This window comes from Prionailurus viverrinus, chromosome A1, assembly GCF_022837055.1.
Source record: "Prionailurus viverrinus isolate Anna chromosome A1, UM_Priviv_1.0, whole genome shotgun sequence".
Classification (NCBI taxonomy): Eukaryota; Metazoa; Chordata; class Mammalia; order Carnivora; family Felidae; genus Prionailurus; species Prionailurus viverrinus.
Window position 1 is genome coordinate 94,177,110 of NC_062561.1, and position 288,358 is coordinate 94,465,467.

Consider the following 288,358-nt stretch of genomic DNA (forward strand, 5'->3'; position numbering starts at 1 on the left):
TAAATATTTATATTTATTTATTTTATTTAATTCTCAATAATTAAAAAATTTTTTAAAAATAAATAAAAATAATAAAAATAAAAATAAAAATAAAAATAAAATAAAATGGTTAGGGGCACCTGGCTGGCTCAGCCAGTAGAGCATGCAACTCTTGATCTTGGGGTCATGAGTTCAAGCCCCATGCTGGGGGTAGAGTTTACTTAAAAAAATAAAAATAAAAATAAAAAAGCATAGTGTAAAAGAAAAGAAAAAGTGGTTAAATTACTAGGAAAAAAATTTTCCTTTTTTTCTTCTAACATATTCTGTGTTAACAGCACACTTACCACCAGAGAACAGACAAAACAGAAGGAAGACAAAATATCTTATTTCCCCAATTGAACAAGATCTAAGGAATGCTCATGTTATCAAGTACAACCAAGATGTAAATTCTGCTGGGTAACAGAACTATAAAGAAACTGCTAGAGAACCTGCGACTTTGTAAAAGGTGAGAAGGAATTACTAACGCTCATTGAGTATTTACACACTAGGCATACATTACTTCAAAACCCTACAAGGCCGGTGTGTTTCCATTTTGAGATGAGGAAAGTGGCTCTGAGGGTTTGGAAACATAGCCAAGGTCACCCCCTAGGAGGTAGCAGGTCTGCCGTTTGAACTCCAGCCTCCCTCACTCTAGACCAAGCTCTTTACATTGCCCTGGGATCCCTGGGCAGTGGCTCCAAAAAGCATGCCAAACAAAAATGCTGTTGGCAAACCTCCAGACAGCAACTGAGCCAGAATTTAAGTGGCACTGATCCGAGCTAGGGAGAGTTTACCAGAAAAGCTGTCGGCCTTCATCTATGACTTAGTAGGCTTTCAGAAGGGGCACAGTGATTTGCCGACATTTTCTGGTGCACTTTGGTGAGTGAGTGAAGACACCCGAAGGACCTTCTATGTGGGCTCTCTGATGCACTGTTCTACCTTTTTAAAGATTTTTAATAGCTCAACTTTTAGTAAGAACTATCTAGGTGGGAGGGCAAGGGGTCAGGAGCCCTGGGAAATGGCACTTTATTTTCGAGGTACCATGGAGCCATCCAAATGTCCACATAAGGGTCTACACCCAATTCCAAGGGTCAGGGGGAGGGGTTCCTCATACATCCAGCTGGGTGTACCACAATTCAACTCCATTCTGGCACTACCTACCCAGAGATAGCATCTTCAGTTGAAGAAATTAAAACAAAATGAAACAAATGCCCACAGGCCCAAATGGTGTCACTTAGACCCCAGTTCCCAAACCAGTGCTTCATACATCATCGAATTGCAGGGAGCCTGGGTGGCTCAATCGGTTAAGCATCCGACTCTTGGTATCAGCTCAGGTCACGGTTCATGAGATCGAGCCCCATGTTGGGCTCCAGGCTGATAGTGCAGAGTCTGCTTGGGATTCCCTCTCTTCTCTCTCTGCCTCTCTCCTTCTCTCTCTAAAATAGAGATGAACTTTAAAAAAGAAAAAGGAAACACATAATTTAATTGCACTCTTGACCTCCCCAGGAGAGGGGGCGAGGGGGAAGTCAGGAAACTTTTCAGTCAGCGCCAATGAGTCTGCCAGTTGGGCCCCCTGCATCCCCCAAAGAAACAGGAGGTCATCTGGAGGCTAAGAGCCCCTGCTATTCCCCCTAGAAAGCAGCCTTGCCTAGAATAATCCTTTCATTTCGCTGATTTCCTTGCCCCACCCTCCTTCCATAAAAATCTTCCATTTTGTACAACTCCTCAGATCTGCCCTCTACTTCTGGATGTGGCACTGCCTGATTCATGAATAATTTAGTAAAGTTGATTAGACCTTCAAAGTTACTTGGATGAATTTTGCTACTTAACAAAAGACCTCGGTCCTACAGGACTGCCTCCTCCCCGTGTCAGATGCCAATAGCAAGTCCAGATCGTTTCCTGTGCTTCTGACCAACTGGCCATGAATCAGAGATTCCCACAACCCCCCCTTCCTTGGGTTAGAGGAGTCTGCTCCAGTGGCTCCCAGAACTCAGAAACATTGTATTTACTGGACCGCCAGTTCATTATGAAAAGATGCAACTGAGGAACAGCCCGATGGACGAGATGCATAAAACAAGGGGCGAAGAGGTTCCATGCTCTCTGAGCATGCCACTCTCCCCAAAATTCCAAGTGGGGACCAACACAAGGTCTCCAGACCCCCTCCTTTTGGGTTTTTATAAAATCTTCATTACATAGGCATGTTTGATTAAACCACTGGCCACTGGTGATTTAACTCAATTTCCAGCTCCTCCTCTCCCTAGAGGTGGAATGGGGAGGAGCTAAAAGTTCCAACCCTTGCCGACTCCACCAGCAACCACCCCCTATCCTTAGGTGCTATTCCAAAATCATCTCATTAACCAAACACAGGACATCTTTGTTGGGCTCTTCACTTAAGAAGATCCAAGAGTTTTAGGAGCTCTGTGTCAAGAGGGACGAAGAACAAATACGTACCTATTATAAACCAGTGTCACACCATGGCACGTTGGCAGTTGTATAAATGGAGTTGGGTCTCAGGGGCCCAGGGTGGAGATAAAGTGTGGAACCATTGGCAAAGAGGCAGTTGCTGAAATCATGGGCAAAGATGAGAACATCTGACTGAGAGGATCATGTGAGTTAGATCTCCATTATGTCGGAAATGTCAATTAACAGACTGGAATTGCAAAATCCTGAAACCCCAAAGGCAAATACAGATGGTCTAAAATTACTCAAACTTCTCTCCCAGAATGTCAGTATGAGAAAAAAAAAAAAAAAAAAAAAAAGCAATGATCTAGATTCTCTAACCTTTCTCTACAGACTTAGCTAATCTGTGTAGAAGAGATCAGATCTGTGGGATGCCTGGGTGGCTCTGACGGTTAAGCATCCGACTTCTGATTTTGGCTCAGGTCATGATCTCACGGTTGGTCTTCATGCTGGGCATGGAGCCTGCTTGGGATTCTCTCTCTCCCTCTGCCCTTCCCCCACTCATGTGTGCATGCTGTCTCAAAAAAAAAAGAGAGAGAGAGAGATCCCATCTGTAACACATTTCCTTACATTGGCAATCCAATCCTGGATAGCCAGCCTAATTTCAGTTATGATTTTTATAGCACATGTAAGGACCTAATGCTTCTGAGTTTGTCATTCTGGACCCACCTCTTCTATTAATAAGGACAGATGCCCCAGAGGTCTAGGTCCAAATCAATAGTCACTTGAGGGGTGTCTGGGTGGCTCGGTCAGTTAAACCTTCAACTCGTGGTTTCAGCTCAGGTCATAATCTCACTGTTTTTGAGTTCGAGCCCCGAGTGGGGCTCTGCACTGATGGCATGGAGCCTGCTTGGGATACATTCTCACTCTCTCTCTTTCTGCCCCCCGCCCCCCGCCTCAAAATAAACAAACAAAAAAATAATAGCCACCTGAATACCAAAGGTATCCTAACATCATTTTATCACGGGGAACCTATAGAGGAAAGACTTGTAAATATCCTTAGAAAAATGGCCAGTTGAGGAAAAAAAGGGTCAGCCTCCTGGATCATCAAAATCTAAGTATATTACAGCCCATAAATTAAGTCTACATCAGTCAGTTACATTCCTACATTAAATGGGAACTGACATAATTGACTCAAATAATTGGACTTTATTTATCTCCATCATCAAGATATTTTGGACTGGGGTGCCTGACTGGCTCAGTCGGGAGAGCGTGCAACTCAATCTCAGGGTTGTGAGTTCAAGCCCCATGTGGGATGTAGAGGTCAGGTTAAAATAAAATCTTAAAAAAAAAAAAAAATTTGGAGGATCGGAGTACCTGGGTGGCTCAGATCATGATCTCATGGTTCGTGCCATCAAGCCCTGCCTTGGACTCTGTGCTGACAGCATAGAGCCTGCTTCAGATTCTCTGTCTCCCTCTCTCTCTGCCTGCCCCATCCTCTCAAAAATAAACAGTAAAATGAGGCGCCTGGGTGGCTCAGCCAGTTGAGCATCCATCCGACTTCGGCTCAGGTCATGATCTCATAGCTTGCGAGCCCCGCGTTAGGCTCTGTGCCAACAGCTCAGAGCCTGGAGCCTGCTTCGGGTCTCCCTCTCTCTCTACCCCTCCTCCACTCATGCTCTGTCTCTGTCTCAAAAATAAACATTTATTTTTTTAAATGGGAGGACCATGTTCAATGTGATTGTTTTTTCTACTGGCCCTGAATCAGATATGGAGAGGAGGTTAATATAGACACTAAACCTTTCTAGTTTCCACAAATAACCTTTTCAAGTATCAAGTAACCTTAGTTGTCAAACTACATGCATGTGGACTGTGGATAGATTAAAACGTGGAGAGAGGTTATTGTGTCTCTTGGCTAAATTAAAGTGAACGAAGCAAAAAAAACTTTGGAGGGCAGGAGGAGTTCTCTGAAACAGAGCTCAAATGAGACTATTTGGGGTAGGCAAGCTGAAGGGACTCCATTTTAAGATGGTTCCATCTCCACTGTTTTCTGCTAGGCCCATTTACTCATGATCCCTATTTTGCCTCTAAGTAAGCCAAAGAAGCTATGTGCCCAGTTCAAGGGGGAAGCGAGGAGGTTAATCATTTTGAGTTTTGTCCTAGGCCCTAAACACCTGATAACACCTCAGAGTAACCAGATCTCAAACATGTTCCAGGACATAAGCTTCAAACACACCTTGGCTGACAATGGCATCAAGACCCCTGAAGGCTCAGTTGGTTGAGCCTCTGCCTCTCGATTTCAGCTCAGGTCATGATCCAGAAGTTTGTGAGTTCGAGACCCACATCAGGCTCTGCACTGATGGTGCAGAGCCTGCTTGGGATTCTGTCTCTCCCTCTCTCTCTGCCCCTCCTGTGCTCATGCTCTCTCTCTCTCAAAATTAATAAATTAAAAAAAAATAATAAGATCCTACCTTTGGTAATTTATGGAATAATACCTATTGTTCACCTGACAGTCGCCTCTGATCAGACCTTCCCCTGGATTCCTGAAGGAACATGTACCCTTGACCCTTCTCTATCATAAACCCCTAACCCCAAGCAATGATGAGACCTTTATCTCGTTTTCCGAGTCTCCCAGACACTACATCTATTCTCTGTCACTCGCGCTATTCAATAAACTGTCTTCACTTTCTCTGGCTCATGTTTGATGTCTATCCTGCCTGATGCCAAGGACCCTCGTGTTTGGTCCAATGGGACCCTCCCCTGGGCTCACAGACCTGGTCTGCCTGCATCATATTCACACAGTGACATCTTTTTGAAAGGGGACTTGGACAACCTCCATTGTGACCTCAAAGTCAAAGTTGACCTCAAGTTCTTCTTCCCAGCTCATCTCTTAACTCAGACAGAAGAACCTAAGTGCAAAGCATCCCCTGATGGGAAGGAATCCACCTGCACAAGCAATGAGGGCTACCCTGAGCCACCAACTCCCCCTCGGGACTGACCCCAAGACAATCATCGGGGTGACCTTCACTGCCCACCTGCATGTACTTGACCTTTGTCCCACATTTTCCTTATATAAACCTGGAAGTATTTTCAGTGCTATGGGGACAGTCTTTGAGATGCCAGTCCACTATCTTCCTGGTGTTGGTATCACTGAAATAAATTCTTTTCCTGTTTCACATCACTTCATCCCTCTGCCTTTAGGTTTTGTCAGCAGCAAGTGACTGAACTTAGTCTGTTTGGGACCCTGGAGCCAGGTGCCCTTGCACCCCTGTGCTCTGGCTACATTTTCTTTTCTTTTTAGGGTAAGCTCTACACCCAACGTTGGGCCTCGAACTCACAACCCTGAGATCAAGAGTCACACACGCTATCCACTGAGCCAGCCAGGCACCCCCGGCTCTAGTTTCTGAAGCAAGTTATATTTTAGGGTAAAGGAAAAACATGAAGGGTACTAGAGAGTATGGGCCAAGACAGATCTGGGGGCACAGTCACCAAAGTACACACGTCTCTGCTAATGACTGGACAAGACAGGAATGTAGATTATGGAATTTCCCCTAGGTAAAATCAAATACCCCATCCATTTTAGAAGCAATCATCTCTATCGGAAAATGGCCTATGAATATTTCTTACTGTTGCAGGATTTTACCTCAGTACCCAGGATTCGTTGTCTCGCTGCTTCGAAGAATGAAGATGTGGACACAGAATGAGCAGTGGGCAAAAGTTTATTAGAATATAAGATCAGGAAGGAAGAGTAGTAGGAAAGCGCTCTTTACAGAGAGAGGACATTCCAAGGTGAATGCCCGAGGACTATAGGCAAGGGTCCTTGTTTTATAAGGTTCTGATCAGCCCCCCTTCTTCCCTTCCCCCTCATTCCTTCTCAGGTTCTACCGTTAATGGCTTAATAGTTCTAGGTGCTGGGTTGTCCATTCCTGATTGGCTCATTTCCATTGTATGGGGAGTGGTCTGTGGCCATATCCTTTCTGGTGGGTCATACGCTTTATGGTCTACTACTTTGACTGAACACCTAATTCCTGAGGGGACCCTCGGGGAAAGTAGGTGGGGTCTGTTACATTCTTAAGAGGAACCTTAAGCCTGAGGGGGTTTGCCATGGTCAGATGCTCCCAGCACTGTTCCAAAATAGGTGTTTTTCCCCACCCAGGGACCTCAGGTCCTAACCTTTCCCCTCTCTGCCTAGTGAATCCTATCTTTTCCTATCATATTACCACCAAAATCCTTGACACATCATAGGCATTACCAACTTCACCAAGTTTCCTTGGAAGATACTTAGAGTGGAGTCAACTAAAGATAATGAAAAGATTGACAATTTCACGTCTTTCCAATTCATGATACATCCCTTTCAAAACCACGAGCCTGGGTGGCTCAGTGGGTCGTGCTTGTGCAACCAACTTCGGCTCAGGTCATCATCTCACAGTCCATGAGTTCGAGCCCCACTCGCCGCTGTCAGCACAGAGCCTACTTCAGATCCTCTGTCCCCCTCTCTCTGCCCCTCCCCCACTTGTGTTCTCCCAAAAATAAATATTAAAAACAAACAAACGACGAGCCTTGGGGTGCCTGGCTAGCTCTGTTGGTAGAATATGTGACTCTTGACCTCAGGGTTGTGAGTTCAAACCCAATGTTAGGTATAGAGATTAAACAACAACAAAAAACAAAAAACAGAAAAACAAAAAAACCCACACTCGTGAGCCTTGAAAACCTCAAAGGCTTTCAGAGGGGGTGCAAGTCACAATGGTGTGCAGTGACCCTGAAACGGAAGCCCACATGCCCTGCCCACCAGCAGGAAAGCATTCAAGCTTTTGGTTTTTTTTACAAGATTTATATGTTTCCCACCTACAGACAAGGACACAAAACATATAGACACATTCCTCCAAGAGTGGTCACTTTGAAACCACTGTACCAAGGACACTCTTTGAAACATTTCTTCTAAGAGCCAAGACTAAAAAATCCAACAAACACAAAAAACACAAAAATTTTTAAGACTTTATGAAAAAACAGTATTTTCAATTATTGTCATTCTCCGTGGCATACATGGCACGATAGTTAAATAGGTTTAAAACAAAGGGTGGATAATTGTTCGGCAGTTAGCCCTCGGAATCAGTTTGGAGTTTAAATCCCAACTCTGCCCCGAGCAGGTTATTTCATTTTTTTTTTCCTAACGTTTATTTTTGAGAGACAGAGCATGAGTGGGGGAGGAGCAGAGAGAGAGAGGGAGACACAGAATCCGAGGCAGGCTCCAGGCTCTGAGTTGTCAGCACAGAGCCCGATGTAGGACCCAACCCACAAACCATGAGATCATGACCTGAGCCGAAGTCAGACGCTTAATCGACTAAGCTACCCAGGTGCCCCTTAACGTTTGATTCTATTTCCTCGCCTGTAAAATGGGTGAAATGTGCTTTAAAAAAAAAAAAAAAAAAAGTCACAGGTCCAAAACGGTATCACTTAGACCTAGTTCTCAAGGGGCTTAATACCTAGTATAACTACGGTATCAGCCTCCCCTAGAAAGGTCTTACACCATCAGTCAGGAATCTTTCTTTTTTCTTTTTAAAAGAATTTTTTTAAAAAATTTCTTTTAATGTTTATTTATTTTGAGAGAGAAAGACACAGAGTTCAAGCAGGGGAGGGGAAGAAAGAGAGGGAGACACAGAATCAGAAGCAGTCTCCAGGCCCTGAGCTGTCAGCACAGAACCCGACATGGGGCTCGAAATCAGGGACCGCGAGATCATAACCTAAGCCAGGGTCAGACGCTTAACCGACTGAGCCACCCAAGCCCCCCAGGAATTTTTCAATCAGTGCCTGTGAGTCTGACATTCAGGGGCCTCTCCATCTCCCCCCAAAAAGAAAGATGGTCATCTGCATGAGAAGACCCCTTGTTTTTCTTGATGGGAAAGCAGTCTTGCAGGGAAGAATCCTTTTCTTCTGCTAAAAACTTTCTTGTCCCACCCCCCTCCTATAAAAGCCTTCTATTTTGTGTCTCTCCCTCTTCTTAATCCAAGAATTGTTTGATAAAGCCAATGATTCCCAAACGTCCTCGGCTGGATTTTGTTATTTTAACAAATGATGCACTCTCCTTAGCAATATTCTGAGAATTTAACATAAGGTCTACACTAAGCAATTAGCATAGTTTCTGGAACACAGCAGTCAACGCATGGCCAACTTTTGAAATAATAAATCCTTATCTAGGCAACTCTTGTGCAGGCAAACCGCCTGTGGGTATCTTGCGCAACTCACACATTCTAGTATCACCAAGGACCAAGGGTCAGGATCAGGCAAATTTTACTCACGTTCTGAAAGATAACAGCTGAGGTCGGTTGGTTTGCTTTAAACGACCGAAAACCCCCGCATTGTTTTGGAAGCCTCAACTCCTATACCATATGACACAGTAGCTGGGGAGTTTCAATTAAATGACTGCCCACATGGCCAAGCTGATTCAAAACTGTACTGAAACAAAATTTGAGCCTTACCTGTAAATCTCAGGAGGTCTACCTCTCAGTCCAGTTGAGCCTGCTTCGTTTTCCAGGCAGACGAGTTCTGCTCTCATGCCTCCTCCCCCACACCCCTTCGGGTTTTCTAAAGCCCAGCTAACGCCTACTGTGAGCCTACTGTGAGCCTACTGTGAGCCTACTGTGAGCCAGGGTCAGCAGCGTGGGCTTTTCCGGGAGCTGGTTAGAAACACAGACTCGTCAGTCCCCACTCAGACCTACTCAATTAAAATCACTTTAACAAGATCCCCAGGTGAACCACATGCATTTAACACCTGCTGCGGCTTGTTAATTAACAAGTCCATCCACAGACTCCTGGAGCAGGGAGAAATCTACCCCAAAGAACTAAGTCTCCCGGCGAAGCTGGTAACTTGACACAAAGTCCTTTTCCTCTGCGTCTTCCGAGCGAGCGCTTGCTCACTGCTATATAATAGCAAAGAAACACACCTGGACCATATTGTCTTGGTCTTTCAAAAGCTAGATTTAATTCTTGTCTGTCTGAACCTCAAGTTATTCATGTTCACTTTTCTGTTTGGCTCTGGGTATTATAAGCAAATAACAGCACTTGAATATACTAGTACAATTTTGTACTCAAAAGACATTCTCATCATTCGTAAAAGAGATCTATGGAGTTACATACTATGTTCAGAAATGCTATCGAAGGGGCGCCTGGGTGGCTCAGTCAGTTAGGCGTCTGACTCTTGACCTCAGGTCATGATTTTACAGTTCGTGAGCTTGAGCCCCGCTTGGAGCCCTGCGCTGACAGGGTAGAGCCTGCTTGGGATTCTGTCTCTCCTTCTGTCTGCCCCTCCCCTGCTTGTGCTTGCTCTTTCTTTCTCTCAAACTAAATAAACTTAAAAAACAAAACAAAAACGCTATCGAAAAGCAGAATGTGTCTGTGAAGCCCCCATATAGTGGGTATTTGGTATACACCAGATGCTGTGTCAAACATTTTGTATACATGATCTGAATTACCTGGAGTATGTAGCCATAGAGATATTTTACAGATGAGGCTCACCGTTAATCACTTGTCACAAATCCCACAGCTATAAATGACAAACCTCAGGAATCCTAAGCAAAAAACCCACACCAACCACTACTACTCCGTCCACATGTTCCAGAGAATCAAACAGGCAGTAAAAACTGAGAATCCCTGCAAATATAAGACAAGTATCTTTGCCCAACAGGGAAACACCCCAATTTAATATGCTCTCCTTTCCCCCAAACCTATAAACGACTACTAGATCACTGTTCAGACATGTACTACAACGTACAACATTTTTAAAATGTTTTGGGGGGCGCCTGGGTGACTCAGTCGATAAAGCATCTCATGATCTCATGGTTTATGAGTTCCAGCCCCACATGGGCTCTGTGCTGACAGCTCGGAGCCTGGAGCCTGCTTCGGATCCTGTGTCTCCCTTTCTCTCTCTGCCCTTCCCCTGCTCACGCTCTGTCTCTCTCAAAAATAAATAAACGTTAAAAAAAATTTTTTTTAATGTTTTGACATTTCCCTATCAACAATTTTAGGGCATGTCAGGTACACTGAAGAAATCTAATGTCACATGTTAGGGGTGCCTTGCTGGCTCAGTAGGAACAGAGTCTTGATCTCAGGGTTGTGAGTTTGAACCCCACGTTGGGTACAGGGATTACTAAAAAAATAAAAACTTTAAAAAAATAAGTCACATGTTAAAGTTATGAGCAGAACCGGCAACCCAAGAAGTTTTACCAGGAAAACCATTTCTGGGTTTTGCCCAGAATATTGCCATATAGTCAGATGAGCTTTGCTTAAAAATGGAGGGGCAAAAGAATCAAAAGGGGAGGGACCAGATTAAGGTATTACAAAGCCCCTTAAAACACTCATATTTTACCAAATATTGAATCCACTCACCATATACAATAAAAGTTCAATTCATAAGCGATTTTGCAAGAAAGTATCTTCTGCAAAGAATAAGGTACATCTACACCTTGTAACTCCATCATTAAAAAAAACAAAACCTTGCTTTGCTTAAGAATCAAGGTGTTATAAAATGAACATCTGGAAAAGATACTAATTTTTATGGACATATCATTCCAAAAATAATACTTTTTCTAGTTTCAAGTTGGCAAAGTCCTATCTGCCTCTTTCTCTTGAAAAATCATCTCCCCCCACCAAAGAAAACACCCCAAAACAAAAATACATGGGAAGTGAGAAGCCAACTCCAATTTCAGTGCAACCAGGACACGTGTTAACTATTGTGGCGTATGAGCAAATAAAGAAATGGCAAGTAAATGACCCCATGGAGGAAGCTCAAATCTGAAAGCTTGCACAGGGAGAAGCCCGTGACCTGCAAGCCAATTTGTCCACACAGATCCCCAGACAGGTTCTAGAACTGCAGAGACCGTGTGCATCAAGATGTAAGAGAATCACCAGGCTGGAAACCAGATTTTCAAGGTGCTGGGATCCAGCAGTGATAAAAACTGGATAGTTTCATGAGCTCGATCCAGGTTCGTGAGTTCAACCCCCGCATAGGGCTCTGTGCTGACAGCTCAGAGCCTGGAGCCTGCTTTGGATTCTGTGTCTCCCTCTCTCTTTGCCCCTCCCCGGCTCACACTGTCTCTCTCCCCCTCAAAATAAATATGAAAAAAAATTTAAAAAAAAAAATTTTTTTTCAACGTTTTTAATTTATTTTTGGGACAGAGAGAGAAAGAGCATGAACGGGGGAGGGGCAGAGAGAGAGGGAGACACAGAATCGGAAACAGGCTCCAGGCTCCGAGCCATCAGCCCAGAGCCTGATGCGGGGCTCGAACTCCCCGACCTCGAGATCGTGACCTGGCTGAAGTCGGACACTTAACTGACTGCGCCACCCAGGTGCCCCGAAAAAAATTTTTTTTAATTAAAAAAAAAAGCAACTGGATACAGGGGCACCTGTGTAGCTCAGTTGGTTAAACTTGTGACTACAGCTCAGGTCATGATATCAAGGTTCCTGAGTTGGAGCCCTGCCATCGGGCTCTGTGCTGACAGCTTGGAGCCTGGAGCCTGCTTCTGATTCTGTATCTCCCTCTCTCTCTGCCTCTCTCCTGCTCAAGCCCAGTCTTTCTCAAAATAAAATAAACATTAAAAGAATTAAAATTAAATAGCAGTTAGGGTGACATCTGAAGAAAAGACAAAGGTGAAGAACTGTGTGGATATCTGGAACAGTAGGAATTAGCAAAAAGCTCACACTTATTTTGCAACTGAGAAAAAGTCAGCGGAAAGGTTTGAGATGGACATTATCAGTGCTTGCCCACATCCGCTGGTCTCCCCACCTGGGCACTTGGAAAAAACAATTTTCTCACCCCCATGACTGCCAGCACCACGCGATCCATTCTATCTAATGAAACATGAATGCAGCAAACGACGTGCTGGGGACATTAATGGCTTTAAGCTCTTTTTCTAGAAACTATGTAAACTAGCAATGTTAGAAATGATGTGCTAACAAGGTGGCATCATAAAGCATAGGGAGCCTGATCCCTGTATCGCTGGTGGACGGAAGCCATTGGTGACCTAGAAGAGATTTGGGGAGAGCAAAAAATGAATTTTGGTTAGCTCAGGGTTTATTAGAACTTAGCTATTCAACTCCTACGCGCCTGAAAGGGAGGTCTGACAGGCAGTTATTATAGTGATCAGGTGAGGTTGTGGGTGGTGGGGGAAGGTGGGAGAAAGTGGACTTTGGGTAAATTCTCAAAGTTGAGCCAAAGGGACTGCTTAAAGGTTAGTGTAGGGAATAGTTCACGACCACCCCCACCCACTTCCAGACATAGGAGGTGGAGCTTCTAAAGAAAACTGGAGATTTAACTCAGGGACAGGAAGTACGTGCAGGAGACCTCCCAGGTACATGGCTTTCTAAGCCTTCGTTTTTGTGTGTTGTATTATTTCAGAACATTATAAACACCCTTATTTAAGCACTCAGCACAACAGCCAATAGCCTTTTTCCCCTCAAATACATGCAGCTTCTTCTCATTTGTGCCAGCTGTTCTCCATTTAAGCCACCCCCAGAAATACCACCAGATGCCTGCTTTCCCTTCTCTGCCCCAGGAAGGTGATCCCCACTGCCTGCATCCCTAGAGAGCCCTTGCTGGGTGGCTTCCAGTAGGCTAGTCCAGTGGTCAATAGGCAGTACCAACAGATCCAGTGAAGGAGATTTCTGACTCCCTCCCCGTCCTGGCGCCACGTCTCAGGGACCTGCTGCCTCCCATGGCGAGCCCAACTCCCACCAAGCAACCCTTCCTTAATGTCTCACTCTCCCTGACATCTAGGAACACGCTTTCACCTTGCCCTCCTTGCTCTGGAAGCACTAATGGCTTCTGGCTGTTGCTCATCTTTCCAGGGTCTCACCATTGCTTGTTTCTTCAAGGTCACTCACATCTCAAAGTACCCCTTTCATTCACTTTCCAGCTGAACCATCCAGGGTGAATGCTGTTTCCTGCCAAAACTCTGAGCAGGTCACGATCTCAAAGCCTTCTTGTGCTCCTTGTCCTCTCTACCCAGCATGCACCTCACTCGGCTCTTTGTACGGCCAGCTCCTTAGCAGTCAGGGGTCCATCTTGTGCTGCCTCCTCAGAGGGGCCTCCCTCAGCACCGGGTCTAGCAGAGCCTCCTCCTCAAACACTCTGTAGCACCTTTCATTTCTATCACCTCCCCCCTTGTGCAAACAGAGCTCCTAAGAGGAGGAACCTGGCTGGGTGGTCTGGTTCACCTGAAACCCAGTAAGCACACAGCACGATGTCTCAGAAAGCACAACTTAAAAACTTGTCCATCAGTGAAGTGGGTTCCAAATCGAACTTAACTAACTTCCATCGGGTTTGTTAAAGCAGAAGAGTCCCAAGGAGAACTTCAATTCTCAGCGTGTTAATCCCCATAAACAAGCAGGTGAAAATCCTCTAAAACGAATGCACATCTGTGGCACCTGGGTGGCTCGGTGGGTCAAACGTCTGACTCTTGATTTCGGCTCAGGTCATGATCTCACGGTTCGGGAGTTCAAGCCCTGCGTCGGGCTGTGCGCTGGCAGCAGGGAGCCTGCTTGGGTTGCTCTCTCTCCCTCCCTCTCTCTGCCCCTATCCTGCCTGCTCTCTCACAAAATAAACAAAAACATTGAAAAAAAAATAAAACGGATGCACATCTGATAGAAAATAATTTCTTACGAGTATTCTTGGCTAGAACACTTCTCCATTTTGTGTAGCAATAGCACGATTGATCATATTCCCACATGGGACATGCTCCCGGGATCTAATCAGATGATGGACCATGGCAAAAATTTCACAGACCCAGACTGTGTTCAGTGCCCAGGAGATCGCTCCGACTCCTACTCCTTTCCCCAGAATGCAACTGCGAATATGAGGCTAAGTTATTATACACTATCACGGGACAACACGGAATTGACTTTTTTTAAAAATTAAAACCCATGAAGCATAAATAACAATTCATTGTGATGCACGACTATCAGAGCCCCAAGGGCTGAGAGTATGAATGTGAACTGAAAGAACACACATATAATCAATATCTGATCTATTATGGACCAGAAAAGCAACATCAGAGAATCTGATCAGTTAGCCGAAGAAAACCAGCTTCACGTCAAACTTTTCTAATGATCCCTTCGGCAAGAATCAGGCTAGTAAGGACATGCCCAGAATAACTTTATGTAAAACCTTTGCTCTTAAGCTAATATACTCGGCAAAACATCTCTTCGTGAAAGATTTGTTTCCATTTTCCACAGAAACATAATTCATGAGAATTCCCAGAATGCAATTCAATAATTACACTTATTTTAATTTTTATTCAAAATGAAAGAAAACACGGAGAACAATTTCTATACAACTATACAACGTTTTAAGTGGCTTCCCTATCCTATTAAAGCTTTATATTTAAAATGCTTACATTACATGATATGTGCTTACACAAGCTTGAGGCTCAAACTTGACCACACACGTGACTCTAGCAGTCTTACTGCACAATGATCCACATAATACTGCATATTTGTTTAGTTCAGCCTATGTCGTAAAGTGCTTATTCATCGGTAGGAAGGTACAAACCTACTAAACACTCAACTTCTCCATGATATTTCCTACTCCGGGTAGGGGGGGAAAGGCCAATTGATGCTACCAGCCTGAATAACAGATTTCCACTTAAAAATATATATTAAAAACAAGCAAACAACAAGGAAACCAAATCAGGCCTAAGATTTTGGTGGGTCTATTAAGAGAGATCAAAAGCATTTCAAAATCATTAGCGCTACACTGTGTAACAGCTTAGTTTCTGAACACTTTGACTTCTAAAAAATAAGCAGTTTAAGTAAAAACCCTTTAAAGGACATCTCTCAAAAATGAATGTAAAATGTCAAAGTATTAATTCTTCAAATTAGAAGAACTTTTAAAAGGGTACAAAGTCAATATGATTTTCATTATTCCTAATCTAGACTTGTAGTTTTACTGACTTTTACAGATGCTTATTGCCAAACAACAGGCCATAGAAAATATCATCCAACTGACCAGTAAGTTACTCTACATTTTAGAACATATTTAATGACATTAAAAATATTTCATGAACTTTCCAAACATGTAAACATAAACCAGGGCAATGTGATATGTAATATTGGTGCCAAAAAATGAAAATCACAGGACACAATAAGAGGGCAAAGAACAAATATGTTAAATATCAGTGCAGCTTCTCTAATATTTGTGAAAAATAAATTATTTGATACCGACGCAGGTATTTTCAGAGTAAGAAAAACTGAAGACAAATTTTCTAAAAAAAAAAAAAAAAAAAAAAAAAATTACACCAAGTGAAAAGCTGCTTGTGCTAGCCAAGAACTTAGTGTTTCCTGCAAAAACAAGAAACAAAAAACAAAAATGTTTACACACGATCAGGTATGGGCATTACAGGTAAGCGAACTCTTAAAAATATCCTTAAAAATACAATTTGCCGTCTCAAAAGAAAAAAAAGCAGTATTCATTTTCTGGGGAATATACTCTGAATATTAGTTATGCACTTCAAAATACATAATTTACCATTTAAATATACTACCATTTCTCTGGCCCTTATACTAACTATACCTTTGTTTTCTTGTGAAAAACATACACAAGACACAATGCTAAGTACTAATTTCTATCCATAAGGCATCTAAAAAATAGCTTCTCTTAAGACATAAACATGATACCAAATGAAAAACCAAACACAAAAGAAACATAATAATAAATAGTTTTGTATCCCTTCCCCCTCAAAAAAGAAACATCAGTATCAGCAACACTGACTGACATAAATACATTAGATTTCCTGTTCATAAGAAAAGAAAGACAATCCAGTTACAGTGTTTAACCATTTCAGGGTCAACCAGGAGAGAGCGTCTTTACTCCCGCAGTTTGTGAAAGGCAGGATGAAGACAGGAAAGAGGCAAGACTGTTTAGGTTTTTCCGATTTAAGAAGAAACACACACAAAATACAAGTGTGGCCACAGACTACTTAGATGATGTGTAATTAGTTACGAAGGTTAACACAGAGCCGTCGTTTTGCTCCCCTTTTTCACCCTAAGTCACATCACGTGCTTCAACTACATGTCCTCTTGGTATTCTAGATATTTTGCTGTGATGGGTTCCTCAAGCTGAATTCCTCCACTGCCCATTAATGCAAATGCTGGGTACATCGTGTGGGAACAGTCCACCTGGCGCTCGTAAAGGCATTTCATGTGATCCATGTCATAGAAAGCCACTCTGCCTTTGTCATAGTCAAGGAAAATCCCTATACTTGTTGGCATCGGAAGAACTCTATTCTCAGGTTCATTGGAGGAAGTGGCTGACTTGGGTATGAAAAACTTCTTCATGCCTATGGTGACTAACGTGAAGGGCTGTGAATCAAAGCAGGCATCTTCACTTCCGCTGTCATGGCCACTGTCTTGCTCGTATCTAGAACACAATACATGAACAAAGCAGTCTTAGCTGTGGCGCCATCCACAGGCCGTCAACTATCCTCAAAACATTTTCACAAGATAATATATGTTGCTTTATTTATTTTTTTAAGCTTACATATTTTAAGAGAGAGAGAAAGCACAAGCAGCAGAGGGGCAGAGAGAGAGGGAGAGAGAGAATCCCAAGCAGGCTCTGTGCTCAGCATAGCATGGAGCCTGACACAGGGCTCGAACTCATGAACCAAGAGATCATGACCTGAGCCGAAACCAAGTGTCGGACGCTTAACCAACTGAGCCACCCAAATGCCCCGACATATGTTGCTTTAAAATGAAGTTGTGGCTCAGTGGGTTAAGCCTCTGACTCTTGATTTCAGCTCAGGTCATGATGTCATGGTTCATGGGACTGAGCCCCGTGTCAGGCTCTGTGCTGACAGTGAGGAGCTAGCATAAAACAGCAGCTTATAGAGATTTTTGATACAAACGTCCTTCCTTCATTTTCCGATGCATACTTCACTTTTTATGTATTTGTGATCATACTATATTGACGCTTTTAATCAGGTCTCACTGATATTTCTGATGTCACAAGCCTTTTAAACATTATTAATATCAATATTCTATCGAGTGGTCATGGTACCATGTTTAATTAACCATTTCCCGATTACCACAGTCACTGTTTTGTTAATTTCTCACCCTTGTGCAAAAAACTTTTCCTGTCACTCAGATTACCAATTTGGGGTTCTGTTCACACAAGAGGTCATAAATTATTTGTGTGGGCTAGTATACATAATACCACGTAAAACGACAAAACCACACAATCCCCATTAAATAATCTCTTTACAAACTGGAATTCTTTGATGTGGAAACCTGTTTACCGTGACCCAATTTTGTAAAGTACCTCCAGGGGAGTTTAAAGAAATTATGTCCCATTACAAAAGAACAGTTTCATACCAATTATGAGGTATGGCAGTTGGAAGCATTTCACTATACGTGTGAGTAATTTTTATCACAGAATTAAGGAAATGGATATGAAAGATGTTCAAAATTTAAAACTGTGGGGAGCTTGGGTGGCTCAGTCAGTTGAACTTTCGACTCTTGATTTCGGATCGGTCATGATCTCACAGTCATGAGACTGAGCCCCACATCAGGCTCTGTGCTGACACTGTGCAGCCTGCTTGGGATTCTCTCTCTTTCTCTCTCTCTCTGTGCTTCATCTCCCCTCTCCCTCCCCCCACCCCCGCACTGCTCTCTCTCTAGGAGAAAAAAGGTTTAAGAAATTTTTAAATTAAAAAAAACTTTTTCATGTTTATTTTTGAGAGAGAAACAGAGTGTGAGCAGGGGAGGGGCAGAGAGAGAGGGAATCACAGAATCTGAAGCAGGCTCCAGGCTGAGCTGTCAGCACAGAGCCTGAGTTGGGGCTCGAACCCATAAGCCATGAGATTATAACCTGAGCCAAAGTTGGATGCTTAACCAACTGAGCCACCCAGGTGCCCCTAAAAATTTTTTTTACTTGCAAAGCTACAGGATAGTCGAGAAGTACCCAAAACAGGCTTAGATACTTGAGATTTGTATCCCAAGACCTCCTGACTCCTTTCTGGAGCCAGCCACATCTGCACGGCCAGAACACCTGAATCTAAGGAATGTATTCCAGATGTAATAAGCAAACCCACATCAACTTCCAGTCTTACCTGGCCAAACAACGATGTGTACCTTTAACAGAATCACCAAGTTCTAGATCAATAAAAAGAGCCTACCTTGGACTAACTGCATCCCGGGGAGAACGGAGCCATTCTTGTAGTTTATCACTGGAAGCGACTCCCACTTTTACCAGGTATGAATACGGTTCCACGCGGAAGGCCCAGAAGTGCTTCCCCTTGGTAATTCCAACGTCTCCAATGATGTAGTCTAAACTGGTGTAATAACCCACTTGGATACGCTCCGCAGCAAGCAGAAGATTAAACCCAGCTCTACTCTCAACACGGTCTCTCTTCAAGTTCAGCAAGAGGCGTTCATTGTTATAGCCACATTTTTCATCAAAGAGGAAACTAAAAACTGTAAAGAGAGCTTAAGATTAGTCTCATCATTATCGGTGAGCACTTCTATAACTGATGGTTAACTAGGATCTGTTTTTGAACTAGAAATTAGTGAAAACAGACATGAAGAAGAATGTGTCACATGACCCTAGACAAAGTATTACAAACCGAATCCCCAATTGGGAAATCAGTTCCAGTAGAGTCTCTATGCCTGAAAATCTCTAGGAATGTCAAACGGCAGAAAAATTATTTCAAGCGTACGAGAAAACTTAACAAACGTGGTTCCTGGGAAGAGACACAACAGATCTCTTCTATTTTATACTACTGGATCTGTCCCTTTTCCCTTTAATATAAGGAGATGTACTTTTTTATAATTACCTGTACAGTTTTCTAAATATTTATTCTAAATATTAGCAATTTCAGTAGGGGCTTTTCCTTATCAATCCACAGGGCAGACATGAAAAACTGTACAGTAGTTTAAAAAAAAAAAAAAAGGCACATGTTTTGGGTTTAGAGAGACCAGAGTTTTAATCCCTGGTGAGGCATTTTTGTTTGGTTTTGAGTGGGGTGGAGGGGCAGAGAGAGAGGAGGACAGAGGATCTGAAGCGGACTCTGTGTTGACAGTAGAGAGCCCAATGTGGGGTTTGGCTTGACTCCCAAACTCACAAACTCAGGAACCAAACCATGAGATCATGACCCGACCCTTAACCAACTAAGCCACCCAGGCACCCTCCAGCTGAGGCATTTAAATGGAGTTTAACTTAACCTTTGATTTCCTGACTACAGAATGGACAGAATACCACTCTCTTAAGTCTCTATCAACTCAGATCCGTTAAGCAGAACATTGGCTCAAAAGTGGAAATGACCCAAATGATCATCAACAGATGTACAGATAAAGAAAATGTGGTCTATCCATACAGTGGCATATTATTCACCCTAAATAAGCAAGGAGATTCTGGTACATGCTACATCGAGGATGAAACCCCAAATAAGCCAGGCACAGGATTATATCCATCCACTTATATGAGGTACAGGCAATTCATAGAGGCAGAACATAGAATCAAGGCTCCCAGGCTCTGTGGGGAGGGGGGATTTGTGTTTAATGGGCACAGAGTTTCAGTCTGGAAAAAATGAAAATGTTGTAGAAATATGAGTGGTAGTGGTGGCACAAAAATAGGAACGTACTTAATGCCACTGTCCACTGATGTGCACACTTAAACGTGGTTAAGACAGTAATTTTTGACTATACTATATACCATGATAAAGAAGAAAATTGTGTACTAGTAAGCTAAAGCCACTCTCCATATGTAGGCGGACCATCCTCTCTCGGAATGCCTATCGTCCTGGCCTGGTATCTTCCCGTCAATCTCAAAAGTCTCCCCGTTTGCAAAATAAAAATTGTAACGGTCACCCTGGTCACCTTATTCCCAGAGAGAAGCCAACTCTGGGGATGCGTGGCTGACTCAGTTGGTGGAGCACACAACTCTTTATCTCGAGGTTGTGAGTTCGAGCCCCCACTGGGTATAGAGATTACTTAAAAATAAAATCTTAAAAAAAAAAAAGAAAAGAAAGTAAGAACTTTGAATGTGTCCTTTCTTCCTTCCCCCTCCACCAAGTCACTGAAAACCCAGCAGCTACTTCCAGGTTTCTTTTTAATTCCACTTTCAGTCAGACAAGAAAAGAAAGGGGAAACTGCCTAAAATGTACAAATATTTATTTCATACTTGCAAATCCACCCTAAAACTATCAGATTTTATTCAAATTCAAGATAACCAATTTTTGCCAACCCTACTTTATTTGTATTCTACTTTTTTTTTTTTAATTAGCCACAATGTGCATGAAAAACAAGTAGTGGCTAGTACACTTTGGACAAAAAGGGAAGGAAGGACAGACTGTACAAAATATGGGCACACAAGCCATTAAAAACAGGCAGGGGCTGTGGGGTCTAAAAACCAACTGCAGGAACCTCAAAGGCAGTGAGCAACAGGACACAATGTGTGCCCGCTATAACCAGAATGAACCCAGCACTGGTTCTCAGCGTCCCTGGTCTGTGGAGACACTGCAGGGAAACCGCTCACCTGCAGATTATTCTTTCTACAAAAATCTATGGGCACTCTGTAGGTAGCACCAGTGGTTTCAGACTTGGGAGGTGGGGGGTGGCTGGGCAAGATGAGCTTTTAATATTGAGGGGGGCAGGAATCACCAAGTTCGAGAGAATATCCAGACACGTCAGAATGAGGTTAATCAAAATATTTCATATTATGCCAATAATTTTTTTTAATCTCCCAAGATCTATGTTATAGAGATTTCTATAAACCTATCAAAAATACAGAATTATACCATGTAAAAATTGTACGGTAGCATATTTATGCTATTTTTCGTTTCAAATTAATAGCCCTCACTCAAATGTCTTCATGTTTTTCTCCATCTGATGTCAGTCCACATTCTAATCCTGTTCCCAGCCTACATGGTGAAATTCAAGTATTCGTCTACTTCCAAGACCTAGCTGGGGATGGAATGGGTTTTCTAGAAAACTTTTTTTTAAACCAATGAAAACTGGTTTCAATGTAGAGCTATATAAAAACAGTGCCTAATTTATTTATTATTTTTTAAAGTCTATTTTGAGAGAGAGAGTATGTAAAAGAGCAGAGGAGGGGCAGAGAGAGAGGGAGAGAGGGCGAGAGAGAATCCCAAGCAGGCTCCGCATGGTCAGCACAGAGCCCGACTTGGGGCTCGAACTCCTGAACCGTGAGGTTATGACCTGAGCCGAAATCAAGAGCTGGATGCTTAACCGACTGAGCCACCCAGGCGCCCCTAGTTTATTTTTTATCAAGGTCTCTTCCAACTCTGTGGTTTTTTTATTCCCTGTCTTCCCAATACCTGGAGCTGGAGGGGTGTGAAGAATCAGCTCCCTGCTGCAAGGACTACAGATCGAGCCCTTGTAGGCTCTTACTCTGAAAGCATAGTTACAATTGCTTTCCAGATCGGAAACGACTTTACTCGTGCCACACACTTCTATCTCGTTCCAAGACAGCATCTCTTCATCTCTGTTAACCTTCCGATATTCAAGGACATAGCTGTCAGCTTTGTCCTTTTCTGGATGGTGCCAGTTGATCAGAGCATTGTTATACACCTTGCTCTGCTCCTCATTGATTTCTGGCACATCTACACCTGTAAGAAAGAAGAAACCAAACAGAGTTAAAATACTGTTATTTCAGAACCTGTATGTTCCTCGATAAAAATCACGTATTGAAAATACTTACATCATTTTTTTTTTAATGTTTATTCAGTTTTGAGAAAGAGACAGAGCATGTGTGGGGGAGGAGCAGAGAGAGAGACACACACCCACAGAATCTGAAGCAGGCTCCAAGCTCTGAGCCATCAGCACAGAGCCCGACATGGGGCCCGAACCCAAGAACCATGAGATCATGACCTGAGCCGAAGTCAGAAGCTTAACCAAATGAGCCACCCAGGTGCCCCTTAAATCATTTCTGTACTAAGAGTTTTCTAAATTTGTAACACTACGTATAAGAGAAAGAATAACTCCTGTAATGTACAACAACATGGGTGGACCCTGTGGACATGCAAACTGAAATAAACCAGACACAGAAAGGCAAATACTGACGCATGATTCCACTTATGTGAGGAATCTAGAAGAGCTGAATTCATAAAATCAAAGACTGAGATTCTGGCTCCAGGGGCGGGGAAGGGACAAATGGGCAGTTATTAATCAAGAGGCAGAAAGTATCAGTTACCTCAAGTTATCAGTTAAGCAAGACGTATAAGCTCTAAAGATCTCAGTACAACACTGTACCAAGTCAACAACACTGTATTTCCACACTTACAATTTGTTAGAACAGATCTCAAGGTAAGTGCTCTCACCACAAAATTTAAAATGAGAAAGAGGGGCGCCTAGGTGGCTCAGTCAGTTGAGCGTCCGACTTTGGCTCAGGTCATGATCTCACGGTTCATGAGTTCGAGCCCTGCGTCTGGCTCTGTGCTGACAGCTCAGAGCCTGGAGCCTGCTTCTGTGTCTCCCTCTCTCTCTGCCCCTAACCCACTCACATTCTGTCTCTGTCTCTCTCAAAAATAAATAAACATTAAAAAAAAATTTTTTAATGAGAAAGAGTAAGCAATGAAGACTTTCAAAGGTATATTTAGGTGTGTAACTAAAAGGGAGAAGAACAAAAAAATAAGACAGACCAAAAAAAGACTTCAGCTTTAAGCATTATATTAATTCTGAAACACCATAAAGTTTTTTAACAATATGCCTTTCAATTTCCACCTACTAAATAGTAATGCTGGGGCTCAAAATATTTAATGTGCCCTCCTGTAATTATATTTTAAAATCAGGGGTGCCTGGGTAGCTCAGTTGGTTGAATGTCCAACTCTTGATTTTGGCTCAGGTCATGATCCCAGGGCCGTGGGATCAAGCCCCACGATCTTAAGCATGCAGCCTGATTAAGAGTGTGTGTGTGTGTGTGTGTGTGTGTGTGTGTGTGTGTGTGTGTGTCTCTCTCTCCCTCCCTCCACCCCCCACCTTTGCCTCTCCCCAACTCACGCTCTCTCTCTCTCTCTAAACTAAAACAAAATAAAAATAAATAAATTTTATTTAAAAAAATTTTTTTTAACGTTTATTTTTGAGAGACAGAGGGACAGAGTGCAAGCTGGGGAGGAGCAGAGAGAGAGGGAGACACAGAAGCAGGCTCCAGGCTCTGAGCTGTCAGCATGAAGCCTGATGCGAGACTCGAACCCACAAACTGTGAGACCATGACCTGAGCCAAAGTCAGATGCTTAACTGACTGAGCCACCTAGGCGCCCAAAATAAATAAATTTTAAAATCTAAGTTTGGTGACTATAACAAAATTCAATGAAACATCACACAATTTTCTTTCATATTTTCCTCCACAGAGTTACAAGGCAATTTAAATGAATTTTTCTTGGTATAAACATGATACATAATATTTTCTTTTTTTTTTAATTAAAAAGAATTTTTTTAATGTTTATCTATTTTTGAGAGACAGAGACACAGAGTGTGAGCGGAAGGGGGGCAGAGAGAGAGGGAGACACAGAATCCAAAGCAGGCTCTGGGCTCTGAGCCATCAGTACAGAGCCCGATGCAGGGCTGGAACTCACGAATGGTAAGATCAGACTGAGCCGAAGTAAGACGCTTAACCGATTGAGCCACCCAGGTGCCCCAATACATAATATTTTCTGTAAGAACATCAGAAACTACACAAAACACACTTCAAGCAACTCCAAGATAAGCACTACAACAATTTTTTATAGATCCTGCCAGTATTTGTCTCCCACTGGCAATTCCACTGCATGGTCATGTCAACATTTAACTGTTTTCAGAAACTCAGAAACAGGTTTCTAGTTTTTCATGAAAAACACAACACAAAAGTATCTCAGCTAAATCTCTGTGCATACGCATAATCCTTTCCATAGAAGGAACTCCCACAAGCTTAACTGCCCAGGGGTAAGCTATACAAGTCACACACACATACCACACATTCGTCAGAGAAGTATATGAATTGAAAATAAAAGTCTCCCTCTTGTCCTTCTCCCCAGGTATATATAAGCAGTGTATAAGCATGTCTTTATAGAGTACATTTATGCAACTGTTATGTTCTACAGTCATGATGAGATCTGGAAAGTCATTCAAAATACATTTGGGGGAGAAAAAAAAAAGCTAGTTATAAAATAACATGATGAGTATACTCCACCCCCCCACACACACCCTTTTTTTTTTTTTTTAAAGCAAAACAGGTGCATGCAGAGGCGCCTGGGGGGGGCTCAGTCAGTTGAGCATCCAAATTTGGCTCAGGTCATGATCTCACAGTTTGTGGGTTCGAGCCCTGCGTTGGGCTCTGTGCTGACAGCTCGAAGCCTGGAGCCTGCTTCAGATTCTGTGTCTCCCTCTCTTTCTGCCCCTGCCCTGTTCATGCTCTGTCTCTCTGTCTCAAAAATTGACATTAAAAATTTAAAAAAGAAGAAGAAGAAACCAACTCTGTCAACACCTTGATCTTAGACTTTTAGCCTCCAGAATTGTAAGAAAATACATTTCTGTTGTTTAAGGCATGCAGTCTATGGTATATTGTCTCAGCAGTCCTAACAAACTAACATAGCAAAGTAAAGATGAAAACATCTTAGAGTCAGTTGTAGCCTGGAGACATCATTTCTAGGTTTCTGCCCTAGAGAAACTCACACACATGTGCACAAAGAACACTGATGAAGATGTTCAATACGGCACTGTTTACAACAGAGAAAAAACAAAAACAAATTGTCTCTCAGTAGGGAAATGACTTATAAAATGAAATACTATAAGCAGTTAAAATAGCTTTTTTAAATGTTTATTTATTTTGAGAGACAGAATGAGCAGGGGAGTTCATTTATTTTGAGACACAGAGAGTGAGCAGGGGAGAGGCAGAGAGAGAGAGAGGGAGATAGAGAATGTCAAGCAGCTTCTATACTACCAGTACAGAGCCCGACATGGGGCTTGAACTCACGAACCATGAGATCATGACCTGAACCCATATCAAGAGTCAGATGCTTAACCGACTGAGCCATCAAGGCAGCCCTAAAATATAGCTTTAAACCAGAACTTTGTGTGATAATATCTTAAACTTCACGTGTTTAAAAAAGCAATTTACAAAAAGGATACATATACAATGTAATGCCATTTATACAATGTTTAATTTTTTTTAATGTTTCTTCATTTTTGAGTGAGAGAGAGAGAGAGAGAGAAAGAACACCTGAGCAGGGGAGAAGCAGAGAGAGAGAGGGAGACACAGAATTCCAAGCAGGCTCTAAGCTCTGAACTGTTAGCACAGAGCCCAATGTGGGGCTTGAACTCAGGAACGGTGAGATCATGACCTGAGTCAAAGTTGGATGCTTAACCAACTGAGCCACCCAGGAGCCCCTATTTCTACAATGTTTAAAAAACACATGAACCAGAGCACCTGGGTGACTCAGTCAGTTGAGCATCCGACTTCAGCTCAGGTCATGATCTCACGGTTGGTGGGTTTGAGCCCCACACGAGGCTCGCTGCTGTCAGGGTGGAGCCTGTTTCAGATCCTCTGTCCCCCTCTCTCTCTGCCCCTCTCCTGCTCACGCTCTCTCTCTCAAAAATGGATAAACTTAAAAAAAAAAAATCTTTAAAAATAAATAAATAAAATAAAAAATAAAAGACACAAACTAACAGAATATACTTTTTGTGCATAAAAACCTAGTTTTCATAATGGCAAACCGAAGCATTTGTTGTTCCCATACCTTCTGAATTCCGACTACAAGAGTAAGGCTCTGTCATCAGTAAAACTCACCACTAGAGAAGAAGGACAATTCCCCAAGAAGTTCTGTTTGTTTAGATGTATTAACAACATAGTCTTCAAAAGAAGTCTGAGCCGCAGGTCTAAAGCTCTTCAAAGATTCCGTAGCCTTCTGTATTCTGCAGACAGAGATTATTTTATATAAAAACGATTTTTTAAAAGGCCAATCAGACTACATATCTGCCATGTGATTAAAAAAAAAAAAAAAATACTTCCGTCAACTTTCAGGTGAGGAGTGTGGCCGTGCCTTGCACAGAACACAGCACCAGGAGCCACTCGGAGCTCAAGTTGAAAGATACCGCCAAGGAGATCTAAATTCAAAGCAACACACCTGAGGTGGAGTTGTTTCGCCGTCTGTACAAAACAAGACTGGTCCGTCTCCTTAAGCACTTCTTGGGCATATCCCACAAGCCCGTTGTTCTCTAGAAGCCCCTGATACTCCTCCACTTGGGTCTGAAATTTGTCTAATCGCAGTTTCTTAGAAGCGTCAATTGCTTTCAAAACAGATGATTTCCTCTCTTCTAGAATCTCATAGAGCTTTTCAAAATGTGTGATTGCTTCTTCTTTAGCTCTCTCTCCATTACACTATTATAAAACAAGCAACACGTTACTTCATCTGCTAAATCCAAATGTCTTTTCTCAAAATAACCAAAATTCAATTTTGAATGACTCTGACATTTTCAGAACAGTAATTTGGCACTGAATACACTTAGCAAGGAACGATGGCCAATTTTTATTTAGACGTACTTTGTAATTTTATAATACTATGTTTTCCTTAAGCTTTAATCTCCAAAGCTCAGCAATAAATAATTAAATAGGGAAACAACCTTCAACTTATATACAAAGGAACTTGAGGAAGAAATTAACTGATTTAACTAAAGACACAGGATAATATAATCCTGGAGCTTTTTTTTTTTTTAATTTTTTTAACGTTGATTTATTTTTGAGAGAGAGAGAGAGACAGAGCATGAGTGGGGGAGGGGCAAAGAGAGAGGGAGACACAGAATCCAAAGCAGGCTCCAGGCTCTGAGCTGTCAGCACAGAGCCCAACGCGGGGCTTGAACCCACACAAACCACAAGATCATGAACTGAACCAAAGTCGGATGCTTAACCAACTGAGCCACCCAGGCACCCCTTTCTTTTTTTAATTTTTAATGTCTATTTATTTTTGAGAGAGAGAGACAGAGCATGGGGGGAAGGGGAATATAATCCCAGAGCTTTTAATTCATTTCTAATTCAGGCAACTTTTGACCCCTTCTATCCTATTCCAATTTTTTACGAGATGTTAAAACAGTTAAAACTCAGGAATATGACATCCTTTACTAAGGTATCAGAATGTAACTCTTCTCTTCAAATTAATGTACTTTAATTAAAATTAAATTTTACATGACTTTATGCAAATTATTTAACCTCTGAACCCCTGAGTTTTTCTCTTCTGAAAACTGGGGATAAGAGAAATAATTTGGGTTTTTTTGAAGATGGGAAAAGATTATTTACATAAAATGCCCACCACAATGGTACATAGTCTGTACACACAGAGATTATATTCCCTGTACATGCAGCTCTTCCTCTACTTGGCTATAAAATGATCCTATCTGCAGTACTGACTGAACATTTTGAATGTCTGTAACATCAGAGACCAACTAGATTCTGAAAACAAAACCAGCAGAGCCCACGTGTGCAGCCATCATTATAGACCCATAAGCAGCAGCCATCAGAAAAAATGCTTCAATCACATTCTTAAAAGCTGACATGTGGAAGAACTACACCGTGCATTTCCCAGTGTCTTCTGGCCAACATTTCTAATGAAAGGAAATTTTTTTCCAGATTCCTTTCTCTGTTTCCTAAACCCAACAGGCAAAAAAAAATTTTTAAGGATAGGGCGCCTGGGTGGCTCAGTCGGTTGAGCGTCTGACTTTGGTCATGATCAGTCAGGTCACGATCTCACGGTCCATGAGTTCAAGCCCCACGTCAGGCTCTGTGTCGACAGCTCAGTGTGGAGCCTGCTTCAGATTCTGTGTCTCCCTCTCTCTGCCCCTCCCCAAATCATGCTCTGTCTCTCTCTCACTCTGTCAAAAATAAACTGTAAAAAAAAAAAAAAATTTATAAAAATTTTTAAATGATAGGCAGGAGGGAAGGAAGGAAGGGGGACAGAGGGTGGTGACATTTTGGTAGTAGTTCAATGAGAGATCACAACATTAAACTCAAAAGATCATTACGCATAGGTAAAAAGGGGGATTTTTTTTTCCAGCTAAGTGTAATTATAGAAAAAAAGACTGTGTCACAGTCCTCACTGAGCAAAAGTCAAGAATGCAGACAAATTGGGAAGATTCTTAACTGACGAGCTAACCAATGCAGCTTAGGTCAAAGGTATAAGAAGCTAGGTAATTTCTCCAGGAGCCCAAGGAATGAGCGTCTGCATGAACAGGTGACGTGAGAGTTCCTCCATTTTCAGCCTACTGAATCACAAACTCAGCAACGGGTCCTGGGTCTCCCTTATTTCAGAAATAAGGCTAGGAGCCCCTGGGTGGCTCAGTCAGGTAAGCGTCTGACTCTTGGTTTCAACTCAGATCATAATCTCACAGTTCATGGGATGAGGCCCCACGTCAGGCTCTGCACTGACAACACAGAGCCTGCTTGGGATTCTCTCTCTCTCTGTATCTCTCTGCTCTTCCTTCCCACATGTGCTCTCTCTCTCTCTCCTCTCTCTCAAAATAAATAAACATCAAAAAGTAACAAGAAGTAAGGGCAGCATGACTGAGGACCAGTAATAAAACAAACCAAAAATGACCAAAGATACAATCCCTGAAGCAACCTACCAGGTAGGTGATAATTTACCAAGGATTGGGGGATTATATGAAACACAGAGAGTTTTTCAATCAGACAAAAATAGGAGACACAAAATCACACTTTTCAAGTACATGGAAAAACAACTTACTTAGTGTGGGGAATGCAATCAGTGAATATCAGGGGAAAAAAAATAGAAACAAAGGCAGTGATGGTGATAATGCTGCTCATTTGCATAATTTCTCAATTTTCGAGCCCATTTTGGTAAATAAAATCTCAAGAAGTAGCAGTCTCACACTAGCTAGGATATTGTTATATTGAATCACAGCTTCTACAGTGATCAGGAGTAATGGCCCTTCAGTTTATTTTAAATAGAGGAAAAGAAACACACATCAAGATCGGTGAACATTTGGAATTTTAAAAGAACCCAGTCCTATCTTTATTTTTTAAATGCTACCAATTCTCTTCACTTGTTTTACTGAAGTGTAATATACAAGCAGAAAATGGTCTACGTAAGCGTGGAGATCGATGAACCTTTGTAAACACGTCCATGTAACCCGCATCCGGATTAAATGGAGGAATGCTACCGGATCCCAGACACCATCCCTATAACCTTTCCAGGCACCCATGCTTCCCCTCCCCACCCTTCAATAACGCCTATCCTGAATTCTAACCAGAGGATCCAGCTTCCCTTTTGTTGGTACTTTTTACAAAAGGAATGGGTTAGTTTGTACCCCTTTGTCTCTGGCATCTTCCTTTCAATACTATTACAAGATTCAGCTACACTGTTGCATATAGTTGTAGATACTCACTCTACCTCTGCTTAACTTCCACTGTTGACGGATGTGTGGGTAGTTTCCACTTTGTGGCTGTTCCAAACAACACAGAGATGGAACATTCTGATACGTATGTTTTGGTGAAAGTATGTCAGGTATATATACTTAGGGATAGCCGGCATTTTAAATCAACCTGGTCCCAAGCACACACAGTATGTATTTCAGATGCATTCTGTTCATTTTGTAAAATGCCGATAATTGGCAAAGCGATCGTTTACCTCACGTGACTACTTCTGACACCGTAACCGCCATGTGAAGGGGGAGTCATCCTCTGCCCTGTGCTTCAATATAATTTAATCACTGCCCCTATCAGGAGCTGATCACACATTGTAACTTAGTTCTCACACATGTTTTCCTAGTCCCAGAAAAGCAGGGGTGAAATCCGACACGATCCTGTAAGCCCAGCACGTCCACTACCCTCAGGGTTTTGTGAAGGAACACATTCTCTAGATGGATAAATAAAAACATGCAAACCAGGTTAGCACTTACCTCGGTTTCTTTCATTAACAAGTTGAGTTCAGAAATTTGACTCTTCACCTGGCTCTCCTTGCCAATAAGGTAATCAATATCCTTTGAAAGCTTTTCCTGTTAGAGCATATCAGAAACACAAATAAACAGAAGCAGGAGTTTAACAAAGGCCTCGCAGGTTTTTCCTGCTTTTATTTATTTTTTTTTTTTCACACAATACCCATCTTCTTCTTTAGCCTATGATGAGAACTGGAAACTGTCATTATATATATATATTTTTAATGTTTATCTATTCTCAAGAGAGAGAGAGAGGGGGTGAGTGAGGGGCAGGAAGACAGGGAGACACAGAATCTGAGGCAGGCTCCAGGCTCTGAGCTGTCAGCACAGAGCCTGACACGGGGTTTGAACTCATGAACTGTGAGATCATGACCTGAGCCAAAGTCAGATGCCTGACGGACTGAGCCACCCAGGCGACCCTGGAGACTGTCATTATTAACTCGGAGTAAACAGTTACTGGCTTTGAACACTGAGGTCCAAGGACATAGGAGACATTAGAAACAGGCTGGATAAGAGAACAAGGCAGTGATGCTCAGACTGGTATTCAAAAACCTGGAATATATATATATAATACATTTTTGTTGTCTCCTCATCACTCCCAAAGGTCTTCCTCCTCAGGCTTCTGAGTAAATGGAAGAATAGCAAATGGGAGTGTGTCCTCCATCAGATTTTATAATTCATTCCCTCGCTCTCTCGTTCTCTCTCTCTTTCTCTCACACACACACACACACACACACACACACACACACAACCCAAACAGCAACAAAGACCCTTCTAAAATAAACTTCACAGCCTAGCCCAGGTGAGCTATTCATTATATAATTACACATACGTGAAAATGAAAATATAGATGTGTAAGAATAGAGCTCATTAGGGGCACCTGGGTGGCTCAGTCAGTAAGTGTCCAACTTCGGCTCAGGTCATGATCTCATGGTTCATGGGTTCGAGCCTGTGTCAGGCTCTGTGCTGACAGCTTGGAGCCTGGAGCCTGCTTCAGATTCTGTGTCTCCCTCTCTCTCTGCCCCTCCCCCTCTCACACTCTAGGTCTCTCTCTCTCTCTCAGAAATAAACAGTAAAAAAAATTTTTTTTTAAATAGATCTCATTAAGCTACCAGAGCTCATTAAAGAACTTCTTTATAAAGGAGTGATTCTGAAATTAGCATGCTTATTGTAGAGATAATAGGTGTTGGTGAGATCCCTCATTTAGCCCAGAAAAAATAACACGTAATATGACTGAAGTATATTAAAACACAAACAAAAAAGCCTTGAAGCACCATGGGGTTCAAAGTTATGAGAGACAAGTGTACTCAGAGTCTAAATATGCATAAGAATATCCTGAGCTGTCGCCCTAACGAGAGGATCTGAGGATTTCTCAGTCACTGCTGCTGACCTGAGGAGCTCAACAAGGAACAATTCCAGGAGCTAACTCGAGGCTGGGAGAGCCCTGTGCCTCATCAGCCAAACTAAACAAGCAAAAAACAAATTAAAAAACCCTCAACATTCATGGGGCATCCAGAAGAGTAAACCACGTAAGGTTTTGCTTCAACGGTCTGGTAAAACTAGTCCCAGAGCTAACTGCCGCTCTGTCCTGGCAACCGAAGCTTAAAAGCAAGTCAAAGAAGGAGCAAAGTGTGTCGAAGTAACTTACTCACACACTAGAAGAAAACTCAAGATCATCTGTAGGATACAGATACAGTGCTCAACAAGGTAAAATTTACAATACCATACAAACCACACTGAAAAGAAAAATCAGCCACAACTGAGCTTGTGAGGTGCCTGGGCGACCCAGTGGCTTAAGCATCTGACTCTCGGTTTTGGCTCGGGTCCTAATCTCAAGGTTTGTGAGTTTGAGTCCCACATCGGGCTCTGCACTGACAAGTGCAGAGCCTGCTTGGGATTCTCTCTCTCTCTCTCTCTGATTCTCTCTCTGTCTCTCTGTCTCTCTGTCTCTCTGTCTCTCTCTCTGCCTCTCCCCATCAGTACCACAAAGAACTACCTGGTTAAAAACACTAACAACCTAATATTAGTAGAACACTGAGTGACTCTTTTTAAAAATTTTTTTTTTCAACTTTTTATTTATTTTTGGGACAGAGAGAAACAGAGCATGAACGGGGGAGGGGCAGAGAGAGAGGGAGACACAGAATCGGAAACAGGCTCCAGGCTCTGAGCCATCAGCGGGGCTCGAACCCACGGACCGCGAGATCGTGACCTGGCTGAAGTCGGACGCCTAACCGACTGCGCCACCCAGGCGCCCCCTGAGTGACTCTTTACATTGTTAACTCATTTCAGTCAAACAAGACCACAAAGGAAGCTAGGATCTTATGAAGACAAAGCTAAAGGCACAAAGTAAAACAAAGTTATAAAGACCCAGAATCGAGTTCCAAAACCACACAAATCCTACCTTTAAGGTCTTGTAGGCACTGCTCATAGTGGTTACTCGGTGATTGGAATGATTGCCGCCCAGCTTACAGAGGTGACAAACCGGTCTCCGACACAACTCACAGTACATGTTAATTCTCTCAGTTTCATGTTCTGGGCACATTAAAATCTACGGAATGAAGAACCAAAGTGCAATTAAGGGTCAGCAGAGTTTGCCGGATACTCACAAAGTCCGTAAGGTACAAAGACGTGCTTTATAAAATCACCAAATAAAGCCACTGAAATACATAAAAGTGTGAAAAGAAGAAGCGTAAAAGCATTTGGTATATCGTATGAAAATTTTCTGTATTACAATTACTATTTTTCAGTTTGAGAGTTCAAATGGCCAGTTAAATATATAGATGTTATCGCCCTTAAACTTGGTGGCAAGAAGATGAAAATTTCATTCCTATCAGACTTGCATGCTTAACCAGGCCAGAAAGGCCCTCTGGCCACACTGAGTAGGCAATTCTTAAGGACCATGACCCATATTTTTGTAAGGCCCAATAGCAAATGGCTGATGGGAACCCATGGCTTCACCATCCTCATAAGCAATCTGCACCTGGCTGACTCAGTCGGTGGAGCAGGTGACTCCTGATCTCAGGGTTGTGGGTTCAAGCCCCACGTTGGGTGTAGAGATTACTTAAAAATAAAAATTAAAAAAAAAAAAAAGGGACGGGGCACTTGGGTGGCTCAGTCAGTTGGGTGTCCAACTTCAGCTCAGGTCATGATCTCACAGTTTGTGAGTTTAAGCCCCCCGTCAGGCTCTGTGCTGACAGCTCAGAGCCTGGAGCCTGTTTCAGATTCTGTGTCTCCCTCTCTCTCTGCCCCGCCCCCACTCATACTCTGTCTCTCTCTCTCTCAAAAATAAACATTTAATTAATTAATTAAAAAAAGAAAGAAAGAAAAAGAAATCTGTTACTGAGGAGTCTTAGAACACTTTATGATACGAGCCTCCAGATATTGCTTTTACATATTAATCATGCACACAATTACCAAACTTAGAATTGTTTGTTTTGTTTTTTTAAGATGTAAGTTTCTACCTTCTTTTTTATTCTGAAAACTATCATCACAGGTATGTCTGAAACTGTACATGAGATAACTGGGTTCATTTGCAAGAAAGCGGAGATTCCTTTAGACTAGTGTGTCAATGAAATTAAACAGTTATTGGGGGCTCTGACAGTTCAGATTTTGTGCCACTACAACTGGTTTGGTAACACTGAGACAAAAAGTAACATCCGATATGAAAAGTCTTAATACTAATGTGCAGGTCCAGGAGAAAAATAGAGGAAAAAATTTCAAATTCAAATGTAGGTCCGACTGCCTACATTCTCAAAGCCATTACATGTATTTATTTAATCATTATCTTAGTTCCAGCATAGTTAGCATACAGCGTTATATTACTTTTCAGAGCCATTACATTTATTATTTGTATCTTTTAAATATTTTTTTTTTTTAACGTTTATTTATTTTTGGGACAGAGAGAGACCAAGCATGAACGGGGGAGGGTCAGAGAGAGGGAGACACAGAATCCGAAGCAGGCTCCAGGCTCTGAGCTGTCAGCACAGAGCCCAACACAGGGCTTGAACCCACGAACCGTGAGATCATGACCTGAGCTGAAGTCGGATGCTTAACCGACTGAGCCACCCAGGCGCCCCTAAATATGTTTCTTAAGTAATCCCAATGTAGGGCTCGAACCTACAACCCCAAGATCAAGAGTCGCACGCTCTACTGTCTGAGCCAGCCAGGCCCCCCAAAAGCCATCACCTTTAAGATAAGTTATAAAATTTGGCTTTCTGCAAGGAATGATGACAAGAACTCAAAGTTACTGGCAAATACTTTACCTTCGTAAAATTTTTGTAAAATTTGTAAAATTTCGCTATATTGAGGAACACTAATGACTTGAAGGGAAATAGTTCTTCCTCAATATAACTTACCCCTATATCTCCAGCTTCTTTCTTACCAACCTTTCATTATATTTGTAAACAGAATTAAGTCTGCAATACTCTGAAAATGTTACTCAAGATTTCATGAGTTTGTAAGTCATAAAAACCCAAACCTAATAGAATTCCTTTAATAATCAGGTTCTTTCATAATGGAACAGTATTAATCAACTTAATTAATCTGTGTTTAATTAAAACACAAAGCTTATGGCATGCATATGTGTATATGTGTACATATATAATTTTTTAAGTAGGCTCCATGCCCACTGTAGGGCTTGAACTCATGACCCCAAGATCCAGAGTCGTGTGCTCCACCAATTGAGTCGCCAGGCATCCCTGAAGGCATGAATTTTTCTAAAAGTATACAACCTGGAGCACTTAAAATGAGATAAAGAACATAACAGGGGGTTAAAAATCATTTGATAAATCTATTGCCACAATGACATAGTTTGAAAAACAAGCACAGAAGTTTAAAAAGCATACAAGCACAGACTGTTGTTTTAATCTACCAGCCCTGCACTTAATAGGATGTAAGACGGGGTGCCCGGCTAGCTCAGTCAGTAGAGCACGTGACTTAGGATCTTGGGAGTCCTGAGTTCAAGCCCCACACTAGGTGTAGAACTTACTTTAAAAAAAAAAAAAAAAATGATGGGAGCACCTAGGTGGTTTGGTCAGTTAAGCATCGGACTTTGGCTAGGTCATGATCTCATGGTTCATGAGCTCGAGCCCTGCGTCTGGCATTGTGCTGACAGCTTGGAGCCTGGAACCTGCTTTGGATTCTGTGCACCCCCACCTTCCTCTCTCTCTACCCCTCCCCCATTCCCTCCCTCCCTCCCTCTCTCTCTGCGCCCCCACCTTTCTGTCTCTAAAACAAAACAAAACAAAACAAATGATGGGGGCACCCGGCTGGCTCAGTCAGTTAAGCTAGTCTGACTTCAGCTCAGGTCATGATCTCCTGGTTCGTGGGTTCAAGCCCTGCATCAGGCTTTCTGCTGTCAGCAGAGCCCGCTTGGGATCCTCTGTTTCCTGCTCGTGCACACACACTCTCTCTCAAAAATAAATAAACATTTAAAAAAAAATGATACAACAAATACTCAGCTCATAGTTTCAAGATAACTTTGGGGATTTTTTTTTCCATTTTTTTATTACAAATTAAAGAGAAAAGTTTTGGGCTCAAGAATGCAAATAAATTTTCATACACAAGTTACTAAGTTGTAATGAATAAGAACTTTAACCAAAAGAATCAACTAGTTTTTCTAAATCTGCATAAATCAGAAAGCAGTATTAGTGAAGCTATCCAAACATTCTTCTTGTCAGTCACAAAGCAGGGCAAACAACAATGCATAAAGTTCTTTTGAGCATGACCATAGAAATTACCCAGAAAGGTTAAGAAATATGACTTCCACTTCAGATATTACATTAACATTATACCACAAGCTTCAAAATATTAGGCTGTACTTACTCTTACTTACTTAGAGCACAACTGTAGCTAACTAAAAATGTCAAAAAAAAATGTTTCCCAATCAAAATCTTTTACACAACTGTGACCCTAACACATTAAAGCACAAAAGCTTTTTAACTTGATAATCATTTCAATCTTGGAGAGAACTCAACCTTTCCCCTATTTGCAGAGCTTTCGTTAAGAACCTTCACCTTCGTGCATTGTGCTGCATTACACTGTTGTAACCCGGTGAACCAGAATATTGCCTTTAGGCTGCGGGGATGTTTAACAACAGACTAAATTAACTCCAAACACCAGGCCTTGGTTTCTGGTACAGGCTTTTTTTTTTTTTATGTTCTCATTTTAACATACACATTTCTATGTGCATGTACCATCCATTTTACCTACGGATTTATTTTTAAATAAGCTCTATGCCCAACGCATCGCTTGAACTCTAGATCCCGAGATCAGGAGTCACACGCTCCACTGACTGAGCCAGCCAGGTGCCCTGCACCCACCCCCCATACAGGCTTTTCAAGTTATTTCCATTCTTGCTGTCAAGTTCTTTTTTTTTTTTTTAATGTTTATTTATTTTGACAGAGAGAAAGCAGGGTAGGGGCGGAGAGAGAGAGAAAATCCCAAGCAGGCTCTGCACTGTCATTGCAGAGCCTGACACGGGGCTCAAACTCAAGAACCATGAGATCATGACATCAAGAGTTGGACACTGAATTGACTGAGCCACCCAGGCGTCCCTTCCTGTCAAGTTCTAGTCTTGTAATAATTCCTTTTGTAATACTGATATTCTAACTAAATCAGAACTTCTCTTACCTTGGGCCTGAAATTCGTGGTTGGGCCCACGTACTCATGCTGAGCTTTCACGGTACCCCACGGGTGGTAAATTTTGAAGCACTCATTGCAATAGCTCGCGCTACAGTCCATGCAACTTTTTGTGGACTCCTGCGGTGGGGGTTTGCAGAGGTCACACATGATGGCCGTGGCTGCCCTGGCTGCCTGCCGGTACCTCTCGACAATGGTCTCCAAAGTGAAATTGCGAAACAGACCATTGATTCCTCGTTCTCCAAGATCCACATCATGCTCACAGCCAGGGCAAGGAAAAGTGGTGGTCCTAGGGGTCAGGGAGCTGCGCTTCCAGCCTGTGTAATTGGAAGTCCTTGTTTAGTTACGGCAGTAGGAAAACCAACAGAATGAAGACAAAAGAAGAGAGATTTTGGAAAGAGAAATCTACAAATATATACCCACTCCCAAACTAATACTCAAAGTGGCTCCGCTTGAATTGGTCTGTATTCTGAAAATGCTTCACGCTTGTTTTTCCTTGGTATGCAAAAGACAAGCCCAAATTGTTAAATAGGTATTAAATCAAAGCAGAAAGGAAAACCCTCTATAGTAAACCCCACACAAAACCACATCAAATCAAACAGATATAAGGAAAAAACATGTAATACAATACTACACGGGGTCAGGATTTTTTCGAAATCATATAATTATACATAATGACTTTTATATGTCACCTCCAAAGTAATTTCGTTTTCATTTAAATGAAGACAGCCTTGGCTGATGACTAGGAAATGAGTTCAGACATAAATGAACAAGAGTCCCTAACCAGTGCTCCATGGATAGGCTCCAGAAGGATCCAAATTGTTTGGCAAACTCTTCGAAATTGTACGCAAGATTTTGCATCAATATACCTATGCTTATTTTCTGGTTCAACAATCCATAGCTATGATCAGATTCTCAGACATACATAACCACAAAATGGTTAAGAACCACAGCAAAAGAGAGTTTCCCACGGTAGTATTGTTTTATCTGGGTAGGCAAAATCATTAGTTAATGGAGTGCAATCTATAAAAGAGTGAAAAGCCCATCCATAGACCTAGAATCTAGTGACTTTAAGAGAGACCAACCATTTAGAATCTTCTTATGACCTGAAAAAAAGAATCATTAAAATTACTTAACTCGTTAAGCCAAAAGCTACCCAAAAAGTATTACAAATAACTTTCCAATCTATACATAATACACTGAATGACCTTAAATAGCATGCTTTGGTTCAATATTATCTGGATTTTAACAAATCAAGAAACCAAGACACGACCGTCCTTACCCACAGGTTCACGAGAATCCAGGGGTTGTCTCTTTAACACAGGTGTATGCATGCCATTAATTCCCCGCTCTCATTTATAAATCTACCCTTAGAGTATGTAGTCTTGATTGCCCACAAAATCACCTAAATATAAACACAAACTCCTTAACCTACAGCCTTCCTTCACTCTGCCGTGTATCCAGTATGGAAAATGAATGGTGCAACTCAGTAGATCCCATTTAGAAAAGGTCTTTCTACAGCTACATTAATAATGTCTTGGCATATTTATTCTCCACTGGAAGTGACTTTACAACATGCTAAGAGTGCACTGGGTCCCAAAAACTACTTACTTAACAAACATGCAGAATACTTGTATTATCTTCTTTTAAGGATATTTTAACCTTTACATTTCTAAACATACAAAAAAACCACATACCAAAAAAAAAAAAAAAGTTTCCCCATAACAGTTTGAAAAGTCTATTTAAAGTATATTCTAATAATTCTCAAAACATGCAACACAGTCCAAGCGAGATATTTCACAACACAGCAGGCACAGAACGAAATAAGCAGCAAAGCCACTTTTAAGACACATGCCAATGAAAAATCTCAGTCAGTGAAACAAAACAAGCCACATAATTTTGGAAGTGATCTAGTGCAGTGGTCAAGTTGAAAGTAATGGAAAGTCACATTTAACTGCATGCTTCCACATGTGAACCAGGTGACAGAAATTAAAATGGAGAATCCCAACAGACAATGTTTAACAAAAATGGGTTATTTATCACTGGTTTTATGAATTGAAGGTTGCTATCAGTTTAAGTGACAGGATCAAACCAAATTAAATCACGACAACAAAGTCATGCTTTAACCTGTATACTGGTGACACCCAGATTGTGGTCTTCAAGTTCAGAAATTTCAAAAAAGATGTTGTGTCCCTTTTCTGTAAACCTCTTTTAACTTTTAACAAAAATAAGGTATCAAGCATCACACTAATTTTCATAAATCAGGCAAAATATTAAATCAATAAATCTTAGCTGTTTTCCTAACAGATCTTTAAAAAATGCTCATATTTTTTGGCAAATGCGAAGACATTTATCTTTTATTTCATCTGTCATGGACTTCTACCACTGTTTTCAAAAACAAACAATAGAACATATGTTCAGGGCAACAAAGAAACAGAACACATCTAAAGATATTCTGGGAAGTAAATCTAGTGGAAAAAAAAAATCAAGACAGGGGAACTAAGAATAAAATGTAATAGAGTCAACTTTTTCCTCTCTAGAACTGTGCTGTCTACCATAGTAATAATTTAGCCAAATATCACTATTTAAATTTAAATCAAAGATTCAGTTTCTAGGGCACCTGGGTGGCTCAGTCGGTTAAGTGTCTGCCTTCAGCTCAGGTCATGATCTTGCAGTTCGAGCCCCTATCAGGCTCTGTGCTGACAGCTAAGAGCCTGGAGCCTGCTTTGGATTCTGTGTCTCCCTCTCTCTCTGCCCCTCCCCCACTCCCTCCCTCCCCCTCTCTCTCAAAAAAATACTAAAAAAAAAAATTCAGTTCCTCGGCTGCACTAGCCACATCTCAAATTCTCAAGAGCCACATGTGACTGCTGGCTCCCATACTGTACAGAGCTGGGTCAAACAAACATTCCCTTGAACTTAGAATGTTCCATTGGATAATACTCCTCAATAGCATGACTTAATGAAAAAGAAAAAGTAATGATGGCTTTGAAAGGTAAGAAAGCAATGCAGGCCAAGCAATGCAATTATATATGTCGAACTGTATTTATGGGGCCAATCGTTCAGGATTATGTGAACATTGTCACTTTGCAGAATCCATTCTTTTCCCCGTATACCTTTATTTCAAAAACATATTAAATGAGTATGAATCATGACACAGTTTTAAAATGAAGACTCCAAAAAAACGTCTTCAAATTGATTTAGAGCAAATCTTCCCCCAAAATCAGCTTTTGGTCACTATGATTTCTCATTTAAACATCAAAGAGAAAATGAAGTATTTCAAAACCGAGTCGATTTCATGACAGGTTCAAAACCTCTGCGAGCTGCATCCTGTCCCATATTCTGGCTACAGACAACTTCCCCACTGTTACCTGCTAGCCAGGTAGTGGACCACCTCCCACTATCCCGCTGGACTTCTATGCTTGAAAATGGGCTGACAGATGGTACTGCCACCTTAATGTTTCTTGTAGCACATTGTAACCAATCTGACGGCCAGGCGTTACCATTACCCTTTGAGTATTCTGGACACTTTCGACCTGCAGAAATCTTTTTCTCAATGGCTGCCTGGGTAAAAAACAGGAAGTAAGCAGTGAACTTTTTTTAAACAAACTGCTCCTACCTTTCCTCCTATTTACTAAATCTCAAAATGCTTAAAATTCTCGGGGACTCACTAAAGCCTGTAAGAGAAAGGATTACATGTGGCTTTTAGAAGTAACGAGAAGGTCTGTAAATGGAGGCATGCAGACAGGAAGGTAAGGAAGACAGAAAAGGGATAACATTCCAGATGTTTATTTTCTCCAATAAGATATATGGTATCACCAGCATTCTATAAGAAAAGTAGCCAATTTTACTTTAAAGGTCAACTGGAATAAAAACACGTGTGTTTTAATAAGGTAGGTTGGCCTGTCTTTCATTCGGAGTCAGATACTTTGGAAAGCTTAAAAAAGCAGGTTATGTTATTTACCCACAAGTGGGTAAGACCTCAATGTTAAAACTCAAACACTTTGAAACATTAATAAAGGAAAGGCACCACAGGCATAAAACAAGCTAAGCCTATATAATTAAGTCCAAAAAAAATTACCGATACCTTTAAGCAAATTTTTAAATACAAAAGGCACTGGCTGATTTAAGATCTTCACAGTAGCAACATGGCCGTGAATACAAGCTTTGTTCCACTAACCAAACTACACGTAAATGATTTTTAAGGTGATCTGCAAGAGTATGTCATTTTCTTCAAAAGTATCTTGTCAAGCGGATTGACAAAACGGAAGCGCTAATCATCAGTGCTCCCTTTAAAAACACCAGACCTCGCGTGGAAATTTAGTCCTGTTGACCTTTAAGTCACTCAGCCCAAATGTGTTCACGTTCTACAGAATTTTGAACACTTGACCACTGATGTTTAACAACTTTACGTATACACGGTTACTCAATTTAAATCTAACACTATACTGCCTGCGGCCACACAAGCAATAAAAGCATTTTCTACCTCTCCACCCCAAAGATCTCCGTTGTGATGCTGTGAACAATGAACAGAAAGCTGGATTTAGGATTTAATTTCAAAGAGAAGATTCACAACTTGTTAACAAAAGATAAAGCAGCAACTGTGTCCTGCACATAACACAATTATTGAATTAACACTAAGAAAATGTGTTTCTCCTTGGCACACGTGGTATTTATGAAACCATCATTGTAAAAACATTCATCAGGCTGATCCTGGAGCCCAGAATTAAATCATTGTTGGTGCAACACTTAAGAGGCCTAAACTTTATCTTATAGATTTGCGTTTTTAAGCAATCATATTTCTGGTAACTGTTGAAAATACACAGCAATATCAAGCATCTTTTGTTTGATTTTTTTTTTTAACCGATGTATTATCAACACTGCATATAAACATTGTTAAAGTGGATTTTATCCTCCTGACAAAAGGAAATACAAAATGCAGGAAAAGCCTTGCATCCGTGTGACCCAAAATGTAGAGTAAAATGGCTATTTTTACATCACTGGATGTGTTACTGTGTTATACACACAAACCTTACTCTCCTTTCAGGGCACCCTTTTAAAAATCTGTCCAATCTCCAATGCAACAATATCCAAAAGGGATATGTGAGCCCAAAAGCATCAGCCACATATGCCATTTTAAATGTTCTAGTGGCCAGATTAAAAAGAAACAAGTGAAATTAATTTTAATCATACATGCTATTTATTTCACCCAATATATCCAAAATACTATCCCATCAAAATGCAAACAGAGATAAAAATCATTAGAGACACTTTATATCTTTTTTCATTCTAAGTGTGTGACATTCAGAGTATATTTTATACTTCCAGCAATCTCAGTTCCAGCTGGCACATTTCAAGTGCTCAATAGCCACATGTGGCTTATGGCTACTATACAGGACAGTACTGGTCTAATTAATCCCTTTGGCAAACCAAGAACAAAACCAATTTTTAGAAATCTGCTCCTCCCACACCAATTGCTCAGAATAGGATTTCCTCCCCGAGTATGTCCAAATGATGAAAACCTTTTTAAATATCTGCCAGAAGGGAAGGGGGGGGGTGCATTACTTTCCTATAAATTTCTCTTTCAATCTCTCTGAAGAGAAATTAGAGCCAAAGGCCCCATAAATGGAGGGTAGCATTATAAGTGTGATACAGTAACTTCTATTAATTTAAAACTGGTATCATGAAAAGGAGGACAATCCTAAAATCTGCATTCATTTGAGAAGTGACTACTATACTTGGAGCCTCCCCACCCTGAGTTCTTCATCTGTATTTGTTAATTTGCTCTGTACGCTCTTCTTGATGGAGGACTGTGTTCTCCATGTGTACATGAAGACTCTGTACAATGCTGGACTATATGCTTCTTAAAAAGGAGCGGTGGATCTATCTTGTTCATGCCTCTCCAGCATTGGGCCATGTCTGGCAACCAGCAGGTAAATTAAGTATTTGTTGAGCGAATGAATGAAATGCAGAAGTTCTCTGTACTGGCTGCTCATGTACAAGGGGCTCGACCCAGCACCCAAGGCAGAAATCCCCTCTACAGGGGGTCAAATGGTGGTCACACAACCAGTGTTTAAAATAAAGACTCCAGGGCACCTGGGTGGCTCAGTCGGTTAAGCATCCGGCTTCGGCTGAGGTCATGATCTCATGGTTCATGAGTTTGAGCCCCACGTTGGGCTCTGTGCTGATGGCTCAGAGCCTGGAGTCTGCTTTGGATTCTGTTTCCCTCTCTCTCTGCCCCTCCCCCACCCATGCGTGCTCTCTCTCTCTCTCTCTCTCTCTCAATAATAAATAAACATTAAAAATAAAAAAATAAAAAAATAAAAAAGACTCCAAATACTGATGGCCCAAACACTGGATGGGTCACAGTCAAAGATGTGTTTTGGCTGCCCTATCCTGTTGAGTTGGCATGGTTTTTAAATGATTTGAATTAACTACCCACATGTAAAAGATCACATGTCAAACCCACCATCAGGCTCTTGTGCGGGGGGAGGGGGAATGTCTGGCACCCCCAAACCCACTAGTGCCAAGTGGCTACTGCCCCATTAGACAAGGCGTCCATTCTAGTCTAAGGTCCGGAACCATGCGCCACTGTCTCTAACAGGGGAGGCCTGGAAGACAGCTGGCTGCTGATACCTAGGCTGCTGGTTTTCCTATGGTAGCTGAGTTAACGGGAAAATGAAATCTCGTCTATCTCCATATCAAGTAAGATGAAAGGCGTTCCTGTATTTATTATGCCGGGGGCCTGCCTCGCTAATGTGTTTACTGGGCCCTGCAGCATCTAAATCTGATCTCTTCCAGTGACAGGGATCTGACAATCTCATTTTGGGAAAGCCTGTGGGGTGTGTTTTCTTACGCACCGAGCTGAAATCTGCATTCCTCTTTCACCATTCACTGACCGGGAACCTCTGTGTGAAGATCCCCAGCTTACTGTTCTCTTCCGCAAGACCACCATCATATCCTGCGCTCTCCCCCTCTCCAAGTTAAATACTCTGACTTCCTGTAATTGCTCCTCCCAGAAGAGTTTTCTCGCTTCCCCCCCTTGGGACATGATCCAAACTGTAAGTTCTTCCTAAAGAGGGAGGAACATGTCACTAAGTCTATTTCTCATCTGGACACCATCAAGTATGATGGAATGGATCTCTTGTTCTGGACAAAAACACCACTATTACAGAATAAAAGCCACTATGGCATGCTTTGTAGAAATCCCACAACATTCAACAACCACTCCACAAGTATTTATTAAACATCCACCAAGTACTGTCAGATGAGCTCTTAAAAAACAGCCATATCTCATCTTGCTAGACACATACTTCATCTGTATTTCATTCATTCTCCATATGAATCATATATAAAAACCAACCAAGTACTAAGATTAAAAACCCGCAACAGATACAGGATTTCGTAAAATATGTACATAAGCTCAATCTAATTACAGAAATATTAGTACGTGACTAAAATTCCTCTGAATGTTAAGTACTAATATTTAATAAATACCTGCTATATATTAATATACAAAAAGTGAATTTCTCTTGGTCAGAAAGGGATCCCTAATTAGCCAGGGAGGATCTACCAACAGAATATCTCCATTTTATCTGGTAGAGGATTTCAAGCTATTGAAATGTCTCTCCTCCCTCCTCTGTGTGACAGCTAGCTCCTAGCAGGGAGGGAAACATACAAGTGATGACTTCACAATAGGCAGGACCCTCTCTGACCTCATACTCCCTACATCCCCACCTACTTCATGCTCCTCTTTTTATATAGGCTTCTAATTTTTTTATGTGTGCAAAATAATCTTCCGAGGAATTCGTGATTACCATTTAAAATAAAATACATGTTTTTAAAACAGCCTAATACGACTCTTAGAACAAATCCCCACTTATCCAGTGTCTGATGGAGCACAAGGACACCAACATTGCTCTAAGAGATTCCCCATCACGGTGTGGACCAAAAGGGACAGCATTTGCTAAATGCAAGTAAGGAGGAGGAGACTCTCTTCCGATATGTTTTTTTTAACACATAAGATTAAAAAATTATTCCTACACTGTAAGAGGGAGAAATAAACACAGTGGCCTAAAGGATCAAAACTAAAACCTCGAAGTCCAACAGTCTGGTGCCCAGAGCCACTCAAGGACTCTCCTCCAAACAAAGGGCGAACCTAACGTGACACTGCGGTATTTCTACCCAAAGCTCTGCCTCCCCTTGGTCTTTCCTCACTGCTGATTTTGGCCCTGAAATTCTCAGTGGCCCTGTTCCCAATGATTTCAAGTTAGTTTTGATCTACCTTAATCCTGCAATGGATGTCCAGAAGAAAGCAACACCATCCCAAAGGGAAACAATTTACACTCTGGCTGCATAATAAGGGCTCTGGCTGTATAGACAGATGTGCCACACATCTAGATCTACTTCTGTCATTACGACAGAGTTCCGTCACTATTTAGTTGATATTCAAAATTCTTCTTCTAAAACATGGATTAAAAATGGCTGAAGAAAACAGAATCCTCAGGTAGAACAAAACGATACCAAATAACGCATCTAAAAAGTCTCTTAGGAGTAGTCACTGTGGAGTCTCATCCTTTAATCGGCATATTTATTTACATATTACCAGAGACAGATGTTTCCCTAGTAAGTACTTCTGTGGTCCATTACTCCATCCCTTGTATAAGGGTCAGAACATCCCCTAAATACAGTTAATGAGGGGTCTAACACAAAGCTGGTGTTCAATCCCCGACTTTTAGTGTGTACCAGGACAGTGAGGAGTTCATTTTGACATTTTCAAAGAGGGAACGGTTCCTTTACAACTAATTTTAATTAATTCACCTGGAAAGATCAACCCTCAAAGTGGCAACAGTAACTTCCCTTCCACAGACACAGCGGAAACTCCCAGACCCCAAGCTTCTGGCACGTACCTGGTCTGCTAATTCTGTCAATTTTGTCCATGCTAGGAGAGGGGAGCCGGAGTCGAGGACTGCTCTGATTGGAGTTGTCCGATCCCACATCGTTGAAGGAATCGTCGAGTGTCAGCAAGAGTTCTTTTACACACTTATGACAGATACTGTGTTGACAAGGGAGAATCAACGGATGGGTAAAAAGCTCCTTGCATGCGGGGCAAATGAGCTCTCTTTCGATATTCTTAATGGTAACCTGGAGTTGAGGAAAAGAAATCAGAAATCAAAATAAGTGCCTGGACCCCATTAAACATGTGTGTTCACCCTTCCAAAAGAATTAAGAATTCAGGTGTTTAATCTGAAGTCCCTTTTTGGCAACGGAATTCTGTACCATCAACCCTCACCCCCCACCTCCTAGAACAGAAGGGACACTTGACATGGTTAAAACTGAAGTATGAGAAAAATCAGCACAAAATATGAGGGGCCCATAAAATTTCATCTGTTATGAAGTTACTCAAATCATCATGAATTCACTGATTTAGGACATCTGAGAAATCCTACAAGTAGATCACTACACTAAAAGGGAAGAACATGGCATACTGAGAATGAAACCATGTTCCTCCTGGGCACACTAACTCTGTGGCAAATAACAGGAGCCGGCAAAAGCTGGGTTCGCCAGTATATTCGTGGAAGCTTCCTTGAAATCTATTTACGAGCTGTACCATCAGCAATTTTCTACATTAAATGTGACCAATTTTCATAGGCTGCAACTATAATGTAGCTAAAATGCTTCATCTCCTGGCGATGGGTATCGAAGTGGTTCTCTTAAAAGCACTTTATGAATATTGAAAAGGTGGGGAGCACTACAAAGCACCATTATTTAAATGCTCTCCATACTACAGGCGTGCATTATTTTCCACGAGAAACACGGAGTCTCAAAGGTTAGATGACCTCATACCAGTTTTCGCAACCTTTCATATGTAGTTCCTGCGCGCGCACGCACATGCGCGCGCGCGCGCGCACACACACACACACACACACACACACACACACACACACACACCCTCCCAAACTGCAGGTGCTATGAATCTATATTCAGCCTCCCTGCCATTTTACAGTCAAATCTGAAAGTACTCCTAGACCTCGTGCAATCATTTCAACTACTGGAAACACACAGAACGTCAACATCGAGTTAATTCATTTAGTTTAACTAAATAAAAACGTATTCCCCCTAAAGTGACAGTGAGTGCTTTAACAGTCCGTGACAACAGCACCACACTGAAACGCCTTTATCACCGTGGATGGGTCTTTGAAGTGTTTCTTGCTGCATCATTCAATAAATATTTAATAAAAGCCCACATCATGTCACGATTTTTTCAAATTTGGAAGACAGCCACACTTCATGGCAAAGAAAATAGAATATTCACGTCCTATGTCATTTCACCAAGAACGTGACACCCAACTGAGCGTCCAAAATAGATTCAAAGGGGATTATTCTGAGTGTCCAAAATAGGCTTTCATTTGATGGGAGGTTTACCTCCCGCTGGAAGATCTAAAATCATTTCCATCTTCCTGGTCCATAAAGCGGTACGTAAGCTTTTTACCCACGACAGATACAAGACAGTTCTTATCCAAAAGAAAAAAATGAGTTTTCCGTTTTTACATCCACCGAGGGAAAACACCCTGATTAAGAGAAATGGGATGTGGCGGCTCCCACAATGAAGCTGTCTGAAAATCACTGGGGGTTCGACCGGAAACTAACAAGTTGGAAAGAACTGCCGATCCGACCCTTTCAGACAAAAACACTTTGCACCCCGACAGCTGCCAGGGCAAGCCCGCCCCCCCCGCGCAAGCTGGCGAAGCCGGGGAGGAGCTCTCCGCGCGCCGCGACCGCGAGCCGGGTGGGCCGCGCCCGCGGGGGTCCGGGCGCCGGCTCCGCGACGCTCCGGGACAAAGGACGGCCCGACACGGGTGGGGCATGCGCCCCGCGCCGCGACGGGCACCCGACTCCCGGAGGCGAATGAAGTCTACAGCCTGGACCCCATTAAAGAGCCCCTCCGGGATTGCCCGAGGTGCTCAGGTGGGCGATCGCCGCACCCGAGCGGCGCCCCCTCGCGGGCCCAGGAGACCCGGGATCCGACCCTCCGAGGCGTAGAAAGGGGGCGCCCCGGATTGCGGAACCCGGGGCGCGGAAGGCGAAGAGGAAGCGGGGCCACCACACGCCCGCCCTCGCTCCTCGTGAGGCGAGGCTCCCTCTGGCTCAGGGCGGAGGAGAGAGACCCGGGGGTCCCGGCGAGCCGCCAGGGAAGCGTGAGGTGGCGGCCCCTGTCGCCCACTCACCAGCGTTTCGGAACCATCCCCTTCCATAGTAGCCTTCTGCCAGGTGTCATCAACGGCAGGGTCCAAACAGGCAGGCGGCCCCGGCAGGGTCTGGTGGGCGGGTCCCTGCGGCGGCCGGGAAGCCTGGGTTCGGAGCCAGAGGGCGAGCTGGTCGGCCGGACCCGGCCAGCGGACCGACGCGGCGAGGAGCGGGGCGGGCGAAAGCACACGCGCGGAGAGCCGAGCTGCGCTCCCTGCGACGGCCCCGGAATCCCGCCCCGCGGCCGGCTGCGGTGGCGGCTCCTGCAGACTGCGGCTGGGCTGGCGGCCGCGCGGAGACCCGGGCGCGGACGCCGCCGAGGGGCGGGACCGGGGCGGGGCGGCGCCGTCGCCCGGGCAACAGCGCCCACCGCACAAAGGGGGCGGGGCCGCGGGCGGCGGCGGGGCGGGAGTGCGGCGCGCGCCGAGGTCCGGGCTCCCTCCGCCGTCGCCACCGCCTGGGCCCCGCCCCCTCGGCCGCTCGCCCCTTCCCGGGCGGCCGCCGCCTACGCGGCCAGACGCTGTAGGAAGCCTCGGAGGGGCGGAAGTGAGGGGGCTAGGGAGGCGGAGGGCGGGGCCGGGGCGGGGCCGGGGTGGAGCGGTCGGCAGAGTATCCGCGGACTGCAGATCTGGCTGCTGGCCGGGCACCGCCCCTCTGCCCTTCATTTTGCTTTCCCTGCGCTTTGGTGAAGCGCGATGTGAGGCATCACCTACAAGCCCCGTTTCCCGACTCTGGACGGCCGGCGGGGGCGAGGGCGGGTCCGGGCCGCCTTCCCGGTGCCATAGCACCGAGCGCCGCAGAACAGAGCGCCCGGGGAGACGACCGGAGCGAGACCCGCCCGTCCCACCCCTTCCCGGGCCGGGGGTTCCCCTAGCGGGTCCCAGTCCCCGCCCGGCTCTTCCTCCTTCTCTTCCGGCCCAATTCGTCGGGTGAACTTCACATCCCCTAACTGGTCACGAATCACTCCTATTCTCCTTCTGCTTTGGCACCCCTGGGCGCGGCGCTGGCACGCACATCACGTTGTCGCCAAGTTGCGTGGGGTAGGGGTCCAGAGCCGGCGACGCGGGAGCGCCCCTCCCCGCCCCGGCAGCCGCCCTGCGGCTCCCCCTTGGGGACGCGGGGCGCCGCGGGTCCGGGGCGGCTCCGGCACCTGCGCACCCTCGCGGCGCCTCGCCTGCTCAGGGACCAGCAGCGCGGGTTTCACCTTCCACGGCTCTCCAGCGCGTTTCTTCTGTCTCGTTTCACGGCGAACCGAAAACGGGTTAACCTGGGGTGGTTGGAAGCCGTGTTACTGGATCACGCCACTGCCTTCCCAGCCGGCTATTTCCATCCTTACGTAGAGACAGGGAAAACGGGCGCCCTAAACAGCTGGGTGAAGGGACCTCGGAGCTGCAGCAGAGGAATCCCGTTTAGGTTTTGAAATGCTTCCCACGTTTTTTCTATTTGGGAGAAGTCTCTCCGTGTGAAAAGTTCCGCCGTCTTCCCACAGCACGGTCAGCAGTGGTAGCCTCTTCTCCAACCCGGCGATTAAATACTGGGGTGGCAGTGTAGACTTAAGAACAGCAAGGGGCTAGAGCAGTTGTCTTTAGTGGAAAACCCTCAGTTTACAGATGAGGAGGTGTAGAGAGGATGAACGCCTTGCCAAGCAATGCCTGGACTAGTCTGATCCGGATTAATGCCCTCTCTGTGGCCCCGCGTGCTTGAGTTGAGACTGCTTCGTTCCCCCAGGTTGTGAAGCGTCCTAATCAGGAGGGAAATGAGGAAAATAACAAATGCCCGCGTAATTTGGTTACCTACATCATGTACCACACCATGTCCCCATATACTTTTTAAAGACTCAGCCATTAAAAAGCATAAATCAGTGTTTGTTTTTAATACTGTTCTTTGCGTTAAATTATTCTCCTCCGGCTGTAACCTCACATCAGCCCACTTGAATAGCCCTTTGGTCCAAAACGAACTAGTTAACTGAGTAAAAGAGATGAAAAGACTTCATTAACATGAGCTAAAGATTAAACTTGTATAGACAATATTTGGCCACAAATAAATTTGAAAGCTCTCCATTATGCAAATCAGACTTCAATGACATAGCATTTTCCACCTGATTCTCAAAGTTCAAATATAATCTTTTAAAAAAAATTTTTAATGTTTATTTTTATTTATTTATTTATTTATTTATTTATTGACAGAGAGCACGAGCAGGGGAGGGGCAGAGAGAGAGACGGAGACACAGAATCCTAAGCAGACTCCAGGCTCTGAGCTGTCAGCACAGAGCCGGTCGTGGGGCTTGAACCCAGGGTTGGGAGATCATGACCTGAACTGAAGTTGGGCTTAACCGACTGAGCCAACCAAGGTGCCCCAAAGTTCAAATATAATCTTAATACACTTGGCAAGAATGTGGGGAAGTAGGTACATTCAAGCTTTTTGTGTGTGACGCTGTAGACTGGTACAGCTTATTGGAAGGGAAATTTTGCACATCCTATCAAAAATGTCAAATGCGTATAACTTTGACTAAGCAATTCCACCTTTAAGAATTGTCCTACTGGGGGCGCCTGGGTGGCTCAGTCGGTTGAGCATCCATCTCTTGGACTCTTGATTTCGGCTCAGGTTATGGTCTCAGGCTTGATGGCATCGAGCCAGAGTCAGATTCTGCTTGGGATTCTCTCCTCTCTTTCTGCCCCTCACCTGCTTGTGCACGCTGTCTCTTTCAAAATAAATAAACTTAAAAAAAAATTCCTACTGAAAGACTTGCATGTGTGCACAAAAACATGTACAAAGTCCTTGTTCGGACCTTATTTAAAGAAATATCTATATTATCTATCATCCATGATGTACAACCATACCATAGAATACTGTGCAGCAGCTGAAATGAACGTACTGATGAGGAAGGATTTCTAAAAATTGTATTACAAAAGTAAAAAGCAGGGGTGCCTGGGTGCCTCAGTTGCTGGCTCAGTCGAAGTCATCTGACTTCTGATCAGATCATGATCTCACAGTTCGTGGGTTCAAATCCAGCTTCAGGCTCTGTGCTGACAGCTCAGAGCCTGGAGCCTGCTTCGGATTCCGTGTTTCCCTCGCTCTCTCTGCCCCTCCCTGGCTCATTCTCTCTCCCCCCGACCCCCTCTCTCTCTGAATCCCAAGCAGGCTCCAGGCTCTGAGCTGTCAGTACAGAGCCCGACCTGGGGCTCAAACCCACGAGCTATGAGATCATGACCTGAGCCGAAGTCAGACACCCAACCGACTGAGCCACCCAGGCGCCCCTAATTCTGGAAACTTTTTAATGCAATTTACATAATTAATCCATAGAGGTTTTGATCCATATTCATTTAAACCATTAACCCATAAATTTTGAAAAGCTTAAGGGGGGAGGGGGTGTATTGGTAGGAAGATAGCCAAATATGAAAACCACCGTTCTAAACCATTCTACCCACTTTTCTAGTCATTTGTACCCCACCCTACCCACCCCCCCTTGGCCCATACATTCTAGCTTCCCACTTATCGAACATACCAAGATCTCTCCCGGTTCCTCAAGTTAAAATTCTATGGGTTTGGTTGGTTTTTTGTTGTTGTTGTTTGTTTGTTTTTTTTTTTTTTTAAAGCCTCCTCTCTCCTTCCCCTCTACCTCTGGTCAGGCTTCAAATCCTCTGATTTCTTCTCAGATCCCTGTCCTTTCTCATCCTTACAGCCAATTCCCCTGCCTACCCTGAGTCTCTGCTACCAGTGCCTAGATTACAGAAACAGCCTATCAATTAGGTATTTACAGATGACTTTCCATTCAGGTCTCTCTGTCCTTATTGCTCCATTTGCCACAGGGACAGTGTAAAGTTGTGGTCCTAGACCCCGAGAAGCGTAGTGTAGGACCATAACAGGAGGGGTATATGTGCATGCGAGTGGATTTAAATGTTTGTGTGTTGGGGGACAAGGGTTACAGGAGGGGTGATAAACTTGCAATAATACAAAAGGAGTCTAGTATACCTGAATGCCGTGCGTCTTTTCTGCAGACTTTGGGAAGCTTTTGAAGGCTTTTAAGTGGGAAGGACACGAGTGATCTGTATTGTTTTGTTTTTTTAATCATTCTCCTGATTTGCATTGCACATACCGTCCTGTGGGGACCTACCCCTTCCTAGTTTGGAGTATCCTAGCACCTCCTTTTCCAGTACTTTATCTTTTAAATTAATTAATTTTTTAGAGAGAACACAAGTGGAGGAGAGGCAGAGAGAGAAGGATTGAGATAGAATCCCAAGCAGCTCCACTCAGCACAGAGCCCAATGCGGGGCTTGAACTCTCGAACCCTGAGATCATGACCTGAGCCAAAACCAAGAGTCAGGCTCTCAATGACTGAGCCACGCAGGCACCTCTCCAATACTTTCTTTCAAAATATAGGTCAGGGGCGCCTGGTGACTCAGTTGGTTAAGCAACCAACTCTTGGCTTTGGCTCAGGTCGTGATCTCACAGTTGGTGAGACTGAGCCCCGCATTGAGCTCTGCACAGACGGCGCAGAGCCTGCTTGCGATTCTCTGTCTCCCTCTCTCTGCCCCTCCTCCCACTCTCTCTCTCTCAAAATAAATAAACACCAAAAAATTAAAATAAAATACAGGTCAAAGTTCAACACAAGGAAGCCTACTCCATACCTATCACCGCCTCCACCAAGTTCACAGACCTTCAGCACTCTTGCGTACATTATCTCATCCGGTGTTGCTTAATGGCTCTTCTATCACAGAGGCATGAGCTGTCTTGCATCTATATATTTCATCAAGCCCAAAAGGTCAGGGAAGGATGTCAATTTTCCCCTAGTTCAGCTACCAGCAGTTGCCACTCCCCAAACACACACACACACACACACACACCACCACCACCACCACCATTCAGGTTTGGTAAAGGAGAGAGGCTCAGTAAGTGTTCGTTACCTGACATTTAAAATGTAAACCTGTTACCTTTTAGGCTATCCACTACACTTGACCTGGTTGGTCTCTTTCCATACCGACTCCTAATACCCAACAGGAGATTAAGTTCCTGGCACAGTCAGGTCCTAATGACCATGGTGCATATTTCAGTCAGTGCTGTGCAACACCACTGGCTCTTAATCTGTTTGGTCTGAGATCAAACAGCCAGGGTGCCATTCCATTAACATGTGCTGAACAAGAAGTCGCAACTAGGCGATACCGCCACCTCCTCCTCCACCTTGCCCCTTACTGGGGACTCCTAGTCAATGGACAATCTGGGTACAAAATGAAGAGTCCCTAGGAACAAGACAGCAATGACGTAAATCACAGGGCTTCCCAGGAGATTGGCACATGCACTATCTACGCCAGTGGGCATCAAGAGGTTACAGGCAAAGGACAATGAATGGCAGTTATCAATCATTGACCCAAGCCTGTGACAGGCCAAGCTTACCTGTCAGAAAGTGTTTCTATGGGAACAACCTCAGGGGAGAGGAGCCAGGGAGGCCGGAAGTTCAGATGTCCATTGCCCAGCCAACTCCTCCTCATCTTTCAAGCTGCAGATCTACAGCCTTCTCCCTCCTTGGTCTCGTTTTCATTGATCAGCTCCTGACTCTGAACTCCTTTGGCACTTACAATCTTTCCGCTCAGTTTAACACGATTACATACTCTCATTTCGTACATGAGTGTTTGATGTCTTGTAAGCCTTATCTTCCCTCCCTTTTAAGCTTTTGTCTGTTTGAGAGAAAATCCAACAGACACTTCCCTACTAAACAGCACCAGCCCAGTAATTTGAAATTTGATGAGAAAAACACAGCATCTCTCTGGCAGACATTTTTCCATTAATGGCAGGAGTGAACTGGCTGGTCCCCCTTGGCCAACTTGAGGTGAACAACAATATTTAGACATTGTTAGCAGGTCCCCTTGGACTACACGTTATTCCTACACTTGGGGTTGCTAGGTTTAGCAAAAACACAGGGCACCCAGATAAGTTTGAATTTCAGACACATAATTAATTTTTTTTTAGTGTAAGTATGCTCCATAAACAGCAAGGGACCTACTTCTATTAAAACAATCATTTGTTGGAGCACCTGGGTGGCTCAGTGGGTTAAGCATCTGACTTTGGCTCAGATCATGGTTTCACAGTTTGTGGGTTCGAGCCACATGTAGGGCTCTGTGCTGACAGCTGGGAGCCTGGAGCCTGATTCGGATTCTGTGTCTCCCTCTCTCTCTGCCCCTCCCCCACTTGTGTACTCTATCTCTCAAAAATAAACGTTTAAAAAAATTTTTAAACCAATTATTTGTTGTTTATCAGCAACTCAAATGTGATTCTATATCCTGTATTTTACCTGGCTGGCAACTCCCCATCTCCACTTGTTAGTAATCACAGTTTGGATAAAGGTGTCTCAAAACCAAACTCTGCTGTCATGGCAGCTAGAGGTAATAACTTTCACTTAACAGCCTACTGTGTGCCAAGAACAGTATTAGGAACTTTCTGTAAAATACTCATTTAATCCTGGCAATAACACTGTGAATAGGTATGATTCCCTTCAGACAGGACAGGGCTCTCCACCTTCAACCAGAGATTAATACCCTCAAGGTCACATGACCAGATACCAAAGAACCTTGAGATTCAAATTTGAGTCTCCCTCCAGCATCCCTATTGCACTGCCCACAGATAAATATACAACATGTATATTCACAGTTGCACAAAAAAATACAATTTAAGCATTATATGACTAAATAGTTTAAGATCCTTTTTTTTTCAAATTATCTATTGAACAAAGTAAAAAAAAAAAACAGAGGAAAATTATATTTGTGAAATTGGCTACTTTGCAAATATATTGCTAAAGTCTGAATTTTCTGTTTGCCTTTCCTACCCCCCACAACGCACACATTTCACCCTATCCCAGGATATAAAAAAATATTTTAAAGAATACTTTGCAGTGGACCCAACCTTAGCATTATCACCCAGTTTAGATTTTGGTTGTGTGAGCAAGTACCTATTGAGCCTTCTGAAACAGATCATTTGGTGTTATTTTTGTTTTGGTCCCTGGAGAGGTTTTAAGACTTTCCATTAGTCTAGATTTGAGGATTTTCTAAACCTAATTCTTTCTGAATACAAGTATCTTCTTGTTTCACGGTAAATTTTGTGCTTATGAAAGTTCTTGTAGTTTTTATGCTTCAGAGATGTTCAAAATTAAAAGTAATAATTCACCAGATAATGGAATCATCGCCTGTTTCTCTATCAAAGTTAAATAGTAAGCTTTCCAAAGCTGCTTTTATTCTGCTCAAACTATTATACTCCTTGGAGGTGTCTGAACAGGAACTATTGAACTATGGGAAAAACCAGTAGCATTTTCTAGGGGTGCCTGGATGGCTCAGTTGGTTAAGCGTCCAACTTTGGCTGAGGTCATGATCTCGCGGTTCCTGAGTTTGAACCCCATGCCCACGTTGGGCTCTGTGCTGACAGCTCAGAGACTGGAGCCTGCTTCAGATTCTGTTCTCCCTCTCTCTCTCTGCCCCTCCCCTGCTCATGCTCTGCCTCTCTCAAATCTCAAAAATGAATAAACTTTAAAAAAACAAAAACCAAATAGTACTTTCTGACTATTTATACGTAAATATAAATGTGTTAAATTGTCTAAATATAAAGAGGTACCCTAAATATAAATATACCCTTAAATATAAATTCTTCCATTTGTATGGACAATTCTTCCACTGTCATCAAATCTTCATTTTATGGTTCCAGAGTGTGTGATGGTGTGAAGGGAAAAGGTGAATGAGGATGATAAAAAAAAATTAATGAGCCAAACCCTTCTAGAGCCCAAAAGTTTTGAAAATACTGCTTTGAGTATTCCTGGACATGGACCACAGATTTGGAAAGGTCTGTTTTAGTCCAAAGGGATGAGATACAAAAGAGACAAAAACAAACAAACAAAAGCCCAAAAAGCATCTCCCAGAAGTGGCACAAATGTCTCTAAGAGTGAAATATAAGGTGGACCATGTACATTGATTTTTAAGCCTCCTGAGAATTATCACAGGCATCAACTATACTTCCAGGTCATGGTTTGCTGAGCAGAAAGACCACAATGGTAGAGAATCCTGTGTCCATTAAATATTAAAGTCATCATCACAAGAGAGTGAAATAAGCTGATCAAAATAGGTTGATCAAGTTTGTGATGCAGGTTTTAGGTTACCCTCAGATGAATGTGGCCTCACCGCCCACCCCCCCCACCCCCCCCCCCCCCCCCCACATTCAGAGAACACACAATAAGCTAATTTAATTGTTAAGAGACACACAAGACACTGCAGCTCCCAGGAGGAGGGGGGCAGGGTTTTGGAGGTGGGAGTGAAGTGCCATTTTTTTTACTCTGTAAAACTTTGTGTAAAGTCTGTTACACGCGAACAAGCGTATTAATGTCGTAAAGCTGTAAAGCCATCAGAGAAAAGCAAAAGCAATTAGGATGACGGTCAAGCTGTTGGTCTCAACTTTGAAGGAAAGGAAGGGAAGGGAAGCGTGGTGGGGAGGGCAGTGGAGGAGAGTGATGGGGAGGGGAGGGAAGGGGGCAGGAAGATAATGGGCCTCTGCTCTCCTTTAACTCGGGAGACTTGGTGTCATCAGCGCCATTTCATAGTATCCTTTACACTATAAGTCTGAACTCCAAAGTGGGGTCTAACTTCCCAAAGGAAAAGAAAGCAAGTGAATCTCAACGGTCTGCTATTCATTGGCTCATGCTCGCAGAGGTATTCAGTGTCCCGATCCTGTGAAATCACACACGTAAGTGGGGGCGGGAAGTATGAGGAGAGTGGGCAGAGAATAAGCTTGAGGGGAAATGGGTAGGAGGCTGCTCCTAATCCCCCACCCCCACCCCATCAAAAAAAAAAAAAAAAAAAAAAAGGCCCAGGGCGGAACTGTCCTGAGTTCTTACAGCAAGAGCCTGCTTCCCAACCTCAGAGGTTTTCAGAGAGACACCCACGCCTCTAACCTTGGAAGTCGGTGGAGAACGCTGCTCGTGTGCTTGCTGGAGGTGCTTGGCGGGAAGCCTGGTGTAGAGGGTCGGCCTAGCGAGCGAGTGAGTGGCTACTGAGCGATGCAGACCCCGTGGATGAAGCCAGGTTCTTCTGCTCTCCCCGTTTCATTTCAGAAAGAACAGTGTGAACACGTGGCTCACTCTGAGCGGTTTGGTTTTGGTTTTATTGTAAGTGTTAAGGGTTCACTAATGGTGCTGCCTTAGTTGCCCATTTGGTGTTTATGGGAAGTTCAACGGTCTGCTTCATAATCACCTGGGGTGTCGACACGCAGATCCCTGGGGCCCGCCCCAGAGCTATTCTCTCAGAACTGCAAGTCTGGGCCTGTACTGAAGGAAAGTATTAGCCAATGAATACAATTCTGATTCCCTCTGAAGAACTCACCTCTCAATCACCCCACTCCTCCCCATCAAGAGCGGTCCATTTATTTTGCAATCAGCAAAAGGCATCCTGTTTCCTCCGCACCCCCAGCCCCCAGAGATCATGGACAGCCTGGATCCTGCGGTGCGCTTAAGAAAGCCAGGTTCTGACCCCCTGGCTGCAAGTCTCCTCCTTCCAAGCGACGCTTCCTTCTTTCCGGCCCTCTCCTTTCCTCCCAGGGTGGGCCCTCCAAAGGGTGGAGCCGGCTGTGGTACGCACCCTAGGCCCAGCGGGTGGCCAAGGTTGAAGCTTCTTGGGCGACAGAAGCTTGGATGTGGTGGCCCGGGTGTTCCCACGCACGCGCCGGAGGCCCCTTCCAGGTGCAGGCTAGAGCTCAGGGTAGAAAGAAAAGTGGAAAGCGGGTCCTCCACGTGTACTTCTGGGCCCCGGGTGGCAACGGTGGGGGGCGGGGGGCGGCCCGAAGCACAGCTTCTATCTTGGAGATGTTAACCAGCATTCTATTTCAGATGAGTGTAGTCCGTGTTTGCAAAACGGAAGAGAGAATCCCGGGAGGCGGGCGGTTCCCCCGGGACGCTTTCATCTGGGAGTGCGGGGACCCGCGCCGGCGGGGAGCCTTGGGACTGCCTGCCCTGAAAGCTAAAACCTGGCGCAGTTGGGGCTGGTGAGGTGTGAGCCCGAAGTTTCAGATGCTCACAGCAGGGCTGCGGGATCATCCTCCTTTCTGAAGACTGCGCGCAGGAAGTCCTTCTCTCCCTCATGCCAGCACCTATCGAAACTCCAGGTGCAGAGGGCAAAGGCAGGCGCCGTTTCTCGCTCTCTCCTGCTGCGACTCCCGGCTGAGCGCGCCTGGCTCAGCTTTGCATTTCCCGACACCGCCGGCCGACAAAGCACTCAGGTGCCTCTCTGGGCAGTTTCTCGGCTGCAGCGCGGAGGCCAGCCTGCCGCCAAGCTTTCTGCCTAGGCTCGGCGCCACCGGGGCCGGCCGAGGGCGTGGTCGCGAGGCAACACCGACGGCGCCAGCCCGGGTTTCGAACGGGCTCCCGGACAGGTGCCTGCCTGAAATCCGGCTCCTTGGCATCCCCCTCAGCCTCCCCTGCAAAAGCAGACTGCTTGAAATGTTCTCGGCCTCGGACAGCGGCTACGGACCTGGAAAGAGGGCTGACAACGCCAAGGGCCTGCGAACTGGGGTTCTGCCTTTTACCCGCCTCACGGTCGCACTGCGCGCTGAACCCGATCCCGCCTCCCGACTGTTCACCCGCTGGTCCGACCCTCCGCTCCGCTCCGCGCTGCGCGCCTGGACGCTCGAGGTCACCTACTCGAAGTCACCACGACTGGGCAGTCCTGGGGGCGTCGAGGAGCGCCCCCGAAGGCCAACGCCCCGCCCTCCTTTCCATCTCCCAGAGCTGAGCTCGCGCCCCTCGCCGTCCCAGGAGCCCCCGCCGTCGCCCAGCTGGCTAAGTCCCCTTGGCTCATTTCAGAGATGCGGCGCGATAAAGAAAAGGCGGCTACTTTGCATTCTGCAGCTGCTGGGACGCCCTGGCTGGGAGCGCGGACCCGGGGTTCCGGCCCCCGCCCTCCGCGGGCGCTGGAAGGGACCGGGACGCCCACAGTGACAGGCCAGGTAGTGGCCGGGGTGGGGGCCCAGGCCGCGACACCGCGCGCCCCAGCACTTACCTTGCCTCTGGCTAGCAATTCCATGATGTAGCCAAACTCACTTATCTCCCCCGACTCGGTCATGGTTACGACCCTTCACAAACTCTGGAGGACCCGGAGGGGTGCATCGAATTTGTTCTCCCCCCACCCTCTCTTTTTAGTCTGAGTTTTGCCAAGCGCCGCTCCAGGATGCGGTTAACGAGGCAAAGCCAGCAAGCTCGGGGAAAAGCCCAAAGCGGGGTTGGGTGGGCTCGAGGCCCGAGAGGGATCCGGGCGGCCGCGTCCTGGGCTCTGGGTGCAGCGGCAGGGGCAGGGCGGAGTATCTGAACAAACCAGGGCGGCGGCGGCGGCAGTGAAATGCACACCAGGCGGAGCCCCGCGCCGAGGCCCCGCCTCCTCGGGGGTCGCGGCCCGCGCGCCTCCAGCCCGGGGTCGAGCGGCTGCGGAGACAAACAGCGACACAAAAGCGGGTCCGCTCCCGGCGTGGCGCGGTCCCAGCCCAACGACACCCCCCCTCGGCCCCCGGGATGGTGAGAGCGGTGCCTCCTCGGATGCCGGGGAAGGTGGCCTTCCGGAGCTCCCGGCGCGAGGACTGGGGGGGGAAAAAAAAAACATCACACTGTCTGGAGGTGCGAGGGCAGAGAGGATGAATGCAGAGGAGGCAACAACAAAGGATCAGGCTGCCAGCGCCGGAAAAAAAAAAAAAATTAGTAAGAGCCCAGAAAATGGCAACGCCGCATCTCAAGTCAGCCTTCCTGAAACCCAATAGGTAACAAAGACCAAGCCCAGCGCTTCCGAGATGAGAACAAATACAAGGATTGTATTTTAAACACTCTAAGTGTGCAAGGGCGATTGTATCTCTATATCCTCCTGATAACTCGACTTTCCCATAAAAAAAAAAAAAAAGCATCATTTCTGCCAGCACTGCATGAACACCCTTAGTTACGACTCACTCACTTTTCCAACAATTCGTTTCATTACCCGAGTTAAGCATTCAGCGCATGTTTCTCACATTTTATACTTCTTTTTAAAATAGCAGCTCCCCCAGGAAGGGGGGCTGAAATGGCCTCCCGGTCTCCTCCCTGCTTCATTCATACCTGACAATCTTTGCTTCCCTTGGAAAGAATACTTGGCTTAACAAGTCTGCCCTGGTCTATTACTCCCCTGTGGGCTGTCTCTTATCTTCCTCGGAAAGGAGGAAAGGGATAAGGGCTTGAGTTTTCCCCCCAAAACAAAATCAGCCAGCGATAATTGGATTAGACACAAACACAAGATTTACTACAGGAGTGAAGCCACTTTCCTTAAGCAGGTTGGCATCGTGCTGAGCTTGGGCTCAGCACCAGTGGGCAGGGTGGTGTATGGAAAGGACCCATTTTGCAGGCACAGGGCAGCTTTCCAGGCTCCATAATACACAGGGGGGGTTTCCTCTTGGGTTCTTCTGTTGTTGGTCATGTTCTGACTTCTCTCCTCTGGCCCAGAGAGCTGTGTTTCTTCCCCCACCCACCCCCCACCCCGGTCCCTACACACCTCTCCTTAAAGCTTCAATAATGTTGCTCCTTAACTGTTCTAATCATAACTTTCCTACTTCTTCAATGTGTTACATTCCTCTATGAGCTGATGCTGATACTTGATTGGAGCAAAGCAGCAAAAGATAAGGCGCTAGGTGTTTGGGGCTGAGTAGGAGGTCAGACACAATCATAATACTTCTTGCTTGGAAGCTTCTTGTCCTCAAGTTCTGGAGAACCTCCTGTGTTCTCTTTGCTTCTATAATAAAACTAGCAGGATTCTTTAAAAAATTTTTTTAATGTTTATTTTTATTTTTGAGAGGGAGAGAGAGAGCATAAACGGGGAAGGGCAGAGACAGAGGGAGACACAGGATCCAAAGTAGGCTCCAGGCTCTGAGCTGTCAGCACAGAGCCTAATGCAGGTCTCGAACCCATGAACCGTGAGATCATGACCTGAGCCAAAGTTGGATGCTTAACGGACTGAGCCACCCAGGTGCCCCAAAATACTAGCAGAATTCTAATACATCCATAGCATTTATGAACAGATTCTTCCCTAACATTAGCAATAGCCAACAGATTACCAGAAAGAGCCACTGCTCTAAAAGTGAGTTTTTCATGCCCCAGAATGGAATCTGGCACATAATAAAAACCACAGTGTTAGAACTGAACTAGTCTTCCGTCTGCATGAAAAGCAAGAGGGAGGAAAGTTGAGACAAAGGGGCATACAAGCCAAATGTTTCCTCTTAAAAAGCTTTCCCCCAAGCCCCATCCAATGACTTCCACTTACATATCCCTTGTGAGAACTGGGTCATACGTCCACCCCTAGCTTCAAGGAAGGCTGGGAAGGTGATTATTTTACTCTGGGAGCATTGCCACTGTAAACAAAATCAAGGACTTGCTAGTAAGGAAGAAGAAGAAACAGATATTGGATAGGAAATTGTTAGTTTCTGTTATCCCTTGGGTAAGTCCATTCAATTTTCTGAGTTTCAGCTTTCCCTTCTGTAAAATGACCAGTTTGGAACTAAACAGTCTCTAACCCTCCCTGATCTTAACGTTAAGATCTCTGATCTAAGGATCCCTTTGCCATCTGGCAGCACCAGCACTTTTCCCTGAAAAAAAAGTTGCTGTTAGCAAAGGTCTGTCCACCTGACCGCAGAAACACCCCAGGCAAAATATCGTTCTCAGTTGCCTGGATTCCTACCCAAGACCAAGATAGTGGTGGAGGCAAGGGTCTTAGAATCAGTTGCTCAGCGACAAGGAGAAGAAGTGCCCGTGAGAGTCCAGATCAGTGTTCAGAAATTACAACCTGGGTTAGATCCTGGAGTTTACGCAGACGCCTGGTGGTATTTACCACTCTTTGTGGTTGGCAGTGTGTGAGGCACTATGGAGCATTCAAAACCTTTCAAAGTGGGGCACCTGGCTAGCTCGGTTGGTAGAGCATGTGACTCAATCTCAGTGTCGTGAGTTTGAGCCCCACGTTGGGTGTGGAGCGAAGACCTTTCAAAGATAACAAGCATACAAAATAAAGACCACAAAAATCTCTCCTGAAATTCTAAGCATGAACCTCAAAGACACAGGGACAGACAGTCAACAGGTACCAAAGTGTGGTTTATCATTGCTTTTCTAAGAACAAATGAAGATTAATATGATAAACACTGATATCAATTAAACTTCATTCCCCAAAGGAACCAAAATTAAGAAGAAGATTAACTGGGGCACTTGGGTGGCTCAGCCTATTAAAGTGAACGACTCTTGATCTCAGGTCATGACCTCAGGGTTCACGAGTTCAAGCCCCACATCCAGTTCTGGCTGTTGGCTCAGAGCCCCCTTGGGATTCTGTCTCTCCTTCTCTCTGCCCCTCCCTCACTTGTGCACCCACACACTGCACTTTCGCTTGCAAAATAAATAAATTAATTAAAAAAAAAGTGAATTCACATTTCTTAAATATCACAAAATTAACATGACAGATGCCGCTTCACAGGGAGCTTTCCTACCTAAGAGAAAGGTATTTAACAGTGGGATTATGTAATGTGTGAATTTTTCACACAGAGAGGACTAGCGATGCTAAATGGGTCACTTGCTGTGGGAAACCCTCTAATTGCCAACCTCCATCTAACAGAGAAGGACTTCAATGCAACTGCTCCAATACCGTGCCAATTACTGAAGTAAGCATAACACATATGCAGTCTTGACTTCATTTTCACCCCTAACACCCTACTTTCTCCATCTGAGGGTAAACAACATGATACATTAAGAGTTTTAACAAATACTGACAGAAAACATATTTCAAGTTTTTCTTAAACTGTGGACACAAATAGGTGTGGAGGTTTAGAAGGTTGAAATCTATGATGATGAATACATAGCAGTTTAAGAGTTAGAGGCTGGAATAAGAAATCTAAAAAGATCTCGGTTTTGGTAAACCCTTGGTTTTTATTTCAAAAGTACAAGCAGAAAAATGTGGCTTTCTGACAAAAATGAATCCTAGCACCTGTAGCCAGAAAGGACATTTTAAAAACCCAAATCTTTTTTTTTTTTTAATTTTGTAATGTTTTGTTTCTTTTTGAGAGAGCAAGAGAGACAGAGCGTGAGCAAGGGAGAGGCAGAGAGCAAGGGAGACACAGAATCTGAAGCAAGCTCCAGGCTCTGAGCTGTCAGCACAGAGCCTGATGTGGGGCTTGAACTCACAAGATGTGAGATCATGACCCAAGCTGAAGTTGGATGCTTACTGACTGAGCCACCCAGGTGCCCTGAAATTGTTTTTTTTAAACAGCTTTGTTGAAGTATGATTTACATTCTGTAAAATCCACCAATGTAAGTGTCCACTGTAAGTGGACAGTTTTTTAAACTAAATTATAGAATTATGCAAGCATCCCATTATCCAGGTTGGTTTTTTTTTTTTTGACATTTATTTATTCATTTATTTTGAGAGAGAGAGAGAGAGATGAAGCGCTTGATCCCATGAACCATGAGATCAAGACCTGAACCAAAATCAAAAGTCGGATGCTTAACTGACTGTGCCATCCAGGCACCCCCCACAATCTAGTTTTAAACACTGGAATATCTCTCCATTTATTGAGATTGTCTTTAACGTCTCTTAGCTATGCTTAATAGCTTTGGGTGTTGGATGCACTGTACTCCTTTTGTACATGATTTCTTAATTTCATTTTTGGGTTGCTCATTGCTTGCATGTAGAAATACAACTAATAATTGCATAATGAACTTGTATCTTGCAATGTTACCAAACTCATTTATTAATTCTAATAGGTTTTATTTGATATATGATAAGATTCCTTATCATACTATGTATAATTAAACAAGTTTTACTTTTCCCTTTCCAAACTTTATACCTTTAATTTATTTTTCTTGCCTTATTACTCTGAATAGCACATTCAGCACAATATTAAGTCAACATGACAACAGTGGACACCCTTGCCTTATTCCCAATCACAGGAGAGAAGCATTCTGTCTTTAACCATCAAGTACTGATTTACCTATATTTCACAAATTTTCATATGTTGTGTTTTTGTTTTCCTTCAGTGAGAAATATTTTCTAAATTACCCATGTGGTTTCTTCACAAATTCCAAACTCCTAAATATTTTAGATTTCTCATGTTTCTATACTGACTTCCAATCTAATGCTGTTTTGAACAAAAACCATCCTTTAAATGATTTCTGTTTTTAAAATATATTGAGGCTTGGGGTGCCTGGGTGGGTCAGTTGGTTAAGCATCCAACTCTTGGTTTCAGCTCAGGTCATGATCTCATGGTTTTGTGAATTCAAGCCCCACATCAGGGTCTGTGCTGGCAGCTGGGAGCCTGCTTAGGATTCTCTCTCTCCCTCTATCTCTCTGCCCTTCCCCCACTCACACTGTCTCTGTCTCTCTCAAAATAAATAAATAAACTTAAAAAGACTTTTTGAATATTTGAAGCCTTTTTGTGGTCTAACATGGGAGTTAGCAATTTTTTTCTTAATGGGTGAGATATAATTAAACATTTTATACTTGTAGCCATACAGTCTTTGTGAATACTGCAGTTACAGGATACGAGCCACCATCAACAATATTAAACAAGTGGGTAATGTTATGTTCCAATAAATATTTATTTAAAAAAATAGGCAGTGGAATAACCACATGAAAAGATGTTCATCTTCATGTTCAGTTGGTTAAGTGGGTCTTCTCTTGATTTTGGCTCAGGTCATGATCTTGGGGTTTGTGGGATCAAGCCTCACGTCGGGCTCCAAGTTGACAGCATGAAGCCTGCTTGGGATTCTCTCTCTCCCCCCCTCTCTCTCCCCTTCCCCCATTCATATTCTCTCCCCCCCTCAAAATAAATAAACTTAAAAATAAGATGTTGAACATCACCAGTCATTAGAGAAATACAAATCAAAACCACAATTTATTCCACTTCACATACCTCTTAGGAGAGCTATAATTAAAACAAACCAACAAACAAAACTGGAAAATAAGTGCCAGTGACAATATGGAGAAATTGGAACCCATGGCTGCTGCAAATGTAAAATGGTGGAGTCATTTGAGAAACAGTTTGATGATCCTGCCAAAAGTTAAACAAAAAATTACCAAAGAACCCAGCAATTCCAATTCTAGTGATAGACCCCAAAGTACTGAAAACAAGAGACATAAACAGATACTTATTCACCAATGTTCACTGCCACACTCTGTACAATAATCAAAAGATAGAGGGTCGCCCGGTGGCTCAGTGAGTTGAGTATCAGACTCTTGGTTTCTGCTCAGGTCATGACCTCACTGTTCATGAGTTCGAGCCCCATGTCAGGCTCTGCGCTGACAGCATGGAGCCTGCTTTCTATTCTTTCTCTCTCCCTCTCTCTCTGCCCCTCCCCTGCTGACACTTTCTCTCTCTCTCTCTCAAAATAAATAAATAAACTTAAAAAAAAAAAGATAGAAACAAGCCAAGTGTTGATCCATAGATGAAAGGTAAACAAAGGGTGGTATATACATATAATGGATTATTACTTGGCGATAAAGTGGAATGAACTTCTGATATATGCTACAATATGTCCAATGCTACAATGGACCTTGAAAACATGCTAAGTGAAATAAGCCAGATATAGAAGGTCAAATATTATATGATTTCACATATATGAGATATCTAGAATAAGCCAATTCATAGGGATAGAATGTAGATGAGAGGGGCTGGGGGCGGGGTAAGGAATGGGGAGTTAACTCTTTAATGGATACAGAGTTTATGTCGGGGAGGATGAAAAGGTTTTGGATGTAGTTAATGGTGATGGGTGCACATCATGAATGTAATTAATGCCGCTGAATTGCACACTTAAAAATGGTTTAAGGGGTGCCTGGGTGGCTCAGTCAGTTAAGCGTCTGACTTCGGCTCAGGTCATGATCTCATGGTTCATGGGTTTGAGCCCCACATCAGGCTCTGTGCTAATAGCTTGGAGCCTGGAGCTTGCTTCGGATTCTGTGTTTCCCTCTCTCTCTGCCCTTCTCCCACTCACACTCTGTCTCTGTCTCTCTCTCTTTCTCAAAAATGAATTAAAAATTTTTTTCTTTAATGGTTTAAAAAATTTAGGTGGCTGGCCCTTGGGCTGTAGCTTATTGACCCCAGTCTAGACTATCATCTATGTGAGGCAATATTCCATGTGTGCTTCAAAAGAGCGTGTGTTCTGCTGCTGGTAGAGTGTTCCACAAATCAGTTAGGTAAGGCTGGTTTCTTATGTCTTTGTTCTACTGCTGCTCCTCCTCCTCCTCCTTCTTCTTTTTATTTACTTTATTCTTCTATTTATTTTATTTTTGAGAGAGAGACAGAGACAGAGACAGGGAATTTCAAGCAGGTTGTACACTGGTCAGTGCAGAGCCTGATGCAGGGCTTGAACTCATGAACTATGAGATCATGACCTGAGCCAAAAGCAAGAGTTGGATGCTCAACCGACTGAGCCACCCAGGCACCCCTCTCTTTTTCTGTCTTCTTTTGTGTTAAATATTTTTTAGTATACCTGCCCCCTTCTTCCATTGATTTTTAACAAAACTGTTATTTCGTAGGAGTTATTGCAGGAATTATAATGTAAATATTAACTGGTCACAATCTATAATAGGTTAATACTGACTTAAATTCTGGTAAAACATGGCAACTTTACAATACAGTTCCAATCCTCCTTCCTTTATTGTCTATTACATATCCCATCTATACATGTTATAAACCCAGCAATACAGTGTTATGATTATCACTTTACACAATCTAACAAAAGACTATGTGTTCTTTAAAGAAATTAAGGGAAAAGGAAAAACTGATTTACTCACATGTTTATAATATCTGGTGTTCAACATTTCTTGTTATTTGTAAGCATCTCCTTTCATCCTGAAGACTCCCTGTAGGGTACCTTGTAAGACAACCTATTAGCCATGAACTCCTTCAATCTTTTAATTAATCTGTAAATCCAAACCAATCACAATAAAAATCTCAGTCATTGTTCAGGAACTGGTCACATTAATTCTAAAGTTAATTCAAAAGAGAAATGCATGGGGAGCCTGGGTGGCTCAGTCGGTTAAGCATTTGAGGACTTGGGCTCAGGTCATGATCTCATGGCTCCTGAGTTCGAGCCCCACATCCAGATCTGCACTGTCTAGATTAAAAACCCACGATCAGATTGTACGTGATTTATACTTATTTACTAAATCATACAGGTGACATTTAGAATCAGGAGTGAAAGGACAGACCGATCAAATACTGATAAGAAAAGTCTGTACAACAAAAGATACCAAGATAAAAGACATGAGACAGACTGGAAGAAAATATTTGCAATATACACAACAGATAAAAGGGCACATTTAAGAATACTTAAATAATGTCCTATAAATCAATAAGCAAAAAATGAGTAGCCCGGAAGAAAAATGGGTAAGGGATATGGACAGATTATCTGTAAATGAGGGAAAACAAATGACTGGTAAACATAAAAAGATGCAGAGCCACAAAAGCCATCAGGGAAACAGAAATAAAAACAATGACACGTCACCATTCATTCATTAGATTATCAGAAAGTAAAAGGAATTGAAAATACAAATTTTTGTACGAGTGTAAGGAAAGATGTACCTTTAAGAACTTTCGGCATTCGGTATTGAAACAGCCATTTTGGAGGGCAATTTGGCAACAGAGATCACAGTGTTAAATGAACCAGAAATTCCACTTTTCAGTATCTCTTCAGAGAAGCATCTAGCAAGGAGGCATGTATAAATATGTTCGTTGCAACATTGTCTATAATGGTAAATCACTGGAAGAAATTTACTTTTCATTCATGAAGGAGTGTTTGGATAATTTATGCTATACCCAATCTCCAGATTCTGTATAGCATACAAATTTTATATATATAAAATATAAAATAATGGAAGCAGCCCAAGTGCCCATCAATTGATGAATGGATAAAGAAGATGTGGTATGTATTTATACAATGGAATATAATTCAGCCATATAAAAGAACAAAATCTTGTCACTTGCGACGACATGGATGGAGCTAAATGAACTAAGTCAGAGAAAGACAGATTCCATATGATTTCACTCATATGTGGAATTTAATAAACAAAATACAGGAGCAAAGCGGGGAACGGGAAGAGAACTTTTAAGAAGTTTTTTTCTAATGTTTATTTATTTTTGAGAGAGAAAGAATGCATGCAAGTGGGGGAGGAGCAGAGAGAGAGAGTGAAACATAGAATCCGAAGCTGGTTCCAGGCTCTGAGGTGTCAGCACAGAGCCTGATGTGGGGCCCGAACCCACGAACGACAAGATCATGACCTGAGCCAAAGTCAGACGCCTAACCAACTGAGCCATCCAGGAGCCTCAAGAAACAAATTCTTAGTCATAAAGAACAAACTGATGGTTACCAGAGGGCAGGTGGGTGGGGAGATGTGTACAATAGGTGATGATGTCGTGATGAGGGTAACACAAGTGATAACAGCCATTCTTGTCTTATTTCTGACTTTAATGGAGACAGTCTTCTGTAGCTGAAGATTTGTTGGCTTAAGGACTTTGGTTTAATATGCTATATTTGGTTAGGAGGGTTTTTTCTTTTCCTACTATGCCAAGAAAGTCTTCTGTATGTTGAATTTTATCAAACGTTTTCTGGGACATCTACTTACATGACTAAAGGGTTTCCATTTTTAATCTAGCAGTAGAGTTCATTGCATTAGTATAGTTTTTCAATATTGAACCTCTCCTGGTGTAGATTCTGCTTGGTTATCATATATAATCCTATTAACACATTACTGAATCTGATATGTTAACGTGTTCTTCAGCATTTTGCTCTAATGTTCCCATCTGTCCCATCTGATCACTCTCTGGTGGCCTAGGGCTCTGCCTGTTCCCTGTCTCTGACCTTTCTGAGCCAGTAGCGCATTTGAAGTCATCTCATTTTCAGGAAGCGGATTTTTTCTGTTAATAAGATTGCATCTGTTTTGCATATTTTAGGGATTCCTTCTAATAATTTCTGGCTTACCCAGTGCACCTGTTTCTGTTTTCTAGTACTATAATGAATTAAAAAAAAAAATCTGCCATTTCCAGGAATTTGGGATGGGAGGGACAGCAGCCTTTGAATAGGCTGTACTTTCCATCTTCTCCCAAATCTAAGATTGATGCCATTTGTAGGTTCTTGTTGGAACCTGATTATTTCTAGTACTCTCTGATTGATTTAAATATCACCACAAACTAGGCACACCTACTTAACATTTTCTTCTCTTTTAATAATGTGCTTTTTGATTTAATCCCATAAAATCTTGACTGTCAGGAAGAAAGGTAGTAAGTACCTTGACCAAAGTTACCTGTAATGGAGATATGTCACAATCTGCCTTTCTTACATGGCTTTTAATACCCACTTGGGACAAATTCTTAGATTATACCTTCTAATATTTTCTTTCTTTCTTTCTTTCTTTCTTTCTTTCTTTCTTTCTTTTTCAGAAGTTTACCACACCTCATCTTTGGCCCAAAGAGGGGAGGCAAATTGCCTTGGGATCGTTTAAGGACAAAGCATTGAGCCTTGCCTTAGAGTTGCCCAAATGACAAAGCTTGGAACTGTGTGCACATATCCTCAATTCAGCCTCAATGTGAGATGACAGTAAATAAGACCTTGCCCAAGAGGAAGCCTAGAATGTTCAACCCAGGCTAGCTGGGGAGCCAGCGACTCCTTAAGACATGCTGCTGCACACACAGCCTTCATTGCCCAAATCCCAATATACCAACAATATCCACTCACTAACTACGACTGACCACCTACTGTGTGCCTGGAGGTGTTGTGGCCATGCAGATTCAGCATAGAACAAGATAAACAAGGTTCTTAAAATATAAATGTCCTCTTAATACCATAATGTCTTTCAACAGCTTCAATTTTGTATTAGGCTTTTGGATACTGAGGTAATGTGATCCTGACAGAGAGGGCAGAACCTTTTTTTCCTGCAGGGTACACTGTGAAACAATATACCATTTCTTTCCTAGGAAATGAGATATGCAAACAGATCATGGGTTTGTTTGTCATTAGATATGGCGGAACCATATTGGATGACCAGCCTTCTCTTAACCAAGGTCCTGACCAGTAACCCACCCCTCACCACCACACTAGGCACATAATGGCATAATTCCTTCGGTAGTGGGGAAGAGGGGGGCAGGTGGGGAGGGGGCGTGGGTAAGGGGTGCAGGTGGCAGCTTCTGTAGGTAGAGGGAAGGTAAGGTTAAGAGAGAAAACTGCCTCTGATCAATACAGCTGCGGCATCATCATAAATAATTTAAGCACATCCTCCATTTTTAGTTCTTTGATCTGCTTCTCTCATCATGTGGTGTTACTGCCACGAAAGTTTACTCTTTGTGAGGTTGAAGAAATGCTCCCGGCACCTCAGTCCTCTTCCGGGGGCAAAGGTCCGCTTTGTTTCCATCCCATCTGCCTCATCACTAAGCATCCTGAAGGATCTCAAACTCATTGCTGCCTTTGAGATGTCACAAGCCAGAGATAAAGGAAGTCATTTACTAGTACTGGTAATAAGCTAAATGGAGTGGCTCCAAGAGCTGTCTTCTATTCCTTATTTTATTTTATTTTATTTTATTTTTTTTAATGTTTATTTATTTTTGAGACAGAGAGAGACAGAGCATGAACGGGGGAGGGTCAGAGAGAGAGGGAGACACAGAATCGGAAGCAGGCTCCAGCCTCTGAGCTGTCAGCACAGAGCCCGACGCGGGGCTCGAGCTCACGGACTGTGAGATCATGACCTGAGCCGAAGTCGGACGCTCAACCAACTGAGCCACCCAGGCACCCCACCTTATTTATTTTAGAAGTTTGTTTTGTGAGTGTTGGAAGAAGGGAGATAGGGGGAGGAAGATGGGGGTACAATTTACAGGATCTCAGATTCAGATCTAGTATTGTTTTTTGGTGGCGGTGAATGAGGAGATAGGGTATATTAAGAGGAATCCATTAGTATAGGATTGGCTGCTAATTATCTAAACAAGGAGCTGGTTGGCTCTGGCAAAAATGATAAACTGTGTCTCATGTTCTATTTTGCCACCAAGGCATATCTTAAAAATCTCCTTGTTGTGCTGGGGTTCCTCAACAAAGTTCATATCTCCATTAATTTGAAGTTAAGAATATTAATAGCACCAATATAGGATACTGATTTATTTATTGATGAAAGTACTTGCTAAGGCTTGAGCTCGTTGTTCTCTTATAGGGGAGGGAAACACCCAGGAAGAAATTTGCAGAGTAGAAACAAATGCCAAGAAAGGGATTCTATAAGCATTCTACTATAAAAATAACATTGACTTTGAAAAGCAGGAAGGACAATCTCTTGGCCAGGAGGTAGGCATTTTCACCTGTCCCAAACTACAAGCCAAGGCAAGGAGAGGAGCTATGCTATATATTTAAAATAATAGATCACCTTTTTATGAATAAGACCGAGGGCACAATACGGAAAGCATGTTGAGAATTGTATTTATTAAATTATTCTCTGCCTTTTTGTCTCTGCCATATTTGTTCGCTTTCTACAGAACATTCTCCTCCAGAGTCTTGCTATTCTAGCTGCCTCCTTTCTCATTGACTCTAATTTACTTCATCTGCTTCATATCTGGATCCACAGTTGAGTGGAGGGGGTCTGTGTTTATTGTAATTTGAAGTAATTATACTCCATTTCAAAGCCTCAAACCTCTTTTGTGGTGCCTTCCCCCAGGGCTCACACATGTATTAGACGGTCTCTCGCTGGTGTACCAAAGCTTCTAGGTGCTCTGAGGTTCCTCCCCGCAGCCCACTGCTGGCCGTGGGCTGCGTGTTGGCCAACAGAAGGTGAAGAATTTAATGGTTTGAATGGCTTGTCTAGTGTTGGGAGATAGAATTAGTAAGAAACTGAAGACAAACCACACACCCCAGCCATAGCCATAGGCTCTGCCTCTGAACTCATGTCTCTTAATTCACTGTGACATGCACAATTTTGAATTCTATCCGGGGGAACATTTTTATAAATCTTCCATTGTAGAGGAGTCTTCTCCTCTGATTTGCTTCCTAACATTTCTGGAACACAGTAGTAATATTTATAAATATTTCCTTAGAAAAGCAATATGGATGGCCACATTAACACAAATAAGAAGAATTATTTTCTGCAAATACATGCATTTTAGAGTTACATCAGCTTGCTAGGGGGAAAGCATTGTATTTCACAGAGGCACTTCACTGCATGTTGTTTACGCCTAAAAGGGAAAATTATTAATATTTATCTTTCAGCATCCTTATATACAAAAATGCCTAATGTGTTTTGTTATGTGTAATGTGTACTTTGTCGAAATAGTTGCACTTCATAATTCCAAATAAGAGTTTTAAGTTTCTTTTTGCAATGTAGAAATTTGGTTTATCTGTATGAAAAGGCATACTTTCTATTTAACCGTAAAAGTATTCATTGAGTAACAAACTTTAAATAATCAGTTACACATGAGCCCATTATTTTGTTAACAACTAGATGAAAATGACTATCACATATAGAGCATCCAACACCTATTAAGCCCACTGAAGTATTTATTGAAGGAACGAATGAATATATCTACTTTACAACTGGAGAAACTGAGGTCAGATGAAAGGTTTGGGCCATTATCAAGTATAATATATAACCCAGTTAAGAAATTCTCTAAACAGCTAATTCAAATATTCTTTTCCTTTCTTTCATTAAAAGGCAAATGAAAGCTTTGGTATTGGACATTTACTGTTAGGAAGGGAACTCTGAGAGTAATGTCTTGGAAACAAACAAAAGCCTTCAAATTACAATTTGAGAATAAAAATATGGAAGGAAATTGTTTTACCTAAAAACTACTTCTGGGGCCCTCACTGGCTCAGTCAGTGGACTGTGTGGCTCTTGATCTCAGGGTTGCAGTTTCGAGCCCCACGCTGGGTGTAGGGATTACTTAAAAATAAAATCTTTTGGGGCACCTGGATGGCTTAGTTGGTTCAAGTGTCCGACTGTTGATTTCCTCTCAGGTCATGATCTCACCGTTTGTGAGTTTGAGCCCTGCATCGGGCTCTGTGCTGGCATCATGAAGCCTGCTTGGGATTCTCTCTCCCTCTCTCTCTCTCTCTCTCTCTGTCTCTCTCTCCCTCTTTCTCTGTCCCTTCCCTGCTCTCACTCTCTCTCTCAAATAAATAAATAAATAAGTTAACTAATTAATTAATTAAAAACCATAGGTAAACTATTGCAAGTACATCAAAATAAAAGGCTTTGGCACAGCAAAAAAAAAAAAAAAAAAAAAATCAACAAAACAAAGACAACCTACTGAATGGGAGAAGATATTTGCAAATGATATCCAAAGCACTTATACAACTCAACACCAAAAAACAAACAAACAAAAAAAAAACAACCCACAAAAAAATCCAATTAAAAAATGGGCAGAAGACATGAACAGACATTTCTCCAAAGAAGACACCCAGATGCCCAACAGACTCATGAAAAGAACTCAACATCGCTCATCATCAGGGAAATACAAATCAAAACCACAGTGAGATACCACCTCACACCTGTCAGCGTGGCTAAAACAAAAAACACATGAAACAAGTGTGGGCAGGGATGCAGAGAAAGCAGAACCCTCCTGTGCTGTTGGTGGGAATGTAAACTGGTGCGGCCGCTCTGAAAACCAGTGTGGAGGTTCCTCAAAAAGTTGACAGTAGAGTTATCACATGATCCAGTAATTCCACTACTGGGTATCTACCCAAAGAATATGAAAACACCAATTCTAAAGGATATATGCAGCCCTCTGTGGATTGCGGCACTATTTACAATAACCAAAATATGGAAGCAACTCAAGCGTCCATCAACAGAAGAATGGATCAAGATGTGGTTTATACCTACAATGGAATATCGCTCATCCATAAACAGAATGAAATCTTGCCGTCTGCTGCAACATAGATGGATCTAGGGCATATGATGCTAAGTGAAATAAGTCAGAGAAAGACACCATATGACTTCACTCACATGTGGGATTTAAGAAACAAAACAAATGAACAAAGCAAGAAAGAGACAAAAAGCAGACCCGTAAATGTAGAGAACAAACTGGTGGTTGCCAGAAGGGGAGGTGGATGGGGCGGTGGGGGGGCGGGGGGGCGGTGGGTGAAATTGGTGAAGGAGATTATGAGCACACTTCTCTCGCCATGAGCTCTGAGTAACATACAGAATTGTTGAATCACACTGCATCATACGCCTGAAACTGTAGAACACTGAATTAATCATGTTAACTAACTAATAATGTCAAGTACATTGGAGTTAAAAAAACTAGAAAATTATATACCATAAATAAATACATGAATGGCTAAACGAACAAACAAGCAAACAAATAAATGAATGAATAACTAAAACGCTCTTTACAGATTACACGAAGCGCTTTGGGATACCTGAGTTCCTCTAGTCCTTCCCAGGGCTCTGAGGCAAAGAGAAGGCTGCAGCTTGTTTGTACTGGCTGGTCATCAGCTTGCCGGCTCAGTGACTGATATCCAAGTTCACTGTTCTGATGAGGGCCAGCTGGCTTGGTTCCATTTCACGGCCCTAGACGGCGCGGCAGATGCAGCCCTGGTGAACTGCTCTCTGAACATAATTCCAAGTTTAAATCAAGTGGGAAAGGACATGAGGAAGTAGAACTTAGCCATGCTCTGGAGAAACCCTAACCCTCTGCCTTCTCCACCTGCCAGCAAGGGCAGGGAGATGGGTTGTAATAAGAGCTTTTTTTTTTTTTTTTTAGAAAGTAACGTCCTGAATTTTTATCCAAAAATCTGAAAAAAGAATTTTTTTTCCAGCTCGCTCATTCAGAAGCCTTCTGGGTTTTGACTTTAGGATGGTTGTCAGATTATTTCCACACCAATCTTAATTGAATAAGAATGATCATAGTATGTTTTGAGCGCTCACTATGGGTCAGGCACTGTTGTAAGGAATTACTGACGGAAGAAATGTAGCTAAAATGAAATTTCCTTTACAACTTGCAGCCCAGGGACAAGTCCTGGAGACAGGCAGAGTGACATTCCTCGAGAAGTTTCCAACTGCCTTACTGTTAATGCTTTGCTAGGAGGAAAAAAGCAGCCTTAGCTCAGCAATAGCCAGAGAGAGAGAGAGAGAGAAAGAGAGAGAGGGAGAGAGAGAATCCCGAGTAGGCTCCTGACTCTCAGCACAGAACCAGACACAGGGCTCGATTTCAAGAACCTTGAGATCACGAGCTGAGCTAAAACCAAGAGTCGGACACTTAACTGACTGAGCCCCCCAGGGGACCCAGTGCAGCTCTTTCTAGCCATAAGTCCTATCCCCGGGCTTTAACAAAAACCCCTTTTTGCACCAAAAACATCTCAAGAATTCATTCCTTGACCATTCGCTCCCAGCCTCCATATTACATCAATTACACCGTCCCATTTGGTCTCCAAGAGATTCTATAAGCTGGGGGGGGGGGGGGGGGTGGGTGGGTACTATTAGACCCACCTTTCAGAGACAGTCATCTTGAGTCACTCACAGTGGAATGACTTGGCTCAAAGGCACTGAGAGAGACAGCAGCAGAGCCAGGAGAGAGCCCAGGCTCTTAGTCACCACTGGAGATCTGTCACAGTCATAAAGCCTCCACTTCGAGCCTCCAGCACTCCCCAGGAAGTGGGCATGTTTCTTGGACAAGGCGCCTCCAACCGTAGCCATATTCGTATCACTGGTTCTGCATTCCGGTCTTTCATTGCTCACAGAGGCTTATAAAATCCCTGAGGCAGTGTCCTCTCCCAGGCAGGTCAAGCACCAGGTCTGTTTTCCATGCCAGAGGGGTGTTGCCTTTTCGGTCCTTCAGCTAAGCTCACTGTCAAAAGCCCACGAGGGCCTCTGGTCTGTGGCTCTGCGACCACACTGCTCCCCAAACTTTGTTGCTAAGGAGCCATTCCTGCTGGTGATATCCAACAGGATAAGAAGGACTTCCTCTAATACACGCTGGGATAAAGCCTCATTTCCTTGCTCCTGACAGGCACTATCCATCTAATAATAGCTTTTTTTGTGTGGGGGGCAGGGCAGGTGGGAGAAAAGATGGCAGGGGCGGGGTGGGGGATTTTTAAAAAGGAAAAGGACAGGGGCACCTGGGTGGCTCAGTCAGTTAAGCATCCGACTTTAGCTCAGGTCATGATCTCACAGTCCATGAGTTCGAGCCCCGTGTTGGGCTCTGTGCTGACAGCTCAGAGTCTGGAGCCTGCTTGGGATTCTGTGTCTCTCTGCCCCTCTCCTACTCACACTCTGCCTCTCTCAAAAATAGCTATTAAAAAATTTTTTTTAAATAAAATAAGAAGGAAAATGGTATAAAAATGCCTGTACTTTATTTCTGTGACCTTCCTCCCCCAAACCCATAATCCATGTAATATGGAGAAAAACATTAGACACATGCCAGTTGAGGGACATTCTCCAAAATACCTGATCAGTGATCCTCTAAACTGTCAAAGTCTTCAAGAACAAGGAAAGTCTGGGGCGCCTGGGTGGCTTGGTCTGTTAAGCGTCCGACTTCGGCTCAGGTCACGATCTCACGGTCCATGAATTCGAGCCCCGCGTCGGGCTCTGTGCTGATAGCTCAGAGCCTGGAGCCTGTTTCAGATTCTGTGTCTCCCTCTCTCTCTGCCCCTCCCCTGTTCTTGCTCTGTCTCTCTCTGTCTCAAAAATAAACGTTAAAATAAATAAATAAATAAATAAATAAATAAATAAGAACAAGGAAAGTCTGAGAAATTGTCACAGACAAAAGGAGCCATGACGACGAAGCGTAATATGATATCCTGGGTGGGATCCTGGAACAGAAAAAAGGACGCCAGGTAAAACTTAAGGAAATCAAATATAGTTAATAATAATGCATTAATATTGGCTAATTAAGGGGCTCCTGGGTAGCTCAGTCAGTTAAGCATTAGACTCTTGGTTTCAGCTCAGGTCATGATTTCACAGTTCGTGAGTTTGAGCCCCGAATGAGGCCCTGCGCTGAAAGCGCGGATCCCATTGGGATTTCTCCTCCCTGTCTCTCTGCCCCTCCCTGGCTTGCTCTCTCTCTCAAAAAATAAATAAATAAGCATGTACCACAACAAAGGTACCACAACAAATGTCACATGTTAATAATAGGAAAAACTGGGGTGCCCGGCTCGCTCAGTCACAGGCCTGTGACTCTTGATCTCGGAGGTTTAAGTTCAAGCCCCACGTTGGTGTAGAGATTACTTAAAAAATAAAAATCTTTAAAAACAATAGGGGAAATTGGATGGAGACTGGGAACTCAATACTATCTTTGCAATTTTTCTATAAGTCTGAAACTTCTAAAATAAAAAGTTTATTGAGAAAACAAAACAAATGTGGGCAATCGTAAAGTTTGGTCCTATCTGGGATTTTACTGGCTAATGTGCTGTCCTCTTATCATAAAATCCCTGAGCCCAACACTGACTCAGCTGTCAAGAGCTCCCGGCACTCTACAGACAAGGGCACACCGGGTTTATTGCTCCTGTATAAGCAGGTGGTACCTTTTATGATTCCTGTGTTATCCAGTAATGAGATCTGACCTAGGGCAGGGCGTGCTAAAAGTTACCAGTATGAGGGCACTGCTGGGTGGGGAGCCCTGTTTGTTTACCTTTCCCAGTACCAGGGGCCAAAGGCTGTGCAGGGAAACTGGCTTGGATGAACTCATTTCTATTCCGTTCAACAAAAGATAACCAGCACTTACTCTGCATTGGAAGCACTGGAAATCTGAAACCGAGTTCAGATTCAGTTCCCTGCTCAAGGGCCATGTGGGACAGTGGGGGAGAAACCATGGTATCAGACAGGAAGGCCCAGGGAAACACTTCAGCCAGAGGGCAGGTGAATCCCCGTTAGAGAAAAATGGGTTTATTGGTGGTTTGTTTGTGGGTTTATTGAGAGGAGGGACTCTCCCGCATCTGATCTCTTACAGAGTTTTACTTTGGTGACAGGAGGGCATGTTCTGATGGGGCATAAACCTTACATTCAGTGGCCCGGTTCTTGTGAGAATGGGAAAGGGCTTTAGTATACAGGAAGAACAAAATCACAGCACACGTAACTTGGCCTACTCCTGTGTCTCTGAGGTCTGAAAGAAGGGAGATTTTATCAGAAGTTTCTGGACTGTAAAATATGGTGGCACTCTGGGAGAGAGGGGCAGGCTTGGATTTTCTGTTCATGCTTTTTAGTCACTGATTGGCTAGTCGGGACAAGGCAGATGAACACTGTTTTCTTGGACCCTGTGATAGTTAACACACAGCCACGTCTCCTTCAGGCTGTGAACTGGATCTGGGAGACACTTCCTGGGTCCCCTGCCTCCCGGAAGGAGCCATGTTTGCTCACTGGGCCTCTGGGCCTCAGGTCAAAGCTCTGTTCAAGCCCATCTTGCAAACGTGAGGGATTTTTTTCCTTTTTAATAGTAAGTCTCTGCATTACAGAAGCAATTTCCTAAACCGGGGATTCTAAATCAGTCATCTGTGCTAAGTTTTAGTCTATATATTTTGAAATTATTTCCTCCACTTCCATGTTTTCTGAGGGTTGGGGGGCAGCCACCTGTTGGGTCTTCTCTCTGCCTGGAGTCTTCACTGTCACCACCATGTCCCCTTCTGTGTCCTGACATTCTCCCTCTCAAAGATGGATGCCCACATCATCTCCTGAGAGAGGTAACATCCTTCCCTTCCTACCCACTTTCCCAAACTCAGAAGAGGAAAGAAACTCTATCTGCTTGGCTTTCTTCAGCACACACTGTGGTCTCACAGGCTGTAATTCTTTGGTAAATTACACCAATAATTGTCCACCCATTAGGGGGAATTTGGTCTTTTGTAACATCTTCCTTTTATGGATCTTCCAAACAACAGAGGAATGTCCCTTGTATGCAGGGCAAGATTTATTTATTTTTTAATGTTTGTTTATCTTTGAGAGAGAGAGAGAGAGAGAGTGGGGGAGGGACACAGAGAGACAAGGAGACACAGAATTCGAAGCAGGCTCTAGACTCTGAGCTGTCAGGACAGAACTCGACACGGAGCTTGAACCCATGAACCGCGAGATCATGACCTGAGCTGAAATCAGATGCTTAACCGACTGAGCCACTCAGGCACCCCCATATGAAAATTTAAAAACTACTGTGTGGAGATGGTCAGCTGAGTATGTGTGTGGAGGTAAGTTTATAATTATTGAGGAAGAAAAAGGACATACTATGAGTACATGATTTTTTTTTTTTTTGAGAATGTGACTTGTAAAATGGATACATATCAGCTAGAATAAGGATGTCTTAGTACCTTGAAGAAAGGAGAAACAGTGATCAATATTTAGGCTTACATTTTTAAAAAATAAGTCCTGAACAGTGATGTAGAGAGCGGTCATGTCCAAAGATGTTTTTCTCCTATAATTTATTTACATGTGATTTCTCTCAGCAATAATTTAATTACAGTCAAAATGTATTACATCTTGCAAAGATAGACCATAATTTTACATCCAGCTTGAGGGGTAAGAAATGAGTTGACATGTTATTTTGCACCTTATGATAAACTGGCTACAAATCAGAGGAATACACACAGAATTATTTTTAAATGATTTGTACATATCATACACACTATTGCTTTTAGAGGAAATAGGTTTGTGGAAGAAATGGCCCACAAGATTCTCTGATTGATGTATCTAATAAGCATGACTTTCATACCTACCGTGTGCTGCATTGCCACTTAGGGATTCAAAGACGAGTGAATCCAAGCTGCTGACACCAAGAGCTCACAGTCTGCTTGACAAAATATATAGTAAACATTAGAGAGCACAGAGTGCATTCAGGAGTTATGGACACTTAGCTGTGGCTGGGTTGGGGAGGAGAAAGGACCAAAGATGAAGCCGGGAAGGCCGGTAGGACCTAGCTCTCCCAGGGCCTTAAATAGCACGCAAGGGAGGCAGACATTCGACATTACCCTGTAGACCAACACTTCTCAAACTTCAATATCCACAAGACACCCTTGGGGAGCTCACTTAAAATGACACTCAAGGGGTCTGGGCATCTGGGTAGCTCAGTGGGTTGAGCGTCCGACTCTTGATTTCTGCTCAGGTCATGATCTCAGCCTTCTGTCCTCAAGCATTCAGCCTGCGGAGATTGAAATCTCAACACCAGTTCGCCTCTGCCGGGGAGACTGAGTTCATCCCAGCCCGTGGTGGCTTCTGTCGCAGCCCTGCTCTGGGTCTCAAAGTGACAAGACTCTGTTATGTGGTGGCAGGAAAGGAATGGTGGACTGAAAACACAGAATGAGTTCTTTGTTCTTTGTGTTTCATTATTATTTTTGTGGGGTTTTTTTAGTTATTTTAAGTCATTTCTTAGTCCATCCTTCAAAACTGAACCAAGGTGATTAAGCTGGCCGTTTCTCCTGCCAGTGATAAACATCCAGCATAGGAAAACGCCAGCCTACAGCAATGAACACCGATGTGAATTTCTGCTGAGGCCGTCAGTCTTTGGGTCACTGTTGTATAAAAGTGTATGAATATAAACATATTCAGGGGCACCTGGGTGTCTCAGTCGGTTAAGCGTCTGACTCCGGCTCAGGTCATGATCTCTTGGTTTGTGAGTTCGAGCCCCGTGTTGGGCTCTCTGTTATCAGCACGGAGCCTGCTTTGGATTCTCTGTCCTCCTCTCTCTGCCCCTACTCCACTCATCTGTGCACACATTCTCTCTCTCTCTCTCTCTCTGAAAAATAAACATTAAAAAATTATGGGTCGCCTGAGTGGCTCAGTTGAGCATCCGACTTCAGCTCGGGTCATGATCTTGCATTCATTAGTTCGAGCCCCACACCGGGCTCTGCACTGACAGCTTAGAGACTGGAGCCTGCTTCAGACTCTGCGTCTCCCTCTCTCTCTGCCTCTCCCCCACTCCCACTCTGTCTCTCTCTCAGAAATAAATAATCATTAAAAAAAAAAATTGAAAACACGAGCAGTGCTTCCTGAAATTCCTTTGTCTATTTACATAGCAAATAGACTTTACATTTGGACGTTTTTCCTAGTTTTGCATGTTTCATCAATGAGGTATGTAGAAATAGAATACACATGTTTTCTGTCCACAAGTAACATCAAGCCAACACCCATGTTGAAATGTGTTCAATAAAAGCATCTTCCTTTCCCAGGGTTGGACATAACCTAGACCAGTAAGGCCTGAAGCGGAAAATCGAAAGCTGCTGGGCTTCTGACTTTTTTTTTTAATCTTTAGCCTTTTTACTACCGAGGCCACTTCCAGGAAAGGGATACTTTTGCTAGAAACTTAACAGCCTCCTACGGGCGCTTGGGCAGCTCAGTGGGTTGAGCATCTGACTTGGTTTCAGCTCAGGTCATGATCTCACGGTTCATGAATTCAAGCCCTGTATCAGGCTCTGCACTGGCAGTGTGGAGCCTGCTTGGGATTCTCTCTCTCCTTTTCTCTCTCTCTCTGCCCCTCCCCTACTCATTCTGTCTCTGTCTCTCTCAAGTAAATAAACGAAAGAAAGAAAGAAAGAAAGAAAGAAAGAAAGAAAGAAAGAAAGAAAGAAAAACTTAACAGCTTCCTAAAGCCACTGTTCCCAAACACTATGCAAGAGATGATGCATTTATCAGCTTGAAGTTACCTTAAGATAATATATTCTCCCTGTTAGAAGGGACCTTTTGAATTATTTAATACAGTGATTCCTAAACCTGGCTTCTAATCAAAATGGCCCACACAGCTTTAAAAAAAAAAAAAAAATTCTTGTCTTTACCATAGTCTTCTGAACTGAGTAAAAAGCTTTGGAAGTGAGTCCCACTATACATAGCCTTTTAATTTTTTTAAATTATTTTATTTTTAAGTAATTTCCTTACCCACTGGGGGGCTTAAACTCACACAACCCAGAGACTGAGAGTGGTAGGCTCAATTGAGCCAACCAGGTGCCCCCCAACTGTGGTCTTTTTAAAGATTTTTAAAGTTCTGAATTTGTCAATCCAAATTCAATATATATCTCTAAAATGAGAGAGATTATAAAACACAAGCCATTGTCATAGCTAATGAAATTAAAAATAATTCTTTTAGGGGCACGTGGGTGGCTCAGTCGCTTGGGCATCCGACTTTGGCTTAGGTCATAATCTCATGGTTCATGAGTTCGAGCCCTGCATCGGGCTCTGTGCTGACAGCTCAGAGCCTGGAACCTGCTTTAGATTCTGTGTCGCCCTCTCTCTCTGTTTCTTCCCTGCTAATGCTCTGTCACTCAAAAATGAATAAATGTTAAAAAAAAATTTTTTTAATAATTCTTTTAATATCCTCTAACATCTAGTTCACAACCAAATTTCCCTAACCATCATTTGTTAGTTTTACAAGTTAGATCTAGCACACTGATTAGATTCAACCTCAGCTATTTTGGGCAGTGGTACTTTAGAGATAATACTCTGTATCTCACAGAGCATTTTATCGGGAGGCACGTGATGTCTGCTTGTTCTGTCGGAGATGGTGGAATTGATTAGTGGATTCAGGGGATGGCACCTGGCCTTCCACTGTCAAGTTCTCCACCAACTTTTTTTTCCTAATGGTTTCGGTATCCACTGATGACCACTGCCTAGAATTCATTAGTGTTTGCAAAATAGTTTTTATCCCCATCATTCTTCCTACATTTAAAAAAATTTTTTTTAAATGTTTATGTATTTTGAGACAGGCAGAGAGAGCACAAGCAGGGGAGGGGCAGAGAGAGAGGGAGAGTAGGGGGTGGGGGAGCAGGCTGAGATAGGGAGAGAGAATCTTTTTTTTTTTTTTTTCAACGTTTATTTATTTTTGGGACAGAGAGAGACAGAGCATGAACGGGGGAGGGGCAGAGAGAGAGGGAGACACAGAATCGGAAACAGGCTCCAGGCTCTGAGCCATCAGCCCAGAGCCTGACGCGGGGCTTGAACTCACGGACGGCGAGATCGTGACCTGGCTGAAGTCGGACGCTTAACCGACTGCGCCACCCAGGCGCCCCGAGAATCTTAATCCCAAACAGGATCTGCACCACCAGCACAGAGCCTGACCCAGGGCTTGAACTCATGAACCGTGAGATCATGACCTAAGCCAAAATCAAGAGTCGGATGCTTAACCAACAGAGCCACCCAGGCGCCCCTCACTCTTCCTACATTTACGCGCTGAGCATTTTTCTGCAAAAGGGAACTTAACCTCACCAAGCAGGATGGTCGGTTTACTGTGAAAATGCAGTTTGTTCAGAGCAGCTGATCAAAATGCTTACTTTTTAAGAGAAACGGGTTAAATCAAACAGCGTGTGTTTGTTTTCGCGTTCAACACCGCCCTGGCCAAACCGAATGCCATCTGCGAGCGGGTCTGGCTGTGCGCGGGCAGCCTGCAGGCCTGTCTGTGCTCCGCTCCTGCTTTCCAGCTGAGCCTCCCCTTCTACGGCACCGGGGAACTGACCTGGGCTACCTGGTCCAGCTTCACACAGCCCTGATGTCCCAAAGTTCTCCAGGTGTCTCTTACAGCGATTCGTGTATTAGTGCCATCACTCAACCAGCGTTATTTGTCGTGCGTGCGTGCTTCAAGCTTACAGCAGCCAGTTACTGGTGGAGCCACAGTGCGGCTAAGGAGGGGTATGCGGTTAAGCCGGACCTAAATCTTCACCTGCTCCCTCTACAGCTACCTGACACAAAGGCTCGGCAAACACAAAAAGTGCAAGCGATTCACAAAGCACCTTCCAGGCAAGTCCTCCAGGCCTCACCTGCTTCCTGATGCCCCCCCATCCCCCAGGAGAAATTCTGGAGTCGCCACTCAATCTACTCACCTCTTTCCACAGAACAGCCCTTTAGAGATCCGAACATGACAACTAGCCATTTTTTCCCTTGCCTCCTTTCCCGCCCTTCCCACCTCTGACCTTCTGCACGTGTGGCACCTTGAATGCACTCTGGTGTCCTGACAGTACAGATCACACTCGGGTCACCACCTCCCTCTCGATCTAGCGACCCGGCCCTCAGCAGCGGGGGAACCGACTCTGGAAAATTTTAATGCGTTGGCCTTGGCATTTCCTGCTCCTCCGGGGGCACTCATTTGCCTGGAAGGGTTTAGACTGTTTCAGCACGGAGAAAGGGAAAAAAAGAGGAAGCTTTTGAGTGTGCAGCAAAACGAGAAGCAGAAAGTCAGCTTTTGTCACGTGGGACAGGGTTTTACAGATTTCTTAAAAGTGCAATGGAAATGTCAGGTCAGTGGTGGAGAGAACTTGGAAGTGAAGAAAGGAAAGGACCCGCCACCAATGAAGGGGGGGGGAGGGGTAATTCTGTGGCCCCCAGCCCTGGGGGAGTATGGAAAGGATGAAAGCCACAGGCAGAGGAAGGGAGGTGTGTGGATGCCCAGTAGCACGGTCCAGACAGGCATGAACACAGGCTGACCACCTGCCAGTATTGCCCTTAGATCAAACCCCTGTACTTTAGGGGACCCCAGTCCAAGACACCCCATAAAATGAGGAATTGGTGGGGCCCCCTTCTAGACAATGCTCCTGGTACCAGAGATCCAGGCCCTGCATGGGCTTCTTCCCTGGGTCCTTTTTGGACTGTGCTGTTCGGGTGTGAACCCCCCAGGTCCAAGGTGTGATGGAAGGAAGCTTCTCAAGGTGTGGGAAGGGCCCTAGGAGGGGGAGATGAGGGCTGGTCATGGCCCAGGAACCCGGAGGAGGCCAAGATTTCTGAATCTGAGCCTGGAAGGCCAGGCTCATGTTCCACCGAGGCAGGTGAGAGGGTGAGGGGGGTGAGGTAGGAGGCTGGGGGCACGTTGTGAGCAAAGAATGCCTGACTCGGACCGTGTGCCATATCAGACGGAGAGGGTACAGGTGGGCAGAGAGCCGTCCCCACACTCCCTGTTAGAAGAGGAGAAAGCTGGGACACCTGGTTGGCTTAGTCTGTAAAGATGCGACTCTTGAACTTGAGACTGTGAGTTCAAGCCTCATGTTAGTCATAAAACCCACTTAAAATGAATGAACGGAGGGATGGATAAATAAGGAGAAAGTGATGCTTATTCTGTGAATCAATGATTCACAATCATTCCCAATGATTGTAGGAAGCCACGGCTGGCCAACCAGCACACCAGGGAGAAAGCTCTGGATTTCTGTTCTCAAGACCAGCACTGCCACTGCCCAATCATGGCCCAGGGATGGAAAATGAAGTTAACTATTGATGTGTGTTATTCACAGTTACTTGGTATGACCTGCTATTTTCCCAAATCTGGCATTATATATGTGTGTCAACCAGGAAGATCATATTTCTCTAGTTCCATTTGTAACTCTTTAATATTTAGACGTGGTAATGGGGTGGCCTTGTGCCCTGCTTCTTTGGGCACAGCCTAGACTAAGAGGCTGTAGTCCTAGGAGTAACACACCTAGTTTACCTCCACATCTGGCACCAAAATGGGAGGGGAGGGAGTTGGATAATACAAAATGGAGACAGAGATTTGGGCATAAAGATCTAGGACCAGCCTGACAGCCAAGAGGCCGAGTGGTGGGACTCTGCCATCAGAAAGGCCACACTAGACCGGCAGGCACCTCAGGAGACGCCAGCAGAGGGACCCGATCAGAGCAGCAACCTGCAAAAAAGGCCCCATCAACCACCAGGAGGCACATATATCCAAGATGACAAGGAGCCAGGAGCCAGAGAGAACAACCACCGACCTGAGCAAAGACTGAAACTAGTTGTTGCCAAATTTAAATGGCCCCTCCCCGGGGCCTGCCCCACCCAAAGCGATTGGCAAATGAAGAGTGGGTCCATTTGAGAAACTGAAGGTTTTCTTTGCATATCTGAGCATTAACATTGGCAACCCTGTTACCGCAGACAGAGACAGTATTACCCTTTTTGGGGTGGGCAGGAAGATCACATTGTTGAAACAGACTGCGCTTATTATGGACTAAAACCCGTACCTTTTTAATATTTAAATCTGCAAATACTTGTGGGGTTCTCATTTGCGTCTCCTGCCCAAGCTGCTTTTTCTACATCCGTGACTGGCTCTCAAATTTGACCTTGCATCACAGCCACTGAGAGGGCTTGTTGAAACACAGGTGGCTGGTCCTCCCCACACCCTCACCTCCATTTCTGACTCAGTAGGTAGGTCTCAAGTGGGGCCAGAGAATTTGCATTTCTAAAAGTTCCCAGATGATGTCAATGCTCCAGTCTGCAGACCACACATTTTGAAAACGACTGTCGTAAGCCTAGTAAGCCTACGTTAATGGAGAGACATTATTCTGATTTCACCCTTTCAGACATGAACTGATTAGCATTGACTCATACAGCACCAATCAACAGTCCCACCCTACCCCCAAACCTAGCAAATCTTGTTTTCTACACGTGTTGTTTACCAACAAGGGAACACCAAAATTTTTTTGTATGCAGAATGGAAAAACTTAAAGGTTGAAAATATCCAGTGCTGCAGAAGAGAAAGAGGTGCTCCAATACTCTGTTAGCAAGTTTATGAATGGCTACCCTGTTTCTGGATGGCAATTTAACAGTAACTACCAATACTTTTTCCTTTTTTTTTTTTTTTTTTTGGTTGTGATACCAATACTTTTTTTTTATATTTAAAAAAAAATTTTTTTTTCAACATTTATTTATTTTTGGGACAGAGAGAGACAGAGCATGAACGGGGGAGGGGCAGAGAGAGAGAGGGAGACACAGAATCGGAAACAAGCTCCAGGCTCTGAGCCATCAGCCCAGAGCCCGATGCGGGGCTCGAACTCACAGACTGTGAGATCGTGACCTGAGCTGAAGTCGGATGCTTAACCGACTGCGCCACCCAGGCACCCCATACCAATACTTTTTAAGTATACATCCTTTAATCCAGAAATATCCTGCTAGGAACCCCACAGACATACATATGATGTACAAAGAAGTGCTTGTAAGTTGGAAGTAACCAAATGTCCCTTAATGAGAAATAGTAAAATCAGTACCAAGAGTCATAAAAGCAAAAGGTATTACCTGAACGATTCTTCTTCTCTGCCCATTTCTAGAGTTTAACCACTGAATGTTTTTCTACATCATGTTCTGTAGCAGAAAAGAAGGTACTCTGTAGCAGAATATCGCTTGTGGATATTCTAGTGTGAAAGTCAGTTGCTGAAATCCAAACGCAAGATGAAAACCCATTAGCATTTGAGTAAGCTACTTCTGTGCTTTATCAAATTGATTCTTTCAGCGATTATTTTCTTCCAGTCCTCAGGGACTTCACAAAGCTCTACCCAACTCCCTGACTTCCTCATCTAGGATTACATCAGAAGAAAAGTGGCTTGGACTTCCTCCAGTGAATTTTACATGCCTTTCATGTTCCCACAGACACTTTGTAAAAACTTTTTGAAATGTTTAGAGACTCCTAATAGGTTGTGGGCTAAGTATGATGAGGCCCTGTGCACCCATAATGCACGGTCTATGTCAATGATATAGACCTGTGGGGCATTATCGGTTAACTCAAGAAATCCCACATACACTTTTAGTGGCGACCCTTAATTTACTCAAAGCCTTCAGAGCCTCAGTGAAAAATTATTAGGACTGAAGATCCAGGGGGGCACTTGGGTGGCTCAATTGGTTAAGTGTCCAACTTCAGCTCAGATCATGATCTCATGGTTTGTGGGTTCGAGCCCCGTGTCGGGCTCTGTGCTAACAGCTTGGAGCCTGGAGCCTGCTTCAGATTCTGTGTCTCCCTCTCTCTCTCTCTCTCTCTCTCTCTGCCCCTCTCTGGCTCACTCTCTGTCTCCCTCGCTCTCAAAAATAAAATAAATGTTAAAAAAAAAATGCAAGAAAAAAAACAGAACTGAAGATCTAGAAAAAAGTGAAAAGGGGCAAAAAGATGAATACGTTAAAGAAGTGCTATGATCAAAGAAAAGCCCTATCCTGGGGACAGAAAGTGTGCACTGTATTCTGGATACAGAACGACCACAGACTTTTATATTAGAAAACACATTACATCTATCTCTGTCTTGCGTATCTGTATTAATATATACACATGCACGATGTGTTCTAGAGATATGTTCTTATCTAAGAATATAGTACGGGGGGGGGGGCACTGGGTGGCTCAGTCGGTTGGGCATCTGACTCTTGGTTTTGGCTTAAGTCACAATCTCACGGATTGTGAGTTCGAGCCTCGTTATCAGGCTCCGCGCGGATATCACAGAGCCTGCCTGGGATTCTCTCTCACTCTCTGCCCCTCCTCTGCACTCTCAAAATAAATAAAACTTAAAAAAAAAAAAAAAAGAATACGGCACATACATGACCTTGCGTGAGTTCCTCTGTCTTTGGGCCTCAGATTTATAATTTGTAAAATGAGGGTGAGGGACTAAGCCTCTATGATCTTTTCCAATGCCGCAATTCTGAGTTACAAGATGGTTATTTTATTGTCAGAAGATAATTTTCTGATACTTAAAATCTCAGCCTCAAGGTACGAGTGTGCACCAATATGGTCTTCGAAAACGATGTCTTTTTTGCAAAAGCCATCAGAATTTAAAATGTGCATCGTCTTTGCCCCAGCCATTCCACATCTTTAAGCTTAAAGAGTCACCCCAGGAGAGGGCACCTGGGTGGTCAGTCAGTTAAGGGTCCCACTCTGGATTTTGGCTCAGGTGATGATCTTGTGGTTCGTGGGTTTGAGCCCCATGTCGGGCTCTGAGCCTGGAGCCTGCTTTGGATTCCATGCCGCCCTCTCTCCTGGCCCCTCTCCCACTCGCACTCTCTCTCTCAAAAATAAACATTAAAAAAAATTCAAAAATTAAAATTAAAATTAATCTTCTCTGGGGGGCCTGTCTGGCTCAGTCTGTAGAGGGTGCAACCTCTTGACCCTGGGGTTGTGAGTTCAAGCCCCACATTAGGTGTAAAGATTAAAAATAAAATTTTTAAAAAATAAAAATTAAAAAAAATTAAAGTTCATCTTCTCACGGATTTCAGATGCTGCTTTTATTGTATTGCTACCATTGGGTCTATTCTTGGAATTTCTCTTCTGTCCCACTGGACCTCCAATTCCTGGGCTGATACCAAACTTTTAATAAGGGAGGATTTAAAAGTGTGTTTTAATGTCTGGTAGGGCTAGTTCCCTCTCGTTCTTCTTTGTAGTTTCCATAGCTTTTCTTGTACGCGCTCTCAAATAGAAGCAAACATAATTTTCCTTGGGAGAAAAGCATGTTTTTATGTTGAGTCTTCCTATCTAAGGATAGGATACATCTTTTCAACTGTTAAAGTCTAATTTTCTATCAAGAGTTTATTTTTTAAAAGTTTTCCTTAATGCGGCACCTGGTTGGCTTGGTCGGGAGAGCACGCGATCTCAGGGTCGTGAGTTTGAGCCCCGTGTTGGGCTTAGAGAGTCCAAAAAAAAAAAAAAAATAATAATAATAATAAAGTTTACACGGTTTTCTTTTTGTAATTACAAAAGAGATCTTCAAGTACACCTCCTAACTAGTTCAGGTTTGTATATATATGAAATCTTTTATCCTTTTTAGTAAACATTTTTATTGAACTGTAATTATAAAGTGCACAAACCGTAAGTGTACGTATCATAAAGCGAATGCACTTATGTAACTAGCACCTGAACGAAACAGAACGTTACCAGCACCATAGAAGCGGCCTCGTTGGGCTGAAGTAGGCCTCGTTGAGCTGAAGAAGCCAGGTGAAAAATAATGTATACGATTCCACTTCCATAAAGCTTAAAAACAGACAAAACTAATTGATGGTGATTTAAGTCATGATAGTGCTTACCTTTGGAGGGGGAGGTGGTGACTGAAAGGGGGTGCTGATTTTTGACACCCGTAAGTTTTGCCTGTTTTGAACTTCATTTAAATGGATCCAGAGTTAGATACTCTTTTGAGTCTGGTGAGCACTTATATATATGCATGAGTTTTGAATGTATATTTGTACGTAATTGCTACTTTACTAAGTTCTCTTAGAGCATTTCAACAAACTTCTTTCAGTTTTTCAGATATAAATGTGTATCTGCAATTCTTTTCCATGAAATTCACATGGCTTTTGTCAAACTGCACTGGCTAAAATCAACACAATGCTAAGTGGCAGAGAGAGATAGGGGCACGTCTTGTTCTCGACTTTAAGTGGAAAGGTTCTTTTGTTTTGAGGTTAAGGTGCTGTCTTTTGGGCAGAGGTACAATGTTAATGAATTACTCATCGATTTCTGTTTATTGAGTACATTCAGCATGAATCGAATGCTCAATTCTATCAAATGCCTTTCCTGAAAAATGGAGAAAAAATGATTTTCTTCTTAACTCTTTTAATACAATGAATAGTAACAGTCTACTATTGAATTACCCTTGCATTCCTGTAATAAACCCAACTTTGTTATGATGTATTATTTCTTGAAAGTGCTTTGGGGTTGTTGGCTAATACACTGTTAAAGTTTTTGCATTGATATTTGTGAGCGGTCTATAATTTTCTCTTTGGTATGGTCTTTGTCAAGTTTTGGAAACAATGCTATTATATTTGCTTTACAAAATGAATTTACAAGTCTTTACATTTTTTTTTTTTTTCACTTTGAGGCTCAAGATTCTTTTTCTAGCTTCTGGAATTGTATAAACGCCAGGATTATTTCATCTTAGGGTTTGGTAGAAATCCCTTGAAATAATCAAGACCCAACACTTTTTTTGGTAAGGAGTCCTCTATTAGTTTCTTCTATGATAATTGATTTAAATTTCTGTATCTGCAAGGTAAACCCTGGCAATTTCAATTTGCATTTTTCTAAGAAAAGTTAGTCTTCTGATTGTATAAAATTATTTAAAGTAGTCTTAGAATTTTGAAATTTCTCCTGTTTTATGGTTATTTCTCCCATGTCATTTCAACCTTTTGTTCTTGAATAGGTTAGGTGGTGGTAATCTTCCTCTCTCCCTTTTACAAATTCCTTTCTTCTGTTTTCTTTTGGTTTGCTTTTCTGCTCCAAGTTTTTAAGATTTAATTTTCAGCTTCTTCCATTTTTAATGCTACAGTTCTAACTACTATAAATTTCCTAACTGCTTTTTAAAAGAAATATATTGAAGTGTTCATCAGCCCTGTGGTCATGTCTTTCTGGTGTGCTTGCCCTGTTTATTCTTGTCTTTGGAGGAGATTTGATTGTAATCCTTCTCACAGTTTTTGTTGTTTGAAGTTTTCCTGTACTTTTTAGAAGAGAGGAGTGCTCTAGGATTTTTCTTAGCTCCTGTCCTAAAGCTTCTTGTTCATTCTGAGAAAGTAATCGACAGGACATCAGCAGTGACATTCCTTCTCAACGTTGACCTGGACTTTCTCTTTTCCTTGTCCTCTCATACCTGTCCTGTCCAGCTGAAATCCTACTTTCAGCAGTTTTCTCCCTGTGCCAGGCTTTGTGTCATCAGTTCTGAGACATATACAGCCCTGGGGCCCAGCTCACTATGTTGCTAGCACACCCACTGGCGGAGGGAACCTGTAGGAGCCTGGCCAGTCTCTGCTTCTGGTGACAGGCCCCCTGCCAGGCTGCCAAGAAACCGTGCTGTCAGCGAATAGCTGCCTGCTTTCCCCTTCCCCACAGGCAGACGCCGAAACTATCTGTCGGTCAGTGGTCTGTCCTTCCTTGCTTGCCTCACTCTTGAGGGTCATGGGGACAACTGTCATCTAGTTTTGTAGAACGGGGTCTGGGGCTATCCTGGTTACCCTGTATTCTTATGCTAAGGCTCAGAAAGTACACTATTGCTGTCATCTTCCTGGAGCTTAACCCCTGTGAAAGCTCTATTACAGACGAGATTTCAGTAACAATCATTTTATGATGGTTGTGACAGAAATTATACTTAGAAATTTACTGGATTTCAGGTGCTATGCCAAATGCTTTATATGCATTATCTCATTTAATCCTTGAATAACCTCAGGAGTTAGTCCCCCCCCACTCCCGGGTCCAAGATCATACTGCTGAACTGGCAGATCTGGGATTTAAACCCAACTCATCACACTCCAGAGCACCTCCTTACTAAACTGACTCTCAAATATTATCAGGTGCGACCATTTCCAAACTATCTACCACTGTAATCAAAACCTCTATGTGAACTGAAATTAAAGAATAGCTATTTCAAGATCTGATAAATACACACACACACACACACACACACACACACACAGTATAGGTCAAATCTAAAGACACTGCAGATGATGAATAGGTTGAACTGTGTTGTGTGACCTGATGAATCTTGTTCTCCTGCAGATGCTCTAAACAAAGCTTCTACCAACATCTGAAAAATACCATACTCAGGGTAGGGGCAGAACACAGGGAACAGAGTTCTTGTGGACTTCCTCTTTCCCTGCTCATTGTAACAGCACTGCTAAAGAACAAAGCATATACGTGAAATATTATCGCTTAGTTTATACTCTTCTTGTAAATAACTATTTAGAAACAGGAGTAGTTTCTCTGTAGGTTCACTGGGTTGTTTCGGTCGGCACGCTGCTATGGAAGGTAAACACCTACTGGGCCACAAGGTTTCATAAAAAGGCCCCATTCAGAATCATAATGTAATTTATAATCTCATGCTATTAAATTATACAAGGAGCTAGGAGATACTTCTTAATAGTTTTATGAAATACTTTTAAACTTGGACTTCCCTCGCATTTACAAATACAGTTACCATTATTACTAACTTTCTTACCTTCTAACCACTGATGGCAATTCAGAAAAAGCAATCAGGGCTTTTTGTAACAGATCTAAAGCCATATCATATATGCTATTTTAACTTCTAATGTTTAGGAAGTGACTTAGTTTGAGATGGGGATGTTTTAATTTGCCAGGATTTAAATAGTAGCAACTGAAATAATTCATCGAAAGATAACATCTCTTGTTAAGCTTATATTTTCCCCACAATCAGAAAATGGATTTTATTTCTAATTAAAAACATAATAAAGTTGACTTTGGCAAGGTGAGGTTTAAGACTAAACATGCCAACTACAAATGAATCATTTCTCCAAGCATATACCAGATTTCCCTTTGGAAGGACCATTATTTAAGAGTATTTCTCCCTCCAATTTAGGAAATAAATTAAAATTTAAATATTTTAATTCCTAAACAGTAATGCTAGTAATTTAGTTTTTGTACTGATAGTTGCAGAATAATTCAACATTTGTAATCCCCACGACTTTAACTTAAACCCAGCTTCTTTAGTGAAGAGATCTTCTCCATTTCGGTACTCGTCTCACATCTTTGAACGTCATTCAACAACAGTGATGGAAGTGATTTATTGATAAACTGGTCACGAATGAAGATGAGTTATTATGCCATTTCCTTTACAATTAGGTAGTTCAAAGAATTAAGAAAACAAAACTGAAAGAACAAAAGCGAAATCCCAGTCCTTAACCCCTAAAGAGAACGTTTCCCTTCCACTTACCTGAAAATATAAAAATATAAATGACCATGTATGGAGCTGCACCATTAAATCTACTTTAGTGGTTCTGGTTTTTTACTGAGATTTTTACTTATTTGCTTTGAAAAAATTAGAAAATTGTCAGTGTGAAATCAGAACCACTAACACACTAGAGGCAACAAACTAAAAAAAAAATCTAAATGGCTAAAAATAACTGTTATAAAAGTACAAGTATAATTTACAATATCACATATTTCAGAAAAATAAACAAAACCATTAGATGTCTTTCCTTCTAGATGACTGTTTTCTCCCCAGAAAGGAAAAGCAACTAATAATGAACTTAAAATCAAACCTGTTATTCACTCCAGCAACATCTAAATAAGTGACCCACATAGCACAAAACCTTCTCATTCACAATCACATACAGTTAAATTATTTTTTCCTTAGTTACATAATAGTCTTCTTAAATCAATGTCCACTTAGAAAATTACTATATTAGTTAAGCCTATTCATCCTTGCTATGAAGTTCATTTCATTTATATAGGCCACGTACGTTTACTGGCACACTTTACTTAATAAGACAAAATAAGTCATTCTTCTTTTTAAAAATTATGGAATCATCTGTTTTCAAAGAAGAATCCTAAATACTTCATTCATTAAAGCAATTTTTTACCATCAGCTGGCAAGCTTTTCAAATGATCACTAAGTGTTCACCCGCAGATTATCAACGCTCTGTGAACTGTAAACTTGTTCTGAAGATTTGTGTCCATTTTACAGTATGATACAATTCGCACTGAAGAGTTTTTTTAAAAAGATAACCTACATACATACAGTTAATTTGCCCAAAGAACTTCTTAGAAATACAGTATAAACATTTAAGAACCACAACAGAGTCCGCTGTGGTTCAAACTTCAACAAAGATTTTCTTGAAACCCAGTCCAAAGGTTACTGGCTCAAGACCATATTCCAAAGTGACATCAGCACGCAATCTGACTGTGAGACTCTACCTCTTAAGAAAAGAGCACACTTGGTTATACATGGCTTTGAACCTTGAGCTACAGTTATGCTACAAACTCCCTGCCTCCCCCCCACCCCCCAAAAGAAGTCAGTCACGTGGAGATGTGCACATTCTCGGAACACTGTTTAGAGTCCTTGGTTTTCCAGCTCTGATGGAGATCTCGAAGGCGTTCAGAAGTCCGTGTGCTTACATTCAGGGCAGGATGAACTTTGCAAATTCCACTTTCCTCCATTAGTGACAGGCCACAGATCCCAAAGTATGCATGTAAAGCATCTGAAAACAAAGCATTTTTTTTTTCTTTTAATCACAACAGGCATTCTTATTTGTATATGTTGCAAAGTATTACAGCGACATATCTATGAGCTTGAAACATTTGCTTTCTCAATCTCTGAAAACACCAATTAAAAAAAAGATGACCAAAATCAGATATTTTATTCAAGAAAATACCACTAACAAAGGTAAAGAGTTCTCAAATGAGGAGGTGACACTCCCAACATCCTCTGTGATGAAAACACCAAGGAGAGGAGCCGTGCTACAAGACTTCTCACTTAGTGGGTTTTCCCTTTCACTTACTACAGAAAACAGAAACAAGGGGCTTTAACTGTGTATCATAAAAGGAAAAAATTTCCTTAAAAATGAAAATAACCCTGTGACTGTAAGTAGCAATACTCCTCCCTACTACATTGTACCTCTGACATTTCCTAAACCAGTAAGTACTATCCCAATACTGTGTTCAGTGAAAGAAGCCTAAACAAAATAATCCGTTCTGGAATGCTGTACCATATTTAGTTTTCCTATTTAGGGGAATGTCAGTCATTCAAAAAATGTCTGACCTGACAGTAAAAACAAACTCACATTCTATGTGGTTATAAATACCATAACCTTTCTTTTATACTGGCCTCACTACTGGTGCCCATCTTTCAGGGGGCACTGGCCCTCTTCCATTCACGTGGCCACTGAAATCACATGGCTGTTGCCTGCTGGACAGCCTTATATGGACCCTGAAGAGCTCAGAGCTCTGCAGTTATGGGAATACTACAAAAAACAGGCTTTGTAGCTGTCAAGCCATCATTTATGGCCTCAAGAGCTACGGATGTTCAAAAACACCTTCCCGATTCAAACTTTTGTCAAAAGAATTAAAGAGAATGTTTTACTAACATATCATTTACTTTTCAAAACAGGAATGACAGCTGTGCTCACTCAAAGTTATCAGTGAAAAAGTTATTCTACTAACAGAGGCCCATATCAATCCTCTTTAATGTCTTTTCACAGACTGCTTAGGTTTCTTCTGGCTCGCTTTTCTCTAATTTTCAGACCACAAAAAAATAAATCTGATTTCCCCTGTTCTATTTAATTTTCCTTATAGTTACTCTAAAAACTTGTCTAGAAAGGAGGAAACTTTTATGGTCTAAAAATGAGGGAACTTTTCTAGGGAAAAATGCAACTGAAAGAGAAACAAAATCCATCCAGAGTCACATAAAATAGGATCTTCTACTTTCCACGTAATATAAAAATAAAACATTTTTTTCTCAAAAAGATTTTTGTAAAAGCCAATGAATTAGCCCTTAATTGTTTCAAACCTCAAAGAGAAAATTTTTTTTAAACTTCCTGATCTGTATGTGTATTAAAGCATGTCAGATGCTGAAGTATATAGTTTCTTCATAATAAAAGTTCATCCTTTTCTTCTGTAAATGTATATAAAATTGTTTCGTGTCAAATCTCCTACTAAACCTACTAGAACCAAGAATAAGCTAATTTTAAAGACTTGTTAGAAAGGATTTTCCTAAAGGCTCTGTGAATAGGTCTTCCAGATAAATTCAATTTATTATACAAAGACTTTCACTTTCTATGCTTTGCAGTGTACAAGTTCTGGAGACATTTTACCACATCTGTACAAAGTATTAAATTTAAGTATTTACACAAATGTTAAAGTTAGCAACTGATTGCTAGAAAAAAGCTTCAAGAATTTTCTTTTACAAACTTATTGTAAATACTCAAAATGTATTTCAAATAGGTTTATGTGTGAAATGCTTTCCAGGGGCACCTGGGTGGCTCAGTCAGCTAAGCATCTGACTCTTTGATTTCAACTCAGGTCATGATCTCAAGGTTCGTGGATGGGGTCCCACACTGGGCTCTGCGCTGACAGTGCAGAGCCTGCTTGGGATTCTCTCTCCCTCGCTCTCTGCCCCTCTCCTGCATGCGCGTGCTCTCTCAAAATAAACAAACATTTAATAGGAAAAAAAAAAAGAAATGCTTTCTAAGATACTGTCATTTCCCTATTCCTACTTGTTAAAATAGTACATTGTCAAAATAGTTCAAGTCCTGATGAAAAATAATGGCATCAATTCTGTTTTCTTAAGGTAACACTGTAACATATTTATAGCTATGGTTAGATACTAAATTATTTAAAGCTTGTTTATTTTGAGAGAGTGAGCATGCACAAACAAGCAGGGGAGGGGCAGAGAGAGAGGGAGAGAGAGAATCCCAAGAAGGATCCACTCAGTGCAGAGCCCACAACCATGAGATCTTGACCTGAGCCAATATCAAGAGTTGGACACTTAACCAACTGAGCCACACAGGTGCCCCTACAGATACCAAATTTAAAAATATTATTTCCCTTTATAAAAACAAATAAAGAACTCATACAACCCAGCAGAAAAAAAACCCCAAGCAACTCAACTGAAAAATGGGCAAAGGATTTGAATAGTTATTTCTCCAAAGAAGAAACACAAAAGGCCAACCAATGCTCGACATCAGTGGACACAGTGACCGTTAGGGAAATACAAATTAAAACCACAGTGCCATGTGACTCCCGTTAGAACAGCCATCATCAAAGAGAGAAAAGATAACAAATGCTGGTGTGCATGTGGAGAAAGGGGAGCCCTCCTGCGCTGCTGGTAGGAGTGTAAATCAGTGCAGCCACGAAACAGTATGGAGGATGCTTAAAGGATTAAAAACAGAACTACCACACCACCCAGTAAGTCCACTCATGAGGGTGTACACAAAGGAAATGAAAACAATAACTTAATGTTGACACCCTGATGTACACGGCTGAATTATTTATAGGAGCCAAGATATGGAAACAGCCTAACACTCCATTGACAGATGGACAAAGAACTTGCAGTATATACACAATGAAACCTGATTCAGCCATAAAGAACCAGGGGGAATCCTACTACTTGTGACAACATCAGTGGACCCTGAAGGTGTAATGCTAAGTGAAATAAGTCAGAAAAAGACAAATACTGTATGATCTCACTTCTATGTGGACTCTAAGAAAAAAAAAAAAAGAAAAAGACACCAAACTCCTAGAAAAAAAAGACATCAGACCCGTGCTTACCAGAGGTGGGGGCTGGGGCGGGGCATTGGAGGAAGGTGGTCAAAAGGCACAAACATCCAGTAATAAGTAAGTACTGGGGATGTAATGTACAACATGAGGACTACAGCCAAGGCTGCTGTACGATGTACAGGAAATGTGTTAGGGTAGTTAATCCTAACAGTTCTTATCACAAAATAAACTGTTTGACCTTTATTATTTTCTTCTTTTTTTCTGGCATCTACATGAGAAGCTGGGTGCTAGCCGAACCTATTCTGGTAATCATTTCACATAAATGTAAATCAAACCATAATGCTATATGCCTTAAACTCACAAAGTGATGCATGTCAATTATTTCTCAATAAAACTGGAAAAAAATATTCTTTTGCTTTAGAAATTAAAAGCACTGTACATTTTTAAAAAAGAAAGCATATTTTGGGGGTGCCTGGGTGGCTCAGTCAGTTGAATGTCTGACTCTTGATTATGGCTCAGGTCATGATCGCAGAGTTCATGAGTTTGGTCCTGCATCAGTGGGCTCTGCTTAGGATTTCTTTCTCTCTCTGCCCCTCCCCAGCTCTTTCTCACTCTCTCAAAAACAAACTTAAAAAAAAACATATTTTGCATAAAAATACAGGTAAGGGAGAATGTGAGGAAATATTTCTGCTTGCTTCAGGTACGAAAGTCTGATTTCATGAGCCCCATATTTATTATTTTCATTCAAGTACATATTCCGACTATAGCAGTTTTATTAATGGAGATGACCTGAAGAGATTCTAAACTAATAATAAAAACCATGGTTCTACTGCAATGCTATAAAAACAATCATTCCTTGTATCTAGTTTCATATATTTATAGCTAATATTTTATTAACTTGCTCATCCATAATGCTCTGAATTATTTATAACAAACTTTCAAACTGACTTTTGGGAAGGCTGTCAATAGAGTAATTTTGCTACAGGTGAAAACATAATGGGGAGGAGCAGGCAGGCCTGGAGAATAACACTAGAGGTGGGAGAGGAGCCAGATCTCAGGAGGGCCCTTGTGGGCCATGCGGAAGAACCCACTCAGGGAGCTAAGAGTCTCTGGATGATTTTAATGGATTTAAGAGTTCAGATTAGACGTTCTCAACCTTTTTTTAAAAAATATATATACTGATGTCTACATTTTTTTTAATGTTTATTTTTGAGAGAGAGAGAGACAGAGCATGGGTGGGGGAGGGGCAGAGAGAGAGAGAGAGAGAGAGAGAGAGAGAAAGAGAGAGAGGGAGGGAGGGAGGGAGAGAGAGAAAGAGAGAAAGAGGGAGGGAGGGAGGGAGACACAGGATCCAAGCTGTCAGCAGAGTCTGGTGCAGGGTGAGATCATGACCTGAGCCGGAAGTTGGACGCTTAACTGACTGAGCCACTGAGCCACCCAGGCACCCTGTTCTTAACTAACTTTTTTGCATGAGAGATCCTTTGAGAGTCGGGAGGAAAGCTGTGGCCTTTCCCCTGTCATTTAAGCACGTGCACACGCACACACGCATGCACAGTGTCAACGTGAGGAGGACTAGACCAGAAGCAGGAAGACTATGATACTAAGACTATTGCAGAACTGTAGGCCTGAACCTGGCCTGGGGCCACTCAAGCTTTGAGGTGGGGTGGGGCACAGAGACCAGGCTCAGTTGCAGGCTGGGTCTGAGGGGCCTGTAGGTGGCATCTGAGGAGTAACTGAGCAGGCTGTTTTATATCAGAGTATGCAGCTTAGAATGAAATCTGTCTAGGTTTGGGAAATGGCAGAATTATCTACATTTTAAAAAAAATGTCATTATTAATAAAGATTATCCGTTATTTCTAAAGAACCCATTTGAAAGTACAATCGACCCTTGAACAATGTAGCAGTTATGGCCACTGACACCCCGTGCGGTCAAAACTCTACATAGAAGTTGGACTCTCATAAAAGTTAGCTACTGGCAGCCTACTGTTGACAGGAAAGCCTCATAGGTAACACAATCAGTAAACACATACTCTGTATGTCCTACATATTATGTATTATATTCTTCTAATCAAGGAAGCTCAAGAAAAAGAAATGTTATTAAGAAAATAACAAAAAGGGGAGCACCTAGGTGGCTCAGTTGGTTAAGCGTCCAGCTCAGGTCAGGATCTTGCGGTCGTGTGATTGAGCCCCGACTTGGGCTTCTCACTGAGTGGAACCCACTTGAGATTCCCTCCATCCCTCCCTCTTTCTCTCTGTCTCCCCCGCCTCCCCTGCTTGCTCTCGCACATGCACACTCTCTCAAAATAAACAAGAGTAAAAAAAAGAAAATACGTTTACAATACTGTGCAATACTTATTGAAAAATTCCATTTATAAGTGGACAGGTGCAGTTCAAACCCGTGTGGTTCAAGGATCAACTGTACTTACTAAATACAAGAATCTTTTTGTTCGTTACTTCGTCATTCCTGAGTTTGGAAAACAATAAATATCACATTGTCTGAATCTATGTGGCTCTTGAGTTTTAGACAATGAATGGTAAGAGTTTGAATAGCAAAATATTCTTCTAAAAACAATAACCTGAATCTGCTAAAATTCAGAAAATAGTTTGGACAGTGAGGGACACCTAACTTCAGGATTAGAGATTTTTGATTTAGTGCCTTCTGAACAGAAATAAGAACCGGTTCCCTTATGGATTTAGGCATTTATTCTACTTAGCTCTAGTGACAGCTAGATTCTGGACGGACCAAATGATCCTCTATTACGGACAGGGCCAATTCAGACCATCTGCCTTACTGCCTCAAACGAAAGAAAACTTCGGTAAATGAAATGGAAAAAAAGACAAACGATATCAACACATCTTGATAACACAAACTTTCCTTTATGCCCCTCAACATGATACATTTTCACCCAAACTTAAACAATTTACCTTTTTAAAAACTATTATTTAAGTTTACAACTGTGGCTAAATTTTCTATCTTATGCCCTTTCTGACAAAGATGCCTGAAGATCTATCTACTCAAGAAACAAACAAAAGTAAAATTGTTCTAGAGCCCTATACACAATTACCTGGATGACTATCTGGCCACTTGGCAAATCCTCCCACGAGCCGATCTTGAGTTGACAAGATGTAATTTCTATTTTTCTCAAAGTTAGTGTACTGAAAAATTTTCAGAAGCTGAAATGACAGGACAAACATACATTTACTGCATGCAACTTCCATATTGACCTTTGGCTCAATTTTCAGATACATATCAATTAAATACACTTTTGTTTAGCTAAGGCTCTTAAAAGCAGGCCTCTGGAGACTTGAGCACTTAGAATCAGTTAACCACATTATCATTTTTATCATCTGATCACTACTCTCCTTTCCTTGACCTACTCATGATTTACATTTTCTGAATCACACCCAACTAATCTCTTTGCATCACATTCAGCTAGGTTCAAATCACAACTTTCCCAATCTACTCAACTTAATCCGTCATAAAAAAATATTTTTTTCATGTTTATTTTTGAGGGAGGGAGGGAGGGAGGGAGGGAGGGAGGGAGGGAGGGAGGGAAAGGGAGAGAGAGGAAGGGGCAGAGACATGGCAGGGTGGGGTTGGGGGTGGGGGTGGGGTGAGGGTAGAGGATCCCAAGCAGGCTCCAGGCTGAGAGCCACAAGCTAGATGCAGAGCTTGAACCTATGAACCACGAGATTAGGATCCCCACCAAAGGTAGATGCTCAACTGACTGAACCACCCAGGCGCCCCTTAATCAGTCATCTTAAAAAGTGCAATTTTATGTACCCATATTTTAATTCTTATGATAGGCTTTTACAATTCTTATGGTAGGCTCTTTGTTATATACTGGTAGTAACTTAAACCAAAAATATTTCAAAAAAGAGCAACAGAAATTATTAACCAGGTGCTATGGGCAGTTTTGAGAGTAGTAAAAAATTAAACCTCTGTAATCAGGAAGTGTAATTTTAGCATCAAAAAAACTATGTAGCTTGGGGCACCTGGGTGGCTCAGTCGGTTAAGTGTCCGACTTCGGCTCAGGTCATGATCTCGCGGTTCGCAGATTCGAGTCCCATGTCGGGCTCTGCTGACAGCTCAGAGCCTGGAGCCTGCTTCAGATTCTGTGTCTCCGTCTCTCTCTGCCCCTCGCTTCCTCACACCATCTGTCTGTCTCTCTCTCTCTCAAAAATAAATAAACGTTAAAAAACAAACAAACAAACTATGTAGCTTTAAGTTTTAGGACATGTATTTGTGATCTCTCTCAAGATCCCATTAAATAGAAAAAAAAGAATAAATCAAACCATGAATAGGGGTGGGGGTGGAGTAGTAGCAAGGGAGTTCAAAAAACTTCTGTAAGACACAAAGCAGCTGAAAGCATGTTAATAAATCAGAGAGCCATACAAGATATTAGTGATTAAAGCAGCATTATTTCTCAAAAAAAGAAAAACAAAGCCTAAAACAATTATGATACAAATAAGAAACATACTTATTCACTCTTTTAACTTAGTTAATACAATGTAAGGAAAGAGACTCTATACGATCCACCAACTAGGGCTGGGTGGTTCAGCTGGCTGAGTGTCACACTTCAATTGAGCTTATGATCTCATGGTTTTTGAGTTCAAGCTCCACATTGGGCTGGGCTCACTGCTGTCAGCACAGAGCCACTTTGGATCCTCTGTCCTTCCCCCACGCCCTGGCCACACTTTCCCCACTTGCGCTTGTATGTGCTCATGCACACGCTCTCTCTCAAAAGTAAACATTAAAAAAGAAATCCACCAGCTAGAAACATTTTCCATCAAGTGGCCTATAGCTCATTACATAAAAAGAAGAAACTATATAATCTTAACATTGTACTTGGTTCAGCAATAAACAATATTTACATGATCACAGTAAGTGCTGATTCTTGGTTTTCTAATTTTATTTTATTTTTTTTAAGTTTATTTATTTTGAGAGAGAGAGAGAGAGAAAGAGAGAGAAAGAAAGAGAGAGAGAGAGAGAGAGAGAGAGAGAGAGAGAGAGAGAGAGAGACGGTCAGAGAGAGAGAATCCCAAGCAGGCTCTGTGCTGTCAAGTGCAAGAGCCCCACATGGGGGCTTGAACCCATGAACCATGAGATCATGAACTGAGCTGAAATCAAAAGTTGGGGACACTGAACAGACTGGGCCATCCCTTTAGTTTTCAAATTTTGTAATCAACCTACAGGCAAAACATAAAATATGTGATTATTGTTGCTGAATAAAATGTTACTTGACATTATAAAAATAAAGGTACTATGACAGAATTAAAAGGTGCAAAGAGGAAAAGGTTCAGAACTAAAAAATAAATAACCAGTAACAATGTGTTTTAAAAAAGGAAGGCTAAATCTTCATTTTTCATGTGAGGAATCAAAGATAATGTCTAAAGACAAGTCAAGAAATCAGTTAAAGTTGGGGCACCTGGGTGGCTCAGTCGGTTAAGCATCTGACTTCGGCTCAGGTCATGATCTCTCAGTTTGGGGGTTCAAGCCCCGCGTCGGGCTCTGTGCTGACAGCTTGGAGCCTGGAGCCTGCTTCAGATTCTGTGTCTCCCTCTCTCTGATCCTCCCCCATTCATGTTCTGTCTGTCTCAAAAATAAACAATAAAAAAAATTTTTTTTAAAGAATCAGTTAAAGCTATGGTGATATCCGTAAGAATTAAAAAAATTTAAAGATGCTTAAAAATGGTTGCTTTCAGAAAGCTGTCAAAGACTGTACCAAGGTCATATCCAAAAGATTCAATAGCCAACATGAAGGAGCTTCAACTGGCTAAAAATGGTACAATCTGAGCGTCAAAAAGAACAACGTATTAGATTAAAACATAAAATATGTTGGGGGGCATGGGTGGCTCAGTTGGTTGAGCATCCTACTCTTGATTTCGGCTCAGGTCATCATCCCAGGGTTGTGGGATCGAGCACCACATCAGGAATTGTGCTGAGCATTGAGCCTACTTGGGATTCATATTCTCTTTCTCTCTCTCTCTCTCTCTCTCTCTCTCTCTCTCTCTCCCTCCCTCCCTCCCCCCCCTCCCTCCCTCTCTTTGCCCCTCGCCCCCACTTGCGCTCTTGTTAAACATTAGCAACATAAAATATGTTAACCCCAATGGCTGTTAAAATGATTTTGTAAAAAAAAAAAAAAAAAAACAAAACTAGGGGCGCCGGGGTGGCTCAGTCGGTTAAGTGTCCAACTTCAGTTCAGTCATGATCTCACAGCTCGTGGGTTTGAGCCCTACATCGGGCTCTGTGCTGACAGCTTGGAGCCTGGAACCCGCTTCATGTTCTATGTCTCCCTCTCTCTCTGCCCCTCCCCTGCTCATGCTGTCTCTCTCTGTCTCTCAAAAATAAACAAACATTAAAAAAAGAAAATTAAAAAAAGATGGTGGGCTTTTTTTTTATACACCAGCAACAAACAATCCAAAAAGAAATTATGAAATCAATTCTATTTACAATGACATATAAAATAATTCAATATTTGGGAATAAACTGATCAAGGACTACAAAATACTGCTGAAAGAAATGAAAGATCTAAGTAAATGGATGCTCACTAAAGGAGGATTTAACACTGTTAAAAGTCAATACTACCAAAAATGATCTTCAGATTCAATGCAATATTTATCAAAATGTCAACAGCCTTTTTGGTAAGAAACGGAAAAGCCAGTTCTCAAATTCATTACGAGATTGCAAGGTGCCCTGTATTAAGGGCCCAAACAATACTGAAAAAGAATAAAGTTGAAGGACTCATACTTTCTGGCTCTGAATTTTACTACAAAGCTGCAATAATTAAAACAGGAGGAGAATGGAGTAGGGACACAGACCAAAGGAACAGAGAACCCACAAAAAAAAAACAAAAACAAAGCGAAACCAAAAAAAACCACATGCATATGCTCAGCTGATTTTCAACAAGGGTCCTAAGGCCATTTAATGGGACAGAGAACAGTCTTTTCAACAAATAGTCCTGGAAAAGCTGGATATCCACCTGTAAAATAATGAAGTTGAGCTCTCATTTTTATACCATATACAAAAATTAACTCAAAATGCATCAGACCTAAAACTCAAGGCTAAAACTATAAAACTCTTGGAAGAAAATACTGGGGAAAATCTTTATGACATTGGCTTTGGCAGTGACTTCATAGATAGCACAACCAAAACCACAGGCAACACAAGAAAAAAACAGATAAACTGGACTTCATCAAAATTAGAAATTTTATACATCAAAGAACATCAACAAAGTTACAAGCAACCACAGAATGGGGAAAAAATAGGTGTATATCACAGAACTTGATAAGGCATTAATATCCAGAATACCTGAAGAACCCCTACAACCCATCAACAAAAAACCTAACAACATGATTAAAAATGGACAAAGTCCCTGAATAAAAATTTTGCCAAAGACACACAAATGGCCCATAAGCACATCAAAAGAGGCTCAGTATCATTAATCATTAGGGAAATGCAAATCAAAATCACAATGAGATGCCACTTCACACCCACTGGTGTGGCCATTATAAAAACCAAAACCAAACAGAAAAATCAAGCGTTATTGATCATATAGAGAAACTGGAACCCTCATATACTGCTAGCAGGAATGTAACATGGTGCACACCCTCACTGTGGGAAACAGTATGGCAGTTCCTCAAAAAGTTAAACATAGAACTATCATAAGATCCGGCAATTCCATTCCTAATATCCAAAAGAAATGAAAGAAGAAAGTCAGTTATTTGTACAGCAATGTCCAGAGCTGCCTTATTCACAAGAGCTGAAATGTGGAAATAAACCATGTCCATCAACAGATGAATGGATAAACTGTGGTATAAACATACAACAGCATATTAATCAGGCATAAAAAGGATTAAATTTTGATATATGCTACAACATGGATGGATCCTGAGAGCATTATGCTAAGTGAAATAAGCCAGACACAGAAGGGCACATATTGTGTGATGCCACTTATACAATGTCCCAAGAATAGGCAAATTCATAGAAAGTAGAACAGAGGTCACCAGGGGCTAGGGGAAGGAGCGAGTACAGAGTTTATACTGAGGATAACCAAAGTTTTGGGTATAGACAGTGGAGAGGGTTCCATAACACTGTGAATGTATACCTAATACCACCAGATTGTATTCTTACAAATAGTTAAACTGATAAATATTATATTATGTATAGTACACCACCATAAAAGAAAAAAAAAACGCTGATGGGGAACTTTACGGGGGATAAATCAGGTTTGATGATTCTGGAGCACTTTGATCACAGGGAGATAAACAGAAATTATGTGCCTCTTGACGTGATGCAATAGGAAATATACATAATCACTGACTAGTTAATGATTTCATGGAATTGTGGTTGATTTTTCAGATGTGATAATGACACCATAGTTCTGTTTCTTAGAAAGTTATTTCTAGTTAGGAATTACACTGAAAATTTTCCAGATAGTACGAAAAATGGTATCTGGAATCTGCCCTAAAATAATACAGTGATGGGGAGGGAAGGGAGCTGGAATATGGATAAGACTGGCTGGCTTTGTGACAAAAGCTGATGAGTCTAGCTGTGGACACACAGGGGTTCATTACACTGTTCTGCTTTTGAATATGTTCGAAATTTTCCCTAATTAAAATCAAAGGGGTACACTTGAGGAATGGCAATAGAAGTGAGGAGAGAGAGGGAGATATACTTAGTTTTACATCATTCTGTTTTCAGAATTTATTTCAGAATTTTAGAAAATAGGATATTACATAAAAGATGAATGGACTTTTGTTAGATTTCAGAGTATCAGAATTAAATTATATATTTTAAAAGCGAAAAGGCAACTTCAAGATACAGAAAACTTGTGGGTACTTAGTGGCTCATAACCTTATGGCATTAGGTATGACAAAAGGTAAGAGATGGAGAAAAATGTCAATCTGTTGGGGTTAGGCAAATAAACTGATAAAAAAACTAAAAATCACAAATAGTTTTTAAAGAAATGACCCATGGTTTACCTTTTCTGATTAATAACTTCCCATAAAGCCTTTTTTGGGATCACGTTCAGACAGAGCCCTACTCTAGAGAGACCACTGGTCATTTATGGTAACCAGTTTCTTACGACCTTACACCTTGTACCTTACGCTTTTTTACTATGTTCTAGGCCACTTAAGTTTTATAAGAATGGAAATTTTCAAGAAGCACAACAGGTAATGAACTCTATGGAAAATACCATACATAGAGTAGCTTTGCCTGAGCAGCAGAAAAAATGAAGCGGCCTGAATGTAGCAGTATTTAAAATTTTTTTTTTTTTAACATTTATTTATTTTTGAGACAGAGAGAGACAGAGCATGAATGGGGGAGGGTCACAGAGAGAGGGAGACACAGAATCTGGAACAGGCTCCAGGCTCTGAGCTGTCAGTACAGAGCCTGACACGACTCTCGAACTCACGGACCACGAGATCATGACCTGAGTCAAAGTCAGACACTTAACCGACTGAGCCACCCAGGCGTCCCAGAATGTAGCAGTATTTAATGAACATGACAAAGACCAAACCTTCTAGAGCACAGTTTATATCAACACAGAGCACAGGTTTCTCAATTTGACTTTTTTTCTCTTACCTTTAGAGTTGCTCCTACCCAAAAAGAGTAACAGGTGTCTACGGGCTTATTAGGTCTTCCATGATAACCATTTTGTTGCCTCATTATACACCACCTCTTTATCCGGTTCAATTCTTTTTCTGAAAAAACTTCTTCTAGTTTACCCATCAGACACAGTGATGCAATGCCACAAAAAGTCGATCCTCCTGTTAATTGAAACCACACAATACTTCAAACTTCAAACTAGATACCCACGAAAACAGTATAAAATGGCCGGAGGAAAAAAAAAATAGTGGTTACAGAATTCTAGAAGATAGTCAGATACGAGTAAATTTAGAAGACAATTAATTACACCTTTAAAATAACCACAAAGCACTGAAGTCTTCAATATTAATTTAAAGAAACAGAAAATGACTGAAAATAATATGTAGCTGTAAGAAATACTCTACTTATGAAAAACAAAAGACTTGGGAGGGTAAGGAACGTGTTCAAAATTACACGGTTTAATGGAAGGGCTGAAACTCAAACCTAGGACAACTCCTCCCTGTCCAGGTCTCTGTCACCCAAGTCTGATTTAATTCCTCTGAAGATGACCCAATGCTCATGAACCGTGGTGCCACTTGCCTGAGACTACGGACTAATTATGACATGTAGCACAGACAAGCTAGAAGCGGATATGCAGAAAGACCTACTCAGCTTAAAAAATTTAAGGAAGGAAAGTCTGAGTGAGGGTGCTGGGGGTGGGGTGAGGAGAAAAGCCTATCAGGAAAGACATGCACAGTGAGTCCCATTCACTGTGGTAGATTGAAGGACGCACCCCAAAGAGAGACACGTCCAGGCCCTAATGCCTGGACCACGTCAATGTTACCTCCTATGGCAAGAAGGACTTTGCAAATGTGATCACAGATCTCTCATTGGAGGGATTGTCTTGGACTATCTAGGAGGGCCCTAAATGCAACCACAGTGTCCTTATGAAGCGGGGCAGAGGGAGATTAAACTACAGAGGAGGCGCTGTGACTATGGACTGACTTGGCAACACAGCGGGGACACCGGCAGCCACCAGAAGCTAGCAGAAGCAAAGGAAGAGATTCTCCCTTGGTGCCTCCAGAAGGAACCAGCCCTGTCAACATCTTGATTTTAGCCCTGTAAAGTGCAGTTCAGACTTGTCTTCCAGAACTGCAAGAGAATACATTTGTGTTGTTTTATACCCCTAATTTTGAGGCAAAAATGTTACAGCAGCAACAGGAAACCAATACACTTGGAAAGGTGATTCCTTTCCTTTGGAATTGAAAAGTCAGTCTTTTTCCACAAAGGAAAAGAAACAACTTTGCACTGGCACTATCTGCTGTCAAGTCCAAACAATATGAAAATACTTATATTTCCAATTTATCACGACTTCAGCTAGTGATAAATTTCAGCAATATACATGGATGGTTTCTAATATGCTTCTTCCCTTTCCCCTTCCCCTTCCCCTTCCCTTCCCTCCTTCAACTTTCCTTTTGCTGTTACAATGCTTGCATGCATTCTCTGGCAAAGGAAAGTGTGCATTCCCTCTAGAAAACTCAGGGCAGCCATCACATTAAAAAAAGTCACTGTCAGGGTACCTGGGTGGCTCAGTTGTTAAGCATCTGACTTCAGCTCAGGTCATGATCTCATGGTGAGATCGAGCCCCGCTTTGGGTGAACTCGAGCCCCGCTTCGGGTGAGGCCCATTTCTCTCTCAACACCCCCCCCACCTCGGCCCCTCACTCACCTGTGCCCTCTCTCTCAATAAAATAAAACAATAATACTATTTAATCTTCAGAATTTTTTCCAGTGACTTGAGAGATCTATGTTAGTCATGAATGAATTAGAAAAATAAAACAAATTTATAATAACCTTTTAGAATAATTCCTATTAAGCAACTAATTTTATTGCCTCTTTAGTAACCTACCAATTTCAATTTCTCTTTCATGACAACCTGGCCACGACTTCAGGTATCATTACATCATTAAAAATAAAGTCTCCAAAAGATAACAAATATTCATTAATTACAAAAAAGTAAGGGGGCCTGGCTGGCTCAGTCAGAGGAACATGTGACTCTTCATCTCAGGGTCCTGAGTTCAAGCCCCACGGTGGGTGGAGAGATTACTTAAATAAAATTTTAAAAACAAAGCCAAAAGAAAACAAAACAAAAAACTACCAAAAGTAAAAAGAGGCACTTAACTGTTACTCTCCAAATTACTTGTTAGGATTCTTTAAAAGCAAACTGGCACAATTCAAAGTAAAAATATTCTTTACTTTGCCCAATCACCAGTTTTGCACAATGATAGCTTCTTAAGTAAGTCTGAGCTCTGAGTAGCCAAAAACACTTACTACAAAGTCTATGCTTTAAGCTAAAATTCATTTACCAACATTTACCCCTGAGAGGCTCTTGTTTTACACAAAATTCTAAAAAAGTATTTCTAAAACCTGGATTAAAAGTATTATGTTAGAAGAGTATTAGAGGCAGATATAAACACAGCAAGAAAAGTCAGATAACATCTCAGTAAGTCAATTAAGAAACACCATAAAAAAGTAGGCACAGGAACTCTTATTTTTTTAAGTTTATTTATTTATTTTGAGGGGGGCGAGAGAAAGAAGGAGGGAGAGAGACAGAGAGAATCCCACGCTGACAGCACAGAGCCTGACACAGAGCTCGAACCCATAAATTGTGAGATCATGACCTGAGCGGAAACCAAGAGTCAGACACTTAACCAAATGAGCTACCCAGGTGCCCCAGAAACTCTTTTTTCTCTCAGGATTCATGATATAAAAGTAATAGGCCAGAAAAGCTAATATGATTCCATGAGTCTTCCAAAATATTTCTACTTAATCCAGAAGAGAAACAGTCAACTCTCTGACATAATTTCCTAAATTACTTATATATTTATTTATATATTCTATATATTCATATATTTGTTTATATAATAATTATTATTTATTTAGCCCCCAAAGAGCTAAATAAGGTTATGTCAATGACCCTACAAGCTTCAAAAAATTTCAAGAATATTACATCGTTAAAGTATAACACAAAATTGCTTCTCATAATAATTATCTGAATTCAAGAAAAGGTTAAGTTGTGTTCATTATGCCTTGGTAAAATACCCTTCTTTACCGAAGGCTATTATGGCAAGAGATATTAACACACACACAAAGAGAAAGATCAAAACCGCTGAGTTTGCCACCTGAAGCACGACACTTCGGCCACATGGATAGTTACCATGTGCAGAATGCTGTAGTCACAAGACATCACAGATGGAAGGGACCACCGAGGTCAGGTCTCTCTAACAATCTACCTCAGTTCTCCCAGGGGCAGGGTGAAGGAGGTATTCCTGACTCTAGTCCTGGATGCTAGGACTTACCTACAGTTTAACAGTATAACAGGTGTAAGTTAACTAAATGCTCCCATAAGGTGTTAAAACCCAATTTTAAGCATTCTCTTAGTATTTATTTGCATGTACCAAATTATGTGAAGGAATCCACGTACTCTGAAATACATAATTTAAGATGGTTAACAATCACACAGCTAGGAATAAAATGGTACATAAATAACAGTAACTATACCATTGTATACTTAAACACCTGGAAAAGGTAAAGTGAGGAAAACTCAAGGGAACTGAATGCTTAGGTGAAATTAGGCCCAAAAGTTGAGTATTTCTCTTTTGGATTAAGGAATAGAGATGTTCTGGAAGACTCATGGAATCACATTAACTTATCTGACCTATTACTTTTATATTATGAATCCTGAGAGAAAAAACAGCTTTAATCCTAGCAAAGCAGGAAAACCCAGTTCTTCCAGACACAAGAGCATTTTACCCTACAACTGTACTAGCGCGTAAGCCACTCACTCACTAGGATAAGAAGGGATCGTCATATCTGATGGTCACAGCCTAGAAGGATATCATGTGCCTGTGTTGTCTGCAGGACGAACGGGCTCTCGGCAGCAGCGGGAGAAAAGCAGATGAACCACGGCACAGGTACACAGCCCAGACTCGGCCTCCCCAGCTTCAGGACGCAGAGAAGGACGGAGCACAACCAATTCAAATACTTACTGGACAACCACAACGTACGAGGGCAAGCGGAGTCAGACACGAATGAGACATCTGGCACAGAAGACAAGGCACATGCGAAAATGGTATGAGCCAGGTGTTACAAGGAACACAGAAAAGGGAGCAGCTGCTCGGGGCTGGGCGATGAGATACCACGGACAGCCTTACACAGGGAATGGAACAAGGCACAGGAAGACAGGCAAAACTCTGGAGGTTTCAGGGGAAGGGAAAAGAGGAGCAGCAGGTGGAGGAAAACACTTCAGGCAAACGACGGACAGTATTCGCCAAGCCCGGAGGTGAAAGGGCATGTGAGGACATTTGGGGAATATGTGTTCTCTGCAGCCTGGAATGCACGGCAGGGGTCACTCACGAGCGGTCTACAAAGCTAGGCTGGAAAGGGGCATGGAGAACTAAAATGAGAGCACAAAGTCACTGCTGAGAAGCACCTGGGTGACTCAGCTGGTTGGGCAGCGAACTCTTGGGACTCTTGATTTCGGCTCAGCTCATGGTCTCCAGATTGATGGGATCAAGCCCCACGTCAGGCTCTGCGCTGACAGTGTGGAGCCTGCTTGAGATTCTCTCTCTCCCTGACTCTCTGACCCTCCCGTTTGTGCTCTATCAAAATAAATTAAAAAACATTAAGAAAGAAAGAAAGAAAGAAAGAAAGAAAGAAAGAAAGAAAGAAAGAAAGAAAAGAAGAATAATGAAAGAAAGAAAAGGAAAGGAAAGGAAAAAAGAAACAAAAAAAGAAAAAAAAGAAAGAAAAAGAAAGAAAGAAAGAAAGAAAGAAAGAAAGAAAGAAAGAAAGAAAGAAAAAGAAAAAGACACTGCAGAGCAAGCACAGGGTTTCATCTGGGCTGACACGTACCAGATACATAAGCCTACTAGGTTAAGTCACACTCAGTAAAATGACAATGGCTAATGTGGTGGTTTGGTATCATGTCAACTTGGCTAAGCCAGGATTCTGCTTCCCAGAATCCCCTTCCCTATCCGGTCTGGAGTCTGAAAAATCTGGGTAAGACGTGTGAGAAGGAAGAGAAGCAGCAGCCACTATCCTGGCTGGGGGTTCAGGGAGGCGGGGGACAAAGGCAGAGGTGCTGGGAGGTTTCAACTCGGCCCCCCGCCCCCCCATCCCCCAAATATTCAGAATGTGAGTCCGCTTTACTCCCTGCCCTGGGGACCCGAGGCCCATAGCCAGATGCCGGAGCAGCAGCCCCCACTGGAGTCCACTAACACAGTCCTGTTCGGGCAGCCCCATGTGGCTTTCCAGATTCTCCAGCCAAGTCTCATGGTCCACCTGGGCCAGGGCTTCACGAGGGCTTGTCAGTGACTTTTCTCTGACAAATCAACTTCCCCTTTTAGGCCTTACTTCTCCATCCTCTTCCAAAACTGTGTGTAACCTTATTCCTACAATAAATCCCTATTCTCTACTACTCATGGTGGTTTTGCTTCTCTGATCTCATACAAAGATTCCCACTCTCAGACGGCTGGTGTGAGGATTAAAGAGACTAAATGGTAGCTGGCACAGAGCAGCTGCTCAATAATAACTTCCTGTCCTTCCACTCTGTAGATCAAGGATTAAAAACTACGGGGGAAAACTGGTATAAATGCAAATAAAAAAACAGAACAGCAAAATAAAATAGAACATGAGATCATATGTCCCAAATTCTGGATATCTGGCTCATACGGACAGAAAAACCAGCAGATCTGGTAGTAGCTGTTGGGCATTCCTGAATAGAAAACACACGCTTGGGTGAAAGAAGAAAACGATGTTTTAAAAGTGTGCAACTTGAGATGAAGTGCTCTGAAGGGACAGGTGCCTGGCAGGCAGGTGGAAGGGAGCTTGTACGTCCAAAGCAACAGTACAGATCTGGAGAGAGAGTGCTGGGAGCCATAGCACAGGGATGATTAATAAAGAACCAACCATTAGTTCATCCAAGTGTGTGCCACACTTATACGTGTGGGGGATAAGGAGTGACTAAAAGAGGCAAAGATCTCTGTTCTCAGGTGGGGACAGAGAGACAATGAACAAACCAATAAAATATAATTCACAGAAAAACAGACAAGGGGATAGGGAGCAGAGCATGTGCATGTGATGTGGGTGATTTGCAATCTCAAAAATGATCATTAAAAGCAAATCATCTGAGCCAAGACTTGAGGGATATGAAACAAAGCCAAATGTAAGCTCGAGGTGAGGGTGGAGAACACAGAACAGCAAGTACAAGAAAGAACAACCTGGAGATTCAGAAAGATGAATGGCTCAAAGGGAAGAAGAAAGGTGGGTCGAGGTACGGGTGAGAGAGGAGGACACAAACACAGTGAAGGAGCCAGAGACAGCCTGTGAGGAAGCCAGGCACTTGGAGCGTATGCTTCCAGAAAGGAGGGGAGAGGCTGACAGCTCCCGGGGCTTCAACAAACAAAGTGAGGAGTGAGAAGGCGACAACGGTTTGAAATGTCAACCACTCAAGACTTTAAATGAGAAACTTCCAAAGTTGCTGAAGGCTTACACAGAAGGCTGAAGAACAAGCCACTCGTGCAGAAAGGTGAATAGTGTATTTGGACTGCTAGTCTAAAAAGATTAACAGAAAGAAGAAGGGAGAAGATAAAGACGAGAAGGGCGGCCAAACTGTAGGCTGACTTCTGAGGAAGAGTTTTTGCAGCGCAGAGAAGGAATGGAAAGCAGGGAAGGAAAGCCACAGCCACCATCTAACCTCACAGCACACCAAGAACACGGTAATACCTGACCTGTGTAGGCGCGCTGTGTAGGCTCACTATACAGGCTCATTGTATAGGATCACTGTGGTAGACACACTGTGTAGACGCACAGTGGTAGACTATGTAGGCACACTGTGTAGGTTCACTGCATAGACACACTGTGCAGACACATTGTAGACGCATTATGGTAGACTGCAGGTGCACTGCATAGACACGGTGTAGTCTCACTGTTTAGACACACTGTGTAGATGCACTGTGTAAACTCACTGTGGTAGACTGTGTGGGCACACTGTGGTAGACTCACTGTGTAGGCACCATGTAGACACACTGTGTAGACACAATGTAGTAGGCTCACTGTGTAGACACACCATGTAGACACAATGTGGTAGGCTCACTGCGTAGACACACTGTGTAGGTGCACTATGTAGACACACTGTTGTAGGCTGACTGTGGTGCCCTAAGAGGGGCTCCTGGTCAAAGGCCATCTTGCTGGAGATTCCAGACACACAGCTCTGCTCAGCTGTCCCAACGGTGGAGGGAGCAGCATCCCGGCATACCTGGAGCCCATTCACAGGACACCAACACACTGTGGCACTCTGAGTGGGACGCCTTTGGGTCCCCAACCCACAACTTTAGAGAGAAAAGAAAGATATAAGCTTTCTGGCTGGAACCACGGTCCATGACTGATGATCTTGATGGGCGTAATCCTATTCAAGTCACACAGACTTAAAATCACGCCTAGCGTGACTCGGCAAGATTTTTTCCTGACAGGATCTGTCAAAGAGTATCATGTCTGAGCGGCCCTCGGTTTCCTGTCCCGGCGAATGCAATCCCAATTGCCCGGGAACAACAGCATCTGTTCCACAGTCTCCCCTACTGGTAACGTCTCCCCTCAGCCAGAGTGCCTGTTAACACCCTCTACAACAGCGAGCACGAGACCTTCTCTTCTGGGAAATTCGCAGACACCAGACTTCCCCTTTGCACAAGTACGGGTACACATCCCTCCTCACCAAGTGGTGGTGACCAGTGATAGAAAGACTATGGCGGCTTGCTGCAGCCCCGATCTCACACAGACTCAGGCACACATGGAATCATGGCGTCCCAACTACAGGATGGCTTCAGAGGAAACGCTGACACAGTCCGCTACATACCCCTTAGCGATACACACTTTACAAATACCTACATCGAAGGAGGGAGTAAAGATGTGTGACAGGGAGGAGAGACCTGAGAGGACAAGGTCCCCGGGGAAATCCAAAGATACGGGGCCAGAGAGTGTATGTAAAAAGTGTCCTTTTATAAAACGTGTTTTATAGTTTACAAACCACTTTCCCCCTTATCTCTCAGAATCCTAACAACAATCTTAAAGTTAAAGAAAGATCCAATTATTTCCAGTCTGTCAGAGAGACTGAGGAGCCAGGTCCCATTGCGGGTACCAGGGCTGAGACCCATTCTCACTGCTCTGCCATGCTGCAGGCACAGACAGGTTGCTGTAATAAAGAGGAAACCTAAGGAGTTCACTCAGAGAGCCTCCTTGATCTAGGCTCTCTCTCTCTTTTTTTTTTTCCCATGTTTATTTATTTTTGAGAGAGACAGAGACAGAATGTGAGTGGGTTGGGGCAGAGAGAGAGGGAGGCACAAAATCCGAGGCAGGCTCCAGGCTCCGAGTTGTCAGCACAGAACCTGACGCGGGGCCCGAACCCACGAAGTGCGAGATCATGACCTGAGTCGAAGTCGGATGCTCAACCAACTGAGCCACCCAGGCGCCCCTAGGCTCTCTCTTTTTTTAAAAAAAAGAGCGTGGCTGGGGCGCCTGGCTGCTCCCATAGTGGAGTGTGAGACTTTGATCTCGGGGTTGTGAGTTCGAGCCCCACACTTGGGGGTAGAGATTACCCAAAAATAAATCTTTTAAAAAAAAGAAATTTAAAGAGCATGGCAGTTTATTTACTCCTACATGCGAACAGTCAATTTGAAAGACATCAGGCTACTGATGTGCTGACAAATGAAGTGCATTATCTCCCTGTATTCTGGTTCTGCCCAAAGTGGGGAAAATGGGGAAAGGAGAAATTGTATCAATGCACATACTCTATGCAGCAAAACGTTTTCTGACTATGACTAAAGACTATTAGATTAAAAATGTTCCTTTCTTCACAAATTCATGCCTAACAATTCTGCATCGAGCCCTTTAGCGTTATGCCAAACAAGAAAACTTGGTGTTTTCTAGTGCTAGCTTGAGAAATCACCCCAGGATATTTTCATGAAGCTAACACTCAAATAGGTAAATAGAAAACATTACTAGAAAAGTATGAATATCCCGTCTGAATAATCTCTGATTACTGACCAAGGAGCGGTTCAAACTGGCACAAGTTGTCAAAAGAAAGGAGTAGGAAAGAAGACAGCCAGGCCGTGCCACAGGCTGACACAAACTTCTGGGGGCCTCCATTTCGAAGACACCATGATGTTATTTAAAGGGACAAAAGAAACTACACGTTCATTTATGTTAAGATGTCTTACCATGAGATTCAAGTCCAGCTCCCTGTGCCAGCCCATTGTCATAGGACTGAAAAAGAAAAACATCGTTCAGTTTAATAGGGAAAGGATAAAAAATAAGTAAGTCCTCATGCTAATTTTTTGTTTCTTGATCCACTTTTATTTCTCCCTTATATCTTCTAAAATACTCACTCTTTCCTACAAAGGGGTAGTTCGAGCATTTTCAAGTACCTGATCTTATCTTATCCACCAAGTGAAATCACTAAACGCATACAGTTTGCACATTCTGAGATAGATTGTTCAGATAGCATCTATAGATTTGATTTCTACCAATAAAAAGACCCAAGTCTTACTCTTTTCCTATTGCAAGAATATACAAGTTTAAGGAAAATGGAGACTCTATACTCATAAAATATTATAAACATGAAACAAGTCTATTTTGAGACTTTTGGGCAGCCAAGGATCACAGTGCCTGCCTACCTTTGAATCTCCCCACACATCCTGCAAAATCAAAACAGAACAATGCAACTATATAAAACTGAAACCTTAGAGAAGCTGGAAGACACACGAAGCTATAAATTACCTGCCTGTAGAAAAAGAAACGTCAAATCCCAGCAAGCTGCCTCTCACATCCCGCCACCTTTCTGCAGAGAGTGAGGGAAGTATACGGAAAATCGTGAGGAAGGGAGTGGCAGGGAGCCAATGGGAGGCCTGAGACTCATCTAAAATTACTGCCAAAAGGAGAAGGTCCACCCTAGGCTGGAGGAGGACAGGCAGTCTTTGCTTTGTGCAGATCTGATATTACGAAGTCTGGGTACCATAACTTAAACAACACGATACGGATTCAAATGTCAGTCCCCACGGTGTATTAACTATGGGCAACTGCGCGGAGTACAAACTTGATGCTAGCACCTCAGCTCACAAATCGCTACGTGAATAACAGATGTGCATCACAATCAGTAACCAATCCAGTCCTCTTTTTCAAAGTCTGTTAGTCACGGGTCACTGCGCTTATTATTCAGTTCATGCACGGACAGCAAAGCGTAGGGGTGCGTTGTCTCTTTGTCTTAGTAATAAACCCACATGACGTTTTCCAAAAACAGAACCAGAATAGACTGGCCACCAAAGATAAAAGTGCAGTAAAGAAACGAAAAGCAGTACCACTAGAAGTGAAAATGAGATCAAACACGGAGCTTAGAAATAGCTGATCATAAGAATATGGACAGCACCACTGTCTGGGACGAGATACGACGTCAGAAGAGTAAGTGAAGGCAGAGCATCTAAGTGGGGACAATGGCCATGATGACAAGGATGGAGACATTCTAGAGAAGGGATGCTGGCAAAAAACTTCACAGGAAAGGAATCCTTCAAGTTATTTCACAACAATGACACCACAAAGGATAAAAGGTTGGATGCTGCTACAAACCTAGGAAGGAGTCCAATCATTTACCATGACAGAAAAGATGTTCACCCCATATCGTAGGTTACACAACAAAACCAAGGCAAACACCGTTCAAACTACTCCCTCTCCCTCCTCTCTCCCTCTATACATATACTTTTTTTTCCCCCAAACACTTTAACTCTCACTATTTCTAATGTTTTAAATGACAATGTACTAAAACTAGTTTCACCACTTAAAAAAATTCTCTGTACATCTGTAACTGCTAGAGAGTTTGACATTGTGGCAACAAGTTGGTAGGGGTCACAGAGCAGTGCTGATTCCTTCCTGCCCCCCATGACTCAGATCACTGTCCTCACTTCAGCTGAAGTGACAGTGACAGTCTCTGTCACAGTCTGGCTCCACCATGCAAAGCGAGCGCTGCCTGGACGGCCCAAGTTCTGGCAGAACAGAGCCCTGACTGCTGGAAAGGACCTCAGAGTCTACAGCACTCACAGGGCATGACTTTGGTAAATCAAGTTAACAAGGAAGGGAGACAGGCCCTCTGCAGATCAGGTAATAAAGGATGCTCAAAGGAGCAACATTAAGAGACCCTGAGAAACAAGAGAAACAACCTCTCTCCTACCAGAAAATCATGAACACACAACACTTTCCCCAGCATGAAAAACACAAACACAAAACAACCACAAAATCAAACTCCACAAAAACTCATGAAAGAAGTCACACTTGGTTGATTGAAAAGAGTGCACTCTGGGTTTTTTAAAAATATTTATTTTTTGAGAGAGAGAGAGAGAGAGAGCGAGAGAGCGCGCGCACGCGCCAGCAAGGGGCAGAAAGAGAGGGAGAAAGAAATTCCAAGCAGGCTCGGCACTGTCAGCACAGAGCCCGGTGTGGGGCTCAATCTCACCCAACTGTGAGTTCATGACCTGAGCCCAAACCGAGTTGGAAACTTTACCAACTGAACCACTCAGGCACCCCAAGAGTACACTCAGATACCCCAAGAGTACACTCAGATAGGGGCTTGTGTAAGAAAAAAGAATATCCATGAAATGACTAAACAGACAAATCTTTATGAAGTAACTCTGGAAAGAAAACACAGCAAAAGAATGAAAACATCTCGGTGTATGCAAATCTGCCCCCATTTCCCCAAAATGGCCATAAAACAGAAGAAAATTGTAATACAGCACCCCAAACTCAGGTGCTTACTATCAAGCAAGCAGCTGGGGGTATGAAGATGAAACTGAAAATTAAGAACAGAAAGGACAAACAGTAGGAAGAAATGAAGTTCAATGACTGCAGGGAAGAAACAGAAGAAAATAAGGAATAATAAGACCAAGGAATAGTAGTCTCAAAAGAAAAGACAATAAGGGACACTGAAGAAAAGGCAGAAAACAGCCAACAGACTAAAACTGGGATACAGAAGTCAAAAAGGTCAGAGAGAAAATGACTGAAATGAAAGACAAGCAAAGAAGAAAGAACATACACAAAATTGGAGTACCTAGAGAACAAAGCAAAAAACGGACTGGAACTTGGGGTTAGCTAACTATGGGCTATAGGCTAAATGTGGCCTGTGGCCTGGTTCTGTAGAGTCCTGGGAGTGCAGAAAATGGTCAAGCTCACTCGAAATGCAAATTAAAAATACACCGAGAGAGCATTTCTCACCCACACAAGACGGATAAAAATTAAAGAGGACGACAACTCATTCCACTGAGAGGCAGTGTGGAAAAGGCACTCTCAAAACAGTGCTGGGAATATAAACTGGTCCACCCCTTTTTTGGAGAGAAAATGGCAACATCTGATAAAACTAAATATGTATTTTCCTTTAGATCAAAAAACCGCACTATTAGGAATTCATTCTGAAAATCTGTCTCCAACACATAAATGCATATGAAGATGGTTATTAGTTTCAACACTGTTTACATTCGGAAAATATGTACTCCACCTATGGAAGAATTCAAAAAAGTCATTTATGGAATGGAATAGTACAAAACTAAGTATCTTAGTTTTTTTGATAAGAATGAACAATAAAAACGTACACATCTGGGGGTGCCTGCGTGGCTTAGTCAGTTAAGCATTCGACTCTTGATTTTGGCTCAGGTCGTGCTCTCACGGTCCCTGAGTTCGAGCCCCATACTGGACTCTGTGCTGACAGTATGGAGCCTGCTTGGGATTCTCTCTCTCCTCTTTTTCTCTCCCCCTCCCCCCCATGCTCTCCCTCGTTCTCAAAATAAATAAATAAACTTAAAAAAAAAAAAAAAGGTACATATCTGCTCATCAAGAAGAAATACAGGAAGACCAAACCAAACACTAATGAGATTGGTTCCCTACAGAGTGGTGGTAAAAACAAATGTTAGGAAAGGGGGAGTTAGGAAGGGAGCAAAGACAAAAGGGACAGGAGACAGGGAGTTACACATCTTGGAATATCTCTTTTTGTATAGCTCTCACTTTCAGAACCAAGTCAGTATTTCAAATATTAAGTAAGTTTAAAAAAATTTTTTTTAATATTTATTTTAGAGACAGACAGAGCACAAGCAAGGGAGGGGCAGAGAGAGCCAGAGACAGAATCTGAAGCATGCTGCAGGCTCTGAGCAGTCAGCACAGAGCCCGACATGGGGCTTGAACCCACGAACCATGAGATCATGACCTGAGCCAAAGTCGGATACTTAACTGACTGAGCCACCCAGGTGCCCCCAAATAGTAAGTAAGTTTTTAAAAAAATCAACAAAATTGGGGCAAACTCTAAAATGGAACCCAAACAGAAACAAACTCAACTATATTTAAAAAAAATAACATAACCATAGTAAAGGGGGGAATAAAAGAAGTAACTCAAGTATTTCTTAAATATGGTATTTTGATTTACATACCCTCAGGTTCAAAACAAAGAGACAATGTATTCTGGATAACGGTAACCAGGTTGGTCACCATCAGAGAAGGGAGTTACAAAAAAACAAAAAAAGGAGGATGATTAAAAAGGAACTCTGTGGAGGGCGCCTGGGTGGCTCAGTAGGCTAAGTATCCAACTCTTGGTTTTGGCTCAGGTCATGATCTCATGGTTCAGGACATCGAGCCCCGCAATGAGCACTAACTGACAGCACAGAGCCTGCTTGGGATTCTCTCTCTCCCTCTCTCTGCCCCTCCCTTCCTCCCCACCCTCTCAAAAATAAATAAATATTAAACAGAAAGGAACTCTGTGGTGTTGGACTAAAATCCGAGGCATCAACAGGACTCACGGTTTTTAATACATATGTAAAGTAACAGAGAGGTATGTGTAAGGGAGGGTGTGTTTGTGTATAGATGCATGCATGTACACATTTCCCAGCTTGGCTTGCTGAGAGAGGGGCTAGAAGCAATGCTACCCAGGACCATGATCATAGCCAGGGCCCAAATCCTCATTTCTACACACCATCCTCCGATAAGAACCAGGGCTCCTTGAAAAAATGATCGATTCCTGGGCTATGGCTAGGAAAGTAAAAGATGAACCTGGAATATCTTGTGGCAGAAAGCAAAGGGCTGCTCAAAGCATACAGGGGGAGAGACAAAAAAAGACACAAGCATCTGCTTGAAGGGGTTCTCACTGGCTGAATCTGGGACAATCTGACCATTAAAATATATAATGATAGTAACAGGTAATAGCCCACTGGATCAAATAAGAATCTGGAGTTCAAGGTGATATGGATAGACAGAGGTAAAGAGAAAGTTTTTTCTAAAAGCAGAATTTCAACTGAAAATTACAGAAGAAATGACACAGCTGGAAAATCAATTGCATACCAACACTAGCAGACAAAGAACCTGTTAGCCCAGACAATCTTATTATAGTTGGATAAAGTCTGATGAAGGACAGATTATTTGACAGTCTCCAAAATATCTCGCCACAAGATATTGAATCCTTCTAGGTGGAAAAATTCTAACTCTACAGAGAAGAATACGGCATACACCACCTTAATTGAGTGATCAAAAGTTACTATCACTGGTAACAGGGCAAGTCAGTATGCTACACTCCCAAAGACAACACGCTGAGGAGTGACACAGGGTCACTTCCTTAGTGTTCATGCCAAACCACATCATCACCTATCCTTCTACAGCACATAAATCTCTGTTTCTTTTAAAACTCCTTTCAGGCTCTGTTCTTTTGGACTCCACAGGCTTTTAAAAATGCCTGATCCACATTCTATAAAATCTGATCCACATTCACACATTCAATTAAAAACAATTTCATTCCTCTAAGAAATTAATTTTCATTTTGAAACACTAAGTGAAAGTTGAATTAACAGCCGAAAATAGTCTAATCTTTAAAACTAAAAACTCAGTATTCGGGAAGTAATAAACTTGGGAAGCAACACTTCTACGTCTCCAGTTTCATATACGAGATGAAAAAGTAAAGCAAAAGATAATTCTGGCTGAGACTGAGCTTTCCTTACTACTGCCAATGAGAAGATTAAATTGTACTGTGAAAGAATAACATTTCCATTTGATATTCTCCTTAAAAATAAACCTTAGATTGAAAAAAAAAAGCACACGTCAAAGTATTAACAAAAATGATCCAAAAATCTATTGCTAGCCCAGTCAATCTTGTTATATTTGGTCTCTGCTAGTCAAATGACTTATGGAACTCCCACCTCACACCAAATATAGAAACAGTCTCCTCAAAGACACCATAAATCTCTACTATGCTTGGCCAGGGCTCTCCACTGACCCCTGCGAGGACAGTTTATCAAACATGTGCCTTTGAGATTTTGCTTCTTTTTTCTTCTAGGGCTGACCAATCTCTTTCTAGTAAAGACATTTGCTTCTTCAGACATAAATTACATTTAAATTTTAATGGCCAATGAATCAATCTTCCCTTCACAATTATTTCTATATGGCTGTTCTGATTATACAAAGTATCTAAAAAGCAATGCTACTAACCTGATTTCCAGATTCTTGGTGGAAGAAAGAGGAGACATGCATTTTACTGCAGCTCCCATATAGCAGCAATAATGATGTAAAATAGTCGATTTATCAACGTAACTCACCATACTTCTTCTAATGTAATTGATGGCTTTTTTCATATCCATGCCAGACCAGTTGTTGAGCATATAGCAAATGCAGGAAGCACAGTATACAAATCGCATGTCATTTTCACTGCCTTCAGGGACTGCGCAGAAACTGGAAGTAATAACAGTATGACAAAAGATTACATGGCAGCAGAATTTATTTTTTTTAATTTTCTTGCAGGGTGGGTGAGAAACATGCACTTCATGTCTTTTGTCACAGAAAAACCTATTATTAAATACAGATTTAAAAACCATATACTACTTGTATTAAGTCAACAAATAGAACTAGTACTCGAAAAATATAAAATGATCTCTAAATCACCCTCTGCTCCCAAGTTCTGATTTCTGGGTAGCTTTCCACACTACCAGTTACTCCTTACCAGATGCTACCACTCAGAGTAAGTTTATTTGCCCCCTACCACAGTTGTGGCACGCTAGCGTGAGAATGGGGGGAAAGGAGCAGGTAAAACACAGGAACTACTGAATAGTAAGAAATTCCCAAACCCAAGTTTTGATGTGTGAAATTTCTTCCAAATGTATATGTAGATAACCCCTAACTGATCATATTGTGCTGTAATTCAATTTTTACCTATTCCATTAGTTTCAAGAGAAGTAACAGTCTGTGCCTGGTATCTATTTCTTTATTTATAAACAGGGATACAGTGGCAATAATCAAAGACTACACCGAAACTTGGAGGTATCAGTCACATATGCTGGCTGAGGTCAAGATTCAGTTTTGCAGTATTTCCAATTAATGATAAAATATCTTATGTGTCTACATTAGTCTTCCCCTCACCGAGAGGGGTGGTTGTTTTTTCTTTAATTGTATTTATCATCATTTGCTTTGACAATAACCTTTATCTTTCAGTTAATGACACCAGTGTTTCAAGATTTTAAGTAAACTCTACACCAAATGTGGGGCCTGAACTCACAACTGGGAGGTCAAGAGTCACATGCTCCACTGACTGAGCCAGCCACATGCCTGAGGGAAGGTTTTTTGTTTTTTTTTTTTAAGTCTAGAGAGAGAGAGAGAGAGACAGAGAGAGAGAGCGTGCACGAGCAGGGGAAGGGCAGAAAGAGGGACAGAGAGAATCCCTAGCAAGCTCCTCCATGCTGCCAGTGCAGAGCCTGATGTGGAGCTCAGCCTCACGAACGTGAGATCACGACCTGAGCTGAAACTAAGAGTCAGATGCTTAACCGACTGAGCCACCCAGGTGCTCCCCGAGAGAAGTGTCTTTAAACCTTGACAGGAAAATAGAGCTATTAATAGATGGAGCACTGACTTAACAATATAGCAGAATTTGTTTACAAAATCTCTTCGCTAAACAGGATCACTACTACTTTGTCATTTCCTAGATTTGAAAACAATTTTCCCCTTAAAACTCTAGATATATCATACAAACCACCAAATATTAATAAATACACTAAGTTCTTTTTCTATCTTTTATAAATGTCATTGAAACCACTTACACTAGCATCTAATATTCAGCATTCATCCCTTTCTCCCCCCAATCACTATGCCTTAAGTAATAAAAGTTCAGACTAAATGTATGCTTACTTCAAAATACCATTTTTTTCACCGAGAAGGTAAATTAAAATCCATCTTACAAATGAAACCATTCAACCACTTATTTATGAATCTATTTACTGTGTCACTTAAAAAGAGAGGGAAGAAAGGAGTTCTGCTAATGTGATTTCTCTTTACTCACATAAAAAATCTTGGATCTTTTTTTTCTTTTTTTGATTAGGCATTTAACTTTATGTATGTACAGTGAACTTCAGGTGGTTCTAATAAGGGTTTATGATAAACCCTAAAGTTCTAGTACAGTACTGTACCCATTTTTTACTTGTATAAAATGTTTCCAAGAAAGAAAGAGAGACAGAAAGAAAAGGGAAAAAAAAAAATCAAAGAGTGACCCATACCTCCCATCTTCCAGCTGAAGAGCTCTCAAGCCCGCTAAGCAAGCTTCCTTATTTACTCGGCTTAGGTCATCTCCAAGAATAACTAAGCACGAAAGGCCAGTGTAGGTCATTGCTATGTGGCCACTATCATAAGGATGAGCTGTTCCAGGATTCTAAATTCAAAATAAACACAATGTTAATGAACTAGTAAACTGAAAACTTACTTCATTAAGCAATCTAATGCAAGGTTTCAGGAACTAGGAAAATGCAATGTTTATACTGATTTGTACTGACACCTGATTGAAAAAGCAAACCTCCATTTTACATGACTCAATGTAAGTATAATCACATACTTTGCAGGCTACACAATTCTTAAACTTATCCTGCAAATCTAAAGCTTCAGGGAAGTAGTGCTTTTACACAAATAAACCAAATTATTTGAACTTCAAATGTCATCAACCATATCACTGATAACTTAAGTCTCAAGAAGTTAGAAAAGCATAGAGCTTTTCAAACAGAAACAATTTATGAAAGAAATAAAAATCCTTTTACTGTACAAATCCAAATTAAAAACCATAGTGACCACCATATAAAAATATTACAAAACAACACAGTTGAAAAACCTCATAATGCTCCCATATACAACTTAATGAGTCTTTAAAACATATTAGCACTTAAAATAACAAAAAGCAAAGAGCTCTGTTACCAAAACTGAAAAAAATCTCTAGAAATAAAACAGTGTAACTTTTAAAATTTAGAGCCCAACGCATCCTGCTGGCAAAAAGTGTTCTGGAAGACTATCAGACCAGCAAATTGCTGAGGCGGAGCAGAGAAGTCTTACCAGGAAGCATTACCACGTTGTGTCGGATTTGTTTTACCACTCTGTTTCAACAAAAGATAACCACAGTTATCAAAGAACTCTTAAGCTACAAAATATGTGACTCATATAGGAAATCCTGTAAAGACCCTAGGCACTGGCACTGGCATTGATAAAATCTGGATTTAAAAAAAGTGTTTACTATGCCAAGTAACTTGATGTTCCACAATATACAAAGCATTCAGAGTTTTAGGGGGACCTGGGTGGCACACATGATTAAGTGTCCAACTCTTGAGCTTGGCTCAGGTCACAATCTCACAGTTTGTGAGTTTGAGCCCCACGTCGGGCTCTGCACTGATGGTGCAGAAGCTACTTGGGATTCTGTCTCTCCCTCTCTCTGCCTCCCTCCAGCTTGTGCTCTCTGTCAAAATAAATAAACTTAAAAAAAACAAAAAAAAGCATTCAGAGTTTTACAATTAATTTCAAATAATCAGGTGATCCTATGAATCAGTCACTAAAAAAAAAATATTTCACCTGAAAAGTGTAAGATTTCACAATGTACTAATTTATATAAGTTTAAGAATGTCTTAAGCGCTTTTTTTTTTAATTGAAGTGTAGTTGACACACAACGAAGAACATTTTAATTTTGAAAGAATAAGAGTGTATTTTTTTTTTTTTTAATTTTTTTTTTTTTCAACGGTAATTTATTTTTGGGACAGAGAGAGACAGAGCATGAACGGGGGAGGGGGAGAGAGAGAGGGAGACACAGAATCGGAAACAGGCTCCAGGCTCTGAGCCATCAGCCCAGAGCCCGACGCGGGGCTCGAACTCCCGGACCGCGAGATCGTGACCTGGCTGAAGTCGGACGCTTAACCGACTGCGCCACCCAGGCGCCCCAAGAGTGTATTTTAAAATTCATCTCTCTCACTGGTTTCCCTTCTATCTCAGTTTAGGTTCATCAACAATTGCTCCAAATTCTAGAGTAACTGCTCAGCATACTGGAAAGCTAAAGTGAAGCTTGTACCAAGGTTCTGGTTCAAGCAGACTCCTCACCTACTATAATAAACGTTAACTTCGGGGCACCTGGATGGCTCAGTCAGTTAAACCTCTGACTTTGCTCAGGTCATGATCTCATGGTTCATGAGTTCAAGCCCTGAGTCGGACTCTGTGCTGACAGCTCGGAGCCCGGAGCCTGCTTCAGGTTCTGTGTCTACCTCTCTCTCTGTCCCTCCCCCACTGATGTTCTCTCTCTCTCAGAAATAAAAACATTAAAAACAAAATTTTAAAAAATTATAATAAATGTTAACTTCTACAACCAGTGAAATGCATCAAATCTTGGCTATACTACTCACTGGCCTGCTTCATTCCTCCTACTAGAATGTGGATATTAGTACCTCCCTCATGGGGTTATTGTCAGGGTTAAATAAAGTTACTGTGATAAAGATGCTGGTTACCTTGGTGACGATGCAAGCACAAGGCAGATACCCAAAGGGCCAGTACTTCTTGGGAGTCATGAACTAGGGTCCCGGAACCACCAGGCAGGAAATCACATTATTTTTCTGCTCACTGACCTTCTGTGGTTCCTCACAGAACAAGTTTGCACAGTGTTCAAGACCTTCTATAATCTGACACCACCCTACCCATCCGGCCTTACTTCTACAATTCCTTATATGGTCTCACAAACAAGCCAAACAAATTTTCATCTTGCTAACACTTAGAATTCATTCTGAGTTCCTCCCTTCAACTGAAACTCTGGTACTCCCAGCTATTCTACTCCACATTTGTAACAGCCTTCTTACAACTCCCACAGCCCATTTCATTTCTTGGTACTTAAAGTAAACACCTACTAGGTTAAAAGTACCAGGGGGAATCCAAACACAAATCAAATGTGGAGCTTAACCTTAAGGGCAGATCAAGTAATTACAATACGAAGTAGGACATAAAAGCGTCATGAGGGAGACAAAGTAACACAAAGCTTTAAATAAAGGATTCTTGTCTGTGCCAGAAGAGGAACTTGGAGGGTGGAGAGGGGTGGAGAGGAGAGGAGAGGAGAGGAGAGGAGAGGAGAGGAGAGGAGAGGAGAGGAGAGGAGAGGAGAGGAGAGGTGAGGAGAGGAAAGGAGAGGAGGCTTCATAGGTAGAAAAAAAGTAAAAGCAATGCAGACAAAGAAAATTCTGGGTATTTAGCATGTACTGGGGACAACACATAATTTAACAGACAATACAGAATTTGTGAAGGAAAACAGTGAGAAGAGTAGGCGGAGAGGCTCCATCAGTGTTTCCCGAAAAGTTCTCTATGGCCCTGGAAGGTCCTGGGGCATTTACCAGACAGGGTGGTTTGGTGAATTCAGAAGAAAAATTACTGACACTACTGTATTTATGTACTGTGTCGGGAAATCCCATGTGCCTCTTCAGATTCTCGCCGACTCTGAGCCAACTGCTCCTGGGGGGCCTACGTGAGTCCACTGGAGTCTCCTGCTCCTTCCACCACTCAAATTCAGACGACCACAACGTGGCATGGAGTAGGACCCAACCTCCCCCAGAAGATGCCAGGGGTCTAGGTGAATTAGGGCCAAAAAGAGGTTTCGGGAGACTCTATAAACCAAAGCATTTAAATTTTATTCTTGTTATTTAAAAAAACGTGTTGGGGGTGGCGCCTGGGTGGCTTAGTTGGTTGAGCATCGGACTTCACCTCAGGTCACGATCTCGCAGTCTGTGAGTTCTAGCCCTGCACTGGGCTCTCTGCTGTCAGCGTGGAGCCTACCTCGGATCCTCCTCCCTTCCCCCTCTGCCCCTCCCCCACTCGCTTTCTCTTTCTCTCTCAAAAATAAATAAGCATTTAAAAACAAATAAAATTGTCTTCAGAAGGGGGTACAGAAGGGGATTGTCTTTTACAAGTAATGTTATCAAAGTCCAGCTTTATTTCAACGAGGGCAGGTAAGCGTCTGAATAAGGTACAGCACTATAAAGCAGTTGTCATGACCACATGGCACGGCACCCAGACAGCCTGTCCAATACGAGTAACGGGACAGCCATCTTCCTGAGGACCAGCATCAGCGGGAAAATATTACATGTACAGCAAAAAGGGAACAGATTTTGTGAATTCTTTGTTTTTAGATTCCTTGCTAAAAGCGGGCACACATGATTAGACACATCTTGGCAAATTACCGTGACCCTGACACAGGCAAGGTGATCTATAGCCTAAGGCAGAGGAAGAAAGTTGAACCAGTGCCTCTATGAAAACATGCTGCCTTCTCCCAAATTACTGCTATTTATTCTAAAATTAGGAAGAGAGTATGAAAAAACAGGCAAAAGACAACCTGCCTATTGCCTCAAATTCGTTGCTCTTCACGTGTCTTCAATCACTGCCTTGGCAAGAGCTTTTTGTTTTATTCTTTAGAAACAGGAGCCAAATGTAAAGTCCTTCACTAACACAGAAGTTCACTGGCTTCCTCGAGAGCAAGCACCAAGCACAGGAGAGCTGTATTTCCAATTCTCCAGGAAATCACCAGTAATTTTGACACACAAACAATAGGAGGAGAGACATAATACTTGTGACGGTAGCAAATTCTGCGTGCACACATACTGTGCATAGTTCCAGGAAGTAGGGTGGGTATCACTTTCCTTTAAGTAAAGGTCATAATACACATTAGCAGACAATATTTAGCTATAATGAAACACAGAAGCCTGGCTTCTGTGTCATTTCTTAGTTTTCTTTCCCACTAAAATCCATCCATCTCCCTCCTCCCTCCTCCCTACCCAGAAAGAACTCACCTTTGATGGGTTGAATGGAATACCCAGGTATGAAGAGCCTCGGAAACCACAGCGATTTAGATTGGATCCTAGAAAATAAAACCATGTACTTATTTAAAGTATATTTTATTTTTGAACAGACTCTAAAGCAGATCAATTATATATTCTTTCAGAAACTGAGTATTTTAGTACCAAAGCTTTGTCACTGTCTCCATTTTCATTCTAGCATGTGCCAGGTGTGTTCTCACTTTATGGGAATCTCACTTAATTTTCCAACCAGTCAGAGACAAAATACCTTTAGTTTATAGCCTACCTCACTGCAGGCAAAATGCTTTCAAACCTTTTCTATACGATTATTTTTCATGTGATCAACATAATCAACCCCGTGTTAAAGAGCAGAAAACAGAAGCCCAGAGGTTAAGTGACATGTTCAAAGTAACAATCAGTTAATTACACATCTGGATCTGGAATCCTAACTTCCCTTCCACTGCCTTTTTATTTTAACTTACTGCTTCTTTATATGTGAGCAAACTAAAAAATGTATGTACTTTGTATTTTAAATTTAAAAAACTTTTTTTTTTATTAATTTTTGAGAGAGACAGAGAGAGCGAGCAGGGGAGGGGCAGAGAGAAAGGAAGAGAGAAAATCCCAAGCAAGCTCTGCACCGTCATCACGGAGCCTGATGTAGGATTCAAACTCACAAACCACGAGATCATGACCTGCGCAGAAACCAAGAGTCAGGTGCTTAACCGAATGAGCCACCCAGGCACCCCCCGCCCCATACTTTGTATTTTAGTATGGACAAACCTTTGTTCTGAGTCCAATGATCCACTCTACTTTGTTTTTATTTTTTATTTTAGAGAGAGAGCACGCACACATGCAAGCAGGTAAAGGGCAGGGTGGGGGGTAGGGAGAGAGAATGTGAAGCAGGCTCCATGCTCAGCTCAGAGCCCAACGTGGGGCTTGATCCCTGGGATTATGACCTGAGCTGAAATCGGGTCAACTGAACCACCAAGGCACCCCATCCACTCTGCTTTGAAGTACTAGGAACTTGAGAAAGAAAATAAGCTGGAAACGAAGTCACATCCATGAAAAGGGAGCCCTGTGCATTGGTGGTGGGAATATAAATTGGTACAGCCATTATGGAATACAGTATGGAGGTTCTTCAAAAAATTATATACAGAACTACTATACGATTCAGCAATGCCACCACTGGGTAGATAGCCAAAGGAAACAAAATCACCATGTCAAAGAGATATGTGCACCCCCATGATCGCTGCAACATAATTTATAACAGCCAAGCATGGAAACAACCTAAGTGTCTATCAACAGAGGAGTGAAAAAATCTCTTTCTCTCTCACACACACACATACACACACACCCACTGGATGAGTGGATAAAGAAAATTTCTCACACACACACACACACACACACAAACGCGCGCGCGGGCGCGCGCGCATGCACGCACATCCAGAATGTTAATCAGCCATGAAAAAGCAAATTCTGCCTTTTGTGACATTATGGATGCCACATGCAATAAGTCAGAGAGAAACAAATATTGTATGTTTTCACTTACATGTGGAATTTAAAAAGGCTGAAACATGGAAACAGAGCAGAATGGTAGTTGACAGGAGCTGGGAGAAATGGTGAGATGTTAGTCAAAAGTACAAACGTCTACCTATAAGATGAGTAAGTTCTGGGGAGCTAATGCACAGGATGATGACTATAATTAATAGGACTGTGTTATACACTTGAAAGTTATTAGGAGAGATCTTAAATGTTGTCACCACACACTCACACAGGGTAATTATGTAAGGGGACTGTGGTAATCATTCTGCAGTATATTCATGTATCAAATACTTTACATTTACACGTGTTATATGTCAACAATACCTTTATGAAGCTGCAAAAAAAACCTATAAATGAATCAGTTATACCCACAACAAGAAAATGGTTATGGGTTTGATTGCTGTTAGAAAATCAGCATGATAGACACAGAAGATAGAAATGTAGTATCAGCAGACTGTACTGTATCATTAATAAAAAAAAAAAATCGTAGATTTATAAATACGTTCTGACGTGAGAAACCAGTTTCATATCTCTTAGGACTGGAACATGACTGAATCATAGTAACTGTTTTTCACTCTATTTTTTCAACACAGGTACTCTATTCAGCTTTCTATCTCTCATAAACTTACAACAGTAACTTAAACATTAATTTCTTATACAATTTAGGGAACTTTATCCACTAAATTTAAAATTCTCCACTAACTACCTTACACCATTAACAAAAAAATCTGAAAAAGGGTTATTACCTAATGGTGATGATATTAATGAACATAGTTCTCTTATCTCTGCTAAAGACTTTTAAATGAGTAAGCCACTTAAGAGTTATAAAAAGGCTCACACTCTGAACGGATAATGCTACATCTGAGAATCGACTCCAGGAACTTCCCATATGAGAAAGGTCGTATGCACAGAAACACCCAGGGCAGTATTACACTGGTGAAAATTTAGAAGCAACACAGAAGTCCAAGAGGTTAAATATAATACTATGTCTCATCAAAGGAACATGATACTGCTAATAATTAGGGAAAACTATGTAGCAACATGGAGAAATGATCAAGTTAAGAGAAAAGGTAGGATGCGAACATTTATGTGATTATGTTTACAATTAACCAAAGGATGCTTATCAACAAAGCCCAGAAAGGAATAAACAAAATAATATTGTGTGGAATGACAGGAGAGTGAATTCTGTTCTTTGTATCAGTCAGTGTTGCCATAACAAATTATCACAGAACTTATTAACTTGAAACCACACCCATTTGTTATCCAGCAGTTCTGTAAGTTCCAAAGTCCAAGATCAGCCTCACCAGGCTGGAATGGAGAGCCGCCAGGGGCTGCACTCCCTACTGGAGGCTCTGGGGGACAGTTGGCCCCAAGTTCCTTCCACTTGTCCAGTGTGTGGGACTGAGTCTCCACATCCTTGATCACCGCCAGCTCGGGCCCTTGCCACTGCTCACACCTGGGCCCCTGGACCCAAGCATCTGCAACGGGGCTGAAATCTTTCTCCTGTCCTAGGGCCTCCCCTGTACATGGAACACCTACAGATCATCTCCCTATTTTGAGGTCAGCTGACCGGTAACCTCAACTTCATCTTCAAAGTCCATGGTGCTTAGTGTTTGAATAAGTACGGTACAGGAACTTAGGGGAGACAGAGGGCAAGGGGGAACATCTTAATTCTAACACAGCTTCCAAACTCCAAACTGGGTGTAATGTTATACTTTTCTAAAAATAAATTGTCTTCACCAAGTCACAGATGTCTTTATCCCTTTATCACCACTTGTTTTAATCCCTCCTAATTGGGGGAGCGGCATGTCAAAGGTGTATTTTCCCTAGGCTTAATATTTCATCAGATGCTGAAATTATCTTAATTCCTGACATATTTTTTTAATGTTTTTTTTTCTCTCTTATTTCCCCTTAGGAATGCCCTTTTAGAGATCTTTTTTTTTTTTTTTTAATGTTTATTTATTGGGGCGCCTGGGTGGCTCAGTCAGTTAAACATCTCTTAGTTTCAGCTCAGGTTACAATTGCATGGTTCCTGAGTTCGAGCCCCACATGGGGGTCCATGCTGTCAGTGCAGAGCCTGCTTGGGATTTTCTCTCTCTCTCTTCTCCTCTTCCTCTCTCCCTGCCCCTCCCCCGCTTGTGCCCGTGCATGCGCACTCTCTCTCTCAAAATAAAAACTTAAAAAATGTTTTTAAATGTTTATTTATTGGGGGTGGGGCAGAGAGAGAGGGAGAGAATCCCAAGCAGGCTCAGCAGAGTCAGTGCAGAGCTGGATGCGGGGCTCAATCTCACAAAAAATAAGCCTTAAAAAAAAACGGGGGTTGGGGGAGAAAGTTGTGCATCCCTGTTTCAGGTCTGAGTATATACTTCACTTAGGAAGCCTACCTTAAGCCCCCTCCTAAAAGGGTCCTGCCTCAATGTTGATGGCTGCTGAATGCTGCTGAATGAAGGCTGGGGTGGCTGTGTCAATTTCTTAAAATAAAACAATGTCTCCTGAATGCCTGACTCTTCCTATCAGGCTCTGCAGCATTTTACCCATAGAACTGCTTTCAAAATTCAATCTTCTCTAAGAGACTAGAAATCACTTATATATAAATCTTCAGGTACCTCTGAATTATAAGGCAAAGGTTTACATTCAAACTTAACAGAAATTTCTTTTAAATGTTTACTTATTTTTGAGAGAGAGAAAAAGAGCACACACGCATGGGAAGGGGCGGAGGGAGAGGGGGACAGAGGATCCAAAGCAGCGTGGACGCTGATGGCAGCGAGCCCGATGTGGGGCTTGAACTCACCAACCGTGACATCATCCATGACCTGAGCCCAAGTCAGAGGCTTAATCAACTGAGGCAACCAGGTGCTCCTACATTCAAACTTGTTAAAAGTTCTGCAGTGAAGTCATAATCAAAAACCAAAAAAACAAAACAAAACAAAAAAACCAAAAAACAAAAATTCAATCCTCTCAATTCCTGCCACCACTTTATCACCTAGGTTTATGTAATATTCTAAATCCTGTATTTTTGAGGTGCCTGGCTAGCTCAGTCAGTAGAGCATGTGACTCTTGATCTTGGGGTTGTGAGTTCAAGCCCCATGTTGGGTGTAGAGACTACTTCAAAATAAAATCTTTAAAAAATAGTAATAGATCCTGTGCTGCCATTTCAACAATCTTCATAGCACTTTCACCAGGGGTAGGTTCCATCTCAAGAAACCACTTTTTTTGCTCATCCATAAGGAGCAACTCCTCACCTGTTCAAGTTTTACCATGAGATTGCATGAATTCGGTCACATCTTCAGGCTCCACTTCTAGCTCTCCTGATGTTTCCACTACATCTGCAGGGACTTCCTCCACTGAAGTCTAGGACCCCTCTAGGTCATCCATGAGAGTTGGAATTAACTTCTTCCAAACTCCTGTGAATATATTTTGACCTCTTCCCAAGAAACACAGATGTTCTTTGTGGTATCTAAACTGGGGAATCATTTCCAGAAGGTTTTTATTTTATTTTACCTAGATCCATCAGGGAAATCCCTACTTATGGCAGCTACAGCCTTACAATGCATTTCAATAAGACCTGAAAGTCAAAATGACTCCTTGACCCCTGAGCTGCAGAATGGATGCTGTGTTAGCAGGCATGAAAACAACATTCATCTCATTGTACATCTTCATCTGAGCTCTTGGGTGACCAAGTACACTGTCAATGAGCAATAATATTTTGAAGGAAATCTTTTCTGAGCAGGTCTCAACAGCAGGCCTAACATATTCAGTAAGCCATGTTGTAAACAGATGTGCTGTCATCCAGTCTTTGTTGTTCCATTTATAGAGCACAGGCAGAGTAGAGTTAGCAGAACTGAGGGCCCTAGGATTTTCAGAAATGGTAAATGAGGGGCACCTGGATGGCTCAGGGGGGCTAAGTGTCCAACTCGTGCTTTTGGCTCAAGTCATGATCTCCCAGTGAGTTCAAGCTTCACACTGGGCTTTGAGTTGACAGCAGAGATTCTGCTCGGGATTCTCGGTCTCCCTCTCTCTCTCAAACATAAATAAACATTTAAAAAAGAGAGAGAGAAATGGTAAATGAGCACTGGCTTCTACTGAAAGTCACCAACTGCCTTAGCTCCTGGAAAGCTAGGCACTGACTTTTCTCTAGCTGGGAAAGTCATAGGTGGTATTTTCTTCTAGAAGAAGGCTGTTTTGTCTACACTGAACATTTTTTTAGTGTAGCCACCTTCATGAATTATCTTAGTGAGATCTTCTGGATAACTTGCTGCAGTATCTGTATCAGCACCTGCTGCTGCACCTGGTACTTTTATGTTACAAAAATGGCTTCTTTCCTTAAACCTCACGAACCAACGTCTGCTGGCTTCAAACTTCTCTTCTGCAGCTTCCTCACCTCCCAGACTTCATAGAAATGAAGGGAGTCTTGCTCTGGATTAGGTTTTGACTTAAGGAAATGTTGTGGCTGAGAACTTTCACCACCAGCAATATGGTCGTTGTGCTCTCCATTTATATGTTCAGTGGAGTAGCACTTTTTAAGTTTTATTTTTACTCAATTAATCTCTAGACCCAACATGAAGCTCAAACTCATGACCCTGATACCAAGAGTGGCATGCTCTTCCGACTGAGCCAGCCAGGTACCCCCAGAGTAGCACTTTTAATTTCCTTCAAGAACTCTTCCTCTGCACTCACAACTTGACTGACTGGCACAAGAGATCTAGCTTTTGGCCCGCTAGGCTTTTGACATGCCTTCCTCACCAAGCTTAATCATTTCTAGCTTATGATTTAAAGTGACAGATGTGCAAGCTCTTTCCTTTCATTTGAAGGCTGAGAGGCCATTGTAGGGTTCCTAACTGGCCTAATTTCAATATTATTGTGTCTCAGGGACTCAGGAGGCCTGAGGAGAGGGATGAGGAGGAACGGCCGGTCAGTGGAGCAGTCACAACACACACATTTAGCAGTTAAGTGCGCCATCTTATATGGGCACAGTTTGTCGCGCCCCAAAACAATCTGAATAGTAATGTCAAAGATCACTGATCACGCATCACCGTAATACATGTAACAAAAAAGTCTGAAACACCGCGAAAATTACCCAAATGTGGAACAGAGACACAAAATAAGCAAATGCTGTCGGAAAAATAGAACCAATAGACTTGAATGACACAGGGATGCCACAAACTTTCAATCCGTAAAAAATGCAGTATCTGCAAAACACAGTAAACTGAAGTGCAATAAAATGAGGAACGCCTGTTAGGGTTTAAAAAAATGTTTCTGAATGAAATATCATTTCTTTACTGGTAAATAACTAAATGGCATTTTTATTTCCTCATTTCTATGTTGTTAGCTTATTTACATCAATAACTTTTCTGAAAAGGCAGCAAAAATACTGATGTTCAAAAATATCACCTAAGGTTAGGAGATGATGGCATGGACACGTGGAATCAAACTCAAGATCCTATTCTGACTAGTCCTGTGTTCCATAGGCAAGTAACAATCTCTCTGAGCTAGTTCTATTTCTGAGAGAGGAACACTAATGTACTGCAAGTAGTATTTTGCAGGGTTCTTACGAGGGTTAAAGGACACGCTCTGATTATGCGTACCACAGTGACCAAGGCACAAGAAACAGTAACCACTTCAAGTCAATTCATTAGATTTAAACAAAAGTGAAGAGGAAAGTAACAGAAGATTTCCTCTGAAACTGATTTTCTTTAAAATAAAAACACCTGCCTCCCCTCCATTTTCAAAAGAGTGCACACTGAAAAGAAGGCATTGGGCAATCCTAATCCTTTCTGGTTCTTGTCAAGATGTGCTTGCTATTGTGCTTTCGTTTATAATTCTAGTAAGCTTACCTATTCATGATAATTATTAAGTATAAACACGCAATTAATTCCAAATTTACAACTGGATGCATATTTAGGATAGTTTAAGCTTCCTTGGAGGTTATTAGACAGCGCCATCTAGTGCTCCTATTCAGTAGTAGCAGAATAAACTGGAAGTGTGGTTCAGGTCCCAGAAGAATCAAATGCATAATTTGAAAAAACACAGTACATGCCTCTTGGTCCTAACTCAGGTCCACATCAGAACCATCTGAGTGGGGCATGGACACTCATGTATATTAAAAGAAAAACAATCCCTGTTTGATATACAATTAGAATTGAGAACCACTGATATGGTGAATGTATCCTCCACTATCACAGAGCCACAAAGTCAAACTAGTTTACTTTGTTACGTGGAAGCTGGTTTAGACAGCAATACATCATAAAAATCCAGGTTACTGCATAAAAATGAAATTGGGTACATGGGAAGAAAAAGAGAATCAGCAAAAATGGGAGTATGTACAGGGATATAATATGCATGTGTGTTTATTTGGGAGCATGTGGAGGGATGTGCTTATTAGAGAATGTGTTTAGCTGTCTATGGCAAGGGAAAACAATCCTTTTGTCTTTATTTTTTGTGTCTGCACGTGAAAGACGATCATTAAACTACAAAGCTGACTTCTTGATGATTGGAGCATCTCTCAGTTTAAAACTTAGGGTTTTAGGGGTGCCTGGGTAGCTCAGGTGGTTAAATGTCCAACTCTTGATTTCAGCCCAGGTCACGATCTCACATAGAGCCTGCTTAAGATCTTAAGATTCTCTCCCTCTGTCCCTCCTCCACTGGCACGCACTCTCTCTTAAAAGAAAATAAAAAAACTTTTTTCATGTTTGTTTATTTTTGAGAGAGATAAAGTGCAAGGAGTGAAGGGGCAGAGAGAGAAGAGACAGATCTGAAGCAGGCTCCAGGCTCTGAGCTGTCAGCACAGAGCCCAATGTGGGACTCAAACTCACGAAAGGTGAGATCATGACCTGAGCCGACATCGAAAGCTTAACCAACTGAGCTACCCAGGCGCCTCCCCCAAATATTTTAATTACTTTTTTAATGTTTATTTGGGGGGGGGGATAGAGAGAGAGAGGGAGACGCAGAATCTGAAGCAGGCCCCAGGCTCTGGGCTGTCAGCACAGAACCCACAAGCCTTGAGGTCATGATCTGAGCTGAAATCAGAAGCTTAACCAACTAAGCCACCCAGGCGCCCCCAAAAATAAAATCTTTAAATCTTAGGGTTTTACTATTAAGCTCGTAATAAACACCAACCATATGTCAAACATTATAAAGGCAATATGTTTGGGTATTCTTTAAACAAAACAGTTATAAACCTATAAAATGTAAAACCTCAATGGCAGTTTAAAAAGATTTTAGTCACTGAAGCTGCTTTTCATAAGAAAGCAGCATATTACCCACTCTTCTAAGAGAAAATTTTATTGTGACATAAAAATACATTAAAAATTATATTTAGGTACTTCTAATAAAGAACAGCTCTTGGGTTACAATATCTCCATGCTATTAATAGTGGCCATGCTAGTTAAATATAATTTAAAACCTGATTTGGTCATGTTCTCAATTTTCTCGTCCCCATTTTTTTAAAATATATTTTTAAAGTTTATTCATTTATTTTTAGAGACAGAGAGAGCGGGGGAGGGACAGAGAGAGGGAGACAGAGAAACCCATGCAGGTTCTGCACCCTCAGCAAAGAGCCTGATGTTGGGCTCGAACTCAGGAACCATGAGATCATGATCTGGGCCAAGGGTGGATGCTTAACCAAGCCACCCAGGCACCCCTCTAATTCCCATTTTAACCACTAGGTTTTTGCACTAAGCAAACAACTCAAGTGAGGAACGTGGCAATTTTTTTATGTACAAATGGATGTGTACATTTTATTAGCACAGAAATAATTTTTTATGTACAAATGGATGTGTACATTTTATTAGCACAGAAATAATTCCTCAGAATTTCCTCAAGAAACACGTGCAAGGTGAACAAAACATTCTAAAGCCTACCAAATGGGTTTGTAGATCTATTCTCTAAATTTCACAGGTAAGTTTCAGAGTCAGACCTAGGCCAACTACAGAAAAGGCATCCAACAAATGGATGTTTCATCCAACCAAACAGTAAATGGAGAATTCAGACTTGCAGCTGGATTGTGAACAGATGTGTGGTGGCCTACCAGACACACAGTGAGGGACACTGGACATTTGGGCACATCACCACTGCAGGGCTATCTTTGCAAAAAATATACTTTTTTTAAGGTTTATGTATTTTGATAGAGAAAGAGAGATAAACAGACAGAGACAGAGACAGACAGAGACAGAACACCAGCAGGGAAGTGGCAGAGAGAGAAGGACACAGATAATCCGAAGCAGGCTCTGCACTGGCAGCATGGAGCCCAATGCAGGGCTCCAACTCACAAACCATGAGATCATGAGATGAGTTAAAACCAGGTAGACACTTAACTTACTGAGCCACCCAGGTGTCCCAATCTTTGCAAAAAATTCTTGACCTACAATGCTTCCAAAACAGACATTCTATATAATTTTTTCAATGTACAATATGCTCAGTTGAGCCACATGAGAACTATACTTACACTTGTGAGCATGTTATCAAACAAAGGCAGCAATGGATTGAAAAATCTAAACAAAATTCTCAACAGAAAAACACACACACGATACACAGAGCATCTATTGTACAGAATCAGTACTGGAAATATACAGTAATGGGAATATCAAAGGACTGCAAAACAGAAAACTGTGCTCTAAATCTTCCTCTAGCATTAACTAGTTATACATTATTGTGGACAAATTATTAATCCCTTTGGATCTTAACATCCTCATTTGTAAAATGACAGACTATAATATTCTTTGCTTTGTTCTAGCTGTGCCCTTAATGAGAAAAGGGAATACACAACAGCCAGACTAATCCTTTTTTAAATTAAAAAAATAATTTACTTATTTTGGGGAGAGCGCAAGTTGGGGAGGGGCAGACAGAGGGGGACAGAGGATCCAAAGTAAGCTCTGCGTTGACAGGCTGACACCAGTGTGCCCAATGTGGGGCTCAAACTCACAAACCACAAGATCATGACCTGAGCTGAAGTCAGATGCTCAAGCAACTGAGCTACCCAGGTGCCCCTTTAATTTTTTTTTTTTATTGTTTATTTATTTTAGAGAGAGAATGAGAGAAAGAGAGAGAGAGAGAGAGAGAGAGAGAGAGAGAGAGAGAGAAATAGACAGAATCCAAAGCAGGCTACAGGCTCTGAGCTGTAAGCACAGAGCCCAACCCAGGGTTTGAACTTACAAACTGTAAGATCATGACCTGAGCCCAAGTTGGATGCTTAACTGACTGAGCCAGCGAGACACCCCTCCCTTGTGTTTCTTAAACACTTCTGGAGGTTGATGAGAAGGGCTCCAAATCTCCAATGGTGTGACCACACACTTAGACTGACATACCATTAGGGTCTTTACAACCCCAGAGTTAAGTGGAAAACCAGGGTTAATTCTGATTAAATATTCACAATGCACTTAAGGGCCACACATGATGGTCTCCACTAGGGACCTACATACTTCACTAGCAGAGCAGCATGGGGACTTGGGAGTCAGAAGTCTGGGATTTCAGTCTGACTCTATCACTTAATATCTCTGTGTGGCCTCGGGCAGGTCTCCTCATCACTCTGCTTCTCATTTTCCATTATAAAATTTTAATTAACATATAGCATTATTTCCGCAATAGCAAAATATCAATATCCGTACATAACCATACAACCTTAAGTTGTTTTTTATTTTTGTTGTGTTTTGAAGAGGTTAAAGCTTTTCCTAACTTGAATTTTTAAATATAGAAACATGATAAACACTTAAACAGTGCAGATATATAGAATAAAATGAAAGTACTACCTAATCCTGCCATCCTCCCACATCTGTTTCCATCTACCTCCCCCTCTACAAAGATTTTCTATATAGCCTTACAGAGTTCTTCCTATACATTTTTAATCAAAGACTTTTATTAAAACATCTGAGTACATGCTGGCATATATAATTTAACCACAGAAGAACATTTTCAAATCAGTATGTATATACCTAGATCTACCTCAATCACTTGGCTACTGTGTACTATTCTTGGTAGACCATAGTTGATTTAACTGTTCCACTTTTTTTTTTTTTAATGTTTTTGTATTTAGTTTGAAGATCGAGCATGAGTGGGGGAAGGGCAGAGAGAAAGGGAGACAACAGAATGCTAAGCAGGCTTCAGGCTCTGAGCTGTCAGCACAGAGCCCGACACAGGGCTCAAGCTCGTGAACTGCCACCATCAGTGACCTGAGCCAAAGTCGAACACTTAACCAACTAAGCCACCCAGGCACCCCTTAACTGATTCACTTTTGTGAACACTGATTCCCCTTCTAATTTGTCAGTGAGATGAACAATGCCGAAAAATATTCCACAGAGGATTTTGTGCACACGTATTAGTTTTCTGAGGTTAGTAACAACAAATTGCCACCAATCTAGAGGCTTTCAACAACAAAAAGTATTCTCTCACAGCTCTGGAACCCAGAAGTCCAAAATCAAGGTGTTGGTAGGGCTGGTTCCTTCTGGAGGCTCTGAGGGAAAGTCCATTCTGGCTTCTCTCTTAGCTTCTGGCAGCTCTGGGCAATCCCAGCAGTCCGGCGTACTAACCAGCACTCTAATCTCCGCCTCCGCCCTGGCGCCACCTTCTCCCTGCGTCTTCAATCTCCCTCTTTCCTTCTCCTATAAGGACACCACTCACCAATCTGGAGATCTTTACCTTAATTACACCTGTGAAGGCCCCTATTCCAACTAAGGTCATATTCTGAGGTTCTGATCGGACATAACTTTTGGGGCCATTAATCAACCCAGGACCACACACACGAGAATATGTCAGTTGTATAAAAAATTATACTGCTGAAATACCTCTCAAAAGGTTACAATGATTTTCATTTCCACCAAAATGATACTAAAGTGCTCTTTCCCCTGATTCTTGCCAACTTTTAAAACTTCGGGCTAAATCTATGTGTTAGATAAAAAAATAATGCAATACTGTTTCTACTGCATCTCCCTGACTTTTCTAGTAAGGTTAATCCTGTATTTACTGTCTTCTTTTGAGAACCTCCTATTCTTAAATTTTGTCATTTTCTACGCGCTGATGTGTCATTTTCTTCTCAATCTTTCAAGAATTCTTCACAGCCTGGATATTAATATTTTATAATATATGTTGCCACAATTTCCAAGCCTGTCACTTATTCAACCTTATCTTTTACTGCATAACATTTAAAAGTATTTATTTAATCAAATTTACCAAGTTATTCTTTTACGGTCCTGGGCTTTTAACATTTTTAGATTTTTAAGCAGGACAAATATAGACAGATGAGTAACGGACAGCACATTCTACTCTGTCTGCAAATAAATGCCTTATGAATGAGAAAATATTTGAGGAGCCAGAGGAGGCTTAAATTAGGTGTTCTAAGACGTAATTTCCAACAAGCAATTCTCAGAACGCCAGCCATTCATTCAACGCAACTGAATATAGCTCAATATAATCAACTCTGACACTACTCAGACACAGCATCAGATTCCACAGGCTGAGGGCTCAGTCCTACTGGACTGCAAACCACCCCGAACCCACCCCCAACTTCAGACATCGTCAGCCCAGTTAGCTGTGCTTCTGACCCACTGGCTATGCACTGGAGGTTCCCACGAGCCCCTCTCCTTAGGTACAATTATTGTGCCAGCTCACAGAACTCAAACAAAACACATTATTAACAGTAAAAGGATGTAACTCACAAACAGCCAAACGGAAGAGGTGCAGAGGGCAAGGTATGGGGATGGGCCGCAGAGTTTCCCTGCCCTCTGCCCTCTCCAGGAGCGCCACCCTCCCAGCATCTCCACGTGTTCAACAACCAGGAAGCTCTCTGAACCCCGTCCTTTTGAGTTTTTATGTAGGCTACGTTTTTTGGACACGAACTATTAAATTGAAGCTGGCAACTGCTTCAACCTCCCTGGAGGTCAGGGGGTAGGACTGAAAGTGCCAACCCTCTAATCACTGCTTAGAGGCCAGCAGCCCCCATCCTTAGGTGCTTTCCAGAACCTCATTAACATAACAAAAGACAACTTTATCCCCCTCCAAAGGCTTAAGAAATGCTAAGGGTTTTGGAAGCGGTGAGAGAGGGGCTGTGGATGAAGACAAAACACACACGTCTCATAAATCACAATATCACAATGCTGTAGACCCAACGTGAAAATACGGAGAAGAGGAACAGCAAAGTTGGAGGAGGTATGGGTGATTTAATTAATAGTCCAACAACTCCTGATGCACAACAATGCCTTAGGCACTGAAGGGAAGAAATGTAAGACAGACACATTCTCTGCCCTCCAGAAGTTTACAATTTGGACACAAGCAAAAACCTTTTAAGCAGTGGTTAAGCAACTACAAATGAAAAAAAAAAAAATTAGCAAACCAATGAAATCCGTGTAGTTGACAATCCGAAGGGAAATAAGAATTCTGATGGGTCTCAGATGGTGAGTACCAATCAGGATTCAAAAAAATTTTTTTAAACCTTTACCAAACTAAAATAAACATAAGAAAAGTGCACTATCATAATCAAACAACTCAATCAACTGTGCCAAGTAACGTCATCCACATAACCAGCACTCATAAGTCCGCGATGACACCCTAGAAGCCCCTCCTACTTCGCTCCTACTTTCCCTTCGCATTTCCTTCCTTCACTCCCCAAAAGGTCAGACTGGTTTTGTCTAATTTTGTACTTTGTGTAAAGAGAGTAAGACACTAGGTACTTTTTTTTCCCCCAAAAAAACCTGTCTGTGACATTCATCAAAAGTTTTGCATATAGTTAGAGACTGTTCTTTTCCGTTACCATACGGTATTCCATTGTGTGAATATTTTAATACACCACTTATCGATTATACCAGTGATGGGTAGTTTCTGTGGTGCCTACATCTGGACTCCTGTGAAACACTGCTATGAACATTCTCATGTGCATCCTGTGGCGAACACGTTTTCACTTCTGTGGGCTGTGTACTAGGGAACACAAGTCCCGTGTCAGGGACCACACAGATGTGCAGCGCTATTAAGTACCACCCAACAGTTTCCAAAGGATGGGCACAACCCCTCCAGCACTGTGTGGGAGCTCCAGGTGCGCTGCACTTTCCCAACAACTGCTATTCGCTGCCTCTTCCACGTTAGCCATTCTAGTGAATCTGCAGCAAATGCAATTATTACGAATGATATGAGAGTTCAGATAATAGCAAATCCCTCACAACAGAGCAGACTTTAGAAAGAATGCAGGTTTTTTTTTTTTCAACGTTTATTTATTTTTTGGGACAGAGAGAGACAGAGCATGAATGGGCGAGGGGCAGAGAGAGAGGGAGACACAGAATCGGAAACAGGCTCCAGGCTCTGAGCCATCAGCCCAGAGCCCGACGCGGGGCTCGAACTCACGGACCGCGAGATCGTGACCTGGCTGATGTCGGACGCTTAACCGACTGCGCCACCCAGGCGCCCCTAGAATGCAGGTTTTAATTAAACTAACTGCACACAAAAAAAGAGTTCACTGACTTGCTTAGTCACATACCCAAGAGATAACAAAATGATACATGTAAAGTCCACGTTTAAGAGTGTAAAAGTGGGGCACCCGGGTGGCTCAGTAGGTTAAGTGTCTGACTTCAGCTGAGTTCATGATCTTGCAGTTTGTGAATTCAAGCCCCATGTCGGGCTCTGTGCCGAGCCTGCTTCGGATTCTGTGTCTGCCTCCCTTCTCTACCCCTCCTTGGCTCACGATCTTTCTCAAAATAAACAAATGTTAAAAAAAAAAAAAAAAAAAAAAGAACATAAAAGCAGCAGTCGATTATTCTATGGCCACTGCTCTTCCACTGGGAGAAGAATTAACCAGTTATTTTAACCACTCTCTAAAGTGCATTAAAAAAAGAAAAGAATATGGGTATTAATGGGTATTAGGCTGTTGTAAAAAAACTTACAACAAAATGGTAGAAGACAGTACACGTATTTTAAGAGAAGACAATCACGGAGCCAGCAAAGAGTGCTCAAGAGTGGGGAGAAATATGAAGACAAGACAGAAAGTAGAAGACAAGGTGAATAAACGTTCTGGTGACTAAAACCTGTATAAAAGAGTTCTCTCACTAAAATCTTAAGATCCATACTTTTCTATAGTATAGAAGCAATGGCTATTTCAGGAAAATGAATATCAGTAAATGTTTTATAAAAATAATATAAAATGTTCAGCAAAAATGTACAGAACAGCTTTTCTGTGACTCACTCTGTACAATTTCACATGTGCACTATGTGAGATACATCCCCTTAAGAAACTACAGCATAAAATTTAATCAGGACAGGTATTTTCAGTAAACAATAAAACATCAGAATCTATAATAATACTATATCTAATACTTATTTATTTTTATTAAAACAATTTTTTAAGTTGATTTACTTTGAGAGAGACTGAACATGAGCAGGGGTGAGGTAGAGAGAGAGAGAGGTGAGAGAGAATCCCAAGCAGGCTCCGTGCTGTCAGTGTGGAGTCTGAAATGGAGCTCGATCCCACAAACCAGGAGATCATGACCCAAGCCGAAATCGAGTCAGATGCTGAACTGAGCCACCCAGACGTCCCTAATACTTAACTTTAAAGGTTTTTAAAAAAAAATCCCAGACTCAAACTAGTAAAAAAACCAAAACAAATTACTTCAATTTTTCAGATGTCTAGCACCGTGACCTCACGTCAGTCCCCAAGCTCCTAGAGGGTGAGCAGCACATCCTGTAATTTATCACAGCCTCTGTCCACAGGCTCAGCAGGACATTCAATAAATCCTACTCAATTCACCAACATGCTTGAATGTGTAACCACTGACCAGTATAGCATATATGCTGCTTCATGCAGCTGGTGAAAAGTGATCGGGTGTTTCCATAAGACAAACCTAGTTCAAAACGCTTAATCATTTTTAAAAAACAATCTGTAAACAGGCACAGATTTTAGAAATTATATAAACACAAGCACTACAAAATTCAAGAACAATAAAGTAGAAAGACATAAACTATGCCTAAGAGCATCTGCTAACAGAGCAAACCTCTTTCTAAACAAACTTTCAGTTTATTATTTCCTTAGAGTTTATCTAGGTTGGGACCTTCGTACACATTTACTCCAACCAATGAAACACATGGTTAATTTATAAATGTTGACTCTTAAGAGCCAACTGAGTGATGACCGTGCTAAAAAAAAAAAACAACTGTGTCATTTCCTGGGAGTTTATCTGCTTCTCTTTTCAAGGTTCGAATCTCTAACATTTATAACTTATATCAATGTTAGGTATGAACAGAGTAAGCAATAGGGTATATAAAACTTGTGTGCATTTAGTTGATCGGGTAATATATAAATTTTGAAAATTAATGTAACTGGCCAGAATTGATCAAGCTTAAGAAGCATCATAAAAAGGACTGGAGTGCTAGTAAGAGGTCTAAGAAACCATTAAGGAAAGGCTCATGAAACATGAAACGTTAAGAGGGAAAACCACAGGGAGACTGAAATGAAACTTTGTGATGGAAGAGAGTTCACTGAGAAGAAAAAAAGAAATGGCTGGGAATGAAAAATAGAGCAAACGCTACCAAACTAACCAAACATAAACACCACATACAAAGCATCCACAGGCAGTCATCAACGTGGAGGCGCAGAACACAATATGCGGCTATAACTGCCAATCTCTAATCCCAGACAACCGCCAACTGTTCTCTCGAGAGATTAATGATCAGACTACTTTTTATTTCATTTTTTAAAGTAATCTCTACCCCCACCGTGGGGCTCAAACTCACGACCCCAAGGATCCAGAGTCGCACGATCCACCTACTGCCAGCCAGGCGCCCCCATGACTAGACCTCTCAAATTCTGTGCTGGAACAGAACAGGAGGGTAGCATTGCAAGCAAAAACGTGGCTGAACAAAACGTGGTAAGAGTTTACGAATAAATACTGCGATTTGCTAGTCCAACACATGTTATGCCGAGTACAACTAGCTAGTCATACTAAAAATAAAATGCTAAAAACTCACTCACTGTCTTCTGTGGGAAGGACCTGCAGGGAGTAAATCCACTCTATTATATCATCTTTGTTCACCACATCTAAGGAGTCCAACATATCCAGCCCGGAGAGAGCAAAAAATGCAATTGTCAACCTAAAAGAAAAAAAAACAAAGAAACAAACGTAAAATTACATCATAACTGTCTAAACACTGAATTTTTTTTTTCAGAAAAATAAAGTCTTTCTAATTTTAAAATTAATTCAAACAGTACTCTCATTTTGCAAAAGCCAAAAAGTCATATTTATTCTTATAATTTAAAAATATCAATCAAATCTTTGTTTCATTTGTAAAAAGGAGCGTTTGGGGGTAAAAAAAACAGTCATACACATTTGAAACTCATCAGCAACCTGAAGGCTAATGTAGGTTAAAAAAGGAATTCCCTGCATCCAATTAGTACAAGTAAGTCCAAAAGGCTGGAAAACATAGAGAATACCAATTTCCACTTACTTGCCAAGAACAGCTACACTTATAGTGGGTGCTTAATTCTTAAGGAAGGTTAGAATAAACCCATCTGTATTCAAATTTGTTTACAAATAATGTAACTGGACAAAACTTAAACTGAATTTTGGGAAATAAGGAACACTTTAAAAAATACACATGCATTTCAACTTCATTTTCCCAGAGAGGATTCTTCAATGGAATGAAAAACTGTAAGGCAACACATTCCCTTCCAAGACTGCATACTAAATGAGAAATGTAAACTCTGTGTTTTCATTTAAAACTAGTACTTAAGTGATTACTTTTCACATAAAGAGTTTGTTATATATAATTCTTTTCAGGCTGAGATACATTCTATACTGTTTTCTGAACATGGTTATCTTTTTTTTTAATTTAAGTAATCTCTACACCCCACATGGGGCTTGAACTCACAGCCCTGGGATCAAGAGTTGCATGCTCTATATTGACTGAGCCAGCTAGGCACCCCTGAACATGGTTATCACATTTCTATATTCTAACAGTTCCTATGACTAATACTAAACAATTAATACTTTAAATCATCTGGTCCAAAATCTTACAGCAAAGCCACTTGACACATTCTGCAACCTTTTCAGAAAAGATTCCAAAAGAGAAATAAGCCCTAATGCCCTCATTATGTATAATAAATTAACTTCTTTCTCATGCATCTAGAAAAATATTACCAACAAGAAAAATGAGAAAACAGTCACTCTTTCTTTAAATTTTTTTTTTTTAACCATGTAATTCTCTCTCTGACCCCTGGTTGAAAAAGGCTAGCATACATTAGATAACAGGAGGAAACACACCAAAGAGTAATTCCAACCAAAGCTTAAGGGCAAAACCTAAAACTGATAAGATATTGTTACACTTAAGAACAAAGATTTGGGGAAAGTTACATTATTGAGAGACTATTACTGTGTATTAGACAGGGAGCTAGCAAATTTCTCATATGCTGTATCTCAATTTAATTCTAACCACCGAGAGCCACCAGAATTACGCAGGTGATTTATCTGAGCAAGATCAGGATTAAATTAAGGACGGTGGAACCCCTTTATGTGGGAGGCTACAGTTCAGAGTTCAGATTCTGCTGTCAGCAAGATCAGGATTAAATTAAGGACGGTGGAACCCCTTTATGTGGGAGGCTACAGTTCAGAGTTCAGATTCTGCTGTCAAATGAGCTAGGTTCAAATCATATGTTGGCTGATTTACAGCCATTCATAACCTGGGCAGGATCTTTTCTGCCTTTTCTAAGTCTGCTTATCTATAAATCCTCATCACACCTCACACAGGTATTCACTACTTGCCCACACGCAAGCACTCACCCAAGGAGGCTATCATTACTGGTATTTTCCCTGATTTGACATGAGTTAGTGACCTCAGAATCTAATCACACTGTTACACTATAGGCCTTATCTCCAGGTCCCTGGTTGGCAACCTTCCTCCCCACAGAGAGCCCTGCCCTTCCCCAAAACAAAATGATACTTTAGATATGGGAAAGACCTCAAGCTAACAGCAGCCAAGTTTGAGAATCACTGTTCATGATAATTATGTCTCATGAGATAAGGTCTGCCTTGTGCAGGATATGTACTCACTTATTGAATTAACTAACAAATGAAAGACCTGTAATATTTCATCTAACCAACCTGGAGCACTCTCCCAGGGGTTTTCAGTGTTGGTGTAAATGATCACAGTCAGATACAATGAAATTATCTAATAATCTAGTTTATTAAGGTATTATAGAAAAAAAAAAAAGGAGGACAGAGGTGGAAATGGGGGACAACATGAGGTTGTTGATAACACAGCCTACTAAGGCTGGATAAATCAAAAATATTCCTGTTAATGAAAAGTATGTAATAAGAAAACATCTAGGGGCGCCTGCGTGGCTCAATCGGTTAAGCGTCCAACTCTTGATCTTGACTCAGGTCTTGATCTCAGGGTCATGAGTTCAAGTCCCAAGATGGGCTCCACACTAGGCATGAAGGCTGCTTAAAAAAAAAATAAAAGAAGAAAACAACTAAAAGTCTATAAAAATAAACTGGTATTCTTTTCTAAGTTAAGTACTCTCTTAAATTTTTTAGCTCAAGATCATGAAGTCCAAAGAAGTCAAGTAATTTGCTTCAGATTTCACTGCTAGATAACCAATTAAACTATTTAGGAACACTGAGTCACACGGTGGTATTCTCCTCAGGGGTGTTTCTCAAACCTGCCTGCACATTCAAATCAGCTTAAAAAACAAAACTAGGGGCACCTGGGTGGCTCAGTTAAGCGTCTGGCTCTAGGTTTCAGCTCAGGTCATGATCCATGGCTTTGTGGGTTTGACCCTGCATAGGGCTCTGCGCTGGCAGTGTGGAGCCTGCTTAGGATATTCTCTATCTGCCCCTCCCCTATTCACACTATCTCCCTCAAGATAAATAAACTTAAAAACAAAACAAAAAACTAAAACACTGATATAACACAGAGAGGTCTAGGCCTTATTCCACGACAATGAAAGTGAAATTCCGGGTGGAAAGTGGGGTCTGGGTAACTTGAATTTGGAGGCCAGGGGCACAGGTGTGGGGAACTTCCCAGGTGAGTGTAATATGCAGCCAGGATCAGGAGCCCAGCTCTAGAGCAGTAAACCCCACTGGGGCAATAATGCCCCCAGGGGACACTGTAAAGATATTTTGGGTTGTCATGGGAGGAGGGTACCACTGGTACCCTGCTCCAAAGTCACACTGTTCCTGTGTTATCTGATCTGCTTTTCATTTTACTTGCTTCTGAAGACGGATGCGAACACTGAAAATTAGTCAGCTGCTGGTAAACTACTTTACTTCAGAAGTCCAGTATTTGCAACTCCCAGCAGTTGAGACTAAGGTTTATAGGATTAACACAGCCACAGTGAAAAGCTTATGTTGATAAAGAGAGGCACCCAGCAGCGGCTGGCAGAACCAAGAAGTCCACTGGGAGCAATGTCTGGCCTCCCTCTGAGACAGGCTAGGAAGATACTCCTTTCTGACCACACCTGAGTTCTCAAGCAGTCCTACAACTGTGAGACGGAGAGAATAAGCAGCCATAATAAAAAACGATTTGGGGATGTGGGCCTCTGAGAGAACTAAGGGGGGGGGGTCTTAAGGTGCCCCAGTGAGTCCTACTTGGGGTATGTATGGACTGTTGGGCAACCTACCGTGGGCACATGGCTGGGGCTGGGGCGGGGGGCAGGGGGGAATCATGCCAAGACATGTGCCTAAAATCAGGCCAGTGTAGATATTAGAACGTTGTTACTTGGGACAGCATTTGTGTTCTTTCTTCTTTCCCTAGAATTGAACTCTGAAACTATATGCTGAAAAAGCAAAGTAGGCCAGCTGCACCTTCCTGCACTTTGTTCCCTCTGAACAATACTTGTGCAAAGGGTATCTTCTTGCATGGATGAAGAAGTAACATTCGTCCCCTCTAAATCAAGCTGCTGCACCAGGGGGATCGATTCACAGATGGGAGGCAACAACTGAATGAGATCTCCAAAAGATGCCAAATTTTTCAGGCTTAACAACAAAATTTTCAGGTCTTAAAAAAACAGCCCAAAAAATGCCCCATGGATTAAACAGGAAAAAATAAATAAAAACAATCTGAGTGTGGGGGGAAAAAAAAAACAACCACAGTAATACGATTTTCTTGTGCCACTAAATGAGAATGAGGAGTGTACTGTTAGGCTGCAGCAGATTACGTGACCATTTGGGAATATACTGGAAACACTGATTCATGGGCATTGACTAGATTCCTAAACTTTGGATCACCTACTCTGCCCCCTTTCTAATACAGTCTCTTTCCTGGCATCTCCAAGTGTCTTTAACAAGTGACTGCATTCCTGCCTAGATCTCAGGTGGGGCTATAACTAAATCATACTGCAAAGAGTTCTAAAATTATAAACAAGCAGCTATATTTAGAAATAGGAACACAGTTCTTGATAAAATTGCTAACAGTGGAAATGAGAGCCTTAGAGAACACGTGAAAATTAATCATAAAGTTAAATACACAGCACACAGAGGTCCCAACAAATACTCTGGAATGACCTACTGCAACACTGCAGAAATGCCACAATTTTAAGCCTTACTCTTCATCTGTAATATTCTTAAATAGCTGGCCCGACTGGTAAATATTTTTAAGTATAACCGCTCATCTCTGGAATTATTTTACATGCAAAATAATTTTTCAAGAAGAAATGTTTACTAAACATCTACTACATGCTGGATTTCATAACAAAAACAAATAAAACAAGCCTCCTAACCTGAAGCAGGTTAAATTATGAGGGGAAACAACTCAGTACCTATAGGAAAAGTGCTGTCACAGAAATCATCTTCTTCCTCTCTAAACCTGCTCCTTTGGCCTCATGCTCCCGAGACCAGATGGCAGTTCCAGTCCCAGAATCCTGGAACTCCTTTTTCCTCCACCCCTCCTTTCTATCCGTCCTTCCACTGCCCCAGCATCTGGCCTCCGGACTACTGCGACAGCTAACTGGTCTTTCTGGCTCTGATCTTGTCCCACTGACTACAACAACCAATTTCAAATTCAACGACGACTCTAAAACGCATATCTAATCAGGAAGATGCACTGCTTGCAACTTCACATCACTTATGTGACTTCAAATTCAGCTTTCCTGACTTGGCACACAAAGCCCTCTGTGATCTGGCCCCTGTCTACCCCCCAGGCTAAATTCCTACCACACCTGCCTTACACTATTAGACAAATGATTGAAGTTTCTCTGCTCGACACTCACTTATCCGCCTTTATTGTCCACTTGCCTATAACCGATCCCAGACTTCCCCCAAACTGAATATTTATTTAGCTCCAGGGTTACTTCTTCCAAGAAGCCATCTCTGAGATGTGTGTCTCTTCAGGTTGGGCTAAGGGGCTTCTGTAACACCCTGCACATACCACAATCACTGGCCACCAAACTCAAGCGCGGTGAGGCGATCAGCAAGATCAGCATCATCTGGGATCTTGTCAAACACAGTAACTTAGACCCTTCCCACACCTCCGCAATCAGAATCTGCATTTTAACAAGATCCCCAGGTGATCTATATGCACAAAAGGGTTGGGAGGCACTGTTACAAGAATCCGTTCGTAGATCTGTTTCTCCTATCAAGTGAACAGTCTCCAACTTTAGCGTGCAGGAGTACCCCCTGGGATGCTTGTCGTAATGCACACTCTCAGGCCCACACAGAGTTCCATGCAGAACTGGGGAAGGACCCAGGTATGTGTATTTTTATAAGCATTTTATTTTATTTAAAAGGTTTTTTTTATAATGTTTTTATTTATTTTTGCGACAGAGAGAGACAGAGCATGAGCAGGGGAGGGGCAGAGAGAGAGGGAGACACAGAATCTGAAGCAGGCTCCAGGCTCTGAGCTGTCAGCACAGAGCCCGATGCGGGGCTCGAACCCACAGACTGTGAGATCATGACCTGAGCTGAAGTCGGACGCTTAACTGAGCCACCCAGGCGCCCCTATGAGCATTTTATGATGTCACTAATGCAGAGCCTCCTGCCACAGTTATCACACTGAGAGATACACTGCTGGACTGTGATTTATTTCAGATAAGGGAGGGAAGGAGAGGGCAGAGTGGTTGCTACATGGTAGTCAGCTACATCACAGGCCACGTAGGGGAATATGGAAGGACCCGTGAACAGAAAGACTAGGTTGACTGTGGTGTTTTCTAAAATAAAAACTAAATGATTAAACCCTTCCTGGAGAGCAGCTGGGTCCATAAAAACAACATACACAAAAAATGGTCAGTATTTAGTCCTTTGATTAAAAAAAACAAAACAAACCTACCCTACCCTAACTTCCGTTACCCAAATACAATTGGCAACAGCAACTCCCAAACAACTTTCTAAACCACTTACAAAAAAGAAACCTGTTAATGCACAAAGCTCACCATCCAAGGTTAAATATTCAGCTGAGTTAACTAATAACTACCACCTTTCAGAAATTCGTATGAAAAAAAGCCACAGGTAAAACTACAAGTACTTTATTTTCATAAAGGCACAGCTATTAGAAAAATTAAAATGTAGTCCTATTTCTAAGACTAAAAGAAACAGGGAAATGGAGGAATTTTGCCAAAATGGTGGGTCAGAAAATAAGTGTCTAAATGTCTAGCCTGTTCGGAGCCTTCTAAAGAGTCCCGTTTCATACCTATCAGTAAGAAGGAACACAGGACCACCACAAGCACTGGTTTCGGACTGTATGCCTGTACCCAGACACACAGCAGGCACTCAATAATTGTTTGTACAATAGCAATACTGAGTAAGAATTGTGACCTAGCCAACACATTGTTTTACCTGAAAACTCTGGTATCAGTAGAAATTTTGTGACCAGTCACCTTTGCTTAAGAGGTCAGAGACCCTTCACAAGCATCTTCAAGTCAATCATGAATCACACACACCTACCACAGAAGAACTTAATGCTAAACCAGGAGTGTGAATCAGCAAAGAGAAAAACTGAAAAACTGTTAAAAAATCAATACAAAAACTTCTACATACAGATGATCTTCAATGTGGCTACTAAGTGTGCTGTAACAAAACAAGAAATGATACTCTACTCAAATGATAAACATTAGACATATTAACTAATGCGCCAGGACGTTACACATGATTATCTAATATATGATGCCTGATGTAGATTTTAAGATTGTATTAAAGTTGTTAAATCAGTTTAATCAGTTTTTGCAGCTTTACTTATTCTATGAGCACCATTACACAGTTTACCAACATGCACTAGTATATATATATGGTTTTGTCCATGCTGGAATTTTAAATAGAGCAATCAAACACTGGCATTTAGAAAATGCAACCACAGACCTAAAATGATAGCTACAACTTTAACAGTCACAATACAGGTTTTTTTATCCAAATGCTTCAAATTCACATAAAAATTTTTTTTTCACTTTTTTAATGTTTGTTTATTTTTGAGAGACAGAGCGGTACTGGGGGAGGGGCAGAGAAAGGAGACACAGAATCAGAAGCAGGCTCCAGGCTCTCGACTGTCAGCATAGAGCCCAACGTGGTGTTTGAACCCATGAATCGTGAGATTATGACCTGAACCGAAGTCGGACACTTAACGGACTGAGCCAGGCAGGCGACCCCCAATTTCACGTAAAATTAATCCCCCCAAAATGTGATTTATTAATATCATTTGTTTCATCCCATATCATTCAGTCAATGGAGTCAGTTTTGAAAACCTTAATTTAGGTCTAGGGATGTGCTCTGCTAGCCAATCAACACCTATGTATGGATAAAGGAATATACGTAAGGCTTCACTCTTTCTTTAGCAAGAATGTGTTCGTCCTTCAGGGCTCATCTCACACAACTCAACAAACACTTACTTAGTGCCTCTTATACGAAACTGTATGTCTTGCTCAGCTGTACTCCAGTACCTATCATAATAAATTTGTAGACCACGTAGGCAGAAGGAATCTGTAAACCTTCCAAAACTGACCCAGTCATGCAGAGTTCAAAATACACCAGGGAATCAGAATTCAGAACACATGGAGAGATGAGAGCAGAACCAATCTGCTCTCGTCTTAGCCCGTCCCAGGCAGCTTTGGAGGCTCGCTTCAAAACCCAGCAGTGCAGAGCAAAACCGCCTCCTTCTCCTCGTCCCCAGACTTTTACTCTGAATGACTAATTCACAGCTTCTTAGCCGCAGCCAAATCACACTCCTCAGCCAACTCCAACTCACAAGGCTACAGCAGATACACTTTTCACAGCCTGCTTTACGGAACACTGCACCTCTTCCGCCAACCTTCTCCTATCTTTCTATTTACAATTCCTGGAAAGTTCATTTCTCCTCAAACCTTTACAGGCTTTGCGCCGCTCCTACACCTCAAACACCATACAGATGTTCAGTGCAGAGTTAATAACGTTTTGCAGGAAAGGGGAGCACAGGACAGGCTATCTAAAATACGGAGACAAAATGGTTTGTCTTTTCCCTTTTACACTCGGAAGTAATGAGGCCAAGCGATTCACAGCCTACGAGAGGAAGTAAAAAAGGAAGCTCAGAGTTGACCGGAAAAATGGTTGGGAAGTGAAAAAAGGCGGAAAATGGAGATCCCACAAGGCCTGGCCTTACGGCTCCCCCAGTCCCCCCGCCGTAGCTCACGGGAGGAGAGCCACGGCACACCCGCCCGAGAGGAGAGGCACCGGGCAGTGCCGGGTGGGCGGCGGCGCAGGCTCCGCGGCGCCTTTCCGCTGCGGCCGGGCTCCGTCCCCACCCCGATGACCACGGCCACCAATCACCTGCTGGTCTCGAGCGAAGAATAACGCTCAGGCAAGACCTGGAGGCAGCGCTGGAAGAACCGCACGTGCCGGTCTCGCAGGAAATCCAGCCGCTCTCCCTCACCGCTCCCCGCCGGACGCTCGTCCTCCGTGGCCGCCATGCTGCTGCGGAAGCGACGTCCGCCGCGACCCGGAAGCAGTTGGCGAGCGCCGTGAAGGAAGCCCGAGGGGCGACTCGCGGCTGGAGCGTGGGGATGGGGCGAGCGCCGGGGGCGGGGAGCTGACCCGGTCTGTGGTTGAACTTCCTCGCTGTTGACGGTCTTTCGCAGCACTTTAATCCCTGATTTCTCTCTAGACTCAACCTTTTCTCTTCCGAGCCCTACAGGATTGGGGACCCTTCTTAAGCCTTGTAAAATTCAGCCCACAAATCCTTCCAGAACTTGTATCCTCGATAATTGGGAGGAAGTGCAAGATCCAAAGCTCCTAGTTTGCTTTGAGAAAATCACGGCCCTAAAGGGTGGTATATATGAAAACGGATGGATCAGAATAAATTTGCCAACACACCTTTTTGGAAGGTCACAGTTTTAAGCTGAATGGGTAGGGAAACTAAACCTTCAAATCCATCTGTGGAGATAAATGTGTTTTAAATAATTATAGACGCTTCAAAGGTTCAGAGACGTTCCTAGTCCTCTCTAGAATACCAGGAATCACTTAAAAAAAAATATATATATATATATATACACACACACACACACACACAAATGCAATATACACAGAAGATACATATTCCTGTGTGCTTCAAGTCTTTTTTTTTTTTTTAATGTTTATTTTTGAGAAAGAAAGGGAGAGCACAAGGAAGGGAGGGGCAGAGAGAGAGGGAGACACAGAATCTGAAGCAGGCTCCAGGCTCTGAGCTGTCAGCACTGAGCCCCCAAGCAGGGCTCAAACTCACAAACGGTGAGATCATGACTTGAACCAAAGTCTGAGGCTTAACGGACTGAGCCATCCAGGTGCCTCTCTTTTGCAGGTCTTAAAAAGATTTTACTCTTCATGCTTCAGTGTGTCATCTAGTAGCAATGTTGCGTCCATTTGCCATAGCACAAAATGTTCAACTACCCGTATGTTACAAAATGAAATAAGATGCTATTTTTTTTTAAAGAGGATCTTAATTTGCTTCTATCATATATTATTCCCTTTAAAAGTTCATGAGGCAAGGGGCGCCTGGGTGGCTCAGTCGGTTGAGCTTCCGACTTTGGCTCAGGTCATGATCTCATGCTCTGTGAATTCTAGACCCGCGTCTCGCGGTCTGTGAGTTCCAGCGAGTTCCAGCCCCGTCTCAGGCTCTGTGCTGACAGCTCAGAGCCTGGAGCCTGCTTCAGATTCTGTGTCTCCTTCTCTCTGACCCTCCCCCGTTCATGCTCTCTCTGTCTCAAAAATAAATATTAAAAAAAAAAAAAAAAAAAAAAGTTCATGAGGCAGTCTTTGGGGGAAAAAAAATCCACCCAAAGGACAGGCCTGAACCCAGGTTCTTTACAGTCAACTAAGCAAGAGAAGTTTGAATATAATTTTGATTGTTCACTTTCTTAGAAAATCTACTACTTAAAATAAGTACTGCGTGGGCAGGAATTGTCTTCTACTTACTCAATAACCCAAAGCACCTAATTTTAGGCCCTAGTAATTACTTATTCACTGAAAAACTGCATTAACAAAGGGTTGGGTATGGGCAGAGGGCTGTTCTGGGTGCCTCCTTACAAATAGGCCCCGTTGCTTGGTTTCCAGGTATGCCCAGCAGAGAGGAGTTTTCATTTGGTGATTACAGTTGAGATCTTTTTCTCACACTTACAAACATGTCTGAAGATGTTCAAAATGGAGTCATATCACACACATTTAACTAGAATGAACAATGCAGTCTATAAATGCTCTGAAAGATGATCCTACTCAACCGGGCCCTTAAAGGGAACCCAAATATTTCATTTGATTCTCAGCTCAAGAACCAGCAATCTCATCCAATTCAGAGAGGGCGGACTCACTGAGAATAATATCATATGCCTACTAGGTACGGAAAGGGCTTTTGAGGAGTGATTTTGACCACACAAGTTGCTGACTCATGCATGACAGAATCTAACCCCCATGTAAAATGCCACTCTACATGATTAGGTAAGAAGTATAATTAGCTCAAGTTTTCAAAGTATAGGAATGATACAACATCTATATAATGGAACATTGTTCAGCCATTAAATAATAATGTTGGAAATGTATAGAAACAGAAAAGTATGTGTAACATAATGTTAAGTAATTTAGTATAGTAAATAAAATGTACTCTACATAGTTATTTTATTTTAGGGTTTATTTTGAGAGAGAGAGAAAGAGTGCACACAGCAGAAAGGCAGAGAGAGAGGGAGAGAGAGAATCCCAAGCAGGCTCCATGCTGCCAGTGCAGACCCTGATGCGGGGCTCAAGCTCAGAAAGTGTGAGATCACTACCTGAGCCCAAATCAAGAGTCAGACACTTAATTGACTGAACCACCCAGGTGCCCCTCTTTGTAGCTACTTTAAGATATGCAAGTATATTTTTGGAAAAAGTTACCCTGGAGCGGTAGAATTATGGGTGCTTTATTAATATTTTCCCTTTAAAAAAAAAAAATTTTAAAGGGGCGCCTGGGTGGCGCAGTCGGTTAAGCGTCCGACTTCAGCCAGGTCACGATCTCGCGGTCTGTGAGTTCGAGCCCCGCGTCAGGCTCTGGGCTGATGGCTCAGAGCCTGGAGCCTGTTTCCGATTCTGTGTCTCCCTCTCTCTCTGCCCCTCCCCCGTTCATGCTCTCTCTCTGTCCCAAAAAAATAAATAAACGTTGAAAAAAAAAAAATTTTCCCTTTAGGGTTTTTTTCTAAATTTCTTATTCCTATCTTTTTTAAACCAGTATAAGAAATGTTTATTTTGCCCTTCTATGAGCCTGTAACTGAGATATTATGTTTATGCTACATCCTTTATATAAAGGAACCATATAATAAATCCCTCACTTATTTTAGACTCAGAAGGACTGGTTTTGTCAAAGAAAATCCCATATTTTTATTAAGAAACAAACCAAAAAACAGACAAAAAGCCATAAGAATCACAGGACCTGGTATGCTTCCCTTAGATGCAGGAAATGGAGAGCTGCCTTTGTGTGCAACAAAAAGCAACATGTTCAAAAACCATACATAAGAAACCTTCCTTTTGGGTATCTTGTAGTAGTTCCATTCTGTTTTTAAAATCCGTTGTCCATGTCTATATTTTATTTCTAAACTGCCTCCAATCATTTAATAAAAAGAGTTCTAGAGAACAAAGACTACAAATAAAACAGGCATTCCTGATTAAGGATATTTTATGTTATTTCTCTCATTTTGCAGCAATAATTGTGTAATCAGAATTCAGCCTCCAAAATTTGGATGTCATCTACTTTGACTATTAACTGTGAGATAAGACAAGGTTTTGGCCACTACTAATAGTAAATTTCTAGGTCAAATGACCTAGATATGTCAAATTACAATTAAAGATATTCTAAGAGGAGCGCCTGGGTGGCTCAGTCGGTTGAGTGGCTGACTCTTGATTTCAGCTCAGGTCATGATCTCTCGGTTTCGTGGGTTCGAGCCCAGCATTGGGCTCTGTGCACAGCACAGCGCAGAGCCTACTTGAGATTCTCTATCCCCCTCTCTCTGCCCCTCCCCTACTCACGCTCTGTCTCCCTCAAAATAAATAAATAAACTTAAAAAAAAAAAGATATTCGAAGAGAAAAATTAAAAGCAATGAGTTTCCTACATTTACCATGGACATGGTACCATTCCTATATGATAGGAACTGATTAAAAGTAGGAACTAAGATTTTATAATATGAAAAGTTGAGTCAAACTAAGTTGTGTTTTCATGCACATAAATTTGGAAATGTTAAAATTCAATCTTTTCACCAAATATTTTGAGCCAAACAGAAGCAGTAAAAAAAACTGCACCAGCCAGGAAGATGTGAAAGACACAAAGGTTTTATAAATGTGTGAAGTCCAGAAAGGCTTTTTTCCCCTTTAGGCAAATTTGGAAGAGCTAAAGGAAACCAAAAAGATATTGAGAATACAAATAACAGGTTATATATGAGGGGAGGCATATTTTTTTTAATAAATATTCTCTATAAAACAAAGCATGCTTCAAACAAATACAAAAATGTTTATTACACAAAAATGTAGTAACTGAACAAACGGCCAATTTGTTAAACTTAGAAAAGTACCAACTTATTTCCAAAAAAAAAAAAAAAAAAAAGGAAAACCTTTACATTTTTCTTACTTAAGCTGATTCATCTCCAAGTTATAAATGTTACAAAATTTTTGTTTAAAAAAAAATGTTCCCCTATGATTGTCCCAGTTTATTTTGCTATGCCATGACGAAAACAAAGAATCTTTGAAATGTTCCGAGTATTAAAATGAAGCAATGTTTGTAACATCAACTTATTCAGGGAAACTTTTACATCAGCAACAGGCCAGCATACCCATGAAATACCCTCTTAGTATAAACAGGAAATACGACAACGCCGCATGAAACTCAATACCTATCGGTTCACATACAACACAATTATCACTCTGACTGGGTTTAGGGCTGTTGAAAGAACATGGTTAGTGACTCTCTCCTGGTATGACTGAGTATGTTGACATTCTCATCAACTGAGTATCAACTTCATTATCTCATATTCTTTTCTCAATTCCTTGTCTCCAGGTTGGGATGGCCCTAAAAAGAAGAAGGGCAATTATAAATACAAAGGAAATTAAAAAAAAAAAATCCTAACTAATTAAATACTAACTTAAAAAAAGTATAAGGATTTACTTGATCAACTTTTTGCTGTAAAATGTAGCATACATACAGAAATTGCATAAAATATAAACATGTAGTTATTAAATTATTATAAAGGGGACAGCCACTCCCACTCCTTTTTTACCTGTGTGGAATCTGCAGAAGTGGCCCAGAGCCTGTGGGTCCTGTCTTTTTGGTCCTTTCCTCCCAACCTTTGGTAGGTCTGTAAAGCCTAGAGGGATCTCTACTAATGTTGCTTTCAACCTATAATCAGAAATAAAATGAATGCCAGTTGATTTATATAAACTATTTATACAAACTAGTTTGGACTAGTGGGTGAGATCCCTAGTAACAGCAAGCAGTTTTAAGAAGCATCCTCAATATTAGCCAAACAGAAATAAAACTGTTAGTAACCTTTTCACCATAAAATTGTTTTTAAAATTTTATTTATTTTTTTTAAAGTTTATTTATTTATTTGTGAGACAGAAACAGGATGGGGGGTGCAGAGTGAGAGAGAGAGACAGAGAGAGAGAAAGAGAGAGAAAGAGAATCATAAGCAGGCTCCGAGCTGTCAGCACAAGCCCGATGCGGGGCTTGAATTCATGAAACCATGAGATCATGACCCTGAGCCGAAATCAAGAGTCAGAAGCTTAACAAACCGAGCCACCCAGGCACCCCCTTTTCAGTAAACTTCTCATTGTGCTTCTAGAGCTAACACAAAATCTGGACTACATCAATCTATTAATAAACTGTTAATTTAGTTTATTTTTTTCTAATTCAATGATTTTATTCTGTTTCCATTATTGTTCTAGTTTTTCTGTTTGTAACCTGAGGGAAATGTAAGTAGCCAAGTGTGATAGTGGGATAGGCAGACAATAACTTTAGGACAAATAACCACCAGAAGTTCTTGATTTTACCCATGAGAGTCACCAACATCTGTGGTTCTGAGTCCTACCAGGGAGATTAAGCCATGCGCCTAGCTCACTTGGTCTAAAATAGAGGCATATACAGAAAATAAGAAAAACAGAATGAAGAGTAGGAAGAGAGAACTAATTCAGGGTAAAGAAAATAACATGCTTCCGGGGTGCCTGGGTGGCTCAGTCAGTTGAGCGTCCGACTTCAGCTCAGGTCATGATCTCATGGTTCGTGAGTTTGAGCCCCGTGTTGGGCTCTGTGCTGACAGCTCAGAGCCTGGAGCCTGCTTTGGATTCTGTGCCCTCTCTCTCTGCTCCTCCCCTGCTCATACTTTGTCTCCCTCTCTCTAAAAGATAAATAAAATTTTTTTTTAAAAATTAAAAAAAATAAAAGGTACTTATAATGTGAAACGGCAGATTTCAAACAACAGTTGCCTAAATTGTGCTAAGCTGTGCTTTGTAACATGTAAATACATAAGTATGGAATTTAGAGGAAATGATACAGAAATGGAGCACTGAATATAAAGAAAATGGATTTTAGGGTCACTGGGTGGCTCAGTCGGTTGAGCATCTGACTCTCGATTCGGCTCAGGTCAGAATGTTACAGTTTGTGGGATCGAGCCTCATGTCAGGCTCTGCACTGACAGCGCAGAACCTGCTTGGGATTCTCTCTCCCCCTACCCCTCCCCCACTCACACTCTATCTCTTTTTCTCTCAAAATAAATAATTGTTTTTAAAGAAAATAGATTTTATGCTTGTATCTTTACCAATCAAGGAATCAGGACAGTAACAATAAAAATAAAGAAATCTCAGCAGCCAGTACCTTTTCTTTTAATTTTGCCAGTCTTCTTTGTTTTTCTGCCTTTTCTTCTTCCTTTGACTGTCTGTCTAGAATTTTCAGTTCAAGTTTATGTAAATCCTAAAAAATACACACCAACAAAAGAAGGATAACATTAAGAAAACAAAGTTGATCAGAATTTGTTTCAAAGCAGCATTGATGCTGTTCCCTCTGCCAGGAAGGATCCCCCCTTTCTTCTCTTTCAAGACTCCACTGCGGCATCACCTTCGGTCTGACACAGCTACGAATGCTTCCCTTGCTGCCTATCTAACGCCTCAAGTGCCCAGGCCACACCTCTAGCACCGCACTCTGCTCTCTCCTAATAAACCCCACGTATTGGAATTAACCCCCTTCCGCTGCAGCCTCCCACTTGAACGTCTCCCTTTCCCACGAGACTATAATTGCTACAAATTAGGGAGCACGGCTTTCTCATTTGGCTTATGTGAATGCTGGGTACGGGCCTGGCACATGAGAAGCACTCAATATTCGCTGATCTCAATCTGGAAGTAACACCTCTACATGCAGCATCAAAGATCCAGGGGGCCACCTGGGTGGCTCAGTCAGTTGATCGTCCGACTCTTGATTTCGGCTCCGGTCGTGATCCCACAGTTCGTGGGATCGAGCCCTGTGTAGAGCTCCGTGCGGGGCGTGGAGCCTGCTTAGGATTCTCTCTCCCACTCCCCTGCTCTCACGCATGTGTTCTCTCTCCCTCTCCCTCTGCCCCTCAAAATAAAAAAATACACTTAAAAAAAAAAAAAAAAAAGAAACCGGATTCAGAACCCTATTTACTCACTCTCTCTTGAAACCTGGAAATCTCCTCAGCAGCCATTTTCCTTTTTTCTGCCTTTTCCATCTTTTCCCTAATCTCCTTTTCCAGTCTCAGAAATTCTTCCTGTTCCTTCTTCTGCTGGGTGTAACTTTCCAGTAGTAATTTTAGTTTAAACTGGCGCTGGTGCTCTTTCTGTCGCTTCTTCTCTTTCTCTTCCTCTTCTTCTTTCACCTGGGAGGCACGTCTCACTGACATTTCTATACTTTTCTGCTTTTTCCAAGCTTCGACTGCCAATTTCTGCTTCTTTCTTTGTTCCTCTTTTCGCTTTTGATTATCTTTTTTATTGTGAAAGAGCAGAGATATGTTCTCTGCCTTTTCCTTTAACTTAAAAATTTCCTCCTTCTTTTGCTGCTTTTTGGTTTTCCAGTTCTGAATAGACTAAGTGATTTAAAAAAGATAGCAAGAGAAAAACTTTTTTAATAACCAAGAGCACTCTTTAAAAAAATTTTTTTTAACATTTATTTATTTTTGAGAGAGCAGGAGCAAAGAGAGAGAGAAAGAGAGAGAGAGAGAGAGAGGCAGATTCCAGAGCAGGCTCCAGGATTCGAGCTGTCAGCACAGAGCCTGATGTGGGTCTCAAGCTCACCAACTGCGAGATCATGACCTGAGCCAAAGGTGGATGCTTAACCGACTGAGCCACCCAGGCACCTCTAACCAAGAGCACTTTAAAATGCAACCTCAGGGAGCCTGGGCGGCTCAGTTGGTTAAGCGTCCAACTCTTGATTTGAACTCAGGTCATGATCTCACGGTTGTGAGATTGAGCCCCACATTGGGCTCTGTGCTGACACAGCGGAGCCTGCTTGGCATTCTCTCTCTCCCTCTCTCTCTGCCCCTTCCCTGCTCATGCTGGCATGCTCTCTCTCAAAATAAATAAACTTTAAAAAAATGCAACGTCAAATCCATCTTTCTAGAAAGAATATTGATTGCAGAATGCCATTTCCTTAGGTTTTAAAGCTTTTTTTTCCCCTGTGCAAATGCAATTTTCTACTTATGTTTTATAAAAAATGAATGTATCTTTTGAACAGCAAATAGTGGTTTATCCTTTTGGCCTTCCTCCTCCTGTCTGAATCCCCAGGTTCACATGGACTGTACCTAATCAGGTATCCTTCTCTCCTTTACCTCCTTTGCTTGTGTGTTCGTGGGGAACATCTGTTTCCTCCAGTTATCTCACTCTGTTTCCAAATCCTCTTTCTAGGCTTGGAATACTTTCTGAGTGACCTTTCTCTGGTCAAATATCAGAAGAGGAATTAAAAAAGGGCTGGTTGAGGGGCACCTGGTGGCTCAGTTGGTTTAACATCTGACTTCGGCTCAGGTCATGATCTCATGGTTCATGGGTTCGAACCCTGCATCAGGCTCTGCGCTGACACCTCAGAGCCTGGAGCCTGCTTTGGATTCTGTGTCTCCCTGTCTCTCTCTGTCTCTCACAAGTAATAAATTAATAAACTTTATAAAAAAAATAAAAATAAAAATGGGCTGGTTGAGAGCATGAGGTCTGAAGCCAGGCTATTTGGGACCAAACCCTGGTTCTGCCATTTAGTAGGTGTGAACTTGGATGAGTCACTAAACTTCTCTGTCCTCGTGTTGCTCCTGTTGTAAATAGGCTTGTCATGAAGATGAAGTGAGTCAGTGCCTGGCACATAATGATTCAGAGGTGTGAAGAAAAAAAGTAAAATCGCTTCACTGCATTACATATGGGTACATAAATATTATTGAAAATTCTAGCGGCCTTCTGGCAGCCATAAAAGATACATCTATTGAATTTTTTGCCCTCAAGTCAGGAAACCATTTCTTCATCTTTTCTCATGGTGTATCACTCATTCATTAAATAAATCCCTGTGGTATATGTACCATACGCGAGGCAAAGTGATCGGAGCCATGGACGATTAAAACAATAGCAAATGCCACTTTGTACATAGTTACTCAAAGTGCAGGCCCACAAACGTATCGGGAATTCATGCCAGAATGTAGATCAATGCATTGCTTTCTTCAACAAGAAAGTTTTCTTTGGAAAAAAAGGGAACTGAACCAAACAGTATGCTTACTGAGTAGACGGTTCTAGTGCAATCGCTTTATCCTACTGGAAACCAGTTAACGCTTTACAAACCCAGCCAGTCCCTGGATCAAGCACTGCTCTAGATGAGGTAGGTGCAAACACACCAGAACACAGAACGTGCCCTTGCACATCATAAAAGAGGTATACACGAGGTGTCTGTGGATCCTGAGGGGGCCTCCTGTGTGTGAGTGGGCAAGCGGGAAGTAACACCTGATCTGGGCGGGTTTTGAGAGGCTGGCGGTGGAGGGGAAAACAAAGAAGAAAGGGTCTAGAAAGAGAGAATAGGACAAACAAGGGTACTCAGGCCAGAAGGTTCAGGGCACGTCTGAAAGCAAGTATCTTCATTGGGGCAAAATACGGGACATGTGAAGGGACGTGGGAGAAACAAATGGAAAATTTCCCACGTATCATCTTAAACTCAGTAGAGTTTAAACTACATTCCTGACGCTCTCCCCCAAGCTTCTCTCTTCTCCTCCACCATGTCCTACTTCAGTAAATGGCCCCTCAACTTGCATACTCCACCCGCCTCACTCCTACATTCAGGCTGTCACCAAACACCAGGATACAGAGCGACTGGGAAGAAGAGCCAGCTAGAATCCAGGTGGTTTACCTTTATGACAAGAAGCACTGTGTCTGCTCCCTTCCCTGGAGAGATGGCTCTCAAATGTTAGCTCATAACAGCACAGCCAAGTGGCCTTGTGACAACACAGACTGCTGGTCCCATACCCCGAGTTCAGATTAGGTCTGGGGTTGGGGCCCTATGAATTCTAACAAGTCCCCAGGTAACGCTGACTTTGCTGGTCCATGGACCATTTTGCTGGTCCAGGGACCCCATGTTTTCAGTATCCTGGGAAAAAGGCCCAAATAATTTTTAATAGCTTGCTATTTTGAGGTTTTTAAAATGACTTGTTTCAGGGGCGCCTGGGTGGCTCAGTCGGTTAAGAGTCTCCTGATCTCGGTTTAGGTCAGGATCTCAGTTTGTGAGATTGAGCTCTTCATTGGGCTCTGTGCTGACAGCACAGAGCCTGCTTGGGGATTCTCTCTCTCCCTTTTTGCTCCTCTCCCATGTTTGCAAATGTGCTCTCTCTCTTAAAACAAATTTTTAAAAAAGACTTGTTTCAAAAAAATTTTCTTAAAGTCCCAAATATCAATTTTCCTACATTCAACTTATTTTGAAGGAAAAAAACACAACAATGAACCCCAGTTATTTTCCCTAAGGTTTTATTTTTAAAAGCTATTTTTTATGTTTATCTATTTTTGAGAGAGAGAGAAAGACAGGAAGAACGGGAGGAGCAGAGAGAGGGGGACAGAGGATCTGAAGAGAGCTCCATGCTGACAGCAGAGAGCTCAATGCAGGGCTCGAACTCATAAACCGTGAGATCATGACCTGAGCCGAAGTCAGATGCTTAACCAAATAAGCCACCCAAGCCCCTTTTAAGATTTTAAATTAAAAGCATGTAGGGGCACCTGGGTGGCTAAGTCCATTTAGCACATCTGACTTAGGCTCAGGTCATGATCTCCCAGTTCCTGGGTTCGACCCCAAAGGCCCCACGTCAGGCTCTGTGCTGACAGCTGGGAGCCTGGAACCTGCTTCAGATTCTGTGTCTCCCTCTCTCTCTCTGCCCCTCCCCTGCTCTCACTCTCTCTCTCTCTTTTTCTCTCAAGAATAAACATTAAAAAAACCAACAACTTTAAACATGGAATTAACATTTCTTTAATGCTCCTTAGGTATGTCATCTGTTGAACAGTCATACCTTTGCTGTCCAACCAACCTAGATGATGTTTATTATAGCTGAAGTCCACAAAAAAGTGACTCAGACCTCGACCATCAAGCAGGGGCAATTTTTGCCCTCCAGTGGGCATTTGGCAATGTCTGGAGACATTTTTGATGATCACAACTAAGGGAGTGTTAATGGCACCTTGAGGGTGGAGGCCACGGATTCTGCCAACCATCTACAACGCACAGGACAACAAAGAATTCTCCAGCCCAAATAGTAACAGTGCCAAGATTGAGAAGTCCTGATTTAAACCAAAGCCAAAATAATATTATTGTGAAAATGCAACTTGTCAGGTATTTGCTACCATTAAGAGTTACCCTTTCCTCTGGGTAGCCAAACTTTTGAGTCTTTTAAAATAAGCAATGAGGGGGCGCCTGGATGGCTTGTCCAACTCTTGATTTCAGCTCAGGTCATGATTTCATGGTTTACGAGATTGAGCCCCACGTTGGGCCCTGCACTGAGCGTGGAAGGCAGTTTAGGATTCTCTCTCTCTCTTTCCCTCTCTCTGCCTCTCTCCCCTGCTCACATTCTCTATCTAAAACAATAAAATAAAATAAAATAAAATAAAATAAAATAAAATAAAATAAAATAAAATAAAATAAAATAAAATAGTAAAATAAAATAAAATAAAGTAAAATAAAATAAAATAGGCAATGAGGCTTAAGCTCCAAAACTCAAAGAAGCTTTTAAGAATCAAAGACACTTTTTTTTCCTACTGCCTCTTTATTTTCTATTGACAACAATCTGGCCTTGGTGGTAAGATGACTTCTACCAAAAGCCTAAAACAGCTCTGGATTTCCCACATTTCAGGTGCACACAGAGGGTTCTGCCCACAGTCCGAAGTTTTCTGGACCGCTGTTTTATTTCTTGGGGTAGAAGTGTCTGGCCTTGAGGAAATACAACTGTACTTCACTGGCTGGGTAAAATGTCTACCTTCTCGCGGCCTCCGTTTCTCTTTGAAAAGAGTGGGGGGAGGGGACTCTAAACACACTTCCCGGAAAGGCTGTAACATCAACGACTAGACAGTGTCAAAGAGTTTACGTAGCACAGTGCCTAGAAGACAGAAACATACAACAGATGACAGCTCTTGTAATGATTCTTACCTCTTTTTTTCTTTCTTCCAGGGCCAGAAAGGTTTGATACCATTTCTCATGCTGCTGAACTTCATCCTGTGTTCTTGCAGGAAGGTTTTCGAGAACCTCTCCCATAAACGCCGGCTTCCCTTTATGTTTGTTTCTCACCTTTACAAAGTTCTGGTGGTCATAGTCGTCCCAGCCCCCCTGTCGCCCTCCTGTCTGCTGAAGGAAGTTTTCAAAATCTACCACTTCTTCCGGAAGGGTGCCTGGCGTCATTTTGTCTACAGGAACCTTGCCCGACGCTGCTCTGCAAGCACGTTCTGCTCCTGAATGACCCAAAGCCCAGGTGTCGATTTTTCTTGATATGGCACTCAGCTCATTATTGGTTGTTTTCTCTTCTTTAATAAGCTCTTCATACCTACAATTTTAAAGGTAAATTGTCAATAATAAGATACAAACCAATCCATATGAACCTTTCCTTTTCCGCCCTCAAATTTCATTATTCCTGACTCTTTCCGTGTCATCGTCTCCACTTAGAATTATTAACATTATAAGCCTCAAAAGAGTTTCCTCAGAGTAAAAAAAAAAAAAAACAAACATCGTTCAAATTCTTATTTGGGACATTATCTTGTCCGAATATAAATGAAAATTCAGTTTAAACGTAAAAAGCAGTCTGAAACCTAAACAAAAGAAGAGAGGTGTTATACTGCTTTTGTGTAAGACCAATATTAAATACAGAACAATAAAACGATTTGTGAACAACCTATTGAGAGGCAGTGAAACATAAACGTCAATCATTTTATATTAAAATGAGTTTGAAACATACATCAATCTCTGCTCTTCCTTGAAAGTATTAATTGCATTTTCAATTTCTTCCATCATTTCTCTGAGCTTTTCAACAACTGTAAAAAAACAAAAAAATATGAAAAAACTGTTATGTCATATCTTTGAAAAAAAATTTTTTTTAATGTTTACTTATTTTGAAGGAGACAGAGACAGAGTGCAAGCAGGGGAGGGGCACGGAGACACGGAGACACAGAATCCAAAACAGGCTCCAGGCTCTGAGCTGTCAGCACAGAGCCTGATGCGGGGTTCGAACCCACAAGCTGCGAGAACATGACCTGAGCCAAAGTTGGACGCTTACCCGACTGAGCCACCCAGGCACTCCTGTTATGTCATATTTTAATATGACTAAGAATTAAATGTTAGGAGAAAAGGGAATGTCACACCTTAACTTAAAAATGCTTTGTAACCTAAAGGATAAGACAATTGCGCTTTTATGAAGCTAATGTTTATGACTGCAATTTTTTTCTGACTATAAATTTATTCCTATACACACATATTATTAAACCTTAATATCATTATTTTTCCCATAGAAATGTTTTACACTACACATGCTGTCTTGTGACAACCGGTTTTTATTTAACAAAATGTGCTTAAACACATGTGGCTAACTTTCCATATCAGCATATATATATATATGTCCCCCTCATTCTTTTCATGGCTACATAGTCTTTCATTGTCTACATCTACCCTAATTCATTTTATTAATTCTCCAAGTGATGAACCTTTCGATAGATGCAATGCCATGCTAAATATTTTTTTGTGTACTGATTTTGCATGCTTGGATGTTTTCAGATGATAACAGAGAAATCTGAAATGCCAAATAAAACAGCATATGCACCTCATGGTGTGGAGGACGCTGGCACACTGTCCTCCTGGGAGGCTCTACTGACTTATTGTTCCTGAGTGCCCCCTCCTGCGCACCTCGAACCGTTTCCAAAACGGGAGGCCAAACCGATTGTGACTGATTTCAGTGACATTGTTGTGATTATTAATGAGCCTGAGCAGTATTTTCACATGTGTTTTGTATTTCTCTTGTTATAAACGAGCACTTGATAATCTTTACCCCCTACTCTATTAGGTTATTTACCTTTGTTGCTCCAATTTGTGGGCACTCTTTTTTTTTCTTTGAAAGAGAGAGAGAGAGCTCAAGGAGGGGAGAGGGGCAGAGGGAGAAGGAGAGAGAACCTTCAGTAGTCTCCATGCTCAACGTGGAGCCAGACACGAGGCTCGATATCACAACTGTGAGATCATGACCTGAGCCAAAATCAAGAGTTGGATACTTAACCAATTGAGCCACCAAGGTGCCCCTGTCGGGACTCTTTATATGTTACAGAATTAGTTTTTTTATAAGTTACATATGTATTGCTGATACTTTCCTAATTTGTTTTTCAACTTTATGGTTTGGGGCTTTTTTGTAAAGTAGTCAGGTATGTTCACTCTTGTCTTTATGGCTTCTCATTGTCATTCTTATAAACTAGAATACAATGATAAAAATATTAACTCATATTTATAAACTAGAATACAATGATAAAAATATTAACTCATATTCTCTTCTAGGATTTTTATGGCTTCATGTATGAATTTAATTAATAAATAATAATTAGGAGAGTCACAGTTACTTTTTTTTTTTTTTTATTAGTGCTTCCTAGATTATAAACACTGAACAAATGTTTTACATGCACTGTCTCTCTACCTCCCAAAGACTCCTGAGTCAGGTCCTATGACTATCTCCTCTTTACAGCTAAGGAAATAAAAGCTCAGAGAGAACAAGCAATCTGCCCAAAATCACATAATGAATAAGGGATTTGATCCTTCAGGAATGAACGTCGGTGTATGCAGGGAGGTTTCATTTTTTCCAAATGGCTGACATTTGCCCCAATACTACTTAACCTCTTCCTTATGTATTCTAAATGCAATTATTTGAAAGGTAATTGTTTCAAAAAGTAAATGATGGGAAAAGCACTGGGTTTAGGAATCAGGAAATTAGTCTTTTTCCTCTTTGTCAGCTGAATCTGAACTCCTCCAAACCAAAAGTTTCATCCTGTAGGTGACAACATTACCTGTTCTATCTGCTTCATAATTTTTAAGGATATGATAGCATTTTTAAAATGTTTATTTATTTATTTTGAGACACACAGACAGAAAGCAGGAGGGGGAAGAGAGAGAGGGAGAGAGAATTTCAAGTAGGCTCCACACTGTCAGTGCAGAGCCCGATGCGGGGTTTGATCCCGCAAGTATGAGATCATGACCTGAGCCGAAATCAAGAGTCCAGCGCTTAACCAAGTGAGCCACCCAGGCGCCCCAGGGTGTGATAGCATTTTAAAGCAATTACATCAGCACCAGATATTAGAAGTAATTACCTAATACATCTTTATTAATCCCTAACCAATAAAGTAGGGCCGAGTTCCATTAAGGCCAAACAGAAAACCTGCTTATTAGGAAAGTATAAACAATTCTAACAAGCATCAGGCAATACTAATACAAAAGACAGAACATAAAATCTAAATTTACTTACAGTCAGGTGTAGGCTTCACATCTTTTAACTGATGCTGAAGTTTCTTTACATTGTTATGTATTTTGGCCAATTGTTGCTGGATTTTTGCTCCTATAAGGAAGAAGTATGTACTTTACCGACAGAGGTGGTTGTAAGACTGATCACCATCACTTAGTAAAAGGCAGCCAAGAGCAATTACATAATGGACAAAAAAAGGTTATTTGTGTCAAAACAGCCTGAACATTTTAAGTACTCTAAACAAATAAATAAACAAATAAATAAAGCATCTCCCAATCTCCTCCAGTATTTAAAAGCACCATGGGTTAAATCTTACCATAAAAGGAAATGTTCTTTCTCTCTCTTTTTTTTAACTCTCTGGGGATTGAGTGATTGGACACTGCTCTGAACACATGAACACAGAGAACAGTAGCTTAGATGTGGTCGTGTTTTGTTTTTAAAAAGTTTTTTCTTTCTTTTTGAATTTGTTATAATTTACGGAAATAGAATTTGATCTCAACTCTATCGTTGGCATATTAAAACTGCCTAACCAGTATTAATTCTACGAACACTGACAAACTTCCTAATGGGAATTAATTTCATCTAATCACATCCTCCAAGACAGGGGCTGATAAGACATGTGATGTAACAGTGACACCAGCCATGACCTTGAGATGCCCAGCAGCCAAGGAGTGGTACTTAGGCTACCGTTTGCCCACCTCAACCACGGGACTAGCCTGGAGTCACTCACTAGGCCCACAAAAAAAGCCTGGAAAGCAGATGAAGGTCTCACAGACATTTTTAGATGTTCTGTAGCAGCAGCAGAAAGACTGGATTCATCTTTTGTATTTTCGCTCTGAAGTAATAACCTTACTTTAATGTTTATTTAAATTATTAGGCTAATATATATTCACAGACATATGTTCATATAATTGATATTATTATTTATTGTTTATCATCTTTGGGTATTTTATGTGCTTCCCCTTTACTTTCTGGCAACTTTCCCACAAATGAGCATGAACCATCAAACAGCTCTGTCCAAAAGTCCTCAGAACCAATTAGGTTTTATGTATTTATTTACTTATACTTTATTTATTTATTTTGAGAGAAAGCACAAGTTGGGGAGGGGCAGAGAGAGGGGGAGAGAGAGAATCACAAGCGGGCTTGAACTCACAAACCGTGAGACATGACCTGAGCTGAAAGCGGCTGCTTAACCGACTGAGCCATCCAGGTGCCCCCCAATTAGTTTTTTAAAAGTTTACCCATAGGACCAGAGACAGTGCTAACGTTCAAAACAAACCATGTGTATATGTGACTTTGGTTTCTTCTACTTTTTACTAAAATCCAAGAGTTCCATAAAATCAGAAACTTATCCAGTGTATTTTATAGGGTCTCATTCATTCATGGTTGCAGCTCTAGGTTGGGTAACTTTTCCATCAAAGTGTAGGTACTAGGAAAGCATTCAGTTGTTTTGTTTTTGCCATAGTCAGATCAACTACAATGACACTGCCACAGGGCAAATGATCTTTTAATTATTCCCTATGGAATTGACATTATGTATGGGCAAACCATTAATTACAATAGTATATAAATGCAGGCCAAAATTGTGGTGTGATAGTTCAGGCAAGGAAAAGGTATTTACTACTTCTAAGTTGTAATATTGGAAGAAGAAACTTCTACATGCTTATACTGAAGTAATGCATTCCTTCCTCTCTTAGATAAGCCCGAAGTGCAAATAAAGAAGGGAAAAATAGGGGCGCCTGGGTGGCGCAGTCGGTTGGGCGTCCGACTTCAGCCAGGTCATGATCTCGCAGTCCGGGAGTTCGAGCCCCGCGTCGGGCTCTGGGCTGATGGCTCAGAGCCTGGAGCCTGTTTCCGATTCTGTGTCTCCCTCTCTCTCTGCCCCTCCCCCGTTCATGCTCTGTCTCTCTCTGTCCCAAAAATAAATAAACGTTGAAAAGAAAAAAAAAAAATTTTAAAAGAAGGGAAAAATGGTATAACAATAGGAAATGAAAAGATACAAATAAAGTTGCCTTAAAAATCGGAATGCACATAGGGGTGCCTGGGTGGCTTAGTCAGTTAAGCGTCTGACTCTTGATATCAGGTCAGATCTTAATCTCAGGGCTGTGAGTTCAAGCCCCACATTGGGCTCCATGTGTGAAACCTACCCCCCCCCCCCCCCCCAAAAAAAGGAAACACACAGTATGGAGACACTCTAGTAATGGTATGATTAAGAGACAGAAATATCAGGGGTGCCTGGGTGGCTCAGTCAGTTGAGCGTCCAACTTCAGCTCAAGTCATGATCTCCCAGTTCGTGAGTTTGAGCCCCTGCATCGGGCTCTGTGCTGACAGCACAGAGCCTGGAGCCTGCTCCAGATTCTGTGTCTCCCTCTCTCTCTGCCCCTAACCCACTAGCATTCTGTCTCTGTCTCTCTCAAAAATAAATAAACATTAAAAAAAATTGAAAAAAAAAGACACAAAAATATCAGTCTCTCAGTCTATAAAAGAACTGAGAAAGTAAGAAATATTAAATTAAGGATGCTTAGATTTCTTCATGAATCAAAGAGGAGAACTGAACATTTGGTAATTATCTTAGGTCCTGCCATCATTCAAACAGAGGAGGAAGAATGATTTTTGCTACTACCTGATAGAAAATGACTTTTTACAACACTGCAATCTTATATTCTGCAAGAAAAAATTTATTAAGAATTTCTTTTAATTGACTGTAAAGGAATACCATAAGCAGTCTACTCTTCATATAAGTGTTAATATTTTATAAAGCTTAGTTGATAACCATTTTTTCCTTTATGCAATGCTAAGCAGTTTTTTTTATTAGAACGTAAGGATTTTGCAACATATAAAGTCTACAACAAAAGATATTTTTGTGGAATTCCTTTTTTTTTTAATGTTTTATTTATTTTTGGGAGAGACAGAGACAGAGTAAGAGCAGGGGAGGGGCAGAGAAGGAGGGAGACACAGAATGCAAAGCAGGCTCTAGGCTCTGAGCTCTCAGCACAGAGCCCGACGTGGGGCTCAAACTCACAAACCGTGAGATCATGACCTGAGCTGAAGTCGGACACTTAACCAACTGAAGCACCCAGGCGCCCCTGTAAAATCTTTTAAGGGGGACACTTAGTACACAGTTAACAATGATTAATATTTGTAACAAACAGCAGAATATATTTACCGTGCACTTTCTCATATATTGTCTTATTGGACGCACAGGCAGCTCCCTGAGGCCAAAATGGTAGGTTTTCTGCCACAGACAAGTAAACTCAGGTTTAAGCAACTGTGTAACTTGCCCACTGCACACCGCTGCTACAAACAGCTTCTGCGGCTGCTGCTGTTTACTTACTCAGTTGACAGTATCAGAGTGATGAGCAAAGATCAGAGCCGAGGAACCCATTTCCCTTCATTTAAGATATTTTAATGGCGTTTAACTGGTTTGGCCACCCAAAACCAAAACCCTCTTTTTCCTATTACATAGAAAGAAACGCACACAGAAAACAATCTAGTTCGAATGACCAAATAGTGACCTGAGAAAATAAATACACATCCCTAAAAGACAGACATTACCAACTAGAAAGTACTTTCATAGAGAATGTAACACAGTCAATGCACAAAGGCAAAGTAAAACAACTCCAGCTTGATGTTACTCAACAGGTTGTAGTTCATCATGAGCTCAACTTACTTTCTGTTTTCCTGCTGTTGATCAGTTTATTTTCCAATTCTTCCAGCATATTCTGCTCACTTCTGAAGTCACATTTTTGGTTGTAGAAATGACTGCGTTTATCTTTTTCTATGTTAATAACTCTTTAAGAAAAGAAACGAATGGCATAAATATGATTGAAATATCTTTTAAATTGTTTAAAATATGAAGACACTCATTATAATCAGTACTTACAGACAGATTAATTCGTCTACAGAGTCAAAATATAATTACTAGAATTAATAAGGCTAAGGAGTCAAAATAGTAGTTAGAAAAGGGTCAAGTTCAATTATAATCATAAGTAATCTGAATTGTTATTTAAATTATAAAATGTGAGTTTAAGAAAAGGCAGTCATGGACTTGTTTTAAAGATACAATAGCAGGGCATCACTTTTCGGCCTTTTGGCTAAGATCAAGTATAAAAACGCAGTAGCAGGGCACCTGGGTGGCTCAGTCGGTTGAGCGTCCCACTGTGGCTCAGGTCATGATCTCATGGTTCGTGAGCTCGAGCAAAATGTTGGGCTCTGTGCTGACAGATCAGAGCCTGGAGCCTGCCTCAGATTCTGTGTCCCTCTTTCTCTCTCTTTCCTTCCCCACTCGCTCTCTCAAAAATGAATAAACATTTTAAAAAATAAGTAAATAAATAAATAAAATAAATAAATAAATAAATAAAAATATAATAGCTATTTGGCTCTTGATTCCAACTGAATCTCATTGTAACCTGAAAATGACCACCATTGCTGATGGCTGCTTTCAATAGGGAGATACAGTTAGCTTTTGTAAACTGAATCAATACCTTTAACCTCACCTGAGGTGAACCTCCTTATCACTAAAATGTGAATCATGACAGCTCTCTACTACCTAAATAGGGCTGTGATTATATTACACGAGGGCAGGCAGTAGAAATATAACATGGAAATGGAAGACATTAATATAATTAATAAAAATAAAATTTCAGGAGGCAAACCATCTACATAGATAGGAATTTTAGTATATTTAGGGATATTGTCTACATTGACTTCAAAGGTTCTTCTGTGTCATCTTTGGTCCTTGGATTTAGCCCATCTACCAGTAAGTAAGCAATTCTAGTATTAGTTTGAACCCCGGGGTAAGACAAAACAAATACTAGCAAGATTTTCTGGTTAGACAAAGACACTTATTTTCTCAACACCTGTTTTCTTTCTCCCAGAAATTAACACAAACTCTTCTTCAGTAATCCTGTATCGAATGAATGGTGGAAGGTCTCTGGCCGTTGACTTAATTTCATACAACGTGAGGGGCAACTATTTAAGGGAGAGCTTCCCAAGATTCTCCATTTTGCCATCCATTAAAAAAAAGTTAAATATTTATAAGGTGCAGTGGGGTAAACAGATGAGACTGCCCTGGGCCCTACCGGCTGCCCCCACGGCTGAGAAGATCACACCGTAGTATGTGGGTATGGGAGAGGAAGTAAGGTAGAAGAGAGATGTCAGATGGATCTCGGTCTACACATGAACTCTAAAGGACTGAGGGTGGTTACTGGAGTCTTGTGCTGAGAAGCCCACCTCGGCTCTGGTTGCAGGTGGGGGAAATTATACGATCATCTAGAAATGTCTGCATGGACACAGGATACGCTATGATAGTAAGTTATGTTTTGCCATTCCTGGATTAAAAATATTCACCTACAAAGACATTCAAAATGTACTAATGGAGACAAATAGCTAGACACATGAAAAGATGCTCAACCTCACTCACAGTAGGAGAAACACAAACTTAAACTATAACACGGTTGGGGCGCCTGGGTGGCTCAGTCGGTTGGGCATCCGACTTCAGCTCAGGTCACGATCTCACGGTTCGTGAGTTCGAGCCCCGCATCAGGCTCTGGGCTGATGGCTCAGAGCCTGGAGCCTGCTTCCAATTCTGTGTCTCCCTCTCTCTCTGCTCCTCCCCCATTCATGCACTGTCTCTCTCTGTCTCAAAAATAAATAAACATTAAAAAAAAAAAAACTATAACACAGTAACAGCGTACACCTATCCGATTGGCAAAAAATCACGGGTGTAAGTAATATACTCTGTTGCTAAAACTGTGGGGAAATAGGTCCTCTCACACATTATTGGTGGAATTGCAAATTGCTATGGAGGGCAATTTAGCAGTATTTATTACATCTGCAAACCCATGTGCCTTTGACTCAGCATTTCTACCTCTAGGACTTTTTCCGAAAGATACACTCACTCATATGCAAAACAGCGTGGACCCATGCAGCTACAGTGATTAGTTATGACGAAGGAAGACTGAATATAACCTAAATGTCCACTGCTATGGGGCAAGTTAAATCAATTATGGGGCGGGCGGCGGGGGGGGGGGGGGGGACCTTGTGCCCGGGAATACCACGAAGCAGTACTGTGTTCTGTATGCTGATAGGGAATGAACTCCAAGATCCACTCTTCTTCCATCAAAGGTTTTTACAGCCAAATGTTAGACATGTCCCAAAGTAGAGAGGCTGGAATGTCTCCCTTCGCATTCCCTCACAACACTCTGATTGGACGATGTTACCTTTCTTGGTTCACCTGGCTCTTTTTCCTTGTAATCTCTCTCTCTCTCCCTCCCCGCTCCTCTCTCTTTTTTTTACTTAAGCCTTCTGAAGTAAATCCACTACATTATATAATCTCACCCCAGCATACTTCAGCGTGCCTCTCGGGAGATTGTGAATATTAGACTTCACTATAATGCCATTATCATGTGTGATAAAAATCAACAATTCCTAGGTATCTTAGATGCAGTCTTAAAAAAAAAAAAAGCAAAACAAGATGCAGACTAGTGTGTGCATTATGCTACCATTTACATAAAAAAGGAAACATCTGAGTATGTATTTTTATTTCCTTCTAGCATATAAAACTTCTGTGGAAGGATACACAAGAAGCTAAAACTAGTGGCTGTCTGAAGGAAGAAGTAGGTGGCTGGGGTCCAGGGTGAAACGGAGACTTTCCACTGTGTACCCTTTGATATACGTTCATTTGTGAACCATGTGAATGCGTTACCTGTGCCAAAAACAGAACAGATTTGTACTATGATAAACTGTCTTTGGTTTTTTTGTATTCAGTGAAAATTGTTGGCTAGAGACACTCTACCAATGGATTTTTCTAATACCCTTTCCGTGACTTTTTCCAAAACCTTACAACAAAATGAAGAAAGCCGAAGTGGAGCTGTAAAACCAACACATACTCAAAAACGAGGTATCTACACTGACATTTATCTACACTGGTGTGCTATAGATAGGGCCCTTAACCACTTGATGGTTTATCCTGTATCTAGAGGGAAACATAAGCCAGACTCCTATCCTAGAGTCCGGTTGTATCTAAATTCATGCATTTTAGGGGTACCTGGGTGGTTCAGTCGGTTAAGCATCCAACTCTTGGTTTTAGCTCAGGTCATGATCTTACGGTTCGTGAGATCGAACCCGCATCGGGCTCTGCACTGTCAGCTTGGAGCCTGCTTGGGATCCCCACCCCCTTCTCAAAATAAAGTAAAAAAATAAAATAAAGTCATGCATTTTAGAAATAAAATAAAAAATAAAATGAAATTGTATTTTCTCAAATTCTGAGTATTAAAAATAGAAGTACTACATAAACGCAGGGTGAATTCAAACTTCCAAAGCCACATATGGTATAACGTTTCAAAATTCAAACAGTATACTTTTTTGTTGGCAGAATTTCTAAACAGAGAACTGCCACTAATTCTGGTCCAAAGACCATTCTGTACAACAGGCTCTATATCTCCTGATTCCTTACCAAATCGATACTATACAAATTCAAAGCAGGGTTTATATAAAGCTCTCAACTGCAGGGTAGAGCCGGGCATTATGAGTTCTAATTCTTTTGATCATTCTTTGCAATATTTATCATATCATGGAGCTGCTGACAATGTTGACCATTCAACATATATCACTGGCCATTTAAAGAAATACTATACATACACTAAAAATTAAAATAAATGGCAACTTGTCAAGGACCCTACTCATGATGTGCAGGACGGATCTGAAAGGGGAGACTGAGGGAGGGAGACCAATTAAAAGGCCATTTCCAGAAAAGTAACTCCAGGGTATAGACTCTTCATTAAAATTATTGATTCCCTCCAAGTTATTTAACAAGTGCTTACATTGGTAAATGAAAATGCATTGATACATGCAATCTAAAATTTTTGTTAATGTTTATTTTTGAGAGAGAGAGAGACAGAGTGTGAGCAGGCAAGGGGTAGGGAGAGGTGGAGACACAGAATCCGAAGCAGGCTCCAGGCTCCAAGCTGTCAGCACAGAGCCTGACACGGGGCTCGAACTCATGAACTGTGAGATCATGACCTGAGCAGAAGTCAGATGCTTAACCGACTGCGCCACCCAGGTGCCCCCGATATGTGCAATCTAAAGAAATAAATGTTGGGGCGCCTGGGTGGCGCAGTCGGTTAAGCGTCCGACTTCAGCCAGGTCACGATCTCGCGGTCCGTGAGTTCGAGATCTCGCGGTCCATGAGTTCGAGCCCCGCGTCGGGCTCTGGGCTGATGGCTCAGAGCATGGAGCCTGTTTCCGATTCTGTGTCTCCCTCTCTCTGCTCCTCCCCCGTTCATGCCCTGTCTCTCTCTGTCCCAAAAATAAATAAACATTGGAAAAAAAAAATTAAAAAGAAATAAATGTTTTGTTTCCCTTGAAATACACATATTCAAAATAGTAGATGAAATTGAAATAGCTCTACTTAAACTTTATATTAAACAGTCTGTAACAATTTGTGTACTTCATACCTCCTGCCTTTTTCTTGTTCATCTTTGAAAAAGCTGGTGCCTCGAATTTTGTAATTTAATGTGGGATGGGATTGGGTGGAGTAGAATCAACTTTAGACTGTCCACAATAAAATGGCTTGTTATGTTAACTGAAGATAACATTCTTATACTTACTGATTTTTTAGTTTTTCTGCTGTGCGTATAAACTCCGCTTTTTTTGTCCGATTAACTTTCTGCTTCCAGTTTTGAAGCTGAAAAGGACGAATCCCACCTGAAGTACCAAGACAGCTATCGTTCTACGTGGAGAACAAAACCAAATTTAGGGTAAGAGGTGAAGGCAGAGTTTCTTTCAGAGACATAACGTCAATAATGAAGTTTCTCTCAGGGGATAACATGGGGGCTGATCTTATTTAATTTTTAGAAATATATTTTGTGGAAGAAGGAATATCTTACCTTAAAATGCTGAATTACTGAGTAGGAAATGTTAAGTCTCCAGGGATTCCTAGAGAAAGATCTAATTCTTCCATTCAGCCATTTAGCAATATATATTGAACACTTAACGATGTGACCTGTGGTGCACGAGACACCAGGGAAACAATGATGACCCACATGAATATGGCCCCAGCCTTAAAGTCTAGTGAGGGAAACAAATTTAAAAAGAAAAGAGTAAACAAGCAATAATAAAAAAAAAAATCACCAATTGCAATAAGTGCTACTAAGGAAATAAAAAGTACTGAGATAGAGATAATGGGTCAAAAGGTTGTTTTTTCAGTTAGAATTAGAATGGCCACAGAAGTTCTATTTGGGGGGATGACATTGAAGACTGGAACCAGCCAGTAGGGAAAGAGGTCCCAGGGTGAGGCCCAGAATGTGAAAAAGCCCCAGGGCAAGAAAAGACCTCAGGCTGGTTTCAGCAGAGAAAGGGCAACATGATATCAGAAAAGATGGAGAGCTTGGTATAAGATGAAGGCAGATGGGCAGGTATATCACATTGGCATTTTAAGTGACTTGGGTGGGGGGGGATTCTGGAGTTTACTGGAGGGTTTTGAGCAGGAGAATACCATGATACATTTAATTTTTTAAGAAACTCTTTCTGGCCATTTTTGGAGAATAAACTGGTGGGAGGTGGGGGTGGAGGTAAAGCAAGACTGGAAGCAGAAGGATCGAGGTGGTAGCTGGTGCAGCAATACAGATGAGGAACCGCGGTGTCTAGGACCACTGCGGTGGCGGATATAAAAGGAAGAAAACTAAATACATTTTGGGTCTATAACCAAGAGGAATTGCTGACAGATCGATGTAGGAGATGAGAGAGAAAGGAAACAAGCCTTTACATGTCTAGCAGCAGACAAAACAAAAGTAAAGAATTTAGGAAATATTTTTTTCGTGGAGATATAGTTCAAATTACCATACAGTGTACCGATCTAAAGTGTACAATTCAGGGTTTTTAGTATATTCACAAATGTGTGCAAACATCACTACTATCTAAGTGCAGAAAATTTCCATCATACCAAAAAGAAACCCCATACCCGTTAGGAGTCACTGCCCACCTGCCTTCCCCACAAGCCCCTGGCCACCATTCAATCTATTTTTGACTCCATGGATTTGTCTGTTCTGGACAATTAATATAAATGGGATCATACAATGTGCAACCTCTCGTGTCTGGCTTCTTTCACACAGCATCTTTTCAATATTTACCCACACTGTACCATATATCTGTACTGTATTCCTTTTTATGGCTGAATAATATTCTATTATATGGATCTACCATATTTTGTTTATCTACTCATCAGTTGATGGGTAACGGGCTACTTCCACTATTTAGCCAACATGAATAATGCTACTATGAACATTTGTATACAAGTTTTAGTATGAATATGTTTTCTAACTCTCCTGGGCATACACCTTGCAAGGGAATTTTTGGATCATATGGTAACTCTATGTTTTACTTTCTCATTTTAAAAATTGGATTGTCTTTTCATTGTTGAGTTGGAAACATTCTTTATATATTCTGGATATATCCTTATCAGATAAAAGACTTGCACATTTTACCCCCATTTTCTTGATAACATCCTTCAAAGCACAAATGCTGTCAATTTTGATAATGTATTTGCTTGTGTATTCAATATCATATAGAAGAAACAATCAAAGGTCATGAAGACTCACACCTACACCTTTTTAAAGAGTTGTATACATTTCAGTCTCCATCTATTTTGAGTTAATTTTTGCATATGGTGTATGTGGATATCCAGTTGTCCCAACACCACTTGCTGAAAAACATCTTCTTTCCTTATTGAATTATCTTGACACCCTTGTTGAAAATCAATTGCCCATGAACATAGAGTTTACCTCTTAACTCTTTTTGATCTGTATGTCTTCTCTTTAATGCCAGTACCACACTGTTGATTACTGAAGCTTCATAATAAGTTTTGAAATCAAAAGTAGGGAGTCCTCCAAATTTGTTCTTCAAGACTGTCTTGGCTATTTTGCATCCCTTGCATTTCCCATATGAATTTTAGGATCAGTTTATCAACTTATGCATAAAAAGGCAACAGAGATTTTCATAGGAATTGCACTGACTGTGTAAATCAATCTGGGGAGTATTGCCATTTTAACAATATTGAGTCTTCATATTCATGAACCTGAAATGGCCAATGATGTAGGTCTTCCTTACTTTCTTTCAACAATGTTTTTCAGTTTTCAGAGTATAAGTTTTGCACTTCTTTTGTTAAATTCATACCTATGTATTTTCTTCTTGTGATACTACTGTAAATGGATTTTCTTACTTGCATTTTTGAACTGTCCATTGCTAGCATATAGAGTTACAACTGATTTTTGTTGACTGCTTTTTAATCCTTCAATCTTGCTGAATTTGTTTATTTGCTCTAGTAGTCTTTACATGAATTCTTTAAAAATTTTTATATACAAAATCCTGTCACCTGCAAATACGAATAGTTTCACATCTTCCTTTCCAGTTTGTTTTTCTTGCCTAATTGCCCTTGCTAGAATCTCCAGTGAATTAGTGGTGAGAATGTACATTCTTGTCTTGTTCCTGATCTTATGGGGGAAGCTTTTAATCCTTTGTCATTAAGTATTATGTGAGCTGTGGGCATTTTATAGATGCCTTACCAGATTGAGGAGTTCCCTTTTATTGCTAGTTTGTTGAATATTTTTTATCATGAAACAGTGTCAGATCTTGTCAGTTGCTCTTTCTAAATCTACTGAAATGATCATGTGGCTTGTCCTTTATTCTATTAATATACTCTATCACACTGATTGATTTTTATATGTTGAACAAACCTTGCATGTCTGGAACAAATCTCATTTGACCATGGTGCATAATCCTTTTTGTATGTTGTTAGATTTAGGTCGATAATATTTTGTTGGGGAATTCACATCTGTATTAAGAAATACTAGTCTGTTATTTTCTTCCTTGTAATGTCTTTGCCTGATTGTGTATCAGGGTAATCATAATGGTTCCACACAATGAGTTGAAAAATGCTCTCTCCTGTATTTTCTGAAAAAAGTTTGTTACAAACAAAAAAATGTTTATATTGACTTCTATATTTACCTCTCCACTTACTTCACCAGTACTCTTTATTCATAATCTTCCTCAAGTAGATTTGAATTTCTATGTAGTCTTTTTATTTCAGTCTGAAAGACTTCCTTTAATATTTCTTGTAAGGCATATATGCTGGAAATGAAGTCTGTTAGTTTATCTGGGAATGTCTCAATTTCTCCATTTTAGAGAATACTTTTGGTAGACATAGATTTCTTGACTGATAGTCCTTTTCTTTCAGCACTTTGCATCATGCTACTGCCTTCTGGAATCCAAGGTTTCTGATGAGAAGTCAGCTGTTAATCTTATTGAAGATTCCTTATATGTGTTCAGTTGCTTCTCCTTTGGTGCTTTCAAGATTTTTTTCTTTTTTTTTTTTTTTTAATTAAAAAAAATTTTTTTTTTCAACGTTTATTTATTTTTGGGACAGAGAGAGACAGAGCATGAACGGGGGAGGGGCAGAGAGAGAGGGAGACACAGAATCAGAAACAGGCTCCAGGCTCTGAGCCATCAGCCCAGAGCCCGACGCGGGGCTCGAACTCACGGACCGCGAGATCGTGACCTGGCTGAAGTCGGACGCTTAACCGACTGCGCCACCCAGGCGCCCCAAGATTTTTTTCTTTTTGTCTGTGTTTTTCAACAGTTTGATTATGATGTGTCTAGGTATGATCTCTTTGATTATTTCATTATGTACTCAGAGTTCATCAAGCTCTAAAATATGTAGAATATTTTTCACCAAATTTGGGGAGTTTTCAGCCATTATTTCTTCAAATATTCTGCCCCTCCCCATTTCTCTCTTCTCCTTCTGAGACTCTCAGTCCAACCTTCATGGTGTTTCATGGGGCTCTGAAGCTCTTTCACTTTTCTTCTTTTTTCCTTCTGTTCCTTAGTCTGGATAATCTGAATTGACCTATCTTCACATTTCCTCTTTCTTCTGCCAGTTCAAATCTGATGTTCAGCCCCTTCAGTGAACTTTTCATTTGAGTTCTTATACTTTTTAACTCCAGAATTTCTATTTAATTTTTTTAAACAATTTAAATCTCTTTATAAGTATTTTTAATTTGGTGAGATATCATCCTCATACTTTCTTTTAGTTCTATAGCCATGGTTTCCTTTAGTTTTTTGAATAATTTAAAACTGCTTATTTAATTAACAGAAAACCATGGGGAAAGGGAAGAGGGAAAAAAGTTACAAACAGAGAGGGAGGGAGGCAAACCATAAGAAACTCTTAAATACAGAGAAAAAAACTGAGGGTTGATGGGGGGGTGGGGGAGAGGGGAAAGTGGGTGATGGGTATTGAGGAGGGCACTTGTTGGGATGAGCACTAGGTATTGTATGGAAGCCAATTTGACAATAAATTATACTTAAAAATAAAAAAGAAATAAATGAAACTGCTTATTTAAAAGTCTTTGTCTATTATTTTATCTAGTTTTCCTTTGTATGTCTCATAATTTTTTTTGTTAAAAACTTGACGTTTAGGGGTACCTGGGTGGCTCAGTCAGCTGAGCATCCCAACTCTTGATATAGGCTCGGGTGGTGATCTCACAGTCAAGAGATCGAGTCCTGCTATGGGCTCCTCACTGAACTGGATCCTGCTTGGGATTCTCTCTCTCCCTCTCTCATTGCCCCTCCTCCACTTGCATACATTCTCTCTCTCTCTCAAAATAAATAAACATTAAAAAAAACCTTCACTTTCCATTTGCAACTATGTGGATGGAACTAGAGGGTATCATGCTAGGCGAAATTAGTCAGAGAAAGACAAATATCATATGACTTCACTCATATGAGGACTTTATGACACAGAACAGATGAACACAGGGAAAGGGAAGCAAAAAATATATAAAAACAGGGATAGGGACAAAAACATAAGAGACTCTTAAATATGGAGAACAAACGGAGGGTTAATGGAGGGGTTGTGGGAGAGGGATGGGCTAAATGGGTAAGAGGCATTAAGGAATCTGCTCCTGAAATCATTGTTGCACCATATGCTAACTAACTTGGATGTATTTTTTTTTTTAATAAATAAATAAATAAATAAATAAATAAATGAAAAAGAGAAAAAAGAAAGAGTAACTTTGGAGAGAATGGGATATAAATATCCTATTAACAGCAAGAACAAAACATTGGGAATTAATAAAAATATATAAAATCTATATGAAGAAAAGTATAAAAGGATGTTAAAATATACTTAAAATTAAAAGTAGATTTTTTTTTTTTAGGAAATGAAAAAAAAGCTACCATATTTATGAATGAGAAGCCTAAATATTTTTAAACATGTTTTCTTCATGAAATATTTGTCAATTTCTTCTCCTTCCAAATATTTGTCAATTTCTTTTCATTCCACTAAAAATGTCATTTTGGTAAAACAAAACAAAACAAAACACAAAACCCCTTGACTTTTAAAAAATGTATTATTTGGTAGCTCTGAATACGAGATTTTCTTCCATGCCCAACATGTGTTGTTGTTGCCCTTTGTTTAGTCACCTTCCTGAACTAATCCTGTGAAGTCTGTACTCTGTGAGGCAGTTAGCTGTCACCGGACGGTTGGCTGGTCAGAATGTTTCCTAGATGCCATGAACCAGTTTGCCTCCCAGCCTTTGCTGACGTGGTCTGTGTGCGTGGCAGGACATACTGTCACCCCTCAGACGGAGAGTTTACAAGTCAACCTTAGTCTTCACTCGTCACCTGCACGGAGCTTCAAGGTTGGCCAACCATGAAAGCATAGGGCCTTCTCACGCCCTTCCCTGGTGTATTAGTTTCCTACTGCTACTGTAACAGCTCACCACGAATCACTTTCACACAACCTCCCTGGCTTAACACAAATTTATTCTCCTCCAGTTCTGGAAGCCAAGTGTATATTAAGGTGTGGACAAGTTTGTGTTCTTCCTGGAAGGCTTCAGAGGAAAATCTACTTCCATACTTCCTTTAGGTCCTTAAAAGCTACCTTCAGCCTTGGCTCATGCCACTTTCTCACGTCACTTCTTCCTCTTGCTTCCACTGTCACATCTCCTACTGCTGGCTCTGGTCCTTCTACATTCCTGTTATAAGGACCCTGGTGAACACATTAGGCTCAACCATTTAATCCAGGATAATCTCCCCATTTTAAGATCAGTAATTCAATCACATCTGCCAAGTCCCTTTTACCATGTAAGGTCACATAGTCACAAGTACTGGGGATTAGAATGTGAATGTCCTTGGAGAGCCAAGATTTCGCCTACCACACCTGAACACGGACATAACCCTATGCATGTGTGTGATTTTCTCTTCTTTTTTTTTTTTTAAGATTTTTTTTAACGTTTATTTATTTTTGAGAGAAAGAGAAAAAGACAGAAGGTGAGCAAGGGGAGGGGTAAAGAGAGAGGGAGACACAGAATCCTAAGCAGGCTCCAGGCTCTGAGCTGTCAGCACAGAGCCCGATGTGGGGCTCAAACTCATAAACCACAAGATCATGACCTAAGCTGAAGTCAGACGCTTAACCAACTGAGCCACTCAGGTGTTCCTTTTTAAGGTTGTTTTTTTTTTTTTTAAGTTTATTTATTTAGGGCACCTGGGTGGCTCAGTCGGTTAAGCGTCTGACTTCAGCTCAGGTCATGATCTCGTGTTCCGTGAGTTAGAGCCCCATGTTGGGCTCTGTGCTGACAGCTCAGAGCCTGGAGCCTGCTTTGGATTCTGTGTCTCCCTCTCTCCCTCCCTGACTCATCTCTCTCTCTGTCTCTCTCAAAAGTAAATAAATAGGGGCGCCTGGGTGGCGCAGTCGGTTGGGCGTCCGACTTCAGCCAGGTCACGATCTCACGGTCCGGGAGTTCGGGCCCCGCGTCGGGCTCTGGGCTGATGGCTCAGAGCCTGGAGCCTGTTTCCGATTCTGTGTCTCCCTCTCTCTCTGCCCCTCCCCCGTTCATGCTCTGTCTCTCTCTGTCCCAAAAATAAATAAACGTTGAAAAAAAATAAGTAAATAAATATTTTAAAAAGTTTATTTATTTTGAGAAACAGAGTGTGCAAATGCGAACAGGGGAGGGGCAGAAACAGAATGAGAATCTCAAGCAGGCTCGGCACTGCCAGCACAGAACCCAATGGAGTCGGGGCGGGGCGGGGCGGGGCGGGGGGGGGGGGGCGGGCTTCATTCCACGAACAGTGAGATCACGACTTGAGCCGAGTTCAAGAGTCAGAAGCTCAACAGACTGAGCTACCCAGGTGCCCAGCATGTGTGTGATTGTCTAGAGGAAATCCCTTTTGAGTAATCATTTAAAGTCAGAGAAGGAATGTGCTTCTTACCAAAGGACTACTCCAAGCAGCCAAAGGCCATAATGTTTAGGCCATCAGAGGGAAGTTCACTGAAGAAACAAAACAAAACAGAAGACACAGCGCTTTCCTGGTAAAAGCAGAGACATACGCTAGTGTGATACTGTTACAGATACCTTTAAAAACTCATCATTCGTCTATTAAACTGATTAAGAGGGAAACGGCATTTGAGAGGAGGGTAGACAGATCTGTGGTATTCAGTGCTGAAAGGCATCGGTGAGGAAATAATATACAGATATTAGAAAGGATAGACAGGTGACATTATTACTTTTTGTTACGGGTAAGAAATTTATAGGGTTCCACACCCTAAGGAGGTTGTAGAATAAAGTACGATACAAACTGTTTCTAAAACTTCAAAGAGAATTTCTCCAAAATAACATAAAGGAACCGTTATGGACTGACTTATGTCCCTCCTAAATTCATATAGTGGAGCCCTAACCCCCTTTGTGACTGTATTTGGAGATAAGGCCTTTGAGGAGGTAATTAAAGTTAAATGAGATCATGAGGGTGGGGTCCTATTCCAAAAGGACTAGTGTCCTTATAAGAAGAGGAAGAGACCGGGCACCTGGGTGTCTTAGTTGGTTGAGTGTTTGACTTCAGCTCAGGTCATGATCTCGAGGTTCATGGGTTCGAGCATCGCATCGGGCTCTGTGCTGACAGTTCAGAGCCTGGAGCCTGCTTCACATTCCGTGTCTCTCTCACTCTCTCTCTGCCCCTACCCCCGCTCATGCTCTGTCTCTCAAAAATAAACATTTAAAAATATTTAAAAAAAAAAAGAAAGAGGAAGAGACATTGGTGATCTCTCTCTGTCACTGCATGTGCACAGAGGAAAGGCCATGTAAGGACACATGAGAAGGCAGCTGTCTACAAGCCAAGAAAAAGCTCACACCAGAAACCAATACTGGTGGTACCTTGATCTCGGACTTCTGGCCTCCACAATTGTGAGGAAAGTAATTTCTGTTGTTGAAACCACGCAGTCTGTGGTATTTTGCCACGGCAGCCCTAATGGACCCAGAGAGGAATTTTAGATATTTAAGTGAACCTCTCCTACATCATGAGGTGTGTCTCTCTCACTCTCTCTCTGCCCCTACCCCCGCTCATGCTCTGTCTCTCAAAAATAAACATTTAAAAATATTTAAAAAAAAAAAGAAAGAGGAAGAGACATTGGTGATCTCTCTCTGTCACTGCATGTGCACAGAGGAAAGGCCATGTAAGGACACATGAGAAGGCAGCTGTCTACAAGCCAAGAAAAGAGCTCACACCAGAAACCAATACTGGTGGTACCTTGATCTCGGACTTCTGGCCTCCACAATTGTGAGGAAAGTAATTTCTGTTGTTGAAACCACGCAGTCTGTGGTATTTTGCCACGGCAGCCCTAATGGACCCAGAGAGGAATTTTAGATATTTAAGTGAACCTCTCCTACATCATGAGGTTGTCATTAGGAAAATTATGTCTCTTCAAGAAAGCATTAGTTGGTTTTACTATTAGAGTCACTAGAAATATTCACTTAATCATATGACAAATATTCAAGTTCAGTGTTAGGCTGAGAATCTGTGTGCATAGGTACGTGTGTGGTACACTGAAGGAAGTACGAAGATGGGTAACACATAATTAAAATCCTCCAAAACCTCACAATTTGGTACGGCAGTGACCGTAATTCCTTTTTAAAAGTCCAAACACCCTTGGATTCTACTCTATCAGTGCTGTCATCATCAACTGTGAGGCTCTACCCTTCCCCCAAGTGATGAGAGCATATAAAGCAGGGTGTCTCAACCTCAACACTCTGACATTTTGGACTAGATAATTTTTCGTTTGGGCCCACTAGTAGTACACACAGCACCCACCCCGGTGTGACAACCAAAAATGTCTTAAGACATCGCTAAATGTCGGGAACAGATAAAACACCTGAAACAGCTCCACAGGTGGCTCTGATCCAACCCCTGGAAAGGCAAATCTCTGGGGATCATCATGGTAGCGTGATAAAAAGGCTCATCAATTAACAGTATTAGGCAACTTGTGAGAAATGCAAATCAGGAGGCAAAACATGGTTATAAGAATTTAGAGAACAAATCACTTTGAACTAGAATGAGCCAGAAAGATTTCATGGAAAAAGCCAGCAAGATGGCTACACTACTAGGATCACGCATGAAACAAATTTTTAAAAATTATTCAATAAATATTTTCTGTGTTATGTATTTTTATAAATTTTACATCCCCCCCCCCGCCCGAGATCTCTGGGCCAGAGTTAGAATAATAAACAGAATTGCTGTGTGAAAACATTTGCCTGAGGTGGAATTTCCTGAGCTTATACAAGTAAAGACAGATAATCGCTGTATTTCCTTAGAGGAAGAAAATGATGGTACCTGTCCTCAGCTCACAACAGCCTTCCCTCAGTTTTGGATCGATCCTCAAATATTTAGGGAGTGCCTACTATGTTCCAGGACTACACACGATAGTGGACCTGGGAACACAATAGTGAATAAAACTTCCAAAAGTTTCTGCCCTCATACAGCTTACGTTCCCACGGTGGGGGCGGACGTGTGGAGAAAAATGAAAATATGTAAGGTAGCATACGGTAATAAGGGCTATGGAGCAAAATAAAACCAGGAAAGGGAATAGGGCATATGCTAACTAAAGAGATTCGGTTTTGGGAGGTTATGAAAAGAATCACTGAGCTGATGGCATCTGAACAGAGTTACCTGGAAGGAACACAGTTAGCCATAGAACAGACCGGGAACAGCATTCCAAACAGAGGGAATAGCAATTACAAAGGTTATAAAGTAGGAGAGTGCTAGGAATGTCTGAGGGACAACCAGGAGGCCAGGATGGCTGCAGCCAACTCACAGCAGGGGACTGGAGAAGAAGTCCAGAGAAGAAGAAGAGAAGAAGGGGGATGGTGGGGGTAACTCATGGGCCCTGTAGACAATGATAAGGACCTTGGCTTTTACTATGAGGGTTCTGAGCAGAAGAATGCCATTATTGGCCTGAATCGCCCTGGCTGTTGAAAATACTTTAGGAAGGCAAGGCTGTTAGAACACAAACCAATTAGGAAAGTATTTCAGCCAGGGAGAAATGATGGTGGGGACAAGGGCAGTGGCACTGGAGGTGTTAAGAGTGGGATTCTGGATTTATTCCGCAGCTAGAACATGGAGGAACTGCCCATGCTTTTGGGTGTGGGCTGTGAGAGAACGAGCGCAGTTAAGGGCTTTGGCTTAAGCAATTGGATCCAATAATTCCCGAGGACCCTCTGGTCCTCACTGCAGAGAAAGGGGTCCTATATGCAGATCTCTGGAAACACATCTGCCTCGGACCACCCCATATTTATTCCTCCTTGTATTCCCGGCGCAGGTACAATAACAAAGCAGCCACCAATTACTTGGCACCGAATCTCTCTCCAACCAAGCACTGTGCGAGGGCCTTCCCACACATAAGGACCACTGCTTGGTAAGATACAATGACCAGATCCAGTTTTTCGAGAAGGCACTGAGTCGCGGAGAGAATATGTTCCCCTCACAGGGCTAAGAAGAGACAGAGCCAGGGCTTCCACCCAGGTCTTCCCTCGACTCCGAAACCACATGGAGGTAGCTCTGTAAAAGCAGATAAACGCACACGCCAAAAGCGCACAACGCCCGGCGTGGGCCAGACCGCGAGCAAAGGGAGGCTAACACCGCGCCTCCCGCCTCGGGGACTGTGCCGCCTAGGACACCTGTTCGGCGAGGGCCGGGTCCCCGTCCCGCCCCCGGCACCCACATCCCCTCGGGCCCACGCTCGCCGCCAGAGAGGCTTCCGGCCCTCCTCGATTTACCTGTTGCGGCACCGCCGCTGCTCCCATGCCGCTCCCGGTGGCCGCGCCCGCCCCCGCCACAGCCCCGGCTACCGCGGTGGCCGCCGCGGCCACCACGACCGTCGTCAGGGCGGCCATCTTTCCTCGCCAAGCTGTTCGGGCCGCAGCGGCCACCCGGGCCAGAGGGTTCTGGCCACGGGAGCTCCTGGTCCTGCAGACCGTTCCCCGTGCAACGGAGCTCTTCTGGAAGCAGAGCAAGACCTAGCCGGGAGGCAGGGAGGGGCCGAGATGTGGGGCGGGGCCGGGGATCAGGGCGGAGCCGGAGCACGGGGTTGGCAGGGGGTGGGTACTGAGGGCAGGGCGGGACCGAGGGCAGGGCGGGGCTGGGGCATGGGGCGGGGCCGAGGTGCGGGCGGTGCCGAGGAGCAGGGTGGGGAAGGGGAGCATGGGGCGGGGCCAAGGGCTGGGCAGGGCCGAGATGTGGGGCAGGGCCTGGACTGGGCTGGGCCGGGATGCAAGGAAGGGCCGAGCTGGGCGGGGCTGGATCACAGGGTGGGGTAGGAGCTCTGGCCTGGCTGGAGCGCAGACGGGGTCGAGAGATGGGTTAGGGCCAGTGCGCAGGGTGGGTCAGGCAGGGGCCGGGTCAAGGTGTGGGGCGGGGCCAGAGCGCGGGACCGAGGCGCCCCCTAGCAGCCGTGTGGGGCAGGGTGGAGGTGGAGACTGGGCGGGATGCGGGGCGGGGCCGGAATGCGGACTGAGCTGGGCCAGAGTGCAGGCAGGGAGGGACCTGGGTATCTTCAGGGCGCGGCCGGATTACAGGTGTGGGCGGAGCAAGGGGCGGGGTGGAGGGCAGGGGGCGGGGCCTGAGTGCGGGGCGGGGCTACAGGCCAGAGCCTCACTATGCCTGCGGGTTTGTGTACACTTTGACCCAGCACTTGTCTACACTCGTTCAGCAAAATCTTGCTAATCCCCTTATTCACCTCTGATTCCGGACCCCCCTTTTACTGTCAAATCTATTCGTGTCATATATAGATACAGCTCTACCTATAGATGTACAGAGATATTTTACATAGTAGAACTTCCTTCTAGGTTTCTACAAAGCACTGGTAAAACTGAGTGAAAATGAAAAAGCACTTATTTATGGGCTTGAACAATAAACTCTATTTCACACTTCAAAAGAAACGAAACAGGGCATTCTGCACACTGTCAGATACCAGAGGCAAAAATGCCACACTTGGTCAATAAGAAAAGAGATTCCAAAGATACTGTGTCAGGGAGGTGGAAAAAGGCCACAGATGATCCCTCCAGTCAAAGCATAGTGGAATGCACCGCCTGTTTGAAGAAATGGATTCATTCATTCATCCCTTCACTTAATCAACATCCAGCTCCTTCTAGATGCCAAGGGCTGTTCTAGGCCTTTGGAATTCATCGTAGACTTGGACAGTGTAGACTTAGACACACACACACACACACACACACACACACACACACACAAGGTTCCTTCCAACTTTTAGTCGGCAATTTAAACAAGTAAACAAATAGGGTATTTTTTGAGTACTTACTTTGTGTCTGCACTGTTCTAAGTAACCCAGTTAAGTATTATCATCTCCATTTCACAGATAAGGATACAAACCTAGGCATCCTGACCAGGGACAATCCTGATAGAGAAATTACACAGGTAGGTGGATAAATGTTTCTGTACCCCAGGAGGCAGACTGGAGCTAAAGATGTGACTTTGGCCTTCATCTGCATTTAGAAAATATTTTAAATAACTCTGAATGAGCTCACACAGGGAGTGTATAGATTGAAGTCTGACAACTGAGTCCTAGGGCCCTCCAACATAGGTGACCATGGACAGGAGGAGAAGGGAGACTCAGAAGGAGAGAAGGGAGAAAAACCACAAGTCTTTGGAAGAAAAACATGTTTTGAGAAGGAGAGAATGATCAACTGTGCGGTTTGCTCCCCGGGAGGTGAGTGAGATGAAAACAGGGAATGATGGTTGGATTTGGCAACGGGGAGGCCATGGCCACTGGACAAGAGCACCACCAGCGGGATGGTGAGGACCAAAGCCTCGCTGAGAGGGATGAGGAGATATCGAAGGCGAGGAATAGAAATGACAGGTATTTCACAGATTGTGTGATGCAGGTGACCAGATAAATGAGGTGCTAGCTGGAAAATGTGTGACCAGAGAAGATGTGTGATCCTTGCTGTGTTGTGTTCCCAGGGTGAGGACTCGTAGAGGGTGTTTGTGCCCTGGAGCCCAGGGCACAAGTGAAAAGGCCGGTGTTTGACCTTTTTTTATTTAAAAACAAAACATTTTTTTAATGTTTATTTTTGAGAGAGAGAGACAGAGTATGAGCAGGGGAGGGGCAGAGAGAGAAGGAGACACAGAATCTGAAGCAGGCTCCAGGCCCTGAGCTGTCAGCATAGAGCCCGACCCAGGGCTGGAACCAACGGACCATGAGATCATGACCTAGGCCAAAGTCACACAGTTAACCAACTGAGCCACCCAGGTGCCCTGGGGTGTGGACTCTTCCTGACTGGAGTGTTTCAGCACAAGGTGGTTGGTAGATGTGGGGAGACCAGAGGATCTTCTCTCCTTTCCCTGTTAAGTATATAAATTATGTGTCATTTATATACTTACATTTTGTCCCAAATGAGGTCTGTTGCTATAGCACCGCCTGAGCTCTTGTTGCTGTTAGTCTAGAAAAATCTGGCAGCCTCAGGGGAAAAACAGCCAATCAACAATTTCAATTCAGTGGTCTCTGCAAGGGGCAACACAGGAATGGGTGGACACTCTAAGGGAATATACGCGCAACAATTAAGATGCCGGCTATGTTGAAGGCTTTCAGTGGTTTATCAGGACGGAGAATTCCAAGAAATGATTAAGAATCTCATAAACAGAAAACCAGAGCAGGCTTTTGCAGTGAGATTAGGAAGCTGCCTGGGTCCTCACTTCCAGGCCCCTTTCAGTGATCAAAGCTACAAAATATATTGTTATTACACGGTGTCATTGTCCTGCATTTTGCACTAATTCTAATTTAATATCAGAGGTTTGTCTTTCCTTAACCTCTTTTGGATTTGCCTTTCTCGCATACCGAAAATCTTGGTTCCTTAGGCCACGAACATATTACTTAATTGCTTTTTCTCGCAAAAATTGCATACTCTCAAATTACAGTTCCACTATCTCCACTAATAGTCAACCCACTGAGTGAAATTTTTGCAGTTCTTTTGTCCTTAGACTATGTTCTGCACTGGCTATCCCATCAGAGTATTTTTTTTTTTAATGTTTATTTATTTTCGAGAGACCAGAGAGACAGAGCACAAGTGGGGAAGGGGCAGAGAGAGAGAGACACAGAATTGGAAGCAGGCTCCAGGCTCTGAGCTGTCCGCACAGAGACGGTTTACTGAAATCTGTCTTTTCTCTCTATGGTTATGGCATCAATTTGTTTATAGCTGGGTTCTTTCGATTGTATTTGTGTTCAGTTTCAGTGCTTCCTCTTTTTTATTTTCTTTCTGGTTTACTTTTTTAAAGAGATGTAAAACATATGTGACATATGTAAAGCCAAAATGATCTGACAAGGTCTATTTAAAGAAGTCTTGCTAACACATCCTCTCCGTGCCATTTCAAATGATCCTCGACATGTAAACATTTTTATTAATTTCTGGCTTGCCTTTCACATTTCTTTCTGCAAAAATGAGTGTATACACACACACACACACACACACACACACACACACACTTATACCTATGCCTACATATATAACATATATATTATGTGCTATATATCTTACATGTGTCATATGTGTGTCATATATAACATATATGTGTTACTTATGTAGGCATATGTATAATCTTATATATATATATATATATATATATATATATTTCCTTTCTCTTACAAAAACATGTAGCATATTGTATTGTCTTATAGCTGCCGTGACAAAGTATCGCAAACTCAGTGGTTTATAACAATAGAAACTTATTCTCGGGGCGCCTGGGTGGCTCAGTCGGTTGAGCATCCGACTTCGGCTCAGGCCACGATCTCGCGGTCCGTGAGTTCGAGCCCCATCCGGCTCTGGGCTGATGGCTCAGAGCCTGGAGCCTACTTCCGATTCTGCGTCTCCCTCTCTCTCTGCCCCTCCCCCGTTCATACTCTGTCTCTGTCTCAAAAATAAATAAATGTAAAAAAAAAAATTTTTTTTTTAAATAAAAATAAAAAAAAGAAACTTATTCTCTCACAGTTCAAGAAGCTAGAAGCCCCTTCTTGGGGCTCAGAGGGGATATCTGTCCGATGGCGCTCTCCAACTTCTGACGGTCACTGGCAAGCCGCGGTGCTCCCTGGCTTGTGGAAGCATTACTCCAGCGTCTGCTACCATCTTTCCATGGGCTCTCCCAGCATGATGGCTCTCTGTGTCCAAATTTTCCTCTTCTTATAAGGGCACCAGTCATTGGATTAGGGTCCATCCTAATCCAGTATAACCTTATCTTAACTTGACTACAGCTGCAAAGGTCCCATTTCCAACTAAGTTCACGGGTACTGGGCGTTCGGACTTCAGCATCTCTTGGGAAGACACAATTCAACTCATAACACATACTGTATATAATCCTCTACATGTTACGTTTTTCACCTAATAATATCTCTGGGAACTCACTTGGTATCACTTCACAGAAATCTTCCTCTTTTTTTTTTTTTTTAAGTTTGTTTATTTTGAGAGAGAGAGAGAACAGGAGGGGTGAGAGAAGGAGGGAGAGAAAGAGAATCCCAAGCAAGCCCCACCCTATCAGCACAGAGCCCCATGTGGGGCTCAAACTCATGAACTGTGAGATCATGACCTGAGCTAAAACCAAGAGTCAGATGCTCAACCGAGCCACCCAGGCGCCCCTACGTTTGCATCTTTGAAGAGTGAAGATTTTCCTTTAAATTTATTCCGAAGCTTTTTAAAGAAAAATTTATTTATTTTTGAGAGACAGAGAGAGCACAAGCAGGGGAAGGGCAGAGAGAAAAGGAGACACAGAATCCAAAGCAGTATCCGGGCTCTGTGCTGTCAGCTCAGCTAACATGAGGCTCAAACCCACAATCTGTGAGATCATGACCTGAGCTGAAGTCAAATGCTTAACCTACTGAGCCACCCAGGAGCCCCTATTCCTGTGTTTTTTATTGCAACTATAAGTGTGATTTTCCTTTCTTTCATATCATCTCACTAGTTATTCTTTGAATTTGAATATGTGAAGATAATAGATTTTTGTTAAATTTTTATATTGCTGCTTGAATCAATTCTCTTAATTTTGGTCTTATTTTTAGAGTGATTCTTTTAGGGTTTCCATTTATGCTACGATATTATCTGCAAACAGAGATCATGTCAGAGCTTCCCTTCCAATTCTCATATTTATATTCCAACTAGAAAGAAGGAAGAGGACTGCAAGTTTGAGTTTCCCTGAAATCAGATCATGAGTCAAGGACGTGAGCAAAGGGAGGGACCTTATTTGGGCTGTGGTCCCAGGAAGCCAAGTGAAGGAAGGGAGAAAACCCTAAAAAGAGGCTTTATTAGTTATTGCTGTGGACAGTTGGACTAACTCTACCTAGATCTCCTAAGGAAGGTCACAGAACAATCCTTAGAATAGCTCCACCAAGGGATGGAGAAGCTGAGGTATCCAATTAAGATATGCCTGTTAAGGGGCACCTGGATGGCTCAGTCGGTTGAGTGTCTGACTTTGGCTCAGGATATGATCTCGCTGTCTTGTGAGTTCGAGCCCCACATTGGGCTCTGTGCTGATAGCTCAGAGCCTGGAGCCTGCTTCCGATTCTGTGTCTCCCTCTCTCTCTGCCCCTCCCCTGTTCTCTCTCTCTCTCTCTCTCTCTCTCTCAAAAATAATAAACATTAAAAAAAAAGATATAGCTGTTAAGGAAGAGTGAGGGCAGGTCTGGATAAAAGAAGAAAGTGTGAGCATGTATTAGAAAATAATAATCCTTACATTTGATTGCCTGTTGTGTACCAAACACTCTCATTAATCTCATAACTACCCCTTGGTGTAAATAAAGTTGGAGTGGGTGGCTCAGTCAAGCGTCCGACTTCAGCTCAAGTCACGATCTCACAGTTTGTGAGTTCAAGCCCTGAGTAGGGCTCTGTGCTGACAGCTCAGAGACTGGAGCCTGCTTTGGATTCTGTGTCTCCCTCTCTCTCTGCCTCTCCCCTGCTTGTGCTCTATCTCTCTCTCTCTCATAAATAATAAATGAATAAACTTTTAAAACATGCATTTATTTCTTTATTTTGAGAGTGAGAGAGAGCACAAGTGGGGAGGAGCAGAGAGAGAGGCAGGGAGAGAATCCCAAGCAGGCTTGGATTGCACTGACAGTGCAACCTCATGTGCAAACTCATGAACTGTGAGATCATGACCTGAGCTGGAATCAAAAAATCAGACGCTTAACTGACTGAGCCACCCAAGGCGCCCCTAACAAACTTTTATAGATAATATGGCTTGAATATGACAGAGCCAACTACAGAGCCTGGATCTGACTTAATAATTAATACTTACTTTCCTAAACCACAATAACCTCCAGGTCTGTTTTGCAGACTACTTTTTTCTAAAGGCCAGTGGAAAATAAAGAAGATAATCAATTGTGTTTGAATGGGTGTTGTTTTTTTTTTTAATTTTTAATGCTTATGTATTTTTGAGAGAGAGAGGGATACAGAGTGTGAGTGGGAGAGAGGCAGAGAGAGAGAGACAGGGAGACCCAGAATCCGAAGCAGGCTCCAGGCTCTGGGCTGTCAGCGTAGGGCCCGATGCGGGGCTTGAACCCACAAACTGCGAGATCATGCTCTGAGCTGAAGCCAGACGTTTAACCAACTGAACCACCAGGCACCCCTGAATGGGTGTTTTTTATTCTTTTGCAGGCAGTCCTAGGTTGGCAACCCTCACATCAACCTCAGGGAAATGAAAAATCTCCATTTGGTAGTTTTATGACTACACCACTTAGTCCCCAAAGAACACTTTTCCCTGCGAATTTCAACCTATGTGATGAGCATAAATCCATCATTTCTGAAAAAATGAATTTCAGAAAAAGTTATTGTAGGGTCATTCTTTTGCAGGTCGATAGAAAATTAAACTCGTATGTCATCTCTGTATTTCCTTGGGTTTCTAGGAAAGTTTTCAGAAACTTCTAGCTCATAGGAATGAAATAACTTTTCGATACGTATTTACTCTTGCTTGAGAATTTTCAACAAAAAGCATAGCCCTAGACGTAAGTGTGGAAGTTAAACAATTGTACATCAAGAAAATAAAAAAGAAAATAAAAAAGAAAATACCAAGTAATGTTTGGGACTTCCATAATGTTGGAAATTTTTAATAATTCTCATGTATTAATTTGAACAGGTATGCTGGCTCTCTCTGCGCTCTTTCTTTCTTTCTTTCTTTCTTTCTTTTTAATATGGAATTTATTGTCAAATTCGTTTCCATACAACACCCAGTGCTTATCCCAACAGGTGCCCTCCTGCGCTTCTTTTTATGTGAGAAAAATAATCGTCTATTTTTAAAACCACTCCTTTTTTTGGATTTTTATTACACATAAGCAGAGATAATCCTGATAATGCCAGTTTAACATTTACTGGTGCCTGTAAAACATAACACAAAATAAATGTCTAGTGACGTGCACAGAAACATTTTACGGCTTGCTCACACTGGAAGGAAGATCTATAAACGTTAGGGCTATGGTGAAGGAAAGACTGTAGATACCAAGCCAAGGTGCCAAGGACGGGGATATACGCAGAAGTGGATGTCCCACCCCAATCTGGGCATGAAAATAGGCGGTATCGAGAGGCTGCTCCCAGGCTGTTATAGATCACTATGCGCGAAGTACCTGGTGGCAATCTTGGTAGAATCAAGGATAAAATAAGGGAAAACAGAAAGGTTTTGGTTTTGTACAAATATGTATGTCCAAGCGTGTGCTTGACCTGGCTGCTGGCCAGTATAAGTGAATGACTGCTTGTGTAGGTCTGTTTCCTCCGCCTATCAATATTTCTGTAAGGACTGGTTTATAGCTTGGGAGGCAGGGATGTTCACTCTCTTAGGATCATAGCTGTCAGACTCCTATAGCAAAACCACTCTTTTCATTTAAGACTGCCAAGCCATGGGGAGACAACCTGGAGCCTGGAGCCTTCAGTATAGAGTAGACTAAATGATCTATTTTATAAGCTAGATCTGACATATATTGAACTCTGTTCACTGAAAAGAAATAATACTTCTTTTTTTAACACTCATGGAACATTCACAAAAATTGACCATATATGTAGGCCACAAAAACCTCAATAAATACCAGAAAGCAGAAATAACACAGACCTGGGGCGCCGGGGTGGCTCAGTTGGTTAAGCATCCAGCTCTTGATTTCAGCTCAGATCATGATCTCATGGTTCAAGCCCCACGTTGGGCTCTGCCCTGACAGTGGAGAACCTGTCTGGAACTCCTTTTCCTCTCCCTGCCCCTCCCTCTGCTTGCATGCACGCTCTCTCTCTCAAATAAATAAATAAACATTGAAAAAAAAATAACACAAACATAATTCTCTGATCAGAAAGCAAATCAACTGAGAAGACAAAAAGACCCTATGACCTGAAGCTTTAAAACTCTAAAAGAAGTCCAGGGGTGCCTGGCTGGCTCAGTCAGTAGAGCATGCTGGCTCAGTCAGGGTCATGAGCTCAAGCCCCACGTTGGGCATGGAACCAACTTAAAAAAAAAATTAAAAAATAATTTAAAAAACTCTCAGAAAAGTCTAGAGTCAACGAAGATATCAAAACTAAATTTGCCATTTAATTACAAAAAACACTGGTAATGCTACATATTAGTACCCAGGGATTATAGCTAAAGCAATCCTCAGAAGCAAATTTGTGGAGCTAAACATTATATTAGTAAATAAGAAAGAATAAAAGTAAATTAATTAACCACCTGACTCAGGAAGACAGAGGCAAGATCAACAACCAAAAGGAAAGAAGGAAAAATGAACTGAGAAATGTGAAAGCAGAAAACAATAAAATTAAAATCACAGAAATGATCTCAATGAATACATTTATCAATTAAAAAGGGTAGGGGCACCCGATGGCTCAGTCAGTTAAGTGTTCAACTCTTGATGGTTCGTGAGATCAAGCCCCGAGTTGGTCTCTGTGCTGGCAACGCAGAATGAAAGAAGGAACGAATGAATGAACGAATGAACTTTAAAAAAAAAAGGGTAAACTAAACTACTAGCTAACCTGATTAAAAAAGCACAAATATACATACTATAAAATTCAAAGCAAAATTAAAAAAAAATCATAGATGACTATTTTGCTTAATTGTCTGCAAATAAATTTGAAAATCCAGATGAAATGAATAGTTTTTCTAAGAAAATACAATTGATAGGGGCACCTGGGTGGCTTAGTTGGTTAAGCGTCTGACTTCAGCTCAGGTCATGATCTCACAGTTCATGAGTTCAAGCCCCGTGTTGGGCTCTGTGCTGACAGCTCAGAAGTCTAGAGCCTGCTTCGGATTCTGTGTCTCCCTCTCTCTCTGTCCCTCCCCTGCTCACGCTCTGTCTTTCTCCCTCTCTCAAAAATAAACATTTAAAAAATTAAGAAAATACAATTTAATAAAATTGGTAAAATAAAAATCTAAAAATTACCTATTAAAAACCTAAGAAAAAGGATAAAAATTGTTACAATGGTAGACTCCCAAAGAACACCAGGCCCAGAGGACCTCACAGGCTGATCCAGAGGACTGGATCCTTAAGGAGAGTCCTCCTTATTCCAGAGGACTTCACAGGCTGATCTTAACCAAATCTTAGGAACTAAATAGGCTCTAATGCTTTTCAAATTATTCCAGAACAGAGACAAAAGAGAAAAGCTTCACAATTCTGGTAGTAAAAGTGACGTATGCTTACCAAAAACTGACAGGTAGCATAAAGAAAATTACTGACAAAAATCAATTATGAACATTGAACGCAAAAAACGTTCAGCAGTTTCAGAAACTGAATCCAGGGGCACCTTAGAAGAATTAAAGGGAAAACAGCTCCCCCCCCCCCCCCCCCCCGGGATTGCATTGCAAGAATAATTCAGGATCACTCACTATGGTAGGAAGCAGTTGGGTTTATTTGGTTGGCTCACTCAACATCTATTTTAGTCTCTTTTTGGCGTGCCATCCCATACTGCGGAGACTGGTAAGCTCGGGAATCCTCATTTCCCAGAGTCCCTTGCAGCTAGGGTCCTCAATGTATGTTATGTTCGCCCATCAGAGGCACTTGTGTGAAACTCGATTTCAGAACTCAATTAAATAGGGAAAGAGGTGGTGCCTGAGGCACCCGTTTTGCTGGAGTTGATTGTAGCAGACGTGGTGAAACAGTGGAGCTAACGGTCCAGCATCAGTTCATCAGTTTTGAGATCCAGAGGCGACAGATAATTCTGGCAGCAACGCCTCATTCCCAGATTACATTAAGACAGTGTGCTCCTGGCGGCGCCTGGATGGCTCAGTTGGTTAAGTGTCCAACTTCAGCTCAGGTCATGATCTCACAGTTTGTGAGTTCGAGCCCCACGTCGGGCTCTGTGCTGCCAGCTCAGAGCCTGGAGCCTGCTTTGGAATCTGTCTCCTCTCTCTGCCCCTCCCCACTTGTGCTCTCTGTCTCTCAAATAAATAAATAAATAAATAAATAAATAAATGAAAAAAAATTTTTTTAATTACATTAAAAAAAAAGACGGTGTGCTCCTGGAGCTAATGGATGGGAGCATGGCTTCCTGACCATGGTGGAGGGAGCCCATCTCTTGGCATGGCTTTGGGAATTATTCTTAGAACCTGCTCCCCCCGCCCTCCCAATTTGTGAGCACTTGATTCCCTGTATTAAATCCCTTTCTATTTCCTGCAACTGAACTCAGGCTGATAAAATAGATTAAAAGAGAAAAAAGAATTGTATGATTTTCTGCAAAGATGATGCAGTTGATAGATTTCAACATCCACATTTGATTTTTAAAAAATCTTCCCGGGCACCCGGGTGGCTCAGTTAGCATACAACTCTTGATTTTGGCTCCGTTCATGATCTCACGGTTTGTGAGTTCAAAGCCCACATTGGGCTCTGTGCTGGCAGTGCGGAGTCTGCTTGGAATTCTCTTGCTCTCCCTCCCTCCCTTCCCCTCCCACGCACACGCGTTCTCTCTCTCTCAAAATAATTAAATAAACTTAAAAAAACCTTCTTAAAATAGGAAAGATGAATCTTTTTAAAAGCCAGCAATATGTCTAATGAGGAAACACTGAAGCATTCCTGTGAAAATCAACAGCAAGGGGCATCTTGCTGGCTCAGTTGGTAGAGCACGTAACTCTTGTTCCTGGGGTCGTGAGTTCAAGCCCCACGTGGGGCATGGAGCCTACTTAGAAAAACAAAATAAAGTGGAAAAGATGTTTAATGTTAAAAAAAGAAAACAGCAAGACAATTATGTCTACAGTCTCCATTATTATTTAGCATAGTTCTGGACATTTAACCAACATAATCAGACAAGACAAAGGCACAGGGGGTATAACCATTAGAAGAGAGATACATTTATTACTATTTAGAGATAACTGTATACCTAGAAAACTCAAGAAACTCAATTATAAATCTATTATAAACCATATGAGAACTTATGACCTGCAAGGATATAAAATTCATGTATGAAAATCAACTGATTTCACCTATACAAACAGTAACGACCAGTTAGCAAACATAAGGGATACATATCAGTTATACCTCAGTGAAGAAAGAAGAAAAAAAGAATGAAAGGAAGGAAGGAAATAAAGACCAAATAAAGACCCAGTGGAAATAAAGACCCAAATTACAATAGCAAAAAATAAAATCCCTAAAAACAAACTGATAAAGACGATATTTTAAATGCTTTTGTTTTGCTCACATCTGAAGGAGAGTCGGCTTAGTTGAGAACTCTAGATAAAAGTAAAGTTCCCTCAGAATGCTGAAGAAACTATTCTGTTGTCTCTTCTATCCAGTACTGCCACTGCGGAGCCCAATATTAATCTGATTCTTGTCTGCCTGCAGCTGATCTGCTCCTTCAGTTTGGAAGTGGTTTTGTGTTGTTATTGTTGTTGCTGTTGTTTTGGGTGGTTTTTTTTGTTTTTTTTTTTTTTTTTCCCCAGGATTTTAAGTAATCTCTGTACCCAGCATGGGGCTGGAACTCACAACCCCCAAATCAAGAGTCATTTGCTCCACCCACTGAGCCAACCAGGCACCCCAGGAAGCTCTTTTGAAAAGCAAACACAAAAGCAAATCTTCTAGCTATTAATTGCCAGAGGGTTGAGCAGGGCTGAAAGCCTGCCACATCCAGTAAAACATTACCCTTCTCTCCACCACATCTCCTACCACAACGCCTACTTGCTGTGGATCACACAATGCCAAAAATCTAAGCAAAATCAGTCTTCAACCAATTCAGCTCAAATTCTTCAATGATTTCCTACTCAAAGAATTTGACCACCTCACCTTTCCAACTACATAAAACTGCATTTCAGTTTTTAACCACCAGATGTCACCTGAGAAACAGTAAGCAAGAGTCTATATTTGAATCTTCGCAGAAGAAAAATATTGTTGTCTTTTATGCATGAAAATTAGAATGTTTTTGGTAGGATATATCAGCAAGAGGGGTAGGAAGGTGCATACTAGTTGAAATGTGGCAGATAAATAAAAATATTTACGTGTATTTAGATTCTCAAATAGAGTCAACTGACGATATCAGTTTTCCAAATGTTATACTAACACTAAGAGCTCTTTTTAGCGGAAGTCATTGGAATAGTTTTTAATGCTACCAATTTCTAATATCTATTGGTATGAAAAAACACCCCAAAACTTACTTACTTACACCAGAAGGTAAACCAAAATAATAGAGATGAGTAACTTTGAAGTTCATGAACTAATTTTTATCAACAACCCCATTCCCTCTTCTGTAATCTATTATTTTCTTATGTGTGTGACCAGACTCCTTCAATGACCTATAAAACCCTGCATGATCTGGCCCCGACCACCTTTCCTGCTTCCCTCTCCTACCTTCCTGGCTCTCCCCAGCTGCCCTGGGCTTCTTACAAATCCAGGAATGTGGCAGTGTCCCTTTGCATATGTTAGGGGTTCTGTCTGGAATGAGCCTCCAACCCTCTTTTATCTTATGAGTCATGAGCCTCCAGGACATAGTTTGAATGCCAGCTCCCAAGGAAGCCTTTCTTGGCCACGGTCAGTGCTGTCTAGATTTGGATTCCTTCCAATCTGCTTTTCCTTCATAATAGTTGACACCATCTGTTATTATCTACTTGTGTGGTGATTTGATCTAGATGAGAACCACCTCCATGGGGCACCCTTGTATCTCTGCCATCTAGGCCACAGTAGAGTTTCAATTTTTTTTCTAGTTTATTTATTTTGAGAGAGAGCGTGCAAGCCTGAGTGGGGGAAGGGGAGAGAAAGAGGGAGAGAGAGAAAATCCCAAGTAGGTCCTGTGCTGTCAGTGCAGAGTCCAACTCAGGGCTCGACCTCACAAACCTCCAGATCATGACCTGAGAGGAAACCAGGAGTTGGACGCTCGACCAACTGAGCCACTGAGACACCTCAAGTTTTTTTGTAAAGTGTGTTTTTTTTAGTTTATCTAGGCCACAGTAGAGTTTACTCAATAGCACTTAATAAATATTTGTTGAAAGAATTATTGAATACAGGTTACAATGTTTGTGCACATCTCCCATTAGAATGCAATCTTCATGGAGGATGATCTTTGTTCTGTCCACTCTTGCAACCCTATGCCTAGAAGAGGCCCACTGTAGGCATTAATGTTGTTAAATGGATCCTTGAACAAATGAATGAGTATACATGGTTGACAAACAGTCTGGCCAGCTATGAGGCAAATTTGTTTTTAATTCTTTTGGAGAGAGAGAGAGAGAGAGAGAGAGTAAGAGTGTGTGCACGAGTGGGCAAAGGGTGGAGAGACAGAGAGGGAGAGAGAGAGAATCCCAAGCAGGGCCAGCTGCCAGAGCCTGACTTCTCACTTGACTTGATCTCACAAACTGCAAGATCGTGACCTGAGCCGAAGTCAAGAGTCGGCTGCTTAACCGACTGAGCCACCCAGGTGCCCCATCTATGAGGCAAATCTTAAGTGAAATAACATTTTTTTTTTAAGTAGAAATTTAGTTTCTTATCACCTTCATTTGCTGACTCAAAAACCAACCAAACATGGACGCTAAACCCTTTCCTAGGGTTTTCTTCCTTCCTAGGGAGATCACAGGGATTTTTCACTAGGACCATGCAGTGCAGTTATGACTGATTCACAGCTGGGTGGAAGGCTGGAGAAGCTCTTCCATGTGATGAAGGGCTTGCAAAGGGGATTTTTCTGGGTGCTGCCACAAGCTAGCTCAGAGACTCTGATTGGAAATACTCAATTATTCCGCAAATATTATCCATTTATTCAGTAGCGTTTTACAGAATAACCATTATGTGTCTGTGACACTGCTTGAAGCTAGGGCTATAAAGCCAAATGAGACATGGTCCTGGCCCTCAAGAAGCTTGTCATCTTTTAGGGAAGACAGACCAATAGACTCATCGCTGAAGTCCAGTGTGGCCCACATAAATATTCTGCACAGTGTATCAGTAGAATACACAGCTCAAATTAATTTGAATTGTGGTCAGGGGTCTTCGGGAGAGCTTCCTTAAGGAGGAGACACCCAAGCTTAGTTTTCAAGGGTAAGAAGCCTTCAGTTACAGAAAGAAGAGCAGGGCCCCCAGATGGCTCAGTTGGTTAAGCATCTCACTTCGGGTCAGGTCATGATCTTGTAGTTCATGAGTTCGAGCCCTGTATCAGGCTCTCTATCAGCATGGAGCCCACTTCAGATCCTCTCTTCCCCTTTGTCTCTGCCCCTCCCTTGCTTTTGCACTCTCTTTCTCTCAAAAATAAACGTGAAAGAAAGAAAGAAAGAGAGAGAGAGAGAGAGAAAGAAAGAAAGAAAGAAAGAAAGAAAGAAAGAAAAGAAAGAAGCACCACTTTCTAGAAAACAACTTGCAGAAGGGCACAGAGCACCGGGGCACAATGGCTGGTTTAGAGGACCTAAAAAAAAGTCAGCATGGCTCTAACAAAGCATGGGGCTGTTTCAACCAGAAGCTAAGAGACTCTCAGTGACCCTGAAAGAGTTGGGAAGCTGATTCCTCCACCCCCACTCTCCCAGCCCAATCTCCCAATGAATAATAATTCTCTTTTTGTACATAAGGCAACGATAAATCAGAGACAGAAGTCTTCAGCATGAGTGACAGCTGAAGCAAATATGGGTTGATAAATCAGCATGAGTGTCTATTACTGGTTTTCTAGGAAAAATCACTGAAGCTGGTTATGGGAACCCGGCAAAGAGGAGTGAGAAGACAGACGTTGCACCTGCAGTAAGCTGTGCTTACAGCGTGGGTTCCCTGAGAAACCAGAGCCTAAGGGAAAAGCCTGTGCACTGCTCCCCTTGTAGGGAGGTGCAATCCCAGGAAAGCAAGGGTGAGGGAGAAGGGGGAATGAATCAGGGGCGAACGTGAGAGAGGCTGGAGTCAGCCTGTTATTGGTTGCAAGTAGTTACTACTGCATCTCATGGGACGTGTTCAGTAAGACCAAACAAACTGCGGCATCTCAAGGCAGCCCCGCAGGAGAGAGGAAGGAAATCGATCTACCGGCTCGTTCCCATTCCCCACGTCCTGCTAGTAGAGAGCCTACCCTGTGGGTCATTAACTTCCCTGGAAAGACGTGCTTCAGCCTCTCCAGGCCCCTAGGGGAAGCCGAAGTGGGCATCCATCATGGTTTTTGGCCACCTGTTACTTTTGAGCCCTTTTTATATATGGAGGATGTCCCAGTTTCGGAGAGTTTGCTCTCCAAAGAAGTCAGAACGTCTCTTGACATCTTAGATTTGAGGATGGGGGTGCTCCAGGTTCTGCCAGTTAGATCCACACCAGGGAGACCTCCATGCAGAAGGAAGTGAGGCACCTCACAGATGCCATCCTGACAGGTGAGGGGAGAGGAGGCCGCGTCCAGGGACCACTGCCGGAGATTCTAGCGGTGGCCTCTAGAGTCCACCCCTGGGGGTGAGTGCTGGGCTGTCCAGGCCCCGGGAAAGTGGGGTACTTGGGGGAGCCATCCTGCTGTGTAACTTGCATGTGGCTCCCGGGCTCAGAGCATCCATGGTTCATTCAATGGCCCCCACCAAGAGTCTGACAACTACTTTAAACTTTTAATAAAATTCTTTTTCTGCTTAAACGAGTCAGAGTGGGTTTTGTTTCTGAAATCAAGAACCTTAAAAGATTCATGTCACCTAAAAATAAACTTGAGGTTGTCTTCAAGTCATGACATATTTTAGTTTAATGTTTATTCCATTTTTGAGAGACAGAGAGAGAAAGGGAATCAGTCAGGGAGGGACATAGAGAGGGGGACAAAGTCTGAAGCAGGCTCATGTGCGGACAGCAGCCAGCCTGATGCAAGGTTCGAACTCACAAACCGTGAGAACATGACCTGAGCTGAAGTCAAACGCTCAACCAACTGAGCCACCCAGGCACCCCAGGTTGTGACATACTTCTACTCCTAGATCTGCTTGTTTGTGTGGAGCAGATCTCATTAATTTCCATTCTATACCCTATAATCATAGAATTCTGTGGTCCTAGAGACCATTGTATTTGATCACTCACCTTTGGCTTTGAGCAGATTTTCTTACCACACCCACTGAGAGAACCGAATTTCTCCTGGAACAAACAAGATAATTTATTCTAGCTGAAATGACTGTGCCTGTCATCCAATGCGTAGGGCTGAAATGGCATTCTTGGGAAATTTTATTTATATGAGAGACAGGTGACAGGGCTGCAGGCCATAATCTAATTGAGTAAGACACTGCTGGTAGGAAAAAAACCACAAAAACAAAAAAACAGTGACCTATAAATCTGTAATTTTCCTGCTATATCTAGAGAAACCAGGTCACTGTTTCCAGCCCTAACTTTGTTCCCTGGTCTCTTAAGCATTGAGCTGTGTCACAAATTTCCTTTGGATAAAGTTGATGAGTAAACTGTGGGGAAAAAGAAAAATGTAAGGCAAAACCCACAGGGATCTTTGGAAAGCCTAACTCCTTAAAGTAACCACTTGTGTCCCAGCAGTATAGTACGAGGATCACAAATTATTAAAAGGCTTATGGTAATGTTCTTCCTTCTAGCTCATTAAGAAGAATGTGGTGACATTTTCTTTTGATTTGGTGTAACTTCCCTCTTGAGAGGAAAGATTATCGTGGCCAGTGGGCACCAGCATGATCTTATATTTAGAGCTATTTATTCCCCAAGGATGACTGAGTGAGTATGGGTGTTAAGTTGGGCGTATCAGAATCACCAAAGGACGCTATCACCACTCTCCTTCCCCATGATTGTCCTATGCTAGGCTTTACCTTAGAATGGCAAAGAAACAGAATGTTCTACTGGGTATAGGTCACACTACTCAGAAATATTTTATTTTATTTTTTTTAATGTTTTATTTATTTTTGAGAGAGTGCAAGTGGGGGTAGGGGCAGAGAGAAAAGGGGACAGAGGATCCAAAGCAGGCTCCATGCTGACAGCCACGAGCCTGATGTGGGGTTCAAACCCACGAACTGTGCGATCATGACCTGAGCCAAAGTTGGACACACAACTGACTGAACCATCCAAAGCATCCTCTCAGAAACACTTAAATACATTAGCTGCCAAAATGGCCCTGTGCAGTCCAGAGAACTCTGCCCCAAACAGAACACACAGACATATTTTTTCAATGTTTGTTTGTTTGTTTGTTTTAAGAGAGAGGGCGAGCAGAGGAGGGGCAGGGAGAGACAGAGAGAGAACCCCAAGCAGGCTGTCAGTGCAGAGCCCGACTCAGGGCTCAAACTCACAAACTGTGAGATCATGACCTGAGCCAAAATCAAGAGTCAGATGCTTAACTGAGCCACCCAGGTGCCCCAACGCACAGACATATTTAAAACAAATAAACTAACCTGGTCACATCAGGGGATGCAAACCAATTATTCTTACAGAAGTATGTTTAATAGTTTGATAAGGAGGTACTTCTCTAAAGGAACCCATTCTGTGATCACATTTCTGGGAATATTTCAGAATACTCTGGGTGGGCAAGCAAGGGAGCAAGGGTCAACCCTCAGCACGAGTAGTTCCCGTTCTCAAACCTGCCAGTGAGGACACATCCTCCACCTCCACTGAGCCAGAGTAACTGAGGCATCAGCAGGAGACCAGGAGTGTACCAGTAACTCAGCATCCTTCGCAGACAAGGAAATCTTCGGAGTGGATAAGAATGCACCCCATCCACGGGGCGCCTGGGTGGCTCAGTCAGTTAAGTGTCCGACTTTGGCTCTGGTCATGATCCTGCAGGTTGTGAGTTCGAGCCCCGTGTCGGGCTCTGTGCTGACAGCTCAGAGCCTGGAGCCTGCTTCGGATTCTGTGTCTCCTTCTCTCTGCTCCTCCCCAACTTGTGCTCTGTTTCTCTTTCTCTCAAAATTAAATAAACATTCAAAATATAATAATAAAACAGAGAAACAGCCAAATGAACCATAACACTCTCCTGATTCAGATTCAAGTTTATTGGACATTTCTCAACTGAGAGAGAGGCCCCAGGAAAGTGGTTGAGTGCTCGTGGACCCCAGAGTCAGGCCTGAACTTGCTGACCCACTAGCCACGGCAACCTTGGGCAAATGGTTTAACTCTGTATCCCTAACTGTCTGGTCAGGTTGTTTGAAAGGTGTATTGTATTTATTTATTAAAAGATTTCTTACTGAAGTGTAACTGACACACAATATCGTATTAATTGCAGGCATGCATCATAATGATTCAGTAATTTCATACATTACAAAATGATCCCCGTGACAAGCGTGGTCACCATCTGTCACCGTACAAAGTTATTACATTATTGACTATATTCCTGAGGCTGTACTTTTTATCCCCGCGATTTATTTATTTTATAACTGGAAGTTTGAACCTCTTAATCCCCTTCACTTACTTTGCCTGCTCCCCAAGCCCTCTCCATCTGGTAACCACTCGTTTGTTTACTGTATCTATGGTTTAAGGGAGGTCACAGCTGTAAAGCCCATAGAGGGCCCGGCACCCAGCAGAGACCGAACGATCTGCAAACACGGCCTCTGAGTTTTCCTATACAGGTTGGGGCCCCTCTTCAGAGACCCATCAGGATGTGCTCTCTGTGGAGAAGAGCAAAATGCACCACTCCATGAAAGACTAATCTTTCTAATCCACCAAATACATAGAAAGCTATTTTATTTGATAAACTCCATTTAGACGATACTTTTTGTTACGTGACGAGAACAAATGTCCCATATTTAATTTGCTCCAGTAAAATCTGAGTCCAATCCTCATTCAGTGCAATAAAAATGTAATCCTCCTGGAAGACACGCTTCTCATCTGCCCCGCTTTGAAATTCTCATTCAAATCTGCCATTTATGTGAAATTCAGAATTCTCACTAGAATGAATATCCCCTGGGTCTGTCCAGATAGATGTTAAATAATTTATGTGAAGAGTTTAAAATTTTTTTTTAGTGTTTATTTCGTTTTGAGAGATAGAGACAGAGAGCGATGGGGGGCTCAGGCTCCAGGCTCTGAGCTGTCAGCACAGAGCATGACGTGGGGCTCAGAACTCACAAACTGAGATCATGACCTGAGCCAAAACCGAGAGTTGGATACTTAACCAACTGAGCCACCCAGGGGCCCCAATTTTCTTTCTTTCTTTTTTTTTTTTTAATGTTTATTTACTTTTGAGAGAGAACATGAGCAGGGGAGGGGCAAAGAGATGGAGACAAAGGATTCCAAGCAGGCTCTGAGCAGAGAGCCCAATATGGGGTTCAAACTCACAAACTGTGAGATCATGACCTGAGCTGGAACTGGATGCTTAACCAACCAAATAACTCAGGTGCCCTAAATCCATTTTCAATAAGACATCCATGTGCTGTTATCCAATGACCTGGACATGCTTGGTCCTCGGAGTGGATTCTGAAGGACCCGATGCCTGCTTTCGTGGCATCCCTAGTTCACCGGTGTAGGTAATTAAAGGGGCTGCTTAGATCTTTCATTCTGTGTGGAATGTCTGTCTAATTTTAGTACTAGAAAAAAGAACTCTGGGGGTGCCTGGCTGGCTCAGTCAGAACAGCGTGCAATTCCTGATCTCAGGGTCGTGAGTTTGAGCTGCATGGCGGGTATAGAGATTACTTAAATAAATAAAACTTAAAAAAAAAAAAAGACTCTAATAGAGGGATAATGACGTCATGTCTTTCCTATGCCAAGCCTAGTTTTACTTTTTGGGAAAATATTGAAGATCTAGTCTCAGGTACACAGTTATTTTCATTAATGGGCTTTTATATGTTAATAACTTTTCATACATATATATATGTTTTGTTTGTTTGTTTGTTTATGGAGCCATAAACAAAAAGTGATTTGTGTTCTCTTCTGAAAACAGAACTAGACTTTTGACCATGATCCCAGAGACACTGAAGGGAAAGATTACCTTGCAAGCATTGAAGGGGACTCAGTGCTCAGAGGAGTTGCATCTGTCTGCTGGTTTTACAGGCAGCTTGATGAAGATTAACAAGGTGGAGTGTAATTGCTGGTTAAAACACATTTCCACAGGCTTTCCAAGTCCGTTGCCTAAATGGCAGAAGAGAGGATGCGTGTATCAGAGGAATGCATTTTGAAAGCACATTACAAATAGTTCTGTTCCACACAGTCTTTCTGTCCCCCTATGCCCTCCAACTACATACTGCTCCTGACCTAGATGAATGTTGCCTGAAGAGTTATTGTCTATGTCAGCCTTTTTTTTTTTTTTAAGTTGTGGGGCTAAAAACCTTGCCAGTTCATTCATTCATTCATTGAACAACTTTTTTTTTCTTTTTTTTTTTTTTCAGTACGCACCATACCCAGCTTGGAGCCTCACACAGGGCTTGAACTCACGACCCTGAGATCAAGACCTGAGCTGAGATCTAGAGTCCAATGCTTAACTGACTGAGCCACCCAGACACTCCCCCTACCAAAGGAAACAATTTCTTAAGTGCCTAAGAAAACTGGCCATGGTAAAGAACTTCATCAAAGAAATATTTTTGCATCAGTGCTTAAAATGTCTCTTTCTCCACAGGAGCAGGAACCAGGGAGAAGACAGAGCAAAGCGAGGCAGGAGCAGGCTGAACAAGCCCTTGCAACCACAGAAGGCCTTTGTGGTCAGCCCAAGTGAGCAAGGGGAGAGAGAGGGCAGACTGAGGTCAGAGGAGCAGACGGAACAGGATCATGGAACCTGGACCAGGTGCTAAGATGAGAAGTCGAGGGACGATGCTGGTCAAGGGAGGGACATAACCTGACAGGTGTTTTCACAGATCACTCCGCGTGCCGTGTGACGAGTGTATCTTGTGACTGGGGCCGATACAAACTAATCCAGGAGTTCTACCTGGGCCAGTGGCAGGATTATTATTTTTGCCTTCCACTTGTTGCAAATCCAGATTAGTGTATGGTCCCTCCCTCCCCTTGGTTCTACCTCAGCTGTTTCCTCCAGAAACAGCAGGCCCTTTTAGGTAATGACACTTCCCCTCCCCAGAGAACATGACCATAATGACCTAGCATGGGAGGGGAGGGGGGCGAAGCAGCCCATCCTCTCATGATCTCTTAGCAAACGCATGGGTTGGCATGACCCAGAAAAGTCATGCAGCAACTATGCCCCAAACCAAGATTTTTTGACCAAAAAGACAAACAAAAAAACCCCAAAAAACCCAACCCAAAGATTAAAGTGACTATAGTTTTTTCTCTGTAAGGAGAAGCCTGTTTTACCAGGTTACTGCCTTCATAACACAGGCCTAAGTTACAGCCAACTGTATGGGTTTTCTAGATGAATTATGATTGGGGCACCTTGGTAGCTCAGTTGGTGGAGTGTCCGACTTCAGCTCAGGTCATGATCTCACAGTTTGTGGGTTTGAGCCCCGCGTCAGGCTGTGTGCTGACAGCTCAGAGCCTGGAGTCTGCTTCCGATTCTGTGTCTCCCTCTCTCTCTGCCCCTCCTCTGCTCGTGCTCTGTCTCTCTCTCTCAAAAATAAACATTAGGGGCGCCTGGGTGGCTCAGTCAGTTAAGTGTCTGACTTCAGCTCAGGTCGTGATCTCACGGTTTGTGGGTTTGAGCCCCGCGTCAGGCTCTGTGCTGACAGCTCAGAGCCTGGAGCCTGCTTCAGATTCTGTGTCGCCCTCTCTCTCTGCTCCTCCCCTGCTTGGGCTCTGTCTCTCTCTTTCTCTCAAAAATAAATAAGTAAATTATGATTGAAGCACATGTGACTTGAAGTATGAACTGTGCCAGGCCCTCCATGGAGGGGGCAGCCTGTTCTCCAAGCCTTCAGTGTGAACTTTAACAGCAACAGGGATGACAGGAGCCAACACTTCCTGAACACTTAGCTTTTGCCACATATTCAACTAGATCAGGTGTCGGCAAACTTTTTCTGGAAAGGACCAGATAGCAAATGTTTTGGGACTCTCTGGGCCCTGATCTCTGTCACAACTACTCAATTTTGCCATCGTAGTGAGAAAGCAGCCACAGATAACATGGGAGGGGCGAACATGGTTCTGTTCCAATAAAACTTAATTTTCCAAAACAGGCAGCAGGCTGGGCGGGGGCCCACAGGACATAGCTTGAGGGCTCCCGACTGAATGATTTACAGATTTACATGTATCAAGTTATTTGATCCTCAAAACACTGCCACTAATTTACAGATAAGGAATCTGAGGCACAGAGAGGTCACGTAACCAGCCTGGCACAGCACAGCTCACACATGGTAAAGCTGAGATTCACACCCATGCAGCTCGGCTCCAGAAGGTGAAAGCCAAGTCACCGTGAGTGTGGCTGGGCCAGGACGAGCCCCAGGCTCGGTCATGTATACGTTTCTTCTGCAAATTGGTGAGTTATGTGGTTTCTTTACCTATAAGACGCCTACCTCACACAGTAATAAGGAGAATAAAACGTCGGAAAATGGAATGAACCGAACATTGTTTCCATTGGCACAGTGCTTTGGAAGAGTGGTCAAGTCACTCCACATGTTTGGGTTCTTTTGGTAGACTAGATGAGGGTGGTGGTGGTGGGGTGTCTCTGGGTTACTGGGGACACCTGCGTCTGCCTATGTGTGATCATCTAGGCAGTTTATTCAAGAATGGTTGCGTTAGCAGCCTATGATTTTTCCGCTGCTGTTCTTTCCTCTACATACTTCCTGCAATTATTGTGAGAATCAAAGGGAAGGGAAAGAAATAGAGCCACTTATGGAGAATAAGGAATGTTAACAGAAATTCTGTAGTATGCATACAGGGAGAAACTTTATGCTTCATGTTCTTTCTCCAAAAATATAGATAAGTATGCGTGTTCTTTAACAGCTATGCTGGAGCTTTCTTGGATTTTTTTTTAAATAATGTTTATTTTTGAGACATAGAGAGAGAGAGAGACAGAGTGCAAGTTGGGGAGGAGCAGAGGGGAAGAGAGAGAGAGAGAGAGAGGAGAGAGACACAGAATCCGAAGCAGGCTTAAGGCTCTGAGCTGTCGGCCCAGAGCCCCATGTGGGGCTCGAACCCATGAACCATGAGATCATGACCTGAGCTGAATTTGGACGCCTAACCGACTGAGCCACCCAGGTGCCCCTGGAGCTCTCTTGGATTTTTAAGAGATGAATAAAAATGTTTGGAGTTCAAGTTTAATTATTATTTTGGAGAGCCAAATTTTTATGATTCAATCGACTCCATCTGTGTTCACAAGCTAAGTCAAAAGGAAAGTTTGCTGGGTTACATTTTCTAGTTCCCTTTCTGTGTATCATTTGTAATACCACGTGGCTCCCTTTTTAGATAAGTCTACTGAAAAAAAACTAATGTCTGCAATGGAAATTTATTTTGTGTAGAACTTCTATTTTTTCTTTTCTGTATTTTTGTTTCAAAGTTTTACTTACTTTTTAAAAAAAAATTTTTTTTAGATTTATTTATTTTTGAGAAACAGAGTGAGACAAAGTGTGAGCGGGGGAGGGGCAGAGAGAGAAGGAGACACAGAATCTGAAGCAGGCTCCAGACTCTGAGCAAGAGGTCAGCACAGAGCCTGACGCAGAACTCGAACCCACAAACTATGAGATCATGACCTGAGCCAAAGTCAGACGCTCAACCGACTGAGCCACCCAGGTGCCCCAAGTTCTACTTTTTAAAAAATTTTTAATGCTTATTTATTTTGAGGGAGAGAGAGAGTAGGAGAGGGGCAGAGAGAGAGAGAGAGAAAGAGAGAGAGAATCCTAAGCAGGCTCCATGCTCAACATGGAGCTGGACACGGGGCTAGATCTCACGACAGTCTGCTATGATCTGCTCATGATCTGAGCAGAAATCAAGGGTTGGATGCTTAACCAACTGAGCCACCCAGTTGCCCCTAAATTTTCATTTTATTAAAAAAAATTTTTTAATGTTTATTTTTGAGAAAGAGACAGAGACAGAGTACGAGGGTGGGGAGGAACAGAGAGAGAGGGAGACACAGAATCCAAACCAGGCTCCAGGATCTAAGCTGTCAGCACAGAGCCTGACACGGGGCTCAAACTCATGAACGGTGAGATCAGACCTGAGCTGAAGTCTGATGCTTAACGGACTGAGCCACTCAGGCGCCACAATAAACATTTTTTTTTTTTTTAAAGAATGCTACATAAAGTTACATGGTATATAACCTTCTGAGATTGACTGTTTTCTTCAGCATAATTCCTGATGCATATATCTGGAATTTATCCTTTCTATTGCGGAGTAGTGATCCATAGTACAGAGCACAACAATTTCTTCAACCGTTCACCATGGAAGGACATTTGGTTTATCTCCAGTTTGGGATATTATGAGTAGAGTTGCCATGATTATCCATGGACAAGTTTTTGTATGAACATAAATTTTCATTTCTCTGGAATAAATACCCACAAGTATCATTGCTAGATTATACAAAGTGCATGATCAGTTTTCAGGAAACTGCCAAACTGTATTCTCAAGTGACTGTGCTATTTCATCATTATTTATCTTTGAAGTATATGTTAAACAGGAAAACTCTTTGTGAGTTCAACATTAACTGTAATATCAAGTATGCATATTTTTAAAGATTTAACTCAATGATATCTTTTGTCAGCTGAGAAATTACACAATTCATCTTACATAAGATCTATTGTTAAATTATTTTATTTTATTTTATTTTTAAGTACTTTATTTTCAAGTAATCTCTACACCCAATATGGGCCTTGAACTCAGAACCATAAGATCAAGAGTCACGTGCTCTTCTGACTGAGCCAGCCAGACACCTCATATTTTTTAAAAAAATTTTTAATGTTTTTATTTATTTATTTTTGAGACAGAGAGAGACAGAGCATGAGCAGGGGAGGGGCAGAGAGAGAGGGAGACACAGAATCTGAAACAGGCTCCAGGCTCTGAGCTGTCAGCACAGAGCCTGACGCAGGGCTTGAACTCATGGACTGTGAGATCATGACCTGAGATGAAGTGGGAAGCTCAACCTACTGAGCCACCCAGGCTCCCCAAGGCACCCCACATTTTTAACTCAAAATCCACCCAATGGTGGAGGAGAATTTAAACCTCTTCATGTTCCTACTATTGAATATACTTCATGTAGGGGATCTTTACTGATATTTAACCTTTCTCATCTTTCAAAAACAAGACAGTCTCCGCTGCATTCAAAAATGTGTTATCCTCAACAAAGGTCAAAATGAATAAAAATTAAATTGCTAATGTGCTGAGGGAGCCTGGGGGGTTTAGTTGGCTAAGCGTCCAACTTCAGCTCAGATCATGATCTCGCAGTTTGTGGGTTCGAGCCCCGCGTCAAGGCTCTGTGCTGACAACTCAGAGTCTGGAGCCTGCTTCGGATTCTGTGTCTCCCTCTCTCTTTGTTCTTCCCCCAGTGGCACTCTGTCTCTCTCTCGCTCAAAGATAAAATAAAACATTAAAAAAATTTTAAATTGTTAAGGCACTGAAAGAAAATGTGCTTTTCTCCTCTGTTTTTACAAGTGGAGAATACAAAGCACAGTGAAATCAAAACTTTCCCCCCAATATCCTATAGTTTAAGAGCAGAAAATACAAGCTCTTAATTGGGTTGACTCCAAAGGTGCACTTAAAAAAACCCACAAAAGAATGCGATTTTTATCCTTCCTTTTCTTTTACTTCATGTAGGTAGACCAGAAGATCAAACCACAGAAACTTTTTTTCCTAAACAAAACAAACAAACAAAAAAAAAAATCAAAAAGTGCTTGGAAGTCAAGGTGGTATTCTCTATAAAGGAGCAAACAGATACAAGGGTGACTGGGGAGCACGATCTCATGGACCGCGAAAGAAAAGATAGCGCGTGAGCTCAGCTACACTATTTATGACTCAGCTGACAAATGTCTGTGGAGAACTGACTGTATGCCAGACACTGGGCTGGGTGTTGTGGGGAGACGGGAGGCCACAGGCTATAGGAGAAGTATAATGCCATCCAAGCACTTTCTGCCCAGCTGTGCCACACGTGGCTCCCCCGTGAAGAGGCTGGAGAGAGGGGCGCCTGGGTGGCTGAGTCAGTTAAATGTCTAACTTCAGCTCAGGTCATGATCTCACGGTTCATGAGTTCAAGCCCCGCGTCGGGCTCTGTGCTGACGGATCAGAGCCTTGAACCTGCTTTGGATTCTGTGTCACCCTCTCTCTGCCCCTCCCCCACTGCTTGTGCTCTGTCTCTCTCTCTTTCAAAAATAAACATTAAAAAATTTAAGATAAGGGGTGCCTGGGTGGCTCAGTCAGTTGACTGTCCGACTTCGGCTCAGGTCATGATCTCACGGTTTGTGGGTTCGAGCCCTGTGTTGGGCTCTGTGCTGACAGCTCAGAGCCTGGAGCCTGCTTTGGATTCTGTGTGTGTGTCTCTCTCTCTCTCTCTTCCCTTCTCCTACTCACACTCCATCTCTCTCCATCTCAAAATTAAATAAACATTAAAAAAAAAAAAAAGAGGCTGGAGAGTGACACAGGACAGCATATACCTAGGTGACAATAGCCCACATTTGCACTGACCTCAGGACAAATGCTGGGCAGACAGCTTTATACATATTACTTGTTCAGTCCTGTGAGGTCACTGTCATCGCTCCATTTTACAGATGAGGACACTGAGACTTGGAGAGTTAGTAAAATATAACAGTCATGGGGCGCCTGGGTGGCTCAGTCGGTTGTGTCTGACTCTTGATTTCAGCGATGCGTGAGTTCGGGCCCCACATCGGGCTCTGTCCTGACAGAGCAGAGCCTGCTTGGGATTCCCTCTCTGTCTGCCCCTCCCCGACTCTTTCTTTCTCAAAATAAATAAACGTTAACAAATAAAATATAACACGTCATTTACAACTGTCTGGTTTTCCATGTGCACTGAAAATGCCTCCCATCCACATGATCTTTCCTGCCCCGAGGATGGCATGCCCCTGTCCACAGAGGTGCAGCCTGACCTGGGAGGCAGCTGTGGGCTACAGTCTCCTTTGACCCCATGTGACTTTGGGCCAACGTCATCTTTGACCAAGACTTGTATACATTAGTCGCTGCAAACCGAACTCACCCGAGCTCCAGGAAGCAGGAATCAGAGCGTTCTTCCGTTCTAGAGAACACAATCTCCTTCACTCTTGGTTTCCAGCTTTATTTAGACACAGGACTCCCCTTTCCAACATTTTACCCTGAGGGGGAAAAAAAAAAAGGAAAAACAAGGAATTGTTTTGGTTGAAGAAGGTAGGGGAGTGGCCAAGGTCTCACCGATTCTCACCACTTTCCTTCCCTGGAGGCTGTCGAGGGGCTGAGCAGTTACTGCTGGAAGCCTGGCTCACCCTTGGCTCTTCTCTGAACCTGAGACCATGAAAGTGTCATCTTGTTGGCCGCAACCACATGAAAGTCTGGTGAGAAGCTGGAAGTGGCACCCAGGTGTGCAGACGAAGGAGGCCACCCCTCACCTACTAGGGCACGGGGGAGTCCCTGGTGCCCACACAGTCTGGCTTCACCTGCTCGCTAACCCCTGGCTTCCATAATTACATGCACCCATGTTAACATACAGGTATTTCCCAAGCAGTAAAAAGTTTAAGGGGCGCCTGGGTGGCTCAGTCGGTTGAGCATCTGACTCTTGATTTCTTTTCTTTTTTTTTTTTTTTACCTTTTTTAAAAATTTTTTATTTTTTTTCAATACATGAAGTTTATTGTCAAATTGGTTTCCATACAACACCCAGTGCTCATCCCAAAAGGTGCCCTCCTCAATACCCATCACCCACCCTCCCCTCTCTCCCACCCCCCATCAACCCTCAGTTTGTTCTCAGTTTTTAAGAGTCTCTTTTGCTTTGGCTCTCTCCCACTCTAACCTCTTTTTTTTTTTTCCTTCCCCTCCCCTCCCCCATGGACTCCTGTTAAGTTTCTCAGGATCCACATAAGAGTGAAAACATATGGTATCTGTCTTTCTCTGGCTTATTTCACTTAGCATAACACTCTCCAGTTCCATCCACGTTGCTACAAAAGGCCATATTTCATTCTTTCTCATTGCCACATAGTACTCCATTGTGTATATAAACCACAATTTCTTTATCCATTCATCAGTTGATGGACATTTAGGCTCTTTCCATAATTTGGCTATTGTTGAGAGTGCTGCTATGAACATTGGGGTACAAGTGCCCCTATGCATCAGTACTCCTGTATCCCTTGGGTACATTCCTAGCAGTGCTATTGCTGGGTCATAGGGTAGGTCTATTTTTAATTTTCTAGGAACCTCCACACTGTTTTCCAGAGTGGCTGCACCAGTTTGCATTCCCACCAACAGTGCAAGAGGGTTCCCATTTCTCCACATCCTCTCCAGCATCTATAGTCTCCTGATTTGTTCATTTTGGCCACTCTGACTGGCGTGAGGTAATATTTGAGTGTGGTTTTGATTTGTATTTCCCTGATGAGGAGCGACATTGAGCATCTTTTCATGTGCCTGTTGGCCATCCGGATGTCTTCTTCAGAGAAGTGTCTATTCATGTTTTCTCCCCATTTCTTCACTGGGTTATTTGTTTTTTGGGTGTGGAGTTTGGTGAGCTCTTTATAGATTTTGGATACTAGCCCTTTGTCCGATATGTCATTTGCAAATATCTTTTCCCATTCCGTTGGTTGCCTTTTAGTTTTTTTGGTTGTTTCCTTAGCTGTGCAGAAACTTTTTATCTTCATAAGGTCCCAGTAGTTCATTTTTGCTTTTAATTCCCTTGCCTTTGGGGATGTGTCAAGTAAGAAATTGCTACGGCTGAGGTCAGAGAAGTCTTTTCCTGCTTTCTCCTCTAGGGTTTTGATGGTTTCCTGTCTCACATTCAGGTCCTTTATCCATTTTGAGTTTATTTTTGTGAATGGTGTGAGAAAGTGGTCTAGTTTCAATCTTCTGCATGTTGCTGTCCAGTTCTCCCAGCACCATCTGTTAAAGAGACTGTCTTTTTTCCATTGCATGTTCTTTCCTGCTTTGTCAAAGATGAGTTGGCCATACGTTTGTGGGTCTAGTTCTGGGGTTTCTATTCTATTCCATTGGTCTGTGTGTCTGTTTTTGTGCCAATACCATGCTGTCTTGATGATGACAGCTTTGTAGTAGAGGCTAAAGTCTGGGATTGTGATGCCTCCTGCTTTGGTCTTCTTCTTCAAAATTCCTTTGGCTATTCGGGGCCTTTTGTGGTTCCATATGAATTTTAGGATTGCTTGTTCTAGTTTCGAGAAGAATGCTGGTGCAATTTTGATTGGGATTGCATTCAATGTGTAGATAGCTTTGGGTACTATTGACATTTTGACAATATTTATTCTTTCAATCCATGAACACGGAATGTTTTTCCATTTTCTTTATACCTTCTTCAATTTCCTTCATAAGCTTTCTATAGTTTTCAGCATACAGATCTTTTACATCTTTGGTTAGATTTATTCCTAGGTATTTTATGCTTCTTGGTGCAATTGTGAATGGGATCAGTTTCTTTATTTGTCTTTCTGTTGCTTCATTATTAGTGTATAGGAATGCAACTGATTTCTGGACATTGATTTTGTATCCTGCAACTTTGCTAAATTCATGTATCAGTTCTAGCAGACTTCTGGTGGAGTCTATCGGATTTTCCATGTATAATATCATGTCATCTGCAAAAAGCGAAAGCTTGACTTCATCTTTGCCAATTTTGATGCCTTTGATTTCCTTTTGTTGTCTGATTGCTGATGCTAGCACTTCCAACACTATGTTAAACGACAGCGGTGAGAGTGGACATCCCTGTCATGTTCCTGATCTCAGGGAAAAAGCTCTCAGTTTTTCCCCATTGAGGATGATGTTAGCTGTGGGCTTTTCATAAATGGCTTTTATGATCTTTAAGCATGTTCCTTCTATCCCGACTTTCTCGAGTGTTTTTATTAAGAAAGGTTGCGGAATTTTGTCAAATTTGCCTTTTCTGCATCGATTGACAGGATCCTATGGTTCTTATCTTTTCTTTTATTAATGTGATGTATCACGTTGATTGATTTGCGAATGTTGAACCAGCCCTGCAGCCCAGGAATGAATCCCACTTGATCATGGTGAATAATTCTTTTTATATGCCGTTGAATTCGATTTGCTAGTATCTTATTGAGAATTTTTGCATCCATATTCATCAGGGATATTGGCCTGTAGTTCTCTTTTTTTACTGGGTCTCTGTCTGGTTTAGGAATCAAAGTAATACTGGCTTCATAGAATGAGTCTGCAAGTTTTCCTTCCCTTCTATTTTTTGGAATAGCTTGAGAAGGATAGGTATTATCTCTGCTTTAAACGTCTGGTAGAACTCCCCTGGGAAGCCATCTGGTCCTGGACTCTTATTTGTTGGGAGATTTTTGATGACTGATTCAATTTCTTCGCTGGTTATGGGTCTGTTCAAGCTTTCTATTTCCTCCTGATTGAGTTTTGGAAGTGTGTGGGTGTTTAGGAATTTGTCCATTTCTCCAGGTTGTCCAGTTTGTTGGCATATAATTTTTCATAGTATTCCCTGATAATTGCTTGTATCTCTGAGGGATTGGTTATAATAATTCCATTTTCATTCATGATTTTATCTATTTGGGTCATCTCCCTTTTCTTTTTGAGAAGTCTGGCTAGAGGTTTATCAATTTTATTTATTTTTTCAAAAAACGAACTCTTGGTTTCGTTGATCTGCTGTACAGTTTTTTTAGATTCTATATTGTTTATTTCTGTTCTGATCTTTATTATTTCTCTTCTTCTGCTGGACTTAGGCTGCCTTTCCTGTTCTGCTTCTATTTCCTTTAGGTGTGCTGTTAGATTTTGTATTTGGGATTTTTCTTGTTTCTTGAGATAAGCCTGGATTGCAATGTATTTTCCTCTCAGGACTGCCTTCACTGCATCCCAAAGCATTTGGATTGTTGTATTTTCATTTTCATTTGTTTCCATATATTTTTTAATTTCTTCTCTAATTGCCTGGTTGACCCATTCATTCTTTAGTAGGGTGTTCTTTAACCTCCATGTTTTTGGAGGTTTTCCAGACTTTTTCCTGTGGTTGATTTCAAGCTTCATAGCATTGTGGTCTGAAAGTATGCATGGTATGATTTCAATTCTTGTATACTTATGAAGGGCTGTTTTGTGACCCAGTATGTGATCTATCTTGGAGAATGTTCCATGTGCACTCGAGAAGAAAGTATATTCTGTTGCTTTGGGATGCAGAGTTCTCAGTATATCTGTCAAGTCCATCTGATCCAATGTATCATTCAGGGCCCTTGTTTCTTTATTGACCATGTGTCTAGATGATCTATCCATTTCTGTAAGTGGAGTGTTAAAGTCCCCTGCAATTACCACATTCTTATCCATAAGGTTGCTTATCTTTGTGAGTAATTGTTTTATATATTTGGGGGCTCCTGTATTTGGCACATAGACATTTATAATTGTTAGCTCTTCCTGATGGATAGACCCTGTGATTATTATATAATGCCCTTCTTCATCTCTTGTTACAGCCTTTTTTAAAAATTTTTTTAACGTTTTTTTATTTATTTTTGAGAGAGAGAGAGACAGAGCATGAACGGGGGAAGGCCAGAGAGAGAGGGAGACACAGAATCTGAAACAGGCTCCAGGCTCTGAGCTGTCAGCACAGAGCCCGACGCGGGGCTCGAACTCACGGACCGCGAGATCATGGCCTGAGCCGAAGTCGGACGCTTAACCGACTGAGCCACCCAGTCGCCCCTCTTGTTACAACCTTTAATTTAAAGTCTAGGTTTTCTGATATAAGTATGGCTACTCCAGCTTTCTTTTGACTTCCAGTGGCATGATAAATAGTTCTCCATCCCCTCACTTTAAATCTGAAGGTGTCCTCAAGTCTAAAATGAGTCTCTTGTAGACAGCAAATAGATGGGTCTTGTTTTTTTATCCATTCTGATACCCTATGTCTTTTGGTTGGCGCATTTAGTCCATTTACGTTCAGTGTTATTATAGAAAGATATGGGTTTAGAGTCATTGTGATGACTGTAGGTTTCATGCTTGTAGCGATGACTCTGGTACTTTGTCTCACAGGATCCCCCTTAGGATCTCTTGTAGGGCTGGTTTAGTGGTGATGAATTCCTTCAGTTTTTGTTTGTTTGGGAAGACCTTTATCTCTCCTTCTATTCTAAATGACAGACTTGCTGGATAAAGGATTCTCAGCTGCATATTTTTTCTGTTCATCACATTGAAGATTTCCTGCCATTCCTTTCTGGCCTGCCAAGTTTCAGTAGAGAGATCCGTCACGAGTCTTATAGGTCTCCCTTTATATGTTAGAGCATGTTTATCCCTAGCTGCTTTCAGAATTTTCTCTTTATCCTTGTATTTTGTCAGTTTCACTATGATATGTCGTGCAGAAGATCGATTCAAGTTACGTCTGAAGGGAGTTCTCTGTGCCTCTTGGATTTCAATGCCTTTTTCCTTCCCCAGATCTGGGAAGTTCTCAGCTATTATTTCTTCGAGTATACTTTCAGCACCTTTCCCTCTGTCTTCCTCCTCTGGAATACCAATTATGCGTAGATTATTTCTCTTTAGTGCATCACTTAGTTATCTAATTTTCCCCTCATACTCCTGGATTTTTTTTATCTCTCTTTTTCTCAGCTTCTCTTTTTCCATAACTTTATCTTCTAGTTCACCTATTCTCTCCTCTGCCTCTTCAATCCGAGCTGTGGTCATCTCCATTTTATTTTGCAGCTCATTAATAGCATTTTTTAGCTCCTCCTGGCTGTTCCTTAGTCTCTTGATCTCTGTAGCAAGAGATTCTCTGCTCTCCTTTATACTGTTTTCAAGCCCAGCGATTAATTTTATGACTATTATTCTAAATTCACTTTCTGTTATATTGTTTAAATCATTTTTGATCAGTTCGTTAGCTGTTGTTATTTCCTGGACGTCTTTCTGAGGGGAATTCTTCTGTTTCATCGTTTTGGATGGTCCCTGGAGTGGTGCGGGACTGCGGGGCACTTCCCCTGTGCTGTCTTGAGTAACTTGCGTTGGTGGGCGAGGCCACAGTCAGACCTGATGTCTGCCCCCAGCCCACCGCTGGGGCCACAGTCAGACTGGTGTGTGCCTTCTCTTCCCCTCTCCTAGGGGCGGCATTCACTGTGGGGTGGCGTGGCCCATCTGGGCTACTTGCACACTGCCAGGCTTGTGGTGCTGGGGATCTGGCATATTAGCTGGGGTGGATCGGCAAGGTGCCCGGGGGCGGGAGGGGCAGGCTCAGCCTGCTTTTCCTTCAGAGATCTGCTTTGGGAGCGGCCCTGTGGCACCAGGAGGGAGTCAGACCCGCCGGAGGGATGGATCCACAGAAGCATAGCGTTGGGTGTTTGTGGGGTGCAAGCAAGTTCCCCGGCTGGAACCGGTTCCCTTTGGGATTTTGGCTGGGGGATGGGCGAGGGAGATGGTGCTGGCGAGCACCTTTGTTCCCCACCAAGCTGCGCCTTGTCGTCCGGAGCTCAACACCTCTCCCTCCCGTTGTCCTCCAGCCCTCCCGTTCTCCGAGCAGAGCTGTTAGCTTATAACCTTCCAGATGTCAAGTCCCGCTTGCTGTCGGAACACACTCCGTCCGGCCCCTCCGCTCTTGTAAGCCAGACTTGGGGGGCTCTGCTCAGCCAGCGGGCCGCCCCTCCGCCCCGGCTCCCTCCCGCCAGTCCGTGGAGTGCGCACCACCTCTCCGCCCTTCCTACCCTCTTCCATGGGCCTCTTGTCTGCGCTTGGCTCTGGAGACTCCATTCTGCTAGTCTTCTGGCGGTTTTCTGGGTTATTTAGGCAGGTGTAGGTGGAATCTAAGTGATCAGCAGGACGCGTGGTGAGCCCAGCGTCCTCCTATGCCGCCGTCTCCCCCTCTGACTCTTGATTTCAGCTCAGGTCATGATCTCACAGTCTTGTGATCAAGCTTCACGTCGCGCTCCGCCCTGACAGCATGGAGCCTGCTTGGGATTCTCTCTATCCCTCTCTCTCTCTCTCTGCCCCTCCCCTGCACTCACAGCTGATTTCTCTCTCTCAAAATAAATAAACTGTAAGAAAAAGTTTAAGCAACCGTCAGTCATTTGCACTAATAAAGAATCTGCAGGTGTTTCAGGACTGGGAGACAGAAGAAAATGCAGAGATAGAGGGAAAAAAAAGCTGCCCAAATTGGGAAACTGGGGGGGGGGGGGGGGGGGCGGAATCTCACTGCTTCAAAGCATTGCAGAGATCCAGCCTTGAGGGTGGGGTATGTGGCCAGAAACCTTCCTGCAGAATTGACAAGGTGAAATCCTGTCAGAGCAGAGTCAGCTCAAAGCATAATGCCAGCTGGACAAAGCATTTGCTTGGACTATCGCACAGGCCTTTAAACAGAAAACAGAAGGCCTGTGTCCAGATTTGAGAATTTTGTATGGAACATGGGGTCATTTAGCTGCTCCTTAAAACAAGCAAATGTTTTAAAGTAGATCTTATTGCTTCCAAAATTATTCTTTATTCTTTGGAGGCTTGCTTTCTTTGGCACCCTGCGGTTTTCTTTTGGTTTCTTGGATTAAAAGAATATTATAAATACAGTCAATGTTTGAAAAAAAAGAAAAGCTCAAAGTTACACATTTTAAAGAGAGAGAACTTCTCCCCTTGCGTTTCTGCTGTGAGGCTTTGATACTCGGCCAGGATTTGATTTCGAGCCATTAATCCATTAGGGTGATATAAAAATCTATGCTCTATGTCCTCTCCTCCCTGACCCACAGCGAGAGGCATTCAACAGAATAACATTGCAGATGAGATGATGCTTCACAGAGCCCGCTGGCAGATTTCAGGGTCAGACGTTTCCAAAAGAGGAAAATTTCCTAGAGAGTTTCTATGTAAAGATCCTGAGCAAGTCTTTCTCTTTTGACTATTCTGAACCAGTCATCTTCCGTTCTGTAGAGCTGACAGATTAGAACAAGGTGTCAGACTGAGCACATATGCCCACCTCTCCAAATCCTTTCAATTAACAGCATATAGCTTAAAAAAAAATAAGTAATACCGTAGTGCTAGAAAACAAGAGCTGCCGTTAAATGGAAGACATTTTAAAAAATGTTTTATGTATTTTGAGAGAGAGAGAGAGAGAGACAAAGTGTGAGCAGGGCAGGGGCAGAGAAAGAGGGAGACGCAGAATCTGAAGCAGGCCCCAGGCTCCGTGCTGTCAGCGTGGAGCCTGACTCAGGGCTCAAACTGATGAACCATGAGATCATGACCTGAGCTGAAACCAAGAGTTGGATGCTTAACCAAGTGAGTCACCCAGGCACCCGGGGCCCAAGGATATATCTTAATGAAGGGGAACCTGGGGGCCAGGAGGTGCCCAGTGATCAGTCTCCAGTAAAGATGCTATGAGTGTCGTGTGAGTGTCCATGAGCCATGCTGGAGCAGGTACGCACAGATGTGGGGCCTTCCTTCCCCATGGTGAGTACCCCCCACTGCCACACCGGGCTGGGGGGCCCATGTGCTCGGGAGAGGGAAATCCTCAGCTGTTCCTGCTCAGGACCACTGTCCCCCCAGATGGGTGCTGGAGGTGGAGTTCTAGCTGCTCTCCTTTGGGGAATGAAGCCGAACAGGCTCAAGACCACAGAGCAGGAAAGAAGATGGTGACTTTCCTCCACAGCAACACGTGACGGGGGTCTTAACCCCTAAAGGGGAAATGGGACTGTTTTCTGGAAAGAATGACGTCTATTTTCCAGTATGAAAAGTATGGTTAATCTTTTTTTTTTTTTTTTTTTTTTTTTACAGTTTATTTATTTAGGGGCATGTGGGTGGTTCAGTTAGTTAAGCGTCTGACTTTGGCTCAGGTCATGATCTCATGACTCATGGGTTCAAGCTCCACATTGGGCTCTGTGTTGACAGCTCAGAGCCAGGAGCCTGCTTCGGATTCTATCTTGGTCTCTCTCTACCCCTCCCCTGCTCAAACTGTCTCTCTCTCTCTCTCTCAAATATAAATATTAAAAAAAAAGTTTATGTATTTATTTTGGGGGGGCAGGGGCAGAGAGAGAGAGGGAGAAAGAGGGAATCATGGAGCCCGACTTGGGGCCCGAACTCGTGAACCATGAGATCATAACCTGAGCTGAAACCAAGAATCAGACTCTTAACTGACTGAGCTGGCCAGAAGCCCCCAACGTTGTTGGTTAATGTTATTTAGATAGTGGCTAAAGGCATAGACACTGTCACCACACTGCATAGAATCCAGTCCTGACTCGGAGCCTTGCAAACTGTGACCATAGGCAAGAGGCTCCCCCTCTTCTCCTCATTGCTTTACTTCCCCGGAAAGTGGATATAAGAAACATAGGCCTAGGGGCTCCTGGGTGGCTCAGTCAGTTAAGCATCCGGCTTCGGCTCAGGTCGTGATCTTGCAGTTTGTGAGTTCAAGCCCCGCCTCGGGCTCTGTGCTGACAGCTGAGAGCCTGGAGCCTCCTTCAGATTCTGTGTTTCCCTCTCTCTCTGCTCCTCCCCTGTTCGCATTCTGTCTCTCTCTCTCTCTCAAAAATAAACATTAAAAAAAGAACATAAAAAAAAAGAAAGAAACATAGGCCTGATGTGGATACTAAATAAGTTAGAACAAGGCTATGCACAGGGCAAGCATTCCTAAATTCTCAGCTGGGAATTACTGCCTGATTTCCTAGCACCCCTGCTTTTCACAAACACACACACACACACACACACACACACAGAAAATGTGGTGCCTCTTGGAGATGCAGGTACCCACAAGCTTTCTGGGCTTCATGACTCTCCTGTGATAAGTTGTGGACAGACGGAATAGGAAGCTAGGCATGTAAGCGACCATAGGGAAGGGGCCAGGAGTGTGATCTGTGGATAACGAGGCTAAGCAGGAGACAGGAGATGGACCGACAGACACACAGCAGTATCTACACAAGGACCAGGGAGAAGAGGTATGTACTGAAAGTCACAGCTGTTTTATAGATGGAAAATGACTGCCCAACAATGTTCCCTTCCCAGCAACCCCCACAAACTGTCCTCTGGGAAGGTGGTGGAGGAAGGCATTCTCTCCCCCGATGGCACTGGGGTGTGATATTGTCTACTTTAGAGACTGGATAGAAAGGCACTTCTGTCCTCTCTGTGCTCTTCACTCCGTATCACTGTGTCCACATTCACCCCCAAATTTAAGATGGCCTGGAGACATTACACTGCTCTCCAGGTCAACCACGCCTCTCAATGCTGACTTAATATCGGTGCCCGGGTGGCTCAGTCGGTTAAGCATCTTACTCTTGTTTCTGGCTCAGGTCACAATCTCACGGCTTGTGAGATCAAGCCCCACATTGGGCTCTGCGCTGACAGCGTGGAGCCTGCTTGGGATTCTCTCTCTCTTCCTCTCTCTCTGCCCCTCCCCTGCTCATGCTCTACCCCTCTCCCTCAAAAAAAGTAAATAAAAAACTTTAAAAAAAAAAAGCTGACTTAATAAAGAGTAGCATTGTTTTCAGTTTTGTGGTTCTGAGTGTTGCCTTCTTATTTGACCTGACGATTCCCTCCCCTCCTTTAAAAACAGCCAGGTTAACTGCACATACTGTGTGAAGCCAGGCTCCAAATAGGAGCAATGAAATTCATTAGACCTTTGAGGGATGAATTAGCTCAAATCATTTTTCCCCCAAGAAATGGTACAACAGCTTGAAACCTGATTCACAGCTACATTCCACGGCTCTCAATATTATGAAATAAATGCGGGCATTCAGTCCTACAGAACTATTTATACCTCACCATCCTAAATCCAAGGAACTTCTGTCGCTGAACCTGTTCCAGGGATGTGTATGGATTTGAATAATGAATACGGGATGTCCTGAGGAGCACAGAGTCTCTGTCAGAGAACTACTTCATTTCTTAGAAATAGGCAGCTGGAGGCACCTGGGTGGCTCAGTCAGTTAAACGTCCGACTTCGGCTCTGGTCATGATCTCACAGGTGGTGGGTTTGAGCCCCACGTCCGGCTCTGGGCTGACAGCTCAGAGCCTGGAGCCTGCTTTGGACTCTGTGTCTACCCCTCTCTCTTTGCCCCTCCCCTGCTCATGCTCTGTCTGTCTGTCTCTCTCAAAAATGAATAAACATTCAAAAAAAATTTTTAATGAAAAGTAATAGGCAGCTGGGAATTGGCCACAATACACCTTTTCCCCCAAGGCTTGTTGTGTTGTAGGGAAGAACAGACAGCCATTGCCCATCAGGTACCTCCATACACAATACTATACCTTGAAAGAGGGTGGGGTGTTTACTGCCAATCTTATCTGCCTATGATTTTTCTCTTCCCAAGTACAGGAGATACCAATGTTGCAGATGAACATAGTAAGAACCTGAGGGTCTGTGTTCATTCCTGAAAACATACAAACACTGCTTCTGAATTCATCTGTATAATAACTGGAATACTCACTGATCACATTAGTGGATTATGTTTTTATTATTATTATTATTATTATTTTAATTCTTTAAGAGAGAAAGAGTGTGAGTGAGGGAGGGGCAGAGAGCAAAGGAGAGAGAATTAAAAAATTTTTTTTAATATTTATTTATTTTTGAGAGAGAGAGAGAGAGAGAGACAGAGAGAGAGTATAAGCAGGGCAGGAGCAGAGACAGGGAGACACAGAATCCGAAGGAGGCTGAGGCTCTGAGTTGTCAGCACAAAGCCTGACACGGGGATCGAATGCATGAACCATGAGCTCATGACCTGAGCCAAAGTCAGACGCTTAACTGAATGAGACACCCAGGTGCCCCAGGAATATGTTTTTTTTTTTAATTTTTTTTCAACGTTTTTTATTTATTTTTGGGACAGAGAGAGACAGAGCATGAACGGGGGAGGGGCAGAGAGAGAGGGAGACACAGAATCGGAAACAGGCTCCAGGCTCTGAGCCATCAGCCCAGAGCCCGACGCGGGGCTCTAACTCACGGACCGCGAGATCGTGACCTGGCTGAAGTTGGACACCCAACCGACCGCGCCACCCAGGCGCCCCCAGGAATATGTATTTTTAACAAGCTTCCTGAGTGGTTCTGATGGTAACGTTGAAGGAGTTTAAGATTGGCTGAAATCGTTGCTCCTTTCTAGACACCCAAAGGGACAGCTTGACAAGCTCCTGGAGAAAAACATCGATTCCATTTTAATAGGGATGGGAAGAAAAGAATAAGTAATTATTGAGTGTGTAAAATGTGTCAGAAAAATGTGCTAGTTAAAAATAGACACGTTAGTGGCTCCTGGGGGGCTCAGTCAGTTGAGCGTCTGTCTCTTGATTTTGGCTCAGGTCTTGATCCCAGGGCTGTGGGATTGAGCCTCGAGTGGGGCTCCATGCTGAGCGTTGAGCATGCTTGAGATTCTCTCTTTCTCTCTCCCTCTGTCCCTCCCCCACTCATGCACACACGCATGCTCTCTAAAATTAAAAACAAACAAACACACGTTTGATTCAAACATTACAACTCTTTGTTCAGGTGATCAGTTTACAGTCAAAAACAAGTGGAGCCAGGAGGCATACCCAACATTCTAGAATTTGATCACCATGCTTGACACCCACCTCCCAGAGCTGGGAGCTGAACCTATGGCTGCACGGAGTCCAGGGAATGGGTAGATGTATTTGCTGGAGAGAACTTATGGTGGTACTAAGTCTCTGGGATGCCTCATCATTTTGATGACCAGTCTAAGCTCGCCATGCACAGGCACTTTATGAAATGGCCTTTTGGTTCCACATGTGCTTGGTGAGAAACACGGATGGAGGACAGGACATACTGTCATCAGTAAACTTTTTCAAACAAGCATATCACTCATCATTTACTGACAATATGCACTGGTCGCCACGCTAAGCAGTGTTCAGAATTTACTACCTCATGGGGTGCCTGGGTGGCACAATCAGTTAAGTTGTCCAACTCTTGATTTTGGCTCAGGTCATGATCTCACAGTTCTTGGGATCGAGCCCCGTGTTGGGCTGTGCACTAACATCACAGAACTTGCTTGAGATTCTCTCCCTCTCTCTGCCCCTCCCCCGCTCACTCAATCTCACTCTGTCTCTCTCAAAATAAATAAACTTAAAAAAAAAAAAAGAATTTACTCTTCATAATGGCCTATGAGGCAGGTGCTATTGTCTCTACTTTTTTGTTAAGGAACAGAAACGTTGCTTAGTGTGAAACGTGTGCACGCTCACACAGCTAGCAAGCAGCAGAGGCTGGGAAGGCTGTTGGGCTCCGAAGTCCACTGGAGTCCCACACACTGGAACTGATGCAGCCAAGCTCCGCTTCTGCCATGATACTTGAGCAGAGGTGTTGCTGTGCGTTTAGAGAAAACCATCCATCTCTTGGTTTAACGTTAAATAATGGGTTTGAGTAGCTATGGATCTCTTCTGTTGAACATTTTCAGTCTTCCTCTTTTCCCCAACAAGCCAATCCCCCTTTCTCCACACTCTTAAATGTCCATTTAATTTCAGGTGAGGAGACATTATCTTGTTGTCAATGAGTTTTCCATGTCCATTTTTTCCATGGACATAATAGAGTTTATACCAATCGGTGTCATTTGTAAGACAGTTAGAGCTGCCTCAGGTATCGGTGAATACTTCACTGTCAATTGTCCACATGGATAGTGATTATATATAATAAGTTTACCTCATCAAAAAAAAAAAGTTTACCTCATTTATTAAGACTCCTGGTATATAGCCCAGGAACATTTGGTCTCCTACCAACCTATCATACACAGTGCAACTCTTTTTTTTTTTTAATGTTCATTTATTACTGAGAGAGAGGGAGGGAGGGAGGGAGGGAGGGAGGAGCAGAGAAAGAGACAGAGAGAGAAATAATCCCAAGCAGGCTCCACACTGGCAGTTCAGAGCCCGATGCAGGGCTCAAACCCACAAACCGTGAGATCATGATGTGAGCTGAAATCAAGTATTGGACACCTAACCAACTGAACTACCCACATGCCCCAGCACTTCCAATATATGAGCCCAAGAACATTTGGTCCCTCACTAACCTATCATACATAGTGTAACTCTTACTCTAACATAGGACTAGTCAAATGTTCCAAGTAAGAAAAACTAAACTTACCTCTTTTACTCATTTACCACCAAACAACAACTCTTGGGAGATCATTCTCCATGGGGTCTCTCAAAATTCTGCACTTGTTGTGAACGGTGGCACTGGCTGTCTTTGTTCCAAAATATCTTTTCAAGGATGTTTGTACACAGAACAGCCTTGGAAAATAGAGATCATGTCTCCTTCCGGAGCAAAGGGCAGGCGTGTTTACCATGCTGCATAAAATACTGGGCCTTCTTAAGCTCAGGGTTCCTCTCTTGTAATGCAACTCACGGCACATGGACATGTCACTGGGTCTTCTCGGAATCATCCTGTGGACCTCAAGAACCTGAAACAAGAAAATGCTGATCCTCTGGCTACTGCTAATTCTATGAGTAATAAGGTTCTGTATCTCTGACAGAGATCCATTTTTGCCAAGAGATCCATTTTTGTCGTGTCTTTTGCCAAGATCCGTTAAGCTATGGAAGGCTATGTAAAGCTTGCAAGGGGTGTGAAATCTCAGACCCTTCACAGTTCTTGAGGACAGCAATGCCATTATTATTGTTTCTAAGGTTGGTAAGCACCGTTTGTTGAGCACCTAGTGTGAATCAGTGAACCAAACTCTATTCTAAGTAGTGGGCTATATGATTTCATCTGATCCTCACTGGACTGTTGTTTAGGAGATAGCATTGACTCTGAGTGTATTCTGACTTTTGTTCTAATATCCACCCCTCTCTTATCCAGCAAGGAAGTCCTCCCTCCCTCTAACCTTAGTGGGGAGCCTATTCCCTTTGCAGATGACCAGTTTTTGAACTTTATTCTAAATTTTATTCTAAACAAGGCCATGACACTCCCCTGGTCATAGAAACTGGTCAGGAAATGAACACATCTATCCAGATGGGGCAAAAGGAGCTGGGGGACACTGAACTAGGGACCTCTGGGAAAGAAGTTTCCTTGCTTGGACATAAAGCCAAAGGGAAAGACCGGCTCTACTCCTTCAAATGTTGACATGTGTCAGCATTTAATTGATACGCATTTATCACAATGGATGCTGGATACAACCCAACAGGGTCTAGAGTTCCCTATTGTGCCAAATATCACTCTGTTAGTGCTGGACCTGGGGAGAAGTCCTGGGGCGAGGTGCTAAAGCAGCTGATGCTCAAGGCACTTAGCGGGTTCAAAGCAATGTCTACCTAGCAACTGGTACCAAAGTATCTTAATATGCTAATAACTGATATGGCTATCCTCAGCTGTGCAGGTGTGAAGCCTGGAACTGACCATCCTTCTGACCACCCATCAGAGAAAGAAGCTCACACAGGAGGGTGCAGCCAACACCATCCCAGGGAGACGGCAAGAGAGCCACCGGACCAAGCTGACCCTGACAGTTGCCCTCCCTCCTCTAGACTTTTTCAATGAATAGACTACAGACTCCCTTTTCATTTCATGTAAGCTAGCTTGCATTTGGATTTCAGCAACCTGCAGTCAAAAGCATCCACGAGGAGTGCCTGGGTGGCTCACTCGGTTGAGTGTCCGACTTGGGCTCAGGTCATGATCTCACTGCTTGTGGGTTTGAGCCCCACGTCAGACTCTCTGCTGGCAGCCTAGATCCTGGAGCCTACTTTGGATTCTGTCTCCATCTCTCTGTCCCTCCCCTGCTCGTGCTCTGTCTCTCTCTCTCTCTCAAATATAAAATAAAACATTAAAAAAAAAAAAAGCATCCACCGAAACATGAGGTAACTAGTCCAGGACCTCAGAGCAAGTAAATAGCCACATTAAACTGAAAATCAAGTCTCTCTGGCTTAAATGTCCCTGCTTTTTCTGATGCACCACACTGTTCCCAAGTATCAGATGAATATGCGAAAGTTATTTGCAAACTGTAAAGGCCATATTCAAATTTTAGCTTCTGAGACTAAGAACGCCCAGAAAAATACAAAGAGGCCAATGTTTCCTTCCTGATAATCACTGAGAGTTTTTCCCACCCCAACTGGAAACATCTAGCTTCATGATAAGAATACTATCATAGAGAAAGGAAAATATAAGAAATTATATCTGCTGTTCAAATTATTTTCTGGGAACACTGGTGGTACATCTGACAGTGGAAGTCAAACCGGATGACCAGAAACCTGTTCCAGAAAAGGCCTCTCACATTATCACCACCTTGAGAGCACACAGGAGCAAGTTCTGGATTCATCCCAGGAATATTTTGAACACTGTCATCAACGTGTCCATGTTGTCATAACACCTCCTAGATGCCTGCACAGGGAGAATTGGCTTCCTTTTCATCTCACAGTCACCCCAGAGGACAAAAATTAACAAGTGATTTAGAAAAAGAAAATACTAGAACTTTGCATATTTCTTTGCTCGATCAAGAATCCATGTAAACGAAGACAATACATTTGCATCTAGTTTTTAAAAAATTTTTTTTAAATGTTTATTTAATGGAGACAGAGAGCATGAGTGGAAGAGGGACAGAGAGAGGGAGACACAGAATCTGAAACAGGCTCCAGGCTCTGAGTTGTCAGCACAGAGCCCAGCACGGGGCTGGAACCCATGAAGTGTGAGATCACGACCTGAGCTGAAGTCAGACACTTAACCAACTAAGCTACCCAGGCACCCCTGCATCTAGTTTAATTAATGGTCTTTGAATGTTTTCCGATAATCTAATCTACATGCTTTTTACAAATAATTCAACTGTTAATTTTCTGGAGGTGATGTCAAGTAAAATTTTTCTTTCAAAATGATGAACACCTCAGCTATCGATGTTTACCAATTTAGATTTGTTTTTACATATGTTATAGGAAAATAAAAATTACTGAAAATCTGCCTGTGGTGTAATTAGAAATACAACTTTGGAAAATGAAGTGATGGGTAAGTTATATTCTTCCTGACCCATTTTACCACTAGGAGAATAAAGGCAGTTCATAAATGCAGGTGATACCCACATATCTCTTGGGTATTCCTAAATTTTTGAATTTTTGGAGTTACATCTCATTTAATTTTCAAATAGAATGCTTTAAAAAAATTTTATGTTTTTTATTTTTGAGAGACAGACAGAGACAGAGTGTGAGCAGGGGAGGAACAGAGAGACAGGGAAACACAGAATCTGAAGCAGGCTCCAGGCCCTGAGCTGTCAGCACAGAGCCTGACATGGGGCTCGAACTCACAAACTGTGAGATCATGACCCGAGCTGAAGTCGGACACTTAACCGACTGAGCCACCCAGGCACCCCTAGAGTGCCTTTTTTTAAAAAAATATTTTATTTATTTTTGAGAGAGGAGCATGAATGGGGGAGGCACAGAAAGGGGGACAGAGGATCCGAAGCGGGTTCGATGCTTATAGGAGTGAGCCTGATGAGGGGCTTGAACTCACGAGCTGTGAGATCACAACCTGAGCCAAAGTCAGACAGTCAACCAACAGAGCCACCCAGGCACCCCTCAAATAGAATGTTTGAATGACCATCCTGGGTTTCCCTAGATATTTCCAAGGTTCTTAAAAGCTTACACGTCTCCAGCCGTCTTTGGTTCACTCGTTCCCTTCTGCTGTATTCTTAATTTCTGTTTCAGTTTCCCATCTGTGACTCATAGAGACCCTTCCCAGGTAACACTGCCTCATGCTGGCCATTAACATACCCTCCAAGGCACCACTAACATAAAGCTATGTATCCGAGTTTACTGATGGTCTCCACATTTCAGGAGAGAATTCAAATACAACAATGTCCACCACTACCTTCAACCTGGAACTCTTTCTGGAATCTAAGGCAAAAAAGTTAAACCCTCAGCAGGTATGTCCAGCTTCCTAGCCTTTGTGCCCACATCAAGGTCTACCCTGCTCTCATTTGTGGGAGAGAACACCCTTTATAAATACTCCGCCCAACTTTAAGAATGTTCCACTCACTACATACAGGAGTTGGTTTCTCTTTGGGACTCATTAGACACAAGAATAGATTTCCAGGGGCACCTGGGTGGCTCAGGTGGTTAAGCGTCAACTTTAGCTCAGGTCACAATCTCACTGCTCGTGAGTTCGAGCCCCACAGCAGCTTCTGTGCTGACAGCTCAGAGCTTGGATACTGCTTCAATTTCTGTCTCTGTCTTGCTTTGCTCCTCCTCTGCTCATGCTCTGTCTCTCTCTCTCTCTTTCCCTCAAAAATAAATAAACATTAAAATAAATTAAAAAAAAAATAACAGATTTCCAAAGTCTGAGCTGTGTTGGAACCAGTGAGATGGTGCTTAACACACATTGGGGAACAACACAGGATGGCTGTTGGCATGATAAATGCAGTCTATGTGGAAGTTTCTGGGCCTCAACTTCAGAGTGACTATAAAGTGTAAGGAAGCTCTATATGGTATTCTACAGCTGAGAGAGTTCTCACAGGGGAAAAGACAAATATGAAAGGAGTTCAGACCTCACTGGAGAAGGTGTAGTTCTGCCCACTGGATAGTAGAGAAGTTCACTGGTTTGTGCCAACTAGAGTTGGTCTGTAGTCACTGAGTAGGTGGAAGAAGGTGACTGCAGGGGACCAGCATCCATTGGTGTGGGTGTGCAGAGGGAGTGGGGCCTTGATGGGAGCCCTCCAGGCCACAGGTGACCTGGGTTTTGGGGGTCTGCAGAGGGGATAAGGGTGCAAGTGTGGGCAGGAGGCCCAGAAGGTGTGGGTTTCCATGTTGAGAGGCAGGAGGGTGATGACCTACACTTCTGTGTGTCCATCTGAAATAATGTTCTCTTTGCCTGAAAAACTTCACTTTGTAATTCTTAGTTCACGTCTGTTGGGGACAGATTTTCTCAGACTTTGTTTACCTGGAATTTGCTATTTTGTCTTCATCTGTGGAGAATATCCTTGCTTGTATAGATTTCTAGGTTGGCGACTGTTTTGTTGTCGTACTTTAAAGATGCCATCATGTTGTCTTCTGACTTCTGGTGTATCTCTTGGGAACCAATGTGCCGTTCTCGCTCCTCTGAAGATAGTGCCTAGTTTTCTAGCTTCCTTTTCTCCCCTCTTCCCTTTTTCTTCCTCCTCCCTCTGTTTTCAAAGATTTCGGCTTTGCCATTTTTCGCAGCATCACTATGATGTGCCTAATTGTGGTTTTCTTTGTATGTATCCACTCTGGAGTTTAGAGAGCTTATTAAAATCGGCCTTTCAGCTTAAAAAAAATTTTTTTTTAATGTTTACATATTTTTGAGAGAGAGAGCATGAGCAGGGGAGGGGCAGAGAGAGAGGGAGAGAGGACCAGAAGTGGGCTCTGTGCTGACCACAGAGAGTCCGACGCGGGACTCAAACTCACAAACCATGAAATTGTGACCTGAGCCAAAGTCAGACGTTTAACAGACTGAGCCACCCAGGCACCCCAGAGAACTTTCCGAATTTGTGGCGGAATGTATTTTATCACTTTTGGAAAATTCTTGGCCATTACCTCTTCAAACACTGCTTCTGCTCCTGTACCTTCTCTTCCTGCCTTGCATTCATTGTAGGAATCCAATTGCACTTGTGTTAGGCCTTTTCACCATACTGCGTCTGTACCTTCATCATATCCCATACATTCAATCTATTTTTTTAACATATTAATTACACTTAACACAGTGTTTGTGCCTCACAATTTCAATAACTGGCTCATCTGTGGGTCTCTTCCTATTGTCTGTTTTTTCTCCTTTTGGTCTTGTTTCTTGATATGCTTGGAACTCAAAAAAATTCAATGCTGGGCATTGGGCACACAAAATCATGGAGGCTTTGGAAGATACTGTACTCCTCCAGAGAAAGATTTACAGTATTCTCTATGGCAGGTGCAATGTTAGGCTTGGGGGAAACAAGTGAATAAAGCAGAGAAAATCCCTGCCTTCATGGAATTTACATCCAGTGGGGGCATTATATGACAACAAATGAATAAATAATAAGAAAGCAAGGAATGATAAAGGATATCAAGTAAATCAAGTAAGGGGATAGAGATGAAAGGGTGGTGCATTTAGACAGAGCCATCAGAGGCAACATTTGACCCAAGGCTGAATAAAGTAAGGTGGAGGGACATGAAAATAGTTAGGGAAAAGATGCTTCAGGCAGAGGGAAAAACAAACATAAAACTATAAGGGAGGGGAGTGCTTGACTTGTTAAAGGAATGGCTACCACAGAGTGATCAGTAGGGACAATGGCAGAGGTGCACAGGGGCTGAGGGGCTGTTTACAAGGAACCCAGAGCCTTTGGAAGGACTTTGGATTTTATTCTGTGTGAGATGGATAGCCCCCCAAGGGCTTGGGGGAAAGGCATGGTGTGATCTGATTTCGATTTAAAAGGATCATTGTGCCTGAGATGTTTGGAACAGAGAGCCACAGAGCAAGGGTGTCAGGAGGGGGAGAGTTAGGGGCCGGAAGTGTAGGCATCTCCGCCATTGCTGATGGTGGCTTGGTCCGGAGAGGAAGTGGTGGATGTCAGGAGGGACAGTTGAACTTGGGACACATTTTTGAAGATAGACAAGTGGATTCCAATGATGGCTTTGGTGGAGGATCTGCGGAGGTGGGCTCCCTGCCACTTGCACCAGCCCATACAAAATAAATATTCTTTGTGCACCTAGTTTAATTTTTTTTTGTTCAATGTTTATTTATTTTTAAGAGAGACAGAGAGAGCACAAGTGGGGGAAAGGCAGAGATAGAGGGAGACAGAGAATCCCAAGCAGGCTCCACGCTGCCTAACGCAGGGCTCAAACCCAGAAACCATGAGATCATGACTTGAGCCAAAGTGGGACATTCAACTGACAGAGCCACCCAGGTATCCCTATGCACTTGGTCTTATAGTCCTTCTCTTAAATAGAACCTTCCCTCTTCACCAATGTGTGAGATTCATTTCCACAAAACTTCACTCTGTCCCTGGGGTCTGAAAGAAAAAGAAAATGAAAAATGCTGGTTCCTAGGTTTGGGCCAGCATGACAGGAGGGATGATAGTGCCATTTGTGAGCCACGGCACCCTGGGAGAAGAACAGTTTGGAGGGGATCTAGAATTCTATTCTGGCCATACTCAGTAAAGTTTAAACTCCTCCCATTGGTATTTAAGACCCTATCCTACTCACACAGGCTCCTTTCTCATTGCAAGCTGGGCTTCTGTTGGTGAAAATTTTCAGGCTACAATGTCTTTTCCTGCTCTTAGTCTTTTATTTTTATGTTTTGGAAGTCTTACCCATTCTTCAAGGTTTACTTCCAATAAAAGCTTTTACCTAAGAGTTGACTTCTTCCTCATGTTCCAGGGATAGAAAACTAGAAGCCCATAAAAGACCATGGGTGATTTTTTTCAATTCAACATGAATGATTTTTTTAAGTTTTTAATGTTTATTTTTGAGAGAGACAGAGCGTGCAAGTGGGAGAGGGGTAGAGAGAGAGGGAGGCACAGAATCCGAAGCAGGCTCCAGGCTCTGAGCCATCAGCAAACAGCCCAACGTGGAGCTCGAACTCACAACCGTGAGATCATGACCTGAGCCGAAGTGGGACGCTTAACCGACTGAGCCACCCAGGTGACCCAAACGTGAATGTTCTAGACAGAGCAAGCATTCTCCTGTTTGCCTGCTCACCCCTCTTGCCTTCCTCACAATCACACATTTGTGTTACCTACTTTGATCGGTCCTGTAGCCCATCTGAGTTTATGACTAATATGTTCCTCAAATCATTGTACCTGTGTCTCTTGTATAGGAAGTATACACTGAGTACTTTATAAATATTTAACAACTTAATGGAAGGTCAAAATGCTACATTTTCCATACAGACATATTTGCCACCAACAGCAATTCTGTCATGGCAAGTTTTACATATTTTCATAGCATTCTGTTTTTCTTATTATTTTCCTCTTTTGTTCCTATTCTCTGTTACATTTTTTTTCCCTTATGGGAAATTTAAGGTTAGTGGGAAAGGAGGCAAAGGTAGAGGAAAGACTATACCCAACCTGACTGCTGATTTTATCTGAACTGATTTCAACCTGCTGAGTTTATTTTGTGATGAAGCAAATATTTCCTATTCATACCACTGAGAATAGAAAGTAAACTTTATCTTTAACCAGGCTGGGACTATGTGAAATAGGTCAGTTTGTTTTTCATTAGAAATGAAGAGAATTAAATAAATATTCTCCTCATGAAATACTTTGAACAGTTTTGATTAATAAAGTCTGCTCCCAGGGCGCCTAGGTGGCTCGGTCTGTTGGGCATCCCACTTCGGCTCAGGTCATGATCTTATGGTTTGTGAGTTCAAGCCCTGCGTCAGGCTCTGTGCTGATGGCTCAGAGGCTGGAGCCTGCTTCGGATTCTGTATCTCCCTCTGTCTCTGTCCCTCCCCTGCTCACATGCTGTCTCTCTCTCAAAAATAAGTAAAGATTAAAAATAAATTTAAAAAAAGAAGAATTCTCCCAGTATGAAAGGTCAAGAGAAATAAGGCCTACTTCACTAAAGTGCCTTCAACCCAATAGATGATATAATCTTAAACAGTTTACTAACCTACATTGCTGGAGAGTACGGGTTCATTAGGGTGGCAGAGCCCGGTAACTGCATAAAACTTAACCTTTATAACCAGAGGTTCAACTCCTCTCCCTAACAATATGTTCGTAATTCATCCTCTCTCATTGTCCCAATCCTTCTTGCTATAGCTTTCTTAACATTCATCAAACGCAAAGTACTAGGCTACATACAACTTCTCAAAGGACCAAACATTGTAGGACCATATGGCCGCTTCAGGCCACTGCAGACACCATGAAACTCTTCACCAAAGAACCCCTCCAACCCCTCACATCCTCCATATCTATATTCATCATAGTACCCATCTTAGCTCTCTTGCTTGCCATAACCATATGAATCCCTAACTACAAGTGTCTGACTCTTGATTTCGATCCCAGGGTCGTGGGATCAAGCCCTGCATCAGGCTCCACACTGAACGTGGAGCCCACTTAAGATTCTCTCTCTCTCTCTCTCTCTCTCTCTCTCTCTCTCTCTCTCCCCTCCCTACCTCACCTCCCACTCATACACATGCGCTCTCTCTCCCTCTCAAATAAAATTAAAAACAAAATCACCCCCAAGTTCACCTCTTAGATCAGTCCTTTAGGGGACAAGAATAAAGTCAATCCACTCTTTATCAGAATAATGTTTTTCAACCTATTTGCAGTTGACAAATACAAGCAGGCAGCAAAGTCTGCGGGAAGCTTTCACAGAGAAGGGCTTGGTGAAGCCAAATGATTCACTGTTTGTTTGATTTAGCAGTTGGAATACACATCCCTGCCAGTTTGTTTTGTTTCTACTTAATTCCCAGCTTCCCAGCTTCTTTCTAATGAAAAATCAAGTCTGAAACAGTGCTTACCAAACTGCCTTCAGCGTGTCAAACTTTCCTAATGTAGCCTTGATTGATGAAGTCCTTTGAACGCTGGATATTTGCTAACTTACCTCTGGGAAGCAGTCAGTGGGGAGAAGAGGGAAGAAATGCACTGACCTGACAGACCCTTTCTTTTCAGTGTGTTCTAAAATCAGAGTGAGGCTGTAACAATGAAGCTTTCATTTTCCTCCCATTTCTTTCAGAAAGTTCTTTTCAGAAATTCTCTCCAAGGAAGTGTTTTGAGGTGTCCATTATGAAAAGCATGATGTAAAGTCCAGGTGTCCAACTCATCTCTGGTCTGTGCCTGGGGGAGAGGGAGTGTTATTCTGTGGGCTTCACAAAAGGGAGAAGAGGAGTCTTCTAACCCTACGCATCCCACCTGTGTATCTGACTGTGGGGTAATGGCTGCCCTTGACATAGTCTCTGGGCTCTCTGCTGCCTGTGGCCATGGCCAAGCACACAGGAGATGCCATCTGTCTCTGCCCAGTAGCTCTGACACCTCCTGTAACTTTGTCAGAAGACTCCTGGGTCTATATGCTTCTCCAGAGCTCTTATTCCCGGCACTGAAGATCAATATATAAAAGGAGTCTTTCAGTTACTCTATGGCCAAAGGGCAATATGGCAGCAATGTCAAAGCCATTACTCAGATTTAACCTTGTGCAGAATGCAGAGGGCCTCTACCCAGCTCAAAGGGCTGCCATCCTGGGTAGGAAGAAGGTGGGAGGTGCTTCTCCATGAGATTCACCTGACTCTTCTCCCTGAGGTATGGAGAACCCACTACAGCCACCAAGGCACATGGCACCCACAAGATGCTGTCAGTGGGGAAAATACCTACCCCTCTCAGTGCAAGCCTAAAGAGCCCAATGGGGTCAGGGTCCAAGGGTGAAGCTGTAACACCATTTTCTGCTCATGCTGGGCTGGGATGTTTCCCAGCAGTAATGTCTGCCATTTCCAATGGGGAGCCAAGAGGACTGAGGAAGGCTTTTCTCTCCTTTACACTCAGGAGGCTGTACTTCCTTCTATACTTCTTCCTTCCCAAAGTTAAAAAAAAATGTATGTGTGTACACACCACACATATATACACACACGTATATTGAAATTGGACAGTGAACATATATGTTACATATGTTAAACACAATATGTATTGTGTGTTCCTGTCCAGGGTCAGACCAGTAGTTAACCTTCTTTTCTTCAACAGACAACAAGGGGTACTCAAACCAAACAAGATGATGGCACATCAAGGTCCAGCTCGTCCTTTCTCGATTGGAATTCTGTTGACAGAATTATTCCCTACGACCCTAAGACGTGCATTATATGGAATGCATGAACTCTGCTCTGTGCATATACAGGGCCAGGTATGGATTTTCTGGTCTCTACGCATCCAGAACGGTACTAGCCACGTGTCAGTCTTACAACCCCCTGTGTGCTGTCTTCTCCCAAAAGTCTTGGCCCTGGAGAGTGATGAGCTGCTTTTTCCTGCTTAGAGGGTAGAAGAAATAGACATTAGGTTGGGAAAGAGGCAAAAGACTACATCCCCACTGCACTGCTGAAGCTGTCTTGGCAGTTTCTTCCCCTCTCCCCCCAGGCGGGATAGGAGGGAAGACTTTCTGTTCAGACAGTGAGGCACCAGGATGGAGGTGCATCTGTTAACATCTGAAAGTGCATTTTGGAAGTATTCCAATCTGGCTAGGAGTAAAGTGTGTCAGATCCGCTCGCCTAGGGAGAGACTTAAAACCATCCATTTATACAGCAATATAAAATGCCCTTCACTTTGTAACAGGAGCAAATGCAGCCCAGGCAATCACAACAATCTAATAATAAAGATCTGAAGAACTGCCTTAAACTCTGATGTATTATTAATGCTTCACGGGAGTAACGTTTTCTTCGTTTTGTGCACCTGATTCTTGGCAGTCCTATCTGGCAGTTGAGAGGGACTGAACTAGTGTTTATCATAAGTGAAAAGCTCATTCCTTCAACATGTCTTATGCAGCTACTACAGTGCTGGGCACTACAGATTAAATGGAATCACAAACATAATGGTAGCCTCAAAATAATAACGATGGTAACAATAGCACTAATAGTTGTTGTTTGTAATGTGTTTTCTCCTTCCCAACAGCAGCTCCTGACTTTTTTCAGAGCAGACTCACCCCTAGCCCTGTGCCGGTCCTTTCCATGCATCCACGGACAGGACATGTGACTCAAGCAAAAGTCGTTGAATGTACTGTATATTCCTTTGTCTATAATAATTGGCTCAGAGATGGGCACATGACCCAAATTGGTCCAGTCAGAATAAATCTTGGGACTTGTTCAGAAGCTAATGGAAAAGACCCTCCTCGCTTTTAAGCTGGACTATGAACCTGAGAATGTGCAAGGCTACAGCTGCCCCAGCGATCTTGTTACCAGGAAGGGGCCACCTGGAGCCTGGAGCTAAATGGAGACTGAGGATGAAGTCAAAGCACCAGGAAGCAAAGGAAAGGGACACAGAGAAATTGGGTCCTAATGACATGGTTTAAGCATTAAATCCACCTGTGTCTGAAGCCAGCCCAGCTCCTGGAACTTCCAGCCTTCTGAGCCAGTAAATGCACATTTTGTCTGAAGCCAATTTGAGTTTGGTTCTAGTCCCTTGACTCCAAGGAAGAACTAAGTTATACAGAGAATGCTGATTAGTAATGATAATGCAAAGCCAGTGGGGAAAAGCCATTGAAAACTGGATATAAGGGGGAAATGAGATTAGATATTAAGAATCTATAGATTTTACAGGAAACTTGCCTAATAGAGGCAAAGCAGAAACAAATGAACTAAGATCCAAAAACCATCATTTAGAACTTTTCGATCACTCTTGTAGCCAAATGGAGTTAACCTTGACCTCAGTGGGGTACATGAAACACAAACAATACACAAGACATTAAACCCGTTCAGCTCCAGAACAGCAAGACACTTTTCTGGGCAAGTATGGAAAAGCTCCAGGAAGAATAGTTTTGTTTTTTCTTAAAGCTGCATCCAGAAGCTTTGTGAAACCAATAGAAGTATTTGCAATCCAGATGCATGCCACCCTAAAAGCAATAATGTCAAAATGATAAATAAGAAAAACGGTCTTTCAGAGTCAGGGGTCTTGGAGATCAGAGACAAAGTACACTTTTCTGCCTCCCTGAAGTATAGCCACAAGAAAGGATTGCTGAGTGGGAAGGTAAACAGACTATTATTTGGGCAGCCACTATGTTAAATCAAGTTGTGTTCAGACATCCTTAGTTTTAACCACCAAAATCAAATTTGGAAATTCTGTCCTACTTCCTTTATGGCACACTCACATATTATGCAACTCAGGGAAAGGCAGCTCTGCAGCACATTTACTATCTTTTTTATTTAGTTATTATTTTTTAAAACACTCGAATCCAAAGCTTTGCTAGCCAGGAAGCTGTTTATCATTTTCTTGACTTGGTAGATCTTCCCAAACATTAAAAAAAAAAAAAAAAAAAAAAAAAAAAAAAAGCCACCAACTGGGAGAGAACTTTTCCCTTGGATTCTAAAACTCACAGAGAATTCCCAAATCACACTGCATTATTTGCCATGAAGTAGAGACAAGGACTCTGGATCAAGGGGGTGAGGGAATCTCTCCCATGAGAAGACTCTGCCCTTTCACCCGGACAGGCCCTTTGACCACTTTGACCAATGGAACCTGGGAGTTACACTGTGTGGATTCCAGCTGTAGCCTTTGAGTGTTAATTTCCTGCCTCTTGGGATCCAGCTGCCATGTGTGACTACTCTGAGCCCAGCACGTTGTGAAAAGTCCCAAGCCACATGGAGAGGCCCTGGAGGTTGAGACAGCACGTAGAAAGACAGAAAAAACAAGGAGTCAGATGTGTAAGGGAAGGAACCATCCTGGGTGACCAGCATAGTCCAGCCTCCAGATCATTCCAGCGAGCCATTATCCCGCGGCAGCTGCATAAGAGAGGTCAACCCCCGGAACCAGAATAATGATAAACTGCTGTTTTAAACTACTACAATTTGGGGGTGGTTTGTTAGATGCAGCATTAGATATCCGGAATACATAGGTAATTTGCCAATCTGGGTATCCCTTAAAGTGTAGTGGATGAGGTAGATGTTTAAAAAAAATAATGAATTTATCATAATGACTACACGTTCAAGCAACAGAAGCTAATGCTGACTGAGTTAAGCAGCAAGTTTTTTGAAAAGAGAGTGGGTAACTCGTGAGTCAGAGGAAGGCCTAGAGACACTAGATCCAGGCTAAGCAGGAAATAAGAACAACAAAGCTATGGCCCACAACCACGCTGGGGAGGCAGGCACTGACACCACTGCCACAGAGTGTATAAATAAATAAAAATATATAAATAAATAAAATAATAAATAAATAAATAAATAAATAAAATAAAAATTATAAAATAATTTTAAGAGCATATCTCTTAAAATCTATAAAAATTGGTAACCAGAGCATCAACAAAAATAATAATCTTTTTTTTAAGTTTCTTTATTTATTTTGAGAGCGAGAGAGAGAGAGAGAGAGAGCATGAGCAGGGGAGAGGCAAAGAGAGGAGGAGAATTCCAAGCCGGCTCTGTGCTATCAGCACAGAGCCCCATGTGGGGCTTGAATCCACAAGACTGTGAGATCATGACCCAAGCCAAAATAGAGATGCTTAACTGACTGAACCACTCAGGCACCCCCCCAAAATGATAGTTTTCATAAAGATGTTAGTTCAGCAAAAATATTAAATTCCTAACAGAGAGATACTAAAGTTTTTACTTAAAAAAACTAGGAAGTGAATTCATCTTTGTTTTAATGTTTATTTATTTTTGACAGAGAGAGAGAAAGCAAGCAGGGGATGGACAGACAGAGAGGGAGACAGAGGATCCCAAGGGGGCTTTGCACTGAAAGCAGAGAGCCTGATACGGGGCTCGAACTCACCAACTGTCAGATCATGACCTGAGCCCAAATCGAGAGTCAGAACCTCAACCAACTGAGCCACCCAGGTGCCTGAGGAAGTGAATGCATCTTGACAGGAGGGGTGCAACAGGAATGGAGGGCTACTGAGTTCTGGTGGCAATGGCAACATGCCCAAAGATTGGGGAAAACCATGCAGTGAATGCTTGCTGAGAGCAATGGATTGAACCGAGCCAAAAAAGTAACAGGCGACTAGTCATGACAGTCCTGTGTTCCTCACACTTGCCATATTCAGCTGTGCAGACATACCCTGGGCTAAGCTGCCACTACTCATGTGGGAAACATTAGCAGGCTGGAGAAGGTGAGGACCTTCATGTTATACTGCCATTACTCCACGACGTAGCAATCACACAGGAGGAGCTAAGTCATGTTTACAAATCATGACTGCAGCAAAACAGAATGGTGTGCGCATGTGTGTATCAGTTCAGACAACCTTTCCAGGCTGGGTGTTACTCTCGTTTCATAAATGAGGAAACCGAGGCTCACAGAATAACAGGTCGCACCTAATTCAAACAGATGTAAGTGTTAAGCTGAGATTTGAAGCTTGTGCTGCTGGGTTTTCAGATCAGCGCTCCTTATACCCTGCCTTGTCATTTAACTAGAAAACCAGCTTCCATTTAACATTTTACTTTATTTATTTAAATTCCAGTATAGTTAATCTACAGTGTTATATTAGTTTCAGGTGTACAAAATAGCGATTCAATGTTTCTATATATGACTCAGTGCTCATCATGGTAAGTGTGCCCTTTAATCCTCATCCCCTATCGCTTCTCGGCCTTTTGGCTAAGATCAAGTGTAATCCTCATCCCCTATTTCCCCCACCCCTGCCCCCCAACCCTTTCCTCTCTGGTAACCATCAGTTTGTTCTCTATGGTTAAGAGTCTGTTTCTTGGTTTGCCTCTCTCTCCTTTTTTTCCTTTGCTCGTTTTGTTTCTTAAATGCCACATATGAGTGAAATCATATGATATTTGTCTTTCTCTAACTGCCTCATTTCACTTAGCATTATGCTCTCTAGCTTCATCTGTGTTGTTTCAATAACAAGATTTCATTCATTTTATGGCTAAACATTCTATTATTATATTAGATATATTATACATATGTATATATGTATATATCTATATTATAATATGTATAATATTATACATATCTATATCTATATTATACATATCTATATGTATCTATCTATCTATAATATATATGGTCACTTATTCTCTATTCACCAATTTATGGATATTTGGGCTGCTTCCATAATTTAGCTATTGTAAATAATGCTGCTATACACATTGGGGTGCACGTGCCCCTTTGAATCAGCATTTTTGTATCCTTTGGATAAATACCTAGTAGTGCGATTACTGGATCTTACAGTAGTTCTATTTTTAACTTTTTGAGGAACCTCCATACTGTTTTCCACAGTGGCTGCACCAGTTTGCATCCCCACCAGCAGTGCAAGAGGGTTGCCCTTCCTCCAGATCCTCACCAACACCTGTTTCCTGTGTTGTTAATTTTAGTCATTCTGACAGGTGTGAGGTGGTGTCTCAATGTGGTTTGATTTGTATTTTCTTGATGATGAGTGATGTTGAGCATCTTTTCATGTGCCTGTTAGACATCTGGATGTCTTCTTTGCAAAAATGTCTATTCATGTCTTCTGCCCATTTCTTAACCAGATTATTTGTTTTTGGGGTGCTGCGTTGTATCAGTTCTTTATATATTTAGGATACTAACCCTTTATCATATATGTCATTTGCAAATATCTTCTCCCTTTCAGTACACTGCCTACTAGTTTTGTAGATTATTTCTTTTATTGTGCAGAGCTTTTTATTTTGATGTAGTCCCAATAGTTTATTTTCATTTGTATTTCCCTTGCCTCAGGAGACATATCTAGAAAAAATGTTGCTATGGCGAATGTCAGAGAAATAGCTGCCTGTGCTCTCTTCTGGGATTTTTATGGTTTCAGGTCTCACATTTAGGTCTTTCATCCATTTTGAATTAATTTTTGTATATGGTGTAAGAAAGTGGTCCACTTTCACTCTTCTGAATGTACTGTTCAGTTTTCCCAACACCATTTGTTGAAGACATTGCCTTTTTCCCATTGTATATTCTTTCCTCTGTTGTCAAAGGTTAATTGACCATATAAGTGTGGATTTATTTCAGGGTTTTCTATTCTGTTCCATTGATCTATGGGTCTATTTTTGTGCCAGTACCATCTTGTTTTGATTACCACAGATTGGTAATATAAGTAGAAGTCTGGAATTTTCATACTTTTTTTTTTCAAAAAGCAAATAGCCTCTTTGGCTATTCAGGGTATTCTGTGGTTCCATACAAATTTTAGGATCTTTTGTTCTAGTTCTGTGAAAAACGTTGTTGGTATTTTGATAGGGATTGCATTAAACCCATAGAACAGCTTCCACTTTAGAAATTTAGACCTGTATCTCCAAGTTGGCAATCAGTCATGACCCTAGTGAGACTGGACTTGATCATTCAACAGTGTCTTTCAAACTAAAGATTGTTCAAGTTGATTTTTCTCCAAGATGGAGACCTGGTTCCTTAGACCCTCCAGCAATGCAGCCTTAGCCTATTCAAGGCTGCCTCCAGAAGTCCATGAAACCCATCAGGCGACTTTCCTTTTCTGCTTTCACTCAGGAGTTAGCATTCAGGTGATTGATTTAGAAGTACAGCTACATTTTCCAAGGGGAGTTTTTCCTTTGAACAATATGACATTTTTTTCTTGCAAAAATTTGTCACAGAGATCAAAGGGAGAGAAAATGTTTCCAATGTAACACAGATGTCTGCTAATTTCTTTGCCTGTTTCTAACTTTTGCATAAATTCAACTGGCTGAATAAATGAAAATGCCCGAGCTGGGGACCTGCCAAGTGGTGGATGAAGTTTGGTCTCCACCAAATACTGCACAGAAGCTAAAACCTCAAGGCTGCAGTTCATCAGTCAGGAATGAGATGTCAAGTAGACACAAACGAGCTATCAGATCCCAAATCCTTTGAGAACACAAACCTCCCGGCCAAGTCTGCATTTAAAGAGAGTATGCATTTAAGCCATACTTCCTGGCAAGAGCTATATAGGCTGAGATGTTCATAGGAGGGGATGTGGGACATCACCACTGGATAAACCCCCACCATTTAGCACACAAGAGTGATGAATCACTTAGTGCATTACTCCTGCAGTGTACCAAACAATCCTCCCAGAATTGATACACCTTCTCAACATTTAACCTGGAGGTTCTTAGAGCTGTGGTTCTCATCATTATGAGAACCAAGGGCCCCCAAGGGCCTGTTAAAACAAGATCATGGTCTCACTCCCACAATCTTGGGGTGATCTACAGATCTATGATTCTGTACGTGTGGAGTACACCTGGAAGATTTGCATTTCTAGAAATTCCCAGGTGATGCTTTGAAGACTACTGTCCTAGAGAAAGTCTGGGATCCAAGTAGCATGCAGCCTCATTTGTTCCAAGCGGCAAGTGCAAGGTTGATATTTTTTAAACTTTTTAGAAATCAGAGGATGTTGAACGAAATCACATTTTTCAAAAGCCACCTGTTATTTCTTTGTGTGTGAGCTATCCATCTCTGCCCTAAAGAGGTTCTTTTGGTTTTGATTATTTTGAAAGAGAGAGAAAGAACAGATCTATTTCTAGAGACTCAGAAAAACATTTTTTCTGCTTAAGTGTGTGCTAATTGGCCTAACATGTTTTCAATTGTGTGTGTGTATTTCACAGAGCAAATCCATTTTACTGGTGCACACTGTATACTCATGTATATAAAATCATGAATAAAAGCATCTCATAAGAATTCTAAACTATACTCTTGCTTTATCTATCCTTTTTTTCTCAAGTATTTTTTAAAGATTTTATTTTTATTTATTTTATTGTATTTTGTAACGTTTATCTTTGAGAGAGAGAGAGAGCACGAGCAGGGGAGGGGCAGAGAGAGAGAGAGAGAGTGAGGGAGACAGAATCCAAAGCAGGTTCCAGACTGAGCTGTCAGCACAGAGCCCAATGTGGGGCTCAAACCCACGAACCGTGAGATCACGAACTGAGCTGAAGTCAGCTGCTTAGCCGACTGAACCACCCAGGCGCCCCTTAAAGATTTTATTTTTAAGTAACCTCTACATCCAATGTGGGGCTCAAACTCGACCCCAACATCAAGAGTCACATGCTCTACTGACTGAACCAGGCAGGCACCCCTTTTCTCAAGTATTTTAAAGGCATCTTATCATTTAGTCCCTACAAAATCCAGCACCCATCTTTACAAACTATGGACATTTTCTTACATAACTGCCATGTCAATATCATAACCAAAAGAATTAAGGATAATTCCCTGGTATCACTTACCAGCAGTCCACATACAGGATTTCTTGACTGCCCCAATTCTCGCCCCTGACGTACACACACAGTGTTGTAATCAGGATCCAAGTAAGTGCCATATATGGCATTTACTCATTATGTCCCTGAAGTATCCTTTAAAAAACAAGACCAAGTGTCTCATAGAACACTCCAGGATCTGCTTCCTGGTAGGAAGACCTAACTTTGCTCCTCTCCCTGTGTATTTCCTATAAACTGGAAATCAGACTTCTAGGATTGATTTAACTCAGGTTTAACTTTGGGGGAGGGAATACCTGACAGGGGATGCTGTGGATTTCCTAGTGCACCATACCAGGGGATATAAGTCTGACTGTCCTGCTCTAAGAAATGCTGAGCTTCCCTATGACCCAGTAATTGCACCACCAGGTATTTACCCAGAGGATACAAAAATGCTGATTTGAAGGGGCACATGCACCCCAGTGTTTAGCAGCACTATCAACAACAGCCAAATTATGCAAAGAGGCCAAACGTCCATCAACTGATGAATGATAAAAAGATGTGGTACGTATGTATGTATATTCCATTATATTCTGTAATATTCCATTATTTATACATATATGTATATATATATATACATGATGGAATATTACTCACTGACCAAAAAGAATGAAATCTTGCCATTTGCACCACATGGATGGAATAGAATGTATTATGCTAAGTGAAATAAGTCAGAAAAAGACAAATTTCATATGACTTCACTCACATGTGGAATTTGAGAAACAAAACAGATGAACATAGGGGAAGGGAAGGAAAAATGAGATAAAAACAGAGGGGGGGCAAACCATAAGAGACTCTTTTAAAAAAATTTTTTTAGTGTTTATTATCTATTTTTGAGAGAGACAGAGTGCAAGCAGGGGAGGGACAGAGAGAGGGAGACACAGAATCTGAGGCAGGCTCCAGGCTCTGGTCAGTCAACACAGAGCCCAATACAGGGCTTGAACTCGTGAACCATGAGATCATGACCTGAGCCAAAGTTGGACACCTAACTGAGCCACCCAGACGCCTCCATAAGAGACTCTTAGATACAGACAACAAAACTAAAAGGCAACCGACAGAATGCAAGAAGATATTTGCAAATGACATATCAGATAAAGGATTAGTATTCTAAATATATAAAGAACTTATCAAACTCAATCCTCAAAAAATGAATAATCCAGTGAAAAAATGGGCAGACAACATGAATAGACACTTCTCCAAAGAAGACATTCAGATGGCCAACCTACACATGAAAAAATGCTTAACATCACTCATCAGGGAAATCCAAATCAAAACCACAATGAGATACCACCTCATACCTGTCAGAATGGCTAACATTAACAACTCAGGCGACAACAGATGTTGTCCAGGATGCAGAGTAAGAGGATCTCTTTTGCATTGCTGGTGGGAATGCAAACTGGTGCAGCCACTCTGGAAAACAGGATGGAGGTCCTCAAGAAATTAAAAATAGAACTACCCTATGACCCAGCAATTGCACTACTAGGTATTTACCCAAGGGATACAGCTGTTTTGAAGGGACACATACACCCCAATGTTTACAGCAGCACTATCAACAATAGCCAAATTACAGAAAGAGCCCAAATGTCCATCAATGGATGAATGGATAAAGAAGATGTGGTGTGTGTGTGTGTGTGTGTGTGTGTGTGTGTGTGTACACACAGTGGAGTATTAGTTGGCAATCAAAAAGAATGAAATCTTGCCATTCGCAACTACGTGAATGGAACTGGAGGGTATTAGGCTAAGTAAAATTAGAGAAAAACAAATATACGACTTTACTCATATGAGGAATTTAAGATAGTAAACAGATGAACATAAGGGAAGGGAAGCAAAAATGATATAAAAACAGGGAGTAGGACAAAACATAAGAGACTCTTAAATATGGAGAACGAATAGAGGGTTGCTGGAGGGGAGGTGGGTGGCAGGGTGGGCTAAATGGGTGATGGGCATTGAGGAGGACACTTGTTGGGATGAGCACCGGGTGTCATATGTAAGTGATGAATCACTGGGTTCTGCTCCTGAAGCCAATATTACATTGCATGTTAACTAACTTGAATTTAAATAAATTAATTTAAAAAAGAAAAAGAAAATAGAAATGCTGAGCTTCCTCACATAGGGCCTGATGAGCTCAGGCGGGGCCATCTTGATCCCTTCCTGTGAAACTTCCCATCAACCTTTTGTCTGATGGTTTCCTCCACTGATGAGCATTCAGGCAGGGCTCTGGCATCCCTGGGTAGGTACCAAAGGGCTGAATTCAAAGTTTCTTTCAGGGCTGCTGCCTGTCACCCCCTGGCCTCTCCCTTGCCTCAGCAGCATGCAGTGGCGAGGAGCTGATATCAATTAGCTCAGGGCAGTGGGACTGCTCCCATTTGGAAGGGGAGTTTCCAGCTCCTTCTAACCTCCCCACAGGCACTGCTTTACATGTTCCAAGATGGTGGGCAGTGTCAACGGAGGGAGAACGTTTAAGCTTGGAATGTGCTCTCACAGTATTTACTAGAACAGTGGGAACTGGGAGAGGTCCCCATGGCTGTCTGTTTACTGCGTATACTTCTCATGCCAAGAAAGTATTTCTGTGTGGAGTATCTTACAGCCACATTCTCGTACAATTAGGCACAGTATTTCACGTGTCTCAGGGAGAACTCAGAGACTCGACACTTTCCTCTTTTTTTTTTTAATTTTTTTTAACGTTTATTTATTTTTGAGACAGAGAGAGACAGAGCATGAACAGAGGAGGGTCAGAGAGAGGCAGACACAGAATCTGAAACAGGCCCCAGGCTCCAAGCTGTCAGCACAGAGCCTGACGCGGGGCTCAAACTCACGGGCCGCAAGATCATGACCTGAGCCGAAGTCGGCCGCTCAACCGACTGAGCCACCCAGGCGCCCCTCGACACTTCCCTCTTTGATGCATAGTGGCCCCACTCCTTATCTTCCATTTCCGTAACAATAAAGGGGCTGATATCTCTGTTATTATTTATTTTATGACATTCCAGAACTGCCATATGTCAGTGTATCAATTTTATGCCATGGTGCCAATTCTCATCATCTGGAGGCACCCCGCTTGCTCACGCGGTTTTGCATTGGTGGGTCGCTGTACCTGTTTCTGGAGGACAGAATTGGGTGTACAAAAGACAGTCAGGCCTGGACCAACTACCGAGTAGAGGAATCACGTCTTGGCCGTGAGCTTCAGCCCTGCCTCTTTCCTCCCTCACCTCTTCCTTCCGTATGAAGTGCTTCTTAGCTGTTTCTACCGCTGCTTTCAATTTTCTGCTCTTGACACCAAGGCCGAGGACTGGATTTTTTTGTTCGGTTTGGTGTTTTTCTTTCCATCTGCTCTGCAGACGTTGAAGCAGGGTAGTTTCCAGCCAGCCAATTGGGCACAGAAATAGTGTCCTCCAGATGAGTGGGTGATGGTTGCCTGGATGGGAGCGATACGTAGGAGGCTTGTCACCACAAGGAAAATACTATCTTGCAGAGCAAGAGTCGATCTGCAAGCGGAGAGAATGAGGAAGGAAAACCCTTGTCATTTTATTGAAAATTTTTTTTATTATGTTTATTTAGAGAGAAAGAGAGAGAGAGTACAAGCAATGGTGGGGGAGGGGGAGGAGCGGGGACAGAGAAAGAGGGAGACACAGAATCCAAAGCAGGCTCCAGACTCTGAGCTGTCAGCACAGAGCCCGACGCGGGGCTTGAACCCACGAACTGCAGGATCATGACCTGAGCCGAAGTCAGACGCTCAACCGACTGAGCGGCCCAGGCGCCCCAACCCATGTCATTTTAGATGGACCGACGGAGAAGGCCTCTGGGTCCAAGGGCATGATCTCCTCAATTCCTTCCTTCCTTCCTTCCTTCCTTCCTTCCTTCCTTCTTCTCTTCCCTTCTTTTCTTCCTTCCTTCCTTTCTTCTCCTTCTCTTTTTTACTGAGATATAACCGACAGTGAAATCATGCCATTTGCGACAACATGAATGGACAGAGGGTATCATACTAAGTGAAATACGTCAGACAGAGAAAGACAAATACCATATGATTTCACGTACATGTGGAATCTAAAAAACAAACATAACAAAAGAGAGCTCACAGATGCAGAGAAGAGACTGGTGGCTGCCACAGAGGAGGGGCGGGTGAAATGGGAGAAGGCAGGCAGGAGGGGAGACCCTCCTTGTACTCAGTGACTTCCTTGGGACAGGAGTTTTTCAAGTGTTTATTTGTTTTTGAGAGAGAGCGTGAGCAAGCAGGGGAGGGGCAGAGAGAGAGGGAGACGGAGGATCCAAAGCAGGCTCCAGGCTGTCATTGCTCGGCCGACTGAGCCACTCAGGGGCCCCACCATTTTAACCACTTTTAAGTGCATTAACTACATTCACATCATGGGCAACCATCATCGTGCCAAGGAGCTTTGCTGGGCCTGAATTTGGAGATGCGAGGGGCACCTCACACAGAGCCTGCAGCCTGGAGGCCAAGGGCAGGCTGAGCTGGGAGGGCAGCTAATAAGCCTGCCAGGGCCCACCTCACTGGAGGAAATGGGTTTGTTGCTATAGCAAAGGCGAACCGCCTTTTTAAAAAGCCTACGCGAATCATTCTGTGAACCTCTCAAGAAACGTCAAGCTGTTTCCAGTCGACTAAAATTTCCTTGGTCTGCCCTGCAACCTGAAAGGAAATAAAAGACCACAGCATTCTCTACGGCTGCTTTGATAGCATTATGCAAGGTCTGCTTTCAAGCACCGGCTGCAGTTGCAAAATTGTGTGCAGATGCAGGTCTGGGGTGCAGGCTCTGAACAGAGGGAGGGAGGGCTCTGGACAAGGGTCACAGATATCATCCCTTGTCTAAAATGGGTGGGTTGCTTGACTCTTAAAATGTTTAATTTTGGGTGCCTGGGTGACTCAGTAAGTTAAGCGTCTGGCTCTTGATCTCAGTTCAGGTCATGATCTCATAGTTCATGAGTTCGAGCCCCATGTCTGGCTCTGCGTTGACAGCGTGGAGCCTGCTTGGGATCCATTCTCACTCTCTCTCTTCCCCCACCCCCTGTGCTTTCTCTCTCAAAAATAAAAATAAACATTTAAAAAATGTTTGATTTTTTCTTTAAAAAAAAGATCATATATATATGTGTGTATATATATATATATATATATATATACATATACATATACATATATACATATGTGTGTGTGTGTGTGTGTGTGTGTGTGTGTGTGTGTAGCTCCATCCCCTCAGGTAGTCCTAGACTGGTGTAATATCCAATTTGTAAAAAGCAAAACTGCCACTAGACTTCACACTGCTCCCACCATGGCTGGGGACATGGGGGTGAAGGAGGGGCCATGTATATAATAGGCTGGAAACTACTAGAAAAGTTATTACTTTATAAAAGAAGGGTGCATTTTGTGTTGTTCCAAAAGCCAAAACTAAGGAAGGAAAGTCACAAAGGGGGTCATTTTATCTTAGTATAAACAAATTTAAAAAGATTTGTTTCACTGTGGTAACATGTACATGAAATGAAATTTACCATTTTCACCACTTTATTTTTTTTTAAATTTTTTAATGCTTGTTTATTTTTGGGAGAGACAGAGACCGAGAGCAAGCGAGGGAGAGGGAGAGAGAGAGAGAGAGAGAGGGAGAGGGAAACATGGAATCCAAAGCAGACTCCGGGCTCTGAGCTGTCAGCACAGAGTCTGACGTGGGGCTCAAACTCACAAACCGCGAGATCATGACCTGAGCCGAAGTTGATGCTTAACCAACTGAGCCACTCAGGTGTCCCCATTTTAACCACTTAAAAAAAAATTTTTTTTAATGTTTATTTATTCTTGAGAAAGAGAACACAAGCAGGGGAGAGGCAGAGAGAGAGGGAGACAGAGGATCTGAAGCAGGCTCCAGACTTTCAGTGCAAAGGCCAATGTGGGGCTCGAACCCATGAGTCGTGAGATCATGACCTCATCTGAAGTCAGACACTCAACCTACTGAGCCACTCAGGCACCCCACCATTTTGACCACTTTTAAGTGCATTAACTACAGTCACATTGTGGGCAACCATCGCCACCATCCATCTCCAGTACGTTTTCATGTTCCCAAACTGTAACTCAGTCCTCATGAAACACCACCTCCCAATTCTCTTCCCCATGTCCCCTGGCAACCACCATTGTACTTCCTGTCTCTAAAAATCTGACTGTTTTGCCACCTCATACAAGTGGAATCATATAGTATATGGCCTTCTGTGTCTGGCTTCCTTCACTTAGGAACATCAAAGATGATGACGCTTTGTGTCCATGGTAGAGCGTGAATCAGTTTCTTTTCTTTTTGAGGCTTAATAATATTCCATTGTACGTATGTGTGGACCACATAATGTTTCACCATTCATCTTTCAACAGGCATGTGGGCTGTTTCCACCTGTAGGCAATTATGAATAATGCTGCTGTGAACAAGAACATTTGAGTACCTGTTGGAGTCCCTGCTTTTAATTCTTTTCTTTTGCGTATTAAAAATATATTATAATGAGCTAAACTAGATGAAGGATCTGTCTGCTGTAGAAGACTCTAAGTTCCCTTTTACTGGAGCCAGTAAAATTCCCGCAAGTGCCCAACCTTCAAAGAACCCCCAGAAGAGATTCCCATCTCTGGGTATGGATTTGACTAGCAATCCCAAACCTGGCTCTGCATCAGAATCACACGGCCAGCATCTAAAAACATCGGAGGCCTAGAAATCCGGGGGATACCACACCAACCAACCGTTTAAACCTAACATCGCTGATAATGAGACAAACTGACATCATGTGACATCATCTACATAGCATTCCTGCTAAAATTGCTCACACTGAATCTAACCATGAGGAAACAGACATCCAAATTGAAGGCCATTCTGCAAAACCACAAAAATGTCAAGGTAATTTAAGAAAAAGTTGGAAACTGTCCCAGGTTAGAGGAGTAAATTTGACTCAAAAGCCAAATGTATTGAAGATTTTTTATTGGATTGGGCATGAAAAAAAAAAAACAATAAAGGACATTATATGGGACAATGGGGAAGTGTGATTATGAATTGTAAATAACTGTATTGTTAGCAATGGTAAATTCCCTGAGGATGATCATTACATTGTGGCTAAGGAGGTGAATATCTTTGTTCTCAGGATAAAAAAAATGGGGAAGTATACGAAGGTGAAGAGAAATTATTATTGCAACTAAGTCTCAAAGGGCTCAAAGAATAAACCTGTGTGTAGGTACATAAATATATAGAAAGAAAGATAAAATAAATGTAGGAAAATGTTAATAATCGTGAACCCAGGCGAAGTACACACAGCTCTTATTGAACTACTCATGACATGTTTATATGCAGGTGAGCATCTTATTTTTTTCAAGTTCATTTATTTATTTTTAAAGAGAGAGAAGGAGCAGGGGAGGTGCAGAGAGAGGGAGAAAGAGAATCCCAAGCAGGCTCCACGTTGTCAGTACAGAGCCCGCCACCCGGCTTGAGCCCCTCTCACGAGATCGTGAAGTGACCGGGACAACTAACCTGCAAACCAACATGCATGAACCACAAAGCTAGATGACTCCTTAGGGACCTCCCAGTGGAAATTCTGTGATTTTCTTGAGAGCCGCATTTCTAAGCAGTGGGGAGAAGGATCATTTGACGTTCAATAGATTAACGATTAGAACAATAAGGAAACTGAATGCCTACCTTACTCTGAGATATGTAGCAGATGAGTCAAATATTTAAATATAAGAAAATAAAACCACCAGGAGTGCCTGGCTGGCTCAGTCAGAGAGCATGTGACTCTTGATCTTGTGGTTGTGAAGTGCAAGCCCCACGTTGGATGTAGGGATTGCTTAATAAAAGCTTTTAAAAAAATGAAACCACAAAAGCATCTAAAGAAAATGTGAGACACTTTCTTAATTCAATCTTGGCATGAAGAAGGTCTTTCTAAAGAAGACACGAGACCAAAAATCATGAACTATTAATAAATCTGCCCGTAAAAACAATTTCTTCACGGCCAAGAGTACTTCAAAGAGAGACAAAAGAAAAGCTACAAATGGGAACTACTATCAACAAAAGAGATGGCTCAGGCTAATTTACTCAATAAATAAATAAGTTGACAAATCAAAAAGAAATACCCCTTACCAAAAACCCAACAGAAAAGTGGACAAAAAAGGGACATACAAAAGAGAGGTCACGGAAAAGGACACACAGACACAAATGCCTGTAGACATACTAAAAAGCTTGTCCACTGTTACCACAAATAAGACAGGGAGACATCAAAATTAAATGGAGATAGCGTTTTTCACTTTGCAGATTTCTAGGCAGTGTTCCAAAAGTCGAGTGCCAGGGTAGTTTGCAAAGGCTGTGGGCAACTGGGCAGGTTCATGCGCTATTGGTGGGGTTGCAAATGGTGGAACTCTTCAGAGGCCATTTTGGCAAATCGATCAAAATACTAAATGCACGTACTTTTCCACCCAGAAATTTCACTTCTAGGAATCAATATTCAAATGTGTTCAAAGATGCATAAGTAATATATCAATAGTAGCATTTTCTTTTAACTTTATTTTGACAGAGACAGAGACAGCACAAGTCGGGGAGGGGCAGAGAGGGAGGGAGAGAGAGAATCCCAAGCAGGTTCCCCACTGCCAGCACAGAGCCCGACATGGGGCTCAAACCCATGAACGGTGAGATCATGACCCGAGCCAAAACCAAGAGTCGGTTGCTTAACTGACTGAGCCACCCAGGTGCCCCAATGGTAGCATTTTTTTTTGAATTAAGAGTCTGAAACAACCTAAGAGACCATCAATAAAACATTAAGTAAACATTGGAACATCTGTATAATGCTCATCAATCTGTTGGAACATCTATATATTAACGCACAGCACTTAGAAGTTAGATAGGTATGTGTTGATGTGGAATTTTCTGTAATGGGGAAAAAAGCAAGGTGGAGGATATTTCTATATTAAAAAGAAAAGACATTCTGTGTGTGTACATTTTATGCTTGCAAATCAGCAAATTGTGGAAAATATACAATACACTGTTAATAATCATTATCTCTAACTTGGGTTCCAGGGGAGGATACTCTTCTCAATCCTTCATATAAACAAAATTTTTACAATTGGTAATATTCAGGGTGGGTGAGGGCATAAAAAATAAAGATATTCTTATAGACTATCAGTGATTGTGTAAATTGGTCCAGGCTTTTTAGAGGCCAATTTGACAATGCCTACAAAATTTTAAATTCCTTGTACCCCATTACCCAACAATTCCAAGTTTTGGGAATCCATCACAAAAAAAGACTCAAAATCATAAAATTATAGGTATCCAGTGACAATTTGGGGCATAATGAAAAAGCTACTCAATATGAATAATGGAGAGGCCATGATATAAGGTCTGGTGGCCCATTTCATGTGGGATTAAGGCTAAGCAACTGTAAGAATTACAATCCCCAACAGATTGTAAACTATAAATTATATTACAAATCTTGATGATGTAAAAATAATAATATGACGATCAAAAACCAGAAGACAGAGGGAAAAGATGTGGGACAGTAGGTGATAATACCACATCTCATAGCAAAGCAAGTTAAGTCAGTCTGCCAAATTTGAAGCATATAGTTAAAAAATATATTTGCCAATCACTTAATGGTTTACAGAATCTCTTTCCCTCTCCTGCTTTTTTCTTTTCTATTTTTTAAGTTTATTAATTTTGAGAGAGAGAGCGCGCAAGTGGAGGAGAGGCAGAGAGAGAATCCAAAGCAGGCTCTGCACTGTCAGCACAGAGCCCCATGTGGGCTCAGTCTCACAAACTGTGAGATCATGACCCAAACTGAAATCAAGAATCAGATGTTTAACCGACTGAGCTACCCAGGCACCCCTCTTTTCTTAAGTAGGCTCCAGGCCCAATGTGAGGCTTGAACTCACCACCCTGAGATCAAGAGTCATGTGCCCTACTGACTGAGCCAGACAGGTGCCCCTGCTTTCCTTTTCTATAATCAACTTTCCTAACTTTACTAGGATCACTTAGGGAATATTATCTCTTATGGTAAAGAAGTATTTACCTAAAGTTCATCGATCTTTCAGGTTACTCAGGGCCATGGCACATCCTGTGGATACTATGTGCTGCCCAGCTCTAAGAGGGGCCCTTACAGGGGCTGTAATATAAATGCACCCCCCTCTAGAGTTGGGCAATGCTCACCTATACAACTGTACGGGGCAGCCAAAGTTTACTACAGTTTTCTTATTTTTAATATTTAAGGATAAAGTTAATGATTTTCCACTACATATATAGTGAAAGCATATATTTTCCACTATATATGGCTTATATAAAATGACCCCACTGAACACAAGTACTCTTCTTTAGAGCAGCAGTACAACGTGGCAGTTAGGCATGCCAGTTCGAGATTCATACTGTGTGGGTTAGAGCCCTGACTAGCTGTGCGACTTGGGGAAAATGACTTAGCCTCTCTGTGTCCCAGCTTCTTCATCCATGAAATGCAATAATTACAGCCCAGTTGGCAGTTGAGAAGATTTCGTGAAATAATCCGTGTACATTGCTTAAGCTGTGAAACTAAGACAGTCAATCTGATTGTAAGGAGAGAAATAAAATCAAAGACTCTGGTCTCTAGCACCGTCCTGTGGTCCTAGAAGGGGTGCCTCGTGTGATTCTAGTTCAAAAGAGAATTCTGCCCTCCTCAGGGATTTGCTTATTTTCCAATTTCTCAGTTGAGGGTTAACAATATGAATATTTTGGTATGAACTTTTCAAATGTCCCCACTAAACACAACCAACAGAGCAAATCTTGTGCACATTTTCCTTTTCTTAAAAAAAGAGGAAAAAGAAAAAGAAACCTCCAATTTTAAAGATTATGAGGAGAAGCTAGTACAGTACCCTCATTCAGGGTGCTTTTTAAGTAAATTCTAATTTTTAAAAAAAGTTTATTTACTTATTTATTTTGTGTGAGAGAGAGAGAGAGAGAGAGAGAGAGAGAGAGAGAGAGGCGAGAGACAAACCCAAGCAGGCTCCACATTATCAGCGTGGAGCCCCATGTGGAGCTCAAACCCATGAACTAACTGTGAGATCATGACCTGAGCTGAAGTCAAGAGTCAGACGCTCAACCGACAGAGCCACCCGGGCGCCCCATAAATTCTAATGTTTAACATTTGTGAAGTGCTCCGAAGAGTTTCAGTGCTGGTGGCCTGCTGCAGTTGATTTGCAAACCTGAAAAACAGCTGGGCGTTTGGGAACAGCGACTTGCTCCCTAGGGGCTGTGCAGTGAGGGCTCTGTTTTGGCTTCATCACTATACACAGTTTATTTGTCACCAAGAAAAAAGTGATGGGTGTGCACATAGCGGATTATAGAAACAGCCTTACCCAATATCGTAAAGCACTCCCTGTATACATTATTTATTGTTGACGGCAGGGAACACAAATTTATTCTGTTTTGAGGAGAACGGAGGTTCATTAAAGGAAGGGCTATGACAGAGCATCAACAAAGCCCGGTACCTTCCTGCCTAAAATTTAAATGAGCCTCACAAAATTAAACGCTTGGTGAGTTTTCCAGTCCCTAATTGGTGATGGGCCCTACCAGAAACCCACTCATGCATTTATGCAGAATTTAACAAAAATGGCAAATGGCAATTGCTGCTAGATAAACCACTCAGACTCACGACGGCTTCTGGGTGTTTACCTCCAGCGTCTTACTCTGGCCTGCCATCGGCCTGCCTGTCTGCTTCCTGGTCATGGGCCAAGGGGGCCCAGCACATACATGTTCATGAGGCATGTCTTAATATATATATTCCAGAAAAATAAAAAACAATAACAAACTGTGGGTTGATGGGGGGTGGGAGGGAAGGGGGGTGGGTGATGGGCACTGAGGAGGGCACCTGTTGGGATGAGCACTGGGTGTTGTATGGAAACCAATTTGACAATTTCATTTAAAAAAAAACAACAGCAACCATAACAAAAACACCAACCCTAATTCTGCATGGCTGAGTTTTCTTCCTTCTTCTGTGATTTCCTGATGGACTCACTTTTTTTTTTAATGTTTATTTTTGAGAAAGAGAGAAAGCACATGTAACCGGGGAGGGGCAGAGAGAGGAGGACAGAGGATCTGAAGTGGGCTCTGCGTGGACAGCACAGAGACTGATGCAGAGCTCGAACTCACGAACTGAGAGATCATGACCTGAGCCAAAGTTGGATGCTCAACCAATGGAGCCACCCAGGCACCTCTGAGAGACTCACTTCCTATGTCTACACTTGCATTCTTCCTCATCCATCTGCTCGATTCCTGGTTACCGCTGGGAACTGCATCTCCTATCACAACGCCCCCTCACCCTCTTTTGGAAGACTTAATATTTAAAATGGATTTTTTTGTTTATTTTTTGAAAACAGCTATAATAGCGACTCGGTTTAAAATTCAAGTCTAGGGGTGCCTGGGTGGCTCAGACGGTTGAGCGTCTGACTCTTTTGACTTCAGCTCAGGTCATAATCTAATGGTTCGTGGATTCGAGCGTCATGTTGGGTTCTGTGTTGGCAAAGTGGAGCCTGCTTGGGATTCTCTCTCTCTCTCTCTCTCTCTCTCTCTCTCTCTCTGCACCTCCCATGCTTGCTCACTCTCTCTCTCTCTCAAAATAAATAAATAATCATTAAAAAATTCTTTCTAAATACACACATACATACATACATACATACATACATACAATTCCAAAGTCTATATAGACAAAAGGATAAAGAGTGTAAACCTTCCCTTCTCCCACCCTGGCTCCCAAAACTCAGCTCCCCTCCTCAGAGATGACCAGCATTAGCACTTCCTGGCACAAAGTTTTCCCAGAGGTATTTAGAGGCTCTCCCTGACTTTTTCAACGAACAGAGGTACACTCTACACAAAATTCTCCTTGTTTTTCACTTGTCTGTGTGTATGCACTTGAAGGAATGCTCTACCTGGGAAGGTTGCCTCTCTTTTTGACAGCCTCAGGAGGTGCCCATGCAGACAAGGAGGGAAAAGAGCCCACCAGTCAACTCTTTCAGGTGTGGGGAGATAGATCTCACAGCCGGATCACCCTTACATCCTCTTCCAAATTGAAGACAACAAGGTAATCTCAATATTTATTTATTTTTGAGAGAGAGAGAGAGAGCATGAGCAGGGGAGGGGCAGAAAGAGAGGGAGACACAGAATCCGAAGCAGGTTCCAGGCTCTGAGCTGTCCGCGCAGAGCCCAACATGGGGCTTGAACCCACAAACCATGACATCATGACCTGAGCTGAAGTTGGATGCTTAACTGACTGAGGCACCCAGGGGCCCCAACGAGGTAATCTCTTAATGCCAAGCCTAGCACTGGATACCTGGTAGGTCTCAAGAGATATCTGCTGATTGATCAATAATCAAAAAAAAATGTCAAACCTACAGAATTAAGGATAAACATATTGCAGACCTGGTTTAGAGCCCAAGAAAAAGTCGTTTGTGGTGAAACAAGTTTATTGGTATCTTCTTCTTGAGCCAAAAGTACCCACACACACTAGCCTTGGGGCAAAGGCCCAGAGCCTTGAAGGGCTCTGGGGAGCTTTAAGGTGGAGCTGTAGGGAGCAGGTGCAACCTGACAATGGAGTGCAAACCAGAGCCCTGGGCAGGGGGCCAGAGCCAGTCTCTCGAGAAACACCAAGCACCAGGACTGAAAAGTAAGAGTAAGGCCAGTGATCGGCAGAAGGGAAGCTGCCAGTGCGCCCGGGTGGCTCAGTCGGTTGAGCGTCCAACTTCAGCTCCAGTCATGATCTCATGGTTCATGAGTTCAAGACCCACATCAGGCTCTGTGCTGAACAGCTCAGAGCCTGGAGCCTGCTTTGGATTCTGTGTCTCCCTCTCTCTCTTCCCCGTGTCCCTCTTGTGCTCTCTCTCTCTCTCAAAAATAAACGAACATTAAAAAAAAAATTAAGGGGTGCCTGGGTGGTTCAGTCAGTTAAGCGTTCAGCTTGGGCTCAGGTCATGAGCTCGCAGTCCGCGGGTTCGAGCCCTGCATCAGGCTCTGTGCTGACAGCTCAGAGCCTGGAGCCTGCTTGGAATTCTGTGTTTCCCTTCTCTCCACACCTCCCCCACTTGCACTGTTTCTCTCTCTCTTTCAAAAATAGATAAGCATTGAAAAAAATTAAAATACGGTCAGAGAAAGACAAATATCATATGACTTCACTCATATGAGGACTTTAAGATACAGATGAACATAAGAGAAGGGAAGCAAAAATAATATAAGAGCAGGGAGGGGGACAAAACATAAGAGACTCTTAAATATGGAGAACAAACAGAGGGCTGCTGGAGGGGTTGTGGGAGGGGGGGATGGGCTAAATGGGTCAGGGGCATTAAGGAATCTACTCCTGAAATCATTGTTGCACTGTATGCTAACTAACTTGGATGTAAATTAAAAACATAAAATAAATTTTTTTTTAATTTTGAAATAAAAAAAAAAAAAAAAAAAAGAAGCAAAGCTGCCAAAGGACCCAGAACCAGGGGAGGAGCAGTGAATGGGATGAGAGGGAGGGCTGAGGAGACAGGATGTGCATGCACCAAGGAAGGGTGTTGAGCAGGTTGTTCCCATTGGCTGTCCAGCTGGGGAAGAGTTTGGCCAGCTTACCTATGTGCTGGGCTAAGTGACAGGTACTGTGTTCCTTTCACACCTTTCACGTGCCCATCCTGACAAGCCACACCTTTTAAAGGCATAGTTGCACACTCTGTGTGTGGTTCAGCGCTCTCCCAGCACTCTCCCTCTGAAACTGGCCCATGTAACAGTCATCCCAGAAGATCAGCCTCATTGTCTTAGAGTTAGGCTGTATGTGATATAGGACCAAGAAGCCAGTGAGGTCATTTCCCTTCTTTTGAAGAGGAATAAAATAACTAGAACAGAACAACAGCAAAATACTTCAATATGAGGACCTTAGAAGCTATAGGTCATGTCTGTCCGTAGCCGTGAACTAACTAGTGGAATAGTGACTGACATTTTCCTCAATGACTTCCAAAGAAGTCCTTTGGGCTCCTTTCATTGTCGGGCTATGAGAACCAGAATAAAACACCAAGCAGCCCATTATTAAGCCCGGGATTTCTGGCACCAGGCCTGGAGATAGCGGAGGGTCTCTAATTCCCCAGAAAAGCATTTCCTACCCACATTTCCCCTGCAGAGGAGTTCTGCCTACAGCTCTGTTCTAGCATGTCTTGGGATTTGGCACAAATCTGAGGGCTACCGCAATAGCCCTGACTCTGACTCTGAATCCAGACAAGGAGAGGACTCAAATAACCAGAAGTAGCTTGTTAAGCAGGTGCTTTCATGAGAAAGCAGTGGAAGTCAGAATCAACTACCAGGGACATAGTCACAAGACAGCGTCAGGGAATGTGTTGGGCCCGCAGCTTACATTTTTTCTAAACCTATGGAACTGCACAGTGACAATGTCAGCAACGAGGTCCTCAAAGATCCTAAAGCTCTTCTAAATTGCCCAAGAAAGGGTATGCTCATTTAAACAGCTTCAGTGTTCATGCATTTCATTGAAGTTTGGTTCTTTGAAAGTTGATAACCTGAGTGTGGGCACAATAAACAGCTTGGTAAGATGCCATGATTCACCAGAACACAGCCGATGTCTATCCTGCCAAGGAAAGAAGTCTTCCAAATCAAGAAGTGCCTTAATAAATCATCTGCTGGAGACAGAGACCTTCTCTTCCACTGTAGGATATTAAGCTTATCCTCAACCACACTTGGAAAATAAATATCTTTATGTTAATAGTTTACAAATTCAGCAGTGTCCCTATCTGAAAAAAAAAAAAAATCTGTGGTGACGTGAGGCCAAGCAAGAATAAACCAATCTCTTGTGAAATCTTGTTCCAGAGCGGACAAAGGTTAAAGCTTATTATAGGACAGCTGGGGTTTCACAGACCCAAAAGTCCTTATATTTAGAAATCTTATTCAATTTGCCCTGTGCCTTGTGTGCCCTGTCAGTCAGTCACTGGTGGCTCCAACAGTGAGAACTGTGTGGCTTTGTGTACTTCCCACATGTCCACAAACCATGGCCCCATGGCTCGGTCTGCTGCTCACTACCCCTTAGCCCCTAATTCTGCACCAAAGTGACTCACTCCTGTGGTGGCCACCAACCCATGGGCACACCCCTCCCTGTTTTCCCTCAGGTGCCTGTTCTCGGGCACCACGGAATCAGCCATAGCTATGAATTTGTATGTAATTCTCCTAGAATTTTTTCACGTTATGCTATCTTTCTATTTTGAAGATGAGTCTGTATTTTAGATATTTTCCAAAAATACATTTTTCCCCTGCATTCATTCATATCAACCCATTACCTACAACTTTCAATCTCCTGCAGCAGAAAAATTAAGAATTGGCAGACTAAGTTGACCATAAAGAGGAGTGAGTGTAGGAATGTGACAGAGGGCAAAGACTGAATGCCTCACTGTTTTTATTGTCATCACCATCGTCACCATCAACATTACCATCACCACCATCACCATCATCATCACTATCATCACCATCACCACCATCATCATATCATTACCATCATCACCATCACCAACATCACCACCATCACCAACATCACCACCATCATATCATCACCATCATGACCATCACCACCATCATCACCATCATCACTATCATCACCATCATCATCATATCATCACCATTATCACCATCACCAACATCACCATCATCACTATCATCACTATCATCATCGCCATCACCATCGTCACCATCACCATGATCACCATCCTTATCACCATCGTCATCATCCTAAAGAAGAGAAGCTCATATTTTTGGTGCCAGGCTCTATGCCAGGCTCTTCACGGGCATCACCTCACCAAACCCTCCTTATAAGAAGTTCCTGGAAGAAGCAGCTATTGTAATGTCCATTGTACAGATGAGGCGTTAAGAGAATGGCTTTTCTAAGAACACACATCTAGAAGCATCAGAGTCATAACAGTCTGACTCTGGAACCTGGGGCATTCACCAATAGGCGATACTGCCAACCTTGTGGCTGATCAAACTCTTGCAAAGACCACCTGAGGCCTTTTTTTTTTTAACTTTTTTTTCAACGTTTATTTATTTTTGGGACAGAGAGAGACAGAGCATGAACGGGGGAGGGGCAGAGAGAGAGGGAGACACAGAATCGGAAACAGGCTCCAGGTTCTGAGCCATCAGCCCAGAGCCTGACGCGGGGCTCGAACTCCCGGACCGCGAGATCGTGACCTGGCTGAAGTCGGACGCTTAACCGATTGCGCCACCCAGGCGCCCCCACCTGAGGCCTTTTAAAGGGCAATTCCATATTGAGCTGGAAAATGCAAATAAGGCTTTCCTAATCTGCCGTACGTGCAGCAGGTGATTGAATAGTTAGTTGTATGTAAATCAAATTTTTGGAAATGAAATCCTATTCTAAATCCACCAGGGAAGCTTGCTTCATTGCTTCAGCAAGAAAAGAAAAATAGGATTGTCCCACAATTTGTTCCAGTAGATCTCTTTGGTAAAGTTAGATTTTTTTATATCTATGACTACCTTAGAGTTGGGTTCGAGGGCTGGGCCTTGACCCTCCCCTTAGCCCAAAGTCACTCCTTGCTGACAAAGTGGGTTCCTTGTGATCCAGACAGAAGAGCGAGAAAGTCCACATCCCCAACTGCCACGCCAGGAATTGCTGGCTAAAGGGTAGGGGGGCAGGAATCAGTGCTCCTTTGGGGAGGGGGAGGAGGAGGTGGAGGAGGTAGCATGAAATATGCACGAAGCCGACTTGCACGGATGGCTAAGTGAATTCCTCAGTTAGCCCACTACTTTCTGCTCAGCTCCAGCAGCAAAATGAAGCTAATGGTGCTTTGAGTCAGAGACCCTTCAGGAAGTGATTTGAAATCCTCTGAGGAAAACAACAGAGTCAATAAATATCGTCGCATTATGTGTCCAGGCAGCTCCTTCTGCAGATGACATCAGCGGTACGTAGGCAGCTAGAATCTCCCCGAAATTCTGTGAACGTTCCGTTGGATCCAGAAGGAAGGGCCTTCAGCCCCAGAACCGTAGTCAGCAGACAGCCTGTGTGTGTTGGCACCGTCACGGATCGTCTCAGCTACAGAAAGTCACTTTGTCCAAGGTCATGTCCTTCCCAAAAGACCCCCACTGATGGGTCATTCATAAAGGCCCAGCCATATAGGCCCCATCCGGGGCAATTCTGACAGGCTCTTGGCAAGAGACAGCTCTCCACGAGGTTGTCTGAGGCTGGGGATATGCATGTCCACTCAACTTCTCTCTGTTCTTCCCTCTCTCCTCCACAGGTGTCGGTCCCCAGGCATATGCCTTGATATACAGCCCTTTCCTGACATTCCATCTCAGTCTACCTGCCAGAGCCCTCAGCCTGCAGCAAGCATCTACACAAACATTTCCAAAACGAAAGTAACTGTAGAATCAAGGGGAAGGGCCTTACATGTACTGTGTATATAATCTAGGAAGCCAGACTCAAGTTGGCTGAGAATTTGCCCCTGTGTTTCCGGTTTTCATGGTGCCGATAATTAGCAAGAACAACTGCTCACAACTATTTCAAGTAAGGTACAAGTCTATGCTGTTTATTTCTCCTCCATAGAAAATTCACCTGCGATAAAATTATTTGGATACACCTCCCCTTTATTTGGCAGGTGTTAACAGATTGCAAAAAAATAGCTCCAATTCTCCTTCCACCTGTGTCTATGCCTTTAGCAGTGTAAACCTTCATAATCCTTCCCATCTAGACGTAGGCTAGCCCTTGAATCAAGGATGGCTTTGTGCCTTGCCTTGGCTAACAAAATGTGGGGGAAGCGAGGATGTGCCAGTTTCAAGGTAAGCCTCAAACACTTTGCTCCCTCTTTCGGATCCTTACCCAGCCAACTATGTGCTAAAGCCTGGGTGAGCCCCCCAGGAAGGTGAGGAGCCCGTGCAAGGCGGAGACAAGCTGAAAAAGCAGAGGCCACCCTACGGTTCCCAGCCAACGCATGACCAAGCCCATTTAAGGCCAGAACTGACCAGAAAAGTTCAGCCACAAAATTGTCAGCTACAGAAATAGCTTTTGTTTTAACCCACAAGTTTTAAGGTAGTCGGTCATGCAGCAAACACTGTCTGACCAAACACGGTCAGGACTGACTCTGAAGAATGCATTTTTGGGCAGACTGGTCTATTTCCCAAAACCTATTAAGATATGATATTAAGTAGGTGGAAAGAAATACAGAAAGTGCTCTATGCAGGTAGAGTTAAAATTTCAATTTTAAAACACAGCTTCAAGATAAGACTGCTTAGTCTAAGAAATGAACTTCCAGAGAAATATACAAAAAGAGATTTGTGGTCAAGTTGGAAGTTTGAGGACCATGACCCTGGAAGTCCCCACACGGCCTGCTGTCCCCTTCTCTGTCCCATGGACACAGAAGTGGAGAACTATAGCAGACTGCCTTAGAGAATATTTAGGAACCCAGCACTCTCCCCTCGTCTACCATGGAGAGCAGCAAATGAAAAAAAAGATGATCTCCAGTTCTCCAGTAACAGAATAAACAGTCTTCAGCCTTTTAAAATAAAATTATTTCAGGGGTGCCTGGGTGGCTCAGTTGGTTAAGTGTCTGACTTCAGCTCAGGTCATGATCTCACCGTTTGTGAGTTCAAGCCCCATGTCAGGCTCTGTGCTGACAGCTCAGAGCCTGGAGCCTACTTCACATTCTGTGTCTCCCTCTCTCTCTGCCCCTCCCCTGCTCATGCTCTGTCTCTCTGTGTCTCAAAAAGAAATAAAAACATTTAAAACATTTTAAAATTATTTCAGGGCTCGACACTATTACTTGTTCCTGGATCTGGTTCAAAAAGGTGGATGGCCCTGCAGCCATTTCCTAGGTAAAAAGTCTCCCCGGTCCCTGGCCCAGGTGCTGACATAAACCTGGTTCCTTTTCTGCTGCTGTGCGCATCCAGATAAATGTGCACAGAGCCACTGTTTCCACCCGCTGCTTTGACTCGGAGCGAGGTGTGTATTCCCCTGATAACCTGGTGCCTGTGGTGGTTTGCTGAGTCATAGTTAGACTTCACAAACAGACGCCTTCACCTCAGTCTCCAACGCAAAATTTCCTACAAATTCCACATCGGTTCACATAGGATTTTTAACCTCTTGAACACCCTTTGTCTTCCCGAAACTTTTCATCTCTCCACCCTAGAGGCTTAGGATGCACCCGCATGAACTGGGCTACTTCCTGCTACCCAGCAGCTAGAAGAAACTGCAAGAGGCAGAGAGGTTACATGCCTCTGAGGTGGTATTCTCCGACTGACTCACTGTGGGGCCTCTCAGAACTTTCCAAGTGGACAGCTGGCCTCGGGCAGGAGACAGAGTTAGTGTGTATGCGTTAAAGAGGTATTCAGAAGGTCCTGGTAGCAGGGTTCTAAATTAGAGCCGTGACCTCTCAGTAACCTCCTTTATATTTACATGTGTCCATCTGCAAGGTCACAATGCCATTGGACAAGACAAGTTTTTACTCAGAGAAAGACAAGACGTGAATGACAGTGGCATCCGCTGGCATCTGCCAGCGTCTAGATTGCTAGGAATTTCTAAAACATGCCATTTTTCCCAATTAACTCCCTATAGACATTTTTCATCCAACCCAGCTCAAGCAAGTACACTGCTTTACAAGTGTAGGGCTGTCAAGGGGGAGGGCGGGGTCTGGTCTACTCCTGTGACACATTCACTTTCCCCTTCCTTATGTAGAGATAACATCTGATCAAGATGAACACCAAGTGTGGTCTTTAAGGAGAAAGTCTCAAAAGGATATCCCAAGGCATACGTGTCTGTGTATAAGGAGGAAGGTGAACCCCATGGGCTCTACCTGTGGGCTAAGGCAATAGCAGGGATGGCAGACATGTGTCCTCTGGACTCATTTATGAGTCCTTCTTGGGACCCTTCTAGCTAACGAATGTGCAAGCACCCAGTGACCGCAGAAGAACCATGTCTGTTGGGGCGCCTGAGTGGCTCAGTTGGTTGAGCATCCGACTTCGCTCAGGCCATGATCTCACAGTTTGTGGGCTCTAGCCCTGCTAGAGCTCTGAGCTGACAGCACGGAGCCTGCTTGGATTCTGTGTCTCCCTCTCTCTCTGCCCCTCCCCCACTGGCGCTCTCCCTCTCTCTCTCAAACCATAGAAACATTAAAAAAAAAAAAAAAAAAGAACCATGTTTGTTAATTAGTATACTGTTGACAATGTCAGGACACATATTATCATTATGCTATGCATTTCTCGGCTTCGTTGGTTGCATATTTTAAAACAAAACATGGAGTTTCTACAATTATAACTTTTAAACAGGCGTTCAATATGTTGAAGCTAATAAATATGGACAAGTGCTTAGAAGAACTACGTGCATTTCTCAGTGTGTTTAGAGTATGGATATTTTCTTGTGCAGTCTGAACATGTATGTACTTAAAGGTTTTTAAGAAGTATTTAGGGGCACCTGGGTGGCTCAGTTGTTGAGTGTCCGACTTCGGCTCAGGTCATGATCTCACAGCTTGTGAGTTCGAGCCCCGCGTTGGGCTCTGGGCTGACAGCTCAGAGCCTGGAGCCTGCTTCAAATTCTGTGTCTCCCTCTCTCTCTGCCCCTAATCCACTCACATTCTGTCTCTGTCACTCTCAAAAATAAATAAACATTAAAAAAAATAATAAAAAAATAAAGAAGTATTTTAAAAAAGATGAGCTGTATGTAAGAAATGTTAATGCAAGGTCAGGGAAAAGGTCAAAGAGAATATGAAATGAATCAAACGATACGAAGAAAAAAATAAGAATTCAGTAAGAAGAAGAATGTTGGGGTGCCTGGGTGATTTGGTCAGTTGAGCATCTGACTCCTGATATCGACTCAGGTCATGATCTCACAGTTCATGGGATGAAGCCTCACTTTGGGCTCTGCACTGACAGCACAGAGCCTGCTTGGGATTCTCTCTCTCCCTCTCTCTCTGCCCCTCTTCCATTTGCACTCTCTCTCCCTGTCAAAGTAAATAAACATTTTTTGAAAAAGAAGAAGAATGTTAAACAATCTGAAGCATAAGTATAGACTAATAAAAATAATCTCTGGATGCGAATAAATAAGTGAGCGATAATGAAAAGAGGTACCCAAGAACTACCTGGTATAAACAGCACCGGAAAGGGAGGCTATGGGGACAAAAGTTAAATACAATCATATTTTGTTAGCAAATAGGAACATTTTCTCAGGTAGCATATGAAATTCTGGGAAAAGTTAAGTTCTTGGAATTTCTCAGTACCCGTGTTACATGCATATGTTTTAGCCAAGCTGCTGGAGTCTCCACCTTCTTCAACCAGCTCTGAGTCACTGGCAGGTCAGGAATCTCAATACACAGGGGGCTTCCTATTTCATTGGCTGTGGCTATTTTTAAGCACTTTGGGATCAAGTTATAATCATAACAGTAACAAAAACAGTAGTAACAACTTAAATACATTATTCATAGGTAAGCTTTATTGAGAGCTTCTTATCCACTAGGCTCTGTTTCAACCCTTGGCACGTAATGTAACAATGATCCTTACTACAATTATTATTACCCTCATTGTACAGACGAGGGGTCTGCAACATGTTGCTAGTCTTTTCTTTCTTTTTTTTTTTTTTAATTTTTTTTCAACGTTTATTTATTTTTGGGACAGAGAGAGACAGAGCATGAACGGGGGAGGGGCAGAAAGAGAGGGAGACACAGAATCGGAAACAGGCTCCAGGCTCTGAGCCATCAGCCCAGAGCCCGACGCGGGGCTCGAACTCACGGACCGCGAGATCGTGACCTGGCTGAGGTCGGACGCTTAACCGACTGCGCCACCCAGGCGCCCCTTTTCTTTCTTTTTTTTAAATTTTTTTAAAGTTTATTTATTTTTGAGAGAGAGAGCCAGAGTGCAACCAGGGGAGGGGTAGAGAGAGAAGGAGACACAGAATCTGAAGCAGGCTTCAGGCTCCGAGCTGTCAGCACAGAGCCCGACGCGGAGCTCAAACCCATGGACTGTGAGATCATGACCTGAGCCAAAGTCAGATGCTCAACCAACTGAGCCACCCAGGTGCCTCCAGAGTGACTAATCTTAAGCTCACATTATTCTTTACTACTTTTCCAATGTTGGAGCTTTATGGGCTGACATAAAGTGGAAAACCCTACTAAAGGCCTGACACGCTCAGTACAGAAACTTTCTGGCTTGCTCAAGAACCACACTGGACCCTGATCCACTGTGGTCTTGTTTCCTTGTCCAGTTTTTCCAAAGGCAGCCTGTGAGCTGCCTGCCTCACACTGACCTGGCCCCCAGGACAGAGAGCTATAGGGTCACGTGTGTTTATGGCCAATGGTGGTCATCACCTTTAACCCAAGCTAGCTAAGGAACCGAATTATCTCCTTTACTGAACAATCTCATTGACTAGGCAGGAGAAGACCATTGGTTAAGAACAAGAGAGAAGGCATTTTAGAGTCAGACAGGTTCAAATCTCAAGCCTAGCACTTACTGGGTGTGATTATGGACAAGTAATTTAACCTCTGTCAGCCTCTGTTTCCCTCTACACGGCAAAAAGATGAAAGGAATTGGGTTTTACTTGCAGCATGAAGAAGTAAAAAAAAAAAAAAAAATCCATAGACTCAAGTTTCCCAGTCAGCATTTCTAACAGCTAGAAGGGTTTGCCAGAGAGGTTATGGAATCCTCCTTTCTATAAACCTTTACAACTATGACACAGCCCCGTTACTCAAAGAGGGGTTTCACTGAGACCTTCCCCCTTCTAGAGTGCAATCCTGGTGGTCTGGGAAGGACTTACAGGTCTTTGGTCTCTTAACATCAATATCGGTGACACTCTTTTGCCTCTAATCTGTTTGTTTAACAAAAGTGAATGTTGACATAATCACTTCCTTGTGTGCCTCTACCCGCATTCCAAACTTCCGTGAGATGAATTAAAAATCAAGACAGGTATTATATGCGGGTGATGAATCACTGAACTCTGCTCATGAAATCGATACTGTACTGTACATTCCCTAATGAGAATTTAAATAAAAATTTGAAAAAGAATAAAAAAAATCAAGATATTTTTATTTGAAAACTGTTGGCCACTGCAGTTTCAAGACTGAGAAACTCCCTACTTAAACTTAAGATGTACCTGATAATCTTTTAAGTTTATTTATTTATTTTGGGGCGGAGGGGCAGAGAGGGAGAGAGAGAATCTTAAGCAGGCACTGCACTGTCAGTGCAGAGCCCGACCTGGGGCTTGAACTCACAAACCATGAGATCGCGACCTGAGCCGAAACCAAGAGTCGGACACGTAGCTGACTGAGCCACCCAGGTGCCCCCGATAGTCTTTATCAGTGTGGCAAAAGGTACCAAATTACTTCTATGCATCAATGAAATGATTAGGCAGAGGCAGGTGCAACGTGAGGAACGGTCGCATTAAACAAAACAACTTCTCAAAAACCTTTTCGTTCCCTGAGCACTAAATCTCATGAATTGAGGCCTCGTCTACCTTTTGCGCTGGCCAGGAAACGGAGAGAAAGACAGGTGGACCAAAGTACAGAAGGTGCAGTAATGAATTTTAGGCACTTGTGAAGAGAGCCAGCCTGAGTAAGTGGATGAATCGGGCAGTGGTCAGTTCTACCCGGTGGCATTACTGCAGAGACTCAGCTCCGGGTTTTGGCCGGAGGGCAGACCGCACCCAGGAAGGGCTTTGGCTCAACAGTTGCCGGACGGAGAAAAGCACAGACATATTCATCCCTCCCATGGCCCGGGTCTGCCAGACCACCTTCTGATGGCACCACCTAAGACTGTCGGGGAGGAACGTGCTACAGACAAGTAAGCAACCCTGACAATTCATTCCATTGTTCCAGAAATAGTGACCGTGTCCACGCTTTGGGCTGTGCTGGGGATACAGGGTAAGTAAGGCCTCATCCATGCTCCCAGGGACTTGCGGTTCAGGAAGAAGAAAAACACAATTATAGAAGAAGGTACAACAGAGCATGGGAATCATGATAGGGGAAACAGTGTGTAACAGGGGTCCTCACCTAGTCTGGGGTCAGGGAGTCGTTAAAGAGAAACCAAGCTGGACACGAGGTAAAGGTGGTCGAGGCAGGTTTGACTCAGTAACGACTGTAGGTGGAGAAAGAGACTTCAATGTGGACTGAGCTCATTTCCAAGTACAGCAGTGACAGCTGGGAATTTGGAGCCAGTAAGCAGAGTGAGGGGGGTCAGCAGATGGAAAATCACTAAGAGGAGACATCAACGGGTTGGGATTCTTGCTAAACTGGCCAAACAGGAGTTTTGCTACAGGCAGGCCAGGGGCTTTGGTGTCAAGGGTGGGGGATGAGGAGTGTGATCAGATACCAAGGGCCAGGGGCCCGGGGGAGTCTCACTAAATAGACTGAGCCAATTCTTGCTAAAACTGGACCTCAGCAGGCCACGGACAGAGCCCACGGTTGGGGCCTGGTCAAAAATGGGGACTCACAGGAGGATGTGTAAAGTATGGTCAAGAAGAGAGACTTTGTGGGGCGCCTGGGTGGCCCAGTCAGTTAAGCATCCAACTCTTGATGTCAGCTCAGGTCACGAGCTCACAGTTCATAGGTTCGACCCCCTGAGTTGACTGTACAGAGCCTGCCTGGGATTCCCCTTCCCCTTCTCTCTCCCTCTCTCTCTCTCTCTCTCTCTCTTCTCTCTCTGACCCTCCCCACTCCTGCTCTCTCTCTCTCTTTCTCTCAAAATAAGTAAACTGAAAAAAAAAAAAAAAGAAAGAGAGAGAGGGGCACCTGAGTGGCTCAGTCGTTAATTGTCCAACTCTTGGTTTCAGCTCAGGTCACAATCTCTCGGTTTGTGAGTTCAAGCCCCACACCAGGGCTCCCTGTTTCAGATTCTCTCTCTCCCTCTCTCTCTCTCTCTGCCCCTCCCCTGCTTGTGCTCTCTCTTTCTCTCAAAATAAATAAATAAACTTTAAAAAAAAAAAAAAAGAAGAAGGGGCACCTGGGTGGCTCAGTCGGTTGAGCATCTGACTTCAGCTCAGGTCATGATCTCGCGGTCCGTGAGTTCGAGTCCCGCGTCGGGCTCTGTATTGACAGCTCAAGAGCCTGGAGCCTGCTTTGTATTCTGTCTCCCTCTCTCTCTGCCCCTCCCCTTCTCATGCTCTGTCTTTCTCTCTGCCAAAGATAAATAAATATTTTTTAAAAATTTTAAAAAAAGAAGAAGAAGAAGAAGAGAGACTTTGTCAGAGTTCTTCTTGCAGAAAGGTACATTTAACCTGCAGGCTGAAGGCTGAAAACAGTCTGCATGAGGGCAGATCTCCAAGCATAGAGAAGGGCAAGTGTGAACACCCCAGATTCCGCGTATCTGGCAAAGTAGACAAAGTTGGTTATGTCGGCAGATGAAGTCTGGGGCAGAGGATAGGAAGTGAGATTAGAAACAGAAGCAAGAGAGATTCTGCAGCCTTTGCAAATGGTGCCAGAACATGAGATTTGTACTAAGGCCCCGTGGGGAGGAGGGGGGGAGGTTTAACCGGGGGAGTGAGAGAGTGATTTTTCTAGCTTGCAGGCTGGCAGGCAGAGGGGAGAGGCAAGGCAGGAGGCAGGGAGTCCAGCTGAGCAAGTGCTAGAGTAACTGGGTGTGAGTTAATACAGCTGGATGAGGGAGGCCGTCAGGAGCTGGAGAGAAATGCAAAGATTAAGACAGTCTTCGATCAGGAATAGTGGGACTTGACTTAGTGGCATGATTCAATGGCAGGAGAGAGAAAGGCGGGAGTCGAGAACAACCCAAGGGATTCTGACTTTGGCTACTGGATAGAAATTGAAGTTAGTAACACTGGTGGAAGAAAAGCTAGTAGGGGAAGATGATCATTAGCTTGACACACATTGGGTTTGACTTGTAAGACGTTCAAGTCTGGAGCTCAGGCACGGAAACCCTGTCATCCTCAGTTCTGACGGTGCCTTGCATTGTCCCTTGAGGGCTGACGTGGCGGCCTCCTGTCATTTCCTCGCTGATTATCAGGGACTTGTTCTGAGGGCTCACCTAGAGCAGGCAAGGTGGATGCCCAGGAAAGAGACATTGGAGAAGGTGTAGCGAGGAGAGAAAGAATAATGGGAGGGGGGTGCCTGGGTGGCTCAGTTAAGCCTCCGACTTCGGCTCAGGTCATGATCTCACGGTTTGTGAGTTTGAGCCCCGTGTCGGGCTCTGTGCTGACAGCTCAGAGCCTAGAGCCTGCTTCGGATTCTGTGTCTCCTCTTTCTCTGTCCCTCCCCAGCTTGCACCCTGTCTCTCTCAAAAATAAATAAACATCAAAAAAAAATTTATTTTAAAGAAAGAGTAATGGGAGGGGCGGCCAGTGAAAAGAGAATGTAGGAAGCATCAAAAGGGATAATTCCTTCCTCTTTTCCCTCTTATCTTTCTAGAACCTTGCCCAGTCCCGCTTCTAAGAACAAAGTCCAGGAGGTGTCATGCACTTTCTAGGAATTCACACACCAAGAGTACGATTAATAGCCTATAGGAAACCTGTCTACAAAGAACTCAGCTCAGGGGCACCTGAGTGGCTCAGTTTGTTAAGCATCCAACTCTTGGTTTTAGCTTAGGTCATGATCTCATGGGTTCATGAGTTCAAGCCCCACACTGAGCACTGCACTGACAATGTGGAGCCTGCTTGGGATTCTCTCTCTCCCTCTGTCTGTGTCCCTCTCCTGCTCACGTGCACTCTCTCTATAAACAAACAAACAAACAAACAAACTTAAAAAAAAAGATAGGTTATCTTAAAAAGCAAAACAAACAAACAAAAAACAAAGAACCCAGCTCATAAAGTGATTTGGAGGCAATTTACCAGTAGGATTAAGATGCTTTCCCATATACATTCGTCAACTTGGACAGAAGCATCAAGTTGGGTGAAGAGGGCAAGATGCATGATGAAACAGAAATACTGAAAATCCTCTTACAGAGATACTATGGAGAGAGCTAGTTGTTACCTGAAGGGAAGGAGGGAGGAGAAGTGGGTGATGGAGACATATTCGTATTTCTCTGTACCTCAACCATATCAATAATGATTTGTTAAAATTTAGTTAAAATTAAGAGCTCGTGCCTATTTGGCAAAGTGTTAACATCTGTTAAACCTGGGAGCTTGGCAGATGTATTTATGTAAAATATTTCATTAAGGGGCACCTGGGTGGCTCAGTCAGTTGAGCATCTGACTTCGGTTCAGGTCATGATCTTATGGTATGTGGGTTTGAGCCCCGTGTCGGGCTCTATGCCGACAGCTCAGAGCCTGGAGCCTGCTTCAATTCTGTGTCCCCCTCTCTCTCTGCCCCTCCCCCACTCATGCACACTCTCTCAACTAAACATTTAAAATAATAATAAAATTATTAAAATGGCTGTACACTGTATCTTTCTTACACAAGAATTCCAAATAATATAAATAGATACTCCCCACCCCTCCAGGAGGTGACACTTAACCCCATCCTTCCCAAGGGTGGGCTGGGCTTAGTGAAACAGTTTCAAAGACTAGACAGAGGAGAGAAAGGGATAAACAGGACCCGTACACTGGAGAAAACTAGTAGATACCACCTTCACCAGGTGACGAAGGTTAACATCACCAGACATATCAGGTGGTATCATGTAATCCTCATATGATGTGACAAGAAGGGCCCTTCACTTCTCGTGGTACCCTTTCCAAAAACTCTTAATCCCAGTTAATCACGTGAAAACAACAGACCCACTCTCAGGGCCACCTGGCCAGTACTCAAGACTGTCAGCTATTAAAAAGAAAGCAAGAATGAGAAACCACCGTCAGATACCAGAGGACACATACAGGAGACAGTGAAATCTGAATTAAGTCTGGAGTGTAGTTACAGTAACGTACGAGGGTTGGTTTCTCCGTTGGGACAAACGTACCTGGCTTATGTAAGCTGTTACCAATAGGGGGACACTGGCTGCTAGGGGCTATATGAAATCACTCTGTCCTATCAATGCAGCTTTTCTACACCTCTGACATTATTCCATCAGAAAAGTTTATTTGTAAAAGAAGGACTGTGCGTAGGGCACCTGGGTGGCTCAGTTGGTTAAGCGTCCGACTTCAGCTCAGGTTATGATCTCACAGCTCATGAGTTCAAGGTCTACATCGGGCTCTGCGCTGACAGCACGGAGCCTGCTTGGATCCTCTGCCTCTCTCTGTCTCTGTCTCTCTTTCTCTCTCAGCCCCTAACCCTCCCTCAAAAGTAAACATTAAAAAAATTCTGTTAATAAAAATATTTTTTGAAAAGGACTGTGTGCCATCAAGAACCCTCCCTCTCAAAATGAAACCAGCGAGGAGTCAGGTGTGCCTTTGGGAATCACAACACATTATGAAAGTACAATGGGGGTGGGGAGGGCGCCTAGATGGCTCAGTCAAGAGTCAGTGTCCGACTCCTGATCTCAGCTCAGGTCTTGCTCTCAGGGTCGTGAGTTCAAGCCCCACAAAAAGTACCATGGCACCTTGTTTCCGAGCACGGATGGAGAAGCAGATGCATGGTGGAGGTCAGTTTTTCAGAAAACTGAAACCAACCCTTCAATCACAAAAAAATAGATTAATACTTTCAACTGTTTTTTAATGGCGAGCTTTCACAAGTGGATGATAAAATTCCCTGCCCTTTGAACAGAGGACACTAACTGTAACTGAATCCTTTCTAGGTGAGTCAGGGTCACGGGGGAGGATGGCTGTGAGGTCGTCACACCACACCACAAACGGTTGGTTCTGCCTTTCATCTTCCTCACTGCGGTAGGGTGCAGGAGACACAGAGGCCAGCCGCCACAGCTAAGACATGGCTATGAAAAGGCCAAATAAGATGGATGTGGATTGGGTGCCTGGGAGGCTCGGTCAGTTACGCGTCCGACTTCAGTTCAGGTCATGATCTCACGGTCTGTGAGTTTGAGACTCGCGTCCGGCTCGGAACTGACAGTACGGAGCCTGCTTGGGATTCTGTGTCTCCCTCTCTCTCTGCCCCTCCCTGACTTGCTCTGTCTCTCTCTCCAAAATAAGTAAACAAATTTAATGAAAAAAAAATATGGAAGTGGATTAAGACATCATAACCTCATGTGAACCAGCACCCTAAACAAGCAATTTAGCTGAGGACAGCAGCTGGCAGTTGGTTTTCCCATATATCTATTATTTCCCATCTCGGGGTTAGAAACACAGTTACTGTAGTTTGCTGAATGCGAAGCCTGTCCTCTGAACAACCGAAGACACCACAGTCCCTGCGTACCTCATGCCAGGCCTGGGAAGCAGGTGCAGGTGAGGGGTTAACTCATTGGTATCTTCATGAGGGAGTTCAAATTGTGACCTTGTCTGGCTCTACTCAGAGAATATTTTGTTGGTGATGTATATCACGGGGGGATTCTTGGGTTTCTGTTACACGGAGGAGTGTCTCATAAACCCAAAGCAGTATGACGTGAGCCAGGGTGATAAGCAGCCAGAGAAGGGAAGTCTTTTCTTCAACCTTCTCCCAGGACCACGTGCCTCTCGCCCTTCCTGGAATCCAACAAACACCACCTCACAGCCCTGTCAAGCGATGGGGTCCCCTCTGGAAGATGGGCTTCACCCCACTCTCTGAGACAGCTTTTCCCTCAGTCAGCCTCCCAACCTTTACTTAATCTCACACGAAGACGGCATATAGCACCTTCCCCAAATCTCTTTTTCTTGAATGACCTCAAAAAAGAGCCATAAAAATGACGTGATGGGTTGTTTTCACCCTATAAGCAAGAGGGATAGCTATTTCTAGAATCAAGATTTGGGGACAGGAGATATTTAACGAGAAATGAGGGTGTTCAAGAAGCTTCCCATACAATGTCCACCTTGTCAGTTGTTTGCTGCAGAGAGGACTCAAGCTTCCATTAACATCGCAGATAGAAATAAACAAGGCCAGGTTTTGACCTGAAATTAGTGGTCAGCTAACTAATCTTAAACAAAAGACATTTTAACATCCACATTATGTCCCCATTCCTCTAGGAAAGCCTGCAAAGATCTATACTCCACTTAGGGCAGGATTTTGCAATTTTCAGTACAATTCAAATTTGGGGACCTGATAATCCTTTGCTATGGAGGGCTGTCCTGTGGGCTGCAGGAAGTTGAGCAGCTAGGGTTGCTAGAGGTAGCAGATTAAAATGTAAGGGTCTTGGGGCGCCTGCGTGGCTCTGTCGGTTAAGCGTCCGTCTGAGCTGACCGCTCAGAGCCTGGAGCCTGCTTGGGATTCTGTGTCTCCCTCTCTCTCTGCCCCTCCCCTGCTAAGTCCTCTGTGTCTCTCTGTCAAAAATGAATAAACATTAAAAAAAAAATTTGTAATGTAATGGTCTCAGTTAAGTGTGAATTTCAAATAAATGACAAGATGGTTTTTTGTTTTTTTTAGTATAGGTACGTCCCATGAAATATTCATAGCATCCCTGGTCTCTATCCACTAGATGCCAGTAGCATTACCCACCCCAGCCCTGGCCTCAGTTCTCACAACTAAAAATATCACCAGACATTGCCAAATGTCCCCTTGGGGGGAGGGGCAAAACTGCCTCCGGTGGAGAGCCGCTGATTCAGGACAACACAACAGAACGCTTCAAATCCGAGTCCCTTTATCTTAGCTTTCAGAAGTAATCTGAATCTACTGGCTAAAGTATCAGCGAAAGAATCGAGACACTCTTCTACACGTCTTAAACATTTTGAAAATATTACTACTTGAGAGAGAGAGAGAGAAAGAGAGAAAGAGAGAGAATGCAAATGGGGGAGGGGCAGAGAGAGAAAATCCAAAGCAGGTTCTGTACTGTCAGTGCCAAGCCTGACACAGCGCTCGAACCCACGCGCCGGGAGATCATGACCTGAGCCGAAATCAGGCATCGGATGCTTAACCGACTGAGCTACCCAGGAGCCCCTCTTTATTTTGCTTTTTAATGTCCTCTGGAATCAATCTCTTCTGGCCTTTCATGCCGGGTAAACTCTTGGCTCTCTTTCCGAATTAGCAGGCTCATTTTGATCAGATGATATAAATTACGAAACCTGCCATATTCTCCTTTTTCCTTCACAGCTAGAAAGCTTAGCGGTAAAATTAATGCACAGTTGGAGAAATCACCTGAGCTCACCTGGCCCGTATTTTATTATTTTTTCAAACAAACAGCTACACAGTGGCTTTTGTATGCACATATATTTTAAACACTTTACACATATTAACTTCTTGAATTCCTATCACTTCTTAATTACCTTATGGGTACGTGCTATTATTATCCTCCCTTTCAGGATACAAAACTGAGGTCCCTTTTTGGGTATTTTTGTAAATTATTTCCTCTTTCATGACTGTCCTTTTTGTATAAGGAAGCCCCCTCCCATCCTGTTTGGAAGCTGATCGCACACTGAGACTACTTTGGACTCTCAGCCTCGCCTGTCTCTAGTTTCAAACTCTACCATGGCAACCAGCCCCAACTACTTCTTCCAGGCTCACCCTCCCAGAGCCCAGCCTCGTACCCATGCACGCACCTCTCATCTCCCATCTTGGCTTCCCTGTTAACACCAAGATGGGGGACACCAAGGGACCCCGCTTCAGAGCCCAGAATCGCGCAGCCCAGAACTGCAGGGGAATTAACACCTCATGGTGTGAGTGTTGTGCGATCGGAGATGGAAACTGGTAGATAAATTTATTCTTTTTTTTTTTTCACTCCAGGCTGTTCTGAGATGCAGCTTTTCAGAGAGGGTGCTGAAATAAAGCCACTGGCAATACTTAGTGGCAACCAGCTCACTTATGTCTCTGCTCAAATGTCTCTCCTTCTCTCTGCCTCGTTCCTACATCACCTATTCTCTGGCTTCTGCTCCCCGATATTGTGCTCCTGACAAAGCAGCAGAAACACATTATTATCCCGCTCTGCTCTCTAAGGAATCCAGACTACAACACTTAGAAATAATTACAAATAAAATCACACTGGAAGGATGTTTATCTACTTACTTTCATTAACTTCAGAGTCAGCAATATTTATTGTGGTCCAATCAGAACAGAATTCTGGAATGCTAGGGGCGCTTGCGTGACTCAGTCAGTTAAGCGTCCAACTTCAGCTCAGGTCATGATCTCACAGTTCATGGGTTCAAGCCTTACGTGGGCTCTGTGCTGACAGCTCAGAGCCTGGAGCCTGCTTCAAATTCTGCATCTCCCTCTCTCTCTGCTCCTCCCCCAGTCACACACTCTCTCTCTCAAAAACAAATAAACATTAAAAAAAATTTTCTTTAGAATTCTGGAACATTCTCCCTAGCAGGACGTTTAAGAGTCAACCCCATTATTTTTACAGCTGAGAATACCAAGACCCAAAGAGGGAAGAGGATCGCTCCAAATCACATGCCTTGGTAGTGCTGTGTGAATATAGCACATTTAGTTGAGTGTCCACAGGGTCAGATTGCCATACCAATTATTTCACTTCATGCTTGAAAACTGGGGGGTTAGCATGATTGTCCCCATTTTGTGCATAAGAAACAGAGGCTCAGAAAAAGTGCAGTAAAATGTTCAAGGTCACCATGTTAGCAAAATGGTAGAGTCCGGTATACATGAGGCCTCCAAACTGGTTCTTTCCCCAATTGCCTCCTGGCCATTCCGGGAGTCAGGCAGAAAAACACACCTGACCTTCAGAGCAAAAGGCAACACACACCTGCTTCAGAGCAGCTTCCAGGCTCTGAGCTGTCAGCACAGAGCCTGACTCAGAGTTTAAACTCGTGAACCACAAAATCAATGACTTGAGCGAAGTCAGACGCTTAATCGACTGAACCACCCAGGCGCCCCGAGGTATTGTACTCTCCGACAACAGTGTGTGTATACAGTAAGTGCTTAATAAATGTTAGCCAACAGCAGTTCTCCGGAATCAAAGATGCCTTCCGAAAACAACATCAGCTTCTCTTCTGTAGGTGCTTACTAAGTGCCAAGTGTGGTGCTAAGCATTTTCCATAGAAGAAGGAATCTCTTCTTTTTTTCTTTTTCTCTTATTTTATTTTTCAAAGTGTATTTTTATTTATTTTAAGAAAGAAATAGAGAGCAAATGGGGGAGGGACAGAGAGAGAGAGAGAGAGGGAGAGAGGATCCTAAGCAGGTTCCATGCTGTCAGCCCAGAGCCTAACACAGGGCTCGAACTCATGAACCATGATATCATGACCTGAGCCAGAACCAAGAGTCGGATGTTTAAACGACTGAGCCACCCGGGCACCCCTATTTTATGTTTTCTTGCAAGATTTTATTTAAATTCAAGTTAGTTAACATATAGTGTAGTATTGGTTTCAGAGGTAGAATTTGGTGACTCATCACTTCCATAGGACACCCAGTGCTCATCCCAACAAGTGTCCTCCTTAATGCCCGTCACCCATCCCCCCAGCCCCCATCAACCCTGTTTGTTCTCTATAGTTAAGAGTCTCTTATGGTTTCCCTCCCTCTCTGTTTTTATCTTATTTTATTTTTGAAGGAATCTCTTCTGACCATCCTAACCGCATGAGGGAGGAAGATGAAGGGGAATGTCTACCCTCTCCTCTTCATTTCTTATCGCTTCTATCAATAGTTAACAAATGTCAGTCATTTATGTACTCACTTATTGGACTTTGCCGTATCTATGTGCCAGTTTTAATTTTTTTTTTTAAGTAAACTCTACCCCCAAGATGGGCTTTGACCTCATAACCCTGAGACCAAGAGTCACATACTCTACGGATGGAGCCAGCCAGGCGCTGCCCACCCCCCTGTGTACCAGTTTTAAAACTTAAATTTCTAGTATAGTTTTGTCCTAAGCAAGAATACTCCCAAATATTAGGTTTGAGCACTAGTTATGTTTTTCCTTACACACATTAAAACATGCATATGCACCATCAAAATGAAAAACGCTATTATTTAAAATACCCTAGGGGGAAAAAAAGAACAGGATTGGAAAATACTCCAGAAAAAAAATAAGAGAACAACATTGGCAAAACATTGATCATTATGAAACCAGATATTGAGTGCCTGGGGCTGTACCATTGTCTCATTTCATGTGTCTTTGACATTTTCATGATAGTTTAAAAAATAAAATAAAACAAACTTATCAAATCTGGAGGTGGGGAAGGGAATGTTCTCACGCAGAGACCTAAAACCATCTCACATTCCCCAGAGAAGCTGTCACACTCTAGGAAACACTATCCCATAATACCTACTAGAAGGTGAGTATCATGGGGACAGACACTCAGGCTTCATTCTTTCACATGGGTTGCATCCCCTGTGCTTAGAACAGTAAGTCACAGATGTAAATGCCCAACTTAAGTTTGCCGAATTGATGAATGAGTGATTATCAAGCTTCTCATCACCCTTGTGGCTTCCAGCTCTGTCTCCGTGGATGCCCTATAACTGCTAACTCTCCCTAGAGCGGGCGATAAATTAACTCGAAAATGTTCACCCCAAAATGATTGGGGTTGCACAAACAGGCCTCATCTGAGGAGCTCCCCCTGTTTTTCTTTTACTGCTACACCATTTGGCTTCTGTTATTGTGAAAAACACCTAGTAAGTTTCAGCGAAAGTCCACAATCGTATATGGTGGGCACTGGGCATTTTCTACTAAGTGCAGCCAAATGTCTTAAACGCTATTACCTGGCCACTGGCTTTTATGTCTTTGGTCAGAGAATCCCTTGCAGGGTGCTGCTGAGAAAAGTTTTATAACCAGTGTCTTCAGCGGCGTTAAGTGCTATCAGCCTGGGAAAAGAAGGAAGGAACGAGGTGGTCTCAGGAGCCAGAAATGACCCTGTGCTTTAGGAGTCTGACGTGTGCCTCCACTCCAACATGGACTGTGCCTGTTCTAAGCCGCTGGGGAGCACATCCTCTCCCCCTCACACCTGGAGCACAGCCAATGCTACCTACTTTCTGAAGATACTCTCTGGGGTATTCTGAGATCAGATTCTGGTACCAAATTAGGTGTCTCAATTAAGGGTTGAATATACTAGAAGTCTAAATCTATCCAGGAGGAGAGAAAGACCTGGGTGGCATCGCTTTTTGTGTATATAATTAAAAGGCGGTGAGAGTGTGCTCCTTTATTAGACACAGCAATTAGTATTATGCAAAGATACTGTTTCAATTATAATACCATTTTTTTTTCCTTTGCTGGAGGATACGTGCCAAATTTCTATTAAATATCTGCATACCTTCTGACTCTTCTTATGTATTCAGTGTAACTCCTTTGAATACAGCAACAATAAAAGCGATCATACAGGGGCACCTGGGTGGCTCAGTCGGTTAAGCATCTGACTCCTGATCTCGGCTCACGTCATGATCTCACGGTTCGTGAGTTCAAGCCCTGTGTTGGGCTCTGCTCTGACAGCAAGGAGCCTGTTTGGGATGTTCTCTCTCCCTCGCTCTCTGCCCCTCCGCCATGCAACAGCCCTCTCTCTCTCTGCCTCAAATAACATAAATAAACATTTTTTTTTTTAATTTTTAAAGAGATTATATGACTAACTTAAAGATCCCAAATATCAGAAACAATTTTTAAAAAGTCTGAGCAATTAGAGCAAACATTCTACTTTACTGCCATGAAATACAAATACAGAAATTATGCTTCTACTCCCCCAATCTCTACTCTGGAAAAAGCTTTCTCTCTCTGCTTATGGGATGAGAACAATGCATCACGTCATTTTTATGGAACTTTCTGAGAAGTGACGTGGACGCAGGGTTGGAGGCCCTGGAGCCTTCTAATTAGGATTACTTCCATATGATCCACGTTCAGATGCTGAACTGAGCCAAATGGACCACCCAAGACAAAGCTGAGGAGGCAACTGTTCCATGGCTTGTGTCATAAATTAAACCTAAAGCATCT

At 42.6% G+C, this 288,358-nt stretch overlaps 3 protein-coding genes and 1 pseudogene across 5 annotated transcripts; all 4 read right to left on the reverse strand.

Moving 5' to 3' along the window:
* Positions 1–16,372: 16,372 nt before the first annotated feature.
* On the reverse strand, positions 16,373–48,517 carry TRIM36 (tripartite motif containing 36). The gene is made up of 10 exons (XM_047875483.1): positions 48,202–48,517; positions 45,883–46,117; positions 36,968–37,293; positions 32,739–32,885; positions 30,302–30,397; positions 26,521–26,774; positions 26,184–26,308; positions 21,739–22,029; positions 18,580–18,877; positions 16,373–16,826 (listed from the first exon to the last, which is right to left on the reverse strand). Exons 1-10 carry the CDS (start codon positions 48,226–48,228, stop codon positions 16,475–16,477), a joined length of 2,151 nt encoding a protein of 716 aa, XP_047731439.1. The 5' UTR covers positions 48,229–48,517; the 3' UTR covers positions 16,373–16,474.
* Positions 48,518–49,398: 881 nt separating this feature from the next.
* On the reverse strand, positions 49,399–59,304 carry LOC125175159 (E3 ubiquitin-protein ligase TRIM36-like; annotated as a pseudogene).
* Positions 59,305–93,347: 34,043 nt separating this feature from the next.
* Positions 93,348–155,953, reverse strand: PGGT1B (protein geranylgeranyltransferase type I subunit beta). The gene is made up of 9 exons (XM_047871465.1): positions 155,796–155,953; positions 147,047–147,165; positions 129,562–129,629; positions 124,993–125,144; positions 123,049–123,181; positions 116,662–116,707; positions 107,388–107,572; positions 100,864–100,972; positions 93,348–94,782 (listed from the first exon to the last, which is right to left on the reverse strand). The coding sequence occupies exons 1-9, from the start codon at positions 155,933–155,935 to the stop codon at positions 94,601–94,603; spliced, it is 1,134 nt and encodes a 377-aa protein (XP_047727421.1). The 5' UTR covers positions 155,936–155,953; the 3' UTR covers positions 93,348–94,600.
* Positions 155,954–159,944: 3,991 nt separating this feature from the next.
* On the reverse strand, positions 159,945–206,688 carry CCDC112 (coiled-coil domain containing 112). 3 transcript variants are annotated; one of them, XM_047876071.1, is made up of 12 exons: positions 206,683–206,688; positions 195,239–195,245; positions 191,525–191,746; positions 180,038–180,159; positions 175,099–175,220; positions 171,432–171,521; positions 168,897–168,972; positions 168,098–168,488; positions 163,128–163,541; positions 162,320–162,415; positions 160,728–160,846; positions 159,945–160,519 (listed from the first exon to the last, which is right to left on the reverse strand). In XM_047876071.1, the coding sequence occupies exons 3-12, from the start codon at positions 191,639–191,641 to the stop codon at positions 160,477–160,479; spliced, it is 1,590 nt and encodes a 529-aa protein (XP_047732027.1). In that variant the 5' UTR covers positions 191,642–191,746; positions 195,239–195,245; positions 206,683–206,688; the 3' UTR covers positions 159,945–160,476. The 3 variants fall into 3 exon arrangements, with proteins under 3 accessions (XP_047732027.1, XP_047732023.1, XP_047732036.1); XM_047876067.1 differs by lacking the exons at positions 195,239–195,245; positions 206,683–206,688 and having other exon boundaries at positions 191,525–191,808; XM_047876080.1 differs by lacking the exons at positions 171,432–171,521; positions 195,239–195,245; positions 206,683–206,688 and having other exon boundaries at positions 191,525–191,808.
* Between the last annotated feature and the right edge of the window lie 81,670 nt (positions 206,689–288,358).

Excerpts from the sequence above, each read along its gene's own strand:
- TRIM36 (XM_047875483.1), bottom strand. The coding sequence starts at position 48,228 with ATGGAAGGGGATGGTTCCGAAACGCTG. Across the intron at positions 37,294-45,882 it reads TGACAGAATTAGCAGACCAG|GCTGGAAGCGCAGCTCCCTG; the intron begins GTACGTGCCAGA and ends CCAATTACACAG. Across the intron at positions 30,398-32,738 it reads GTGCCTACAAGACCTTAAAG|GAAAAGCTTTCAAAGGATAT; the intron begins GTAGGATTTGTG and ends ATGCTCTAACAG.
- PGGT1B (XM_047871465.1), bottom strand. The coding sequence starts at position 155,935 with ATGGCGGCCACGGAGGACGAGCGTCCGGCGGGGAGCGGTGAGGGAGAG. Across the intron at positions 147,166-155,795 it reads TCTTCGCTCGAGACCAGCAG|GTTGACAATTGCATTTTTTG; the intron begins GTGATTGGTGGC and ends TTTTTCTTTTAG. Across the intron at positions 116,708-123,048 it reads ATTACATTAGAAGAAGTATG|TCCTATGACAATGGGCTGGC; the intron begins GTGAGTTACGTT and ends TTTCTTTTTCAG.
- CCDC112 (XM_047876071.1), bottom strand. The coding sequence starts at position 191,641 with ATGGCCGCCCTGACGACGGTCGTGGTGGCCGCGGCGGCCACCGCGGTA. Across the intron at positions 180,160-191,524 it reads CAGCGGCGGTGCCGCAACAG|AACGATAGCTGTCTTGGTAC; the intron begins GTAAATCGAGGA and ends TTCTCCACGTAG. Across the intron at positions 168,973-171,431 it reads TGTGAAGCCTACACCTGACT|TTGTTGAAAAGCTCAGAGAA; the intron begins GTAAGTAAATTT and ends GTTTTTTTACAG.